General features: G+C 39.3%; 2 protein-coding genes across 3 annotated transcripts; one reads left to right on the top strand and one right to left on the bottom strand.

Annotated features, from left to right (window-relative positions):
* Window positions 1-68,092: 68,092 nt before the first annotated feature.
* Window positions 68,093-241,360, bottom strand: COLEC10 (collectin subfamily member 10). 2 transcript variants are annotated; one of them, XM_082858751.1, is made up of 8 exons: window positions 241,255-241,360; window positions 232,477-232,567; window positions 134,611-134,706; window positions 86,482-86,553; window positions 85,035-85,106; window positions 75,128-75,181; window positions 73,430-73,525; window positions 68,093-71,548 (listed from the first exon to the last, which is right to left on the bottom strand). In XM_082858751.1, exons 4-8 carry the CDS (start codon window positions 86,492-86,494, stop codon window positions 71,157-71,159), a joined length of 627 nt encoding a protein of 208 aa, XP_082714877.1. In that variant the 5' UTR covers window positions 86,495-86,553; window positions 134,611-134,706; window positions 232,477-232,567; window positions 241,255-241,360; the 3' UTR covers window positions 68,093-71,156. The 2 variants fall into 2 exon arrangements, with proteins under 2 accessions (XP_082714877.1, XP_082714876.1); XM_082858750.1 differs by lacking the exons at window positions 134,611-134,706; window positions 232,477-232,567; window positions 241,255-241,360 and adding an exon at window positions 109,392-109,574.
* On the top strand, window positions 215,578-244,250 carry TNFRSF11B (TNF receptor superfamily member 11b; the record flags this gene model as incomplete). The annotated part of the gene is made up of 6 exons (XM_082858458.1): window positions 215,578-215,692; window positions 221,279-221,358; window positions 234,327-234,696; window positions 239,328-239,519; window positions 241,200-241,424; window positions 243,269-244,250. The coding sequence occupies 6 exons, from the start codon at window positions 215,578-215,580 to the stop codon at window positions 243,655-243,657; spliced, it is 1,371 nt and encodes a 456-aa protein (XP_082714584.1). The 3' UTR covers window positions 243,658-244,250.
* Between the last annotated feature and the right edge of the window lie 37,941 nt (window positions 244,251-282,191).

Here is a 282,191-nt window from a genome sequence, read left to right as displayed (position 1 = left end):
CCTCAACTTAACTGCAAGACTGGTCTTGGAGCTGTGACTCAGAAGGTGAAATCAAGGTCATCAGTCACACCTAAAAAGTGGAGTGGATCAGCTTAAAATGGGACTCTTGTGGGATTTTAAAAACACCACTAGAACAGTGTCGCCTACTGAAGTCAGATGGGTCAGCTCCAACATCTATTGGCAGTGTATGCCGGGCAGGTAACCAAACGCTGTGCACGCCAGTGGTGTGCTCATCTGTGAAATGGGGCTGAGGTTATCTACTCCGTATGGATACCCGAATTACATGATATAACATAAAAAGAGGAAACTCATAGTAAGTGCTCCTCAAATGGTAGCTGATATGATGACTACTATTTTCCTGATTTTTACACATGCACACATCACACTGTTGTGTACACATGATGTTGCATAGGTTATATTTTCCACATAAAACTTATTGATTTCACCTGTCTGAAACTTATGAATTGCTGTTGTCTTTAAACGCTTAAAAGGCAGATTTTTTTTTTTTTTTAAGGATTCTGTGTATGGTTTGGATTCCCTGCCCCAGTTCATCCCCATTTTATATTTGGTTTTAACGTCAACATTTAATAAGTGAAATAAAGGAGATGAGATTAATTTTCTCAAAGATCAGCTGAAAATAAGCAAAACTACACACAGCAGCATACACATGTAGAGCAGGTTGGAAAAAAGATTAGGCAACATCACTAGACATTCTCCAAGTTGGATAATAATCTTGTCTGTCAGGTTTAGCCTTTGAGGAACTGTGTTCAGCTGTATGCGTTGGTCATCAGATTTTAGTCATTCTACCTCTTTATTATTTTAATAAGCGAAACTCGTAGGTGTGGTGGTAGCATCAGGGTAGATACCACAAAACAGGGTGTGAGTGAAACGTTTTGTGTAAATCTCTGGTCTTCCCCACCTCTAAAAATCATCACTTCTTGACATTCCATGTGTGGTATTTATTTAATAGGAAATTTCATTTGTTGATCAATGAACCCTCTCTGTGTTTAGATCCAGATTGTCAGGGAATGATCTTTCGTGATTGTTTTATTTTATTTTCTGCCCAACAGCTCTCAATAAACAAAGTACATCCAAAAGGAAGACCTCTTCAAGTTCTTTACTCTGAAAATGTGCAGCTATAGTGATGGACCCCCAGAATTTCAATGAATAAGCCTACAATGACTTTGAAGTTCCCAGAAGTGCTCAGTGACTCAGAAAAGCCTCAGCTGTGCTTGTCTTAAAAATTACCACCAAGGGGAAAACTTCACTGTGTCCCTTCCAGCACCCTCCTTGCTGCACCATGCATCCCCCACCATCCCCGACTCTACCTGCTTTCTACCTGCTTCCACAATGACTGGTGGAATAAAAAAAATATCGTTGAAGCCTCTCCTATTATTGTAACATACTATTTTAAAATGTTACAATAATAAAAATGCATTCCTCTCTAGAATGATTTTCCATTCTCATGACCACTACCAAAACCTGTTTACTCTTCTTTTTTTTTTTTTTTTAATTTATTTTTAGCTGTCTTGGGTCTTCATTTCTGTGCGAGGGCTTTCTCTAGTTGCAGCGAGCAGGGGCCACTGTTCATTGCGGTGCATGGGCCTCTCACTATCACGGCCTCTCTTGTTGTGGAGCACAAGCTCCAGACGCTCAGGCTCAGTAGTTGTGGCTCATGGGCCCAGTGGCTCCGTGGCGTGTGGGATCTTCCCAGACCAGGGCTTGAACCCGTGTCCCCTGCATTGGCAGGCAGATTCTCAACCACTGCGCCACCAGGGAAGCCCCCAAAACCTGTTTACTCTTGATGATGCCAATTTCCTTCTAATGGAGGGCAACAGCTCTGGAATCAAAGAAAGAAAAGCACTCATCCCATATCTCTCTCTTCCTCCACACAGTCGACTGTGAGCTCTTCACAGCTTCACTTTTCTGCTCTTTCCCCATCCTGTTTCCATGCTTTACTGACTTTCAACATGACATTTACCTTGCTCACAGACTTCCTTTGGACCCCATTTTTTGGAATGTCATCATTCCTATTCATGACACTTTCAACAATTTTGCCTTACAACCACTTGCTACCTTCATTGAGCTGAAATCACATCTGGACCCACCTTATTGCCTGGCGCTTCACCAGCACTATTCCCTTGAATGCTGACGTCTTCTGTCCAACTAACTCTTCTTCCTTTCTCAGTCCATTGGCCTCCAGCCTTTCATTCCCTCCTAATTCTCTCATTGGCCCCATTCTGGCTTTTCTGGTTTCTATCCATCCCGTGCTTATGAGAATGCATTTTAGAGATACTTGTAATAGTCCCAGATATTGCCTCCCATTTTATACTTTACTATAAATTTATCCACACTGTCCCATGTTCTGCAGCATGGATTCAATCCATCGTCTGCATCTGCTCTTTGATTCTACTCTCACACTGCCCAGGGGGGCTGAAAATATGTCATAATTAAGACTTTTGTTTCCATTATGAATTCATGTTATCTAATCTTGACTTAGGGATTCTGAGGTATCAATTTCCTCCACCACCCCTCCCCACTATTTTTCTCACTTATTAACCCATACCTTCTTTCACTGTGCCTGTCTTTGTGCTTGGCACAAGTAGACAAGAAGTTCAATGTATGAAAGCAAATCTAAGCCATTCCAACCTTCCCTACTTTCTCTTACTTTACAAGGAGTTTTAGGATATCTAACAGTGATCCTGTTTCATTGAAAACAGGACCATCAATCCAGTTATCTAACACAAACATCTGGGTGTTTCCCTTGATAGTCACATATTTAACCAGTTATAAGGTCTGGCAGTCCTACCATCTTATTCTCCAGGGTATATCCATTGGGATCTCTCCATTCCCATGTTCTCACTCTATCTCAGGATGCTATTCCTTCTCACGATGAATACTTTAGCAGTCTTGTTTCCCTCTCGTGTATTTTCTACACTGCTATCAGAATGATTTCTAAACACAAAGTTGATTGCAGTCACACCTCTACTTAAAACTCCTCTGGGATTCCCTACTGTCTTAGGATCTATTTCAAACACCCTGGAATGCATTCAAGGTATTTCTGGGGTATAGCTTCTGATGCACTCTCTTACCTCCACCAGACCTATTAATCCACCTACAGTTCCAATAACTCTCCTGCCTCCAGACCGTTACACATTGTCTTCCCTCTAATGGAACATGCTTTCTTCTTACCACCCTACCCCATATCTATTTTCTGGATAATTCCTTTGGGTCCTAAAGGCAAACTCATTATGGCAGCATTTCTCTGGCTACTGAAGATTATGTAGGGTTCCCTCCCACCCAACGTGTTTCCCTAACCTGATGTGCTCACTCCATGTAGAACACTTGCTTCACTAAATTGATATTATATTTTCACTTGTCTCATACCCCTTAGCTAGATTCTAGGATAAGAATCAACCATGATGAACAGACCAAGAAATGATACACATGATTATATTAGTAGAAAGAACATTACGACAGTTATTATAAATGTATTCCATATTTAAAAAAATAGAGTGAGATTGAGCATGTCATGTAAAAAGGACCCAAACTGAACTTCTAGATATGGTAACGACAGTGTCTGCGATGAAAAATACTTTGCAGAGGATTAGCAGCAGTTTAGGCACAGAAGGGAATATCAGTTTATATGAAGACATAGAAATAGAACATAAAATGAAACACACTGAGTAAAAAAAAAAAGACTAAAAAATGGACAGTGTAGTGAGCAGTGGGATATTCTCAAATGTTTTAATATATTTGTAATTAGTTTCAGATCTAATAAATTCAATCTAATAAAGTCAGTGAACCCCAGGAATTAGAAACATGAAAAAATCTACCAAAAAAAATCAAATTTCTTAAAAACAATAATAAAGAGAAAATCTTCAGGGCTTCCCTAGTGGCACAGTGGTTAAGAATCCACCTACCAATGCAGGGGACACAGGTTCGAGCCCTGGTCTCGGAAGATCCCACATGCCGCGGAACAACTAGGCCCATGCACCACAACCACTGAGCCTGCGCTCTAGAGCCCGAGAGCCACAGCTACTGAGCACGCGTGCCGCAACTACTGAAGTTTGCGTGCCTACAGCCCATGCTCCGCAACAAGAGAAGCCACCGCAATGAGAAGCCTGCGCACTGCAACGAAGCGTATCCCCGTTCACCGCACCTAGAGAAAGCCCAAGCACAGCAATGAAGACCCAACGCAGCCAAAAATAAATAAAATAAAAATAAATAAGTTTTTTTTAAAAAAGAGAAAATCTTCAAAGTAACCAGCATAAAAGACACATGACATACAGAGAAACAAAGAATGGAAACAGACTTCTCATTGGAAGCAATGCAAGCAAGAAGAGAGTAGAACACCACCCGTAAGCTACTAAAAGAAGAAAAAAGAGGGAAAAAAACCAACACTGTCAACCTAAAATTCTATTTGCAGTAAAAATGCTTTTCAGTAATATTGTGTAATAAGCACACCACAGTAAGAGTAATCAGAAGAAAACCTGAGGGGCTATATTAATATCAGATTAAATAGGTTTCAATGCCAAAAAAGTTATCAGAACTAAAGAGGGTTATTTCACAATGATAAAAGGGTCAATTTATCATGAGGACTTAAAACTCCTAAATATTTGTGCACCATATAACAAAGTTTTAAAAATAAGTGATGCAAATTCTAGGTAAATGGCAAATTGCTTATAACTCTGTATATTCCAACCTCTGTGCCTTTGTTCACACCTCTGATTGTCCAGTCCCTTGAATAATCCCTCCTACAACCTTTGAATCTATGCTTCAAGCTTCTTCCTGAAAGTCAGCTCTTTCACAATGCCTTCAGTTCTCCTTTTGACCTATCTTTCCAACATCTTTCATGTTCTATCTTATGTAATCGCCATTCATTAGTTCATATACATATACATATGCACACACGCACATTCATAGATAGATGTCTGTGTACGCACACACGTTAATTCATTATAAATATATCTTTCCTATTGAGGATCATGTTTGTGATTTTCCTTTGTGTGCCCTACTGTCTCCTACCCTCTATCATTTAGGCACAGTGCTTTGTACATGTTAATTCACTCTTTCATTCAGCAAATTTATTTTCTATTTACTATGGGACCAACCCATGCTAGGCACTAGAGATACAGTGGCACATACAATAGATGGAATACAAGTCTTCTTCAAACTTAGAGTTCAGTGGAGGAGGCAGACATCACTGAAATAAGTATTTATTTTAAATCATAAGGTTATAAAGAACAAGAATGTTTTTTCAGGGTCCTAAGTTGCAAGCAACAGAAAATGGACCTGGCTGACTTACACAGAAATAGAATTTATCGAAAAGATGTGATAGTTTATAGATCTGGCAGGAAGTTTGGGAAACCACTCTCAGAAAGTGGATTGGAATAAAGGTGGGTGCATAGCCAAAGCCATGCCCCGAATTAAGCTGCAGACCTAGTCCAGTGAGGGCACTACTTGCGAATCCATTAATCGCTGGAATCCATGACTTGGCACGCCTTACATTGGCAGAACTGGATCAAGGCTTCTACCATCAGCACCAATGCTCTTGATGCCTCTGTGATCCCTCAAAACTGGATGTCAGCATAGCCACTCTCACCATTTTGGAATAAATCCTCTTTTGTTTATGCTTCTTTGGGTTACTAGCTTCTCATTTGAACCTGGAAGCAGGTGTATATAATTTGCTAAACCTAGTCCATTCATCTGCACTCTAGCTGAAAGGAAATCTAAGGACGTGAGGGTTCCATAGTGGGAGGTGGGCTCTCTCTCTCACTATAACTCATACTTCAGGAAATTGACCAAATAGGGAATTGGTTCATCTACAGCACAGCCCAAAAGACCTTGACAAATGTTTTCTTTATGTATTGAGTGTATGCAAGTAAATTACAGAGTCTTCTAATGTGGGAAGTTGGGGAAATCTTTGATGAGTAAGTGACATAATCATAAACCTGAAAGCTGAATAAAAGCTGGCTTGACCTATGGGTGGAGGAGAAAAATGTTGTTAGAAACAAAGGGAAGAGCATATGTGAAGACCCTCCGTGAAGAAGGGGTTGGGGTTCAGAAACTGAGTGAAATCCACAGACTTTGAGATGAAGCCAGGGAGTTAGGGAAAGGTCTGGTTTCTTTCCAGGCCCTTCTAGGCCGTGCTTAAGTCTATGAACTTTATCCTAATAACTCTATAAGGACAGTGCAAGGTTAGAGCACAAGACTAAACTTATGAAGCACAGCTTTAAAGAGATAACTCAGGGTTCTAAGTGAAGAATAAATTGACACTCAAATGTTGAAACCATCCAACAATAAATGGGCAAGCAGTGGGGTGAGGGAGTAAAATTAGAGAACTTTGGAGTGAAAAGACTTGCTTATCTTGGACAAATCAATTAACTTTCCTGAGGCTCATTCCTCATCCATAAAATGTGGGTGATTTTCCTGTATTTATCTACCTTTGAGGTTATTGTGAGGTAAAATGAAATAGAAGATATGATTTCTAACTGTAGAATGCTTACAAATATGAAGTTCTAATAAATATTTAGTGAGCGCTCAATTATTTTACCAAGCATGGTGGAGGGTATACAAATTTATTAAACTTATGGGAAAATATTCTAATTTTACATTTTACAGAATGTCATTTATTATCATTAGTCCCTGGTCTCTATGTTTTTGACTACACTTCTATAGGGAGGCAGTATTATTCTGCAGATTGACTGATATACGTACAGCATTTATTGTAGTACTGGACATATAGTAAGCCACTATTAAGTACTAAACATTGTTAGTAATAATGTATGCATCATAGAAATTATTCCCGATATATATATATATATATATATATATATATATAATGTTGGTTCTTCATTTTGGTAATTGTTTAAATTTCTCCAATAGAAAATGACTTTGCAGTCCATAAAGTAGAGAAATGGGTTAATGTTTACAAAGACAAGAGAGAGCAGGGTTGCCAATATTTTAGAGGAAAAAAACCCCAATAAAACCATTTTGAACGGCCAGTTTTGCATTGAGCACCTCAGCACACCGGAAGTGGGAAAGAAATCTTTCCCCAGGGAATTTGTACCATCAATGTTCTTCAAATCTTAGACATAATCAGATCTGACCTTACTAAAAAATTATCCAAGGATAGATATAGCCTATTAAGCTAATTTTCCTCTAATTATTGCACATATGAAGGCATAGCCCTTTGAAAGATTATAGTAGAAATCTGTAGCTTGCGGTTTTTAAGGAGACAAACAGATGCCTAAAAAATACATTTTTTTGAAGTGAGGAAAAACAATTGACAGAAAAATTAGGTAACATGACAAATATTTGGCATGTGTTATACTACCTGCTACCTGGTACCCATGACAGACATCAGTGATAAATCAGAAGTTGGCACTTGGGGAAAAAAATCTTTTATTCTTGTTCTAGGTGTTCATAAAAGGGTATTAATTTGCTAATAATCGTTCTGGTAGGAGGATGAGATATTCTAAAATGACTAGGAAATAGGCAGCAGAAGACCTTTCTCCTTTAAAAAAAATCCTTGAATTTCCATATAATAGAGACTAATTAATGTGTTGATGAACTCATCTTTTCCATTCCCAGAATCTCTTACATTCCAGGCTATATGGCAACGAGAAATAAGGATAACTGAGTCTAAGAACAGTACTCTGCAGACTAGCCTCCCAGGAAAGGAGCTGGCCCCTGCAAACTCCATAGTAGCTGGTGACACCTCAGTTCTTAGGGTGAGCAATCCTCATCAAATGCAAGGCTTGGGCTTCAACCTTTGGCTGAAGGACTGACTGATGTTTTCCCAGGCATAAACCTGATGTTGAAACTCCTACTGCTAGTTTGGTGTATCATATACCTGGAACCGTAAGGTCTGGACCCCAGCACCCAGAGCAGAGACTGTTTCCCACCCCCCATAAATACTAAACAGGCAGGATACAGTTGAAGCTAAGTTTCTGCACCACTGCAGCGGGGAAACATACCAGGGAAGAATCAGTGCTTAAAAGTTAAAAATGTATAAAAGCCAGTGCTATTCATGCAGCTTACAAGTTCACGGCTCAAGGTTTAGGGTCGTCTGAGTCATATCTGGGCTTGTTGGAATGAATAAACAACTGGGAACCCACATATGGGCCACTAATTCTATATCCAATAGTTTTTCCCAGTGAATGATTTCTAGCTGACCTTTATGTGGGGTGTGTGTGAGTACAGAGGTGTGTATGCATGAGTGTATGTGTGTAACATCTGCTCTAGTATTAAAGAATGTTAATTGCACCTTCATGTAAATTGTTTTAATCTGGCTTCTTTCTTTTTTAATGTGAGGTCAAACACCAAAGGTTTAAGAGCTTTGAATAGAGAAAGAAGAGAGAATTTCAGAAAAATAGGGTTTTGTTCCAAATGATGTAGGGTAAATGTGGAGATCACTGTTCCCTGCCCTTTAATGCTTCTTCCCTGTCTGTGCCTAGGATCCACCTTATAAAACCTGCTAATCTACTTAGTTCAGTCATTTCTCTGTGGTGTCACCACCCACCCAGTTCTTTAGAGCTTCTTGCTTTTTTTGCTTTTCTAAGTTCTCATCTCAACAGCTCCCAGCCAGGATTCCGATTTCTCTCTGCCTAGCTTCCGCAGAATGACAACCTATTTAGATCGCATCTGGTTTCTTCTGCAGACTCACCTGTTATCACTTTCTTCCTCTCCACACAGCAACCGGAGCGCCACCCTCCAAACGCAGGCTTTTTTCAGCATGACTTAGTTCCCAGAATGGCCTCTAGCCAGTGTGCTGGTAAGTGTTTAACAACCATCCAGGGCAGAGGGGAGCTCTGATTTGTAGCCCATGCTGATTTCCACGGTGCAAATATTTCTGCCGGGGTCAACTTCAAATTACCAATGTGAAATCACTGAAAGTGGAGTTATAAAGAGGTGTGCAGCAGCACATTGTATATTCCCTGTACAGGTATGATAGGTGTAGGTAATCTCAAGAGCATAGATAATAAAAAATAGCAAAATAGTTAGGAATTGTTGAGTATTTGTTACCTGTATTTCTAGCATAATTTATCTACCTGTAAGTTTATATAAGTTAAATTCTAATTATGGCTATATGTAATAAGCAGCCTGCAAGTTTCTTAAAAAATTGGCAGTCAGCTCTGATGAGCAGGTATAGGCTGGCCCCAGCACACCACTGATTCCAGAACAATACTGCTTCTATCCCACCATTCAGGAAGAGGCAAGAGAAGTGGGTGGTTCAATGTTTTCAGTTGCACGCAGGTGGCATTTTGATATCCACCAGTGAAAAGAGTTGAAAAATCAGTTTCTATGAAGTTTTGGAGCTAAATTCTATATATAAGCTGAATATCTGTATCTATATCTAATTAGTTACATAGTTTGTATGCATGTGAAATATAAGATTTGAAATGCATGCTATCTGTCATATAGGCTATATATTCTATATTTTGTATGTATATATTATGTATACTAAATGTACATAATGTATATTGTATCTGTCTATATATATACCTTTAAGGAAATTATATAATACTTCTCTCTATATATAAATTCTGCTATGACAATAAATTATGGTAATGAAGGCAGCTATTCAATCAAAATGCCTGGGTTTAAATCGCAGTTCCACTGCTTAGCAGGTGTGTGACTTTGGGCAAGTACCTTTACCTCTTTGTGTCATGTCACGGTTTCTCTTCCTGTTGAAAAGGAATAATAATAGCACCTTCCTCCTAATGTCAGAACGAGTGTTAGCATTTAATCAGGGAGTAGATACCAGTGAGTGCTATGGAATAAAGACTGCATCGCAGGAACTCTTACACACCGTGGGAAGAATCAGGGGAATAAAGGTCAGAAAAGATCAGAAAAAAATTGTTAACCAGCTTCCCCAGCTTGGGTGAATGAGGAGGAATTTTCCAGAAGCTGGGCACCTCCAGCTGGTCAAAGTCTATGGGAGGTTGTTGGCTCTTTGTGGCTGCTGCCTCTGTGAGTTCTAGGAGTGACCCTTGAGGTAGGCCTATGACAGTTTACCAGATAAACTGCAGAATGCCCAGTTAAATTTGAATTTCAGACAAGCAACAAATAATTTTTCGGTATAAGTATATCCCAAATATTGTATGGGACATATCAATACTTAAACCTTTTTAATAAATGGCTGCTTATATGAAATCCAAATTTAGCTCGACCTCCCTGTATTTTTATTTGCTAAATCTGGCAACCTAGCCTGTGGTCCCTTTTGGTCAGCAGGGCCAGCAGTTGGGATGGAGAGCTGGCATGGAAGAGGAAAAATCAGGAAGAGACTGGAATCCACCAGCACCTCTGCCTCTGCCCCTTATCACCTCTAATCAATGATGACAGAGCACAGTGGCTGCCGCTTCACTTGGACCTCACCAAATCTCACCCAGATCTTTCTTGTGGCCAATCTTGGCCTGGAACTCTATAAGTAAAGGACTCTAGGAAATGAAGTTCCAGCTTAGCTAAAATTGACCAGCACAAAATCCCACATTGTGCGGTAAATGAGATAATACACGTGAAGTCTTAGAGCAGCACCTACACATAATACACACAAGGAATACAAGGAATCATCCTCTAGTCTTAGCAACTCTGCCAAATGGAACCTTGGGTTGAGAGGGTCGTGGGATTTGATGAAGAGCTGTGCGTAAGAGGGAGGAGGTGTAGCATAGGATGAAACCCACAAAAAGTTTCTGTACTGGGACAAAAGTCAACGTTATCTTGTGAGAATAAAAGGGCACTCTCTCGGGGAAGTAAACAGTCTCACCCAGATGGGGGCCTGGGCCTGAGGGACAGGCCAGGAAAGGGTGTGGTACCTCTGATCCTGTCGTAGTGTTTGCGTCGTAATGATTTCTGGACACTTTAACCTTGGTTTGTGCCTTTTAATCCTTTCAATGCAAACAGAAGTGTTTGAAAATAGGCTGTGAAGAGGTTGTGCAGCACTGTTTTACATACATCACCCTAGGTATGGGGATCCCGGACAGCTGTGGCAGAGACAGATTCTACCTGAGCACCTTACTACCTAGGTCTTTGCAGGACCATTCAGCATCCATTGTCCCTCCTCCTGGTACCAGCAGCCTAAGTTTGCTTTTAAGGAGCTGCCTTTCTCTCATTGATACAAAGGTTAATGTTCCTCGGCTGAGGCGTGACCATGTGATCCACAATTGCCCAATCAGATGTGTGCTCCCTGGCCTAGAGACCAAAGCCAGCAACAAAAAGCAGGATTTGATTTCCATTGTCAGTGAAGCTACGACTAGAGCATCATCAGTTTCTGCCACCTAGATCCTTTCTTTAAAAATTTTATTGAAGTATAGTTGATTTACAATGTTGCATTAACTTCTGTACAGCAAAGTGACTCAGTTATACATATATACTCTTTTTCAAATTCTTTTCCATTATTATTTTTCACAGAATATTGAATATAGTTCCCTGTGTTATACAGTAGGACCTTGTTGTTTATCCATCCTATATATAATAGTTTGCATCTGCTAATCCCAAACTCCCAATCCTTCCCTCCCCTCACCTCCCCCTACCCCTTGGCAGCTACAAGTCTGTTCTCTATAACTGTGAGTATGTTTTTGTTTCACAGACATGTTGATTTGTCTTGTATTTCAGATTCCACGTATAAAGGATATCATATGGCATTTGTATTTCTCTTTCTGATTTACCTCGCTTAGTATGATAATCTCTAGGTCCATCCATGTTGCTGCAAATGGCATTATTTCATTCTTTTTTATGGCTGAGTAATATTCCCTTGTATATATATATACCACATCTTCTTTATCCATTCCTCTATCGATGGACATTTGGGTTGTTTCCATATGTTGGCTATTGTAAATAGTGCTGCTTGCCACCTAGATCCCTTTAGCATCCCTTTTCCCCCTCTAGTAATAGGCAGTTATATTTGCTTTAATGAGCTATACTTCCCCAATCTCAGTCCATGTAGCTTGGGCAGGGATAATACCATTCTTGCCTACAAAGGTAAGAACATGGCAGAGGCTTAGCCTATCTTCATATTTCATTCATAATTCAAATCAGTCCTGTGAGGTTCAATCTTGTGGCCCCTATTGGAATGTTTGGGAAAGAGAAATTCTGTTTCCACTGGATTCTTTCCTGTAAAGATTTTGTGAACCTGGATGTTCCTGGGTCCATCTTGTGGCACTAGATAGTGTAAAAGCAATAACAAACAGAGGTAAACAGTCTGAAATGAGGAGAGAGAATGCATCATAATTTAATTTGAACACTTGGATCCAGTTTTCAGTTAAAAGGGTCAATTCATTTCCTCTTCTTTGAGTAGGTTTGGGTTGGGCGCACATATACCACAAGGGAAAGCCAAGGATGGTGACTAACTGATATGACACGTTAAAGATACAATAAACCACTTTTAGATTTAGACAGTTTATTACTTACACAGAACAATCAGAAGAGTAAACCAAAGGTATCAGCTCCCCAGGTCTTTGTCCCACACACCAAAAAGGATGACATCAAAACAAAAGGAGCAGATGAAAGAAACCCACGCTGTGACATACACTGTTGCTGAAGAGCCAGCTCTAGGTGACAGCTAATGAGTTTTCTGTTCTGCATCTCAGTTCTGAGGAGGGTGGAGCAAAAGTCCTACACTTCATTAGAAACCCAGGAGGCAAGGAGGGAGATGGGAAGGCAAATGGTCGATGGCCTAGTAGCTGTTTCTTAGAGACCTTTCATCCCCTCGTGTACCTGGGGAATCACATGTTCTTCTGCCAAGACTCAGATAAGCTGTGGTTCAAGCCTTTGCCTCTATAGATGCATGCTAGGTCTCTAGGGCACCATGATGGAGCTGTTCCCTCATAAGTCCTGAGTGATACATCACTGCTGTGGACACTTGTTCTCATTTTTGCCAACAGTACAGAAATCGCCTTCCTAAGTTTCAGGACTTCATACCTCATTGAGAAAGAGCCCACCTCCCATTGTATAAGCTAAAAATGCTAGATTCTTTCTTTCTTTCTTTTCTTTTGTTTTTAATTGGGGAATAGTTGCTTTACAATGTTGTGTTAGTTTCTGCTACACAACGAAGTGAATCAGCTATATGTATACATATATCCCCTCCCTCTTGGATCTCCCTCCCCCACACCCCCCATGCCACGCATCAAGGTCACCACAGAGCACCGAGCTGAGCTCCCTGTGCCATACAGCCAGTTCCCACTGGCCACTATGGAGAACAGCATGGAGGTTCCTTAAAAAACCAAAAATAGAACTACCATATGACCCAGAAATCCCACTCATATACTTTGAGAAAACCCTAATTCAAAAAGACACATGCACCACAATATTCATTGCAGCACTATTTACAATAGCCAGGACAGGGAAGCAACCTAAATGTCCATTGACAGATGAATGGATAAAGAAGATGTGGTACTTAGACACTTTCTAATCTCCCTTGTAGATGGGATGGAGCAAGTTACATAGGTACCACCTATTGCATGCACTCATTTCCAACTCTGACATAGAACTAGTGTTAAAATGAAGCTGAGACCACACAGACTCTATCCTGATGAGAGTGACTGTCTCTGTAGCATAAATACTGAATTTGCAGTGGCTGCAGTGGTAGCTTTCATTATCTGTGAAGCAAAGGGCAGTGAAGCAGCCCAGAGGAGGCAGCAGAGATGTCTTCATCAGGGGTTTAGAATGATTTTCAGTGTCGTTTTGGGGTGCATCACTTACTACCTTTATTCTTGGGTTCTCCTGGAGATTCAGTGAGCTACTCAGTATCCTTTTAAGAAAACCATTTTATGTTTAAAATAGTCAAAGTATGTTTCTCTCAATTGCACGCAGGATCCTTAATTGATACATCCTCTAACACAAAATTTCTACAACCAACCTATTACCTACCACTTTCCACTTGCCATTGATATTAGTCATGCATCCATCCATCAATCACTAAGCTATCTTTATATAGGAGTTGTTTATCCAACACTTCAAGATCTAAAGAAATGCAATTCTAATGATGGCATCTCAGGTTTCATGATAGAACATGTGTTTCAGTAAAAATGATACACATAAATGGTTCTGAAGAACCTAGGGGCAGGACAGGAATAAAGACGCAGACGTAGAGAATGGACTTGAGGAACGGGAAGGGGGAAGGGTAAGCTGGGGTGAAGAGAGAATGTGGCATGGACATATATACACTACCAAATGTAAAGTAGATAGCTGGTGTGAAGCAGCCACATAGCACAGGGAGATCAGCTCGGTGATTTGTGACCACCTAGAGGGGTGGAATAGGGAGGGTGGGAAGGAGATGCAACAGGGACGAGATATGGGGATGTATGTATACATATAGCTGATTCACTTTGTTATAAGGCAGAAACTGACACACCATTGTAAAGCAATTATACTCAAAGATGTTAAAAAAAAAAAAGAAGGGAATGGGGAGTTAGAGTTTAACGAGCACAGATTTTCAGTATGGGATAATGAAAAAGTTCTGGACATGGATGGTGGTGGTGGTTGTACAACACCGTGAATATACTTAATGATACTTAACTGTACATTTAAAAATTGTTAAAATAGCAAATTTTATGTTGTGTATATTTTGCCAATTAAAGAAACTTATGAAGAGTAAAAAAAAAAAAAGATACACATTCATTTGCAGGCAATATGGAAAACACATTAGAGAGGAAAAAAGAAATCATCCATAATCCTACCAGCCAATGTTTGTATTTTTTCTTCCCAGTCACTTTCCTATGCTTATTTCCACAGTGGTGACAATAGCATCTAAAGAACTTCTTTCTTCTTTTAGACAATATAAGCATTTCTCATAGTATTTAGAAAACTCATGGGAGGTTACTTTGCCTATTGTGGCTTTGTAGGCTGTTTTCAGTATTGCATTCTTGTAAATACTTCATATTTTGAATACCTCTGTTCATTAAATATTTTTATGTGCTTCAGGTGAATTTCTTAGTATATATTCCTAAAAGTGATATTATTAAGTAAAAGGATATGAAAGTGTCTTGATACATAAATCAGATTGCTTCCCAAGGTGTTATGTACTTTCACCAATCCTGGATGAGAATGCCAGTTTCACTGCTTGCTAACTAGTATTACATGATGCCATTTTTAAAAACTGCCTGATAGTCAAAACGGTATTTTAAATAGATGAATGGCAAAGGGTAAGAAGAAATGATTCATAAAATAAGGACGAAAGGTCAATAAACAGATGAAAAATATTCACCCTTATTAGTAACAAAAATTAAAATTATACTGATTTCTAAACTATTTTGAGGTCAAGGTTTTTAGAAACATTTACTTTTCATGGCTGTATCTGCCTAAGAGAAAGTCTGAAACAGTTTTAAGTGATTATTTAAGCTAAAGAAGTGACGTATTTAGGGTTGCACCTATTTGTATCGGGTGCGTCCGGCCCACACATATCTCCTCTTTATTTTTTCTTTTTCCGGTAACCTTGTGAGGTAGTGATGGATTTTCTCCTTGTTAATATCTCACTGAATACAGTATGCCTGATGTAAGTGGGACAGGAGTTTTACAGCAAGAGATTTATTCTTCTAGGTCACATTTTTCTTTGCTGGAGAATGATGTCTCATCCCAAAGTCCTTGTCAATGACAGTAGCCCAAAGTTTTCGTTACTGTTGTTTGTTGTTACAAAATGTCTTCCTCTTCTCTTTGCCTTTTGCCGGGTATTACTTGATTTTCTTCTTGCTGCATATTTGACTGCTTATTTCTTAATGTGTGTACATTTCCCCTTTACACCGTACATTTAAAAATGCCACTTGTAGACATACCGAACTTCTGACCTTATCAAGTTTCGTATTTGGTATGAAGCTAAAGAAGAGATGTCTTGGATACCTTAGAAGTCAATAGGTCTCTTTATTTATTTATTTTTTAATATTTATTTATTTGGCTGTGCTGGGTCTTAGTTGCAACACGCGGGATCTTTGTTGCCGTGTGCAGGATCTTTAGTTGCAGCATGGGGATATTTAGTTGCAGCATGCAAACTCTTAGTTGCAGCATGTGGGATCTAGTTCCCTGGCCAGGAATCAAACCTGGGCCCCCTGCATTGGGAGCGTGGAGTCTTAGCCACTGGACCACCGGGGAAGTCCCTAGAGGTCTCTTTAAAGCGGAGGTCACACACTAGCTTATCATGAGCCATAACTGGCCAACAGACATGTTTGCCAAATATGTAAACTTTTAAAAGGAAATCACCAATGCTTAAAAATTGTGAGATTTTATTTACAAGTTCAGATTTCAGCTTCCCTTTCAAAAAAATGTTTTACGATCTGGGAACACTAAACATACATTTGTAACGTGTTCAGACTGGTGCCTGCACATAATAGGTGCTCAATAAACACTGGGTGTCAGTATTAACTGCCTGGTCGTGCAGACAGTTGAGTTTGCAGCCTCACTTTAGAATCTCTAAATTTGGTTTGAGCATCCTCCATGGACGCTGTGCCTTCAAAACAGATTGAAGATTTCCTTGTGGGAATTGTCACTTTCTTCTCAGTAGAGCCTCATTGAGGAGGGTGGTCTTCCCCCACCACATGCAAACAGACAGACAAACACACACACAGACACACACACACACCCCTCCACCACCACCACCACCACACCAGGTATCACGATGGATAGTACTACAATGCTGGAGAGGTTTAGGGACCTCTGAACAGTGTCTTCTCAGCCAGACAGCCCAACTGCTGCCCCTAGATTGTGAGAAACGCAAGGGCAGAGCATTCGTTTTTTATTTCTTCCTTCCTATATCAGTTGAAGACCGATAATCTCATATGGAAGGATAATCCCTTTTATTTCCCTAGTCTCCTCTCACACCTTGCTCAGCCAATTTTTTCCCACACACGTTCTTTTGTATCTCTCTTTCTTTCACCTCCTATCATCTCATTCCCTTTAGCACAAACACCTCTAAATGATATTGTGCTGTTTTTTTCTCTTTACAGCTGACTTCTTTTAAAAGAGTGATCTATACACATTGTTTACACATCACCACTTTCCTTTTTTTGGCTTTTTCCCAACTCAGATTGAAATTGTTCAAGCCAAGGTCACTAACTACCATCTAGGTATGAAATCGAATGCTAACGTTTTTCTTGTTTTATTTTTTCTGTTTCAATATAACAGCTTTCTTAATATATAAATCATATATCACACATTTTACCTACTTGAAGTATAAGTGCAATGATTCAGTCATCACCACAATCACTTTTAGACCATTTTCATTGCCTCAAAAAGAATACCCATAAGCCATCATCCTCCACATGCCCCAGGCCTCCCTGCCCAGCCCGAGACAACCACTGATCTATTTTCTTGTCTCTATATATTCACCTAGTCTGGATATTGCAGAAAAATGGAGCCATCAATATGGACTTTGCAACTGACATCTTTAATTTAACATAATATCTTCAAGCTTCAGTCATGTGGTAGCATATAGTATTAGTACTTCGTTTGTTTATATCACTGGCTACTATTCCATTGTATGGAAATACACCACCTACTGTGTATTTATTCGTAAGGTGATAAACATTGGAGTTGTTTCCACTCTTTGTCCATCATGAGTAACATTCCTATGAACATTTGTATACAGGGTTTAACGTGGATATCTATTTTTAATTCTCTTGGGTTTCGGTGAATTTTTCATTTGTATCTTTCATCTCTAGAAAGTCCATTTAGTTCTTTAATATATTTTCCACTTTTCTTCTTTGACATTTGATGTTTTTTCCTTTAGTCTTTGAGCATACTGAGCATATCTACGATAGCTATTGTAATACCCTTCTCTGCTAATTTCATCATCTTTTTCATTTCTGTGTTTGTTTCAGTTGAGTGACACCAGCTTATGGGTTACATTTTTCTGCTTCTTGGTATGGCTAGTAATTTTTGCCTGGTTGGTGAACATTGCCAATGTTATATCACCGCCTAGATTTTGTTTTTCTCCTGTGTTTTGCAACAGGTAATTCTGTTAATTGTGGATGGACTTGTTACTTTTCAGGGATATTCATAAGTCTTGCTAGAGTGAGTCTAGAATAGCCTTTACTCTAGTCCTACTTTAATCTTAACTCAAATATGACCCTTCTGGAGTCTCTACTGAATGCCCTAGTCATTATCATAGTGTGTGGTCCCTTGGACTAGCAACATGGGCATCATCTTATTTGTAATGCAAAATCTTAGGCCCATATATATGTCTTAGCATACGGTATTTGTCCTTCTCTTTCTGACTTACTTCACTCTGTATATATGGAATTTAAGAAAAAAAAATGTCATGAAGAACCTAGGGGTAAGACAGGAATAAAGACAAAGATCTACTAGAGAATGGACTTGAGGATATGGGGAGGGGGAAGGGTAAGCTGTGACAAAGCGAGAGAGTGGCATGGACATATATACACTACCAAATGTAAAATAGATAGCTAGTGGGAAGCAGCCATATAGCACAGGGAGATCAGCTCCGTGCTTTGTGACCACCTAGAGGGGTGGGATAGGGAGGGTGGGAGGGAGGGAGACGCAAGAGGGAAGAGATATGGGAACATATGTATAACTGATTCACTTTGTTATAAAGCAGAAACTAACACACCATTGTAAAGCAATTATACTCCAATAAAGATGTAAAAAAAAAAAAATCTTAGGTCCACTCTAGACCTACTGAATCAGAAACTGTGGAACTAAGGCCCAGCGATCTGCGTTTTAACAGGTACTCAGGTACATGCTAATGTCTGAGAACCGTTTTACTACAGCAATCCTGCTCAGTGCATTTTCTGATTCTGTAGTCTGGGTAACGTCTGAGATTCTAAATTTTTGACAAGCTCCTAAGTGCTGGTATTGATGCTGATACTCTGACCTCAGTTTGAATAGCAAGGGCCTAGAAACCTTACTTTCAGTCAAGGAGTCCAGTTTCAATGGCATAAGAATGTTTCCTTTTTAAGTAACTGCATAATGATAAGCAGACCCATTCTGGAATTTCTATATTGAGGCTACAAATAGGAGCCTTACTGGATATACTACCCACAAAAGTATGTATTTTAGGTGGAAATAATGTAGGTTTTTTTAAAATTCCTAAATCCAAGTGCAAGTATGAGAAACACATAGAACTAGTAAATAAGGATAAATTGTCATTTGCTGAAAACAAACTTTATATGCTGGACACTGCCTATTTCTTGACATTAACCCTGGGAAGTCAATAGCTTTATTTTTACTTTTTTATATTTCGTATTTTAATCTCTCCAACAGAAACTCGGATTAAATTACTTGTTTGATGCCATCCAGCTAATAATTGACAAAACCTTTACCTATATCCAGGTTTGTCCAATTCAAATCCTGATACTACAGTGTTTGTGTTTGTTGTTTTGCTTTAGTATTTTAGTTTCAATGCTATATTAAGGAGAAGAAAAACCCAAATGAACTTACTATGTACTGGATTACCATGATCACTATAACAAATCTAAGTTAAACACGAGTTCCAAGTAATGCCACCTGACAAAGTGCTTGCACTGCTGTGAGTTCATCACAAACAATTTTAAACAAGAGCCTCTGTACCAGACTTCCATTACCTAAAAAACTCCTGTACTAACACAGGTATTGTGTTCTTTTCTTTATATTAACTAGCAAAACAATGCTTTTGTTTTAATCAGAGGGAGGAGGTTAACCTTGGCAAAGCAAAGAAAGACATTGAAAGGACTGGCAAAAAAAATCAGAGCTTTGTATACTGTGGCTGAAGCTATATCACCTCTGTTTCAAAGTCAGGGCACCACGGTTGGGAAATTGGAGTGGCTCAGTGAGGGCTCCAGGGAGGGAAGATGGGTTGACACAGTATGCATTGTGGCTCTCTCTCTGTCTTGTTTAAACACAGGCAAAGGAACTCTGTTCTCTGCAGTAATTATTCTGTAGCCTGAAGCATGAGATTTGATCATTAATATCTTACCTTGGATCAGAAAACACATTATTATTCGTTAAAAAGTTATCCATCTTTGAAAAAAATAGTGAACCAGAACTATGCCCTGTAGTTTTGGCCATTACATACCGAATTTTACACATTGGGTAACTGCCACTGGAAAGACTCTCTCCCTTTATAAAAATTATTCAAACCCTGTTTTCTTTGTAGCTAAGACTCTCTTTCTTAAATCTGGTTTCTTAAATCTCGGGTATGAATGGCCTGAGGTGAAGGATGTCCTAAATAGATGATCCCCTGAAGTTTTTTGTAAAACTGTGATTCGTATTCTCTCTCTCCCTCCCTCCCTCCTTCACCCCTCACCCTCCATACACCTTAACCATGTTCCTACCTGAAGATAAAAAGCAGGCTAAAAGGCCATTCAGAAATCTCATAGCCTTGTGATTCTGTATCTATAGTCTTGGACCGAATCTATTCATAAACCAGATTTTACTGTCTGTGTATTCAGTTTGTAAGAAGTAACTGGGTCTAATCGAATCCAAAGTCCTTAAAACAAAGAGCATTAGCATCACATCATGAAACTCCTTATGACTTAATTTGGAAAAATAAGCCAATATCTTTTTACATGCCTGATGGTGGGAGCTGTAGTAAACAGAGCAGTTTCTGAAGATGTCTCTTGTTAAGGGTATGATAAAAAGGACTGGCAGGCCTTGGATTGGAGAGCCCTACAGGTTCTTGGCAACAGGGAGGAAACTGGGCTCTGCAGGTTCTGGGCGGTGCTTGACAGTTTGGGGTTTGGCGGGGACAGAGTGAAGCTGGGACACCGTAGCATGAGGAGCCGAGATGGGCACAGTCTGAAGAAGACATGGAACATACCTGGGCGAGCAGTCAGGAATCAGGAGGCTACAGACACCCAAGGGCAGGACCATTTTGCAGAATCAAACAAGGTCTAGCAAAAATATGACTGGTGGGTTTTGAATAATAACAATGGTACATGTATCATTGTCTTACTTGCAACTTGAATGTGCTAATTGAGAGCTCAGGGCTTTTGTTATAAGGTTATTGATCTAGTCTTATGAGACTAAAAACATGACTGGTACATTTCTCACTGTAAACATTTGAAGGTGTAAATGCCTAAGATGTTTTGTTCTGGTGTATTTAGTTGCATTTCTAAACATCAAGAGACCAAGTTTACAAGGCAAATGAATAATGCCAAAGGTAAGGGAATCTGCTGTGTCTCATCTCATGCAAGGTGCTTTACCACAGAGTAATATCTTTTTTATTATTGAGGGAAGCGCTGATGTTCAGACTCTCATTGCAAAAGGCCCACTTGCAATTTCCTTCTTTATCATTCCAGAAATGAGACAGAGGGTGAGGGGGACTCAGGACCCACGTTTACTGTATGTGTAACACTGTGCAAGTTTAATGGGACTCTCTATTCAGTTTTATCAAACGCAGTATTTGTTGAAAGCCACCTATTTACAAGACACACTGGGAGTCACTGCAAATAACTAGAGCTGTGGATTGCTTGCTATTATTCAACCTCTTCTTCTGGAGCACATCTAAAGTAGAAAGGACTAGCTGTGAACATCTATACCTGGGGTTTGGGATCGTGAATGGAGCTTAGTCAGAGGTGTGCTTCTCTGGACCTGAGTCCATGCTCAGGAATTCACTCAAATGAGTGAGTTAGGTATAAATTTACTGTGTAACTATTCTGTGCCTATCTCAAAACACAAGTGCTAAATAATTAATTCAGTGGGCATGCAAGGTGTATTTATAGAACTCCTGTCATATACCAGGCACTGTTGAGTGTAGGGGATTCAACATATTCAAACAATAGAGTCTGCTTCAAAGAATGCACATGACACCAAGTGCAACAAAGAGGTGACAACAAAATGAAGTCAACAAAGGGGCAGACACCAGACAGCAGAGCCTGGGTCAACTCGGTGTTCAGCACTGGTTATTTTCTCAAGCCCTGTATCTTTGTGCTTTCCCTCACCTTACCGACATCTTAAAAATGGTTCCTTTCTTCATCTGTTCTCAAATGTTTCCCCATATGCCAATGACACCCAGATTGCACAGTCCCTAAATTACCAGGTGAAGGTCACCTTCTGCTGACCTACAATAAACCGTTGCTGGGTTAAGCCTCTGAAGTTTGGAGGTTAATTTGCAGCATCGCTGTGCTTAATACAACCACTGACAGGGCTGTAGCAATGTGTGAAGGTCTAAAACACCACCCAGATCTACAGGATTAGAAAAGGTCATCCCAAACGGTGTGGCTTTCTTTAAAATCAAAGAATACATTTTGGGTGGGAATGAAGTGTGTAAATAGGCTGCGTGCTTGAAGGATAATCAGAATTTGACATACGTGGTGGCTGAAAAAAGAATTTGTAACAAGATGCCCCCTTCAATAGCTCTTTGAAGAGCTGGGCACAGTGAGGCACTAGACATTTAGATATTTCCTCTTCTGACGCCACCTCGGGGGGTTCTGCCAGATATGCTGAGGCGCCATGGCCCTGACAGTCTCCCAAATACGAATACAAAATGGGCGGGAAACATCGCTTATCTTCCTTTTCTGTTGTTTTCCTTCAGTGGAGAGTGGAAGCTCACTAGAATATTAAGCAGTTTAATTCAAACAGGGGAGTTAAACTTTTGCCAGAAATTTGGCTTCAGTCACTTCAATCCACACGGATATTTACACAAATCCGCAAACTATTAAAGCAAGACCGTCAGGCTTTGAATTACCTTAGGCATGAGCTATTATTTCTTTTTTGTTTCGTCTTCAGCACATAGCTCAGACCCTAACATAAAGACTCAGTAAACATTTATTTAATGAATGAGCAAATTCGGGACTAAAAGAATAAGAATACAGGCAAAAGTAAATTAGAATAACTTTCTTTGTATTTCTGCACGTTTTTATTTTTAAGTAGATGTATAAGAATGTATCCAGGTAAAAGAGTGTTTTTCCCTTAAAGTATCCCTTAAAGTAATCGCCTTGGGGTCAGGGTGAGTAGTAGGTAAAGACATTTCAACAATGCTACTGCTGTTTGTATACCCCTTTTAGAGTCAACCACACATTCTCTTAGTGGCAAATCTTAATCCTTTGGGAAAGAATTTAAGTTTTTTGAAACTTGTAAATGTTATACAGAGTCACGTTTTGTATGTAAGGTGATTGATCCAAGTGGGCAGTATAATATATATATTTGTATATATTTTATATGTGTATATATGTATGTACTTATAAATATATACACAATATATATGTATAATATATATATATATAAACAAGGTGTGTTACAAAATAATGAAATAGCTTTTTTTTCCTTTTTCTTAATGACACTCAACTATGCTTAGAAGTCATCACATTTCAAAGTATGGCAATTCCACAAATATTCTGAGCAATGACAGCTTGAAAAAATGAGCACATAGTTTCCCAAGGTGATTACTCTAAAGAATAACAACCTTTTGAATGTTTAGTTTCTACCCTGTTTATTGAATAAGTGGTACTGTACAGGGCCTGATACTTGGTAAGCATTCAATATAAACTAGTTGAAAGAAACGAAAGTATCATTTCTTTATAATTATACCTCAGCTTTCCCTTTCTTCCCCCACCCCTGCTCCCGTCCTTCCATCATTCCTTCCTTCCTTCCATCCTTCCTTCCTTCCTTTCTTCCTTCCTTCCATCCTCCCTCCCTCCCCCCCTTCCTCTCTCCCTTCCTTCCTCCCTTCCTTCCTTCCTCCCTTCTATCCTCCCTCCCTTCCTCCCTTCCTCCCTCCCTCCCTCCCTCCCTCCCTCCCTTCCTTCCTTCCTTCCTTCCTTCCGTCCTTCCTTCCTTCCTTTCTTCCTTCCTTCCATCCTCCCTCCCTCCCTCCCTTCCTCCCTCCCTTCCTTCCTCCCTTCCTTCCTTCCTCCCTTCCATCCTCCCTCCCTTCCTCCCTTCCTCCCTCCCTCCCTCCCTCCCTTCCTTCCTCCCTTCCTTCCTTCCTCCCTTCCATCCTCCCTCCCTTCCTCCCTTCCTCCCTCCCTTCCTCCCTCCCTTCCTCCCTCCCTCCCTTCCTTCCTCCCTCCCTTCCTTCCTCCCTTCCTTCCTTCCTTCCTTCCTTCCTTCTTTCCCTCCCCCTCTGGATCTCTTGCACAATTCATGGCACCCTCTCATTATTGGTCTATGGAAGATCTTACTTTTTAAAACTATGATTTTAATATTTTCCCATTATTTCTGATCTCCACTACTGTTTCCTGCTCTCCCTGTTTGGCACCTTTTCAAATACATTTGCTTATGTTTTCAGATATATTTGTGTCTATAAAAATGCATAATGTTGTTTGGTGAGATACATCTTTTTCCCTAGTTTTCACTCAACATTATGTTTTTAACATATTTTCATGTTGCCAGATATGTCTCTAGGGCATTGCTTTTAACTGTTGCACACCATACCCTTGCATCTGGTGATGGATACCCAGGTTGCCTTCAACTCCCTGCTACAATTAATATCCTTGTCCTGTTCCCTTATGGAACTATGGATGACTTTTGTCTCTGGGGACGGTACCAACAAATGAGACTGCAAATTTAATTCCACTGTGTTGTCAGATTTCTCTTCAAAGAAACTATACTAAAATGTACTCCAACAAATAGTGCCAGGACTCCCTGTTTCTTTTCTCCAGGTCTATAACTTCGTTTGGAATTATCAAATTTTTCATTTTCACCAACCCAGTGGATATAAAGTAGTTCCCATTATTAGTTTAAGCTGTATTATTCATACTACTCGTGGACTGAAGCATCTCTTCATATGTTTATGGTCTATTTGGGGATCCTCTTCTGAATATTGCTTATTCCTATCTTTGCCTTTTTTTCCTCCTGCTTGGTTCCATGCCTATCATCTTGTTGATTTACCAGAGTTCCATATACATTCTAAGGTTTTTTTCTGATAATCTGCATCTACATTTATTCTTTTCTAAGTAATTCATACTCTGTGACCTTCTGTTCTTTTCGAGACTGTTAGATTATTTGAGATAAATGATGCTAATTAACAATATATCAGAAAAGTTTTAATGAATCAAGGCCTCTCATCTTTTAAAATATTTGTTACCGATAAGGCTATTCTGTAGGGAACTTGTGCCATTGACACAGACATTTTTCTGATCTAGCCCTCACTGAATTCTGTTTTTCCATTAAGGATCTCATCAAAGCTACTAACAAACTTAGGACTGGCTAGGACATGAATCCTTCAGTCCAAAAAACTGAAGGTTAAAACACTAAATAAATCACAATATCTAAAGCAAACAGTCACAAAGTTTTTTGAGTTTATTCAGTCTGTTCACATACATTTTTTCCCTTAGTACCATATATTAAAACTTTGCATTTTATTTCAAAATATGATTACATCTGAGGAGACTGGTCATACGAAAAGAAATTTCTTCCAAGAGTACATTGTCCTTATCTCCTGGGTAGACAAAGGATTAAAGATTAACCTGATTGCAACAAAAGACCTAGATCATCTTTAGATAAGTAATTATGAGAATACTTCATAAAAAGTGTCAGTGTCGGGCTTCCCTGGTGGCGCAGCGGTTGAGAGTCCGCCTGCTGATGCAGGGGACACGGGTTCGTGCCCCGGTCCGGGAAGATCCCACATGCCGCAGAGCGGCTGGGCCCGTGAGCCATGGCCGCTGAGCCTGCGCGTCCAGAGCCTGTGCTCCGCAACGGGAGAGGCCGCAACAGTGAGAGGCCCGCGTACTGCAAAAAAAAAAGTGTCAGTGTAGCAGCAGCTGCTTATACTGATCTCCTTTTTATTTATATGTTTTTTAACCAACAGATTGTTCTAAATTCAGTAACCTTGTCTGCACATAACGATGCTCATGAAGAATGAACTTATCGATTTAGTTAACATAGAACATCTATGGACCCAACAATGGGTTTCTTAGAGTTAAATTCCAGCCCTTATTATCTGGCTTCTAATTCAGTCTTTGGATTTTACCTTTCACAACCTTCTTATACATTCGAAATTGAACTGGACACCTCACAACTTCCTGAACTCTCCAGTACGTTCCCACTTTTATGCTCTTCATCCTGTAACATCCTCTTCTGGCATTCCCTCTCCTTCCTGCTGAAATCCCCCCCAACACTTGAGGGCTCAAAAACCTTTCCAGATGCAGTTCTCTGTGATATCACCTCGCTACCCCCTAGACGTGACCTTCCTTTTCTGTTAAATCCATGGCATTTAAAACATGCCTCTCGTGTGGGATTTTAAAAATAATCTATTTCCTGGAATTCTGCATATTGGGATATTTGTATCTGTTCCCAGACTAGAGTTTAAGCTCCACAGGGCAGAGCTTGGGTCTTGTTGATCTCTGGCCCCAACAGTGCCTGGCTTAGTGTCTTTCATAAAATAGGTGTTCAAGTAATAGTTACTGACTATTAAATGAATGTCCAGTGAACTGTTAAAAATATTGCACAGAGGATGAGGAAAAAATTGCTTCGTATCTACAATGGACCAAGGATGAGTGGCAGTAAAATCAATGAAGCCTGGGAAAGCCAAGACATCCCTACTCCACCATTTAGAAGGCTGTCTTCCTCGACCAGATGGTTCAGCCAACTCATTTCCTCATTTGTATAATAGTGATAATAATATCAGCCACCAAAATGGTCTCAGGATTAAATAAGTTAATAATTTAAGCATAAAATCAAAGAGTTTCCTTGAATGTCCATACATTCATGATATGTTAGTTAGGTAAATATTATTTTCATTAGGGTCTTCCTGTGGATTTAGACTATAGCTAAAATGATATTGGTTGTAGATGGCATTTTGCCTGACTAAATGATAGTCAGAGATGGGAAATATGTAATAAAAAACACTGGAAGGTAAAATGAAAACTTAGTCAATGTAATCTGAGAAGTTCTTTGTTAAAATAAAATGTACTCAAGTTCAAGTATAAAATTAGGAAATTGTTCTCAGATCAGAGCCATTTCTTTGCATATTACTGTTTAATTGAGCAATATTTTTCCATCTAAGAGCTCTTTTAATAACCAAATTGACTCTTTAGGTTTGGTTGTAATTCTAAGCTTGGAAATTAGGTAGGGAAAACCTTTCTAATTTCATCTCAATTTTCCAGACCATGACTTTTTACAATTTTATCATAAATTAAATATACACTTAAACAAATATGGAGTGCAGTGTCAAGAGCAAGTTAATTATTTGGTGTCAGTGCTCAGATCAGGGAGCACATCCTAGATTTATTTCCCAGTACTCTGCCAAATGTGTAAAGGTTAGAGAGGGGAAAGAGAAAGACAAGACTTCAACGTACAGTTTCAGCATAGGAGCATGGAGGAATGGGATATGTATTTGAGCTCCAGGGCCAGGCAGATGGACTCACATCCTAACCTTCAGCAGTTATTCACTCTATGTATCTTTCAGGTTTTCAGATACTTCCTTCATCTACAACATGGGAGTGATATTAGCTACTTTATAGATCTGTTGTCTGAGTAGCCTGTGATCTATGTCAAGTACTAACCACACTTGGTACTCACATCACAAAATTACCTTGATAATTCATTTAAAGTTCTGAGCTCAGAAATACATCAAAGTTCATCCACAATACTGTGCATTTGAGGGAAGGGCTCTATCTTTGCATGTCTGGTGCCAAGCAAAATACCTATACGTAGTGAGTGTTAAATGTAATCAGATGAAAAAAGAAGAATTTAAACCATATTCTGTGGATACAGAGTGCATAACCTATCATCTTTCATGTTCTGTATGTATAGACATCTCTTATCAATTCTTATTTGAGATTCAATGGCATTTGACGAGAGCCCAAGATCCAGGAATCCTCCAGGAGCTGGCCTACACCTCCACAGATTCAAGAAAGCCTTATGCCAAAGGGATACTCTCGGGGAAAAAATCATTTTTTAAATTTATTTATTTTTTAAAGACTTTCCGTCAAATCCCAATAGAGTCTTCTTATCATACAATGCTATGAGAAAGCCTTTAGCATGGGCTATAGTCAGCAGTTCAGCTGGTCTCTTTGGCCTCATTTCTGTAGGTCTGCACCCTACTCTCAACTTTCCATCTTAATGCTGTGATGATGACTAAAACAGATCCCAAAGAAAAGAAAGGAGAGCAATTATTTGTTTATACTTCTTATACTAATGATTCAGTAATATGGCCTAGGTTGTTCTCGTACTTGATCCCTGTAAAGCAACAGATCTTTTGTGGGATGATGTGTAAAGATGAGCCTTGAACACCAAATGCTACTTCCTTGCAAATATCATGAATTGAATCTGCACCAGTCCTTCTGCATTTTCCCTTTTCTAACTGAGTATATACAGGTCTTCAATTCCAGCTTAGTCTTTACTAGTTTTGTCAGTTTGAAGCAGTTATATTATCCCTGAGTATTAATTTGTTTATCTGGGAATGGAGATAGCTCACTTTAGGGTTGTTTGGGGGAGGAATAAAAGATTATAGAAGATATTTTTGGAGCTTAGCTGGTACTCAGAAAGTGTTAATTCTCCTACAAAACTTTTTCAGATTAATTTCCTTTTCCTATAGTCACCTCGACCTTAAGAAAATTTTGATATAAACAAAAGGCAAGGGTTAATGGGGAATATAGGAAAACCGAAAGATCTCAAGATAATATGCCAAATGGATATCTACCCCAATGAACAGTCATTGCCTTGTCTGTCCAGTCATCCTTCCTTCCTTCTGGAAATTGTTTCTCCTTCCTTATTCCCTCCTGGGAAATGGCATTTATCTCATTTTAGCCATCTAGTTTGAATGGGAGCTACCACTCCCAGACACACAGAATGATCAAGGTGTATCAGTACATTGTGAGTGACATCACATTCTGCCTGACCTTAGCTGATTGGTCTGGGAAAGAACCTTTCACTCACCCTGGACAAACTAGAGGTCTTTTTCCTGATTTTTTGATTTGGGCAAAGAGACAGCAGGAGTCATTTTCTGGTGATGGTAATAGAAGATTGAAGATGGAGTTGCTGCCAGATTCCATGTTTCCTACTGGTGGGAAAACCTTTCCTAAGAAAATGAAGCCAACATGTGAATAAAGGACATGTAGTATGTTCTGGAGATGTTGCAGTTTCTATTCCCAATCGGTCCCTGGGCCATATTTGCTCTTTTAGTAGTTACAAGTCTTCCAATAAATTTCCATCTTTTGGCTCAACTAGTTTCTTGTTGGCTTGCTGTCACTTTCAACGAGAAATAAACCTCACTTAGGAAATTCTTTTTTAAAAAATCAAGACCACATAAACTTTCACTCCAGGGCCGATAGGAGGTCTGAGAATTTGCCCAGACAGGAGATCCTGAGGTTGGGGCAGATTGAGGAGTAGATGTAGCTCTTGGCTGGCTCTAAGCAGATCTAAATTGCAAGGGATTCAAGATAGGGGCAAAGGAGAAACTGGGAACTAAGAGACCATCCAAATTAATATTCTAACCCTATGAGCCCAACTACAGAGTAAATAAGAAAAATAACAGGGACTTCCCTGGTGGTGCAATGGTTAAGAATCCACCTGCCAATGCAGGGGACATGGGTTTTATTACTAGTCTGGGAAGATCCCACATGCCGTGGAGCAACTAAGCCTGTGTGTCACAACTCCTGAGCCTCCGCTCTAGAGCCCACACACCACAACTACTGAAGCCCAGGAGCTCTAGGGCCCACATGCCCTAACTACTGAAACTGTATGCTGCAACTACTGAAGCCCGTGCACCTAGAGCCCGTGCTTTGCAACAAGGGAAGCCACCACAATGAAAAGCCCGCGCGCACTGCAACGAAGAGTAGCCCCCGCTTGCTGCAACTAGAGAATAGCTCACGCACAGCAAAGAAGACCCAACGCAGCCCCCCAAAATAAATAAATAAATAACAAGCACACACAACAAACAAAGAGAATCAGAGTCTGTGACTGGACATAATTAAATGGATATTTGAGATGGGTAATTGAGAGACAATATCTACTATACAGATGCTGATGTTCAGGTACTGATACAAAGAGGCCAGTACTCCAATCAAAGGGTGACCGTGACTCCAGTTGTGAAGGAAAGAGTGTTTGCTGTTAAGTTGATGACATGAACATGGACAGACTGTTATCCCACCTAAGATAATAATTTCAGTAAGACAATAGTCAAATGACAGAGTGCTAATCCTTCATTTTTATTGTCTCTTGGCTCAGTGTAAGTCCTTCTAGATCACGAGTGAGGCTCTCAGGTCAAGAAAAAAGTCATAATGAAGTTTTATTCCCACTTTGAGAATATTAGGCATGGAAATATCTAAATTTACAAGACCATCATTTTTCTATACTGAAGGGATTCTTTACTCTGCAAAAGATTTATCACAGCATTTCTTTAATCTAAATAAAAATCTCTTTCCAACATAGTTAAATATGAGTCAATTTGTATGTAACATCTCAGGATACATCTCTTACATGAAGAAAGGCAAACTTATAAGCACAATAAATTGTCCAGTGTATTTAATCTTGCAAGGTCTAGCCTGTTGTAGATGAAATATGAGAGTTCAAAGGTTGAACAGAGACCCACCTCACTGCAGATGAGATAAACACACTTTACTATTTTAACAGTTCTCAGATTCACTCATATCTACAATCAAGAGGAAAAGGTTGTAATGTCTTTAGATGGGGCTTTAGAACTCAACATCCAAAGTTGTAGATTCATTAATACTATGGCAAGGACTATTGTATGGAAAATAATAACCACCATTCTTCAATGAGCGTCCTTTATAACAGAAAGCATTTTCCATTTATAATCTTACATGAGCCTTATTGCAATCCTTTGAAGCAGGTATCATAGCCTTTTTAAGCATGATAAAATTGAGACTAGAACATTAAATGACTTGCCCAAGATTATACATGAAAGTAGTACATGGGAGAGCCAGGATCCACATCCATTCGTCTTTTTTTTAAATTAAAGTATAGCTGACATACAATATTATGTTAGTTTCAGGTGTACAACATAGTGACTTGACATTTAAATGCATTATAAAATGATGCCATGATAAGTCTAGTAATCATCTGTCCCCATACAAAGTTATTACAGTTTTATTGACCATATTCTTGATGCTGAATATTACACCCCGTGAGTTATTTTATAACTGGAAGTTAGTTCGTACCTTGTGATCCCCTTTACTTATTTCCCTCAACCCCCCAAGCCCCTCCCCTCTGTCAACCACGAGTTTGTTTTCTGTATCTAAGAGTCTGTTTTCATTTTGTTTCGTTTGTTCGTTTGTTTTGTTTCTTGGGACTATTTTGCTTTCCAGTACAATACAGCTGCTTCCCAGCAAAATACCTTATCTGTCTTTGAATGAGCTGTCTGACATGTCTTACAAATGACACTAACAACTTCCGCTTAAGGTAGTTTCCTGTTTTCCAAGCATGATACTGCATAATTGGCCCAGGACTGAACTTCTTGAAAATTGTTCAGAAATCAAAGGCCAAAATGCATTCAAGCAGTTTCTCTATAACCTGGCACCAAACTTTTCTTGGATCTGATTCTGCTGTCAGATAACTGACAGACATGCCCCAGTTTCTAACTGGTAGATTAACTACTACTATTTGTCTGTGTTAAACAGATGTAGCAAAATATGTTTATTCTACAACAGCTCAAGTGTACTAAAGTAGAGTAGAACTTTTGGTTGTTAATTTTGTATAACTAGGTTGAAGAAGAATGTTTAGCAATTTAATTTGTATTTAAATATTTGGATATTTTCTTACATTTTAAAGAGGTTTCATTACATTTTAGAGGTTTATATATTCATCATGAATATATATTTTTGTGAATCTGAGAGATATATAGTCATTATTTTTATAGCAATGTGTTTGTTTTATTGGTCAAATCCCTGGCTAAAAATTCATTAGGGGGAAGGGATAATCACATAGGATATTGAGATTGTTTTATTTTAATTGATGGATAGATTTGGGAAAGAACAAAATATTACACCCTTGGTAAAACTAAAGTACTTTTCTGGCTTAATCAAAAGTATTAAGGACAGTTAAAATGTACTTATAATTTCAGGCAAGAAAAAAATTGGGAAATAGAAAAATAGTTGGGTTGTTTAATAAACAACTAGAAAAAAATTCTTCTCTAGTCAACCAATTACACCATATCACTTCTTTTCTCCAAATAGGAAGTTTTAATTATGTATTAAAACACTGTCTGTAGCAGGGAATGAATATCATTAGGCTTAACATTTTCTCATTATTGTTTTATATACACATTTACAAGTTGAAAAAAATGAAAGGAAGCAGTTAGTCACTTTACACAAGAGATTTTTGGAAGGAAGCAGAGCATTAAGCAGCCATTATTAATCTTTAAAATTTGTATTAACTCAATATTAATGATGGTGACATTCACAGAATCCCTTAGTGGATATGTTCAATCCTCAGCTAATTTGAATCTGTGACAAGATAAAGGTTTTTCTGAATAATCCTGTTGCAATAGTTGCTTCCATCTTAAAATCATTATCTGGTAAGGTTGTCTGCTGAGGTCTTTTTCTTCAGTCCAAGAATGTATGCACAAGACATTTGATTTATTACTTCATTTAAATTTGTTATTTACAGGACAAATCTTGCAGTAAGGATTTCATGCTTGGAAAAGTCCTCTTGAAAATAACGGTGTATTTTGCTTAATTTACAGTGTTGCAATATGCAGTCAGTTTTTCAATAAATGCCGTATTAACAGGATAATTATTCACATATGCACTTCATCTTATAGTAGGAAAATCCAAGCCTTCCATATATTGGATCAAACGCCCTGTGTCACAAAATTAAGTCGATAAAACATCACACCTGTGTATGCTTGACGTATAGGTATTTATAAAAATTTCTTCTCAGACATTTGGCCCATATTCATGGCCTTAGGAAAAGTATCTCTCAAGGAAAACCAACCAGTGTTGGCACTTTATCCTGTTTTGGAGTGTGATATTTGTGGGTTGGATTCCAAATGTTATTGAAGTTGCCTAGCTACCACATCCCAATAGAAGGAGAAACTGTGAGTTTTGACAGCAATTGGCCATGAAGCAAATTACCAGGGCCTTTTTTGACAGCTGGGTGGTAGGGAGTTTTCCCTTTTCATCTACCATATCTCCTTTTAATAAGACTGACTGTGGGCAAATGTTAAGGTGAAAGGTCCTCCACTGCTCGTGAATCACATCAAGTTTTAGTGGCTTTCAGGTCTTTGTGAACTGGGAGAGAGTTAAAAAGTCAGTGAACAAATATTTCTGAGCCCTGATTATGTACCAGGCTATGATACAGGGGTACATAAGGCCTGATCTGAAGGAGTGGTGATGGTGAAGAAAACTTCCCTGAGGAGGACATCACTAATCTGGGACAGGAAGAGTGTGTTGGCACAGAAAAGAGCAAGAGCCTGATAGGCAGAACTGCCCATGTGATGACTCAACGAAAAGAGCTTTGTATGTTCAAGGGTCTCAAGAAAGCTTAACTGGGCTGAAAAGAAGACAATGTATGAGAGGAGCAAGAAGTAAGTCTAGGCCAATTCTTACAAGGTCTTAAAAGAATATTAAGGGGTTTGCGCTTTATCCTAAAGATAATAGAAAGTTAATAAAGGGCCTTAGCAGAGGAACTTCACGAATCATAATTACAGTTTTCAGGAGATCCTACTGCTATGAAGATAAGAGATCAGTGGTAACATGAGAGAGGCAATATTAGATGCAGGAGACCAATTAGAAGACCATTATGTATTCATTGTATTATTCCAGACAGAGGATGATGGAGACATACACTAGGCTGGTGCCACCAGAGACGGAAGGGAGGCGATGGATTCAGGGGGCTTTAGAGGTAGAATTGGCCGAGCTGGATGAATGGCTGTATGATGTGATAAAGGGAAAGTAGGTGTCAAGGATGAACACATATTCTCATGAATGATCACGAGAAACAAAGGAGGAGCAGGAATTCTTCTCTGGGACAGTAGAGTTTTGGGCGCTGTAAGAAGTCCAAATGGAAAGCCTGCCTGGGAAGTTGGATCTATGAATCATGGACTCAGACATAGATTTGGACTGGAGACACACATAGTAATAGAAGCCTCGAACATGTTAGGGCTTGTCTAGGAGGAGAGTGGACAGAGAGGACTGGACAGAACCACAAGGAACTCCAATACCCTATTGCTGCTTGGAGGCGTGTGACCCAATAATGGAAATAGTGTGGTCAGAGAAATAGAAGAAATGAAAAGCAGAGGTATCAGGGAAGCCAAATGAAATGATTGTTTCAAGAAAATCAGAACCAAAAACGTTTCTGTTGAATGAGGCTAAGAAATAAGATGAAATGAGGACTGAATAGTATACTTTAGTAATGTTTACTTTTAAAAGTATACTTTTAGTAATGTTTAAATTATTAGTGACTTGGCAAGAACAAGATTAGTGAAATGGTAAAAGAAGAATGCTAAATAGGGAATGCAAAGTGAGAAACCACAGGGAATGAATATAGACAACTCTGTGAAATTTTGTTGTGGAAAGGAAAGAAGTTAAGATAGTAACTAGACGTGTAGTTAGTCTTAATGGAGGAATATATACATAATACATGCATATGAACACAAACATACATGTAAAGAACAGGTGAACATATTTGGCTGATGATGGAGAAATAACTAAACTTGCGAGGGTCCTAAGAAGGTCATTAAAAGGATTAAAAGAAAAATTTTGGAGTAGACTTGAGTATTTTTATAGATTTCTAGACTGGAAGTTGAGACAAATTTCATCTGATGGCTTCTATTTTTCTGATAATTTGGAAGATAACTTGAGGTCGTCTGATGAGAGGGAGTGGGGAAGGAGACAAGAAATGCTTGAGAAGAGTAGAAAAAGAATTATTGTAAGGAGGTATGCACAATGACTTTCATAACAGGGTAGTCCTTTCAATCCACACTAAAGGCTCAGTTGGGAATGCTGAGCACATATTGATGGCGATGTCAATTTGCCCAACAATGGGACTTTCCCAGCAGTACTCATCAACCTAGGGGTCGTCACAAAAGAGATGAAGAGCTGGATTCTTGGCTATCGGTTGGCTATTTGCCATGGAGGAGCAATGGAAGAACAAAAGAGCAAGGGAGTTTAGAATCTTAGCATGGTATACTATAAAGTCAAAATGAATAGGAATAAAACTAAAGAAAGAAGATAACACCAGGAAAGGTGGCATACTTGATTTATTTCCCATCAGAAAACACACACACACAGACACACACACTCATCTTTATCTTATTTATTCTCCTTTAATACTTGCCTTCAATATGTACTTCTGTGTGATATGAGACATTGACATAATTTTCAAGTTCCTTTTATTTTTCTTATTCTTCATCCCCCTATTGAAGCATAATATTCTTTATGACAGGGGATTTAAAATGTTTACATACATATGCACTATCATGATCCATTATTTTCCTAGACCATACCAGTCTGTGAGATGCTAATGTGGTCACGTTAACTATAAAAAACAACAGATTTGGGGCTTCCCTGGTGGCTCAGTGGTTGAGAGTCCGCCTGCCGATGCAGGGGACGCGGGTTCGTGCCCCGGTCTGGGAGGATCCCACATGCCGCGGAGCAGCTGGGCCCGTGAGCCATGGCCGCTGGGCCTGCGTCTCCGGAGCTGGTGCTCCGCAACGGGAGAGACCACAACAGTGAGAGGCCCGCGTGCCGCAAAAAAAAAAAAAAACAAAAATCAAACCAAAAAAAAAAAAAACCAAAACATTTTCTGTTGTTGTCCCATTCCCTTTTCAGGACCTTGAACTCTCCCATTATTTCTGGGAGTCCCTGAGGGTATTTTGTATATTCTCTTAGTCACTTTGGCTGCAGGTGCCATCCATTAAGGAAAAGAATACAAATACCAAGTATGCTTTTTCCTGTTTCTTCGAGAGTAATGCCACCTCTTTCCTTTGGTCCTCTCTCCTTCAGATTCTGTAGCCATTCTTTCTGAATACAATAATGGTTCCCCATGGATACTGATGGCAGTAAGGGGATGGAATCCTAAGAGTCCCAAAGCTTCATTAGATTTTCTGTAGTCTACAATGGGAAAATTCACTCTATGTTCCATGCTGAGAAAATTTTCTCTCTAGAGATACACCGAGTAGCACTCTCTGCTTCTCATGTGGGTCAATTCTCCTTTTTTCTTAGCACATTATTTCCTAGCAGATTGTTCCTTATTATACAAAAAAACCTTGTTGGGGATATCAACCATTGTAGACCTATGAATAAACTGGTCCCCATGCTAAAAATTCCATAATCAAAATCTAGGATTTCCCTTCATATCTCTCTTCCAATCTACCCACCAACCAGGAGAATCAGCACTTCCCTTATATGCCCAGTTCTTTCCAGCCAAATCTACTAAAAATCCCCCTATAAGCAGACACCAAACCCAAACAAATGGGATAGAGGGAGCCATTTTTATGTACTTCTTTCTAAACCTTGAGGGTTTTTTTTGCCATCTTTCCTCTTCTCCCTCCTGAGTGATCTCTGGTTTTCACTGGTTCTCCCTGATCCGTGACTTGAAGCCAGTTGACTCATCTGGATCTCCTGTGGAGCTGTGTTTATGTTCATTGCTGTTCCTGTTTCTTTTTATGGTTAATTTATGGATATGATAATAGGATTTAGGTGGGAAAGAAACCTCTCCCTTATTTCTTTCTCAATAATATTGTCCCCAAATTTCTCTTCTGAGACCGTCCAGAAAGGGTATGAAGGAGAGAGTGGAAAGTTGTGTGGGTGGGTGAGTGAATCACTTTTGCTGTTTTGGGAAGTTTTAACTTGTGGAGATTCTACCCATGATTGCTAAAAATCACCTTAAACCCATCACTCTTAAGACTTAAATGTGAAAATGTATGATATTTCAATATAATAGTTCTGTAGGGAATTTTCTAATAACTGACTTTTTCTAGTAGAAAATGCACAATCTCTTGTTACTGAACTTATGATACTGATGATACTGAGCAGGACCCTGTGGGGCTCCAGGGCACAAAAGCCTTTCTCTGTTCCCCAATTCTTGATTACAGGAAATAAGCTTCATTCAGCCTCCATGACCTTCCCTGAGTTCCAACAGGCAGGTTCAAACAAAGGCTAGGTAGGGAACCGGGGGAATGTGGAGACAAGGGAGGAACAGTCAAAAGAGAAAGTAGTGCAGCCTTGGGGCAGGGTCCTTGTTCCCCAGCAAGTAATTATACAGAACAATACCTTTGAGCTGTTTTGCAGATACTGAAACCCCACCAGGTGGGAGAAGTTAAAGGTATGGCGCCCACAAGCATGTAGACCCCAGACCGGTTGGAACCAGAAGGTTGATGCTGCTGACCTCCCACTTACCTCATCACCAACCAGTGAGAAGAATGTCGACAAGCTGATCACACCCTCTTTGAACCATTACTGTAAAACGTCTCGCTACACCCTCCAGGTTGAGACACACAGTTTTCGAGGGCGTTAGCCCGCTGGGGCCCCCTTTGCCTGGCAAAGCAATAAAGCTGTCCTCTTCTACTTCACCCAAAACCCTGTCTCTGAGATTTAACTCAGCGTCAGGGTACAGAGGCTGGATTTGGTTTCACTAATTGCTCTATTGCCTAGACAAGAGTCCAAAAATGGCAGGGAGGGAAACCAGAAGTGCCCGTTTTTTCCCCCTCTGTTACTCTCAGAATAGTTTTTGTTAAGTCTATTCAAAATTCCTATCTGAGTTTTGGAATCCATGTTATTTAGTAATTTCAATAACTCACAATAAACTGCATATGAAACATATGCAGTATTAAGCCCCCTGTGTAATAGAAGAATTCCAGCTAAGAAATGTAGAAAGAATGGTAAAATTAGAGAAATCACAATTTTATAATTCCTAATTAGGTAGAAGAAAGGCCTTTAGGGATTACATTTGATTTTCCCCAGCTCCTTACAGCCTGTATTTCCCCCAGAGTCCCAGGGCCACGAATAACCTGGTTAACTGAGCAGACCGAGGTGGTTCAATTCTAATGTCACCACTTTCTACCTGTGTGATGACACAGAAAAGCAACACAGCTAGAAAGTTTAAGTTTCAGTTTTCTTATCTGTAAAATGTTGCTACGAATAGTAATTATCTCTCACTATGATGTAATTATATAAGATCTAAAATGTTTTATCTTCATTAACAAAAAGTCACTAATTACCTACTCTGCAACAGATGTTCATTTTGTTATAGACCTCGCTCTAGGTGCTAGAAAAAGAAAGTGGACAAGACACCCAACCTCTGGCTTCATGGAGTTTACATTTTTGTGGTGGAAAGACACCAAACACAGTGCAGAGGCAAATAAGCAAATGATTACAAGCCATGATAAGTGCCAGAAGGAAAGTAACTATCCCATTCTGAGTACAGTAGTCAAGAGAAACACCTCTGAGGAGGTGACATTTAAACAATGAAAGAAGAGGGGGAATCTTTGGTGGAAGAGGGAATATTTGTGTGAGGATCCTAAAACCAGGGAGAGTTTTGTCTTCTTTGTGGAACCTGCTATAGATGGACTATGTTCATCCTCAAATTCATATGTTGAAAACTAACCCTCAATGTGATGGTATTTAGAGGGGGGGGCCTTTAGGAAGTGATTAGGCCATGAGGATGGAGGCCTCATGAATGGAATTGGGCCCTTGTAAAGAGACCCCAGAGAGCTTGCTCATCCCTTCTGCCATGTAGGGACATGGTGAAAAGACAGCTGTATTTGAACAAGGAAGTAGGCTCTCACCAGACATGGAATCTGCTGGAGCCTTGATCTTGGACTTCATAGCCTCCAGAACTGTGAGAAATAGATTTCTGTTGTTCACATGCTATCCAATTCATGGTGTTTTTGTTACAGCATCCTGAATAGACTAGGACAGAATCCATGGAGATGAAGCCAACAGTGTGTCAATGAGCCGCAGAGAATAAGTCTGAAATGATAGGCAAAGCCAGATTGTTCAGGGTATTACAGGCCAGGGTTAGAAATTTGGATTTTGTTCCAAGCACAACAGGAAGCTATTGCAGGGTTCTGAAATAGATAGGTTAAGTGACCCCAAGGTATGTTTTAAGTATACTTTCAATGTTGAATGGATTTAGAGTTAATAAGAGTGAGAGTGCCTGGTTAGGGGGCTGCTGAGTGATACAGGCAGGAAGCAATGGTGGTCTGGTCTAAGGTAGCTGGAGTGAAGATGGAGGTAAGGACATGGATTCCACATGTACTTATGACAGAATAAAGAGTACTTGATGACAGTTGGTGTGACAGAATGGAGAGGAGAAAGTGGGACTCATAATTACAACCTAGGATTCTGGCTGGTTCACTGGGTGAGGCGGTCATGCCATTAACACTGCTGAGGAGAGGACAGAAGACAATAGGAGCAGGAAGGGGGGCAGAATTGGGAAATAACCAAATCAAGTCAGCAGTTCTTTTTTTCTTTTTTGTTTTTTTTGGCTGGGCCTGCAGCATGTGAGATACGGGATCTTAATTCCCTGACCAGAGATCAAACGCCTGCCCCCTTCAGTGGAAATGCCACTGGACCACCAGGGAATTCCCTTCAAGACAGCAGTTCTTTTTAAGACCTGTTAAATTTGAGATGTCTATGAGACAATCAAGCAGAGATACTCTATCCCAGCATGGGAACAAACAAGTGTCATTTTTTATTTTTAATAATAAACTTGAGGACTTCAAACTATACTACAAAGCTACAGCAATCAAGACAGTATGGCACTGCCACAAAAACAGAAATATAGATCAATGGAACAGGATAGAAAGCCCAGAGATAAACCAACACACATATGGTCACCTTATCTTTGATAAAGAAGGCAAGAATATACAATGGAGAAAAGACAGCCTCTTCAATAAGTGGTGCTGGGAAAATTGGACAGCTACATGTAAAAGAATGAAATTAGAAGACTCTCTAACACCATACACAAAAATAAACTCAAAATGGATTAAAGACCTAAATGTAAGGCCAGACACTATCAAACTCTTAGAGGAAAACATAGGCAGAACACTCTATGACATAAATAACAGCAAGACCCTTTTTGACCCACTTCCTAGAGAAAAGGAAATAAAAACAAAAATAAACAAATGGGACCTAGTGAAGCTTAAAAGCTTTTGCATAGCAAAGGAAACCATAAACAAGACGAAAAGACAACCCTCAGAATGGGAGAAAATATTTGCAAACGAAGCAACTGACAGAGGATTAATCTCCAGAATATACAAGCAGCTCATGCAGCTCAATATCAGAAAAACAAACAACCCAATCCAAAAATGGGCAGAAGAACTAAATAGACATTTCTCCAAAGAAGATATACAGATGGCCAACAAACACATGAAAGGATGCTCAACATCCCTAATCATTAGAGAAATGCAAATCAAAACTACAATGAGGTATCACCTCACACCAGTCAGAATAGCCATAATCAAAAAATCTACAAACAATAAATGCTGGAGAGGGTGTGGAGAAAAGGGAACCCTCTCGCACTGTTAGGACACTATAAGGACATGTACCTTACTGCTTATGTTGGCATTTGAGATCAAAGATACAAAAACTTCCTCTTTCATCTTACATATTCTGTTATCAGCCATGCTATTGATTCAATGGAGATGCTAACTACACCTATGCACACAGGTAAGGTTTTAGTGTAAATGGGGAAAGGAGTAATGCAGAAATGTTTGTGGGTTATCTTTTCATGGCATTTAAAAGTGGGAATAAATGAAAGCTGTCACAAGAGAGAATTAGGTGTGGATGTCAAGTAACGGGTGTGGTGTTCAGTGTCAGCAGGAGGGGAAGCTTCTGGTACTGCTTAGATTTGTCTGAAGAGCAGTGGAATAAGAAGACAATTTTATCACCATGTTAATTGTGTCCTTTGACAAAATTGAGCACATTGCATAATGATAACTATTCTCAAGTTACTGAAAATAGTTGTGTCAATAACAGATGTTCGTTTTAGGCAAAAATATACTTGCTAGTAGTTTTTCATGGCTGCCTCTCATCATACATGCATATACACATCTTTTTTGCCCTTTTTGTTTAAGAACTCTGCATTTAGAAGAGATGTCGGACTTAAGGTACTCGTATTTGGGAATTTTAGTTAAATTAATATGAGTTTCGGTGGCAATTTGGAATGAGTTTAGAGAGGTTTTGATGTGTTAATGGCCATTAGAATAAGCCAATTCTGAAAATAATAAAAGAAAATGTATTAGTTGCTAATGCCACTGTAACAAATTAAATTCAGTGGCAGGAAGCAACATAAATTTATTATCTTAGAGTTCTGAAAGCCAGAAGTGAAAACATATGTGCATGAAATTTGTAAAAACATGGTCAGAGAAAGCTTTTCATAATAGCCCCAAACTGAAAACACCCCAAATATTTATCAGTAGGTGAATGGATAAGCAAGTTGTGATACTACTCAGTAAAGTAAACTATTGATACATGTAGCTACATCTCCAAAACATTGTGGTATCAAAAGAAATAGGACAAAAAAGAATACATTCTGTGGGCTTCCATTTATAGAAAGTTCTAGAACAGGCAAAACTAATCCATGGCCACAGAAATCAAAAAGGGGATTTCCACGAGTTGGAGGTGTTGATTAGAAAGAAACATAAGAAACATTTCTGGGATGATGGAGCCATCCCATATCTTGTTGGGTACATGGGTATACTCGTGCCCAAACTCATTGAACTGTGTTTTTAAAATGTGTGAATTTTAGTGTATATTAGTTTTACCTTAATAAGGAAATAAAAATAATAACACAAACTAAATATACAGCATTATTTTAATTTTATTTTAAATAATGTGAGCCTGCTTTATGTTTTCCACAGACAAATTACTAGAAGTAAATAAACTGATTTATAAAAAAAGGTTATTGTCAAGTGATAAAATCATTGATATTTTTGTTTCTTTACACTTCCAATATTTTCTACTCTTCATTCATTATAATAAAGTCACTTAATAAATAGTGCAATCACTATTGTAGTCTATGGTATCTGTAATTTTTAATATCCTATTTTATATTTATTTTATTTAGTGTTATTTATTGATAGTACTTATATATTATTATTATTTATATTATATTATATATCTATAATATATTTTTATTTTATTTATTTCATTATATTTATACTTTTATTTTCTATTTATATATATTTATGATATATTACTTTACTTTAACTTTTTTATTGTATTTGGTTACTATTTTATTCAAATGATGTTTATTGTAATCCAAGCATAATTTATTAGTATAAAAACTGTTTAATAACTAAGACCAAATATTAAAGAATCTCTTGAAGAAATCAAGCCTTGATCTTGGAAGCATGGCAGAACTCTTCAAATGCTGGTTATTTCTAGGGTTCCTCTCCTTGATTTCCTATCTTTTTTTCTAATCTATGTATAATTTTGAGGGTTTGATCACATTTAATAACTGCCTCACCCCCAAGCTAACAATTCCCAATATCTTTTTCTCTAGAGTTAATCTCCCTTGAGTTTCACTCCTACGTATTTATCTGCCTTCTGAGTATCTCCAACAGAAGGGCAGTTACCTCAAATACAACACTTTTCTACTGAAAATAATTAACAAACTGCTTTCCTAAATCTTTATGTATTTGGGGGGCACACTTTCTCATCACTTAACCAGGAACCTAAGGATTCTCCTCTTTCCCCCATTACCTTTCCATCTAATGGATGCTAAGTTCTGGCCAAGCAATCTCCTAAGTAGCTCTTGTGTCTGCCTCTTCCTCTTCAACCCAACGGTCACACACAGCCACAGTCGGGACTCTTATTAGCTCAAGTCGGACCAAGGTCAGTAGTAACCTGCAGACTTATTTCTCTGCTTCCACCTCAACATTTACAGTAATTGCACTTGGGCCAGTTGCTGGTGTGCCCTTATCAAATGCAACTTGGCTTCCAAAGAGTCACACAGTGACACAGTGTGAGCAGTAGAGTCAGCCTGCCTATGTTCAGATGAACTCTACCACTTACTCTGTGTAAACTGGGATAGGTTATTGACTTCTCCTTCCTCATCCTCACAGTGAGGAAGTAATAACACCCTCAAAATTAGGAGCCATACATGAGATAATCCAGTGAAAAGTACTCCATGTGATACCTGGCTTATGTAAAGAGATTAATAAATTATATTTTACATGAACATGAATTTATATTATATATAAACACACATTTAAATATGTATGTATAAATTACATTTATTAACTAAACGTCACTCTCTCCTCAAGGTGGCGTACAAAGCTGTGCTGATAGACTTACAACATTGACTAAACTTATTTGGCTTATATGTTAGGAGTCTTCAGGACTCAATTTCCATTTTCCATCAAGAGAAACTGAGTTTTCAACTTCATAAAGGGCAATGGAAATGTCCACCTTGTGTTATCTTTCCCTGTGATACAATCTTTTATTTTCCACCAGTTATTGCTAAATTTATCTTGATTCTGTGGAATTCTTTAGCATATGTGAAATCTTGGAATTACTTAGTGCAATTTGCCATTTTCTGTTTACTCAGTCATTTCTGTCTACTCTGTACAATACAAAAAGCAAGGCTGAAGTGAAAAAGACCTATGGAATATACTGCAGTGTACATACTGCAGAACCACACCCAGTTAAACTGCTTTTTATTCCTGCAACAGGGGACATGACCTAATTTCTAGCTGAGTGGTCTACATTGATGTGTATTTAACAGGTTCTGATCAAGAACTAATTAATTAATTATCCTTCTTTCTTCTCTGTCTCTTTCTTTCTTTTTATCTTTTCCATAGTATATGAGAAGCTGGCCAAACTGTAAGGGTGACATTGCTTTCCATTTACTTTATAGTGCCTATAGAATTAGGCTGTTTCTTTCTCTGTCAAAAGGGATAAAACTGTACTTACCTACTAGAGCAGTTGTGAGAGTTAAATGAATTAATATATGTAAAGCACATAGTTCCTGGCACGTAGTTAAAGACTTGATAAATGTTTACCTATATTTTTTATTATAGCTATTATTATTATTACATTCTAAGCATTCAAACTCTATGACAATCTAGACATGACATCAAAATGGACACATGCACATTCATACTTATATATCAAAATTAGAACCAAACACAACACATACATTAAATATATGAACGATTTTAGTTAATTTCCTTTGACGTAATTTTAATTTCCCTTGCATGTAGAAATGTCTCATTATATTTTCAGTAAATGATTGGAAGAAGTTCTGTATTACTTTACCTGTTCAATTTTGTTCTTTTCAACTGATATGTGTTGGGTTGATCATTATGTGTCATACACTTTTGTGTGGCATTGGACATTAAGTGACAGACAATACTAATGCATCCCTGCTCCTGGGACGTTTAGAGTCTAGCAGAGAATACACTTATTAAATGAGAGATTGCAAGTGTGATTAACGCTATGTTTGGGGAAATATTATGGGAAGGTACAACTGTCATCCACTGATTTATTAGTTTCCAGGTAATGAATAAAGTATGTTACTTAATTCATTTTGATAATAGTTTCTCAGACAATATATCTTAAAGAAGTAAACTTTTGTGCATTTTGCCTAAATTATTTTAAAAACAGACCCTTGTGAGCAGTGGACTTATCCTGGCAATCAGACATTCAATACCCTAGAATAAATGAACAAAGCTTTTGAACCAAGTTATTCACAAAATCAGAGCATACAATGTTAACGAAAGAAATTTAGGTACAAATTTCTCATTAGTAAATGATACTCTGGAATGATCAGTGCACTGAATGAATGAATGTATAAATGAATTTAGCAAACAATAGAAATTTAATTCTGAATGTAAAATTCTGAAATATATTCTTTAATTTCAGATTGACCCCCCCCCAATTGACTTTATAAACTTTGGCAAGTCACATTTTATCTCTTTTACAAAGATTTTATCCTTTTAAAACAGAAAATAATTAACAGAAGTAAAATGTGTTCTTCAGAGTTTACAAACTACATCAACTATTTTGAATGAAAGTAGGTAATAAATATAAAAAAATAATGTTATAAAACCTTATAAATTTCAGCCTTATTTGACATTTAAAAGAGGTGTGTTGACAAATATTACAGTAATAAACAAGCCTTCAATATCATAATGTATATTGTATTCCTCAAAGAAACCACAAACCTCTTCGAGGCAGAGACTGTCTTACTGATCCAATTAACTTAAAGACAATAAATATCTTTGCAAGGAATGAAGGGGTTTTGTTTAGAATTAAATAACCAATGAATGATCGTTTCCCAGTATATTTATCTATATATTCATGCATAGGTATACCTATATAGCCAGGCAGCCAGCCATTTGTTTTAAGTTTTTACAAGGGTAACAGTTATTCTTTTGATAAGCTTTTTTTAAGCATCTGCTATGTGCAATGCTAGGCTAGACATTGAGGAGAGACAAAAATGAACGAGCTTGGTCCCTCGTTTTGAATAGGTCATGATTATTATCTAAAGATTATTCTGTAAATATCATTAATTGTGTTAGTCATTTGTTTGCTCAAAGGCACTAAATTTTCTTGATTGAAACCATTCGGTTCACATAATTGGGAAGTACCATAGAATATAGTGTGAGCTGAATAAATTTCTTGAAATAATTTTCAGTCTTTACACTGAAATTCTTTTATAGTTGAAATGTCTGAATTTGAATTTTAGGACTGCCATCAGCCTAAAATTTCTGTGTCAAAGTCTTGGTCTTGGTTTCTCCCTTACTCTCACTTGGCTACATCTTCAAGTATATTAATATAGTTATAATTTTCTATCATTAAATCATTAACTTACAACCCTTTACTTCTTTATACTAGATACTTTATGCCTTATTCTCTGTGTGTTTGTATGTGTGTGTGTTTGCATACAACACATTCTAGTATACATCAAACATGAGGCTACCTCTGTATGTAGGGCACAGTGAGATACACAAAAATGAATAAGAGTGAATGAGGGAGCGGGGGTGCAGTGGGGAGAAATTCTATTTGCTGAGAATCTAAAAGAGCTGGCAAATAGCACGGCTTAGAAAGCCAATGAAATTTTCTACAGGAGGGTTTTTCATTTGCATTTGTTTTCTCCAGCTTACACACAATTCCTCTTCTCTAGCAAATATGGGCACCAAAATGTAGTGACTAGCCACTGAGATCATAAGCGTGTTCAAGCAATAATAGAAAGAGATAAGTAGTAACTTCCTATTACTTTCAAGAAGAAAGTAATAATAGCAATAATAATAATATTAAAATCTAGACACCAAAGTTCTGAAAGCACAGACATCTGGATTAGTGAAAAGCATCAAACACCTTATAAGTCCTCAAAGCATTCTTATTTTACAATACAATACCATAATTCATATTTATAGTAACCACTTCAATTATCAAAAATGTTTTTACATTTCACATGTTCTTTTGAAGAACAAACGCAATTATAAAAATTCTGTGTATAAAGTTTTCCTTCAAAATCGTTAACATTGTTTATGAGTTTGATCACTGAATAGAGAAAGTTCCATCAAGCTAGACACTCTTCTGTGAATAATTTACTTCCCAATAATTGTGTAAATAAGACAGTCACTCACTTTTCCATGGGTCTCATCCTATGCATTTCTTTCTTTTTGGATCATCTCCATTTAACTGCTTCCCTCTGATAATGAGATTTCCTTCCACAAATGCAATGTTCTAAGTATCAATAAACAGAAAGATTTGCCTCTATTGTGCAATGGGTATTGCTTTAAGTTTGCCATCCTTTGTCATGACAAAGTCTTCAGAAGTTATTACCATAAATATTGTATTTTTAAAGTTGCTCCACAGTCCAGAGTTTAGGTAGATCCTATGATTTTCCATTTGCTGTGTGCAATTCTATTTATTTACTGTGGCTTTTTTGTTAATGCATCCAGTTTCCCTGAATGACTATAACATTTCTTGGCTGTTGATACCATCAGTCTTCCTGGAATCATGAAATGTAAAAGCAGAAGGCAATAAATCTTAAACATATATAAAATCTACTATTTCATCTATTTTATTTCTTTAAGCAACCACCAAGTTTAACCACAATTTGGTTTTCAATCCAGATTTGGGGGCTTATAATTTTCTTTTTTCCCTTCTTTTTTGTTTTCTTCCTGGTCATTCACATTCATTCCTCTTTCTTCTGTTAACCCCAATTTTCCCCCCTTACAGAAAGTAGCCTTTGTGGGATATCCATCAGGATAGGAAGATATCCACCTTCCTAAACCAAGAGGTGTCTAAAGCCTTAAAAACTGAAGTCTAAATTAGCATAAATTAGTCATCTAAGAATGCAGGGAGATTCTAGATTTTATACTTTACATCAGAGAAAGGAGTGGTAATAATGTATTTTTTATGTGCTAAATTAGGTGATTATGAGTTATTCCTACTCTCTCCTAGCATAGGTGGCTTCCTCCATTCACGACAGAAAGATGTCTGTGACAACGCCAGTTCCCATCACCTTTATTACTTGTAATCCTAGAGGAAGAGAGATACATCATATCTCCCATTATCCATATGTTAAACCTTGACAAAAAGTGATTGGCCTTGTGCTTGAGTCACGTTTTTGAACCAATCACAGTGATTAGGAAAAGAAGTTTATTTACTTGGCCAGCCTAGAACATGTTCCCATCATGAGGGAAGAGATAGAGTAACATGTTTAGCAGCTCCATCACAACCACACAGAAGAACAAATATTGAGCAAATAACCAATATCCACTACAGGGAATATTCCAGGGCACTATTTTCGTATAGATCTGGCTTTATTTATAATATTAAACATATAAATTCTACATTAAAGGAGTGTTATCTTGTGTCAGATGTCCATCATTTAGACATGTAACTTTAGAGTAAAAGTCTTTCTTTTCTAAATGATACATGGTAAATTGTTATCCTGAATGTAGATTGACTTTTTTTTAATGAATGTCTGTTAATAGTGCCTAACAATAAATTACAACACACAAACAAGGAACATGAAAATCTAGATCACATAAGAGCAGAATCGTGTTAATAGCAGTGCAATCTATTTTAAATCTATTAGAAAAGCTTCAGTAGGTACCAGTAATGAGTTTTAAAGCACCCAGTTCAGATACACCAAGCAAGCTGCTAGTTCAGCTCATAGGATTCATTAATCATTGATGTTGCCTGCAAAACTGGTCTGTTAAAATGGACCAAGCACGTGGTGCAGGGGAGGCTGATCTATGAAATTTTCAGGCACGAAGACTGCACAGAAATTAACCATCATTGACAGCTTTGATAAGAAACTGAAGATTACTGACACTATAAGATAAGATTAGGAAAAAATGATTTGATATTATCTAGCTAGACAAATATTTCTCCATTTAAGTTATCAAGTAAAATGACCAGATGCTCAGCATAGAACTTCACTAGAAGCTCTTCTCTGCCTTTCTGATCTGATTTGCTGGTTTCACTGATGTACTTCGTCACTTGGTAAATCACAGTGACCCATTCCACTGGTCACTGAATCCTTGCAGAGAGTGGGCATCTGGGTCATGCCTGCCTGCTTCAACTATCAACCGTTGCTACGTGCGCTTACTAAGAGTCAAGTGTGTTTGTTCCCAAACCTGTTTTCCAGTTCACTTATTACTACAATAAAATAATTAAATATTAATGAACAGAGGTAATATTTATAGTAAAAGAGTGTTGTTTCTGTGACTGTTAAGTTAAATCCATTGTAAAATCTTGACTAATATAACGTTCCAGAAAAATGGCTGTATAATTAGGTGAGCTCACCCTTTATGAAAGTGGTTGTGATGACTATCTTGTTTGCCACTTCAGATTCATTCTCCTCCACTTTCCACGTTGTATGTCTTCTGATGCTCCCCTCTAATTCACTCTCTTTCTCCTTTTGCCACCTTCTTTTCTGCTGGAGGCTGAACAGCATCTATCCAGCTTCCACTTGCTTTGGGCCAATGAGAAACACTGGCAGGAGATCCAAGGGAGGGAGGTTTTGAGTGTTTACGGCCCCAGTTCCTTTCCTGTGGGGTCACATTGGATATGTTACATCCTGGACCTAAGTTCTCATTTTCTTTTTTTTTATTATTTAAAATTTTTGCCATATAGTTGATTTACAATGTTGTGTTAGATTCAGGTGTACAGCAAAGTGAATGTGTGTATTTTATAAATACATTCATTCTTTTTTAGATTATTTTCTCTTATAGGTTATAACAGAATATTGAGTAGAGTTCCCTGTGCTATACACCATGTCCTTGTTGGTTATCTATCTTATATATAGTAGTGTGTGTATGTTCATCCCAAGTTCCCATAGGTTTTCTCTTTGTATCATCTTTAATTTCTTTCATCAGTGTCTTATAATTTTCTGCATACATTTCTTTTGTCTCCTTAGGTAGGTTTATTCCTAGGTATATTATTCTTTTTGTTGCAATGGTAAATGGCAGTATTTCCTTAATTTCACTTTCAGATTTTTCATCATTAGTGTATAGGATGCAAGAGATTTCTGTGCATTAATTTTGTATCCTGCTACTTTCCCAAATTCATTGATTAGCTCTAGTAGTTTTCTGGTAGCATCTTTAAGATTCTCTATTTATAGTATCATGTCATCTGCAAACAATGACAGCTTTACTTCTTCTTTTCCAATTTGGATCCTTTTATTTCTTTTTCTTCTCTGATTGCTATGGCTAAAACTTCCAAAACTATGTTGAATAATAATGGTGAGAGTGGGCAACCTTGTCTTTTTCCTGATCTTAGTGGAAATGGTTTCAGTTTTTCACCATTGATGAAGATGTTGGCTGTGGTTTTGTCATATATGGCCTTTATTATGTTGAGGAAAGTTCCCTCTATGCCTACTTTCTGGAGGGTTTTTTTCATAAATAGGTGTTGAATTTTGTCAAAACCTTTTTCTGCATCTATTGAGATGATCATATGGTTTTTCTTCTTCAATTTGTTAATATGGTTTATCACATTCATTGATTTGTGAATATTGAAGAATCCTTGCATTCCTGGCATAAACCCCACTTGATCATGGTGTATGATCCTTTTAATGTGCTGTTGGATTCTGTTTGCTAGTATTTTGTTGAGAATTTTTGCATCTCTGTTCATCAGTGATATTGATTTGTAGTTTTCCTGTTTTGTGAAATCCTTGATTTTGGTATCAGGGTTATGGTGGCCTCATACAATGTGTTTGGGAGTGTTCCTCCCTCTGCTATATTTTGGAAGACTCTGAGAAGGATAGGTGTTAGCTCTTCTCTAAATGTTTGAGAGAATTAGCCTGTGAAGCCATCTGGTCCTGGGCTTTTGTTTGTTGGAAGATTTTTAATCACAGTTTCAAATTCAGTGCTTGTGATTGGTCTGTTTATTTTTGCTATTTCTTCCAGGTTCAGTCTTGGAAGGTTGTGCTTTTCTAAGAACTTGTCCATTTCTTCCAGGTTGTTCATTTTATTGGCATATAGTTGTTTGTAGTAATCTCTCATGATCCTTTGTATTTCTGCAGTGTCAGTTGTTACTTCTCCTTTTTCATTTCTAATTCTATTGATTTGAGTCTTCTCCCTTTTTTTCTTGATAAGTCTGGCTAATGGTTTATCAATTTTGTTTATCTTCTCAAAGAACCAGCTTTTAGTTTTATTGATCTTTCCTATCATTTCCTTCATTTCTTTTTCATTTATTTCTGATCTGATCTTTATGATTTCTTTCGTTCTGCTAACTTTGGCGTTTTTTTGTTCTTCTTTTTCTAATTGCTTTAGGTGTAAGGTTAGGTTGTTTATTTGATATGTTTCTTGTTTCTTCAGGTAGGATTGTATTGCTATAAACTTCCCTCTTAGAACTGCTTTTGCTGCATCCCATAGGTTTTGGGTCGTCATGTTTTCATTGTCATTTGATTCTAGGTATTTTTTGATTTCCTCTTTGATATCATCAGTGATCTCTTGGTTATTAAGTAGTGTATTGTTTAGCCTCCATGTGTTTGTAGTTTTTACAGATTTTTTTCCTGTAATTGGTATCTAGTCTCACAGTATTGTGGTCAGAAAAGATATTTGATATGATTTCTATTTTCTTAAATTTACCAAGTCTTGATTTGTGACCCAAGATATGATCTATCCTGGAAAATGTTCCATGGGCAATTGAGAAGAAATTGTATTCTGTTGTTTTGGGATGGAATGTCCTATAAATATCAATTATGTCCATCTTGTTTAATGTATCATTTAAAATTTTGTGTTTCCTCATTTATTTTCACTTTGGATGATCTGTCCATTGGTGAAAGTGGGGTGTTAAAGTCCCCTACTATGATTGTGTTACTGTTGATTTCCCCTTTTATGGCTGTTAGTATCTGCCTTATGTATTGAGGTGTTCCTCTGTTGGGTGCATAAATATTCACAATTTTTGTATCTTCTTCTTGGATTGATCCCTTGATCATTATGTAGTGTAATAGTCTTTATTTTAAAGTCTATTTTGTCTGATATGAGAATTGCTACTCCAGCTTTCTTTTGATCTCCATTTGCATGGAATATCTTTATCCATCCCCTTACTTTAATTCTGTATGTGTCCCTAGGTCTGAAGTGGGTCTCTTGTAGACAGCATTTATACAGGTCTTGTTTTTGTATCCATTCAGCCAGTCTATGTCTTTTGGTTGGAGTATTTAATCAATTTACATTTAAGGTAATTATCGATATATATGTTTCTGTTACCATTTTCTTAATTGTTTTCGGTTTGTTATTGTATGTCTTTTCCTTCTCTTGTGTTTCCTGCCTAGAGAAGTTCCTTTAGTATTTGTTGTGAAGCTGGTTTGGTGGTGCTGAATTCTCTTAGCTTTTGCTTGTCTGTAAAGGTTTTAATTTCTCCATCAAATGTGAATGAGATCCTTGCTGGGTAGAGTCATCTTGGCTGTAGGTTTTTCCCTTTCATCACTTTAAATATGTCCTGCCACTCCCTTCTGGCTTGCAGAGTTTCTGCTGAAAGATCAGCTGTTAACCTTATGGGGATTCCCTTGTATGTTATTTGTTGTTTTTCCCTTGCTGCTTTTAATATTTTTTCTTCGTATTTAATTTTTGATAGTTTGATTAATATGTGTCTTGGTGTGTTTCTTCTTGGATTTATCCTATATGGGAATCTCTGTGCTTCCTGGACTTGATTAACTACTTCCTTTCCCATTAGGGAAATTTTCAACTATAATCTCTTCCAATATTTTCTCAGTCCCTTTCTTTTTCTCTTCTTCTTCCTGGAACCTATAATTCGAATGTTGGTACATTTAATATTGTCCCACAGGTCTCTGAGACTGTCCTCAATTCTTTTCATTCTTTTTTCTTTATTCTGCTCTGCAGTAGCTATTTCCACTATTTTATCTTCCAGGTCACTTATCCGTTCTTCTGCCTCAGTTATTCTGATGTTGATCCCTTCTAGAGAATTTTTAATTTCCTTTATTGTCTTGTTCATGATTGTTTGTTTGCTCTTTAGTTCTTCTAAGTCCTTGTTAAACGTTTATTTTATTTTCTCCATTCTATTTCCAAGATTTTGGATCATCTTTACTATCATTATTCTGTATTCTTTTTCAGGTAGACTGCCTATCTCCTCTTCATTTGTTAGGTCTGGTGGGTTTTTACCTTGCTCCTTCATCTGCTGTGTGCTTCTCTGTCCTCTCATTTTGCTTAACTTACTGTGTTTAGGGTCTCCTTTTTGCAGGCTGCAGGTTCGTAGTTCCCGTTGTTTTTGGTGTGTGTCCCCAGTGGCTAAGGTTGGTTCAGTGGGTTGTGTAGGCTTCCTGGTGGAGGAGACAAGTACCTGTGTTCTGGTGGATGAGGCTGGATCTTGTCTTTCTGGTGGGCAGGTCCACGTCTTGTGGTGTGTTTTGGGGTGTCTGTGACCTTATTATGATTTTAGGCAGCCTCTCTGCTAATGGGTGGGATTGTGTTCCTGTCTTGCTAGTTGTTTGGCATGGGGTGTCCAGCACTGTAGCTTGCTGGTTGTTGAGTGGAGCTGGGTCTTGGCATTGAGATGGAGATCTCTGGGCGATTTTTGCTGTTTGATATTACCTGGAGCTGGGAGGTCTCTGGTGGAACAATGTCCTGGACTTGGCTCTTCCACCTCAGAGCCACAGCCCTGACACCTGGCTGGAGCACCAAGAGCCTGTCCTCCACACAGCTCAGAATAAAAGGGAGAAAAAAAGGGAGAAAGAAAGAAAAAGATGGGCTTCCCTGGTGGTGCAGTGGTTGAGAGTCCGCCTGCCGATGCAGGGGATGAGGGTTCGTGCCCCAGTCCAGGAAGATTCCACATGCCGCGGAGCGGCTGGGCCTGTGAGCCATGGCCGCTGAGCCTATGCGTCCAGAGCCTGTGCTCCGCAATGGGAAAGGCCACAACAGTGAGAGGCCTGTGTACTGAAAAAAAAAAAAAAAAAGAAAAAAAAAAGATAAAATAATATAAAATTAAAAAGTTATTAAAATAAAAAACAAAAATTTTTAATTAAAAAAAAGAAATAAAGAAAGAACAACCAAACCAAAAAACAAATCTGCCAATGATAACAAGCACTGAAAACGATACTAAAAAAAAAAAAAAGAATGAACAGACAGGACCCTAGGACAAATAGTAAAAGCAAGCAAAGCTATACAGACAAAATCACACACAGACGCATACACATACACACGCACAGAAAGAGAAAAAGGGAAAAAAATATATATCTTTGCTCCCAAAGTCCACCTCCTCAATTTTGGGATGATTCGTTGTCTATTCAGATATTCCACAGATGCAGGGTGCATCAAGTTGATTGTGGAGATTTAATCTGCTGCTTCTGAGGCTGCTGGGAGAGATTTCCCTTTCTCTTCTTTGCTCGCACAGCTCCTGGGGTTCAGCTTTGGATTTGGCCCCGCCTCTGCGTGTAGGTCACCTGAGGGCGTCTGTTCACGATCAGACAGGTCGGGGTTAAAGGAGCAGCTGATTCGGGGTCTCTGGCTCACTCAGGCCGTGGGGAGGGAGGGGTACGGATGCGGGGCGAGCCTGCGGCGTCAGAGGCCCGTGTGACGTTGCACCAGCCTGAAGCGCGCCGTGCGTTCTCCCGGGGAAGTTGTCCCTGGATCACGGGACCCTGGCAGTGGCGGGCTGCACAGGCTCCCCGGAAGGGGGTGTGGATAGTGACCTGTGCTCGCACACAGGTTTCTTGGTGGCGACAGCAGCAGCCTTAGCATCCCAGGCCCGACTCTGGGGTCCGCGCTGATAGCCGCGGCTTGCGCCCGTCTCTGGAGCTCCTTTAAAAGGCGCTGTTAATCCCCTCTCCTCGCACACCAGGAAACAGAGGCAAGAAAAAGTCTCTTGCCTCTTCGGCAGTTCCAGGCCTTTTCCCGGACTCCCTCCTGGCTAGCTGTGGCGCACCAGCCCCCTTCAGGCTGTGTTCACGCTGCCAACCCCAGTCCTCTCCCTCGGATCCGACCAAAGGCGGAGCCTCAGCTTGGGCTGGGGTTTTTAAATATGTCTTTCCAGTCAAATAGACTTATTATAAAATGGCTCATTTGCGGGGACTTCCCTGGTGGCACAGTGGTTAAGAATCCTCCTGCCAATGCAGGAGACACAGGTTCGATCCCTCATCCTGGAAGATCCCACATGCCGTGGAGCAACTAAGCCTGTGCGCCACAACTACTGCGCTTGTGCTCTACAGCCTGTGAGCCACAACTACTGAAGCCCCCGCCTAGAGCCCGTGCTCTGCAACAAAATAAGCCACCGCAATGAAGAGTAGCCCCTGCTCGCCGCAACTAGAGAAAGCCTGCACACAGCAACAAAGACCCAACACAGCCAAAGAAAAATAAATAAATAAATGTATTAAAAATATAAATTAAATAAAATGGCTCATTTGCTAATTATCCTGGTGTGCTCTCTACTGGCATTTCAACAACTTGCTATATAACCTTACATAGCACTTACTGTATGCCAGGCTTTTTTAAATTACTTTATATATATATATAAACCTATGACCGTCTGATGTAGTTACCCTTTCATGAACCCCACTTTACAGGGGAAGAAACTGAAGCACACAGAGGTTAAGTAACTTGCTCAATGTCCCATGGCTATTATATGGTAAGATCAGAATCATTACACTTAACTACAAGTTTGTAGTCGCAGGTAGCAGAGAAAATGTATGTGTTTACTACATTTTCCTCTTCCAGATCACACAGAAAGGCTACATTTCCTCGATTGCCCTGAAACTAGATAAGTCCCAATGACTGAGTTCTGGCCAGAAGAATGTAGGCAATAATGATGTAAACTTCCTTCCAGGCTTGGCCTTTAAGATCATCCTTTGAGGTCCTCCAGATCTCTCTCTTTTGGCAACTAGGAAGCCAGGGGTTCCACATGGGACCACCAAGAGATGGAGACGGACTCCCCAATCTGTTTTCAATGATAATATGAATGAGAAAGGAACATTTATTACATCAAACCACTATGATTTGAGAGTACATTTACTTGCACGTACCTTGATGTATCCTGACTAATAAAGAAATTGGTATTTTGAATCAGATTGCTTTAAAATCAATTTTATTACATTGGCTTCATTGTTAGGCATCAAGAAGGTCCATATCAAAGGCTAGGATATATGAGAAACTAGCTATTCTTTTAATACTGTGGAAGAGCAACTGGAAATAACTGTTGCTTTTAGTAACTCGGGAGACAGAATAGGAACATTTAACTTGTAGTTTTAGAAGAAATGGATGAATGAAAGACCACTAGTGTCTATTGGCTATTATTGGCTGCCTTTGGCAAGGTTATTACCAAAAAAACTTGGAAAAAAAAACTGGTCAGTAATAAATAGAATTGAAAGAGAGTAGAGTGCAGAAATTGGGGTCTTGCTATGTCAGAAGATGCCAAATAATTAAAGAAGATGAGATGTCAGAAGACATTCAAGGAAAAGGTCTAATAAAATTTCTGAGATGAATAAAGTAATCTGAGCAAAGACAGATGAAGACTGTAGACTTCCCCAACACAGTTCCAGAGAGCCTCAGAGAGAGGGGATGGGACAGGCACAGAGCAAGGAAGCAGAGAAATACATCAGGCTTGAAAATTCTTCCTATAAAGAATTTTGTATGTGGTTGCTGATGGAACCTAAAGCAAGATCAGAAGTCTACTAATTTTTTAAGGAATTGCATTGTTAAAGAAAACACAACTCTGGCTTAAAAAAAATCCTTTGACTGGATGAGACCTAAAACAACCCCTAGGTCCCAAAGTTTTGAGGAAAAGAGTCAAGCTTCAAAGGCTATTTAACCCCCAAAGAAGGCGTGGTCTCTAAGACCCACATCAGGTATGGCCAAGGAGAATGATAACCAGGAGGAACTTCCTTGCAGATAGAACCAGGGGTGGTAAGGTACAACGGTCAAATGCATTCCCCCTAGGAGTAGAATGAGAGTGGTAGGTCAGCAGAATAAAAGGGCACACATGCATTTATTCTTGCAGCCTGAACAATTTTAGATTCTTGAATTGGCTGATGGCCCTGTCAAATTGCCAGGTATAATGTGTCAATTTAATAGCCATACGCTGCTTTAAATCATAGAAAGAGCCTTTTTCACCTCAAAAATGTCAACTTGATAAAAAATAAATAGATAACAAAATCACCATGAACATTATAACAACTTGAAATACCTCATGGCCGTTGCAATAATTGCTAGTTCCTCATCTGGGAAGTGTCTAGTAACTGTCAAAACACTCAGAGCAACTAAAATTTCAGTAAATGTGAAAGTGATACTGCACAATCGGATGGATTTCCAGCTGGCAATCATATCCCCGTGGTCTTACCCAACTTTGGTTTCCATGTGAGACAGTAGCACAGTCTTGCTTATTGGACTGATGTATTCCAAGCCGTATGCCACAAAGGTACGGTGGAAAGGAGAAATGCGGTCTGCTTTTCTCTGCCGCCAGTTTTCCTGAAACAGCCGGTAGGCACATTATTTTATATTAAAATAAACACACTATATTGTAGATGAGATTGCGACATTTAGATGAATTTTTGAGATGAGCTATAAAACTGCAAATAAATGTATTTTTGCGGCATTGGCAAACTTCAGCTTCCCTGGGCTGAATCACTTGGCAGCGACAATTCTGCCTGCCTTAGTTAACTGAGAAACTGGGAGGTGAGAGGGAACAGAAGGAGAGAAGGGGTGTAGGAGGCATTTTACAATTTAGCAGGATGGATATTGGTGCCTCCTTTAGATATTTATATCTAAAATCCCACTGGTCTTAAGTCACTGGGTAGAAGAACAAAATTCAGGTCTAGGACTTTTAAGGATGAATGTTCCTTACAAGGAATTGGGGTTTATTGTGATGTATGATGTCTCCCAGGTGAAATGAAGGTGGAGTAATAGCACAGCTATGTCCTTTATCCCTTTTCATTTCTTTTCCTTTCTGTTATTCAGCCCCTCAGTCCAATTCAAATCAACATAATTCAAAATAGTATTACTCCATACAAAGACAGATGTATTTCAAGATAGATAGATAGATAGATAAATCAAAATATAGAAAGAAAAAAAGAGAGACACACAGAAAGAGATTCCATGAGTTAATGGAATTGTTACTTACTCCTGCCCCATCCCACGTATTCTTCTGCCATAGTGGAGGGCATAAGACCAAACTGAGCTACTTGGGGACAACAACAGGACATTGTGTCCCAGTCAGGAGGACACACTGTATTTTCCTTGAGGTCAGTGAAAAGGAAGAATGAGAATCAACATGAGGCTTACAAGTGACCAGCATTGCATCATGGGATGAGAGTCTGTAAGGAGACAAAGACAAGGAGAACCCAGAGAAGGCAGCTGTAGCACAATCCAGCTATAGCCCTATGTTTCCCACTTTCCTTCCCTACTTCAGTTAGTCTGAGTTGAGTTTCTCTTTCTTGCTATTAAAATATTCTGGCCCAAAGAAGTACAAAGGGAGAGCTATAAGCCCAGAAGTGGTGGTGCAGAGGGAATGGGGAAACACATTTCTAGAGTAACCATACTACTTGCACAAATGACTTTTGCTTGATTGAGCTGATTGTGATTGAGTTGACCTGTGTGTTGAGTTTTAATTAGAATTAAAATAGACTCATGATAACGAACTTATTGGTAACTTTTTGAAGAATTTAAACATATAACTGTATATAGACATTTCCATTCTATAAGCACGATGGCCATGACAGCAAAGAGTTTCAGGGTCTTGTGGAATTTTTAAAAAATAGGTCTCAAGGATTGGGGATCATAAGAGTGTCCTCCAAGACCTGAGAAGCCAGGATATGCCAAGGGGTGGACGGCACACTTGAATTCCATCTGACCCTTTTGCGTTGGCAATTTAGAAAGCTCCTAAAGTTAGGACTCATACATTAGTTCCCTTTGCATATGCCAAACTCAGCTCTGTAGACGTAGTAGCTCCTTCTTCTCCTGTGAATAAATCTGTAAACATTTTGTGAAAAGTCCCTACAATGCACTCTTTTATTTTAGAGAGTGTCTCCTGGCCCCGCCTTCTAATTTTCATTGAAAATTTCCTGTTCAATCCTGGGTTCATGTCCCATTGCCTCACAAATTGTATCCACCATTCTGCCTATCTCTTTATTCTGATGCTTTATTAGAACTGTCTGTATTAATCCTGGCTGTCCACTGCTTGCTGCCTTTCTAATTTCAATGATCTTCCAACTTCCTTATCTTATCCTAGTTCCTAAAATCCCTAATAGGCATTGTCAGCCTCTGCTTGCTGAAGAAGCAAGCTTGGACTCCGGTCTCTGTGCTAGACATTTTTGTTCGCCCTTCAACTACATCTTTACCTGGCTCCACCATGTTTAGAGACTGGGGAGGTTGAATCTTTTAGCCTACAACAACTGGATCCTTTACTCTCTGGTTTCTGGTTGGGATTGGCCAATGGGAAGCACTTGTGGGTTAACAGGAAGCAGTAGGAGATGCTAGTCAGCTAATGATCTGTTGGTTTCTCTCCCTACCTGGCAGCAGGTTGCTTTCCTACCTCTAAGGCCACAGATCCTCTTGGGTAGCTCTCCCATGAGCTCTCTCCAGCTCTCTCCAATTCCTCACATTGGTCCTACAGGTCCTGTTGTTACTACCCTACATGTTTCATCACCTCTTGGTGGTTTCCTTTAACTCTGTCTACACCTTTGTAAAATTTCCCTTTTCAAGGCTTCTCAATCACCTCATTTGCATGTGCCATCTCTTTCCCATAAGGACCCTGAATAAAACATCCCTTGGTCCTAAAGTGCTGCTCTGAACATAGTAGGACCAAGGTACACCAAGAGACTTTGAATTCTGTTCCTGGATTCACCCTTTATAAGGTAGTTATTGAGCCAACATATACTGGTTACTCATTATAGCCTAGATATTTTCCTCAGCCATTGTGCTACAAAGATGAATGTGGTATAATCCCTGGCCTCAACAGAAATGTCCTGACAGGAACATATAGAATTGTGTGGAGAGAGAACAGTGGAAGAAACCCCTGAGGGTCTCTTAGAAAGCTGAGATGTATAAGTTGCGTTTCATTGGATGAGTGAAAAGTTGCTAAGCAGGCAATAGGGAAAAATACTCAAAGGCAACATACACAAATCAGAGAGATGAAAATGCCGTGGAAACTTCTAGTACATGTGCAGATTTGGAGGTGTGTACTTAGAAGGGGTGGTGAATGGAGGGGCTGAAAATGTAGGCAGAAGCCATATTACAAAGATTGCATATTCGTTCATCAAGTATCTAAGTTTCATAGCATGTTATATTATGAATTCTTGGCTTTATCCCATAGGACTATAAGAGTACAGGACAGGATTGGAGGCAAGATTTCTGTGATGTAGAACTGCAAAGACTAGAACATTATTGCCATCATGGAACAAGTGATATTTCATTCTTAAAATTAAATAAAAACAGCATATCCCACTATATACATCACAGAAATAAAAGAGGAAGATAGGGAGTAGTTTTTCCAGGCTAGAATAGTGTCTACAGCAGCGGGACCTGAATGCTTTCAGAATCCCAAACAGAGGACCCAATGTCCTCACTAAGGGGGACCCACACGGCCACACTTCCCCCCAGAGGCACTCACAGTGTCCTTTAAGAAGACCCCTGAGCTCTCCATCTTCCTGTCACACTGCATCCCAGGATCACATCACTTCAGCCCAGGGGACCCCAATTATGTCATTTTTCCTCCTCTTGATCAGAGCAGTTGCTTCTCAAGGTTCTTTTCAGGAACTTCCTCATGTCTGACTTTAAGTGCTTTCCGCCAGATCCCCTTGGAACGCTCTGTCTCTATTAGTCACTTCCTTTATGTGAAGCTGTAATTTTCCTTGCCTTCTGAGGGACAGAAAAAAGAGTAGTCTTCAGACTTCTTGAAATATCTATTTGTTCCTTTTGAGGCATGGACAATATGTTCTTAAGTTTCAAACCTATTCAGGACTGATGGAGGTGTTGTAAAACAGGAATGTGTTTGTACAGTTTTTCCTCTTTTCCCTACATCCATCAATAAGTGTGTTGTACATGCTGACAACATGCCCAGAAAAACTGAGTGAGTTGTGAAATTCATCTAGAACCTAGGTAGCAAAGCCATAGCAGAAACTCTGGACTTTCGAAATATGCCCATTATCATATGGTAAGATGGAATAGTGTAGTGATTTAACAATGAAAGCACTGAACTGAACTGCCTGCAATGAAATCCCAGCTCTAAGGCCCAGCAATGGACCTTAGAGATGCTACTTAATCTCTGTGTTTCTATTTATTCATAGGTAAATAGAGGTAGTAATAGTATGTACTACATAGGGTTGATTTGTGGATTAAATTGAAACCACATATAAAATGCTTAACATGGCACTCAAATTATATTAGTTATTACTATTATTTTGATTGACAATGTCCAACTTCCATTCTTGATTGGATTGCTTCAACTCTCCTTTACTGGAAAGCTTCTGGAAAATATTACCTGTATATACTATCTCTACTTCTTTGCAGCCCATTTCCCCATCAACCCAGCTCTACTTTGTTTCTTGCCTCCCCCATACTATTGAGACTTTTGCTAAGTTCCTTTAGGATTTCATGTTGACAAATCCAATAGGTGATTTTTAACTGTTTGTACTTGAACTCTCAGAGACATTCAATAAATTTGATGCTCCTTTCCTGAAATGTTCCTGATTCTACTACTACTCTCTGCCTACCCTTTATCAGTGAACCTTAAGAAACCTACCCTTATCCTTCTTCCTAACCTTTAAATATTAGAATAACTTAGATCTCAGGCCTCGGATATCTGCTCTCCTCAATCAACATTCTTACCCAAAGCAAACTCTCCCATTTCTGTACCTTCAAATCTCAGCTCTACACTCAGGATTTCTGTGGGGGACTCTGGCCAGGACTGCCCATGGCAAGTCTCTAAAATAAAATGAATGGGACATGTCTACGTGTTATGATACAGACTCAAGTAAACTGAAATTTTAAAATTGCTAGCACAGAATTTCAAGGTCTAGAACCTGGTCTTTAGGCATACATGACATGGCTTGCTGATTTGCAGAATTATTGTTATATCATAGCATATGTTGTTTCTGACAAGGTCTTTTTTTTTTTTTTCGGTACACGGGCCTCTCACTGTTGTGGCCTCTCCCGTTGCGGAGCACAGGCTCCGGACGCGCAGGCTCAGCGACCATGGCTCACGGGCCCAGCCGCTCCGCGCCATGTGGGATCCTCCCGGATCAGGGCACGAACCCGCGTTCCCTGCATTGGCAGGCGGACTCTCAACCACTGCGCCACCAGGGAAGCCCTGACAAGGTCTTTTGAAGAAAAAGAAGCTTGATTGCTCAGGACTTCTCGGACATACTGCATTACTCTCCTCATGTGGGGTGCTGAGTATTACCACTGTTTTGAGTGATTCTTAGTGAGAAATAGAAAGGAAACTTGCTCAGATGTGTAATTTGGTGGATATCACTCTTCCTAATTAATAAAGTATCAATGAGTTTTTTTCTTAAGTCTTTGGGTTCATCCTTGATTTCTCTGATCTAGGTTTAAGACGTTTAGCATCACGAGCTAGATGGTAAAAATGATCTAATAACTTATATGGGAGGAAAGGAAACAAGGATAATACAGCACTCTCCTCATGTCAGAGTAGGCTAATGCTAAGCCTGGTACCTGGTGGTGAAAGAATAAAAGTCTTATTGGGCACATTCCTTTGATGAGAAAAAAGAGGAATTTATGCTGATGGATTCAAAAGGAGATAGATTAGAGACTAACTCTTCTTTATTAGAGATTAACCCTTCTTTATTAGAGACTAACTCTAGGATAGCTAGAGAGATCAAGTTCAGCAGAAAGGTAGGACGCTGAGAATAGAACAGGGAAGCAGAGAGCAGAAACCTCCACCTCTCCAGATCACATAGTAATCAAAAAGGCAGTACATGGAGTTGCTGATCACGCAGGTGATGGGGCCATGGCCAGAAACCTCAATGCCCACCAGGAATCTTTAAGTTAGAGGGAATTCATTAAACATGAGATTTCTGAGGAAAGCCCTAGAAGAGCTGGGGTACAGAAAATGATCAAATATGATGAAGTCTCAAAGCTTTAATTCCTTGAGGTTTCTAAAGTCCATTGGGTATCCCAGGTTCTTCTTCTGCTTGCCACTGAATAGAGTATTTTCCACATTATCCTTTACCACAACCAGCAGCTTCAGCTGAGATCATCTAGTAGGAGTATGGTGAGAAGTGTTTGAGACCCAAGCTAGAAGTATAACTGTAAAAATGGCATTCTTCTAGGAAAAATATTTCCTGAAGCTGGGATAACAGTTAGATAATCAATTTGGTTGGTTTTGGTGAGTTAAAGTGGACTTTATTGAACTTGATGGGAAGGAGATTCTCTAGATCAAAGGCTTAACCAAAAGTCCTTTATGGGCATTGAGCACATAAGCCTAAATGAGGGTGGGGTTACTTTCAGTGATCTTTGCACAAAATAAAGTAGAATTGCATTTTACTCTTCATCATTGGCTGTCAGTGGAAGAAGTCATGTTAAGAGTAAAGGAACTAACCAGACAAAGATGTCACAAAAAAGAAAACTACAGGCCAATATCACTGATGAACATAGATGCAGAAATCCTCAACAAAATACTAGCAAACAGAATCCAACAGCACATTAAAAAGTTCATACACCATGATCAAGTGGGATTTATCCCAGGAATGCAAGGATTCTTCAATATATGCAAATCAATCAATGTGATACACCAAATTAACAAAATGAAGGATAAAAACCATACGATATCAATACATGTAGAAAAAGCTTTCGACAATATTCAACACCCATTTATCATAAAAAACCCTCCAGAGAGTAGGCATAGAGGGAACTTACCTCAACATAATAAAGGCCATATATGACAAACCCACAGGCAACATCATTCTCAATGGTGGAAAACCTGAAACCATTTTCCACTAAGATCAGGAACAAGACAACATTGCCCACTCTCACTGCTATTATACAACATAGCTTTGGAAGTTTTAGTCACAGCAATCAGAGAAGAAAAAGAAATAAAAGGAATCCAAATTGGAAAAGAAGAAGTAAAACTCACCGTTTGCAGATGACATGACACTATACACAGAGAATCCTAAATATGCTACCAGAAAACTACTAGAGCTAACCAATGAATTTGGTAAAGTAGCAGGATACAAAATTAATGCACAGAAATCTCTTGCATTCCTATACATTAATGATGAAAAATATGAAAGGGAAATTAAGGAAACACTGCCATTTACCACTGCAACAAAAAGAATAAAATACCTAGGAATAAACCTACCTAAGGAGAGGAAAGACCTGTATGCAGAAAACTATAAGACACTGATGAAAGAAATTAAAGATGATACAAACAGGTGGAGAGATATACCATGTTCTTGGATTGGAAGGATCAACATTGTGAAAATGATGATACTACCCAAAGCAATCTACAGATTCAATGCAATCCCTATCAAACTACCAATGGCATTTTTCACAGAACTAGAACAAAAAATTTCACAATTTGTATGGAAATACAAAAGACCCCAAATAGCCAAAGCGATCTTGAGAAAGAAAAACGGAGCTGGAGGAATCAGGCTCTCTGACTTCAGACTCTACTACAAAGTTACAGTAATCTAAGCAGTATGGTACTGGCACAAAAATAGAAATATAGATCAATGGAACAGGATTGAAAGCCCAGAGATAAACCCACGCACATATGGTCCTTTATTTTTGATGAAGGAGGCAAGAATATACAATGGAGAAAAGACAGCCTCTTCAATAAGTGGTGCTGGGAAAATTGGACAGCTATATGTAAAAGAATGAAATTAGAACACTCCCTAACACCATACACAAAAATAAACTCAAAATAGATTAAAGACCTAAATGTAAGGCCAGACACTATCAAACTCTTAGAGGAAAATACAGGCAGAACACTCTATGACATAAATCACAGCAAGATCCTTTCTGACCCACCTCCTAGAGAAATGGAAATAAAAACAAAAATAAACAAATGGGACCTAATGAAGCTTAAAAGCTTTTGCACAGCAAAGGAAACCAGAAAGAAGATGAAAAGACAACCCTCAGAATGGGAGAAAATATTTGCAAATGAAGCAACTGACAAAGTATTAAATCTCCAAAATTTACAAGCAGCTCATGCAGCTCAATATTAAAAAAAACAAACAACCCAATCCAAAACTGGGCAGAAGACCTGAATAGACATTTCTCCAAAGAAGATATACAGATTGCCAACAAACACATGAAAGGATGCTCAACATCACTAATCATTAGAGAAATGCAAATCAAAACTACAATGAGGTATCACCTCACACCAGTCAGAATGGCCATCATCAAAAAATCTAGAAACAATAAATGGTGGAGAGGGTGTGGAGAAAAGGGAACCCTCTTGCACTGCTGGTGGGAATGTAAATTGATACAGCCACTATGGAGAACAGTATGGAGGTTCCTTAAAACACTAAAAATAGAACTATCATACAACCCAGCAATCCCACTACTGGGCCTATACCCTGAAAAAACCATACTTCAAAAAGAGTCATGTACCACAATATTCATTGCAGCACTATTTACAATAGCCAGGACATGGAAGCAATCTAAGTGTCCATCAACAGATGAATGGATAAAGAAGATGTGGCACATATATGCAATGGATATTACTCAGCCATAAAAAGAAACGAAATTGAGTTATTTGTAGTGAGGGGGATGGACCTAGAGTCTGTCATACAGAGTGAAGTAAGTTAGAAAGAGAAAAACAAATACCGTATGCTAACACATATATATGGAACCTAAAAAACAATTGGTTCTGATGAACTTAGGGGCAGGACAGGAATAAAGACGCAGACATAGAGAATGGACTTGAGGACACAGGGAGGGGAAAGGGTAAGCTGGGACGAAGTGAGAGAGTGGCATGGACAGATATACACTACCAAATGTAAAATAGATAGCTAAGGGGAAGCAGCTGCATAGCACAGGAAGATCAGCTTGGTGCTTTGTGACCACCTAGAGGGTTGGGATAGGGAGGGTGGGAGGGAGATGCAAGAGGGAGGGGATATGGGGATATATGTATACATATAGCTGATTCACTTTGGAGTGATTACAGACAGTCTGACAGTAAAGATTTCCAGTGTAAGGTGTTTACGTACCAGGGCCCAGATATCACGTTATTCCTCTCCATATGGAACTGAGGGATTGTCTGTGGTGATCAAAGGAACACATCCTTTTTTCATGTATAATTTCACCTCCAAATACTATCTTCATAATTCATACAGGCATGAATCAATGAGGCCTGGACATTAGTGCATACTGAGCTACTGAATTTTTGAAAATGTAAGAATGAGGAAAACTTACAACAAAACTTTTTAAAAGGAGCAGTAGTGTAATGCTCATCCGTCCCCAGTAACATAGATTATCTGAAGAAAGAAGAGCTTAGGTATTTTTTCTTTTACACTTTCAAAGATGGAGACACAAACATATATATTTACCCCCTGCCCTGCACTTTTTATAAAATATCTCCATGCAAGCGCGTTTAAGGTTAGAAACCCCAGAAGAAATATTTTCAAGCTTCTTTAAAAACTGTGCTTTTTGATATTTCATTCCAGTGTCTCAAAATGTATTTTTGGATCTCCTTTTTCTCAAATGTAGAGATCAAAATTTTGGACTCTTGGAAATAGCTTCCTATGTTTGTTCACTCTATTCTTTAAGCCCTAAGGTCCTTTAGGGCAAAGATAATATCCCTATTCTGTGGAAGAGAGAATTGTGGTGATTGTAATTTTGTGCCTGTACCTAAATCCTTCATCCTTCCTGGAGACTGAGTCCCTGAAAAGTACCAACGTCAGCAGAATCAAAGGTAAGGTCAGACAAACCAGGGAGTTTGGGGAAACGTATTTTGAAACATTATTATTGTAAACATAAACATTTCCAAAAAGCATCTATTTGTAAAACACGTATGTTTCTCCCGGTAAGCTTTCTCCAGAATCATTTTCTCTGAGTTGATTCAGGAAATATACATATGAAATTGTGATCTCCTAGGAAAGAGTCTTCCGCAGTTGTCTATTATGTGCACTACACTTAGTAAAAATATTCACCTAGACTTTATTGGATGTAAATTGAATGTGTTTTGCAATTATGTCTCCACTTCCCTCATTTTCTCAAGACTTAGGAAATTTCTGTGCCTCCCTTGTTTTTTCACATATCATGGTGGAGCTTCTGAGTATTCTTCCCCACTGACATTCTATCAATATATCAAGGGGTGGGTTGTAGACAGTCCTCATCTCTATCACCTCCCCCAGAAGCCCACTAACCCAGTTTGTCCAAAGGATAACACTTACCTCTTGATAAATTCATCTGTTTAAGGGTTCTAAAGTGAAAAACACATAGGCCAAAGCATTACATACCTTTAAAATTGTGTGGACACACATGAATCTGTGTTATTTCCCAGCTGCAGATGCCAACATGGTGATTAAGTTAAGGTTGCTGTGCTCACATTTTAATAAATTGTAAAATTCTGATTCCCTTCCCCCTTCTCCCTACCTGTCTTTATTTTAGTATGAAAGTGACAGTTTGTGGGAAATCTGGGTTTCACTGAATGTCAGCTGTAGGTCACCAGAAAAAAATAATGTGGAGGAATATTTACCAAGTGTTACCGCTCATCCATGCACAATCACAAGGATATATTCTGTCTTGTGAGGTAGTGGTGTGGGTGAGCATACACAACGACATGAGAACTTCTTGTTCACATCAAAATTAGCCAGCCTACAGGAATTTATAAATGTATTTGAAAAGATGTGTCAATGTTGCTCTTCAAGAAATGGTAACGTTGTACTTTTACGAAAAAAAAATTCTCTTTGTCCAACCTATTTCAGTATAATTTTGAAGAGGCGTTATGTTGAAGAGGAAGTAGGAGTAAAAATAGAATAGGTTTATATATTCCATCCATGACAGTGGATTAACTCTTGGGCTTCAGTGTGGTAACCTCGATGTTCAATGAGCCAAAGGAGAGTTCTGTTCATGAGGCTAGAAGTCTGATCTGTCTTCTTTTCCATTGTGTCTCCAGCCCTCATCACATGGTAATGCTCCATAAGTACATTTGATGAATTAATGAGTTAGTGAGCTCTACTGGGCACCTAAGCCAATTGTTTGCCATGTCAGTTTCATGAACCTGGTCTCTGCCTTGGACTTCATCCCACTGGCACTGGACACCTGCCCTGAACCCTCTCAATCAGGTCTTACCAAACCATCAACCTCTTAACAGCCTCCTCCCTTAGGGTTGAACCCTCTCCACTGAATACCCTCTCCTGATGAATAGATTATTTATAATTGAGATGCCCCACATGACTTTCAGTCCCAGTTCTACTCTGTATCTGTGCCTCTAATGCCTCACCAACAAAATTTGAATTCACTGGGAGTGGGGCACACCATATAGGGTTAGAGAAATGTACAGAACTGGGTATCGGGCTTCCCTTGTGGCGCAGTGGTTGAGAGTCCGCCTGCCGATGCAGGGGACGCGGGTTCGTGCCCCAGTCCGGGAAGATCCCACGTGCCGCGGAGCGGCTGGGCCCGTGAGCCATGGCCGCTGAGCCTGCGTGTCCGGAGCCTGTGCTCCGCAACGGGAGAGGCCACAACGGTGGGAGGCCAGCGAACCCAAAACAAAACAAACAAAAAAAACACTGGGTATCCACCTTAGTAACCAGTGCCGCAGTGAGCACAGTTCTCCCTGCCCTGACTTGTACTTTCATTCAGAGGCTGATCCAGCTGGTCTCAGGGTCAGACCTCTCAGAGTTATGAACAGCAGAAGGGAGAACAAGGACGTAGATGGAAATTAGAGACAGCATGTTTTATTTCACTGTAAGGAAAAACTTTCTAATGGGGTTAGAAAATTAGCCAAAACCTTCAAATATGGACTGTGTGACCACCTGTTAGGAGTGCAGTAAAAGAAAGCCCTATATTGAAAAACAATGTACGTACGTATACCACATCTGTGGCAAACGCAGTGTGTGTTGCTGTTTAGTTAACCTGTCCTATTCCACAGACATCTTATGGTCTCCAGGTATGCAATCCAGAGAGCTGGAAATTAACTGGTTAATAACAATCAAAGGAGCTCATACATCTAAGCAGGAAAAAATACATCTTCTTTAATGTCAGTAGTTTTTATGGGTGAGTTGTCCAAAGTGTAATCAATGTCTGTTATAGTTCTCTCAACACAGGATGTATACCCTTCTACAGTGTTTGGGCAATGACTCTGGACGTAAGATATTTCTTCTTGTCTGGCTACAGAATGTGTTGCTTTGAAAAGGCAGCATTGTGCAATTGTGAATAAATTTTTAATTTTCTTCCCCTGGAACCTTTATGTCATCCTTGGGAAGTGCCCAGATATGTTCCTGAAAAGTTGACTATACATTTAACTTTGGAGAATGAAATTGATTTTAAATGCTAATTATTGAAGGGGATTATCTACTTTATTCTCTTATGGGGCAAATAATTACTTGCTCATTTTTAGTTTTGGCAAATCTTAATTTTAATATATCTGCCTTGCTTTCCCTAAATCTGTAGTTATTTGCAAAACTGTAGTGACACTGAACTAAATCACCTCCTCAACATTAATGACATGTGTAGACATTCCTGAATTTTAAAAGAAACCAGTGAGTATCATATTTGTAAGGCAAGTTTCTGAATCCCCAGCATGTCTATTAATTAACCCTAATCTTTAACTTTGGAAAGTAATCAAGAGAGATTATTTGAGCCCCTGTTATCACAAGAGAATCGTGGATGAAATTCCATTCAATATAAGAGCAAAAAACATAGGCTGGAGAGAACACTGGATTGACAGTTTCAATCAGCAGAGTGAAATCCTGCTTGTCTTTCAAATGAGTTGATTTTGGTAAACTGCTTAGCTTCCTTGGACCTCAGTATTCTCATTGGAAAGATGGCAGTAAAAACGTCTGCCCTTCGTACTTCACAGAGTTTATCAGGATCACATGGAAAATGTTATGTGAAGACATTTATTTTGTAAAGCACAAAGTAAGTTTTATAGCAAATCTAATTAAGTGTGTAGTGCCTTCAAAATTTCTCCCAGGCAAGGTCTCAGGGTGAATCCTATCTCTGAAACTCTGTCATCTTCTCTTGGAAGCACTGGCAGCAACGATGAGTCATTGAGAGAAATGTTGTTGTTATTATAATAATCATAATAGAAATTAGAATAGTATGGACGGTACACACAATTAATATTCATACTTGGGGGGTTTAGAACAAATCAGAATACGGATCCCAGTGTGAGCTGCCCATAGGCAATGTTTACTCTCTGTTCCCTCTCTCCTCTTTTCTAATCCCTTTCTTTTCCTCTAAGTGCTTCTAGATTCTTGTTCCTCAAGCTCTTGGCTGGCATTCTACCCCAGGATACTGGATTTGATATGGTGTCCTGCTTTGTAATTTTTTTTTTTTTTCTTCGGTACGCGGGCCTCTGACTGTTGTGGCCTCTCCCGTTGCGGAGCACAGGCTCCGGACACGCAGGCTCAGCGGCCATGGCTCACGGGCCCAGTCACTCCGCGGCATGTGGGATCTTCCCAGACCAGGGCTCGAACCCGTGTCCCCTGCATTAGCAGGCAGATTCTCAACCACTGCGCCACCAGGGAAGCCCCTCATTAACTGTTTTGCCAGCATTTTAAACGTCTAATTACATGTCACAAACTATAACAGGAGCATCAGTTTATAAGGGGATAATCTAGGGTTTTGTTGAACTTTTATTTTAAAATTTCAACTTACAGCTGCTTTGAGGTTTGATCTGCAGTTCAAAGTAGAATTTTACCAGCTTAGTAAATGTGAGCCTCAGGCACGTTCCAAGCTCCACACTTGACACATTCTTGTGATGTACTTGAAAGTACTTGAAGGCATCACTGATGTGAGATTTTTACAACATACAGTTGCAGAGAATAAAGGGCCTCCCACAAAATGTCACCATGCATGATATATTAGAGGCAGACAAGGGTCTTAGAGACTTGGTGTTGGTAGCGCCCTGAAGCTTCTAGAGTTTTCTGAAGGCTTCACAAACCCTTTCCTTCATTCTCCATGCCCAAAGGGAGAAAAGTTGCTATGGATAAACTTAAGATGAGGAAACATGGAGCCATATTAATAAAGAGGGCAATTTAGCAGGAGGATTATAAATAACATTGTGTGGGAGCTAGCCTTTTCTTTTTTTTCTTTTCAATTTCTAGAGCTCCCTTTTCCTCAGATCACAGGGTTAATATCTGGAGGCCTGGAATTTACCTGTGGGCCTATAGAAAGGGGGCCAAGGCTGGGTATACTTCAGTGAAGGCCGTCAACCAGAAGAACAGAAGTTATCTGTATGATTCCATATGGTCTGGAACAGGGCACTAGGCTAGAGGTTCCTCATATAAAGGCTTAGAGTTGAAGTACTTCTGAGGGTATGCAAAGAAGAGGACCTTGCATGTGTGGCTATGGCCATGGTGGGTGACTGGTCAAAGAATTGGGGATCTTGGTTTCAAAGACAGATAATACCTTGACATTCCTAAGAGAAGAGCCTCTCATATGTCTGGCTTGGAGCCTAATCCTCCCCAACCAACTATCCAATTATCCACTGGGCCAGATAGACAGTGGTTTACGGCTCTAGGGAGAGATGGCAGAGCAAATGCCAAGTGAGAACTTCACTGGAGACATAGACAGCCACCTCCTGCACAACTAGTAATTCAAGCTCTCTCTTGGGACCCATAACCTGGTGAGCTTATGGCTCAGTAACATACCGTGTATGAAAATGTTCAAAATCGTCATGGACGAGCACGGCGATGGAGATTCCAAACCTCAGTCTAGCATTTCTCACTTGCCTTGAGTCAGAATGAATTTAGTGTAATTAGACAGGAAAGATGGATAAAAATAACTGCCATGGTAGTCACAGGGAAATGACAAATGGGCAGCAAGAGGGAAGTTACTTTTTCTTCTTGACAAACTCACAGACAAAGTACATGGTAAGATGGCACTCTGTGTCATTCCACCTGCCTGAACTCAGCATTTCCACACAGTCCTCATGGCCATAGGGGTCGCTGGGCTCACCCTCCTTCCAGTTGCTGTAGTTCTGCAGTGGAGTGTTGTCGGTGAACACATACTGGCCCTCTCTCTCAAGGTCATTCACCCCGATGAACACCCGGAAGAAGCCACTCTTGGAGACGTAGTCTGCCAGAAGCATGTTGGCAGCTTCATCCTTTGGCATGGCTAGCATTCCACCCCGGATCCGGCAGTGGGACAGGGATTCCCTGTAGTTCTTCTCCTCCTGAACGATGTAGTAGAATTTCTCTTCGGTTTCCCTAATCCCTGCTATGACTTTGCAGCAAGGAAAAGAAGAATGTGATTATATATGTCAAAAAGAGAAACGCTAAGTATAAAATATCGCTAACTTAAATTCATTTATTCAACATTTAAAATTCTTTTCCAAGACCCTATCATGAGGTGGGCACTGGTTCAATATTTTCTCCACCTTTCTAGCTGTCAAATGGGGAAAAAACTCCTGTCATTGGTCCTCCCTTGTCTTTTTCTCCTTCACTTCCCTCACAATGTGAAGCAGAGAGCTATTTTGACAAAGATGTGTTATATGAACTGTCACTCAGCTCATCTCAGACAATTTTTCCCCTCCTAGTTTATGCTTTTGCCACACTTACCGTTCCATGAGCATGACCTTCTCTCTTCCACTTCCGTACCTTTCATGCCTGGAAGGTCTTCTTACTGCTTTATCCGGCAAATTCCTACCCATCCTTTAGATCTTAGTGGAAGTGTTCTCTCCTATAAGAGCCTTTTCAATGCTCCTGGACAGACGTGAGCACTCCTGTGCATTCTCCCCTGTGTTTCCATTGTCCCTTTCACTTCACAGCACTTGACACATTCTAGTCTAATTGTTTGTGTGTCTCTTCTACTGAACTGTGAGCATCTTGAGGCCAGTGACCATGTCTTTGCCACTCTGTAGCCTCAGTGCCTGGAACAGCATTAGGGGGCGGTAAAGGCTTATTGGACTGATATGGAAATAATACAGAAGTTTGTCCCTATGGGCCAGATTCCTAGATTGTGAACATATACATCAATTGAGATAGATGGTCTATACTTCACTCCAGGTACATGAAGTAGACTGAGCTTCTGAGTAAGATTCAGGACAGAATTGGGGACTCAGAATCATCCCGAGCTCATAATATGCTATGTACGTTTTGGCCTATGGGGGCATCTACATACATCTTTTTAGGGTCTACAAGTTAAAATTTACAAATAAATCTATGAGCACTCAAACGTTAAGGACTATTGCGCTATGTTGAACCTCTGGGGTCTGGTTTATTCATTAACGTCCAAGTCATGTCAGATGCGGCATCTTCTGTATAGGTTATAACCAGTGTTATAACTGAGGGTTAGTTCATATCAAACATTTCCTATGCCTTTAGTATTACAAGACGAGAATGGACACAAGATGGCAACTGTGCGCCTCCAGTATTGTACAATAAATATGGCTGGATTATAATAACTAAAAGTACAACAAAGTGAAACCAACCGTAACAGTATGAATGAGACAGTATGAATGAGTTCCCTCATTCATACTGTCTCAGGAGAGGGCACATAAGCCCCACTTTAAGGGCTTTATTGAGAACTTTAATAGGGAAATACAAGGGAAAACAAAAATGACTGATACGGAAAATTGCACAATTTAGAGAAATGCATAATGTTCCTATTGATTTGCACTGAGGGTAGAGGAGTCATGAAACCTGTGTTCAGATCCGTGCTCCACTGTTCATTTAGCTTGTATCTATGGGTAAGGTAATCTCTCTAAGCTTCGGTCTAATCATAAAAATTATTATTATTCCAAGTACTCAAGAAAGTAGCTGTTGTTTTTATTATTACTTTTATCTTCTGAGATGCGGGCTGTTTGAAAGCTGGGCCTTTTTTTTCTTAAGGCCCAGCTAGCCAAACTCTGCCTCTTCTTCATTCCCCTCTCTCACTAAAGCACCCGTTTCTACCCATAGGAATGCACATATGTACGTCCACAGGAAGTGGACCTGAAGTGTCCTAGAGTGAGCGGATAATTAGGATTTTGAGAGACCTTTAAACTGTTGACACTATCTCAGTAGGCCTTTGCCCAAAGTTATTTCCTGCTAGGGATGTTGGAATTGCAGTGTTGAAAGAGATAAATCCATGGATAAATAGTACAAAGCAATAGAAGAGACTCACCATTCTTGACAAACTTCATCGATGTCTTGAGGCGAGCCACACTGATATCCAGTTGTCCAACAACTTTTCGGTATCTTCCGCAATCACAGACAGTCCCTTTCAAATGACAAAGCTGTGAATTCATGTTGAAGCACAAGCAGACTGGTTGAAAAGAGCAATTGCTCTCTTCCCAATATTTACTGTCTTCTTCAGGTCTGGCTACGTCTCTCTGTGAACGGCTATGCTTTTCGTCTTTTATTTAATACAGGGTTTCTGATACACCTTGTCTTTAGGAATTCAGAAAATATCTTTTTAAATATTTTAAATTAGTTAAAACACAGTTCTAAACGAGGTTTTTTAAAAGAACTGTCAATATGACTAAGCACTGTACACATATTGTGGACCATTTGGCATTTTGTTGAACACAGAACATACCAGTCTCAGAATAAAATCTTTACAGCTTTTAAAAAACATATTTCTAGCCAGTCTTCTCTTCTGTTAACTGCATTGTTCACTGGCTCACACAACTCTGCCAAGACAGGAGAAAACTTTCACGATGAAATAAATGTTAATTCTGATTATCCATTTGGAGTATAGCTTGATGTTTCAAGGACTAAGTTTAAATCTTGTGAATAGATCTATCTTACAATTTCAAGAGTCAGTCGTTCCATTTGTGGATTAACTATGATTTTAACTTCTGCCATTAATTCCCCTTTGCTCATTTACCTTTTCAATTACCTACTGGTAATGTGGCAGAGAAAGAATTGTAAGGAAAATGATGTAAAATTCAAATGATTCCCAGATAACCAATAAGGGCCTGCTGTATAGCACAGGGAACTCTGCTCAATATTATGTAACAACTAAATGGGAAAAGAATGTGAAAAAGAATAGACACATGTATATGTATAACTGAATCACTTTGCTGCACACCTGAAAGTAACGCATTGTTAATCAACTATATTCCAATATAAAATGAAAAGTTAAAAAAAATTCAAATGATTCCCTTTTCCTATTTAATGGCTGCTTCATGTCAACATTTCCATTTGCTTTGTTTCTTTGGTTGTTGAAAAGCAAAATGAATTCTATTAGCCAAAGGAAAAAAAAAATATCTGTGGCTTTATTTATCCACATTCACAGTTAAATATAAGGAAGTTAAAAGAGCTCTTAGAATTAGTCCGCACTACACCTTTACGGATAGAAATAATTGAAGCTCACCAAGAACAAGCTACTTTTTTCCTTGCATCAAGCGCTGGAAATAGACCTCTCTTTCAGTATCAGGGAGAAACTCCCCGGCCACTGAGGCATGTTCTGTAACCACAGGGCCTCACTGGATCAGGCCAGTTTGCTGCTGGCAAACTGCTTGGCCAGTATTTGGCTGAGATGTTGGTGGAATGTAAGACGTGCTGGTCCTATTGTTGTGGCCCTCGTGGATTTTCCTCCTGGTCTCGGAGAATGAGGGCTGCTTCCTGATGTGCTGGGTTTGCTGCCTCATGGTAAGCATGGGAGGGGTGGAATCACCATCCTCCCCTTCCCCAGAGGCTTGGAAAGTCACCAGCAGATACAGAGGAAATTTTCATTCTTCTCTTTCTTCTGGCCCAAGGAAAATGAGGTTAATCCCACTGAAAAGACTCTTGTTTTTCTATAAACTATATTCATTTTTAAGATGAATAGATTTGGAATGATGCTAAAAATTAAGAAGAAAAACTAAGTATATTATACCTGCTTTGCCTTTTCCTCCAGGTATCCCAGGCAAACCCTTTTCCCCTTTGTCACCTGAAGAAAAACAATAGCCATGAAAAGAACAACTAAATAAAATAGTGTTATTGATGAATAGAATAGAATGCATAAAATCTAATGAAATAGAATTATTTCAGGCAGAAAATATCTTATACACCTAAAATAACAGGAAAGAGGTTTTAAAATTCATTGCAATATCTCCAACAAATATTCCTTGGTTTTATAAAAATAATTTGATTTTGAGTTGGCTGTACAGGTACAACAAATCAAACAAGTCATAATTTAATTAGATGGAATGCAGAATTCCAGTTGGATGTATAAACGTTTAAGTTTGTGTCACTGATCTTACTAACATGTTTTTATAATGTGGCCTTCTGGGCAAAGCTAAGACAATATTCTGCATGTTTTTAATTTAAAAAGTGCCATTGTTTTACACATCTGGATCAACTGATTAGCACTACACAGTGTCTGTGTATTTATTATGCCCCCAAGTTCTTCCATGTGTCTCTGCCCTTGGATTTTCAAAAACATGTATCGTGCTTTTTCAATTTAATTCAACAAATACTTACTATTTACTTACTCTATACAAGACAAAAGACTTGCTTGGTACTTTGAAAGGGTATAAAGAGAGACAAGATTAAACATCTGGCTTGAAAGAGTTTATGCTTTTTGGAAGAGATGTGATGTATGCAAATATCCATAATTTAAAGTTGTGTCAAAAATATTATACTGACATATCAACCTTGATCATTTTCCTCTCTGCTCTTTTTTGTATTTGACCCTTTTCTTATTCAGTCAGAGACATCCACAAAACAGTTTTCAGAGAATCAGAATTATTAAAGCAGAGAGGAAAAAATGGTTGAATTTTTTCAACTTCAGAATAAGCTCTTGAAGCCCACATCAGGCACAATAATTGAAAGCAAAACTTTTGATTTATAAGAGGAAATGTTTGCCTGAAGCTTTGGGCCCTGAAGTACTCTTCTCCAAAGAGAAGACCCTGATAGAAGTAAAACAGAGTTTATGCTTCAACGGTGATCTGGAAAAAGAATAAGAAAGAATTCAGGGGGATGAATACAGGATGAAGGTCATCCAGGCTAGAAAAGAGTATGAGGCTTACTCTTGTAGGATAATGATGTGGCCAGGAATTGGGTATATGACCGAGGGGGCAATGTAAGGGGCAATGGGGTCAGCATTGAGGTTCTGCCTAACCCCTTCCTTTCCCAGCAAAAGGGAAAACCTGGGAGCCACTCTAAAACCCAAAAGGTTCCCCATGTTGCCTGCCAACTAGCCATTCTTTCATCACTGTCTGCTGACTGCTTTTCATTGAGTCCCGTACATATTGGCCACTGATCATGCAGAAAGGCATGCCTTCCAGGGCCCCCAGGATTTGCTGAGCCTTTCCAAATTGACCCATGTGGACACTTTTCTTTACAGTGATGCCACAGCTCCCCAGACAAAAGGAGGGGAGTCCTTGAAACCCCAAATGTAGTTTAAGTATGCTGGGGAATGCCTCAGAACTTGTACTTGGATGAAATGAAACAATGGTGAAACCTATGACAATGGAATGTGATAAATATTATAAGAAAGACCATGAACAGAGATAACATGCTCTGTCCAATGCAGAAGGGAGTTGGAAGAGGTAGTGCCCCAGCTGGAAGAATGAAGGAAGGCTCTCCTGAAGAGATGGCATTGGAGCTTCAGCAGGTGAAGGTAGGAGCAACATAGGAAACAAGGTACAGCAGAGGTACAGGTGGGAAAGAAGCATAAACATATGCCCAGCACCCTGATGAGGAAGACTGATCTGGACACACCTAAGCTGTGTCCTGCAAACTCCTCATTTCCCTTATATGTAAATTGGAAAAGATAAGACTAGATTTTGAGAGTATGTTAATGGAAGAAAAGGAATATATACTTGCTGAGTGCCAATCATTTGTCAAGTTAGACACTTTATAGGTATTATCATATTAAATCCAATGAGCTAGGTACTATCATTATATTTATTCTACAACTGAAGATACTGAAGATCAGAGAGGCAAAATAAATTGCTCAAGGACATCCAGCAATTCAATAGCAGTGCTGGTATTGAAACCCAACCACTTCTGACTCCCCAATTCATGGTGCTTTTCAAATAACTTAACCAATGACTTAATGAAGGGAAGCCAAGTCTTCAAAAAACGTTATAAAAAGTTGAAAGGAATATCAGTCTATCATCACCAAAAGCAATATGGACTTGAAGGTTCATATGAATATGGCTTAATATTTTAATTAAAAATCGTTTATTTTCTTTATATGTGAATCCTTTCAATTCAACATAGGTTGAAAATTGATTCTAGTTCTGCTATGACCCTAGTTCTGGTCTAAGCCCAATAATGAATATTAAAAAAAAAAAAGCATACATAGAGTATTTGCTTTAGAAAATGATAGGTTTTGGGGGACATCCCTGGCCGTCCAGTGGCTGGGACTCTTTCACTGCCGAGGGTACGGGTTCAATTCCTTGTCAGGGAACGAAGATCCTGCAAGCCGTGCAGCACGGCCAAAAAAATAGGTTTTTAAGGAAAACAAAGTGCACATAAGAGACCAAGGAGATGAGACATTAGCACCATTGTCTACAAACAGAATGAAATAAAGGAATTGCCTGGTAGGTTTTCAGAGAAGGTAAAGACGGCTGTGGGTCAGAGTAGGGCAAGATTCATTGAAGCAGTAGCCTTTAACTGGATCTTAATGTGGGAAATAGATACTTGAATTGATGCATGGATTTTTTTTTTTTTTTCTGAGAAGATGTAAGCACTGTGACTACTTTCCAGTATTTTTTTTTTTTTTCGGTACGCGGGCCTCTCACTGTTGTGGCCTCTCCTGTTGCGGAGCACAGGCGCCGGACGCGCAGGCTCAGCGGCCATGGCTCACGGGCCCAGCCGCTCCGCGGCATGTGGGATCTTCCCGGACCGGGGCACGAACCCGTGTCCCCTGCATCGGCAGGCGGACTCTCAACCACTGCGCCACCAGGGAAGCCCTACTTTCCAGTATTTTGACATGAATTCCTTTCCTGTTTTTTAACAGATGGGAAAGTCAATGGAGTGTGGTGGAATGAAAGACCATGAAAGTCTGAAAAACCAGGGCTTGAATCTTGACTATGCCATTTAATAGCTAAACATGGACAGGTTACTTAATTCCTTTAAGCCTCCATTTCTTTCATTTTTAAAGTGGAATAGTGGTACCTTAAGTCATAAGATCATTAAGAAGGATACATTAGATAATGTTATCATGGGATTAGGTCTGTGCTTGACGCCCAGAGGACGTTCAACCGGTGTTAGCTTCTGCCCCCTAAATCAGAGTTATGGTAAAGGAAAGCATGCCAAGTACTTAGCCAATTCATGGTGAATGTGAGCTCATAGTGTCTACTTCCCCAAAACGAAATCTGGTTCAAAGCATACGCAAAAATTTATTTTTGACCCATAAGTGAGAACACCTCTGTATTAACTGTCTTAATGTTGAAGAATTAGAGGTTGCATTTAAACAAACAAGCACCATAATACTTTCACTGTAAAAAAGATTATTAACCTTAAGTAAAAGCATCTATTTTGTCGTGGGATTGAATTTACCTATACTAAATCATCCTTTCTTATTCCTGAAATGAAATATTGACATCCAGAAAGCTACCTTATCCATTCAAGTGACAACATTAAGGTCAGCCCAGAAAGCTGAGGTTAATCTGAGTCAGTGAAAAAGGACCAATGAGTCATTTAGAAGGACCAATGACAAAATGAGAACAATAAATTTCAAAGTTCAGATTAAAAATGAAATTAATCCAGGTGAGCCAGAGCAATGAACCTCCATTTTTTTTTTTTTTTTTTTTTTTGAATTTCCAGGACATGACATAGCTCTGGAGGAGTAAAAAATCTTAACCAATGGTGAAAACTGATGTTAAGGGAAAGTGGTACGTAGAAATAAAGAGTAGAAAAGAAGGTCACATCATAGGAAATAATGTATATCATTTATTTTTTCATCCTTAATGCAACAAACATTTAGAAAGTTTCTACTGTATAGTAGACATTAGAATAAAATGGTTAAAAAGCAGCATCCTCACATACCCTTTAAACAAAGAGACCTGATATAGCTTTTGTTCATTTGTTTCCTCCAGAAATCCACAGTGTATTGGATGAAACAGACAACCTAACAAGCCATGACGATAATAAAGTGATGGAGGTGTGCACTAGATGTATAGGCAACTGAGTTTGAATAAGGAATTGCCTGAAGAGGATAAGGTTAGTTAACACTATCCGTTCCAGACTGTTACTGCTCCAATTTTTGGAAGTTCATGCATTTTAAGGCTCAGAAAATCATATGAAAACTTTTGATCCTACCCCTTGACTCGTCGTCTACCACCCTTCCTTCCAAAGTTACCTAGTCTTATTCTATGACAGGATTAAGACCAGGCTCAAGATCATGAACTTCAACCCTCCTGGTTGGAGCCTCATCTAGATTTGGCACATCTAAATCTAGGAATGTGCAACATCTAGAATAATTAATGAAGGCCTTGAATTCTGGACGTGTTCGTGGCAATGACTTAGCCTCCCACTCTACTTCTGCTCATCTCTAGGGCAATACTTGAGATCTTAACCTTATATAACTTGGTCGCATCTCAGAAATCTTGAAGTCCAACATCCCATACTCTGGCTACACTTTTCCCTCCCTTTAACCATTGGTTAAATGAAGCTGATAGAGCCAGAAGCAGATTCATGATGTATTTTTATCTGAAGCTTACACAATTTGAGGAGACTTCTTTAAAAAAAATACTAAATTACAAATGACAAAGTACTTATAAAAATGAATCCTTGTTATAAGAAAAGAAAACTAAGTCACTAAATTTTAAAAGTAGCCAATTACCACATTACAAAATTCACTAAAAATCATAAAATTTTAATAAAAGAATTTTGTATTTCTATAATTCTTTTTTTCATATATTATGTGCTGCATATGTTTGGCTGCATTCATATACATCCATTGACCTATTGATAGGTGCATCATTTCCCATTTCAAAAAAAATATCGCCTTTGCATAATTCAAGTTTGGGGTCTGTTTCTGCATGCTGTATTCATTTCCATTGGTCTACTTGTCTCTGCACTAAATCAATACTATCTTGTTTAACTTTATAATAAATATTTAAATGCAGTAATTTAAATCTTTCACTTTTGTTTTTATTTTTCAAGATGGTCTTTGGGAATTCATGGTCCTTTTCATTTCCCTATACATTTTGAATTGGCTTATCTTATTCCAAGAGAACTACTTCTGGGATGTTAACTGAAATAGCACTGAATCTATTGATCAATTTGAGGATCATCTTATTAATATTGATCATCTTAACAATACTGAGTCAACCAATCTATGAATGTAGCTTTACCTCCATCTCCTTAGATATTCTTTAATTTCTCTCATTATCAACATGTGGTGTTTGTCGTAGAGAGCTTATGCACCTTTTGTTGGATTTATTCCTAGATATTTGACCATTTTGATGCTATAATAAATGGAATCTTTTTAATTTCAGTTTTTAAAATTGTTTCTAGTATTTAGAAACAAAATTGATTTTTATAAGTTAAGCTGTCTAAAAAACTTAATACAAATAGCTAATCTGTAGATTCTTTTGTATTTTCTGGGTATGTTATCATGCCGTCAGGAAATAATCACCCTCTTCTTCATTTCCAGTTATTATGATTCTTATCTCCTGTTCTTGCATTTTTCCTCTGGCTGGCACCTCTTGTATAATATAATGTTTTTTTCTTTTCTAACATCTTTATTCGAGTATAATTGCTGATTAGACTTGGTGATGAAGGCTATGCTCATCTCATTTCCAATATCAGGAGAGAAGTGTTCAATATTTCGTTACCAACTATGATTTTTAAATAGGTTTCTGTTGTTGTTGACATTCTTTTCATATTGAATGTTTCCCTCTATTTCTAGTTTGCTACATTTTTTTTTAACACGAATGGGCCTATGTTTAATGAAATGTTTTTTCAGAATTCCTGGAATTCTAACTGGAAATTTTTGGTTTTGAAATGAGAAAAAGAGTGGCACTTCCTGGGCTACTCATCTCTGGCAGGCCTTGAATTCTTGACCTTTCTGCTCAAGCCTCTTGGTCTCTTAATGCTGCCTCAAGTATGAATTGGTAAATGTGGAAAATTAGCACAGGATGTAGCGCTTACCTTAGCGTGGCTCCTCTAAAGTCTTTTTCAGTTTGGTTGCCCTCTCATGCCTTCAGATATGGTTTTATTTATTTTTTGACTCAACTAGTCATGCTTAGCAGAAGGATTAATGCAGGTGACTCCCTCATGGCCCATAGCAGAAATCTGAATTTAATTTTTATTATTAATAACGTAAGAAGTTACTTTCACCTTCACAACTTCTTATTGATGGTGTATGTAAATTAAGAACATTGTCAACTTTGAGAATACCTCTGTAAAGTCTTGTTCATATCTGAGCTGTTAGATGTGAAAAATGTTTCCACAGATTAACTCTGGCCTGGTACATTTCAAGCCTTGTTTCTTTTGCACAATCGACACATTTCTTGGGCTGGATGCCCCGGACACATTCTTATGATGATCTGACTTCTACCCCTGCACTTTTTCATTATGACTTCGGATAGATCTGCACAGTCGGTGGTAGGAGTATTCTTGGAAGTTATTCCTACTTTGGAACTGTTAGCAAGAACTTAACTGTACATGGAAATAACTGCAAACTACACAGATATATCTCATTAAGTCCAAACAAAATATTTCCCCCACTCAAGTTCTTCTTAGCTAGCTCCCAAAATACTTGTATCCACTCCAAAAACTTATACAAGGAGAAGTATGTTGGAGGGAAGTTGGCGCAGGAGACAGTGCTCTCTCTTTCTCTCTCTTTTTTTTAAGGCTGTTATTGTCTTTATTTTGTCCATGAGGGAACTGAAGCACAGATAGGTTAAGAAATGTATACAAGGTCACACGGCAAGAAAGACACTGAGTCAGGATTGAAACCTAATCATTCCGATTTCAAACCTCAAGAGTTCAAATATTCTGCTGTATGGCAGCCCAAGTAATCCATGATGGAAGATGTTCACACCTTAATAGATGTTCAAACTCAGGTTGAGAGCACAAAGGAAGGGTTCAGGAAAAGCTTTATAAAGAAGCCTAGTCTTCATGGTCTTGAAGAATAAGTAGTATTTTGACACACAGTGATGGACGAAGAGGTGTGTAGGGGTAGGAAACTGTCTGAGCAAAGGCAGAGGGCAGAAGAAGGCACCTTGGCATGTTTGGGAAACAGCAAAAGGAGACAGTACCCTTAATCCATGCATTCCAGTGGGGACAGTACCACCTCATGGATGCAAAAGTCAGTGCAGTGGGGGGGTGAAAAAAATCTTACTCCTTTGTAATATATAAAGTATAAATACACACAAAGTACATAATATATAGTCCATGGATGGTGTTAAAATTTCACGGAGGGGTGGGCAAGAAGGAAAAATATGTCTAAACATCTCATTAAGGGGGCAATATGTCTCAAAAGGCTTGCTGGCAAGGCACTGGTTTTTTAAAATGTTGAGAGGCACCATTTTGATGAGTTAAGGTTACTTTACAAATTTCACCAAGACTTGTGGCCATGTGAACCCATCGCTGAGGCTCCTCTTGGCGGCTTGGGAAAAACCCAAACAAGTGCAGGGCTCTGCAGCCAAAACTTCATCAGCTTCATGGTAAAACCACCACAGGTACATCCTACAGCAGGACCATGAACTACGAGGGGTCCATGTAGCTCTTCTTCAGCTACGAGGTCTTCAACTTCAAGTGAATGTACACTATACGGTGGATATAAGCCACTGGATCAAAAGGAACCATAATAACTTCTTTTCAGTGGTACTGCCTTCTATTTCTGCCCTCAAATGCAGGTCGAAGGAAGTTTCTCAAAGGAATGAGCTGGAGGGTGTTCCAAGCCACAGAATGAGAGGAGAGGGGCCACAGCCTCAGCTCAGCCTGCCATCCATCAACCTGCCCAGGAGAACACACCGCTGGCCACTGCTGGTTTAATTATGCAGCTGCTAAAGCACATATGGAAGGCTGGAGGGGACATTAAGGCTGCGGAATTCTATTACCCATAGCACTGAGTTTCCCCACTCTGCACCTTTGCACAAGTATCTCTTGCATCTTCCTCAAATGCTTTACCCCCGTTTCCATAAACATGTTACTATTCTTCAAGATCTCGGTCAGTACTTTTTCTCTCTCTCTTTTTTTTTTTTTTTTTTTGCTTTACACGGGCCTCTCACTGTTGTGGCCTCTCCCGTTGCGGAGCACAGGCTCTGGACGCGCAGGCTCAGCGGCCATGGCTCACGGGCCCAGCCGCTCCGCGGCATGTGGGTTCTTCCCGGACCAGGGCGCGAACCCGTGTCCCCTGCATCGGCAGGCGGACTCTCGCGGACTCTCAACCACTGCGCCACCAGGGAAGCCCGGTCAGTTCTTTTTCATACCAATCTGGCTTTACTCTCTGACACGGCTCCTATAGTAGTCCTGTGGTTATTCAGCGTTATACAGTTGGCCCTTGAACAACACGGGTTTGATGTGCACGTTCACTTATGTGCAAAGTTTTAAGATAAATATATTGGGGAAGTTTTGGGAGATTTTCAACAATTTGAAAAAACTCACAGATAAACCACGTAGCCTAGAAGTACTGAAAAAAATTAAGAAAAATTTAGGTATGTCATGAATGTATAAAATATATGTAGATACCAGCCTATTTTATCATTTACACCATAAAATATACACAAACTGATTATAAAACGTTAAAATTCATCAAAACTTACAGACGTGACTACAGACCATGCATGGTGCCATTCCCAGTTGCGAGAAATGTAAGCGAATGTAAAGATGTAGTATTAGATCATAACTGCACAAAATTAACTGGAGTAAATACTGTACTTAGGTCATAATTTCGTAGCCACCTCCCACTACTACTGTGGTGAGCTCCAGCGTAGCAAGTATCTGCTTAAAATGCCCCTGTGATGCAAATCAGCCGCACCTGAGCCCGTTCTCTTATGCTCAAATAAATTGTGTATCCAGGTTAAAGGAGATCGCTTTGTAACTTCAAACCCACAGAACGATGTCTGTATGACTTGCTGACTATCAGAAGCAATAAGGGAGGGTGGGAGGGAGGCTCAAGAGGAAGAGGATATGGGGACATATGTATGCATATGGCTGATTCACTTTGGTGTACAACAGAAACTAACACAGTATTGTGAAGCAATTATACTCCAATAAAGATCTATTAAAAAAAAGAACCTGCTACCGTTGTGGTGCTTTTGGAGAAGACGATGGGATAGGGTGCTTAGGTAATAAAGGGGAGGCTACCTGTGTTTTATACTATGGAAGCAGGAACATGCAGGATCAGGATATGACTGAAAACAAAAGGATGTATATACACGCACCTCAAATTCCTATCCTGTTAGTAGATCTCAGACACAGACTTATTATTATTCCACTCAGATTAAAAAGGAATATTATACTGTCCTCAGCTACACTGAGTTTCATGAATAATTGTTTTCTGCAACTGAGTGTGCTTCATGGTCATGACACCCGTTTTAACTGCATAAAGGATTATAACCAGTAGATCCCAGGAGAGAGTTCTGGGTAGAGACTAACTGAACTTTATGTTTGAATCTGTCCCTGAATTTCAGTTGAAGTTTGCTCAAGGCCTTTTTTCAAAGACACGTTGCTTACGTAGGGAAGAAACTGCCAAGATAGGAGGGAAGAGAAAACTCGTGTTTTAGAAGAAAGGAAAGGGCTCATTTTTCATGGTACAGAACATTTCAACATATATCGAGGGTAGGTTCAATTGGCTTTAAATTGCTACTGGAGAATAGTAAAATATAGCTTACCCTTCTTGCCAATGGGCCCGGTCTTGCCAATATTGCCTTGGTCTCCTACATCACCCAGTTCTCCTTTAATTCCTGAAAAGCAAAGCATGTCATCTTTATATCCTAAGGTTTTATCTTCCCTTTAATGATGTGCCTAGTATATGATATTCACTTGAAGGAAATACTGAAAAGTGCATTCTTCTATCTGTGGTATATAATAAACATCCTGTGCTATATTATATACATCCTGTGCTATATTAACTATTTTAATAGCATTATAATGTATGTATTAAAATTAAAATGTGGGTGAGTGTGACAGTCCTGGGCCTGATGATATTAAAATGCAATATTTCTAAAGAACTACAGCAGAGGATGTTTAATCTAAAGGTCAGGCAAGGAGCTGAGTGAAAAAATTCTTGCAGTTTTTTCTAATTCTGTTCCTCCTGAGATCCATTTTGGCTTCAGTCTGGGATTCTATTTCCTCGCTACTTTAAAACAAATTGGACTAGCTTAGCCATTTTTTCAAAGGGGAGGGAACATACAATCATAAAACCTAGCGATTAAAGAGACATCAGAGATTGTCCCACCAAGTTTTCATCCAAAAAAATATAATCAGGGGTTCCTGAGTGCCTACAAAATTGTTACTAATTTGCATTTTTAATCCATGATTATCTAAAAAATATTTACCAGTTGTAAAGCTATCTAGTTGTGAGAATAATTTTGCAGTTGATTGTACATATTTATACAATAAGAAGAGTTTAAATCAGCATTTCTCAAATTGAAGTCTCAAAATCCTATGAGACTTTTTCTCTCTTTAACTTACTGAAGATTTTAAAATCAGTGGTCTAGGGCCACCACCTTGCAGCAGATGGCAAGGAATAGTTCTAGTGCTTGGAAGACACGCGCTGACACGTCACAATCCAGAAGCTGTATTCTGGTGAGGCTGAGTCTTGGCTTGTGAGTAGAACCATTCCCTAATAGCCTGTGTGTTATATTCTCATTTTCTTTTCTCCTGTTCTTCCCCTATATACCCCACCATTTGCCAAGAGATCTTGGAGAAAAGTGAGTAAATCAATGGATCAGACAGCTGTTTCTGCTCTTGCTTCTCTTCCCCCTCACACACTAAGCCAGCCAGCCAGAGGTGCTTAGCACGGCATCTGAGGGGAGACACAGCGGTGAACATGGCTGTGTTTCTAAAGCTCAGGGTTTCTTAGATATTCCCAGAGACTGCAATTCTCCAGGGCTCCCAGGGTGTTCCTCTCCCACCAGCCCTAAGGATGAAGCTTGAGAAATGTGTTCGAGTCTTGTCGACAGGCAATCTCATAGGAACTCTCTGGTGGCAAGTAAATTCATCTAGGAAACACATCTCATGAATCTCTGGAGCGGAGGGTGTTATGAAAGCTGCTAACTTCCAAGGCAAGTCCAGTAGAGAGAGAGCAAAGTGTCAAAGTCGTATCATGTTACCTACCTTTCGGCCCCATGCGTCCCACTTTGCCATGCTTTCCCTCCTCTCCTGGATCTCCTTTTTCACCCTCATCTCCTTTAGAAATGGAAAATGAATGAGTGGAGCAGCTCAAATAGTAACATAAGCACAGACGCCCCAGGAAAAGCTGAACATGGTTAGAATCCATCCCTCAGCTCAGTGCTGGCCTTACAACTTCGATTTGATTATGTCTACAGGCCCATGTGAACGGGACACTCAGGGAAAGAGAAGAAACTCCCATTAACATTTTTCTTTCACTTCTTCCGTGTTGTTAGAAGAGGTAATCAAGAGGATGTGACCATTGGTTGACCAGCAAGCTAGACCCTGGCAATCAGTGGCTCCTTACCCTCTCCCCTGTCCTTGGAATGTATGTGCCACCCAGTTCCCATAGCCCAAGCCATTTCAAGGATGCAGCCTTGAGACCACCTGGACTGAATACATGCCCAAACCCAGTTAAGGCATCTATATAAACCTTTAAGATTCTGGTGGGTGAGTGCAGAGATCGACTAGTCTTAAGGCCACTCAAGACGAGCCTTGTAACTCCCCTTGCTTATTAAACCTCTTACCTACCAATCTGGAGTGGCCTGCCTCTTTCTTCACCTCCCCTTGCCCTCTGTGTATGGGGCCAGTTTCAGATTTCACCGAGGAAATTCCCAAAATTGCAAACGAACACACATCCAAATCTGTATTTAAAGAATTACACTTATTGGCAAATCCCTGAGAAGTTTGTTTGGCCTGGCAAATCTTTATTCTTGCTGGAGAATCTGGCAAATTCTGGAAGCCTGTGCATGTGTGTGTATATATATATATATATATATATATATATATATATATATATCCATGTACATGAATATCTATGCACAATATGTATAAATATATAATACAAATATATATTTATATATTATGTAAATATATATACATTGTATACATATATAATAGATAGATAGATATGTAACCATATATATAAATTTATAACCCTCTGACTACGTGCTTGAGAACGCCCAAATCATAGGCATGGACCTGGAAGATAAGAGCAGAAGACTAGCTAGGAATGGGGAACAGCTGCAAAGCAGTTCTGTGTGAGCAGTGGCTATTCCAGTCATAGGTGGGTCTAGCTTTAGCAACATACCCAGTCAGGAAGAACTGAATTAGTGGTTTGATGAAAGGTGTCCCAAACTGTGAATCAGGAATCCTGGATTTTAATGCCATTTTAGTCACTGATGGGTTAAGCAAATTTTCAAAAGTCAGTGACTGAGCTTATTGGCTTTGGAGTGAGGTAGATCTGGAGTTTCTCAGCTCTACCGTTCAGTGTCTGGAGAAAGTCGGCTATGTCACCTCCCTTTATGAGCCTCATTTTCCTTTCCTCTAAACTGAGCTAATAACACCTACTAAAGAAGGCTCTTGAGAAGTTTAAATAAGATATTATGTGTGAAAGACCTGGAACGTTGCTGTACACCTGAAACTTACACAACATTGTTAATCAACTATATTCCAATATAAAATAAAAATTAACAAAAAAAGACCTGGAATATAAGTGGTTAGCCATGGTGGCTATCGTTGTTCTTTCCTTTATACTTCAGTTTCCTCATCCTTAATGTAGAGATAACCCCCACCTTCCCTAACTCTCCCAGTTGTATTACGATCAATAAGATAAGCATGTGGGGCTTCCCTGGTGGCGCAGTGGTTGAGAGTCCGCCTGCCGATGCAGGGGACACGGGTTCATGCCCCGGTCCGGGAAGATCCCACATGCCGCGGAGTGGCTGGGCCCGTGAGCCATGGCCGCTGAGCCTGCGCGTCCGGAGCCTGTGCTCCGCAACGGGAGAGGCCACAGCAGTGAGAGGCGCCCCCCCACCCCCCAAAAAAAAGATACTGCCAAAAAAAAAAAAAAAGATAACCATGTGAATGTGCTTTGAAAATAAAGAGCACAACACACAATATTATTAAGACGAGCTACCTGCCTTATCACCACAGCAATCTCAGGACAGGAAGGCATCCTCGTCATCACCAGTGGAAAGTGGTAGATAACAGACTTCGTAAGACAAAAATGAAATTCCTGCGATTAGATTAGATTAGCTTGGGAGAGAGAATGTTGAGATGTTTGTTCATTTATCCAGAAAAAGCATAACAAGTCATTCTCTACTTTTTTTGGAGAATGAATGTTAATTTTTTATTTTTTTTAGAATGTTAATATTTTAAATGAAATAATATTTTAAATGGAGCAGTTAGATTTCCAGGTTGTGAGATTGGTCAGGCATTGGAACCCTTCACACACGAAGCTCTAGTATCTCCTTCTGGGGAAGGATTTCAAAAAAGATGCACAGATGATCTGTGTGATCAAACCAGTGGGGTGAAGTGGATGAACTAGATGGTGTTTCTCTAGCTAAAGTTATTAGTACATGTTTATCAAGCAGTTATCCTGGGTGCCAGCACTGTGCTAATGTGATCATCACAGCAATTCTAGGAGGTAGAAACAATTACTGCTCCATTTTCTGAATGGAAAAACTGAGACCCACCGAGGTTAAGTTGTTACCCTGTTGTCATAGAGCTTGTGAGTGATACAACTAGGATTCAACAATATGTGTGTCTCTGCCTCTCCAGATCCCTACTAGCAGGTAATTGTTCCTTCTAGTCTAGGATTCTGTGACTCTCAGCAGACTGTGGATTTTACAGAACTTGGCACTATGCCACATTTTTCAGGGAGAAAAGTGGAGATACAGAAAGTGAGTCTTGTTCCTTTTTAAGTAAGATGGATAGTGGGGAGGATGAAACCAGCTCAAGGTCTCAGTGACTTAATTCATAGGGAACGTATCCTTGCAGTAATTTAGTATAAGTCAGACCTGGCTTTGCCACTCATGAGCTGAAGGACCTTGGGAGGTCCTTGACCTTGGGCCTTATTTCACCCGTTTGTACAATGGACAAAATAATACTTTTTTCAGAGAGTTTTTTGTTTTTGTTTTTGGTTTTTTTTGCGGTACGCGGGCCTCTCACTGCCGTGGCCTCTCCCGTTGCGGAGCACAGGCTCCGGACGCACAGGCTCAGCAGCCACGGCTCACGGGCCCAGCCGCTCCGCGGCATGTGGGATCTTCCCGGACCGGGGCACGAACCCGTGTCCCCTGCATCGGCAGGCGGACCCTCAACCACTGCGCCACCAGGGAAGCCCCTTAGCTCCATTTTACAGATGAGAAAATGAGGTCAAAGAGAGGTTCAATAGCTTCCCAAGGTCACACAGCTCGTAAGTAATAAAGCCAGAATTCAAACCAGGGAAAATGCCTTCAAAGCTTTTGTTCTGAACAAGGTGTATGATTGGGAACAAATTTCTGTTTTAACATTTCTGGGTTTGGGGATTGCTATTCTGCACAACGGGATCAAAGGTGCGTGCCCTGCTCACCAAAGGGCAAAATCAAATGCAGGCATGTACGTGGTTTGGTGAATCATAAAACCACACTAATGTGAATTATTGGTGCCATTATTACTTCTTCTCTCCCCCTTCTTAGGAGCTTTCCCATTCATTTTCAAGCAAGTATCTAACTGGAGGAGCCAGGTGAGTGACTTAGTCATCTGCTGCTCCCTGGTGGTTCCTGATGGAGACCTGGGAGCGTGAAAGCAGGATTATTCTTCTTCTGACCTGTGTGCCTGAATCCCAGCCTGGTGGTGAGAGGGCTGCTGGCAGCGATGAAGTAAACAACGTGTACCCTTGCCTTCAGCTTGGGTCCCACCTTCAATTGACCTTTGGGACTTGTTTTAATGAGAACAGAAGAGAGGCATAGAAGCAGGCTTTGGAAAGGATCTCCCACATGGAGCTCAGTTGTCTGCTTTTACCCTCTTGGCGATATTTCATTGGATTAGTAGGGCAATTGAGACTTACTTTCCTTCATTTAAAAATAGCCACTTCCATTTTAAAATTAAATGAAAAACTATAAACTGTGATGAACTAATTTCAGTTTTACAAAATTATTTGTTTCAGCCCCTGCCAGGCCACCAGCTTGTTGTGATAATCTCTCCAGCAGAATTCCAGCAGAGCACACAGCTGACCAATTTTTCCTGGGTACAATTTTTTTTCCCCAAAAAGCAAAAACTCTTTTAAAATGAAATTCTAGTTTGAAATGAAATAGCCAAACCTAGGTCATTATCCCTGCTCAAAGGAAGTAATTATTAAAACTTAGTGAATTAGTTTTGGAAATGCTAAAAAAAATTCACTGGAAGCTGGACTTTTCCCACTGCCAGAATAATCTTATGGACGGGGGGCAAGTTGTTAGCAACCCTTCTCCTGGTCAGCCTTGGAACTGAGTGATACAGGTGTTACGGCGTGCTTTATCAATGAGGCCAGATTCCTACCTAAAATATGTCCTCCCCAACCCTACTTACGCCCTTTTCCCACGTATGCTGATTGCATCTTCATTTTTGGAAATTTTCATCGTTGTATCAATTATCGTCTGGACCTCTCATATATATGAGATACACTAGTAAGGTCATAAAGTGGACCACATCCCAGTACTTTTCCTTCCGCAATCACGACCTCATTATTCCCCAGAAGCATAAAAAAGAACAAAATAATGCTATTTGCAGCAAGATGGATGGACCTAGAAATTGTTATACTGAGTGAAGTAAGTCAGACAAAGACAAATATCTTATGATATCGCTTATATGTGAAATCTAAAAGAAAATGGTACAAATGAACTTATTTACAAAACAGCAATAGAGTCACAGACGTAGAAAACAAACTTATGGTTACCGGGGGAGAAGAGGGGGAGGGATAAATTGGGAGATGGGATGGACAGGTACACACTACTGTATATAAAATAGATAACTAATAAGGACCTACTGTAGAGCACAGGGAACCCTACTCAATACTCTGTAATGGCCTATATGGGAAAAGAATCTTAAAAAAGAGAGGATATATATATATAACTGATTCACTTTGCTGTACACCTGAAAGTAACACAACATTGTAAATCAACTCTACTCCAATACAAATTTGTTTTAAAAAAGAAAAAGAAAACTTTTAAGGCCTTACTGGGACCTGCTATTGTTTGCCTTTCCTCTATTCACCCAGCTTACCAGTCCCTCTGTGCCTCTACCTACCTCCCCATAAGTCCTGGATCCCTTCAACTCAGTCACACTCACAAGGCTCACCCTAAGGAGAAAGGAGTGCACTGCACTGGAGAAAAGAGCTCTGGAGAAAGTCATTTCATTTCTCTGAGTCTCAGTTTCATCCGTAAAATGGAGGAAAAATTCCTTACATCAAGGGATTGTCAGGGACTAAAGGAGACAATGCATGAGAGGTGTTCAGCACAGTGTCTGGTAAACTCATCTATTCTTGTTTTAATGAGAACAGAATGGAGGTACAAAAATGATGTTGATGATTACGATGAAAGGTCATCTCTTTTGAACCTATCTCAATCCTTATTTTAAAATCATTACTTACTTTTTTATTTGACTAGGCTTTTTTTTTTACTCATTACTATGAAGATTTTCACGCAAAGAGAGCTAAGTAAATATACACCCATTAAAGATACTGAGGTATCTTTAACAATTAACAAGTTGCCATTGCTTCATCTCTTTATTTTTACTGATTTTTTTAAAGTAAATTATAACCAATATTTCTCAAAGACTTCAGCAAGTGTCTCTAAAAGGTAAGAACATTCTCCTATGTAAACGAAATATCATTATATCAATCTTACTTTTTAGTGGGCTGCGGGGATCTGTGTTTTGTGATTTCATTTATCTGGAGCCCATACTGCTGTGCTGCATATAATCTAATGAAAAACAGGCAAGCACTTAGAAAGAGGAGAAGACATTCAGAGGAGTAAACCGAAGTTCTTTGAAGACAAATCATGACAAATAATTTCATTTTCTCTTCTGAAAGGACTACTAAGAAACTGTCATGACCAGAGTGATTGGAAGAAGACAAATTTCCACTGGTCTTTCACAGAAGACAGCAGTTCCTGGGAAGCTGGGGTGATATATTGATGAAGCCCACAGGTTCCACTCTTACATATCCTGAGTTCAAGTCCTAATTATATCACTTTCCAGCTTTGTGAACTTAGGGGTAATATTTAACCTTCCAAAGTTTCTGTTTTATCTGTAATTGGAAATGACTAGAGTACCTACATGTTTAGTCTCCCATATTGAGGGTTGTTTCCTTCCTCTGAGACACATGGTACTTTGATTCATTTTAATAGCTTTGGGATGGTAATTGCGGGCAGAGGAAAACATCACTAATAAGGTTTCTCACTTCCTTTATTCCCTGTCTAGTCTTACTTGTACAGCTCCTGTTCATTGCCTGAAAGTGGGATTCTTTAACTGTCTAAATAGTCCTATACCCTAGAACTGGCACCCATCACTTGGTTATTGGGAGCCAATAGGAAAATATTATATTTAGATATATATTTTAAATTTTTTTAAGGAGAAGATTATCTTTAATTTAAAACCAGGTATGGCTTACTGATCCCCCAAAGATAGCACTGGGTATACAGTGTCGAGAGACTACAGATCCATAGTGACATTTTATCACAGCATCTTTCTTTCTTTGAGACTCTGAGGGGCAAATTTCTTCATATTTCTTTTAATGAAAACATAAAAATTGAGCAAGCAAGCATGGTTTCTAAGTGAAAAATCGCTTGTAAACATTGTGTTTGGCATCTTCATGGCCGTGAGGTAGCTTATCTGTTGATAGGGGAGACCCTGACCTTGGTCAACCTTGCTTAAGAACAATAAACAACAGTAGGGCTTCCCTGGTGGCGCAGTGGTTGAGAGTCCGCCTGCCGATGCAGGGGACATGGGTTCGTGCCCCGGTCCGGGAAGATCCCACATGCCGCGGAGCGGCTGAGCCCATGAGCCATGGCCGCTGAGCCTGCGCGTCCGGAGCCTGTGCTCCACAATGGGAGAGGCCACAACAGTGAGAGGCCCGCGTACCGCAAAAATAAATAAATAAATAAACAACAGTATGTTTCTCCATGATTAGTAAAAATACGGTGGTAGCACATAGGTCCTCTAAGAGATTTTTCTGAGATTCTTCCCTAACATTACCTCACCTGGTTATGATGAAGGTGCGTGAAATAAGACCATTCTAAACAGTTAACGCTTTTCGTACCTTTTCCACATTTAACGTGTTCTCAAAACACTGTTTATTCCTGTTCACAGTAGGGATATGTTTACCAAAGAACCACGTTCATCTTAGTCCATAGGAAACTTCATGTCTTTAAGGAGGAAAGCTGTCCCAGGGAGAATCTTACATGGAAGGTGACAGCTTTTAACCAAGGTGAAATTTTCAAGGGGCTCAGCCTTCAGAACCATTAAGTCTATTCAAACTGAATGAGTGACAGGACTGTCATTCAAGTTTCCTCCAGAAGCTTGGTGCAATGAACTGGAGTTTTATAGTCTGTTATGGGCTGAATTGTATCTTCTCCCCAAAATCCATATGTTGAAGCCCTACCCCAGCACTTCAGAATGGAACTATAGTTGGAGATAAGGCCTTTAAATAGGTGGTTAAGTTAAATTGTGGCTTTTAGGGCAGTTTTAATCCAATCTGACTGGTGTCCTTACGTGAAGAGGAAGTTTGGACACACAAAGGAACATGAGGGATGCGTGCACACATCCCTGAAAAGGCCATGTAAGGACACAGTGAGAAGACAGCCAACTGCAAGCCAAGGAGAGAGGTCTTGGCTAACAGAGACCAAATCTGCCAACTCTTTGACCTTGGACTTCCAGTCTCCAGAACTGTAAGACAATAAACTTCTGTTGTTTAAGCCCCCCAGTTTGTGATATTTTGTTATGGCAGCCCTAGCAAACGGAATCATAGTCACAGGGATCTAGGTGCAAATCCTAAATCTCCACTTAACAGCTCTTTAATCTTATCCTAAATAATTATCCCCTCTGCTTCAATTTTCTACCCTGGAAAATGAAGATAGTTACAGGTGTTTCATGGAGTTACTGTAATATTAAATAATACTATGGATGGCAAAATTTATAGAAGAGTCCCTTGCACTGAGGGGACTCATTAATCCACAAAATCTGTAACTTTCACCTACCTGGGAGCTTCTACCTGTGCTTCTGGTAACGGCCCCACAACTTGCCATAGGAAACAATACTAACTTATTCTCAATCCACGTAGTTTGAACCTTCTCCACAGTAACTGGTTCAGCAGTGGACATGTGGCCCAATGAGAGCCAACAAATTTCAATTGGTAGATAAGTCTCCTCAATAACTCAGACAGTTATGAATTTCAAGACAGAGACTTGCTCTTTCTGCAGGGGTTGCAGAGAGGATAGACTATTACTGAAGTATCTGAATCTATTTTAGCACCACAAAATAAGACCCTTCTTTAAAATGAAGTCATTATAGGGGAAAAGAGAACCAAGGTGTTTTTGATTCTGAACACATCACCTGAGCCTGGATATAGCTCTGCCTGAGACCCTCCCTGTTACATGAGTCTATAAATTCCTCTTCTCTCTTCTGTTTGTTTGTATGATTAATCAGTTTAAGTTGGATTTGGTTTTGTTTCTTTCACTTGCAAACACAAGTTTCCTTACTATTATAACTACTAGACACTGATCAGGATCTTCTCATGAGGAGATCAAAACTTCAGGAGAGAATGGGCAAGTAAACATAATTACTGTGATAGATGCTGGAAGAGTAGCAGTTATGGGAACATAAAGGAGAAAACATCTAACTCTGCCTGCTCACACCTAAAACTCTCCTCTATTCTTTCTCCAGAAGAAGTAAACGAGATCCCTTTCATTGGGCTCCACCAGAATAAACTATATCTCAAGGTAAGTGCAGAAGAAAATAACCTAAAATACAAATTTGTCAATATATTAGGGCAGGTTGATACTAAAACGTTCTCATCAATAAAATTCATGTGGATTTTTATCTTTTGTCCAATTCCATGCACCCTGTAGGTCCAGCTAATGTGTCACCTCCTCTACCCAAGAGTCTTCTCAGCATCTGCCCCCATCTCCCTCTTTAGCAGTCTGGATTAGTCTCATTCTCTGAAGGTAATTCCCCTCAGACTTCATAGCATCCACCACATTGTGTCATAGATGATGGGATGCGTTGGGGATGATATATTATTTTCTTTGTATCCCTAGTACTTGGCACAGGGTCTCAGATGCAATAGGTGCTTTCTTAATAAAGGTTTCAAAGTAAAAGGAATAACATTCTTAAAAACAAGATGGATGAATGTGAGGTTAATGAAAATACAGGCAAATTAATTACTAATTGATTGAAATGTCATTCTTAATAATGGCTGATTAATGAATTGACTTCAGCTTGCTGGGGGGGGTCTATGGGAAAGGCTTATAATCTAGTAAGGCAGCCCAGGCAAATACAGACAGTCCCTGATTTATGATGGTTTGACGTACCAATTTTTTGACTTTACAGTGATGCAAAAGTGATATGCATTCAGTAGAAACTGTACTTCAAGTTTTGAATTTTGCTCTTTTCCTAGGCTAGCGATCTGCAATATGATACTTTCTCTGGATGCTGGGTGGTGGCAGTGAGCTGCAGTTCCCAGTCAGTCATGCAATCACGAGGGTAAACAATCAATACACTGCCAACCATCTGTACCCAGACAACCGTTCTGTTTTTCACTTTCAGCACAGTAGTTAATAAATTACATGAGATATCCAACACTTTATTTTTAAAAAGATAATTTTGCCCAACTGTAGGCTAATGTAAGTGTTTTGAGCATGTCTAAGGCAGGCTAGGCTAAGCTATGGTGTTCCCTAGGTTAGGTGTATTAAATGTACTTTCAACTATGATATTTTCCACTTAGGAAGCGTTTATCAGGATGCAACTGCATTGTAAGTTGAGTAAGATCTGTACACCAATATCTGTCTCTACTGTTCCCTCCACTTCATATTTTTGTTTCCTCTTCTGATTTACCCATCTTCCAGTATCACTGCCATGCTCCAATGCCCCAGGCTCCAATCCCCCAGGCTCCAATGCCCCAGGCTCCAATCCCCCAGGCTCAACACCCAAACTGGCTTTGACCCTTTCCTCCTTCCTAACTCCCACCTTGATTCTTATTTTTTCTCACATCCATCCTTTCTTTTTCCTTCCATCTCTACTGCCATTGTTTTACCTCTTCCTGTCCTTATACACTAACCCGTGTTCCTTGCAGGTGAGCCCTAAATGGTCTTCATGGTGTTTTTATTCACTGGTGGTTCCAAGGGCCTAGAATCGTGTCTGTTGTATACATAGTTGTTGAAATCCTGGTTTCTTTGGATCTGAACTTCACTTTTTCAAACCACCTTGCAAACTAATCTGTATAAAATCACATTTTCATTATAAAACTGCCCCATTCAAAACATTTCAGCAGTTCCTCTGTGTTTCTAGGCCAAGTCCAAACTAATTAGTCTAGTGTTTGGACTTTCACAGACTGGTATCAATGGAACTTTCTGGCATTATTTTCTGACATTGACCTGCATAACTTTCTATTCCTGCCCGACTTGTCTATTCATTGTTCATTAAAATGTCTTTCAATGTCTGCTCCCATTGAAAGGCACGTGGTTTTCTCTCTGTTTGAAATTCATCTCCTCAGGGGAAAAACTTATAAAATAAAAGACATATATGACCATATGAGAAATTAAAAGTCTTTATATGACAAAAGATGCCACATAAATATATAAAGTTTATCAACAAAAATATGAGAGACAAGGAAAAAGTCAAACACTGACTTAAAAAAAATGATTAATATTTTTAATGTACAAAAAATTTTTGCAAACTGCTTTGCTAAAAAAGACAACAAATGAAATTAAAAGGTAATCTAAAAATATAAACAGTAAATGATGGATAAGATGCCCAGACTCACTATTAGTCACAAAAAGATATATGTATAAATGTCAATGTCATATTTTTCCATCATATTTAGTAATAAAAGATTAATGGCATCTGAAGTTGCCATAGCTACAGAAAGCACTCAGTCATTGCTTTTGGCAACATAAACTGCTACAACATTTCTGCAAAATAATCTGTCAATCATGATTAAAATTAAAAATCCACATACTCTACTTTACCTTAGCGAACCTATTTTATGGGACTTAACTGTAAGAACAAATGTATACATGAGAATGTTTGCTTGTAGTGGCAAAAAAAACCCAAAAACATAAACAATCTGAAAGTTTATCATCCTGAGACTGATGAAAATATGAGGAATATTGTGCAACTACTAAAAATAATGAGAAAGATCTCTGAATAAGGAGTGAGCTCCAGGTTCTATTATGTAAAGAATGCCTCTGAGAGAGTCATATGCATACGATCCCATTTAGAAGAAAGAACAAATGAACAGAACAAATATAGAGAAAAGTGTCAATAACAAGCTATTAATGATGGTTACAGGAGAGATTTGGATCTGTAAAGGGCAGCGTCACAGTGAAAAGAGAGATCATTAGCTTTTTCTTTATATATCCTTATTTTGTACACATTTATGCATGCTATGTGTTACGACAAGCCTGAATTACTTTTATGATTTAAAAAATAAATCATAAATAATATAAAAGAACTGTGGCCCTTTTCTCCTTTTATAAATCGTACCAATGAGTCGTGTCTCAAATTAAATTCTAAATTATCTGAATTTACCGGTAGAATTATTTCCTTGGTAATTCACCATCTGGCTCCTTGTTACTACTTTCTAATTGCTGCCTTGAAGTATTATTTAAAAATGCATTGTTACTTAACTTCAGAATGTAAGTTCCTTGTGATAAGGGCAGACATTCTACACTTTGTTCTCAAGAGCTGTTTAAACTTCACAATGTGCTCACTCATTCATTCCTTGGACAAATATTTACTGAATTTCTACCAGCTACCAAGTTCTGTGCTGGATCCTAGGGATACAACATTAGCTTGGACAAGACATGACCTAAGCCGAAAAGTTTGGTGGGAAGGAGGCACCAAGCAAGGTCTTGTAAATGTCATGAATGTTCTGAAAGGGAAATTACTGCCTGTTTTGTTGGCTTCTAACAAGGTGAGCCTTTGGAAAGATCAATGATGTAGGGGTAAGGAGACTAGGCTTTTACTCATCTCTACTGCTGTCTCCTCAGAGGACAAGACTACATATCAAATAAGAAAATAAAATGGAAGTGCTTTTTCAATATTAATATGCTAAACAAATGCAAGGAAATACAAAATGTAAGGAGATATGTATATTGTGACTAATTTATCACAATAATAATAATATCAACGTCAATAATGATAACATCTAATGTTTATCGGGTGCTTAATATGGCCCTAGCTGGGCTGTTAATATGCATGGCATGTTGTCAGCCAATCCCTTTACTGTGCCCCATCCATTCCAGGGACCCATAAACTTCATTCCCCCTTCACCTCACTCCTGTGTAACCTAGCAAAGAAAAGTGAGAATTTCAAGAATCCTGCAATCCTTCCTACTTGAATTACAAAGCACCCACTCTTTGTTTTCAGGCTTATTTTGTTTAAAAAGACTTCCTACTTGGAACCTGCAAATCTTTTGCAGTCACTGCATGTCCGAGTAACAGGGAGGAAAAAAACAAAAAATAAAACACAACTAACATTATCCTTAATGAAAAATACAACATTAAGTTTTGTGGGGCAGGTTTTCTTCTGCCTGAACATATCATTCATTATTCAAACGCATTCACAGCCAAGTGAGCAGAAACAAATGCAAAGAGGAGGGATCCCATCCATCTAGGACTGAGTGCTGTGTTTCTGCAATGCAGTGCAGTGGTTAAGAACAGGGCATCTGGGATCAGGCACTCACTGGCTGTGAGATTTTGCAACTACTTCAATTCTTTCAGCCTCAGTTTCCTCATTAGTAAATCAGAAGAGTGAAATATCTTCCCCAGGGTGCCGTGGGGAGGAGTAAATGGGATGATACCTGTGACGGGCCGAACGGTGCCTGGAATGCAGTGAGCGCTCAGCAAATATGACATTATGACAGTATCACCCAATCGGCCCCCAGAGTTTCTAGCCACTAGAAATCAGAGGGATACATATTTTGTAATAACCTATAAGGGAAAAGACTATGAAAAAAATATAAATGTATATCTTGGATATATATACACACATATATATGCATATATATGTATACCTGAAACTAACACAACATTGTAAATGAACTATACTTCAATTAAAAAAACAATAAAATAAAGAGAAACCCCCCTAAAAAAAAAAAAAAAGAAAGAAAGAAAGAAAAAGAAATTAGAGGGATAAAAAGAAGAGGCCAAGGGGAAGCGATGCAGCTTTTAGCTCACACCTTGGCTGTGCAGATCTCCCACGCCCTGGCTGATATATATTTTTGCTTCCAGAGATTTGTGCTTCTGGCATTGAAATGTTTACAATACTCTATAGATGTGCCATACAATATTCTGTCTAAATTTTCTTTCAGTACAAAGTGGGGCAGAAACAAATTTAAAGAAAAAGAGTAGTGTTGTTATTAAGTGTAAGTCGTAACTGCTATTATATAAACGAATATCCTGGTCCATGTATATCCCAACTATCTGTGAGAAAGGCAGTCCTCCCTGCTATCGCTAAATAAGACAAAATATAAAAACTAAGAGTCGAGGCTACAGGTCATGTGATTAGCTTTTATTAAGGAAAAATGCCTAAAAAGTATTTATGATGTGTCTATTTTCAACTGCCTATTGGACTTTTCCATCTGGATGTTCATAGGTGGCTCAAACACAGTTTGGAACTCATTATAATCTGCCATTTTGCTTCTGAAATCTCTCTAATACACCCTCTCCTGACAGCCTTAATGCATCCCTTGTTTTTAATTCATGTTCCACCAAGAGCTTCTCGCATCCTTCAGTCTATCATCACCCCTGCCAAGAGATTTATCTGCCTGAAAAACAAATTTAATTACATCATTCTCCTACTCAAAAACTTCCATTGGCTACTCTGGTTTAAACGATCATTTGGCTGCTCAGACCTGATAAATACAACTTCTACAGAAGAGCTATGAAACCTGGAAAAAAAAAAAGAAAGAAAGAAAGACAGAGAAAGAAGAAAAAAGAAAACCCAAGGTACAATGAAGGTTAGGTTAACAAAGCATAAGGAAGCATATGAATATTTACATAGAAGCCACTGGAGCTGGGATAGGGAAAATAATTCTGTCTTCTACCTTATTAAAAGATCCATCCTATTTAGCTAAAAGGAGGTAGAACGAAACTTAGTTCCTCTTCCACTGGACACCCCTGCTCCAAGACGAGGTCTCTACTGACAAGAAAGTTGAGTCAGTAACTTTGTTACATGAGTGATGTTTTTTGACATGGCAGAGTACTGCGCCCTAACCTCATTCCAAAAGGTAAGACAGAGAGGGATACAGGAGGACAGGCAGTGGAATGATGCATTGTGGTAGTTTCAGTTCCCAGTAATAAAACTTTTTAGGAAGGCACAGGAACACCTTGGGAGCTGTGAATGCTGGAGGTTTTAGTTTTGCATACGCTCATTTGTACAGAGTTAAAATGTTAGTCAATCAGAAAGAGGGAGCAGGAAAAAGTTCCATGTTAGTATTGTTGGGCAACATTAAAATAATACCAACGTGGTATTGTTTTCCTTGATCATCAGGAGATGATAGATATAGATATAGATACAGACATTGTTGATTAAAAAATATGTACAACCTAAAAGTTGAGAGTTAGGTTTTATTTGGCAGACAAACTGAGGACTTCAAGCCCTGGAGGCAGCATCTCAGGTAACCCTGAGAAAACTGTTCCCGGGAGTCGAAGGGGGAGCTAGGATATAAAGGAGTTTTGCAACAAAGGGCAGGTAGTTGGAACAAAAGATGATTATTTATTAAAGAAAACTAGATATCTCAAGTTTAGGAATTTAGTGCTTTTCTATGTATGGGAAGATGCAAGAGTCTGGGCTCACAGAAATCATTCCTTTGATATGCACCTCAGCTCTCTGGGGCCAGTATCCTGTGTTTTCACACTTGAGTTTCCTCAGGGCTCACCGATGGGAGTGGCTGCAGTCTGATGGTTGCTGAATGGCAGGTATTCTTTCCTTCCTGTGTTCCCTCAGGGCTCACCAGCTGGCCTTTGGAGGTGGCTGCAATCTGTAATCGCTGATAACTGTGACATCCTTTGTTTACTGATATGACAGGCAATATTTTATTTCTCAATATAGATATAGATACCTATGTATATGTTAATCAAAAATTGCCCATTTTAATAAAAATATAATGTCCCCTTAGGAGTACTCTAATCTAGGAAGGCAGGTCATAGCCCTTGCCTTTGTACACTCTAGGTGAGCCTTATTTCAGTGTATTTGGTCTGTGCCTATGGGCTAGTACTGGCTTTTCCCCAAGATCATTGGTGGCATTGTCCAGCCTTGCTCTGCAAGTGCTAGGGCAACACTGATAAAACAGTTCCAGAGACGCTCCCTTGTGGTATATCGAAGTCTCCCAGTCTCTTTGGGGACTTTCATTTTGGCCTGGAGCACATTGTCACACTTGCTGCCAACTTCCCATTGGACATATGGGCCTCTTCCTTTTTGTTGTCCTGTCATTTGGTCACTCAGCATGTGGTCTGATGAGAGAGAGATGACATTGTCATAGCTACTGGCTCTGAATATCAAAATCTTTTTCTAAATATTTGTTCATCTCAGGCCAGGCAGAACAACACCATGTAAAGTATTTTTGACTGCAACCAGTATTGTAATGTCTTACACATACACCCATCCCTGGGTGATATGTTACATAAATGACCTTCAGAGGGGTCACAAACAAGAGTACTGTGCTTCAGTTTCCTTCTCTTTAAATAGGGATAATGATTCCTATACTACGTCAGTGGAGCTAAAGCGAAATAATGGATAAACCCTTTGTAAATTTTAAAGACTCGTATTTATATGATCGATTTCACAGATACAAGTATTGTCAAGAGACCTGAAAGGATGCTTCCAGAGTTTTCAAAGCAAGAACAGTCACGATAAACAATTTGAAAACAATTAAATTATTCAGATGCTACTTGACTTGAGTCTCTGAGTGTCAGATTGTAACTGCATATATTTATAATTCTTTTATCAAAGAGCAGAGGAAGCTGTAAAATATAACTGAAAGAATTTTGGAAAATTATAGAATATTGCAGATCATATAGCAGATCCTATAGCAGATCCTATAGCAGTGTGAAAACCCGACAGACTGGTTATCAGTTGGAATACCCTGAAAAGATGTGGAGAGGACAAATAAAACCGTTTCTAACAGAATTAGAAAGTTTCCAGAAGTAGTATTTCATAAACACAAATAAAAAGAGACACCTAAGTTGTATATGGCCTACACATATGGCTAATGACCTAAGACCAACAGAACTGCCTACCTAGGGTACAGACAGTGGCTAAAGGAAAATATTCCTTAAAGGAAAAAAAGAAGAAGAAGGAAACATGGAAAAATAATTCTCATTCTCCCCTGGGTTTTGCTAATCTGTGGTTTTCTAATATTTAAAGAGTCCTTAACAGTGTGTCAGAGATGGTGCTAAATGCTTTATGCAGCTTAGCTGAGTTTTCCTCATCACAATCCTATGAAGTAGTCATACCATTACTAACCCATGTTACAGATTAAAGGACTGAGGCTTGGTTTTTTCTGTCTTAATTCATTGAATCCTACTGGGTGTATTTACACTATTATTATTCTATTTAATTGATAAGAAGCCCCAGGCTCAACTGGAGAACTACAGAAAGAAAGCACCATTAGTGAAGAGAAAGGGTGGTCTCAAGTTTGTGAGTGTCTGATGAATAAAAGCTGACCTTGCAGTGACACTAAAATAGGTAGGAAATGGCAGCAAGGAGCAGAAGGTGGTGCATTTCCCTGGTAGATTTCTGTTTGTAGAACCAAGGTTACAACCTATGAGCCTTTGTTTAGGGATGTGGGAGAGAAGACTTATGGTGACTAGTAACAGCAACGGAAGCTAATGAAAAAAAATGATAGCTGAGCTCTACGCTAAACGTGTCTTTATTTTCAAATTAAGCTTTTGAGATTGGCCATAAAATTGTCTCCATTTAAAAAATGAGGACACTGAGACTTAAGATCACATCGGTAGGTAAGTGGCAGAGCTCAAATTTAAAACCATATATTCTGTCTCCAAAGCCCATGATCTTTACCAACATGCAAGCACCTATTACTACAGTCCCTAGTAACGACTGATATATAGCCAAATTATTATGTAAGCGAGTTGGGGGGAGAAATGGTATAGGTAAAGGATACAACTTTCTTAAATGAAACAAGCTAATTTTTTTTTTTTTTTTTTTGGTTATTACATCCTCACTCATCTTTGCCCACACTTGGATTGCCTGGACTTCTATTCCTCCCCTCCTGACCTAACCTTGAAATGTTTTCTTGGCATCTTATTCAAAGGGAAAAAGAGGAGAAAAATTGGTTCAGAACATCCATCCATTGGAATATAAAGTTGAAAAAGCCAAGTCTCTTAAAATTTTGGTCTGACCTTATGCATAACATACATATTAAAACTCTTAATGAAAGAATCCGGTGAATGAATACAAGTTAAAAAAAAGGTTTTGGGAAAATACCTACTTGCTTACCCTCTCTGATAAAGTCACCAGAAAGAAATCAGCAACTTAATTTGTACCAAGGTGACCCAGCTAAAACCGTTCTGTACCATGTTTATACATTGACCTCCTTTTCTAATGTTAATTTATAAAACCTAAGGAAGGATCATTTCATGCCTAATGAGGATGATAAAACCCGAGGACAATGGTAGAACACGGCGGGATGGAACAATGACTGGCTTGGGAATCTGGAAGAGGAGTTTTAGCTCTGCCACCAATGAACAGCTGTGTGAACTAGAACGCGTGATTTTTACCTCTCTGGGCTTCAGTTTTCACAAATGTAAAGATAACTGGTGTTAAACCAAATAAACTCTGAAGTTACTTTATACATAGTGAGACTTCTCATTGGAGTGTGAAAGTGACCCAGATATTGCTGGGCATACTAGCCATCTGTTTGGAGGCTTGAGAACACTTCTGGGAAATAACTCAAGTGTGTCAATTGCTGGGATCCAGAGCCATGTTCAGCAAAAATACTGGCCAGATTGAAGTCCATTTCCTAGAGGTAAGGGGTTTTCTGGGAAAGAAACTGTTCCATAAGACAGAGGTTTATGTCCTGGCAAAGCCACATGTACCTCGTAGTGTCTGGCACTCAGATGTGGGCCATAGGGACCAATAGGAGCTTTAAGCAAAAACTGAAGTAGCTGTTTCATCCTGCCCTGTAAAATCCTGTGATGCAGTCAACACTGCTTAGGGGTCCCTCCAGCTGATTAGACGGTTTAGCATTCTGAATGGAGCATGAAGTCCAACTAGAATTGAATCACGTTCCAACCCGCCACCTTCCAGCTGTGTGGCCTTAGGCTAGTGACTTAATAGTTCTGAACCTCGGTGTCCTCATCTGTCAAATGAGAATTAAAATGTCTTCTTTCTCAAAGTCTATTGAGATAGTTCAACTTAAAAATGGCTGGATAGCACTCACGCAGTACCAGGTCAATGGCATCTATTCAATGTGTGTTAGTATTACTGCTGCCACCACCATGATTGAGGTGGTCATTAGAGTCATGCTGAAGGGGAGAGAGCCTTTCTTGGCCCCATGAGTTCATCACAGGTCAGTTGCGTGGAGTCAAGATGGTTACTTGTAGGAGTTGCAGTGCCCTCAGAAGCAAAGGAAAGCCTTCCTTACTGAGTGAAGTGGCACTGAGTTAGTGGCCAGGCCAGGTTGAGACAGGGGCACCAGGGAAGTGGTGGTACAGCTGTGCTTACAGAAAACCAGTGGCCACTGGTGGGAAAGTTCTTTGACCACTGAAGTGGTACAATGACAGTGTCTCCCAAGACCAGTTGTTTTCTTGGAAGCATTGTAACACATTTTGGGGAACTGCAAGACATCCTTGGAAAGTATTTTCAAGGAAAGGTCAGGGGATCTTGGAAAATTTGGGTTTGTTTACTTCATCAAAAGTATTTATTGAGCAATCTCTATGTGTCAGGAACTCTTCTAGACAGCAGGAAAACACACTCAGCAAGATGAACAGGGTCCCTGCTTTCATGAAGCTTGTATTCTAGGACTGACTGTAGATATATAAAAACGCAAGGGATTTTCATTTAGTAGTAAGTCTGTGAAAATAACAACAAAATGTCTTGGGAACTATGACAGAGAGTGAAGGGGGTCGTCAGGCAGGGCCCCACTGTGCAAATGGCATTTGAGCTAAAACCAGAATGAGAAGAAGGAACTCTCCTTGGGAAGATCTGGGGCAAGTTTGGGTCAGACAGAGGGAACATCAAGTGCAAAAATCCTGGGTCGGGAATGGGAGACAAAGCAAGGATGCCTGAAGCAAACTACAAGTGGACAAGTAGTTTGAGGTGGGAGAAGTTGGGAGAAGCCAGATGGATCGCAAAGGAGCTTTAAGACCACATACATAGACATACACCCAAATTTCATTGAAAGAAAAACCTCCTAAATCAAAACCCAAAATAAGCAATAGGGTGAATTATCATTAATTTCCAAACAAACGAATGAAGTGATGGAGTTCATTATCAAAGAGGAGGCACGTCATCACTTTCAGCATGTTTTAGGGTCCAGTACAATGTTGGGCTGTGAGCTTGCATAAATTCCATGTTCTGAGGCAGAGTCCTACCCAGTTATCAAAAAGGGGTCAGTGGGCTGTATTTTCAAACATGATTCTAATAGACTCTAGTAGATGTCATGGAATGACAGTGGACACAGAGCCAGAAGGCCAGGGGTCAAGTTCAAATTGCATGACTGTGCAACATCTACGTGGAAGACCTTGGGACCTCCACTTGGCCTCATAGAGACTGTTTCCTTATCTTTAAGGTTAAAGTAATTGCTACCACGTTGAAAAATTGTGAAACTTAAACAAGATAATGTATTTGAAAGTTCCTTGGAAATTGTGAAGCATCACCCAAATATTTCTTATTGGTTTTATATTTCTTTTTAACAGTTCTTGTTAAAATTTCTTGTCATTGCAGTTTTCAAGTAAAACCACTAGAGGTCAGAATTTCACACAAATTGTTTAAGGAAACCACCAACGTGGGGGAAAAAAGAAGGGAACATTTTCCTATTAAGCAGCATAAAATAATAAGTTTAAGGCATAGAAAGAAAAATAAAAATGGCTTTCAACGAAGAATTTTTTATAACTAGAGCAATACTCATTCTCAAAATGACTACTCAACAGACTTAGACAAATAGGAAGGAGAGGAAAGATAAATGGAATATGTTAAGTATCTATTCATAATGTCTACACAGCTTAAAGTTCACTTTGATTATCCGATGTTATTCTTAAAAGAGGTCTGTGATGAAGCTCATTTTGCAAATAAAGAAACTGAAGCATAAACAGATGTAATACCATCCTGAAGATCAAGCAGGTTCAATCCAATGTCTTTTTTTCCCACTAAGTCAAGCTTGGGAAGTAGTGCAATAAAAAATGGTGTGTCTGACTTAGACAATATATTATATGACAGAGTAGCATTAATGGTTTTCCGTTTGCAACTCTATATATTTTTATTAAATTCCAAGTCTCCCAAATGAATTTAAGGAAAACTCCTTTTATTGTTTGTTTCTCAGAGTATCTGGAAGTGTCTGCGGACAGTGCTGATGACTATGGTATTGAGATGATTAGCCAGGGAGAAAAATATAGACCAGCTTACTCTTAAAAAAATATATTAAACAAAAGCAATAATCCAGTTCTTTAAAATGTTTGCTTAGCCATCAAGCTTTTTTTTTTTTTTTTTTGTCATTTGTAGAGATAAATATACAAATCTGCCTTATTCACGGGTGGGGAGGACTGTCACCGTGTTCATGACAGGATGAAGTAGAGTAGACGGCAGTTTATATCTTGAGAGAAGACAAAAAAAACATGCCTTGTGTTTTGGTGTATCCACAATGTCTAGCACAGGACATAGAGCAGAGGAAGGGCAGTGATGAATAGGTTTTTGATGTTATGCATGTGGTACACATACAGGCAATTTGCAAATTAAAAATGAGTTAACTGACCCCAAGAGTTTGCACTCTAACACCGGCTTTCAATGTAGGTACAAGTTCTAAGACAAGTTCTTCCTTAGCTTGAAACCTTTAGAATCCCACATGATGCCTGGGACTTAGCTGGTATTCAGTACGTTCCAGAACCTTGGAATCTTTTTAATAAAAAAGCCACTGAGAACCCATTTGATGCCAAGTCCCCAGGTTCTAGGGGAAGAAGAAATCATACCAAGTCCATAACTTAGCTCTGAAACCCGGAGTTCTAGAGGGCTTCTTCCCAAGTCTTTCTTCCCCAGGAGCACTTGCTTCTTCATTCTGTCACATTTCTGCTTGTAATCATCTCATAATTTCTACACAGGCTCAGACAGAGAGTTAAAGAGGTTTCCATTATTTGAAACCTTAGAGTTTCTAATGGGAAGGGAGAAGTTTTGTGTTACGTTAAAAAATGAGGGTTGGAAGACTCATGGTGGACCCCACGCTGGTATCCAGCAAATATTAATTGCCCTCTGCTCTCCCTCCTAAATTATTTACGTCCCCATTGCTCATGACACTAATATATATCATTTAATGCATCGCTTGTGCCTAAAATAGTGCTTAGCACTTAATAGGTATTCAATATATGCTGGCTGAGTTGGAACGAATAGAATTGTTGAATTGGACGATATTTTGGACATTATTTTAACAATTCTTTGTCCATTCTTCTTCCAGTTTGAAAGCTGCAGTTTCTCTGCAAGGAAAACTGCTTAACAGTTCTATTCTAAAATGGGTTCTCCCATTTGAAGGGACAAAGTTTTAATTTTAATTTTTAGCATTTCCCATGAAACCCCAGGAATAATACAAAGTTTCCTCTATTCTATGAAAAGTCCAGTAATGGTTTTAAGTAAGTACTTTATTTCTAATTGAAACTTTGTTTTCTGAACATTTACCCTCGCATTATTCATTTATTTACCCAAGAAATTATTTGGAAGCCCCAAGGCCTCATTGTTCTTCCCTGCATTTATTTTATGGTATCAAAGGTTAAAACTTGGATTGCAATCTTAGGAGGAAATTAATTCACTGATTAAGAAAAATGCACTTTAAGCAATACACATTTAAATAACTGACAAGCACGGGGCAATGTTTTTCTTTTTTTTTCTAAAGACCCTTTTTTTCTACTTAAAATTTTAAGCAGATGCAATTCTTCCACCATCTAGCCTGGAGAAACATAGCATGAATTACTAATGAGGGAGCACCAATTTGTGCTGCAGTGACCACTTTCAGAACAAAAGGGTCAGAGCTGAAACCGGGAAAACAACAGCATTTTTTTACCAACCAGTTGCTGGAAGCGCATTTGGACCTTGGCTCTACTTGAAAAACAACGTTTGCAATATTCTATCATCCTTCAGCTGAAGGCACTTGGCCCTAAAACTCCACTTTCAAATAAAGAAATGTTCATTTCTATGCTACCTCCAATCCTTGATGAATATTTTCCTCTTCAGAAGCCCCTTAATTTATGAAATACATGAAAGAATTCATTTTTACTTTACTGAGCTTTGGTCTAGTAGCTTTACCAAAATCAGTCTGAGGAAGCAGTTGGAGTAAAAACAGCCCATGAACAGAGATGCTCTTAAGGAAAGGATTCCGGAAGGTTGATGTCTTGCTTGTGTATCTCCCGTGGAGCAGCATGGAAGATGGAACTTCCCCCTGCCCTGGGTGAATTCCATCACAGCCCTGCCCCAGCCTTCCAGCGCCTCCCCACGTTCTCTTACCTAACACCAAGGGAGATCTTAAAATAAGTAACAAGACATTGATTTTTCTAAAATAGAAGGAAAGTGAGAGAACTCTAAGGAAGGGAGTAGAGAAAGTCATTGGGGGCTAGAGTGGGGTTGAGAGATGAAGTAAGAGAGCTTACTTACTAGATAAGAGCGTTTCATTTTTCTTTCCTCACCTTTGGGTCCTGGTGAAACTATGTGTGTGGCACAGACTTCAGTCGTAGGACGACTATCAATGTCCAGACCCAGACTCTGAATTTGCAAAAGAAAGAGCAACAGAAGGATGAACTGATTCCTTCGAAGATGGGCTCCGAAGCCACCCATTGCTGTGGCTCTTCAAAAAAGGGCCGCCCAGAAGTGCCAAATAAACAGCTTTATTTTAAATAAAACCTTCTTCTTTGGGGAAGAAGGAGAAATATCTGGAATACACATTCCAAAAAGGGCTGTAAAAACAGGAAGGAAGCATATCCTAGGTTGTTTATTTTCTCAGTGTTCCAAATGAACCATACATTGTCCAGACTGTTTATTTTCAAGTGACAACAGTTTATTGAAAGTTATCTCTGAACTAAACACTCAAGTGTGCGGGTCAGCAGAAACATCTCAGAGAATAGAGGGGACAGAGATACCTTCAACTCAGTGCATGAATGGATAATTTAATACCCAGATTGCACTTAAATGTTGGGGTTCCAGAAAGATGGAGCCAGAGATTTCTTGAATTACCTACATATTATGTAATCGTTATGCATGGCATTCAGCTTTTTCACAAGGAAATATTCATAACTTGCTGCTGGTAGCAGTTGAACACTAATACTCCCAACTGATCTTCATGACCTTATTTCTTTCTTCTCTTGCTACAAAGAATTGTCTTGGGATTGAACCCCAAAGGAAGGAACACCACTTCACTGCAAAGCAATTTCGCAAAAAGTATCAAGAATATTAAAAATGTTTATGGCCTTTGCCCTAGTAATTGGCCTTCTGGTACACTGTCTGAAAAAAATATTCTGAAATGTGGGCAAAGCTTTATTTAAAAGATGTGGCCAAAAGGCGAAAGGACATCAGTTGCTTAATCATATGTTAATGGTTGGCAAGTCATCGTTAAGTACAAATGCATGAGAGTACGGCATGACAATTTTATTAAAATGGTGTTTTCAGCAAGTTTTTGATAAAATGGGGAGAAAAAACCTTGTGGTATCACATTTGTTAAAAAGCAGACCAGATATAGATACAGATGATGTAACTACAAATATAGCCATATATACAGAGATAGAAATAGAGATCTCCTTCTCTCTCTTTCTACATTTATCTGTTATCTGTCTATCTATCTACCTATCTATCTATCTATCTATCTATCTATCCATCTATCTGTCAGCTTACCTATCTGCTCCATCAACCCCATGACCTGTATGAGTAGCCTAGACTTAGTAAGATTCTGAAAAACTAGAACCAGGTCATATAGCAGGGAGATTTCTTACCTTCTCCGTTCTTGGAGAGGCATGTTAACTAAGAGTTGGGCCAGAAGGGGTTTTGGACCTAGTTTCTTTGAAATTGGAAAAGAACCTTACATATTCTGATAAGAACTAATAAGGAATTATCCCTAAGAGATGTCATTTCAAATTATGGTCAATCTAAGAAATACAGGTAGATTTGTTTCTTATGGCTACTGTAACAAAGTATCACAAACTAAGTGGCTTAAACAACAAAAATTTGTTGTCTCACTATTCTGGAGGCTAGAAATCTGAGATCAAGGTATTGGCAAGGCCATGCCTCTTCTGAAGACACCAGGAAAGGATTTGTTCCAGGCCCATCTCATAGCCTCTGAGTGCCTTGGCTTGTGAAAGCATAACTCCAATCTTCAAGTAGAGTTCTCCCTGTGTGTGTGTCTCTGTGTCCAAATGTTTCCCTTTTTATAGACATACCATTTACAATGGATTAGGACTCACCTTAATGATCTCATTTTAACTTGATTACCTGTTTAATAACCCTGTGTCTAAACAGAGTTACATTATGAGGTACTGGGGGTTAGAACTTCAACATGTAATTATTTTTGCCTGGGGAGACTCAATTCAACCCATAACAACAGGCCTGTAGTATAACTAAACTGATCTTTTCATAAGCAATACAGGGAAAGGGAGGGAAAGGAACTGGCATTGACTGAACAGTCATTATGTGCAAGGATAGGTCTCTTAACTTGTTTATCTTATTTAAACCTTAAAATAGCCCTGTGGAATAGATAGTAATTCCCTCATTTTGCAGGCAAAGTACCTGAGGCTCAGAAAAGTTAAGCAGTTTTGCCAAGGTCACTGTGATGGTTGATTTTACTAGTCAACTTGACTGGATCGTGGGTGCCAGATACTTGGCTATACATTATTTCTGGGCACGTCTGTGAGGATGTTTCCAGATGAGATTAGCATTTGGACTGGTAAACTGAGTGAAGCAGGTTGGCCTCCCCAAAGTGAATGGGCCTCATCCAGTCCTCTGAGGGCCTGAGTACGACAAAAAGACAGAGAGAGAAAGAACTTGCTCTCTGCCTGAGCACTTGAACTGGGACTGGCTTTTTCCTGCACTTGGACCGGAACTTACAGCATCATCTATCCTCGTTCTCAGGCCTTTGTACTGGGACTGGGATTTACACCATTGTCTCCCCTGATTCTCAAGGTCTTTGGGATTGGACTGAAGCTATGCCACTAGCTTTCCTGGGCCTTCAGCTTGCAGACTGTGGGACTTCTCATCCTCCATAATTATGTAAGCCAGTTCCTTATAATAAATCTTTCTCTTTCTGAAATAGATATATACAGATAGATAGAGATAGAGATAGTGATAGAGAAAGAGATATATCCTGTTGGTTCTGTTTCTCTGGAGAACCCTGACTAATAGTCCCCCATTGAAAAGGGGACAAAAGAAATTCAAATACAAATTATGTCTAAAAATTCCTGCTTTAAAATGCTCTTTGGATTCCATAAAGCTGAATGTTCTCCAGCTTCGAAGGTGCATTCATTTCCACACATGCTTAAAATGTCAAAAGTGGATGCATTTGTCATGTTAACAGTGATTGGAAAATGGTGGGAATTAATAGGATGGTGTTACAGGCCTCAAATTCCACATCTGTCATAACCAACTGTATGACATAGAGCAAATCACTCAACTTCAATTGCCACAAGGCATAGAAAGTGAGTTTGGACTTGATATTTAATGTACTTTCTGAATTCTATGATTCTTTGAAAATAGGTGTTCTTGAAGCTATTTAGACTATTCTAAATCTATTTTAGTTCTTTCATTTCTTTTTGAAGCATTGCCTGGCACACAATGAACATACATTCTTTACATTTATAAGCAGAAATCCACTGGTAGCAGTTTGAAGCAATAGTCCTTAGTATTTTTCCTTGGATGTCCTATGCCCGTTCTTTCCAACATTTTTTTTAAACTCAATGATGCATATAAGATCTTTCTATATTAATGAATAGACTGTTACAACAAAATTTAAATTAATGCAGATTATGCATCACATGTTTTATATGTAAAACATGATTTAGTCAATCAATGCTCTAGTGTTGGGAATTTAAAATTTCTAATATTATAACTCTGTGATAAACATCTTTAGAGCTCAATCTGTGTTCCCAGTCCTTTTGATCTTGAAGAAGACAAATGTATATGGCTTGGTAAGTCACTGAATGTTGAGAGCAACAGCTAAACAGAAATTAAAAAAAAAAAGCTCATATATTGTAATCATATAGTGCTTTCCTTTCTCATGGAGACTATGATCTCCAGGATTAATTTTTTTCTTATCTGGCTTGGAAATATAGTTCCCTTTTTCCCTCACTGATAAATATGGGAGCTTTTAAATAGGTGGATATTCAAAGTAGAGGACTTTCATAGACTAGAGAGGACTGCTCTACTTTTAGCTAGGATTTACCAAGAAATGTGATCTTAAAAAACACTTTTCAGTTTCAATCTGGGTGACAGGAAAAACACTATTGCCACTAAGAAACCCTGGTTGTGGAAAAAAATAATTTTGAAGGGAAAATAATGAGGCTGGGTGACTTTAAGGGTCAGGGAAATAACAGGATGGAGATTACAGGCAGGCATTTTGGAATGCGGGTCTTGATTCTAGGGGGAAATCTAGAATTTGAGATTTCAATCTGAGAGTCATAAGTATGGAGATTAGAGATAAAAGTGGAATTTTGAGTGAGAAAAGAAGTTCAAGAGTATGAATACCAAGAGAATCTATATTCAGGGGCCAAAAGGCAAAAGAAAGGCTAGCAAACAGATCACAGAGGGAGCAAAATGTCATGGAAGCCAAAGAACAAGAAAGGCTAAATGTATAATTGGTTCCAATTAATGCATGGAAGCATAAGATGAAGGTTGAGAATACGCCATGGGATTTAGCAGTCAATAATTTATAAATACCACCTTATGAATGAAAGAGATCACTCAGTGAAGAGATTTCATCAAGATGAGAGGAAAGGAGTGGCAAGGAGTCTCATAACCACTGGGAAAGTCATTACTGAACAGTCACAATAATATGAAAACTAATAATATCACTTACCTTTATTGACCCCTATCTCTCCTGCTTACTTACTCTCAGCATCTAAGAATATACTGTATTTCTTCTTAAGGGTTCTAAACAGTGTTTAAACCAGAGTGCAGTTAAAATCGAATGGTGTGGTAAATGAGACAGTGGAATCTAGCATAATCTACTATGAAATTTGTCGATGAAGAAAAAAATGTTGTAAAGAAAGTATTAATGGAACCTGGTCTGTGAAATGTTGAAAGTTGTGAGCCTGTTGCTATTGTTTAAAAACTTTGTACAAGTTCCTTGTTAACCCAGTAAATATGGAATAAATGAATGACATAAATTTTAAAAGGGAAGAGAAGATTGAGTAAATGAAAGGAAGTTGTCAAATGATGTTAAATGTATCCTTTTTAGTGTGTGAAAAATATCTAACGCCCACTAGAAAGATTTCTACTGAAACTTTAAAGACTTAACTCTCAGTTATTTAGAAAATTAAGTCAGACGTTGAAATACAAGTCAACTATGCTTTCTCTTTAAAACATAATTCTGACATAAACAATAAGCCAATCAAGTTTTCAGCTGGTATAAAATTAGAAGAAGTTAATGTAAAATAGATAGCTAGTGGGAAGCAGCCGCATAGCACAGGGAGATCAGCTTGGTGCTTTGTGACCACCTAGAGGGGTGGGATAGGGAGGGTGGGAGGGAGACGCAAGAGGGAGGAGATACAGGGACATACGTATATGTATAGCTGATTCACTTTGTTATACAGCAGAAACTAACACAACACTGTAAAGCAATTATGCTCCAATAAAGATGTTTAAAAAAACCTCAAAAAAAGAAGTAAATCTAAAAAGATAAGAATTAGTGGCTCGTTTATGAAATTGTCTCTGTGATTCCACATTTTCCTGAATTTTTCATCTTCCACTTCCCAAGGCATTGAAATCCCAGGTTTGAGATTTGTGCTTGTCCAAAAATGACATGCCACTGAAGTGAATAACAAGTGATATTCTGCCTCCTTCCCCAGTCTTCTACCCATTTTTTCATAGGTTGATGGTGGCCCCATAAAAGATACGTCCATATTCCAATGCCCGGAACCTGTATATGTGATCTTATTCGGCTAGAGGGTCTTTGCAGATGTAATTAAGCTAAGGATCTCAAGATGAATTATCTGGGTTATCTGGGTGGTCCTTAAATCCAATGACAAGTGTCCTTATAAGAGACACCCAAAATGAGAAGGCCATGCGAGTACAGAGGCTGAGGTCGAGGTTATGCAGCCTTTAGCTAAGGCACACCTGGAGCAACCAGAAACTAGAAGAAGCAAGGAATCACCCTCCCCTGCCAACTCCTCGATTTCATACTTCTGGCCTTCAGAACTGTGAGATAATAAGTTTCTGTTATTTTAAGCCACCGAATTTGTGGTATTTTGTTATGGCAGCCCTAGGAAACTAAGATACCATTCTTGTGATATTCATCCACAGTTAATGGGAAGGAATGACACATCAGACATTTATTCAGTGCCTGACAGAGACCGAATAACATCTGTTCTTGTGCATTTTAATTATTATTCATCCAGCTTAGGTGATACCTGGAGGGAAATGACGAACAGAATATGAAACAAGCATATCCCAAGGCTGAAGTGTTCTACTAGTTAAAACAGGATAACAGCAAAATGACAACCTCATCTCCTGAAGGAATTTCCTAGCAAGGTGATATAAGTCAACTCTGGACTTGGTTTTATCTTTGTCCATTCACATGTAAGCATCTTATTCGATTAAAGTTCTCTCTCATAAGTTAATTTAATTGCATGCAGTTTGTAAAAAATGGAAATTAATAGAATGGCTTTTAAAATGACACATATTTAGAAAGCAACATGCTAACCAAACACTCAAAATTATTTTATTTTTACATTTTAAACCTCATATTTATAAAAACACATTTTAAAAAAATCAAATGGAAATAAATCCTCACACTGATTGTTGGCAAAGGTACCAAGGCAATTCAGTGGGGAAAATGATAGTCTTTTTAACAAATGATGCCACATGGAAAATTGAATTGCCACATGAAAAGAAATGAACTTAGAACCACATCTCACACCGTACTCAACAATTAACTCAAAATGGATAAAAAATCTGAAATATAAGAGACAAAACTATAAAACTTACAGAAGAAAACATAGAAGAACTTTGTGACCTTGAGTTAGGCAAAAATTTCTTAGATATTACACCAAAACCACGGTCCATAAAAGAAACTGGTAAATTATACTACTTCCAAATTTAAAACATTTGTGCGTAAGCACACATACACCTCATTAAGAATAAATAGACAAGTCACAGATTGGAAGAAAATATTTGCAAATCATATATTCAATAAAGGACTTGTAAAAAACTGAGTAATAAAATGCAACTGACTAAATAAAAAAACATGAGCTAAATAACTGAACAGACATTTCTACAAAGACAACAAATAGCTAATATATGTATGGAAAGAAGCCCAATGCCATTACTCATTAAATTCCAATGAGATACCATTATACACAGATTAGACTAGCCATAATAATTTTTTTTAAAGTGACAGTACTAAGTGTTGGCTAGGATGTGATACACTGGCTCCCTCATTCTTTATTGGTAAGGATGTAAACAGTCACTTTGGAAAACAGTTTGGCAGCTTCTTTAAAGGTTAAATATAAACTTGAAATATAAGCCATCAATTCAACTCTTTGAGAGCTATCCAAGAGAAATTACAACATATGTCCACACAAATTCTTGTACATGAATTTTCATAACAGTATTATTCATAATAGTCATAACTGGAAACAACACAAATGTCCATCAAGCAGTGGATGGATTTTGTCCATCAAGCAGTGTGTCCATACAATGGATCGATACTATAAGGAACAAACTACTGATACATGGAACAATATAGATGATGGCTTCTCTCCAAATTATTCAAAGTAGAGGAAACCAGACAAAAATGACTAAGTATTATATTATTCCTTTTATATGAAATTTCTAGGATAGGCAAGACTCTCAAGATAGAAAGCAGATGAGTAGTTGCCTGAGGCTGGGGGCGGAAGCAGGAATTGATTTCATATGGGCACAGTGGAACTCCGGGAAGTGATAACTGTGTTATAAATTTGTTTTACAATGATGACTGCACAACTATATAAATACACTAAAAATTCCAACTCTTCACTTACAATTGGTTAATTGTATGGTATATAATTTATACCTTCATAAAACTGTAAAAAAAAATAACATCAACATTACATTCCAAACTCTTGGAATGTTTTAATTCTCAAGAAGTGTTTGTAAGCCTGGAAATCCTCAATTAGAAAAATTTGGTTTTGTCTCCACTTTGGAAATCATTTCTTATAGATTCAGTAAGTCATCAATCTTGATTGTTTCCAGGTCAGTATGTACTGATTCAGTGCACCTAAAGAGTGTCCTTATGTGAGGCTTTTTCAATCAAAGCAATCAATAAAAAAAAAAATAACCAGAGAAAAGAAAAGATATTAATATATATAAATTACTAAATTCTATTATTTAAATACATCTAAGTATAAGCTTAATTACACTAAAGAGCACAGGTATCCCCATTTATGTACTCAGGGATCAATACCTTCTTCTGGTTAAAATGTGGCTCAAGGCAAGCTCCTGACTTTCATTATTTTTGTTCTGTGTTTAATTATACACAGCAATTTCTTGAATAATAGTGGATGAATTAGAATGAATAATTACATGGGCACATAATGAGAGGGGTTTGAGTTTGAATGATAGATATGTGTGATGTAAATGCATTCATTCATCTACTCATTCAACAACTATGAATGGTTTATCAGATACTGCAGTACAATATCTGGAGTTACAATAGTCCTTAAGACAGTCTTTTTCTTAGGGAATTTATTGTCTTTTGGGGAAGAGAGAGAAGTTTAAAAACAGTTGCCATTATTTTTTAAATCTTTTTCCCATTCTGATAGGGATAAATACCGGGCATCCAGTTGTCATGGAGACCTAGATGAGAGGAACCTGATTTAGGCTTGGCGGATTAGGAAAGGTTTCCTTTAGGTGATGTTTCCTAAGCAGGTTTTGGAAAACTATTGGAATTAGCCAAATAAAGTTGAGAAGTTATAAAAGGAAGACATTCTGCATAGAAGGAGTACCATATGCAAAGTCTTGGTTGAGAGATAGAATGATATGTGTGGGGAACTGAAAGTAGTTCATTGAGGCTAGCGTTTGGAACTTGATGGGGCAGATAAGGCTCAGCTGAAGGTAAGGAGTAGATCTGAAGGACATTGTAGGTGCTGCTTAGGAGTTTGAAAAAGATACCAAGGGCAGTGGGAACGCATGAAGGATTTTAAGAAAGGGAATGTTGGGACTTCCCTGACGGTCCAGTGGTTAAGACAGCGCTCCCACTGCAGGGAACATGGGTTCAATCCCTGGTCAGGGAACTAAGATCCCGTAAGCAATGTGGGTGTGGCCAAAAAAAAAAAAAAAAGGGAATGTTGCTGCTGGATCTGAAAATCAGAATATGAGAGGTGTGTCAGAGGTAGGCCTTCTTGGCTTCATGTAATAGAAACGCAGCAAGTAACTTGCTCAGTGAGATAAGAGATGGATTTTGTGGTTTATTGGTTTGTTTTTTCAAATAATAAGAAATCTGAAGGCAGAGAATCCTAACACAGTAGTACTATGTTGTCATCAGGCACCAAGACTTCTATTTTCTGCCTTCACCATATTTTACATGTGGCTTTTCTCCTCATAGCCACAAAAGGGCTGCTATAACTTCAAACATTGTACCTACATTCTACGCAGGATGAAGGGAAAAATTGTAGACCAAGGGCCGAGACAACGGGACAGCTAGTTAGTCATCTTTTCAAAGAACCATCCTGGAAAACTTATGGGGTGAAATCCATTTACATCTCATTGGCTAGAATTATGCTAGCAGCCAGGGAGGCTGAAAGATCAAATAGTTCAATTAGGTAAATCAGGGCTTTGGAAGCAAGGGTGAGTATCAAGTGAAGCAAATAGATTAAAAAAAGAATGTGGAAGTAACAAGACTTACTGATTGCTTGGAAATGGAGGGTCAGGGAGAGGAAGGGGTCAGGGAAATTCCCAGGTTCCTGGCTTGAACAATTGGATGTGATGCCATTTACTGAGAAAAGAAATGCAAATTTCAGAGAAAAGATGGTAAATTAACTTTTGGGTATGTTGAGTTCAACATCCTTCTGGAATATTCAAGGGGAGCTATCTGATGGCCCCAACAAAATCTCAGCCAGAGGTACAGATTGGAGAGTCATCCACATATAGGTTGTAATTAAAGCCATCAGAGTGGATGAGATCTTGAAAGAATAGAAAGTGAGATGAAAAGATAGCCAATGTATTATAAAGGAAGAGTCAATAGAGTTTGGTAACTTGCCGAATCCATATAGAGGAAGAAAGTTCACATTTTATAACTGAGAGATTCTTTAATGCTTTCGGCAGTGTGAAAGGGAAATTAATACTTTATGCACTTTTTCTTCCTTTTTGACAAGGCATCTTTATTCTTTGTAGTCAGCTCAAATACATGATCTCTTTTAAATTGCTTTATGCTCTCTAGGAAAAAAAGATGACTAAACTGAATATTTTTAATAGAAACTATGCTAAACAATAGCGGTGACTCGACATTTAAGAAGCCTGGGCCCAACTTTCAATACCATTACAGATTTTTGCCTTGGGGAAGACTATTTACTTGTGCTACATCTTAGTTCTCTATTTTTGCAAGTGTGGAGACCAGATCCATGCTCTGCTTATGGAATGGGTCAAACAAAGTTTCGTGGTACCTGAGTTCCCTGGAGATAGGCACTAAACAGGTACAGGTTGAATTACTAAAGGGCATCTTTGCCTCTCTCCTCACTGTATACGGAGGTCAGGAATGAACATTCTTCAGCGTAATTGCTGTTGACCACTTCTTTTACCCCTTGCTTCTGAGAATCCTTAGCAACAAGGTCTCCATAAAGATTGAAGAGTGTGTGGTTGACTTTTGACCTGATGTATTTGGTTGACATTCAACACAGAGAAGTTAAAAGAGATCATCAGGCATTTGTTGAGCTGATGAAACACAGAATATAACCCATTTCTGGGAAAATATTTCCTGCATTATAGAGATAAATATTTATTTCAGCTCTGCTGGGAAGCATGTGCCTAATAAATGATATGTTCGTTTTTTAATGGTCTGTTTATATTTCAGAGATTTCATATTATGAAATTTGGCTGCTTACTTTATATATAATTTTCAGCACATCTTTTCATGAAATACTTCTGAGAAGATCTAAACTTAACGTCAAGCAAATATATTTTCTAAGTTCTGATAAACGACTCCAAAACTCCTCCTTCATAACAGGCATAGATACTGAGGTCTTTTACTCCTATTTCTCTTTCTTTCAAAGGATCCAAAAGCGTACAAGGACATGTCACAATGGATACAACACGGGGGAACAATTTTGCTTAAAAATGAGCATTTAGTTGCTAAAAAATATTTTTTAAACACGTTAATTTCAGAGGCAAGAATACATCACGGAAAACGGAAGCCAGAATTTAGGGACTCCTAGAAGTAATGCTGTGTGTGTTCTGGGGCACCATGGGGATACGTACAGCGTCAATGTTTTAGGATATCTTGGCCACACCGTTGAGCTCAACTCAATTTTGGTTTTGTGTTCTATTCTTCAACCCCAGGTCCATGGTGTCTCTGTTAAGTGGCTCCTTGTCTGTCACATGCTTCCTCTATGAATATGTTTCATACATGTATTTTAGAATACAAACATTGGTGACATGACCTGTTGGCAATCCGTTGCTATGGGAGAATTTCCCTGATGAATAATCACATTCACAAGTTGCAGCCTTAAGGTAAATTATTTCAAGTTGATCAACTAAATTAAGACTGAAGGAAAGACTAAATCCCATTTTGTAAGTTCAAGTGTGTGCAATCCATCACACAAGGGAACTTTATTCCCTGACCCTGAAGCATCGCCAGTGCAAGACAGTTATACACGGTACCTTTCTACCGAAGTGCTGAGGACAAACAGAGGATGATTATTTCAAGAGCAGATCAAACAACTTAAAATTGAGTATTCGGCATTCCTCTTCTTCAAAATTCCCTAGCCAATAATATACTAGGAATTTCCCCTTTGCCATCTTTTCTCAGGCCTTTCCTTCTCAACATTTTTCTCTAAGACTTTACCTCCAATCCTCTCTTCCTGGTTTCATGTAACCTCACTCTTCCTCCTTCTTGGGTTGCCAAAATTGCTCCAAAATCTTTTTTTGTGGCGTTTTGCAGATAATTTTGCTTTCTCACTGTGTGCCTTCCACTAAATTTGCCCAATAACCTCTAAGATAAAACACCCTTTTTTCTTTAAGATAACATACCGTCACCGGCAACATTTCTTTCAATTAAATTAAAATGTAAAAATACTTAGTTTTCTCTCCTCTGAAAATGGAATGGGCACGAAAACAACATCATCAACTGACCTTGGGAGACAGCACTGGCTTGGTTTGCTATTTGTAATTTGTTCCACAGATATTATATTAATCTGAGAATCTCATTAACTCCGTGAGGAAACAGAAACTCAGAGACTTTAAGTGACATAATAAATTTGTCTAACTAATAAGTGTCACAACCAGAACTAAAGTTCAGATCTTAGAAATTAAGGTCAGTAGTGATAGCCTTGGAGCTTTAGAAATTAAATGAGACAATGCCTTGGATAATGGAAAGACTTGTTTTTTTAACTTAAAATACTTACCTGGCAGAGAAGACTAGTAAGTAGCTCTCAGAGTTATACCTAAGTGACATTAACATGATCTTTACAAGAGATCAGTATATGCACAGACTTGGTGTTGCTACTATTTCCATAATTTGTCTAGCATCTGACCTCCTATTTAAAAATGCATGTATTTTGCAAGTTCTAGCTGAAACTGTGGAATGTTGCTGGGACCATGTTGGCTAAAACCAAGCCAAATAACTTTGCCTAAGAATGAGAAACTTCGATAATTTTGATAATGTTGTAGGTGGAAATAATTATAGCAATGTTGCCATCTTGGTGTATTTTCTATCAGTTCTCCCTGATGAAGTTACCCCAGAAATGTGTTTATTTTGGGGAGTACCAAGTGCTATACTTCAGCTATCTCTTTTGATGCTTAATACACTGTAATAAAACTGTTATCTTTCCTATTTGACGTGTGACAAAACTGAGGCACAGAGTATTTAAGTGACTTGCTTAATATCACACAGCAGTTGAGGTGCAGAGGTAGGATTCAAGCTCCAAAAGCTATACTTAGGCTGAGCCTGAGCATCTCCACTCTCTGCCCCTGGATTCAGAATCTCTACCTTTGTAGCTTGCCATATATCGAGCAATGTGCATCTTATGCATTAGAGAAACTGACAACTTAAATAGTATAATCACTATCTCAAATGAGGGTGATGTTCCTGCTTCTATTATTATTATTATTATTTTTCTGCTCAGGCTGGGAAATAAATGTCACAGTCTTTTATCTACTATACATTCATCTGTTTATTCATGCACTGATGAACGTTCAAATGAACATATATTTCACTCCATCTCTGTGCCAGGCACTCTTGTTTGTGATCAAGGCCCAGACTTCCTGAGTCAGATACTTTTGTTGCTGTTTTAAAACACTGATAACATTTTCATTAGGTTCATGATCTCTATCTTCCTCATAAAATTCTGATTTTATCGGTATATTAACTAAGGCTCAGGAAGGTCAAGAGACTTGCCTTCTGCCAGATGGATGGGAAATAACAGGGATTTGAATTCAGATCTTCTGATTTGCTATCTTGATGCTTTTCTCACTGCTTTTCTCACTAAAAAGGAAAACGTTTCAGTAATCCAAGAGCCACCTAAAATAGTAATCTGGAAAGAGCAACAAATGGGTACATTACTTATAATTCGTGCTCTTACAGTGTATTTCTATTTGAATTTTTATAATTGATTAATTATGTTTTAGATTTTGTTACAGACTCTTATTATGCATAAGTAAATGAAAGCATTTTTTTGAATTTTGCAGCTCTTATCCCTCCAACTTGGAAACTGGTTTCAGTCCATAGCTCTGAAAGACATGTATGTTTCTCTTAAGCACTTAGCTTTGGGAAAAGGATTGAAGTAAGGATTTATTCATTTTTAAAAAGCAAATAGCTTTCACTTTTCTTTATTTCACCCTTAATCCAAGTATCTATTGATACTTTAACCTTTCTTGTTGGTGGTGAGACTCTTAGAATATTTAGATGCGTGAAAAATTAATTTGCTTTACTGAATAAGGAGCACTGTAAGAGCGACGGAAAGATCATAGCTACCTGACCAACAGAGGCAGCAAGAATATAACTTTGGTCCTGTTGTTCCCTTTCTATAAACAAGTCAGTAATCTCAGGACAGAACTACTCAGACATGCTTCCATAGTGGCAGAGAATTGCTTGGTGTCAGTGACCTAGATGTGAAATGATTTATCGGAAATTTTATCTCCAAAAAAAAAAAAGAATATTTTTCACGTGGGTCTTAGAATCATAGTCATTTTATTGAATTTTTCATTGTCTTAAAAAGTACTGGCTTTATTAAAGTAAAATAAATTACCAAGCCAAAAAATAGAAAAATTTTTTCCTAAGAAAAAATAGCCAACCAGACATTTAATCAGACTCTAAATGCGTATATAATGTTTCTTGCAGCCTCTGGCTAATGATTTATAAGCTTCTCTTGGATAGAAAATCTCTTTACTAACTTCTGAATAAATCGTATCACTTTAAGGCTGCCATAAGATGATTTCAAGAGATAATCATGGGTTTATATTTAAACCAAAACTTTAGAGGCCAAATGAACTTTCTTACTTATTTTTTTTTGACAGCCAGGAATATATTAAAAAGCAAATCAGTTATTCTCTGGTTACTCTAGAAATTCTTAGAAATTATAAGTGATAAGACATTTGAGATACAATGCTTTCCTTTTATGAATCTCATTAAAAATAAAATAGTAAGACTTATGAAGTGCTAGGGAACATTCATTTTACAAGTGGTTTACATATATGAACTAGATTCTCACAAAAAGCCGAGTAGGTAGGCACTATTCTTACTAGAATAGTGCCTTTAGAAGTGAAGCGGCTTGCCTAAGTGCCTTTAGAAGTGAAGCGGCTTGCCCAAGGTTTCACGGCTAGTAATGACCATCTGGACCATGGGTAGAGGCAATCAGCTTCAGGGTCGCAACTTCAGCCCGAAAGCCAGTCTGTCTCTCCTAGCAAAAGCTAATTCAACCATACCGACAATGTATTCCTGAAAAGTGGGGGAAACTGAATTTTTAGATAATTGAATTCTCGGATCATTGATGGAGACACAGTAGTGATAGAAGTTATAGCGTGGTTCTTTTCCAGATGCAATCAATGCTGAGATGACTTTTTGTTTCTTCTTCAGGGCAATTATACAGCTCCTACGATTGGTGTTAAAATTCCTTTGATTCATCAAGAATTTATGAGTACCAACTCTGTGCCATGTACTTGCCTAAGCACTGGAGGCAGTACAATGAAAACAACTTAGTCTTTGAACTTGAGAATTCCTCTTTGTTAAAAAGCCAATTAAAAAAAAAAAGAAACCAAACTTTAAAAATTCTATTATGCTATTCTTGTGGCTTAGTAAATAAGGACGTTAAAAAAATCATCTCTTTCTTTGATGACTGAGCATCAAGGATTTGGAGCTACCATGTGAAAAGATGACTCATTCTATAGTAGATGGGTTTATGTAAGGAGATAGATTTAATTTGTTCAAACTCTAGAATTTACCTTGAAAATCATACTTTCCTAACATCTATGAGATAAGCTTGTTTTTCTGACATTTTTTGTTTTTTACATAAAAGAGGGCAATTCAGACTTTCTACTTATTTGCATTATTGCTGAGAGCTGTGTTTTTATTCATTGAATTTTTACTGTAATTGGCATGACACCTTTGACATTGGACTCTCAAAGTCATTTGTTTTCTCCTATTAGTTTTTTGTTTTTCTTTATACTACGTAATCACATTCCTATAGAAAAAAGTGTAGAAAACAGGAGAGGCTTAGTACAGAAAGAAAACAACACCACTTGGGGGTTTATGTTTAAAAGAGTAAATATATCCTCTATTGCACATTTTTCAGAGAGGAAACTTCTCCATTCCAGCTGATGTGTGGAGTGTTGAAAAACCTGCATCTACATATTATGTATACGTTAGTTCTATAAGGAGACAAAAGTAGATATGCTACTATTAAGAGCTGGCAAGTGAAAGTCCAAATTGTATTTTGAGCCTTAGTCTCTCTACCTTTCTGCTTGCTGATCCCTAGAATTCAACTGAAGCTTTCTTGCAAGTGCACCAAATGCGAGAAAGACTCCCCTATCTTGATCTGGAAGGCTAATGGCTGGATCTGACACAGCATGTGCTGTAACATACTCTTGGTTACTGAGTACACACAGAGGCTTGAGACAGCTGGCCATGGCCACGCTTCTGGCTTGGAGTCACGCCCTGAACTTCCACAGCTGAAATGAGTCCATGCTTTTCTGGCTGCCTGATCCACTACCCATGTGGCAACAGAGCCAAAGTGGTAAACCAGTTTCACCAAGGCTCGGATGTACCCAGAATGTTTACCTTGTACACTAATCCATATACTCTTTTATTTGAAAGTGGCTGCTCCTTTGTGATAATGACGTACTGTCTCTTTTGAGAAAACACCCATTAATACATGTTGATATATATTCCAAAAAAAAAAAAAAAAAACCATTTAGAGTCCAAAGTAGGAGAGCCAGATTACTTAGGAGAGCTAAATCAGCATTTAGGACTTTCCTAAGGGAATGCTCTTCCCAAGACCTCATCATGTTCTTAGCTGAATTGTTGACATGCAAGTTCATGTTGGTTACTTCATACACAAGCTAAAGGTGAGGTAGAAAATTCTATGGTTCAATGTGCGGTGAAGTCATTGACTAACCCATAAGGCCATGGGAAGACAGTCAATGGCTCAGGATCAGGGTTAAATGAAAAGAAATTGATTCCTAAAGAGGCAACAACATGCTGGAACCCATTTTTTATTTGTGTGTTTAGTAAGCAGGTAAACAAAGCAAATACCACATAAAAATCATGAAAGTCTAATTTTAAAATGACAATTGTTTGAAAATCAAGGCATCTTTTTTTCATATTTGGAGAATTCTGACATCTCCAGCTTCAGTTTAGAGATTGGATGTGTTGAGTGAATAGTTTGAACTGTCTATTGTTTCTTTAAGTGACACCATTAAAAGGATGGGTCGGCCACTATAAAATATGGGCAAAGCAACTGTTGAAATAAGATGCAGCCAATATTTACCTGAATGATAAATTCATGTCAAGAATTCCAATTTACTATACATCTATGGACTTACGATACCCATCCTTAATCACACTTTTTCTGAGAGAGCCCATTATAATCTGTACAGGGCCACCAAGGAAGCAAAAGCAAGGATAAAATAAAAAGAGGTTGCTAGGATGAAGGTTGCAGATTCTAAACAAAGATGCGTGACACATGTTGGCTAGGATAAATCTACAAATAGCCTGGGGCCAGACATCAGACATTATTTGAAATGACAAACTTCACGTTAACTAAAAGAAAAAAAAAGATCATAGATGGAGACAGACAGTGGTGCTAAAAGTTATACAACTGCATGATTCATTTCCAGAAGAAATCAATGTTGAGATGACTTTTTTCCTCCTTCAGAACCAATAATGAGCCTCCTATAATTAGGTAAACTTTCTCTGTCCTATCAAAACAAACCGTCAAGCCGCAGAGAGGCCACTGACACATCTACCCTTCAACCAAAGCTATAGTATTTTAATTTAAGTACAATGCAAAGATGCATGAGTCAATCTACCGTAAATTTTCAGCAAATAGTGTGTGTCATTGGAAATAACTTCTGCTTTTCTGAAGACCGTAGATTTATTCTGTAGGAGTTTTAGAAACAAGCAACAATAATTTTAGCAAAAGCAATTCCCTGCGTTCACTAAACCATAACTGTCTGAAACTAGTTATTTCTAGAATTACACAGAACCAAAATAGCAAACATGTAAACAGAGAGCTATGGGTTAGAATTCATCAAATGAGGGGGGAAAAAGTTTTGAATTTTAAGGTATAAAATATCACAGCTGTTAACTATTTATAGTTGCCCAATTTTAATGCACAATTCAAGCACTAATTAAAAACATTCTCCATAAATAGAAAACCAATTTGCTGTGTGTGCAGAGTGAATAATACAATCAACTTTCCCCAGCTATCAATTTTCTCTTCATACAGTCAGTCAAAAAGTAATTGACCTTTTGGACTTCTCATTAAAACTCAGCAATGGAGTCTGGAAAAAATGAGGCTAGGTCTATGCATGCCATCAAATGAGGTTATAGCATATCTAATCTCATCGTTTCAGTTTTGTCTATCGTCATCATGAGTTGCTGGGCTGTGGTCTGAACCAACTGGGGGTAAAAGCAGAGTTGAGCCGATTGGCCATGGCATATTTTATCCATTCCACACGTACAGGCAGAGCCTTAGTTTGCCACTGAGCTAATAAAATAAAAACATGAGACATGCAAGTGACATCTGTCCCAGTCAGGACCCTGGGATGGAGAGATGGGCTCTCACTGTTTCAACCTTATGTTGTTAGGTTGTGTTAAGTTGTATTAAAGTCTAAGGCAAATTCCAGGAGGAGAAGTTCTTTGTGGTTCCCATTTATCCCGCTTTCGGAAATTTCTGAGGACATCTCATTGAGAGCTTGGGACAAATTGGTGATGGTGGAGGTGAGGGTGTGGGTAAGGGTAATACATTTTCCTGGGAAAGGATAAAATCATGGAAGTTAACTAACAAATCCATGGGAGTCTAAAACTGGAGCTGGAAAGAAACAGAGATAGTCTCATTCAATCCTTTTATCTTATAGAACATAAGATCCAGAGATTTAGAGCAACCAGCCTCAAGTCACACTTTGCTGAGACATGAATTTGGGTTTCAACTCCCAGCTGAGTTTTTACAGTCACAGCATAGCCTGACTACTCTTTCATGTACTTTCATGTTGTTTGTTAAAAACAAACAAAAATAAACGAAAATTCTCATTTGAAGACATCTTGCAAAGCCACACATACGTGCTTGGGTCTTTGTGGCAACGGTTAGCTCTACTATGGCCATGGTGTGTGACCTTGCTCATTTTCAAGTACACAGCATCTCCCACCCACACCGCCTTTTTAATCCCAAGCTCTTGTAATAGGTTGTGTGGATTTCCTTATGGGAGGCCAAGTTTTAGAATGGACCTTCAGATTCTTTGCAAGTAAAATGTGGCTCTTTACCTTCAACAAGAAACTTGTGCTTTCATTAAGGTGACCGTATAAATTATCTTCCAAATCACACAATTGTGAGAGCAGATGGGGTAGTACTGATTATTACAACAGGACAACAGGTGCACACTGAACTACTCTTGGCAAACTAGGATATGGGATCTCCCTAGCTTTAGTGTTTCCAGTATCCACAATAGTAAACATTCCCCTGTACAGCTATTTGTTCTACTGTGCATTTTTTAAGGTTTGTTTTTGTTTTCTTACTTTGAAAGGCAGCATTATATAGTGGAAAGGTAGAAAAAAATACAAAGAAGAACATCTGGGGGTCTGAGTCCTACTTCTGTGAGACAAAAAAATCATTGTCCTTTCTTGGATTTAGTATTTGCATCTATTAAAAGATAGAGTTGGGCTAAGTCACTATTAAGTTTTCTTCTAGCCCTAATGGTCTAGGATTTCTTTGCCCCCCAGATTTCCATTTAATGTGTGTGTGTGTGTGTGTGTGTGTGTGTATATACACATATATACATGTCTATATACATATATAAAAATAGAGGTCAGTTATGAAAAGAATATGAAGTTTCAATAAACATTGAATAAGAAAACAACCAGAATTTGAGTCTGGAATACACTGTTGGTAATGTTATCTTTGAAAAAAAAAGCAAAATTGTTTACCTATATTGAAAGTCACACCCAGACACATAATGTCACAGCAACTTGGTAGTTCAGTACAGACAGGAAATGTTTTTTCATGTGTGTTTTTGGCAAAACTCTACAGCTTAGGGTACTGGTGGGTTTTTTTGTTATAACAGAGTCTTTTATGTGGCAAAGTCACATTAGACGCTGTCTGGTTGCTCCTGGTTACGAAGACTTTTCCTATTTGACTCACCTTCAATTTTTAGGCAAATTCTCTGGCTTCCTGCTATTGTTTCTGGTGTCTGCAAGTCCTTGCAATCTTTTATGTGTCTTTTGAGAGGAAAGTCTGGGTGATAAAAGTGTTACATGCCCCGTGTAACTTCAGAGGTGTTAATGATTAAAAGCATAAAAGTGGTTGGATAAGAAGCAGAAACAATTTATCAGAAATTCTAGATACTTATCTAGTTTAATAAATCCCCCATTTAAATTATAAGTGATAAGCCTTATCTACTTTCTGCATATGCTATAGGCACAATTTGGGACAGTGTTTTGTCTTTCCATAATGCTTGTCTGAATTCTAACATTTCAAAACTTCCTTAAGTCATCTTGCTGAGCCAGGGAGACAAATACAAATATGGGTGGTTTCTCTCTTCTGCTATGACTCTTGGTTGTAAATTTTAGGTGCAAGATTGCTTCTTCATTTGATTACTACAATACGTTCCTACCCAAGCTGCAGTATAAGGAATAGTTAAAAAAAAACCAAAAAACCTAAAAAAACAACAGCTTATTGAGCTATGAGCTTAACAATGTGCTAAGCATTTTCTACATACAACCTCAACCAATCCTCAAAATGATCCATTACATAAAATGAGGTTCAAAAAGATCATTTACTCAACCAAGTTTGCACAGCTGATAAGTGGCAAAGCCAGGATTCAAACCCAAGTATATCTGAAATCCAAACCCTGTGTCCTGAACAACTATAGTCTTATCTCAGGGTATATCATGGGGTGACAACTTCCTTCTCTACATTTGCACAAAGTCTTATGTTTTTAACACTCTTACTAGCACATCCATTTAGCTTATTGGTCCTCATAATGTTCTACTAGGGCAGCAGAAAGGGTGGATGTCAGGTTCATTTTATAGATGAGGATGCTCAGAGAGGATGGTCCAGCATCACAAAGCTAGTCATTTGTAGTGCCAGCAAATGAACCTGTGTCTTTGGGCTGCCGCCCTAGTGAAAAGTCCATAAAACCAGAGTTATTTCTTGAAAGACTTTTTAAAAAGTAAGATAAAACCTTAAAGAAACAAAAATTCAAAAGCATAATTAACCAATCATAAATAAGGAACAACTGCCATATTAATCATAAACGCTAGAGGTAACATTTAACAAAATTTGGTTTTTCCTTCTTGCCTATTTCACATCTCAACCAATGTCTGGCCAGTCTGAATTTGTGACAACACCAACAAATGATGGTAGGTAATATAACCCAGACCTCTATGACTCCCTCTGTCTTGTCATGCACCACCTTATATTGACAGTCTGTTTTTCCTACCAAATTCTGATGTTAAGTACAGAAACCATTTCTTATAGGTCTTCCCGTAGAGTGGTTGCTCACTAAAAGTTTCTTGAATAAAAGCAGAAGGTGTTATTGTTAAGACACGTAATAATAACATTTACTGAGTCTTGTTTAATATATACCAGCCACTCTTGTAAGGACTTTAGCTGTATTAAAATATTTAATCCTAAAAGCTATCTTATTTTACCTCAATCTCACAGGTACAGAAAATGAGGTACAATCAATTCAAACAGTTTTCCAGAGTCATAATACAGTAAGAGGCAAGGTAAAACTTTGAACCCACTTAGTACAGTTTAGGAAAATTAAGAGTTCAAACTCATTAGCACTCAGCAATTCTGTTAGGTGGTATTCTTTTAGTCTTGGATCCATTTCATAAAAATATTGAAACTGCATTCCTATAGTGTTTTTCTACTGAATCGATGTATGGAGGAAATGCCATTAAAAAAAAAAAAAAACCTTCAGATTCTCCTGCAAGAATTAAATGGTACTCCATCATTTGGAGATCAGACTGGAAAAAAGAAATGCTGCTCCAGCAGGTTCTCTCCTGAGGATCTGACAACAAGAGCCAGCATTAGGTGGTGGTAGATAATAACATGGGTTTTGGAGGAAGGCAAATAGGTTTGAAACCCAGCTCCATCCACGTTTGGGGCTAAGTTCCCAGAAGTCCACTCTTAGACAAGGATTTGTGTACCTCTTTGTCATGGTGCCAAACTAAAGGTGAAGTTTCACCCGGGTTACGCCCAGGCATAACCCCATATGTTCAGATGTTAGTTCTATTCTATGTGAATTATTCTCCATTTGCTCCTGTTATTTTTTCCTGGGGGACTGTCCTTTATAGACCAGATCACAGTCTCACTTGCCTTATGGCTTCCAGGTTTGAATCTGCCAAATTAGAGAGCGGCACCAGTTGGAGATCAGGAGGTGGGGAGAGAGAAAAGTGGAGGTGTTCCCTCCACACTCCCCCTGCAGGGGCATAGTTTGACAGTGGCTCTTTCTTCTATCAATGGCCACAACTCCCGTTGAATGACCCTCTTGCGTACAGTTAAAACTCTTAGTCTTGTGGATCCCAAAACCCATCTCCCCCTTCTGGTCCTCTGCCTCTGTTGATAGTTCTTGGTGCTTCTCCATCTATTACTGGTTCCTTTAATCCTGCCCACACCTCTCTGTAAGTGGTCCTTTCATCAAATTTTCTTTGCTCAAAGCCTTGAATATACATCTTGCCACTAAGGACTTGACTAGTAAATCTCATATCTGTATGGGTATTCTCGTTATGGATTTAAACAAAGCAGAAAGTCACAGAATACCTGTTTTACTACATGTTTCCCATTGACCTTCCTCTTTCTCCCTACATGCCACTGGACTAGGAGGGATGGGTTTTGCTCTTCTCTTTGTGATAACTACATCCCTTACATCATATCCTGAATTTCATTTCAAATGGTTTAGAATAAAGCACAATTTTCAACCTTCCACCTTGATGTGCCAATGAGATATTAAAGAATTGAGAACAACTTTTTCTCTTTAAAGAATGTCTGCTTTTAGAGAAAGACAAATACCGTATGCTAACACATATATATGGGATGTAAGAAAAAAAAATGTCATGAAGAACCTAGGGGTAAGACAGGAATAAAGACACAGACCTACTAGAGAATGGACTTGAGGATATGGGGAGGGGGAAGGGTAAGCTGTGACAAAGCAAGAGAGAGGCATGGACATATATACGCTACCAAACGTAAGGTAGACAGCTAGTGGGAAGCAGCCGCATAGCACAGGGAGATCAGCTCAGTGCTCTGTGACCACCTAGAGGGGTGGGATAGGGAGGGTGGGAGGGAGACTCAAGAGGGAGGAGATATGGGGATGTAGGTATACGTATAGCTGATTCACTTGTTATAAAGCAGAAACTAACACACCATTGTAGAGCAATTATACTCCAGTAAAGATGTTTAAAAAAAAAAAAAAGTCTGCTTTTAAGACTATAGCCATGCTAGGCGCCCCCAAAAGGAAAACAAAATAATAACTCATTTAAGAGTCAAGCCCAACTAATGATGCCATTGTTGGCTGGTTGGCATCTGCTTTCTTCTTTCTGGTGTTTTATGTCTCATGACTTGGAGTTGTTATAGCCAAACACAATTTACAGGAAGAAAGGAGTAGAATACATCCATTTAATAATTTAATATTATCTCTACTGCTTGGGCCAGAGATACATAATTCCTTTGAGGTCCACTAACCTCACCTCTCATTTTAAAGATACGAAGGTGAATAAAATAGTACCATTCTTACAATAGGCAGAATGTCGGCCCCCAAAGATACCCATGCTCTAATCTTTCAGAATCTATGACTACTTTAGGTTACATGGCAAAGGGGAATGAAGGTGGCAGATGGAATTTAGGTTACTAATCAGCTGAACTTAAAATAAAGGCCTCATCTTGGATTATCTGGATAGTTCAAATGTAATTGCAAGGGTCATTAAAAGTAGAAGAGAGAGGAAGAAGAGAGAGGTGAAGAAATGGCAGCATGAGAGGACTTGGTCCAATGTTGCTGGATTTGAAGATGGAGGAAAGGGCCCCAAACCAAAGCTTCTAGGAGCTGGAAAAGGCAAGAAAACAAAATCTCCCTCAGAGCGTCCAACGTTAAATAACTCCACCAACACCTTGATTTTAGTGCAGTGAGACCCATTTGGGGGCTTCTGACCTCCAGAACTGTGAGATAATAAATGTACATCATCTTAAACTATTAAATTTATGGCAATTTGTTATAGCAGCAGAAGGAAACTATTATCATTCTAAACCAAATACCCTTATGGCTTTAGCTTAGAGTTTTAACTGGTAATTATTTACTTAGCATCTTCTATGGAACACGCACTATGCCAGACACTGGATATATAACAAGAGATAAGACAGCCATAGCTTCTCTCCTCTTAGGTCTTATAGACTGGAGAAAGAGTCAGAAAGTTAAATCACATGTATATGTATAACTGAATCACTTTGCTGTACACCTGAAACCAGCACAACATTGTAAATCAACTGTACTCCAGTATAAAATAAAAATTAAATTAAAAAAAGAAATTTAAATCAGCTTTAACATTGACATAGGGGAAGTGCTATCCAGAGAAGAGCAGTGTGCTATGGATGACCTAGCAGGGGGTGTGACCCTAGGAGGGGTCAGGAAAGCCTTCTGTAGAAGCGACTGTTTCAAGTTGAAAACTGAAGGGTGAGCAGAGGCAACTGACCCTGGGGATGTAAGTGGAATTGGGCGTTGAGGTGGGGCACAATAGATATAAACAGAAGTAAGAGCGTGTTCCAGAATAAAAAAGAAGGCCTTGGTGAAGCCAAGAGAAGGTTCTGCCTGACTGGCATAAAGGCTTAAGAGACAGCATGGTGGGAGAGAGGGCTGCTGACATCAGCAGGGGCAAAGAGACAATGTTATACGTGCCACAGACTGTGAATCCCAAGCCTTCAGAAACAGAATTTGGGTGATATAATTTAATGCTATTAGTAAGACGGCTACTCTTGTGTATATTTAATTTTATGTATATTGTAATTTTCTTTATAAGTTTAATGTATATTATAATTTTATATGTATTGTAATTTTATGTATAATACTTAGACGGTCGTGCAAAATTGCAAAGAACTCAAAGAAAGCTAATGTGGCTGGAGATAAGCAAGAGAGGGAGAGCAGCATTTGAGGGGCAGGGTCTGGTAAGGTTGGGAAACAACTCAGGCGTGTTTATTAAGTCGTGTGGACAGGTTAGCTCAAGAATAAGATATCCATGATTGATCTGAAGATTCACAAAGGTGGATCACAAATTCACGAATGAATGAGAATGAGGGTATAACATTACCATTTCAACACCAACATCCATTCATTGAAATACGCTCTTAAAACGAGTCTAAATACCAGGTTGCAGAGAAAAAGGGGGAGTGAATGTACATAAACCCCTGTGGTATTTTGTTCAGTTGTTCATTTAGTTAAAGTAGTACTAAGATTAAGTCTTCACATCTCCTGGAAAGGGAAGTTTAATGGAAGAATGTTGATTCCCATTATGCCATGCCCTTTTTCTAAAATTACAAGAAGTTTCTTAAATCCCCCATTTAAGTCCACTGCCCCATCCTTTGACTTTAACCAGAGCAAAATTTTTGATATCCTTAAGGGGAAAGAAGGTGATAGAAGAAGGAAAGCTGGTATTTTATCATGTCAGTGAATTTACTGTGTACGTAATCCTATTACATTCTCTCAGCAACTTTAGAGAAGTTGAATAATACTGAAGGTTATCAAGCTAGAAACGGCAAAACTGAGATGTGAGCCCCGCTTGGTCTCATATTAAAACCCAAGTTTATTCTACATTACCGTGTTCGTTTTCAGGCTCTCTATTCAGCAGCAGAAGAGAGTGAGAATCAGCTTTCTTGCTGCATCTCCAAAGTCTAGGGATATGTCCAGAAGAGCCTAGAAAAGGGAAGAAGAATGTTGAACTCCTGAATAAATTCAACTTCTATTTATTGAGCTTCTGTTAAGTGCCAAGATTCACATTGTGGATGAAAAAGACATGATGAAAAAGACAGGGCCCAAACCTTCAGACAGCTAGACAACAAAATTTTGTATTTAGTACAGTTCAATGTGATCATTGCTTTTATGGAATGAGTATCAGTCAGAGAAGGCTTCCAAGAATAATAATCTAGGTGTACACGGGCAAAAGAAGAGAAGTTTCGACCAAGGAAGTTCATACTGTGTATAGACGCTTGAGATGATCAATTTAGGATTCAGAAAACTTTGGGGACTGAGGATCTAATGTAGAGCGTGGTAATTATAGTAACCATGGGAGGTGATGAATTAAGTGTTAATTAATTTGCGGTAATGATGTATCAAATTGTCACATTGTACACTTTAAATACATACAATTTTATTTGTCAGTTTAATCTCAATAAACTTGAAGGGAAAAAAAAAACATTTTGGAGAGAGCAGGAATGGAAACATCCCATCACCTCGAATGCCATTTATATGTCTGTAATTATTCCCATCAACTATGCTTTGTATATGAGTAAAATCCCATACACCTGGGAAGAACCAAGTTAAGTATGATTTCACCTCTAGGGCTGGTGTCTCATGAAAGCACTAGAGCCCAGCCATCCTTCAGAAGATAATTTCCAACAACCAGCAGTGAATAATTCATTAATAATGAAGAACTTGGCTTAAATAACATTATAAAATGTCAAATTCAGAAACAAGAAATTTTTTCTGGCATTTATTTATCCCACAACTAGTTATTAAGTGCTTCATCTGTGTCAGGCACTGTTCTGGGTTCTGCTGAAAGTGTGATGAATAAGTTAGATATGGTCCCTCCCCTTAGACAACTCACAAAATAAAATAATTAGATAATGGAAAAGATACACTTTACCAGAAAAAAATACAGACTTTTCTCCTAGATAGGTATAAAGGTTGTATGGGTCCTTATCTGGTTTGGAATGGGTGATTCTGGAAATCAATGATGATAGAAATCATCTTTGTGTTGGGGTGATATGAATTTTTTTTCCCCTTCAGATCTACTCTTCACCCTTTTCAACTGCCCTATTTGCTGTGTGAAGTTGACCCATATGGACCCCATTGAAGGGGAATATATTTTGGCTTCTGCTTGGCTAAGTCAACGGGAAGCCCCCATGACACTGCAGGGATGGGAACTCTCATGATACCTTGACCTTCAATGTAAGGCTACTGCTCCTCTCAAGGTGAACTTCTCCACGTGACTCCCCTTGAGGTCCAATATCTTCTCTCTCCATTATGGCTCAGAGGTGCTAACAACTCAGCTGCTATTCACCACCTGCAGATTATTGCATGATTCCATGGGTTTCCCCTCTATCCACTTGCATCATTGTAAATAGTCTCTTTGTAAATGACTCATCCTTAAATTATTTCAATTTGAGTGTGTCTTCTGTTCCCCTATGGGACCCTGACTAACACCTTTGCTGTACCCAAGTTTCTATCCTTTATTTACTTATTCTGCTTACATCGATTGACACCACACCTTTAACCTGGTGTAGAGGACAACACTCAGATAGCGACAATAGAATACCTGCCTAAAATAAGCACTCGCACATACTCTTAGTAGGAACTTAATTTATATATATGTCAAAATTTTAAATGCACTTATCCTCTGACCCAGAAATACCATGTAAGGAATTTATCCTGTTCATTACGGTGTTATTTGTAGTAACAAGATACAGAAATCACTGGTTGTATACATTATGGTATATCCAAACAACAGGATGATGTGCAGATGTTAAAAAGAATACAATAGATCTGTATGCAATAATATTGAAAAGTCTCCAAGATATGTTAAGTGAGAAATCAAAGTACTCAATAGTATTTTATATACCTATTTGGGTAAAATATACAATATAGTGGGTCTGCTATATGACTGGGTCTACACATAAAATTTGTTTTTGTTTTCGTATTTTTTGGACATATTAAAAAAAAGAGATTTTGAAAGGGATATGACGAGAGACTAGGGAAGGGAGATTGTTACTTCACATTCTTTTAGCTTTCTGTGTCTGTTTTACTTTTTTTAAAAAAAAATAACATGTGCTTAAATTAATTTTTTTAAATAACATAAAAATAGAAATAGAGATGTAATTTCAACCCCCTGTTTTGCTTAGCTTAATAGAGGAGTTCTGAAATAACAGTCAGAGGAAATAACTCCCTAAAACAAATTTACAAGAAACAATATCAGTACATTAAACAATATCACTTGTGAAACCTGAAAGGGGGGCATTTTACTCCACTTATATCACATGAAAATCTACTGAAACTGACTTCAAAGGCTGAACCACATGTCCTTGACAGCCACCAGGGGCCTGTTAACATAACCTCTGCCTGTTTCCTCTTATTATTTTTGCAGTGCAATTATAACTGAAAGTTCCCAAACCTTGTAATTGTCAACTAACTTTTGGAAAATGCAAATGGTTGACCAAGGATTTAATGGGAAGGCCCCTCCCACCCTCTCTGAACTTCGTGGTGGTCTTTGGGTACAAAATGACCTCGCTGCAGCAATTCTCAAAGATGAGCCAAAGAAGAAAACAGTTGTCTTTTCAGAAAGGGTTTCTCTGTGGACATCAAAGATCGCAGAGAAGAAATCTGTATAATATTATTTCCTTTTCCCGGAATTTACTGGCATCTATCCAAGGTTTTTCACTGAAAATTAACATCCTCCTGTATACAGATAGGTTTGATATCTGAGCTCAACTGGCTTAGCCCATTTTTGTGCAAACGATATTAATATTCTGTCCATGCCTCAGGCACTCTTTTTAAACCAGCACAGTTTCATATCTCTTCTTCCTATTTCTGCTTTTCACAAATAAACACAACCAACCATAGATAGCGGATATTCCCGAAAGTACCAAATAATAGCTAATGCACATACAAAGCATTCTGAGCTTAAATTTCCTTTTAGAAGAATTCAGATCATAAGCATTGTAATTTCTGATAGAAACTTCCATGCACACAAGCGTATTGCATTAAATATTTTCCATTCTTCTTGCTTATTGACACAGCATCTATTGTGATTGTTACTCATATGCTATAAAGAGGCTAAAGAGGCAAAAAGGTGGAAGAAAACATTTTGTAGGTGGTCTTGCTCAATGAACAGGGAATACTATGTTATTTGTATTACTTCTGCTGACTCAAATTATTAGTCTTTGCTATTTTTGAATGATGTGATTAGTTCTCATCTATTGAACTACAGGTAGGCACTGGACTAAGCATATTACATGTATTATTGTATTTCAACTGCATGATAAACTTTGAAATAAAGATTCGATTCCTACTTTACAGATGAGAAATGGAAGTTCAGGAATAGTATCTGGGCTCCACACAGCTAATAAATGGCAGAGCCGGTGTTTGTCTTCAACGTATATGTCTTTTCTTCTAAAGCCCAAGAGTGGGACTAACATCACAGAGCTTTAAATGACCAAAGTGGCCACTATTTTATCTCTAAAGAGAGTGAATTACCCCAAAGCCCCAATAACTTCCCTGCAGCCAAAATGAACCAGCAGGTAATATCCCAATGTAAAAAACCAAAGTTAGACATTTCTGAGATTTTTACCCCCTGATATTTTTCTGTCCCCATCTGCAGCCTGAAAAGACCCTTCTGTGGGTTTTCCTGGAAATATTCAGACTCTCCAAATCTCGACTTAGAAGGGCTTCTAGTCTACCATATTTGGGCAGCAGAACTACAAGGTGAAAGAGAGATGACAAAATTCAAGAGAACACATCACAAAAAGTCCCTTTCTGAATTGTTTTAAAACACAGACAATGGCCAAGAAGACCTTTGTTTATTAAAGAACAAGGTTTTCCTTTTCCAGAGAAACCGCTCTTATTACTTTCTCTATTAAGAAAAGGGCAATACTTAGGCTGAGTACAAAACCATAGCCATGGGCTTCCCTGGTGGCACAGTGGTTGAGAGTCCGCCTGCCGATGCAGGGGACGCGGGTTCGTGCCCCGGTCCAGGAAGATCTCACATGCCGCGGAGCGGCTGGGCCCGTGAGCCATGGCCGCTGAGCCTGCGCGTCTGGAGCCTGTGCTCCGCGACAGGACGGGCCACAACAGTGAGAGGCCCGCGTACTGCAAAAAAAACAAAAACAAACCAACAGAAAAATTCATAGCCATGAGGATCTTGGAGAAGAGCTATAAAAAATGCATGAACTAAACCAAAAGCCACACTGACTGGACAATGGCATGCCTTCCTTTTGGTGATGTGCCTGTCCTCTCAGTAGATTGTGTGGCTCAGTCACCATATCCCTTTGAGCTCAGAGTCACTATCAGAGTGAATACTCCGTTATACAGTCAAAACCACAGAATGGAAAGGTTGAAGGGGCTACAGAGCCTTCAAAAATTTCAACTTTTCCAATTCCTCCCTACCCTAGCAACCCATCCCTCAACGCATATTCTACAGACGAAGGGTGACATGATGCTTGCCTTGCCAATAGATAGCAAAACTAGGACTCTAAACCGAATTTCTGAATTTCCAACCCTCTGCTCATTCCACAACATGGGAGGACTTCACTTTGAACCCTGGTTAACTTCTTAACAGTGGGTGACCAAAGTCTCTAAGTCTCAAATTTCCCCATCTGTAAAATGGGAAGATTAATGGTACTTGCAGGTTAATGCTGTGCTTGATACACAGTAAGTGCCAAGTTAATATGTTATCACCATCATCATCATCGTCATTATTAATACAGTGTTTTCCAAATCAAAGTCTTATTCCCTAAGATGTCATATATATGGGCTTTAAAAATTACATTTAGGGCTTCCTTGGTGGCGCAGTGGTTGAGAATCTGCCTGCCTATGCAGGGGACACAGGTTCGAGCCCTGGTCTGGGAAGATCCCACGTGCCGCAGAGCAACTGGGCCCGTGAGCCACAACTACTGAGCCTGTGCGTCTGGAGCCTGTGCTCCGCAACAAGAGAGGCCGCGATAGTGAGAGGTCCGCGCACCGCGATGAAGAGTGGCCCCCGCTTGCCACAACTAGAGAAAGCCCTTGCACAGAAACGAAGACCCAACACAGCCATAAATAAATAGATAAATAAATTTAAAAATTACATTTACCCTCTATGAATGCTCAATTGTCATTGTAAGTTGAATTAAGGTCAAGTGTAGCATAATACATACATAATACGTAATTCTTCCTCCTATTCACCCTTCTTCTGGATTAACTTCTAACATGATCAAGAGAAAGAACTCTGAATAACCAGGATAAGTGTTTTCAGTAAGACACAGGGGAATGGGGAGGCCCTCTGTATGGTCTGGCCCTTCATGTAATTTACCATCTCCTTCAACTACATGTTCTATGACAGTCATCAGCGTCACTATTCACCAACTGATATGCTTATGTCAGAAATACAGTGATCTTTTTCAACTACTTTTCTACTTTTTCATCCAATGCTTCAAGCTAATCAGTGACTTCAAGCTAATCCTCTAAGTTTTATCACTGTAATCTGTGTGTAATCTACCCCTTCTCTCCATTTTCATCATAATGACATAAATGTTGACTCTCATCATTTATGACTTTAATTATGCAAGAATCTCCGATTACTTCCCCCTCCCCATTTTCCACACTGCCGCCAGAGGTAACATCTAAAGCAAAAATATAAGACTTTTTCTGTTTTGTCAATCAAAATCATTCAGGGGCCCCAACTGTCCACAGAATAAGGCCTAAATTCCTCGACAAGACATACAAGACAAAAAGCCCTCTTCAGCCTCAATTCCCAACAATTTCCACATCAAATTGTATGTCCAGAACATGTTGAAATACTTGTAGTTTCCCAAACACACCAAGATGTCTGGCCTTAATTCTTTCTTCTGATTAAAATGCTCTTCTCATTACACTATCTTGTTTGATGATTAACTTTTATGTATCCTTCAAAACTCAGCTCAGGTTATACCTCCCTGAAAGCAGCCTCCTCTGTATCTAACAGCGCCCTGTTCTCACTTCCCAGGTCTCGTTACTGTGAATTTTATATGCCTCTATTACTGTACTGTTTTGGAATTTTTTACTTGTCTCTTTCCTCCACTAATTGGAACTTTCCTGGCTAGAGGGTAAGTGTTTTCTTCTTATTGGTACCCTCATGTCTATCCTAATACCTGGCAGGGAGTGAGTACTCAAATGATTTGTTTTAATGAATGAGAACCATCTAGACTCGTGATTGATAATCAGTTATTGCCACGTGACATTTCATTTGGTCCACATATTTCAGAGATGGAATGTTGGAGGAAGCACCATGTACCCTTGGTTGTGGAGTGGATTCTCACAACCATGAAACAGGGTGTGCACAACCACAACTCCAGAAACCTTTAATCTGGTCTGGAATATGATGTAACACTGGCACCACCCTACGTCTTTCCTTCCAAAGAATACATTGGACCTTTAAATATGGTTTCCATCTGGGGTGATTAGAACCCAACATGATGTGATGCTCTCTCACAACTTCCATCCCTCCATCCCAGAGTCATCAGTGGAATTTTGAAATCTTCATAGAAAATACAGGATGAATAATTATAAATACTTTTTCACACAATAACTCCAAATTGTAGGTGAGGGGTAGGGTAGTCGTTATCTTTGATATGAAATATGGTTAGTTCCACAGGCATGCATTCACATGTTCAGAGCTTTATGGTAATTTGTTGATGGAAAGCACTACAGTTTCTGAAAAATTTTCAAAACAACAATATGATAAAAGTACTGTTTATGTGCCAAGACTTACTCTAAGCTCATTACACGTATTGACTTATTTGATTCTCCCAACAACCACAATGAGGTAACTACCATTATTCCCTCTCTCTTAGTGATAGAAATTGAGGCTCAGAGATTTGTCTTTGTTCATCTTTTAATTGCTTGTACCTAGTATGGTTAACATTCAGATAATTTTTGAATGAATGAATGAATAAATAAATACCACACTACCATTAGTTAGCCATTGTGATTTTTATTCCTGTCAGCGGAAGGAAAATAATGTTTCTCTACCTCAGATGACACGACCACATATGAATTAACGTTTGAAGTATCTTTCACTTTCTCAAAAAGAAGATTATGAAGCATTCTCATTTTAAAATAGAGATAACAGCTCCTTAAGTTTCTGTGTCATACACTTGGACATTTCACTTTTTCCAAAAGTCTGTCCTTTACACTACTGTGCAATTTCAGTATGATATATGATATGTATCAAACCTTTCCTTAACCATGTATCCAGCAATTAGTCATTTAATGTGCCAGACACTCTCCTAGATGTCAAGGCAACCAAGACGTATACGATAAAGCTCCTCTTAGGAGCTCATAACTAAATGGAGGAGACATGCAGGCAACCACGATAATACTCGTATCTGTTAATACTGAGTACATGCTTAGCGCATTTTGTACACATTTTCTCATTTAATCTTGACAGGGAACTTCCAAGGTAAGCTGAGAAAATCAAGGGTGTAATTGGTCCAAGGTCACTTAACTAATAAAGGCTGAGTTAGGATTTAAACCTAGGACTGTCCAATCTCAGGGCTCACTGTAAGACATTATGAGACAACACGTTAAGGACTTTAATCCAGGCTGAATAGAGAAGGCAGGGTAACATAGAGGAGAAAGAAAGTAATTTTTCCACCGGCAGAGAAAGGAAAGTCTGTGTGTATTTCTACACTCACATATAGGAGTTGGAGAAAGCTTCATAGAAGAGAAGATATTTTAGCTGTGGAGAGAAGTTAAACTCACAAAACAATCGGTTAAGGTCCCAGAGCTATGCAAGAGATTGATGACTTCAAAGTAATTAGCACAATATTGTAAATCAACTATACTTCAATAAAAAAAAGAGTAAATTAGCTGTTGCTGGAAAATTAGCTACATATAAGGGAGTGGCAATAGATGATGTGGTTGTCCATATGCTAAGAAACTTGTACTCTGCCTTACTGGAAATGGGATTTTAAGCAGGAAAATGATGGTTGGGTTTGAATTTGTATAAAAGATTGTTAGCTATCTATAAAGGATTATTTGGGAAGAAGAAAGATGGGAGGCAAACACATTAGTCTCGACAACAGCAACTAAGGATCTGACCCAGAGAAGTAGCAAGGTTGGGGCTGGAGAAGAGGACACGAGTAAGAAAGATATTTAAAACAAAGAATCAATAGAATGCATGGATTGAATGTGGGCATGCTTACGGTTTGGCAATCTATTGAATTTAGCCCTGTAGCACAAGGTTATTTCTGCGGCTGTCTTGAGTGGCTATGGAATTAAGATAATAACTGATTTTACCAGGCACTTACTATGTGTCAGATATCATTTTAAGCCATCACAACAAACCCATGTGGTAGGTACTATCATTATTCCCATTCCATGGCTATAGAAAGTGAGGCACAGAGAATTTAAATAATTTCCCCAAGGACATAGAGCTATGGTAATGCAAACTGTGAAGCTCTGCCCAGACTCCCTTTAGGATCAGGACATATGCCTCTAATGGCTGGCAGTGTTGCTACCTGACTGTCTTCAGCTCCTAGCCCCAGTAAGGGAAGACAGCCACATTGCCCAAAGTCATGATACCCTTCCTAGTGGCAGCCTGCAACCAATGATTGATAGATACAGGGTTACAAAGGCCCTCCCCAGCTTCACTTAACTCTGAAAGCCCATTCCAGCTTCACACAAGTTTGGCTTTGATGAGAATCCGCATAGCTCTACTTCTTTTTTTGCCCAATCCTGCTTCCCTCCTTAATCCCCACAGTGTTGATCTCAAGAGCACTCCTTAATTAACATCCTACACACCTATCTTCATCTTAGAGTCTGCTCTTTGAGGAATCCCTTCTGAACAGCCACCAAATGAAAGGGCTAGCATTTGAACTCAGATAGATTGGTTATAATAGCCATGGTTTTAAACACTTTTCTATATAGCTCTGCAAAGTCAAAGACCCTAGGGCAATGCCCAGGACTGCAAAAATGATTCTCAACTCATCATGACTTCTACTTTTTGTATTAGTTCATAATGCAGAACAGTCATTCAATAAAATTATACTTGAAAAGAAGATAATTGAGAAGATGTTGAACCAGGTACTGTCAAAATCAAGGGAGGAGAAGGTTTCGAGAAACAGGAACTAGTCAACTACGCCAAGTACTGAAGGAAGATTAAATGGGATAAGGACTAATAAACGTCCAACGGCTCTGGCAATGGGATGGTTTGAGCAATCCAAGTGAGTTCTGTTGACGTGACATAACGTAAGCATAAATTATACTGCTGTGTTACAGACAGAATGGGATGATGAGAGAATGAGATGATGAGAGAATGTAAAGATGAGGAGTGATCGTAAACTGTGATGTCAAGGAACTTGGCTTTCAAAGGAGCCAGGATAGAGTCTTGGTGCTTTCTAACATTGCTCATGTGTTAAGGTTGAGTTGGGTCTATGTCTGCTGCATAAGCACAAGAAGCCTGGAGTAATACGGTTTGTCATAAATTTTAAGCAAACATCTGAGCTTCTGTGAACACTCATTTGCACCACATCTTCTCCTTTCTCAAGAACTGGAGGTTCCCAGAAGTGAATCCTCAAACCCCACACTGTGATGTGGTCAAGCCGAGTGCTTAGTCACTTTGTGCTTGGTGTCCGTACTGTCGATTTTTTGGAAGCCCAAGTTTCCCCTAACATCTTGCCCCGCCATTACACTATGAAGTACACCAGGAACTGTTTCAGGTAAGAAGTTCCTGACCCAAGGCCACAGGGGTGGGTGGCCCAGGGGAATTAACCACAGAAAGTATTTCCCACAAACCCACAGAGCACAGAACCCATGTTTGAAATGCTGGTGTTTGTGCTTGTTTATTCTCAGCAGAGTGCAGTACCAAGCATTATGTAAGAGAGGCAAGAGCAGCTAAAACTTTAAAAAATAATCTCTGTGGTAAATTTGAAAACAAATGTTGGACTGGAATATTTCAGATTTTCCACTCAGTGGATTGAATTGCTAGATATCTCAGTATCACTTTCTTTCCATTTAGCTTTGGAAAGCACAGATAAAATGCATGACCTCACAGTCAATTTCCACATTCTGGAAGGAAGAGACACTGTATATTTGAGCTGGAGACCGAGCTATGAAGTATGGTGCTATGCAGATGCAAATACGTGCTACCTCAATTGTATGAATATCTTATAGAAAGTGGGGTCTTTTGTTAGTTATAATAATCCATGTAAACTCCCAGCTCACTGTAACTCACTGTAACTGGGTTGAGAGATGACATGTCAATGGTCTTGCCCAGACCTCTTGTAGCTTAAAAAAGACTAGTGTGAGAACTTGATAAATTATAAAACCTCCCTCAGGTTCCCTTTTGAACCATTTTAACAAGTATAACTTTTATTCTATAAAACTTGGAAGCAAGAAATTTCACATTATTCTCTTTCAGTAAATCAGATGGCCTGTTCTGACCCTCCATGTTTCTGAAAAAAGTAAGAAAATGTAACCAAGCTTCAATATGACACTTCCTCCTCAGTGTAATACAAGAACAGTAGAGGTTTCATGCCATCTAGGATATTCAATGAAGGTCACTCTGCCCACTGCCCTTAAAAGGCACCTCATTATAGATGTGTCTGTGTGCACATTTGTGTATGCGTGTGTGTATGTGTGTTTGTGTGTCCACGTGTGTTTTGTGTGTTGGGGGGAGGAGGCAATTCTACCTGAAGGGCTGAGCCTTAAGAGTCAGTGCCCAGCATCGCAAGACCATCCATGTGGCCATTCCCATTTGAGGTCACACACATAATCGAGGCCCTACAAGGGGTCCTACTATTAAAGACCACGAGTAAAATGTCATCTCCCCCAATCTCTGGGAAAGCTCTAAAAATATTAAAAAAGGTTTTTTTTCCTGGGCTTCCCTGGTGGCACAGTGGTTGAGAGTCCGCCTGCCGATGCAGGGGACGCGGGTTCGTGCCCCTGTCCAGGAACATCCCATGTGCCGCAGAGTGGCTAGGCCCGTGAGCCATGGCCACTAAGCCTGCACGTATGTTTTTTCCTAATTTGTTCCACTTCCACCTTTCCCAATTCTTGAAGCCTTTCTTCATAAAAAGTGAGACCAAAGGTCCCAAAGAATATTCTAGGAATGGGTAAGAAATAAATGCTAGGTAACCATCAACTTTGTCTTTTGTCAAAAGCTACTTGTCCCCTACCCAACCAGAGGCATGGAAACACAAAGTTTAAAACACTTTCTTGAAATGGAAGCCTGAAAAAGTCACAGTTTTTTCTCACAACAAAACAAATTTAAAATCTAAACTGTGCTGTATACTCTTCACCTCCCAGCCCTTATCACATTAGCATGTTTTTGACAAACAAGACCTCCCAGAAGGAATATGTGTCCGTGTGCTCTGGACAAAAGCAGCTGGAGTACAGGACTGTCACAGCCTCTCTTAAAACAAAAACAGCAACAAAAAATCCTGCTTCTGCCTCTTACAAAGCTATTTCTCTGATTTCAAGTGAGGGTTTGTAATTGCAGCTTTCATAGATTGTCTTTACATCCAATAAATTGATTGAAAGATAAATACAGAATGGGGTGCTTCTTTTGCTGAAAGATGTAATGATTGAGATATACATTCTAACAGAAACAACATCATTGTTCTGTTTCACTAAATGTTATCCATTCTTTCAACATCACTAAAATTTAAAACCAGAATATTTTCCAATTTTCATAGAAATCACAAAGGGAGAACTAAGCTGAATACTTAACGTGTTTAGAAACTGGGAATTTTAAACCATTCTCTGGAACATAAGTAATCTCAGTTTTAGTTCTGTTCATTAAATTCTATTGCACCATTTCTCCTTCCACAACTCAGTCACTTTTATCCCACATTTAAAAAGTACTCTCTACCAAGCTCTCTGCTTCTCTCTCAAGTTTCCTTTAAAAATACCAACCTCAAAAATATCTGGTCAGAAATATCATCCAATTATTCATTCTACAAATGGGATACATAAATGAAACAAATAAATATAGATCCTTGCATTCTTGGAATTTATATTGGGGGAAATGGATGGAAGACAGGCAATAAATAATAAACAGAGTAAGTAAGTAAACTACATGGCATACTACATGGTGATTAGTGCTACAGAAAAAACAGCGGAGTCAGCAATATTGGGAAGAGAGAAGTGGCTTGTGGTTTTAAATAGGGTAGTTGGGTGAGCTTTATTCAGACAGCAATATTTAGGGAAAGGTTTGAAGCAGGTGCACGTACAACCAGATGGGTGTCTGAGGGACGAGCACGGATGACGGTAGCTGCCGCTAATGGATCAGGTGTCCAATGCAAAGGTCCTCAAGCAGGAGGTGCCTGTTGAATAGGAGGAAGATCAAGGAATCCAGAGTGAGCAAGGGGAGACTAATAAGGGGCAATGCCAGAAAGACAGAAGGAGGGTCTCCTGGCATTTTCAGGATTTTGGCATTTACTCAGTGAGATGTAAGTCGCTGGAGGATTTTTTAACAGAAGAACGTCACGACCCTTCTTACATTTTAGAAAGATTACTTTGACTGCTGAGTTGAGAACAGTCTGGGGAGGACTGGTTAGAAGGCTACTGCAAAGATCCAGGCAATAGGTGATTGTAGTTCATACAAGGGTGGAAGAAGAGGAGGTGGTAAGAAGTTCTCACTTTGTCACTTTCTAGATCTTTTTTTTTTTAATAAATCTATTTATTTATTTATTTATTTATTTTTGGCTGTGTTGGGTCTTCGCTGCTGCGCGGGTTTTCTCTAGTTGTGGCGAGCAGGGGCTACTCATCGTTGCGGTGCGCGGGCTTCACAGTGCAGTGGCTTCTCTTGTTGAGGAGCACGGGCTCTAGGTGCACAGGCTTCAGTAATTGTGGCTCGAGGGCTCTAGATCGCAGGCTCAGTAGTTGTGGCGCACTGGCTTAGTTGCTCCACAGCATGTGGGATCTTCCCAGACCAGGGCTCAAACCCGTGTCCCTTGCATTGGCAGGCGGACTGTTAACCACTGCGCCACCAGGGAAGTCCCTAGATCTATTTTGAAAGAAGAGCCTAAAGGATTTCCTTAGAGATCGGCTGTGGGAATGTGAAAAAAATGGGCTGCTTTTCCCAATGTCATTACGCTGCATGAATGATGAACTCTTCTTCTACCTCTTCCCCACCTCAAGCAATTTCATCTGCTTAGTGCTGAAATCGTTTTTATATAACGCTAACATTTCACCTAGATTTTTATATCTTTGCTATTTTATCGAGCACAGACTTAGATGGGAAATAAAAGGTTTAAGGGGCACAAATGCTTGACTGTGGGAGGGCCCTGCCTGTCTGAAAGGGGATGCTGATAGTTTCTTTGTTTTCATTTGCTCTCCTTAAAAAAATCTGGCCAGTGCTTAAATTGTCACAGAACAAACAGAACAATTTATGAGGCCGATCTAATTTACTTTTGACAATTCCATCACCGTCTGACAGTTAACAGCTTTTATTTTACTCTGAAACATCAAGATATTCTATTTGGATGTTGCTGGGAGAGAGGCGAGAGGAATCTTGGCATTTGAGCAAGACGATTGCCGGAGGGAGCAATACCATGAGACGGCCTTGCCGATATTTGTCCCAAAGCCAGCTTTATGGGTAATGATGATCAAGAATATAGATCAGTTGACTAAGCTGTTTTACATACGTCAACCTATGTAATCTTTGCAGCAAACCTGTGGATTATGTGCTGTTGGCTGCATGGTACAGAGGAACATATTGTCTCACGGAGGTGTATTGATATCCCCAAGTCATGTCACTGATAAATGACAGAGCCAGGCTCAAAATTGGGGTCAAAATTTAACTCTAGTAATATTTCCACGATGTTGTAGTTGATGGATCTGGAAAGAGAAACTGGACCATAAAATAACTTTATTATTTCACAGTCTTGTTAAGGATGGGTCTTTCCAGGAACATATGGCGATGGTGGCTAATAAGTTTATAGGATTTCTAAGGGCCTTGACCTGAGATGCAGATTCAGCCAGGATGAAACCCTACCTATTCCACTTCCCTCCAGAGGGAAGCCTTCAGCCTCTACTGGCTCCAGGAGGAGTAATTCCTGCCAGCCCCTATGCTTTGACTGCAGAGGACGTTCATTCTCTGCCCCTAAACTCCTTATAGAGTGTCCCTATCTTAGATATAATTGCTGCTGTACTTCATCTGCAGGGACTAAAGTTCTATGACAAATGAGAGGACCTGTTTATGAAGTCTGCAGTGCTGTGAAGCCCTTTAAGAAAGTTTAAGTCCTGTTAGTATAAATCTGGAAATAATGTAATACATGTCCCCTTGACAGAATAGAAGAATAAAATGTCACCATCTGCCTTTCCCCAAAATAATATGAATGGGGCTAACACCATGGATTTAAATTGAGGCAGCTTGTAAAATTAAGGAAATAGAAAGTACAAAATTCATTCCATCAGAAGTTTATTGATTTTCCAATTAACACTGAAGGTTTGCTCCTAAAATCTGTGCTTGCTGGCTCAGAAATGAAGTATGCCAGTGGATAATAATTGACATGAATTGCTATATTCCATATATCATCCACAATGTCAAAAGGACTGGTAATGAGCAAGTTCTAGTTGTTTAAACACTCTACAACTGAAGTAGCATCATTAGAAAAGATAAAGATTGCACAGCATGAAATTTCTGTGCATTTTTAATGATTCTAGTTTAAAACAAACATACAGAAACAATATATTTCTAGGTGAATTTGATTTAAGCATACTAAAGAGAAGCTTAGTTTCTCAAGAAGGACTAGGCACTTTTTAACAAAACAAAATTTAATTAAGTACAATTTTTGGAACTGATTCAAGATTGCTAGTCTTTTAACCTTCAGGCCATTTCAGGATGCTTATAATGAAAAACTGCAAAGAATCTTCACCATTATACTTGTGCCCGTGGTAAACTGGTGGACAGAAATCATTCGCTAACTCAGCTACCTTTTTGTATTGCCTTTATTGAATACACAGCTTCAGGGTACTAGGTTCATCCACAACTGCAGAGACACTATTAAGCTTAACTGTTAATCAGAACCTTGGAATTTAACACCTAGTATTTAGCAACCTGTACTAGGTATCTGTGTGCATCTCTTAGGTAAACACAGTTACAAAACAAACCTGGAAACCATTACTCTAGCTTTTGGAAAAGTTAAAAACTTCTAAAATGTTTATTTGAATAGGGAATTTTTAATTGATGTATTCCAAGCACCAAAAACAGTTCCTGGTAAACAGTTGGGTTCTCAATAAATATTTATTGAATGTTGGTTAAATGAATAGATGTTCTATTTTTTGCACCAACATTTAATCATTTCAGCAAATGTGAGTGCTTACTCTATGCTAAGCAATATGCTAGGTCCTAGGAAAGGTAGAATGAGGCAGAAGAGCCAAAGACCCAGTTCACAACCTTAAGTAGCCAGTGACCTAGTAGGGCAGGATAAAAGGAGGCAAAGAAGCCAGGCTAGGAATGAGCTCTGTGTGATCATGGAAGAGAGGACTACTGCCTGTCTGAGGAGGTCAGACAAGACTTTGAAGAGGACAGGATACTTGATTTCGGTATTGTGAGGGAGACATGCTGAGAAATGAATGAAACCTCACAGCATCAATGATGAATCAGTTTCCTTTCTCTTTCTTTGTTTCTTCCTTCCTTTCTTTTTTTTTTTTTTCAAAAGTCAATTCTTATCACTCTTTAAGAAGCCAGATAACATCAGACTGAAATTTTAACTGGGCTGCAAAGCTTCATTAACTGCTTGTTTCTTGGATTAGGCCTTCGAATGAACACGCTGTATTAAATGTCAAGCACTTAGAGAACGAACTTATGGTTACCCGGGGGGAAGGGTGGGAGGCAGGGATAGTTAGGGAGTTTGGGATCGACGTGTACACCCTGCTACATTTAAAATGGAAAACCAACAAGGATCTACTGTACAGCACAGGGAACTCTGCTCAGTATTATGTAACAACCTAATTGGGAAAAGAATTTGAAAAAGAATAGATACATGTATATGTATAACTGAATCACTTTGTTGTACACCTGAAACTAAACAACATTGTGAATCAACTATACTCCAATACAAAATAAAAAGTTAAAAAAAAATGCCAAGCACTGTCTGTGCCCAGTGTCAGGCACTCATCAATGTAGGAGGCAGCATAATCCCTGCCCTAGAGGATACCCCTCCTGTGTGTCATCTGAGCATGTCCTTGGGTTGGGAAGACCTCCCTTCCCTCAGGAAAAAGCTTTGAAGCTGAGACCTGATGAGTGAGAGTAGAGACAAACAGGGGAGGAAAAACAAAAACAAAAACAAAACAAAAAACAGGAGTGGGTGGAAAGGAGAGAAAGACCTTCCAGGACGAGGGAGGAGCATGTGTGATGCCACCCATTCCCATAGGATCCAAAGACCAATTTCTTGGGAATCCTTAAAATGAATGGCTTCAAGAGCAAATGGAAAACAGGTTTTCCTGTCACTCCTCCCCCACTTGACTATCTCCCCTCACTGCACTGACAGCCTGTACTGACAGGGAACTTGCTTTCCCTTTTCCGGTATTCTCCTCCCACTGACCCGGAAGTTGCAAGCCGCAGGTTTCTTGGAACTGCGAATATTGTTTGAACTCCAGCTAAAACTGGAGATGTGTTTTGAGTCACAATATGCAAGCATATTTATACCATCTGTTTATGACACTTACAGGTGGACACTATGATTCATTACACATGCTGCATACTAAACATAGACTCTTGGAAAATCCTGAGCCCTGGAGATTCGCTGGGTACCAGTCAGTGTGCAGAAGGAGAAGGCAGTGAGAACCTTTTCTTAGAATTTTATAACTTGTCAAATAAAATCCTTATCTTGAAGAAAATGATTTTGAAAGTGTTTCATAAAATGGATTAGGTAGATGAGGATGGAGGATGGAGGAGGTAGAGTGGCAAAATAGATACTATTATGACCAGTTATGGAAGATTCCACTCTTCTGTGGGTGGTACGTATGTATATACAAATGGGCACATGTATTAAAGAATCAGAAAATATTTGGTAACTATGCGGCCAGAAACAAGTCATCTCTGTGTCAGAAGGAAGGATTCGGTTCTGAGACAATTACTTCTTCCTCCTCAGTAATGTTTCTACCTGATTTGGACTTAGCTTGTGCTTCTTATCTTCATATGCAAGTAATTCCTTAGTTGTTTTTTTTTTAAATCATATTAGGACCCTTCTGATCCCAATACACAGAGACCTAAATATCGAGCCACAGGATATATCCATCCTTTTGTTTTTAGAGATGATTCTCCCTTTCTATAAATTAGGAATACTACCACCACAAGCCAAGGCTGGTATCACTCCAGCCGTTCTCTGTTTCAGCCAAATGTGCAAACTTTTAACAGCCTCATAAATAACAACTTTTAAAGTAGTTTCAATAAGCATGTATCTCAAAGTCAAGCTGTCTGGTGGGGACCCGTCCCCTTGGGGAAGTAGAAACATCCAAAAGAGTCAAGGAAGAAAGAACTCACTGCTGTATTCAATTAGTTGAGAAACCATCAAAGTAAATAAGGCAATACCTTCAAGAACACACAAAAAAGGAGGCAGTGAAGTAGAACAGATTAAAAGAAAAAGGAGAAGTCTGTTTTAGCTACCAAGTGACCCCAGGGGTGAAGAATAATTTCTTCTCCAGGACAATTTTAGTAAAGGTCTCCTAGCAAGACGGCTCGGTGGAAACGATTTCTTTTCATGTTTGTGGGGAACTGATGAAGTTTTCAGGAAACACAGGCAGTTTAATTCCAAACAAAGTACAGTAGGTCAGTTAGAGGGAGCAACTTCAGAACTCTTCTGTCCTCTCCTAGAATACTAATGGCTTTAGAAGTCCCAGTGGTCATGATGTAAGTCACTTACATCTTAACAGACAGTCCAGAGGAAAAGTTCCTTAACTCTGTATCAACTCAAGATGGCTTTCACAGAATTCTCAGCCGTCTCAAACAGATAGCTAATAATACTCATCTCACAAAATTATTTTCAGCCGTAAATTTTTCAGTAACTTTATTGAGGCCTACTACCTGCCAGGATTTGTGTCAGGCTGAAGAAATGCCCAGATACACAAGGTCTCTGATTTCAGGAGTGAGAATAAGAAAAGTATCATTAGATATTTACACAGTTATTAATATAAAATCACAGAAGTATGACTATAGTGTTATAGAATCATCAAAGGGATAACTCTATCTGGAAGAAGCAATAAATAAGAGAGCAAATTCCAAAGCATAAATCTCAGTAAGAGGTTCAGTGAATATGCTGTAAGTTTTCCCTCAATCACTGCCTATGTACCTGTGAAAGCCACAACAAATCAATCACTGCACTCATTTTGACAGAGCTGAGTTTCAGCCTCAGAATCCTTCTCAACACAGATGATCACCACCAATAAGTCAAAGCTAGTATGGACCCTACTTGCTAATCTGGCTCTCTACAAATGCAAGGAATTGTTATTAGTATAGTTTTGAGAGCAGTTATCCATCCAAACTGCCCATTGTCAAAGGGTATCAGTTGGATCAATTATTTAAAGGGCACAAGACCAAGTATCAGATGATCCACATTCACGCCTTAGCTTTGTGACTGTGGCTAAACCTTACATCAAAAATTCCTTCATTGGGGCTTCCCTGGTGGTAGAGTGGTTGAGAGTCCGCCTGCCGATGCAGGGCACACGGGTTCGTGCCCCGGTCCGGGAAGATCCCACATGCCGCGGAGCGGCTAGGCCCGCAAGCCATGGCTGCTGAGCCTGCGCGTCCGGAGCCTGTCCTCCGCAACGGGAGAGGCCACAACGGTGAGAGACCCGCGTAACGCAAAAAAAAAAAAAAAAAAAAATTCCTTCATTGTCAGAAATGGGAAATTATTCTGAAAGTGTTAAATGTTAAATATAAAAGTATTATATATGAGTACTTTGAAAACTGAAGTGTTAAACCAACAAAAGATGTGGGTGATCATGATAATGTCCCTCATTATACTCGTGGTATTGGTTTTAACTAATTTTTCCGTAGTATTCTGGGAATTCTCCCATGGCATTACCCCTCCTCCCCACCTTGCAAAATCCAGGATAAGTATATTAAAATGAAACTCAAAGGTATCCTTAAAGGGGAAAAGAAGTTTAAAAATGTGAAAGAGGGAAGAGATGGGAGAGGTCCTGTGTAGTAATGTAGTGGTTTCAGAGCAAGGGTTTGGAAGCCAGATTATGTCGGTGTGAATCTTGCATCTGCCACTAGCTGTGTGACCCTGGGCAAATAACTTACTCTCCCTGGTCTCTGTATTCTCATCTGTAAAGTGAGGTTAATAGAACCTGATTCCTAATGATGCTGTGAGGCTCAAAGGAAATAGTATGTGTAAAGCTTGCAACAGTGCCCGTTACGTACTTAGCACACAATAAATAGGAGACATACTTTTATTCATTAAATAGAGATTTGTTGCATGTCTGCTAAGTGCCATATCTTCAGCAGTGTGCGACTGCTTCCCTCAACTCTCAACAAATCTCAGATTTGTTCTGTTTAAGATGAACATTGCAATAGGATGAACCCAAGATATCATATCTCATTTTTATAAATGTGTTTCTTATCAAGAGAGTTTCCTAGCTGTGGGGGAAAGATCAAGAGTGTTTACAAAATCTGTAATCTTAAAGATAAAATACTGTGTAAAGAAGAAGTCACCTTTCCCTCTCTTCCTCCTTCTTCCCTCCCTTTCTCTTTCCTTCCTTCCTCCTTTTCTCCCTCCCTTCCTCCCTCCTTTCCTTCCTACTATATCCTTTGAGAGTTCATTATGCATTAGATTCTATGGTAGAAATCTCAAAATTTTGTGCTATGGTGAATCCCTCAGGAATATTGGGAGCTTTGTTATTGCCCATAAATCCAGTGATTCTTTGGAAGGCAGCTTAAATTATCCTGTGAAAGTGTAAACTGATTCATTGTAGTAAAGCATTAAAGGTTAGTTTCCTAAATTCTAGGGTCTCCAACTTTGTTGTAATATTCTTCTTTATCAGAAAAGATTATTGAGGATTAATCTCCAATGAGTATAATATGAATTTATACACTGCGTAGTACTATAATAAATAATGTATTGCTTATTAAAAGTCACTAACAGTGGAACAAATGAGATAAAATAAATAAATGCTCTAGTGTTTCTTTTTGTGCCTCAATGGATTGCTCTGTGCACACCCATGGGATTCTCATACCTCATGTAGAAGACCTCTCTTCCATGGAATTTATATAGGTAGAAGAGAAATATATAACTATAAAATGAAGAAAAGTCTTTTCTTTTTATAAGGCCAACACCTTGAGAAATAATTGGCAACTTTTACTCTCTGCCATGCCAGATAAGACTTTACTAGAGGTTCGATATGCGATAAAAATTTCTCAAAAAATGCAACACATTTTGTTGTGATGCGTTGCCTTTTAATTGAGTTGCTAAACCCACTTGCCAAACTCTGTAGTAGAGCACAATGGTTAAGCTCAAAGTCTCTGGAGACCTATTTCCTGGATTCAGATTCCAACTCTACCGCTCCCTAGTAATGCATCCTCGGACATGTTACTTAGATTCTTTATGCCTCAGTTTCTTCATTTGTAAAAGGTAGAATGATAGTATGCCCATATCATACAGTAACTGTGAGGATTAGATAACTTCCTAGCACACACTGTGTGCCCTAGGGTGAGTTTTTTTTTTTATTAACTTTAATAAAGACAGCATTAAAAAGCTAAGCTTTCTTTGCTTCACTTCTGAGTAAGTTGTTAAACTGCTTTACAACCATCAAGAGTCAAATCACAGTCTTCAGTCTTCTTGAAGTAAGTTTAATCCTTAATCCACAGATAAGCAGATCAAAGGTGATTTACCCAGCTTCCCAAAGGAACAGAACGGAAATAAAAGCCACATCCCCACTTGTGCTGTGCCCCCTGAATCTGTCACTTCTATAGGCTTTATTCTAACTTCCCACAAAGTCTGTTCTTAAGGGGAAGGGATTTGCGTAGCAGGTTCTGAGCCAGTGGTCCCTTCCTCCCTCACTCACCTGTCTGTGTCTGTGGGGCTTTATTGAAATGAATCTCAAAGGTGAATTTTATGGGTCAGTGTTGACAGCAGCAGATATCAGGGTATGAAAGGCACTGCCCCAAAGGAGGAAAATGGGACAGTGTGTGTGTTTGTATTCAGGAATTCCAAGTTAGTGCTCAATGAATTTGCTAATTAGATTTACTAATTGAGGCTATGTCTTTTCACTCTTGCTTAATAAGGAAGCAAGGAGGGAAAGGAAGGAAGGAGGGAGGGAGGGAGGGAGGGAGGGAGGGAAGGAATTGTTTTTGAGTACCTATTAGGTGCCGTATATTTAATCATCACAATTTGATGGGGGCAGGTATCATCATCCCTATTTTATACATGAGGAAACTGAGTCTTAGAAGGTTGAATTAACTTTCTCAGGATCACAGAGATATAAAGAGACACAGCCAGGATTTACTATCTAGGTGTGTCAGAGTCTAGATCATCACACACACGTCTTAATGCTTCCCATGAGACACACACCAGCGTCCCAAGCAGCCAGGTTCCTGGAGTGACCATCCCACGGCTACTCTCTAGGAACACCTCCCTGAACAACTGCAAACCTCTGAGCTATCATAGACCCAAAACTTAAGCACAAGCTGAATCCCAATGACACAAAAATTACTCTTTTGATAATGATTCAGTCAATTTAGCCCTTCCCTGACCCTATAATTTTACATTTACTAGATTACTCATTTTCATGGGAATCATGAAGAATACTAATTCAGAGTAAAATGGAAACTAGGAAGCTAAAAAGGGGAATGGCATTCTGGCTCCACAGTGAGTTCCCAGGCTCGCTCTTTCCCATACCTCTTCCACTCACTGCTTGCAATTGACTGGAGTCACATTTATAAAAATATCTTCCCAGAGAGTTCCCAGTTTGAAAAAATTATTGTGCTCCATAATTCTCTTCGAATTCATTGGTTTGGGCCTTGAACTGCATTTTTCCATAGGATTCACATTCTCAATTTAGCTACCAAAAATTCTCTGACATATAATGTAGCTGAAATTTACTTAATACCATAACAGTGAAGTAAATAATAGACTTGAATAATATTTTTGTAATGATTAAAATTATAATAAATATGATAATAATAATTGCAAATTTGTACCAGGCTCAGTATTTAACACAATCTCATGAAAATCTATGAAGATATCATATCTCATTTTTATAAATGAGAAAACTTTCCTGAGACAGATTAAGTAATTAATCTAAAAACACATAATTATTAAATTGTCAGGATTTGAACTCAGATCTATTGCATATTTGATGTTCTGGTTGCTCAGACTCTGAATTTTAATGTAATAGTGTACTGGTATCAGAGATAAGAGATTCAATTTTACTTCCAGTTCTGTTGAGAACATGCTTTGGGAAAGTCCTTTAACTTCCCTGGACTTAATTAATTCACTAGTGAGTTGAACAGTTTGGACAATTGGTCTAAACTCCAGGCCAAGTAAATCTCTCAGTGATAAATTTCTCATCACCTCTAAAAGCAGCCCTTTTAGCCCATTGTTCCAAGGCTAAAATTTTTAGTAACTTTTTTTTCCTAGTCAATCAAAATATATCTCCAAATAATTTCCAAATACTTTTCTCCTAGAACCCTACGAGGTAAATCTATACGCCCTTCTCCATCCATCCAATCAGTAACTATGTAATGTAGTACCAGCATTAGGGAATCCAAAAAAGTTACAGTCAAATGAGTGGAAATGAAATGAGATTATTAGAACTGATATTTACTTATTTAATACAGACACATCAGAGTCCAGTAGGAACACAGAGAAACTCTTTATGTCTGCCTGGAATATACTAGTTATGGCGTAGTAGGCTATACTTAAGTAGAAATAAAGACTGACATCTTAGGGGCTTGACACAAATTTACGTTTCACTCAAGTAAAGTTTAATGTGGTTTGGTGATAGTTCTAGGCAACTCCCTTCCAAGTGATAAACCAGGAGCCAGGTTGCTTCCAACTTATAGTTTTGTCATCTTTGATCCTTCACTTACAACTGCATAGTCAGAAACAGAAAATGGAAAATCGTGCATAAAATTTTATGGCTAGGGTCGTAAATCTCTCTGATCGCCTCTGCTCACATATCCCTAGCGAGAACTCAGCCACATGGTCCTAGCTACATGCGGTGCTGACTGGGAAATGTACGCTTTCAGTATTTCCAGAAATCAAATAGTTTGGTCACCAAATTGCATTATGTTTCCTACAGGGACTCAGAGAGTTTACATTGTAGAGTTGCAAATGAGCTGAGATTTGAAAAATGAGCAGGAGTTTTACAGGTGATAAATCTGATGGAGGTGCTTGGGTTAGAAATCAATTCCTGAGCAAAGATCCAGAAAGAGCACGGCATGTCCAGAGACCAGTATTCATTACATAAATATTTACTGGGTCCATACCATGCATCAGTCCCTTTGCTAAGTACTGTACTTATTTTGAGAAGACTATTTAAAGTAGATGTCTTAGCAAGAGTTCCCCCGAGACAAATTCTTGAGTGAAAATATTGTATTTAGAAAGTGATCCCCCAAAGCAAAAGTGATGGACAAGGGAAAGTGAAACAGAAAAGGAAGATAAGCCAGTTTAAGGTTGCATTGTCTAATTGGCCACTGATACAAGCAACATGTTGCTTGAGCCTGAGGGTTGGAGACTTATGTGTCTCATAACTGCTCTAAGAGGATTTGAAGTTGTGCACAAGAGATATCTAATATCATCCTCTTCCAGCACCATCTACCTCTTATACTACTCAGGTCCACTTTGGCCTTCCATTAGTCCAATCCATCATAAAATCCCATTCAAAATAGTAGTCAGTTATTAGAAGTACACTAGTGGAACTAGCTCCAGTTCCTGCTGCTGTAACTGGTCCTGAGGCACATGATTTTAATTCATTCTCTCACTCCTATACTATCTGTTATGGGCTGAATGTTTATGTCCCTTCATGTACCAAAATGTTCATTGCAGCTCTATTTACAATAGCCCGGAGATGGAAACAACCTAAGTGCCCATCATCGGATGAATGGATAAAGAAGATGTGGCACATATATACAATGGAATATTACTCAGCCATAAAAAGAAACGAAATTGAGTTATTTGTAGTGAGGTGGATGGACCTAGAGTCTGTCATACAGAGTGAAGTAAGTCAGAAAGAGAAAGACAAATACCGTATGCTAACACATATATATGGAATATTTTCTTTGCATGCCAAAGATTATCATCACCCACTTCCTACAAGTATTCAGAGTTTTAGTTCTTTCTTATCTATGAGTAATCCAGCTTTAAATCCCATCACAGGAGTCCGTTTTATACAAACCCTTCTAGTAATTACAGTTTTTCATACTTCTTTGAAAACAGAACCTCAGTCAAAGGCTTACATAAAGGTAATTTATTTGGGAAGTAATCTCTTGGGCCAAAAATTATGGAAAGAGGGAGTAAAAAAGAAGAGAAAATATATAAATATGAATTGTTGAGTTGGCCATTGGTACAGGTGACAGGTGTTCAAACCTGCATAACGCAGTAGAGATTTATAAAATATGTCTCTGAACCATTGGTCCGGGCCTCTATTGCCCACATGTCAAGGTGGCTCCATGTGTGTAAACATCCACTGTTGAGCTACACAAGTGTGATACTAAGAAGCTTCCTCAGATATGCCCTAGGGAAGGAAGAACTATGTGGCTTGAGGACAAAGTGAGGCATTTTGAAATGTACCTTGGTGAAACTAGTCAAGTTCTATACGGAACTGTTCATAATAACATGACCATGACTGATGTAAGAGGTGAAAGTTGAGAAGATTTGACATGGTATAAAAGAAGTATCTGATGCAGTCTAATGCAAAAAGGATTGAGCAAAATTAGGCTTGACACTTAGAGACCTGATCCCAAGGATACTTCTATGGGATGAAAATTATTTTGGATTTCATTCGTTAGCAGATAAAATTGAAGGATTTTGAGCATGGAAAAAATATGCTCACCCCTGCCTGTTAGAATGATGACGTTTGTAAGCAGTATGAAAGACGCTGGTACAAGTGATATATAAAGACCAACAAATAAGACTATTTTCCATAAGGAGATGAGATATGATGATAGTAAAAATCGGGGCAGTAAGAATATACAGGAAATGCTCACTTGAAAGCTGTTTGGAGGAAGAGTCAATGGGCTGGGTTTGTGTTGAGCAAGAAGAGTATAGGAGAGAGCGGAACCTATGATTACTCCCAGATGAGTAATTTGAGACTTAACAGTGCCATACACAAGTTAGAAACATAGACTAGGGAAAAGCGGACTGGTGTCAGTGAAGCATTGGCTGCATAGAGTTCACTTTGGATATGCAGAGTTTGCAGAATGGTTTGGAAATTTGGATGTATACATTCAAAAGATAATTGGGAATATCAGCATGGAGTTCAAGAGTGAGACCGGGGCTGGGTAGGGTGGGAAAGAATAGCGTAAAGGTGGTATACTTAGAAAACAATATCAGTCTCAGAGAGATTGCCACTCATTCACGGGGATCTCTCAAGGATAACTCTTGGCAGCTGTGAGGGGAAAGGGAGAAGATTGAAACTGAAGAACTTCAGTCTGTGATACTAGAAAAGGTGATACAGGATTCCTAGGATCGTTGTTGTTTTCCTTGATTGCATAGTTAGAGGAGCTAGAACAGATGGTGGGCATTATTGCTGGACTAGTGTCTCATTTGGAAGAAATTATTTCCCCAAGGGTCAGAAAAGTTCTTCGCACTTAGTTTCCCTGTAAATAACAGTAACAGCTAACCACTTTTGAGTGCTTCATATATCAGGTATTGTTTGAGGCTAGAACTTCCCTAAAAGTATGCCACTTACTGTGGATGTGGTTATAGTTTGGTTGAACATGTTCTGGTTGGCTCAGTTAAATTTCAGCTTCTGCCTAGTGTACCAACCCAAATGTTATTATTAATGTGTCCAATTTTTCTCTCAGAAGTGTCCATATCTACATGATAAATTATATGGTCGTCCTAGTTATAAGTATGCTAATATATTGATCTCTTCAAGGAGGCTGGACAGCTTACCATAGTTGGGAAACCCCAGGTTAGTATCCTCTGACCTCATCACCATTCATCTTAGTGTGCTAGGCAATATTACAATTATTATGTGTGCCATGATGTGAAAAAGGTAGAGAATCTGGGCAACTTGCTAGGTATTATTATGCCAATTTTATAGACAAGGATATGGGTTAAGTGGCACAACAAAGATCAAACCGGAAGAGAGAAGATAAAAATGCAGATCCCTCTAAGTGATACCACCTTGCTTTCCAAGCATCCTCCTATAAGAAAGGACAACCAGCTAATTCATCCTATACTCAGGGATGCAAACAACAGACTCATTCTGTTTATGCTGAAATCATTTTGTGACAATGATATCAGAAAGTATTCTCCTTTTAAGACTCTATCAAAAAGAGAAATACTTCTTACTTTTTGGAAACAATTTTACCATTTGGGGCCCATCCAAGGATTTCGGAGGAGCCTTAAAACCAATCAACTAGAGCCAGTAAACTAGAGTGTAATTTATTCTGCACACTATTTCCATTTATGTGGTCCCTGACTTTGAACCTTCACATCACACTGAAACACCGCTTTCTGATTAAGTACACTTTCAAAGTCATCTGACTTAGAAGATTTACAAAAAGCATTTGAAAAACACAATCTGGTACTTAGACTTCTTCTTTCCACTGTAACTGGTCACACACAGAGGTTTTTCCTGAATGTTTACCTATACATATGTCACTAAAAGTAGTAATTATATTCAGTGAGAATATTTGTCCTTGCAAAGTGTAAATTCAATTGGAACCAGGTCAATGAAGAGAAAATTACATCAAATATGATTACGTAAAGAACTTTCCTACTCTAACTTATCTGAAGTTACTCAGTTACAAAGTGGAAGAGTAGGGAATTAAAGCCAGGCTTAGAGGATTTCAAAAGGACAGGGCTTTGCCTTCCCTACTGACAATACAGTGTGTACTCAATTTTGGAGCATGGAAAATATATGTACTTGTTTTGTACCTGTATATATAATTGACATCTTTGTGCTTTGGTGTTTCAAAAATTTTAAGGCTGTAATGAGGGGTCACATTTACAATCACCAATATATTCTCTACAATGAATATGCTCCCTTAATTAAATCATGATTCTGGAAAAACACACCAAAAAAAAAACAAAGTCCAGGGTTTTGAATGATGTTTGAAGCTGTCTTCAGTGATTTATGCCACTCGTCTGGATTTTCATCCTCATGAGACAATTACTCAGAGCTGATTCAAATCCCTTTCTTTGAATTGCTTCTCCAACTACAACTTCCTATTGTTCTCTAATTCCAATAAAATATTTTCTTCAACATCATTAAAATTTCCAGTTCCTCAGTTTCCTCTCTCTCTCCAATCTAAAAGCATTTATCTATTTCTGGCTTTACTTTCCTACACTAGCCAGGTAGTAACTTTTGGCCAAATATTTCAACAAAGCTTTCCCCAAATACTATTTGATTCCTTTTCTAGCTAACCTGGATAAACTCCACCCACCTTTTAATGAGATTCCTTTGTGGAGCAATGTAATTAACCAGATAAGAAATTGGAGAGACTTGAAGGCATCTGGTTACTGGAATAGAACATTCAAGCATTGTAAATAAAATGCCATCATCCAGAAAATTTGGTCTACATGATCTTATTTATTCTACTCCATTAAGTGATCAGTTAAATATGTTTAGCAGATGAGTGTCAGCCCCTACCCATGGTTGTTCAATTCCTTTTAAGTACAAACAATATTTAATATCTTAATGGAAAAGTAATTTGTTTACTCAGAGAATTTAAAATTTAAGAAGTTTCTTCTAGTAATATGAAACATATCTTTTAATAACCAAATGCTTTCAGATATTTCATTGGGAAATGTTTACGCTGTATTATTGTGATATGTTTCAAGAAATAGCAGGCTAGTGATGTTTTAATAATTCCCCCCCAAATAACTGCAGCAACATGGATGGACCTAGAGATTGCCATACTGAGTGGAGTAAGTCAGACAGAGAAAGGCAAATATCACATGATATTGCTTATATGTAGAATCTAAAAAATGGTACAGATGAACTTATTTGCAAAGCAGAAATAGAGTCACAGATGTAGAAAACAAACTTTGGTTACCAGGGGGTAAGGGGCGGGGAGGGATAAATTGGGAGATTGGGATTGACATATACACACTACTACGTATCAAATAGATAACCAGTAAGGACCTAGTACAGGGAACTCTACTCAATACTCTGTAATGGCCTATATGGGAAAAGAATCTAAAAACAGAGTGGATATAGGTATATGTATAACTGAATCACTTTGCTGTACACCTGAAACTAACACAACATTGTAAATCAACTATACTCCGATACAAACTTAAAAAAAAAGAAAAACAAATATACCCAATGAAGCAATTCCATAATCTCAACCAGATCTCCATTACTTTCCCCTACTACTTCTTTTAAAAATATCCATCACCCTTTTATTTTGCTCCCTTTCCTGCTTAGATCCCATGTTCAGAAATGCAGTCACTTCCTTGCAAATGCTCTCAATTCTCTTTCCCCTCCCTCTATCTTACCCTGCCATTTTTGCCTGGTGAAACTCAAGGCTGGTTAACTCAGCTATCCACTTGCTCTGCGCTTGCACCTAGGAGGCTATATGATGCTGGAAGAAAGCACAGAAGCAGGTTGATTGGCCTCATTTTAATTTATGCCCTCTGTAATGTCTGATAATCCTACCACACTTCTCCAGGAAAATGAGTTCCCCATTCTCCACTCTACCACCCTTTTCAGATAGCCACCCTTTCCTCTTGTCTCATTCTCAGTTGAAAACACTGAGCAATAATTCCCCCAAAAATAATCAGAAAAGAACAACATCATCTTCTTCTCTCTGATGAGAGGCACTTCCTTCCATGTGCCTCTGTACACTCTTCCCTTCTTCCTGTCTTAATGAACTAGCTATCCTGCTCTCATGTAAGGCCTTCCCCTTCACTGATGCTCTCGAGACCAGGACTATTCTCTTTCTTTACTGCAGCCTCATTTTCCTCCTCACCGCAGGATCATTCCTATTTGCCCACAGATGTGCCTTAGTACCCATCTTTTTTTTTTTTAATTTTATTTATTTTTTTATGCAGCAGGTTCTTATTAATTATCTATTTTATACATATTCGTGTATATATGTCAACCCCAATCTTTTAAAAGACCCCATAATTCTTTCCAGTTATCATTTTGATTTCTGTTCCCTTTCCACTTGAAAGAACTCTCTGTACTCATTGCTTCCACTCCCTCACATTCTATTCTTTGCTAACCTGACTGTAATTGAACAATCATTAACTGAAATTATTTATGCCAGGGTTATCAACATCTTATGTCTTCCCAAAGTCCATGGCAAATTTTCGGTTCTCACTTTTCTCAACATCTCAGAAGGATTCAACAAATCTGACTACTATCTCTTAATTTCACTTTCTAGGCTATGAGACCATATTTATATAGTTTTTTTTTTCTACCTTCTTGAAGGACACTCTTCCTCAATTTCCTTTGCTGGCTCCTTCTCTTTTTCAGACCTATAAGTATAGGAAACTCCTAGGGCTCGGTCCTCTAGGAACACACATCCTGAGGTGATTTTAACCATTCTTACGGCTTTAAATGCCATCTAAACACCAATTTCCCTCATAAAAGGACTTCAATTAATCTTGATAAGTAAATAATGGCAATAGTGCAACTATTCTGATAATCTTGCATGTATCTTGTATATATCTTACTGCGTAACCTTGGGAAAATTACTTAATGAGTTTATGCCTCAATTGGTAACATTACTAAATGTCTGGAGTTCTCATGAAAATTAAATGATAATGTACCGGAAGCACTTAGCATAGTGCCTGGGAAACAGAAAGCACTCAATAAATGTGAACACAAAAATAAATATTAGTTATATGGGGGATGGGCCATTATTTGGAAAAGCACAATTAAGTCAAGCAAATCCAAGTTCTTAAATTTTCATCCCAAGATCAGATGCACAAGGTTATCAAAATGACTTGGCATTTCAAGAACTTCTATTCATGAGCTTTCCCAGCACAGTATTTAAATGATTAATCATTTTATCTGGTCAAGGTGATGGTTTCATCGCTCTACCACACATGTCCAAAGGCAATCCATTCCTTCTATTTTACATAAGAATGGAGTCAACTGAATAGAAGCTTAGGGTAGGTGTTACATGGAGTTTGTCTATCCACACTGGGAATAATAAGAATATTTACTCCCTTTGGGGAATATGCTATAAGTAAAAGGCAAACTTATTCCTTCTAAATTCTTACAGTTTTATAGGGATACAAATACTTTTTACATACAATGTCTCATTTTATCTTTAAATCAACCTTATGAGGTGTCAGGAAGGATATAATTTTTATTTGATAATTGCAAATACTGAGGTTAATGGACTCCCATGGTTTATAATTGGTAAATTCATTCCTGGAATGCAGTTGTTGATTGCTAGTCTACTGAACACTCCAGTATGAGTCCTCAATTACGCTGCCTTGGTAGAGTTTGTGATGAACTGGTTTTATTATATGAAATAGAATGGGTTGTTTTTCACTTGTTAACACCAGCACGTCTATTTTATTGCCATTTAAAAGGTTTTCTTAATACCCCCTGACTGAGCAGCTGCATCTATCTGTGCTTTAGTCTACTGTATATAACTTTACAAACCATGAAACCTGGTACATTAGCACTTGAGAGTTTCCATAAGGCAAGACACACAAACACTCACCAGTTACAAAGCAAAACCAACGAAGGAGAAAGGGCTATGGCAAAAGCAGAGCCTAAAGAAAAGAGATTTCTTTAAGAAGCAGGCTCAGAACCACTCAGAGCTGGGTCATCATCACCTTGTTATGGCATTTGAAGCATAAATACTTTGTTTTCTCACCTGAAAATGAGGATCCTAATAACTAATTCACAGCATCATCATGAGGATTAAAGTGCCTTACACATTATTCGTGCTTAATAAGTATTTGTTCCCACTGCAGTCCCCTCAGTAACTACTGGTTCATTTTGGCTAGAGATGTCACCCTGCAGGAAGAGGGAAGGCCATCTCTAACCGGGCATTTTACTACAAAGTGCAGTAGAGAGTAATTAAAATCAAATGTGCACTCTTGTTTTGTTCTGTAATTGTTTGGAATGCATTCATCTTGTTTTTAAAAATTAATTGTAAATTTCAGTGCAGGAAAAACTGAATGAAAGGTATTAGAATATTGATAATCCTCAGCCCACTGAAATGTCATTTTAAAAGTAAATGCTTAATACAAATTTGATTATGTTTAGTTTGAAGAAGAAATGACCTCTTAGACCGGTATTGCTTTGATTTCCTCAGCAAGATTTTTGCTGATAAATGAACATAATCTCATGTATCAGATGCAGAGATCCTTTAAAAATCTACCTCTTTTATTCTTTCAAAAATGTCATCTTTTACTCATCCACATCATGGTTTTTCTCCTTCAATTAGCCCCTAAATTATTAGAAAGGACAGAAGAAAAAGGACTAGAAGGTGAACTGTATTCATTTTCAGAATCTAGAAATCTGCTTAAGATGTATTTCCATAATTACAGCTTACACAGATATCCTGGAAGTAAAAGAGGCTGAGTGTTTCTACTATAAGTCATCAAGTTAGAAGAGACAATGGCCAAAATACTTAAATGAGTATCTTTTTGTGAGGATCAAATTGATAAAAGAGTAAACAACCTTTATTAGCGAAAGAGAATTTCCACATTCACATCATAAATAGATCAATTAACTTTTTAAATTGTTTTAAAGTTCTAACTCTTAAACTGTAAAAGTTATAACTTTTAAAAATTGTTTTACTCATAGCACTTATAAATTACTTTTTATTCTTAAAAGGCATTTTATATTTATTTCATAACAGTCCAGTCACAGGGTGTTATCTTTAGTCCCGTTTAGTGAATGGCTAGAAACTGATCACAGATTTAAGTAATCTGTCCAGGATACACTTCAAGTAAGTGGAATGAACAGTTAGAACTTGAGCCTGGGTCTCCAAATACTAAATCCTTTTCACTAGTCACTTTACTTTAGACGTACAAGAACTTGATGTGAGTCCCACATTAGCTGCTTCTGGGCAGTCAACTTTGCGTAAGTCAACTAACTTCTCTGAAGCTCAGGTATCTTATTTTATTTTTCAATGTTGTACAGTTTTATTTGTCAATTATACCTCAATATAGGGATGGTGGGAGACCCCATATCATTGTGGTTCTGATCTTTTCTGGTAGCTTCCAGTCTTTTTCATAGATTCTGCAGACAACTGTGATTTGGGTGTGCTCATAAGAGAATGTGAGGTCAGGGTTTTTCTATTCCACCATCTTGCTAATGCAAAAAACAAAAAGGTCAGGTATCTTTTTTTTTTTTTTTGAATGGGGAACGTGACATCTAGTTTCCTTTCAAGGCTTTAGAAAGAACAAAGGACATAATGAATATGAAAACACTTCACACCAGATTTTAATTTTCCTATTCCAGAAGTCAAACGTTTGACAGTAAAGTGATTATAGAGACTGACTGTCCAGCAAGATGGAAAGAGCAAGTCATCCTGTGAGCCTCATATCTAAATCTAGGTCTAAAGCCTTATTTCTTACTTCCCAGCTTTGCACCTTACCCAAGTTCCTTATTTATTTTCTGAGGCTCAGTTTCCTCACCTGCAAAATTGGCACACACAATAAACACTGCTCCGTGATCCATCCCTGATTTACTCCTTTTTAAACTGAAACAGTTATTATCTGGGATTTATTATCTTCTGAATATTTGTTTAAAGAGAAATTTAATAGCTACTCAGCAAAGGCATACTTGCCTTCTTTAGTGTGACCAAATTTCATTTTTTAACTGCAAATTCCATCTTCACATTACAGACAGGTCTATCAAATTGAATTAAAATAGAAATGATTTATATCCTTTTCAGTTAAAAACAAAACACAACAAAAACCTATCCTGAAATCCAAGCAAATGATAGAAAGATCAGAGAGAGAAAAGAAAAGCTCTGTATGAAAATGGCACTTTTGCCCAGCTGTAAAAGCATAAGGAGAAACACAGAGGGGTTTTTTTTGTTTTCTTTTTTAACATCTTTATTGGAGTATAATTGCTTTACAGTGGTGTGTTAGTTTCTGCTTTATAACAAAGTAAATCAGTTATACATATACACGTTCCCATATCTCTTCCCTCCTGCGTCTCCCTCCCTCACACCCTCCCTATCGCACCCCTCTAGGCGGTCACAAAGCACCTAGCTGATCTCCCTGTGCTATGCGGCTGCTTCCCACTAGCTATCCACTTTACGCTTGGTAGTGTATATATGTCCAAGCCACTCTCTCACCTCGTCACAGCCTACCCTTCCCACTCCCCACGTCCTCAAGTCCATTCCCTAGTAGGTCTGTCTCTTTATTCCCATCTTGCCCCTAGGTTCTTCATGACCTTTTTTTTCCTTAGATTCCATATATATGTGTTAGCATACGGTATTTGCTTTTCTCTTTCTGACTTACTTCACTCTGTATGACAGACTCTAGGTCCATCCACCTCACTACAAATAACTCAATTTCGTTTCTTTTTATGGCTGAGTAATATTCCATTGTATGTATGTGCCACATCTTCTTTATCCATTCATCTGTTGATGGACACTTAGGTTGCTTCCATGTCCTGGCTATTGTAAATAGAGCTGCAATGAACATTGTGGTACATGACTCTTTTTGAATTATAGTTTTCTCAGGGTATATGCCCAGTAGTGGGATTGCTGGGTCGTATGGTAGTTCTATTTGTAGTTTTTTAAGGAACCTCCATACTGTTCTCCATAGTGGCTGTAGCAATTTACATTGCCACCAACAGTGCAAGAGGGTTCCCTCTTCTCCACACCCTCTCCAGCATTTATTGTTTCTAGATTTCTTGATGATGGCCATTCTGACTGGTGTGAGTTGATATCTCATTGTAGTTTTGATTTGCATTTCTCTAATGATTAATGACGTTGAGCATTCTTTCATGTGTTTGTTGGCAGTCTGTATATCTTCTTTGGAGAAATGTCAATTTAGGTCTTCTGCCCATTTTTGGATTGGGTTGTTTGTTTTTTTGTTATTGAGCTGCATGAGCTGCTTGTAAATTTTGGAGACGAATCCTTTGTCAGTTGCTTCATTTGCAAATATTTTCTCCCATTCTGAGGGCTGTCTTTTCATCTTCTTTATGGTTTCCTTTGCTGTGTGCAAAAGCTTTTAAGCTCATTAGGCCCCATTTGTTTATTTTTGTTCTTATTTCCATTTCTCTAGGAGGTGGGTCAAAAAGAATCTTGCTGTGATTTATATCATAGAGTGTTCTGCCTATGTTTTCCTCTAAGAGTTTGATAGTGTCTGGCCTTACATTTAGGTCTTTAATCTATTTTGAGTTTATTTTTGTGTATGGTGTTAGGGAGTGTTCTAATTTCATACTTTTACATGTAGCAGTCCAGTTTTCCCAGGTGAAGGGCAGACTGCTGGGATCCTTTTCTCGTGCAAAGCAGTAGACTCGGGCCACCTAGGGAGGTGTGAGGCCTTAGACACCTTAGCGGAAGGAATGACTCAGGTGCAGTGCAAGACTCAGAGAAGCTTGCTAATGCTAATTAACTTCTCCTGAAGGCCCCGTTAAGAAAGCCAACCCTAGCCAAGCTTGAGCATCAAAACATCTACTTGCTTTTCTGGGTTTTGTATTATTTGATTCTCAAATTCCTTCTTGCTAAAGCAACACATGGCAAAATAAAAATTCTGTAGATACAGGGACAGCCAAGACTCATACCTTGCCACCCCTCTACTAAAATGCTTTTGTAAAATGCCAGAGGCACCTGGCATATCCCACCCATGAAATCTCCTGCTGAGACTCTGGCAGAAAACAGGCTGCTTCACGCATCAGCAGCCCGGAGTTATTTTGGGTCTGCCACTTACCAGCAATGTGTGCCTGTGTGGATCACTTAACCTTCTGGGGCTTTTACTTCCTTATCTATAAATCTAAGAGGATGGGTTGAATATTGAGTATATGCCAGACCCTTCCTGTCCCAATGTTCTCTGATTCAACCTATGAACCAATAATAAGGATTCCCAAACTAAAACAAATTCAGCGCTGCCTCCAATTTGGAATGCACTGACTGACGTGATGTTACTAGATTTAGCATATCTGTGGAGAGGGGAAAAAAAAAAAAAACAGTTTACTGGCAGCCTGGGTGAGTCAAAAGGCCAAGCTATTTTTGGGAAAGACCACTAAAGTGGCTCAGGCATTTACATGCATTTTCTCAGCAATAGGACAAAGGCATTCTGCCCAAATTCCAGGGAAAGACCTACCAACACCTTTGCTACTGTCCAGTAGTTAAATAAATGTACTTAGCTGAATAAGGACAACACACTCTGAATGCTGGTTTTGTAACATTGGTCATGCTTTGCAGTCTGCAAGTTGGTAAGGTTGTCAAATGACCTAGTCATCAGGTGAGACTCATAGCTTCAGCAGGGAGTAAAGAAGCATTTTTGGACTCTCTTTTTCCTCTTGCCTATATTGAATTGAATTAAGAAGTTGTCACCTTATGAAGATTCCCATGGCCAGGGCTAAGAGATACAATGACCGTCATATATTGAGTTTGGAAGACAACTTCTCAAGCAAAAGTCAGACAAGTAGCCTTTCTAGTACGTGTAGATAATTATGATAAAGAATATGTTTTCCTTTTATCACCAACATTACTGTCATATCAAAACTTTTAAAATTTTAGGTAGTGCAGCTTTGCTAAAGAGAGCTAACTCTGGGATATAACGTACAATATGCCGACTCAAGCTCACACTGCTGGATGGTATATTTGAAAGCTGCTAAGAGAATCAATTCTAAAAGTTCTCTTCACAAAGAAAAAACTTTTTGTGTGTGTCTATATGAGCTGATGGATGATGAAACTTCTGGTGGTAATCATTTTGCAGTACAAGCAGGTCAAGTCATTATGCTGTATACCTTCAGCTTATACAGTGCTGTCTGTCAGTGACATCTCAGTAAAACGGAAGGGAAAAAAATTTACAAGGAAAACTTTAATTAATTAATTAATTTTAGAAGAAAGAGAGAGTGCTAACTCCCAAAGCTGGCATGTTAATGAGGCAGCAAAATGTGACACTTGGAAGCAAGAACTTGAAAACCAAAGAGCTGAGACGTGAATCCCAGCTCTGCCTCCTTCACCCAGTCTGCCACCTGGGGCAACTGCACCCTCTGAGAGACTCAGTTTCCCTGTCTGTATAATGGCGATAATAACTACACCTGATGTGAATACACATGTCCATGTGATGCATTCAGCAAAGAGGCTGACACATAAAAGCACAAAGTTAACACTACCAGTATTATTAAGCTATTACTAAACTTTGAATTATGTTTTGTATAATTGTATACTTTGTATCTTTTGTATTAGGTCACTTGACAACTTTACCCAAAAGCACAGAAATTCACCCATTTTTATCCTTCCTCTATTTTGCCTCTTAGGATACAGTTTTGTAAACTGACATTCATTTTGCCACTTTATGGGTAAAAAGTTAACCAGATTTCCCCTCAACTCTACCAAATATGAACCTCTGAAGACATAGGGGCTGCGTCAAGCCATCTTCCAACCACAAGGGGACCAAAATATGGAGGTAACATTGAGAAAACAGATGGAAGAGATGTAGAAAGAGGCTGTTATAACATCGTTTATACTGTAGTATCATTTAGATTCTTGATCAAGGTCGCCCTGAAACCTTATTCTTGAAATATTCAGTTGTACAAGCTAAGAAATTCTCTACTTTGGTTGAGCCAGCTTGAGATACATCTTATGCCACTTGTAAAAAAGCAATTCCTAACTATTAGACACTTGTTAAAAATGTAATTCCCTTGACCTGGTGAATGAATCTTCAATAGAAGAGCTGAGATATTCTGAATCTTTAACCAGGGCCCCAAGTGATTCTCCTGCAAAACCAGTGTTAGGGACTGAACTGTGTATCCCCCAAATTCATATGTTAAAATCCTCACTCCCAGTGCCTCAGAATGTGGCTGTATGTGGAGATAGGGTCTTTAAAGAGGTATTTAAGGTTAAATGAAGTCATTAGGGTGGGCCCTAATTCAATAGGACTGGTGTCCTTTTGAAAAGAGGAGATTAGGGCACAGATACACAGCAGGAAGACGGTGTGAAGACACAAGAAAATGATGGCCACCTACTAACCAAAGAGAAAGGCCTCAGAAGAAATCAACTCTGAGACACTTTGATCTGGGACTGGACAAAATCCTCATCCTGTGCTAACATCTGTTTTGTAACCTTCCGGGCAAGCAATCCTGCAGCATTTGTTTGAATCTCCCTGCAAAGGGAATCCAAAAAATTCCAGCATTACCCATCTCATCTTGGAACTGCTCTCTGTGAGAAAATCTTCTTTACTTTATACTGAAATTTATGTTATCAAAACAATTAAGGTTCATAATGATAACACTGGGACACGCTAAGATTCTAAAGCAGTTTCAGAATAACCAAAGGAATCATATTACTCACTGAAAGTTTAATGCTGTTTCCTATTGACAGTATAATGTTTGATATGAATATTCTAGCTTTTAATTTAGGATATATGACAAATATTATTTGATTGTAACTAGCACTCTCAATTTACTGATCATTCTGGATAAAACATAGTTTATCATAGCTTCTAAAATAAAAATATTATGTGTGAAGTTTTCTTCCCCAAGGGATTTTGAACTTCTGAAGTGCAATCAACAAATGATGATAAAATCTCAATAGGTTTGGCTGCATAGTTTCTTTTGAGGTCAGATCCTTTAGCTTCAGAGGAAAAGCTTGTTCTATACAGATTTCTACCGACACATCACAGGCTGCCTATTCCTATAAACCTACAGGCAACACTCCTGTCAGGAAGTAATATTTTCACTGTTTCATTTAAAATAGTCATACCAACTGTTTTACTGAAACAATGATTATTTTGGACAGGTACTGTCCCCCAGAGTCATTTAATCTGATTCAATTACCTGTGTAATTGACCTCCAAAGCTTTCCCATTTTAGAGAGGACATTTCTCATTTTAAAACAGACACTGACAGTCAGGTTAAAGTTTAATAAAGGTCCTTTTACTTGAGCTGACTCTACTAAAACTCATATTAACAGTAATAACAATAGTAATAATAATAACTAACATTTATTAACTGCTTACTGTGATGTTACAGAGGGCTTTAAATGTATTGCCTTATTTAATACAATTATCCAATCATAGAGGTTACATGTAGTCTGCATTTTACAGATGAATCTCAGAGAAGTTTAATAATTCAAAATCACACACTTCAGTAAGTAGCAGAACCAAGCTTCGTACCAAGTTTGATTTGGTTTTAAGGTCCTGCTCTCATTTACTGTGTGCGTTCCACAAAGAGAATACATAGTCTGAGGAAAGAAAAATTTATTCTCTTGGCAACATCTGTAAAACATCTGTAAAACAGGGATATTAACACCTGCCTCGAGACTGTTGTAAAGATTAAATATAAATGTAATTTATCTCAGTATCTGGCCATAGTTCTTCGCAGACATTTCTTAAGTGCTTTATAAATGTCAGTTTCCTCTTTTTCAGCAACTTTTTGCTATATATTTTCAGGACACTGATCTGGGTCACACGGGAAAACCTACAAGTAGAAGGTACAGTTACTCCTGACTTACTACAGTTTATGTCTAAGTATAAAGGCAAAAGACTGTGATATGAAAAAGTTACACAATAATCTACTTTAATGAGTGCTTAGAACAAGGGTTTTGTAGCCAGACTCCACTGGATTTGCATTCTGTCGCCACCATTTCCACCTACCCTTTGTAAAATCTTGGACCAGTTACTTTCCCTCTCAAGGTCTGAGTGTCCTTGTCTGTGGAATGAGGATCTACCTCATGGGGTTGATATGAGGATTTTAAGAGCTATTCTTCGCTGATGTTAATTTGCTTATCGTACCTCACTCAGTCCTTACAATGACGATGAAACGTGTTCTAGTTCACAATTCTCAAGTTCAAGACACAGGGAGGTAAATATTTGATGAATGTCACTTGGACAGTAAGTGTCACAGGTGGGATGCTTTCCCAGGCAGTGTGGCTTTACAGCCCAATTTCCTAACATAGTTTACAACACTGACTTTCAGGTTATAAATGATATATGTGATGTTCCAGAAATATTTTAAATGCTGAAAAATATATAAATGTGTAAATATGTATAAAGATAAAAACAAACTAATTAAACAATTCTTCCTTGGGCTGAAAGGAAAGAATAAAAGGTTGTACAATTCGTGAGTATAATAATGCCTTTAAGCACACTGAATAGCATTATGCTTCTTTTTTATTCCCTAAAAGAAAGAAAGCCTCAAGTCTATGAAATTGATGGCCCTTCCAGACTTTTTCAAAATTCCTGCTTCCTCATGTCATTTCAAAAGATGACTTCTAATTTGATGACTGCTCCCATTAGCTCTGGGCCACTCAGCTTGCTTTTTCTAACAAAGGTCCACAGATTAATCGTGCGTGGCTGATGTGATTTCCTTGAAGTTCTCAGTGGTCTAATCTGCCTTGATGTGGTTCCTTTCATGGTTTTATATGGCACTTGTGGGACATGAGTGGGCATAAGGCCAGCAAGGTTATATCGTGTCTATTTGTTTTCTCTTCAAAATGAAGATTGTGTTTAAATGAAAAATTGTGTTCCAGGAGCAAATTAGTTCCCTTTGAAGCTCTGTCTCCTAACATGACTCTGGAGGTTTTGTGCAGAGAAATAATTTGTGTTTTTACATAGTCCTCCATGTTAATTTTGCCCTTCCATTTACAGTGAAAAATGAGAAATTTAGACCCATCCTCCATTCTTCAATATTGAGACAGGATCTACTCCGAGAGGCTGGTAGTTTTAAAAAATCATTTTCTAAATTACATACACTCTACACAAATATATGTGTGTGTGTGTGTGTATGTATGTGTGTGTGTGTATATATATATATATAAATATATATATAAAAATAAATTTTATATATATATATATATATATATATATATATACACACACACACAAAATGGGAAAGAAAAAATGTTTTTTCTCCTTCCCCCACTTCAGTTCCCTTCCCCTTCCTAGAAGTATATTCTCAGCTTTTTTGTGCATTTACATATATATGTATATATATAAATATATATATGTTTTTTGTTAAACAATATCAGATGAGATTTTGATCTCAGTGGATATAAATCTATCTTGTTCTTTTTAATAATCTCAAATTCTTCAGTATAGATGTAAGTTTGCTGATACGTTTTTCTTTTTTAATCTATCACTTTTCCTCTAGTGTTTTGGAAGTTATATGCCCTCTTTCAAACTCCCAAGTTGCTATCTTTACAGTTTTACAGTATGTACAGGCATATCTCCTTTATTACACTTTGCTTTATTGTGCTTCACAGATATTGCATTTTTTTTATGAATTGAAGGTTTGTGGCAACCTTGCATTGAGCAAGTCTATCAGCAATATTTTTCCAACAGTATTATTTCATTATTGTTAAATTAAGGTATGTACAGTTTTTTTTTTAGACGTAATGCTATTACATACTTAACTACAGTATAGTGTAAACATAAATTTCACATGCACTGGGAAACCAAAAAATTCATGGGACTTATTTTATTGCCATATTCACTTTATTGTGGTCGCCTGAATCCCTAGGCAATATTTCTGAGGTATACCTGTATATACAGAGTATATGAAATTTATTACTACATAGAGCTAATCTATATATATAGCTTACGAATAAAAAAGAAAATTTTTGCTTAACTTTATCCTTTCATCACATGCTACTACCACACTGACACAATCTGAGAATTTTCAAGATTATGATTTTATTCATTCTTCCAAGATTTTCTTTGTCCTTGGTGTTCTGCAGTTTGAATGTATTATGCCCATGAATGAGATTTTTTTGGAGTTTATCCTGTTTGGTATCCTAACCTGTCTGGATCTGTGGTTTGATGTCTGTCACTAATTTTGGAAAGCTCTTGAGCATTATTACTCCAGATATCTCTTTTGCTCTATTCTCTTTTTCTTCTCCTTCTGATATTCCGATTACAGGTATGTTACATCTTTCGATATTGTTCCACAGCTTTACGTATTCTGCTCATTTTGTTCATTATTTTTTCTCTTTGTATTTCAGTTTGGGAAATTTGAATGACTTTCAAGTTCACTGATCCTTTCCTCAGCCATGTCTAGTCTACTAATGAACCCATCAAATACATTCTTCACTTCTGTTACCTTGTTTTTTATTTCTAGCATTTCCATTTGATTCTTTCTTAGAATAGCTCTCTCTGCTTATAGTATCCATCTGTTCCTGCATGCTGTCTACTTTTTCCATTAGAGCCTTTAATATATAATAGTTATTTAAAATTCTCTGATAGTCTGTGTCATATCTGACTCTGCAGTTTGCCATGTGACCCCAGTCCACCGGTGGGTCCAAAAAAATTTGTTGATTTTTAGTTTGTCCAGCTTTTTCTTGTTATAAGGGCAGGAATGCTGACTTCTAAGCTCTACCACTTGGAGCTGAAATCAGAGTGCTATTATTCTTAACAAAAGGTTTTACTGGTTTTGCTGCTTATCAATGTTTCTGATGAAATGTAGCTTCTAAGTTTTTTTTTTAAGTTTGTTGAAATATAACTTTAACAAACATTTCAGATAGAGTTTGTCGTGATAAATACCCTAAGTCCAGGAATGTCTTCATTTGCCTTTATTTTGCCATTTACATGAATGACAATTGGTCTGGGCATAAAATTCAAGGCTGATAATCTTTTTTCTCAGCATTTTGAAAATTTTGCTTAAATGTTTTCTTGAGCCAGTTTTTTAAATGATAAATCTCTTATCCATCTTTCTTGTACCTTTTAAGTTACCTGTTTTTCTCTCTGGAAGCTTTTAGAATTTTCTCTTTGTACATGGAGTTCTAAAGTTCCACTTAGACCATATCTAAGTGTGGGTCTTTTTTTTTCCCACTCTCCAGAAGCAGTTCCACAAGCAGTCCCATTGTTACCGAACATAAGTACATGTGCCCAAAACACAGTGAGGCCAAACAATACCAAAACATTGGAGTTTGGAGCAGAGAAAGGTTAATTGCAGGGCCATGCAAGGAGACTGGTGGCTTATACCTTAAAAACTCCAAACTTCCGGAAAGCTTTCAGCAAAGCCCTCTTATAGGGAAGGTGAGGGAGGGTAGTTGTTCCTTGTTGCAAACTTCTTAGTGTCAGATCCTTTGTTCTCGAGGTCAGGTCACGATGTTCCTGTTAACCTCCACCGAAACAAATGTTATCCTCTGTTCTGGCAAGAGAGGCCAAGGGCCCAAGGCTCAACTTTTGCCCTCCAAGGTCCAGGCCGGGCTAAAGGGAGGGGTTCCTGCATGAGCCGGTTACCCTGCCTGGGAGTGTTTGCACAGCACCCAGTCTGGGTCCTCCCGCCAGTGCCCATGCCTGGCTGAAAAGTCAGATCTCAGCTGGCAGCGCCCTCAGGGCCAGGTCCCCAGACTCTGCCCAGCCATCATCACTGAGGGAGCCAGGCGCCCAGGACCCAGCCAGCCCTCAGGCTTTTCATTTAAACTGGAGAGAATCATTTGTATGGTATCAATAGGAATACGTGTTGTAGCAAATATCAATCAGGTTAATTCCCAGCTCACAACAATTGCCCTTCTTTGAGAATAGCCCAACCACAGAGGTTGTCCTGAAGTAATGCTGTGCAATGTCCTTGCAACTTAACCCTGACCTCTGGCCACCAGACACCATCAGACAACTGATCTAAGCTATACCAATTTTTGAAATTTGAATGGAGAGAGTGAAGCTGGCTGAAGCTGTTACCTTAATGGCAGTGTCCATATACTCCAGTTGCTGAGGCCTTTGTGGACTGTGACCCATGGAGACTGCCACTGCTGTTAGGTCGCCGAGGTGGGGATTGCAGAGAGGTTCGCTGCTGCTTCAAGGCCTGGGCCCCGCCAGTGGGTGGCCATTGCGAGGGCTCTGGAGCTCTGCGAGACACAGCCTTCAGCCTGTCCCCACGTCCCATAACTCACCTGCCGGCCGGAGGGCCTGGAGGGCCCCAGGAGAAGGCCGTGATCTGCCTCTCACTGCACTGTCTGCCGTGAGGACCACTGCGAGCCTGACTGTTGGTGGAGTGGGACCTCTAACTGCTGCGCTCAGTCTCGCCTGCTCCGCCCCTATTGCATCATTCTGTCCTTCAGAGACAGGATGAGGTACACTCCCCTCTTCCTCTTTTTATTTTCTTTATTAAAAATTGAGGTGAAATTCGTACAACATTAACCATTTTAAAGGATATAATTCAATATTATTTAGTAGATTCACCATCTTGTGCATCTATGGCTTCTATCTAGTTCCAAAACATTCTCATAACTTCTAAAGAAAACCCAATACCCATTAAGTAGCCAGTCACTGTTCTTGAGTTTTTTTTTTTAACATCTTTATTGGAGTATAATTGCTTATTCTTGAGTTTTACATAGATATTTCTGTAATTAAGCAATATGCGTATGGCACTATTTTAAAAAAGGAATACTTGTTAGAATTGTGGTCATTTATGAGAGTCATATTTTGAAAGGCTCAATACCAATGATATCTTTAAACAGAATACTGATCAGTGACAGGAGGGTACAGTATTTGATAGCATAGTGTCTTACTTCATTTGGGATGCTGTAGCGAAAATACTATAAACTGGATGGTTTATAAACATCAACAATTTTTTTTCTCACAGTTCTGACTTCTCACAGGCTGAGAAGCCCAAGATTTTGGTGCTGGAAGATTCACTGTCACTTTCTCACAGATGGCATCTTCTCACTGTGTTCTCACATGGTGGAAGAGGCAAGGGAGCTTTCCTGGGCCTTTTTTATAAGGCAATAATCCTTTATGAAAGGCTCTACCCTCATGACCCATTCACTTCCCAAAGGCCTTATATCTTAATACCATCACCTTGGGGATTCCAATTTCAATACATGAATTTGGGGAAGACATAAATATTCAATCTATAGCACATGGGACTGCCTAACCATCATTAAGAAAATGAAAAGGCAAGCCACAGGCTAGAAGAAAATATTAACAATACATGTAGCTGACAAAAGATTGGCATCTAGAATATAAAAAGAACACTTAAAACTCAAATACAGGTTGCAAATCCAATTTTTTTTAAATGGCCAAAAGATTTGGCCAGACACATCATTTAAAAAAAGGTATCTGAGTGGTTAATAGGCACATGAAAAGAGGTTTAAAATCATCAGCCATGAGATAAATGCAAATTAAAACACCTACTGAAATGAGATGTCCTATTAACCACTAGAAGAGCTAAATTTAAAAATGCTGATGCCGACATTGGTTCAAGATGGCGGAGTAGAAGGATGTGCGCTCACTTCCTCTTGTGAGCGCACTGGAATCACAAGTAACTGCTGAACAATCATTGACAGGAAGACACTGGACCTCACCAAAAAAGATACCCCACATCCAAAGACAAAGGAGAAGGCACAATGAGACGGTACGAGGGGCGCAATCACAATAAAATCAAATCCCATAACTGCTGGGTGGGTGACTCACAAACTGGAGAACACTTATACCACAGAAGTCCACCCACTGGAGTGAAGGTAATGAGCCCCATGTCAGGCTTCCCAACCTGGGGGTCTGGCAATGGGAGAAGGAACTCCTAGAGAATTGGACTTTGAAAGCTAGTGGGATTTGACTGCAGGACATTGACAGGACTGGGGGAAACAGAGACTCCACTCTTGGAGGGCACACACAAAGTAGTGTGCGCATCAGGACCCATCAGGACCCAGGAAGGAGCAGTGACCCCATAGGAGACTGAACCAGACCTACCTGATAGTGTTGGAGGGTCTCCTGCAGAGGCAGGGGGTGGCTGTGGCTCACTGTGAGGACAAGGACACTGGCAGCAGAAGTTCTGGGAAGTATTCCTTGGCATGAGCCCTCCCAGAGTCTGACATTAGCCCCACCAAAGAGCTGGGTAGGCTCCAGTGTTGGGTTACCTCAGGCCAAACAACGAACAGGGAGGGAACCCAGCCCCACCCTTCAGCAGACAAGTGAATTAAAGTTTTACTGAACTCTGCCCACCAGCGCAACACCCAGCTATACCCACCACCAGTCCCTCGCATCAGGAAACTTGCACAAGCTTCTTAGATAGCCTCATCCACCAGAGGGCAGAGAACAGAAGCAAGAAGAACTACAATCCCGCAGTCTGTGGAACAAAAACCACATTCACAGAAAGATAGACAAGATGAAAAGGCAGAGGGCTATGTACCAGATGAAGGAGCAAGATAAAACTCCAGGAAAACAACTGTATGAAGTGGAGATAGGCAACCTTCCAGAAAAAGAATTCAGAATAATGATAGTGAAGATGATCCAGGACCTCGGAAAAAGAATGGAGGCAAGGATCAAGAAGATGGAAGAAACGTTTAACAAAGACCTAGAAGAATTAAAGAACAAACACCTAGAAGAATTAAAGAACAAACAAACAGAGATGAACAATACAATAACTGAAATGAAAAATACACTAGAAGGAATCAATAGCAGAATAACTGAGGCAGAAGAATGGATAAGAGACCTGGAAGACAGAATGGTAGAATTCACTGCTGGGGAACAGAATAAAGAAAAAAGAATGAAAAGAAATGAAGGCAGCCTAAGAGATCTCTGGGACAACATTAAACTCAACAACATTCGCATTATAGGGGTCCCAAAGGAGAAGAGAGAGAGAAAGTACCCAAGAAAATATTGGAAGAGATTATAGTCGAAAACTTCCCTAACATGGGACAGGAAGGAGCCACCCAAGTACAGGAAGTGCAGAGAGTCCCAGGCAGGATAAACCCAAGGAGAAACACACCGAGACACACAGTAATCAAATAGACAAAAATTAAAGACAAAGAAAAATTATTGAAAGCAACAAGGGAAAAATGACAATATATAAGGGAACTCACATAAGATTAACAGCTGATTTCTCAGCAGAAACTCTACAAGCCAGAAGGGAGTGGCATGATATATTTAAAGTGATGAAAGGGAAGATCCTACAACCAAGATTACTCTACCTGGCAAGGATCTCATTCAGATTCGACGGAGAAATCAAAAGCTTTACAGACAAGCAAAAGCTAAGAGAATTCAGCACCACCAAAGCAGCTCTACAACAAATGCTAAAGGAACTTCTCTAAATGGGAAACACAAGAGAAGAAAAGGACCTACAAAAACAAACCCAAAACAATTAAGAAAATGGTAATAGGAGCATACATATCGATAATTACCTTAAATGTGAATGGATTAAATGCTCCAAGCAAAAGACACAGGCTCTCTGAATGGATACAAAAACAAGACCCATATATATGCTGTCTATAAGAGACCCATTTCAGACCTAGGGACACATACAGACTGAAAGTGAGGGGATGGAAAAAGATATTCCATGCAAATGGAAATCAAAAGAAAGCTGGAGTAGCAATCCTCCTATCAGACAAAATAGACTTTGAAATAAAGACAATTACAAGAGACAAAGAAGGACACTACATAATGATCAAGGGATCAATCCAAGAAGAAGATATAACAATTATAAATACATATGCAACCAACATAGGAGCACCTCAATACATAAGGCAGCTGCTAACAGCTATAAAACAGGAAATCGACAGTAACACAATAATAGTGGGGGACTTTAACACCTCACTTACACCAATGGACAGATCATCCAGACAGAAAATTAATAAGGAAACAGAAGCTTTAAATGACACAATAGACCAGATAGATTTAATTGATATTTATAGGACATTCCATCCAAAAAACAGCAGATTACACTTTCTTCTCAAGTGCCCACAGAACATTCTCCAGGATAGATCACATCTTGGGTCACAAATCAAGCCTCAGTAAATTTAAGGAAATTGAAATCATATCAAGCATCTTTTCTGACCACAACGCTATGAAATTAGAAATCAATTACAGGGGAAAAAATGTAAAAAACACAAATACATGGAGGCTAAACAGTACATTACTAAATAACCAAGAGATCACTAAAGAAATCAAAGAGGAAATCAAAAAATACCTAGAGACTAATGACAACGAAAACACGATGATCCAAAACCTATGGGATGAAGCAAAAGCAGTTCTAAGAGGGAAGTTTATGGCAATACAAGCCTACCTCAAGAAACAAGAGAAATCTCAAATAAACAATCTAACCTTACCAACAAACAAAATGCAAAGTTAGTAGAAGGAAAGAAATCATAAAGAGCAGAGCAGAAATAAATGAAATAGAAACAAAGAAAACAATAGAAAGATCAATAAAACTTAAAGCTGGTTCTTTGAGAAGATAAACAAAATTGATAAACCATTAGCCAGACTCATCAAGAAAAAAAGGGAGAAGACTCACATCAATAGAATTAGAAATGAAAAAGGAGGTATAACAGCTGATACTGCAGAAATACAAAAGATCTGAGAGATTACTACAAGCAACTATATGCCAATAAAACGGACAACCTGGAAGAAATGGACAAATTCTTAGAAAAGCACAACCCTCTGAGACTGAACCAGGAAGAAATAGAAAATATAAACAGACCAATCACAAGCACTGAAATTGAGACTGTGATTAAAAGTCTTCCAACAAACCAAAGTCCAGGACCAGATGGCTTCACAGCGAATTCTATCAAACATTTAGAGAAGAGATAATACCTATCATTCTCAAACTCTTCCAAAATATAACAGAGGGAGGAACACTCCCAAACTCATTCTACGAGGCCACCATCACCCTGATACCAAAACCAGACAAAGGTGTCACAAAGAAAGAAAACTACAGGCCAATATCACTGAGGAACATAGATGCAAAAATCCTCAACAAAATACTAGCAAACAGAATCCAACAGCACATTAAAAGGATCATACACCATAATCAAGAGGTATTTATCCCAGGGATGCAAGGATTCTTCAATATACACAAACCAATCAATGTGATACACCATATTAACAAATTGAAGAATAAAAACCATATAGTCATCTCAATAGATGCAGAAGAAGCTTTTGACAAAATTCAACACCCATTTATGATAAAAACTCTCCAGAAAGTGGGCATAGAGGGAACCTAACTCAACATAATAAAGGCCATATATGACAAACCCACAGCAAACATCATTGTCAATGGTGAAAAACTGAAACCATTTCGTCTAAGATCAGGAAAAACATAAGGATGTCCACTCTCGCCACTGTTATTCAACATAGTTTGGGAAGTCCTAGCCACGGCAATCAGAGAGGAAAAAGAAAAGGAATACAAATTGGAAAAGAAAATGTAAAACTGTCACTGTTTGCAGATGACATGAAACTATACATAGAGAATCCTAAAGATGCCACCAGAAAACTACTAGAGCTAAGCAATCAATTTGGTAAAGTTGCAGGATACAAAACTAATGCGCAGAAATCTCTTGCATTCCTATACACTAATGATGAAACATCTGAAAGAGAAATTAAGAAAATACTCCCATTTACCATTGCAAGAAAAAGAATAAAATACCTAGGTATAAACCTACCTAGGGAGACAACAGACCTGTATGCAGAAAACTATAAGACACTGATGAAAGAAATTAAACATGATACAAACAGATGGAGAGATATACCATATTGTTGGATTGGAAGAATCAACGGACTGAAAATGACTATACTACCCAAAGCAATCTACAGATTCACTGCAATCCCTATCAAATTATCAATGGCATTTTTTACAGAACTAGAAGAAAAAATCTTAAGATTTGTATGGAAACACAAAAGAGCCCGAATAGCCAAAGCAGTCTTGAGGGGAAAAAACGGAGTTGGAGGAATCAGACTCCCTGACTTCAGACAATTTACAAAGCTACAGTAATGAAGACAATATGGTACTGGCACAAAAACAGAAATATAGATCAATGGCACAGGATAGAAAGCCCATAGATAAACACACACACCTATGGTCAACTAATCTATGACAAAGGAGGCAAGGATATACAATGGAGAAAAGACAGCCTCTTCAATAAGTGGTGCTGGGAAAACTGGACAGCTTCATATGAAAGAATGAAATTAGAACACTCCCTAATACCATACACAAAAATAAACTCAAAATGGATTAGAGACCTAAATGTAAGACTGGACACTCTAAAATTCTTAGAAGAAAACATAGGAAGAACACTCTTTGACATAAATCACAGCAAGATCTTTTTTGATCCACTTCATAGAGTAATGGAAATAAAAACAAAAATAAACACATGGGACGTAATGAAACTTAAAACCTTTTGCAAAGCAAAGGAAATTACAAACAAGATGAAAAGACAACCCTCAGAATGGGAGAAAATATTTGCAAATGAATCAGCAGACAAAGGATTAATCCCCAAAATATATAAACAGCTCATGCAGCTCAATATTAAAAAAACGTACAACCCAATCCAAAAATGGGCAGAAGACCTAAATAGACATTTCTCCAAAGAAGACATACAGGTGGCCAAGAAGCACATGAAAAGCCCCCAACATCACTAATTATTAGAGAAATGCAAATCAAAACTACAATGAGGTATCACCTCACACCAGTCAGAATGGCCATCATCAGAAAATCTACAAGCAACAAATGCTGGAGAGGGTGTGGAGAAAAGGCAACCCTCTTGCACTGTTGGTGGGAATGTAAATTGATAAACCCACTATGCAGAACAGTATGGAGGTTCCTTAAGAAACTAAAAATAGAACTACCATACGACCCAGCAATCCCACTACTGGGCATATACTCAGAGAAAATCATAATTCAAAAAGACACATGCACCCCAATGCTCATTGCAGCACTATTTACAATAGCAAGGTCATGGAAGCAACCTAAATGCCCATCGACAGATGAATGGATAAAGAAGTTGTGGTACATATATACAATGGAATATTACTCAGCCATAAAAAGCAACAAAATTGGATCATTTGTAGAGACGTGGATGGATCTAGCGACTGTCACACCAAGTGAAGTAAGTCAGAAAGAGAAATACAAATATCGTATATTAACGCATATATGTGGAACCTATTAAAATGGTACAGATGAACCAGTTTGCAGGGCAGAAATAGACACAGATGTAGAGAACAAACGTATGGACACCAAGGGGGGAAAGTGGCAGGGGTGGTGGTGGTGGGATGAATTGGGAGATTGGCATTGACATGTATACACTAATATGTATAAAATGGATTACTAATAAGAACCTGCTGTATAAATAAATAAAAAAAATTCTAAAATTCACACACACACACAAAAATACTGATGCCATCAAGCGGTGACAAGAATTTGAAGCAACTGGAACTCTCATACATTTCTGGTGGAAATGTAGAATCATACAGCCACTTTGGATGACAGTTTAGTGGTGTCTTGAAGTTAAAATACACTTATCATATGAGCTAACAACTGCACTTCTAGGTATTTACCTATGAGAACTAAAAACATCTGGCCACACTATGACTCTTACATGAACTTTCACAGCAGTATTTTTTAATAAAAATCCCCAAACTAGAAACAAACCAAATATCCAATAGCTAGTGAGAAGATGAATATTGTGGTATATCCATACTATGGAACACAACTCAGCAATAAACAGGAGCAAACTACTGATGTACAAAACAACAATGATGAATCTCAAACCATTATGCTGAAACAAAGAAACCAAACATGGAAGAGTATCTACTTTATAACTTCTTATATATGAAGGTCTGTATAGATCAAATCTATTCTTTATAGAGTAGACAGAAAAGAGATAAATGTTTGCCTGGGGCCAGAATGGGGAGATCGACTGAGATCAAGCACAATGAAACTTTCTTGGGTGATATATATGTTCTATATATCTATGTATATGTTCTATATCTTGATTCTGATGACAGTTACACAAGCACAGGCATTTATCAAAACTCATTCAACTGTACACTAAAATGTATACATTCTATTGTATGTAAATTATACCTCAATAAAGCTGATTTAAATAAAAACAACAGCCTGGGAACAAATAAAAATGCAAATGGTTATCTTGGAAGAGATGAAAGTTTTTAGGAAAAAAAATGCTTTTATCCAGTGTTTGACAGACTGCCACGTGTTAGATACATGCATTCAACTTGTTCTGTGACTCCTCAGATGATAAATAAGAATAAGAATGATTTTTAGAGAATATAAATAAAATGTCCTGAAAACTGGAAGTTTTTTAGTTTGGTATTTGAAAACTTTCCAAATTTTCTGATTTGATAAGATGCTGAAGTCCTCTAACGTTTGGAAAGTTTTGACATCATATTGATTTAGTACAATGACTCTTATTAACAAAATCCTTTGCTAAAATTGATGTCTTGTAATTTCCCTTGAAATACCTGCATTATGAAACCAGAACTTATAATTCTATTCAAATATGCGTTAGAATGGAAAAAGCAATGAACTGGGCTCTATCCTTGCCTCTGTGAAACCTAGATATATAAACCTAGAATGAGTTGCCTCCATACAACTCCGTTTTGTAGCGTGTAAAGTCAAAGTCTGTGTTACATTTTTTGGATCTCTCCACTAATTAAATCCCTCTATTAACTGCCCTAACTAAGGACTATGATTTTATGTTTGGCTCTAGAAGGATCTGTGTAACCATAAGAGGGCAGTATTCCATTTAAACAATTTCTTACACAATTTCCTGTAAGTGCTCAGTACACTAAAATTACAGGACTTTGAGATTGGCATAATATTTGCTAGTATTAATCCCCTTAGGATTATATTAAAAAAGTAATTTGTCTTTTTTATGTATGAATACATAAATTTATCACAGCTAGAGGCAAAAGGGAGTCATCTTACTCTTTCTCTGGCTATCAGGCTTGCATTTACTTAAGTTGAGGAGATCATGCTTCTATCTCATCAGGACTGTAGTATATTAAAACACACTTGTCAACCCAATTAAAGGGGGACATTTTAGGGCTAGGATGTAGATTTATAGAGATATTTTTCTATGGATTCTGGGTAAACTGCAATGTTCATGGTTGCAACTAATTCAAAATCAGTGCCAATGTCCCACATCAAAATCACATTTCAGTAACAGGAGGTAAAGTGAGAAAATAAAAGGGTAAAAAGTCATTTTTGGATGAGAATTTACTTGGGTCTTACTTGATGCTCAACACATTTTTAAAGGAGTGGAAGGCTTAGAAACTACTGTTAAGGCATTTACACCATTTAAAGAAACTGAATATGTATTCCTTAAACAATGAAAGATAATTTATGAAAAATAGAGTCTATCACCATAAAAGGTATTCTAATTTTCTGTATCAGTGTCCCAATTGTTAGCAATTTTATCTGCTTTATAAGCCCATTATCTTACAAGGACAGAAGGCCATGGAAGCTTGCACAGCTCAAGGTTGCAATAACAAATTCATGGTTTATGGACCTAAATCCCCTCTTCCCTCTCTTCTGTCCTTTACACTGGTTTATTATCTCCTGGTTACTCATCTCAACCTAAGAATGTCCCTTTTCTGTCTCCTTGACATTCAGTTCATCCTTCCTCTACATAATGTTAAAGTATCTTCTCACTGTCTTAGAAAACCACCTCCATCTTCTATAGTTAGAGGAAAAGAATGTTTAATAGTTTAGAAAGGAAAGGTCCAAGCACAGGGAAATCAAGGAACATTTACCAGTTCCAGGTTATGCCCATTCCCAAAGGATAATCTGTCATCCTCTTGGCTTACTAGGGATATTTGAAGAATCCATTTGACTTGCTTAAAATCACTGTTTTCATTACACGCATTATTGTGCATGGCTTCTCACAATAATGGAGTGGATATAAGCAAATGATCAACACAATGAATCATATGAGAATCATCTTTTCTTTGAAAAGAACATTTATATCTGAAATAGAGAGCCTTGCTTGGTCAAAATTATCCATAGGATGACACAGCAGAACTTACAAGTTGAGGGAATTTAGAGATGCTATATAAGTTCGCCCCTTGCTACAAGACCAGACAGAAGCCATGCCTAAAAATGAAAAAAAAGGTCATCTGATCACAAATGTTACTCTAATTTTACTCTGACTCTATTTTGATATTTAAAATTTATTCTGATGTAGTGTTAGGATGTTAAAATGTAAATTGCTTTTATCCTGACCTTCTGTTTTATTGTTTCTCCTCAGCTTTTATTACAGAATTGTTATTGCTATGGAAATGTTAACTTCCTGTTTGTATTTCTGGCACCCTGAAGGGCATGGAAGTTGGCCAGTTTAAGCTTTATTAGGTAGCTACTGAGAGATAAATGTCTGCAGCATTTTTGTTTTGTTTTGCTGCAGTTCACTAAATGAAAATCTGTCCATTAAAAGTAAACTGTGTGGTCAATGCTACAGCAATGCCTCCCTTTTCTACCAGTAACACACTATAAACCTTAAGCTAATTTAGGTTAATTATGAAGATCCACTATTGCTGCATCTAAGCCCATATGAACTTGAAACTAACCAGTCCCAAAATTTGTATGCCAGATGAGAGCCATGGGTAAGGTCGGATAGCAGATGAGAGCCATGGGTAAGGTTGGATAACCTTTCCAGATGTGTTTCATCACGGCTGCTACCCATTGGAGGGAAATCACAGTGGAGAGTTGAGACCTTGGCTTTCCAGGTTCATAAACCTGGTTTTGTGAGTTTACCTAAGTTTTACCTCTGATGCTTCTTATAAACAGGAACATAACTTTACTGATTACTAAGGGAGATACCGAGAACAGTGGGAATGAACAACTCTAGTGATCAGAATGCTTGTGCCCCATAGCCCTTCATTCACAGTCTTTACTAGGAAAAAGGCAATTAGAAAACTGACTTAGTGATAGAAAGTTGCTCGATGAGAGAGCAGTAAAGGGAACTGAACGTCCTTAAAGGAATTATCTTAATTAAAGGAAGATACACCTCTCGGCAGCAGTGATCAGAACATGGTACTTTGGTCTGCTTTTCTCGATGATGACAGAATAGTTACTAGCAGAAATCTGTATTCTCTTTTTTCTTCTTTCTGTAGAGCTTGCACTTGTCCTAACAAACTTCCCCTTTATTTAACCAAATAGGTCATTTTATGTAAATTGCACTAACAAAACAGACAGTCCTTGCTCCATGGAGCTTTAATTTTAGTGGTGAAAAACAGACAATTAAATGTGGTATATAATATTTTATGTGGTTAAAAAACAATATTGAAAATAAAAATAAAGAAGAGTAAGGAGGCAGAGAGCAATGCAGGAATTGCTGTTTTAGATGGCATGATCCAGAAAGACCTCTCTAAAAAAATGACGTTGGAGCAAAATGACATTGAATTAAGTGAAAGGCAGGTCAGAGATGTATCTAGGGAAAGAAGGTTCCAGGTACTGAAACAGGTGTACTTACTACGGTGACATCACCATAGCCCAACACTTTCTATATTGGGAAAACCAAATTAAAGTTACTACCAATGGTATCCTTGAAAGAGGAAAAGAGTCCCAAAAGGACACCGTGTGATTGAGGACTTTGGTTTGGTGATGGATAAGGAAACCGATTATTGACAGCCATCATCTACCTAGGGTACATTTTCCTTGTACCATTTGGAATTACTTATTGTCACTCAGGGTCCCATCAGAATATTAGGCTAAATTTAGGAAGGTTTGATAAGGCATTATTTACACTGCTGTGCAGTACCCTGAGAACTTGACCCTCATAGGCCCTCGAAAATGAGGAGATGGCATGATTAACGAAACTCAGAAGAAGAGAATGATAGCTTGAGACAAGCTATCATCTTTGGTAAAGAAACCCAACCATTCCCAGGTGACCCTGCAAAGAGGGATGTAGTCCATGAAGATCAGCATCCCCAGGATGGGGGTGGGGTTTGGGGGAAGGGATGAAAAGATAGCAGGCACACCTTCTTTCCCTTTTTGATTGCCAGTCTGAGACCCTACAGAGATTAAAATGTGGTGTTCCAGTCCTACACACTCAACCTAACACTTACGCAACTGCCCCTTCCCCGATGAAGGCTCAACATGCCTAAGGTTGACCTTATATCAAGTTGTTTCTGATAACAATGGAAATATAAAGACCAGTAGACAGAGATAGTGCTAAACATGGCTTAATCTTTGGCAACAACAAAGTCAGACTCCATGCAAATCTCAAAGAAAAATCAAGGACTATAAAGAGAAGGGGTTTTGGGTCTAATACTTGAGTGCAAGTCATACCTGTGACAAGTACTATCTTTGTGATCATTGATCAAGTTGCTTAATCTCCTTGCACTCCACTTTCTTTATCTATAAAATGAGCATCATTATAGTTCTTACACATAACATTATTGGGAGGATAAATAAATATATGATGGATGCAATGGAAGGGGCATTGTAGCCCTCAAAGATGCATAATGCTTTCTCCCACAGATAGAAGAGCAAAAAGAAGTACTTATTCATACCTGCTTTAGAAAGAAAAAGGAAAAGGCATGAACACATAATAAGAGTCCACTATGCCCCAGACACTGCTTAACATATATTATTTAATTCTTTGAACACCACCTATAAGATGTTAATATTACCATTTTACAGGTAAGAAAACTGGGGTTCAGAGAGACCAAACAATTCACTCAAGATCACACATCTTGTAAGCGGCAGGGCCAAGATTCCTAATGAAGGAACATGAATCTCAAGACGATGTTTTTATTTCTGACGTCATCAATTCTGATTAAGCTACTTCAAGAACACAGAAAAACTGTATGCTTCATTTCAAACCACTCCTGGGCATAAAGAAGCAGCTCATCAACAACTAACTTAGAGTCCTTCCTCTCCCTCTCTCTGTGAGATGCCCAGAAGAACACTCTGCTAGGTAGTGGCCAGGACTGGGGCATCTCTGCTGAGCCCAAGGTGCTGACTGTTAGATTCAATATGAAAGGGTGTTCTTCCTTGACTTTCAAAGTGCTGAACTGCCAACACTCCTTCTCATGTGGGAGCAGGCAGAACTGCAACAGGGACCTCTGCCTTCCCACCTTGGTGGGACCAGGCGTCCACATCACAGAGCTCAGGTCCGCTGCCAGGAACCCAGTGAGGATCACCACCATGCTTGACCAAATGCCATTTGTTTCCAGAAAGGGAGGAAAGTAAATAGCCTTTTGATTTGTTGCTTCTCAGCTTCTTCTGAAAGCTACCCTAAAGGCTATAGTTCAGGTAGGTCTAATACAGCCAGAGTATATGTATGGTAAATCAGGCTGGGAAACATTCAATTTTATTTTGGTCTAGTGGGATGGTGGACGCTAGGCAGAGTGTGAGTTCATGTGAGTGGAGTGAACAGGGCATGGGTTCCATTAAAGAGGGCCATTTTGTTGGGTGCAGTCATGACATGTTGGGTCAGGGAACTCAGTGCAGAAGCATCGATAATGGTGCCACAGCCAGGCAGGAGTCACACCTTCAGGCATGCCCAGAACCAGTATCAACCAGGTTACATCCACTGTTCCCAACCAATCTTTGGTTCTTGGGTAGGGATAACTATTCTTTGCCCTTCTGTCTTTGTATGAAGAGTTTTGCCCAGCCCAACTTCACGGTTTTTTCTCTCCAGCAGGGCTGTGAAACTTTTCTGATTGTTTTTCTTAGTTTTGGAAGGGTAGCAGCCTCAGCATAATTGTGAACTCCATGAAGGCAAGGACTCTGTCTCCCCCTTCACCATGATATTCACCCTGCATAGCATCTAGATGTGATAGTAAACTTTTGTTAAATGAGTAAATGAATTACCCCCATGACCTCACCTCTCATCCAACCTGACAAGTTACTGTGTGTTAAGTGCTTTACATGGGATTCCTAGCAGTCTAGTTTGTTTGGTAGATACAAACAGCTCCAAAATATATCAGTGGCTTAAAACAACAAAGGTTATTTCAGGTCCGCTGGTGGATGAGCACCATATCTCACCTTCAGGCTAGGACCCCACAGGATGCAGAAGTCACCATGTTGAACCCTGACATTGCTGAAGAAGACAATGAGCCAGTGAATCTAATCCTGGCTCTTAAAGGGCTCCTCCCAGAAATGACATGTGTCAGTTTTGCTCATATGTCATTGGCCAAAGTGAGTCACTTGGTCATCACCCTCACTCCACAAGGGGTGAGAAAGTTCAGTCTTAACCCAGAAGAGAAGAGAACCAGACTATTTGTGAACATCTCTATGACTTTCATCCACATATTATTTCATAGAAACCTTATAATTCATCTAGAACAAAGATGCTATTATTGGTCCTACTATTTTTTATTGAGGTGTAGCTGATTTACTGTGCTGTGCTCATCTCTGCTGCAGAAAGTGACTCAGTTCTACACAAGGATCTTGAGGTTTAACAAGGTTAATGAGTTGATCAAGAAAATCAAATGGTGAAGCCTGGCTTCAAGTGTAATCACTTAACCAATCTGTTGAATCTTGCTATCACTGGAGTCTGGCAAGCTCTGTAAGGGGAGACACAGTGAATTCTCAGGGTGTCTAGGACAAGATTCATCAAGGGTCTGTGCTTGAAATCATTAAGCTTAACCTTATAGTCGGAGTCCCTGTAGGCAGTACCTCTGCTCTCTGACTTATCCTTTCTCTTTATTGGAAGAACTTGCTGTTCCTTGAGGAGGATGATAGCTACTTATTTAAGACATTAAACATCAGCCATCATCCCTTCCATGGCTAGTATTTTAGAAGTTATCCAGCAATGGCAATTTTCTTATTTGCTGGTGGTAGATAATATTCATGGAATTATTATGAAATTCATATTTATTCTTTCCATAACACACTGGAGCAGCTCAGACATCAGAGAACTGCAAATTCAGTCTGTGGTTCACATTTTTCTTTCCACGTAGACAGAGAAAAATGTTTCCCAAATGCTGAGATTAAGATGTGGACTTAGCTTGTTGGGGATGAAACATCAGTGGGCTGATGACCTGAAGACTATTTCTGTGGAATCAAATGAGCTTGTTAAAAATAAATTGTTGGTCTAAAACACCGTCACAAACCTTTGACATGATCAGAGGTCACTATCAGCTGACTATTTATTTAGATAATTTATTAGGGTTGGCGTAACAGCCACAGAAACTCACTCTAGCCAACTTGTGTAAATGAAGGAATTTGTTAAGTCCTGGGCAGTTCAAAAAATCAAAAGAAAAGCAAACTACCAAGGCCCTGGAAGGAATGGAAACAGTGCATCTCTGGGGATCAGGCCTACCACCATCAGTATTCATCAGCTCCAAACATCTTTCCTCTGGGGGGTCTCTCCACTCCAGATTCTGATGCCCAGGGTACTGGGAGAAAGGTTCAGAAAGGCATTGCATGGATCATGTATGTCTATTGCTCACAGTGCCTGGCAGATGTTAGCAGCTCAATAAATTTTTGTTGAATGAATGAATAAATGAATGGCCAAGGTCTCTGAGCCTCATATCACTCAATCAAAAAAATAAAATAAAATTTGATGATTCTATGAAGTCTGTATTAGTTGCCTATCATTGCTGTAACACATTACCACAAATTAGTAGCTTAAGAACCCCACAAATTTATTATCATATGGTTTTGGAGGTCACAAGTTCAAAATGAGTCTTACAGGGCTAAAATCAATGTATCACCAGGTTGTGTCCATGTCTTGGCTATTGTGAACGGTGCTGCAATGAACATTGGGGTGCATGTGTCTTTTTAAATTATGGTTTTCTCTGGATATATGCTTAGGAGTGGGATTGCTGGATCATATGGGAGTTCTATTTTTAGTTTTTTAAGGAACCTCCATACTGTTCTCCATAGTGGCTGTACCAACTTACATTCCCACCAACAGTGTAGGAGGGTTCCCTTTTTTCCACACCCTCTCCAGCATCTATTGTTTGTAGACTTCTGATGGAAGCAAACTAAATGTCCATCGACAGAGGAATGGATAAAGAAGACGTGGTACATGTACACAATGGAATATTACTCAGTCATAAAAAAACTGAAATAATGTCAACATGGATGGACCTAGAGATTATCATACCAAGTGAAGTAAGTCAGAGAAAGACAAATATCATATGATATCACTCATATGTGGAATCTAATTTTTTAAAAATGATACAAATGAACTTATTTACAAAACAGAAACAGATTTTCAGGTATCGAATACAAAATTATGGTTACTCAAGGGGAAACGTGGTTGGGGAGGGATAAATCAGGAGCTTGGGATTAACATACACACACAACTATACATAAGATAGATAACCAACAAGGACCTACTGTATAGCACATGGAACTCTACTCAATAATCTGTGATAAACTATATGAGAAAATAGTCTGAAAAAGAATGAATATAAGTATATGTATAACTGAATCACTTTGCTGTACCCCTGAAACTAACACAACATTGTAAATCAACTATAATCCAATAAAATTTTAAAAAATAAAAAATAAAATCAATGTATCATCAGGGTTGGTTTATTTTGGAGACTGCAGGGAAGAATCAGTTCCTTGCTTCTACCAGACTCTAGATGCTGCTGGCATTACTTGGCTTATAGCTCCATCACTCCAATCTCTGCTTATGTTGTCACAATTCCTTCTACCAACTTTGATCCTTTTGCCTCTCTCATAAGAATCTTTATGATTAGATTGGACCCACCCAACAATCCAGGATAATCTCGTCATCTCAAGATTCTTAATTTAATCAAATTTGCAAAGTCCCTTCTACCTTGTAAAGTTAAGGTATTCACACGTTCCGGGTAATAGGATGTGAACACCGTCGGGGGACTATTATTTGGCCCACCATAAGACCCTTTTCAATTCTGAAATTCTGTAATGTTCTCATTGCTGATATTGATACTAGGAACCATGGGGACCATCTGGCCCTGTTGTATGTGGAGCTTACAGTCTATTACAAACAAAGCTGGCAAAGCTGTCTAATGGTAAATCAGGACTACTGAAAGAGAATTTACATATCAGGTGATTCCTGTCTGTTGGATGAACCAGATGGCTCATTGTCTATGCCAAACATTTGTGGATAAGAGCAAAGATTTTTGTTACAGCATTTCTACTAACTCCACCCCAAAATGGCATCACTATGAGAGGACATGGTCTAAAGAAATCACTCACGTGGAATTCTCACATCCCTAGAAGGGAGTCTGACTCAGGGCCAGACTAAGAACCATAGGAGACTCCCAAGCACTGAAAAGATTATTAAAGATTATTGTGCTCCACTTCCATTTGTAATTAAAAAGAAAAAACCTCTAAAGTACAGAATAAATATAGAGAACTAAGACAAATATCTAACGTTATCTATGATCACTATTGAATGCTTGTTCTGAAATATCTCTATCAAACAATTTTAAGAATTGCCATTTTCTTCTCCTGCCTTCTTGCTGATGCATAAATGCATTCTTAATCCTCTTGTTGGACAGTGCAGCCCATAATATTCATGACCTACCAGAAATAATACCATCCTTAATAAACCAAGCCAGTAATTTCTACATGTCATTTTATGATACCTTAGGCTTTTACTAATACAATTAAGAGGGACTCTGGCTTTCTAAATACTAATATAATTATTTATATTAAATATGGACCCCAAATTTATAATACCTAGGACCTAAAACAAAATCTCACTATGGATCTCAGGCTTTAAAATGTTGTATCTATTAAACACCATGCCTTTATTTACAATCACTCATGTTTTCATTTTTTTATCAAAGATATTATTTGACTTCACATCTGAGCCTCTGAGCAGCCTGAGATACTAACAGTTGACATTGTTTGAACAACAACTTTATGTTGGTGTATCAGCAAATACTTTATACGTTTTTAATCTAATACGTAATACATAATTAAATCCCCAAATTACTACAGGCATTATTATTATACTCATTGTAATATGAGTAAACTGAGGCTCAGAGTGGTTAATTAATTTGATGCAGGTCACACAACAGAGCAGAAATTTGAATCCAAGGAGTTGGTCTCTTAACCATTATACTCTGCTAATTCCCAGTTTTCCCATACAGGTTAGCTGTCACAGTAGTCAGATGCAAGGGCTGTCTATGCAGCCTTTGTTTTCTCTCTGTTTCTTTTCTTTCCATTTCTTTTCTTTTTTCTCTCTTTTTTTGAGAGTAAACTTATTATTTCCAACAGTCTAATGGTTTGAACCATTATTGTACATCACAATAACTCAAAGAAGTGTTTTCAGGTATGTTTTTGCCAGGCCCAACCACAGAGCTTCTGATTTGGCACACTAAGGCAAGTAGATGCCTGTGTGTAGGTAGAAGATCCCTGCATAACTCTAACATGGACTCCTGAGGAAGAACACTGCATCAGGTCTCATTAGATACTGAAAGGAGGGCAGAAATTGCATCGCCCTGGACGCATCTACGAATCAAGGACCTGGATGAATCTACGAACTCCAAGTGGTGTCAGAAAATTGGTCAACAAAAGCATATAACAACTTCAAAAAGCTTGTGAATCTAGTCTAGATGGAAAGAAAACTTAACAGCAGAAATGTGGTACCTGGCTTGACACCTCATAGTAAACACCATGAAACTGGAAACATTTCACCATGAAACTGGAAATAATCAACCACCCATGGTCGTTTGTAGCCCCTTTTCCTGAGTTATTACATGTCTTCACATTCATGAGAAGAAAAGTAGGGTGGAACGGAGCAAAAGAATAAAACTCTAGATAAAAGAAAAAAAAAACCCACTGGAAATACATTATGGTTGGAGCTAAATAGTCCCAGTCATTTAAAAATGGAGCAATCTCTTCAAAGAAAGAGCAATGGGAAATAAACCCATAACTTTTATTCACCTCTAATGCTTTCTGTTCTCCAGACAAGCTCTCACAATTTTGCAAAAGGGTTTAGCAGTCTTAAAAAGACATGGCAAGAAGTTATTTCGAAGGATCGGTGTGTTGTGACATGCTCATACTGATTTTGCAGTCTCTCTGCATTACTTCATATGAATTATTTAAAATAACCCACACCCTACCAACACAATGACTTGTGTCTTCTTTCATTCTCTATTTAATATTCTTGTTGCTGTTGTTATAGTCAGAAGACAACCTTTGGCTTTCTGTTTTGTTTGTACTTGTGAGAAAGGCAAAGGAAGTTTTTTTAAAAAAATGTTAATGTCTGCTTGTATATATAGTTGATTTTTTTTAAATGCACTACTTTGGTGTCCTCTTCTGCTTCTTTTTCTTGTGAGTTTCCATGTGTAATCAACAGACACTAAGTACATCATTAGGACATACTAAATTTTTTCCATAGCCCTGGGGCCATCTTACACTCTGTTTTTTTTCATTAGAGCCCCACACATGGTGTTTTCAGTAAACTTTCATTTCCTAGGATCTGGTCTTTTTCCACTGAACTCATATTTTTCCCTGATTTCCTTTTAGATTATAAAACTGTTGCCAAATTAGACATGGTTTTTAGAAAAACACCACCACTACCTCTCCTGATGTTGAATTAGTATTTAATTCAGCCACCCAGTAGGAATATCAACAGTCACCCATTCAAGTGACAAAATTAAAAATTTTTTCATCCAGTCACGGCCTGGAAAGAATAACTGATTTTACTACTCAGTTACCTGACTTGACACTGATTTTCCATTTCCATGACAATGATCCCACCATCAGCAAATATCAATTGAATGCCTACAATTCAGAAAGCAAAGGGCGGTGCCCAGGTCTGAGTATGAGGTCCATTAATAACTCCCCACTCCTTCCTTTCCTGTTTGGAAGACATAGTTGGAGGCTTACCCAGCAACCACACCATTCCCCGCTTCCCCACTCCCCCTTCACACGCACACTTCCTCCCAGCAGACAGAACCTGCCATGCAACATGGAGACTGAAAATGCCAGGTACATGCTTTCCCAGCCTCCCTTGTGTTTACAGCACCAGCCATGGCCACTGTGACCTGAAGGGAAGTCTGCTGAGACTGGGGTAAGAAACAGGGGAAACAGGGCAAAAGAACATGGTTCTTCTCTTTGATTAAAAGGATTTTGAGAAAAGTTACCCCCTTTCAACTTTTTAAGATACAATTGTTTAAAAAAAGTGCTGAGGGATTAGGCAGCCATCTTGCAATCATGAAGGAAAAAGCTGAAGACCAGAAAGCAATATTCTGAGGAGGACCAAGCCAAGACGCAAGAAAGAGACGGAGTTCTCAATGATGTTTTGAGCCATGGCGCCAAACCTGGAATTTTCTTGCCCCTGCAATTTATATTATGCGGAATAATGATTGCATTTCTTATCAAATCCATCTTCAAATGGCTAGCCTGTATTTTGCAGTTGAAGGTATCCCAACTAATATACCTGCTTAATTCTTCTTCCTTCAAAATTCAACTGAGACATCAATGCCCTATGAAATTTCCCTCAATAACATCTTTGGCCCACCCCATAGCAACCTCACTCCCATCCCCATCCAGGTGGAACAAAATGACCCTTACTTTCAATTCCCATGTTACCCTGGCATACAGATGCTTATTTTCTTACAAAACTTAGATCCTCAAAGCTCCCTCTCATTCACTAGCTCTCAAGTCCAATGCAACAGGGTCTAGTTGATGTGACCACTTGCCCCATCTGTTGGCGGCAGGCAGAGTTAAATGTCTTTACTAAGAGGGAGAATGTCTGCTCACACCTAGGAAGGACAATGACAGTAGTTGAAAGTTCAGAAGCAGAGGAAATTCTTTGTTGCTCTATATTGAAGCCATCAATGTATCCGTCTCCTCTTCAAGATCGTAAGCACTTTGAATGAATGGATTGTGTCTTTCTGCAGAAAGTTTAGCACATAGTAGATCCTCAATAACTGCCTGTTAAAATAAGCTGATAATTATAGAATTTAAATGTTAAAGCTCAATGACACCTTACAGATTATTTAATATAACCTCCTAATTTTATAGGTAAGGATATTGAGGACCGGAAAGTTTAAATAACCTTCCCAATTTGTAAAATAGGGGCAAAGCTAGAACTACTACCAAAATCTCCTAATCCAGTGTTCTTTCTATTCCACCAGAGGTATGAATGCATTTGTAATCTAGGTGGACAGAAAGGATACTTCAAAAACATAACTAAAAACGCATGCAGATACAATAAGCGTCACATGTTGTTGCAAGAGGGGAGACAATGTTTTGGACTCGGATGGATGGTGAACATTAGCTATTACACATGTCAGGTAGCACAGTACTAGGGATTCTTGGACTTGTTGCCTTCACCTTTGGATATCAGCTTGTAGTGGGCATCCCTGACTTTCCAGTCTAAATTTGGAGAACATCCCATTTATTTTCTCCACAGCACCTGCGACACTTTCACTTCTCTCAATTTACCACATAACACTGCACATTTATTTATGTGCTTATGTGTTCACTTGTTTGTTTAATTTGCATCTTCTCCAGAATAGCAAAAGCCATGTCTATTGTGTCCCTGACTCTACATCCAGCACTTCACAGAGCCACTGATAATTAGTAGACACTCAGTATCTAATCAGTCATTAACTTATTCAGCAGCATTCCAGATGATGGGAGTACAAAAATGAAGAAGAAAGGCAAAAGTCCTGCCCTCTTGGAGCTTATAGTCTATTTGGGGAAGACAGAAATTAAGCAATATACCATAAGCACAATACTGCATATTTAAGAATTTCAGATGCCACCAACTTGAAGATGCATTGTTACTTCTATGTGTGAACAAAGAAAAAGACATCACAAACTTTGCCATGCCATTGGTATTTTTCGATGCATCATAACCTCAGAGAGTTCCTTGAATTGATGAATGAATTAGGTTGGAATTAGGTCTGGAGGGATAGTGGAATATCAGAGAAGTGGGTAGTCATAAAGAACTGATATATTAATCAAGAACTAACCTTGGATTTACAAGGTAAGTAGTAACTTTGGTGGCAGATATATCCTGACCCCAGCCCTGGCAATCATTTGTTGTGTGGGCCTGAGCAAGTTCTTGAGTCTCAGTTTCCTAATTTGGAAAATGGGTACTATAAAATGTGACATTTCAGATTATGTATGTAAAAAGACCCTGAACTTAATGGAGACGCAATAAATGATGGTAGTTTTTATTACCTTTATCATTTTACTCAGCAACTCCTCAGGTGACTTCTAGTTGATATCCTGTTTATTTTAACTGTTGGACCCTTGTCTTGATTTGCCAGTTCTGGGCTTCCCCACCTCCCACCCCTCCCGCCCCCATGACCTCCCACAGACTCTGTGCTCATCTCGTGCACCTTCTGTTTCAACTTGTCACTTGTCTGTCTTCCCTACTAAATTATAAATTCCTTGAACATGTGAACCCTGACTTATTTATATCCATCATATCCAGAATACAATGCTTGGAACCTAGAAGGTTCTTATAATATTTGTTGACTGAATGTGAGACCAAATATATTTTTGTTGGGGAAAGGGCCTTCCAGGTAAAGGAAAAGTTTTTATAAAAGCCCTGGTGGTGCTTCCCTGGTGGCGCAGTGGTTGAGAGTCCGCCTGCCGATGCAGGGGACACGGGTTCGTGCCCCAGTCCGGGAAGATCCCACATGCCGCGGAGCGGCTGGGCCCGTGAGCCATGGCCGCTGAGCCTGCGCGTCCGGAGCCTGTGCTCCGCAATGGGAGAGGCCACAACAGTGAGAGGCCCACGTACCACAAAAAAAAAAAAAAAAAAAAAAAAAAAAAAAAAAAAAGCCCTGGTGAAAGATACATTAGGCATCCATCTATTCACTCAACAAAACTTCTTTTGAGTGTTAACTGGCAATAGATTCAGAGACGATTACCGCTCCTTGGAGCACAGGGAACATCCCATGGAATAAGGTTAGTCCTCATCTTGGGCTTTCTCCATCACACTAGTTAATCTCTACCATAGGTGGTTACTCATCCAGTTTGATTTGCATGTGCTGTTCCAGCAGTCCCTCTCCATGGAAAGCTGTTAACTTTATAAGGTTTTAAAGAGACTGCAGATGTTTCTCAACACTTTTTCATGGGTGTCAGAATTTACATCCACTGCTCCGTGGAAGGGCTGCCTTTTAGGTAATGCAAAACAGCAGGGGGGGGATTGATCTGCCTGCTTCCTTCAGACAGGTGTGCCTCGGAGAGCATGAGATCAGCTGTAGGCCCATCAACTGACATGCCAACCTGCAAAGTCACTTCTCTGAAAATGCTTTAGCTTTTTTCATTACTTGAGAACTAAGCAAGGCATTAAAAAATGTCCAAAACCAAACTCCCCATTGAAATTTTGAGGTCTCTCTAAGCAAAAATAATCTTATCCTGGTTTCGCAGGTCAAGAAACCATTAGAAAGGAATCATCCCAGCTGCCCAAAAATGGTCTCGAGTCCAACCGCCGAGGCGCCAAAGCCAACACCACGTTGACGCAGATGGATAGCCAGCCAGAAACGGTAGAGCGCCTGTGTTAGGCTCTCTCTGCTCCTCCAGCCCCGGAGTGAAGGGAGTGGAAGAAGGGAGGAGGGGAAGGCAGACCAAAAAAATCAACATAGTGCAACATGTCTCATAGTCAAGTCAGCCATGGCGGGGTCTTATAATGCTGTTCACCAGTTTTTGCATCGTGCAGACAGAGCCAGCTCCTGTATCAGATGAGCCACTTATAATCTTCCATCTTGGTACCTGCCCACAGGCCTCAAATAATCAGACAAGGAACAGTTCTGATGAGAGTTGAAAATACCCTTTAACCTATAGAAGCTTACTACCAAATGATGGATAATAGCTTGAATTCAGTTAAGCAGAAACAGCTAGCAAAATATAATGGAGCATGGAAGTTGTGAATCTAGAGTTCAAGCTCTTGCTTTAATTTCAAGTCTATTTCTTGCTAACTTTGCCACCTGGGACTGGTCTCTGGTCCTCTCTGAGTGCTACTTTCCTAATTTTTCTGATTTTCTAATAGAAATACTTAACTTATCTACCTGTCAGTTATTGGTCAAAGGTTAAATGATTAAATGATCTCATGATATCCTGTTGATTTAAAAGAACTGTACAGGGACTTCCCTGGTGGTCCAGTGGTTAGGACTCCTTGCTCTCACTGCCGAGGGCTAGGTTCAGTCCCTGGTCGGGGAACGAAGATCCCACAAGTCTCGGGGCCATAAATAAATAAATAAACAAACAAAAATTTTAAAAAGAACCGTACAAATGTTGGATTGTGTCTTATGGCTTAAATGATAAAATAAGAGGGTATATTTAAAGTTAGCATGACAATATAGATATACTTTAGGAGTAAGAATATCATTCTTATTTAAACTTCTGATGCAGTTTGGAATGGAAAGCAGATTTTGTTTCCAGACAAGTAGCTTTGCAGAGTGGTTCACAGGGGGTCCATATTTTCCCATCCCCTTCCTCCTAATCCTTCTCTGGGAGCAAACAGGATAATCTTTTGACCTTTCTGCTTTATTGGCAATGTATATGGTGTGGCTAGAAAAATATGAGGCAAAAATGAGGCAAAGAACGGCTCCTTTACATTTTGCACTGTCTTGCTTTAAGGACTCAGTGACATAAGGTATGGAAAAAGTACTTCAAAAAGAATAAAGTGAAAAAAAAAAGAGGGAAAAAAAAGAATAAAGTGGTTTACAAATGATCTCTTAAGCACAGTTTTGATCATGCTCAAAAACCCTTTGAGCCTCCATTGCCCATAAAACAACAGTAGCACCTGGCATTCAAAGTCATCCACACTTCCTCAGCCTCTTCCTTCTCTGCTGCTTTAGCACAAAGACAAGGTCCTCTCGCACCTGCGCCTCTCACCTTCCCTCTGCTGGGACCATGCACCCTGCACTACCCATTCTTCCATCACCACCACCAACACACCCTACCCCTGCCCATGTCTGGGCCTCCAGGAGCCTAGTTTTTCCTGCCTGGAATCCATTTCCTTCTCATATCTGCCTCTTAAAAGCCTGCTCATTTTTCAGGACCTCCCTGGTGGCCCAGTGGGTGGGACTCCACGCTCCCAATGCAGGGACCCCAGATTCGATCCCTCGTTGGGGAACTAGATCCCGCATGTGTGCCGCAACTAAGCCCACATGCCACAACTAAGACCCAGCACAGCCTAAATAAATAAATCATAATTTTTAAGAAGCCTGCTTATTTTTCAAAGCTCTTCTCTTTCAGGAAGCCTTTTCAGGTAGCCTCCTGCCCCATCCCCACACACACCATCAATCCCATTTCAAATGTATCCTTCCTACCCCCTCAACTCCTAAAGACTTCATACCATATTCGTATCATTATGCCTTCTGACCTCCTGTACCACTTCTTTGCTGCAATTTTTTTAAAGCGTGTGTAATAGTGGAAGCCAAGCTCTGATTAAGAGACCAGGTGATAAACTCCCAGAAGGCAAGGAAGACACCTGGACATCCACTTCCCATAGGTTTCCTCAGGGCTTGCACAGGATTGAACACTTTGCAGGCACTCCTGGATGCGTATGCCTCAGCTGATTTGACTGCCATGGTTGCTGGGGGAGATTTTCTGCTTTAAATATCTAGTTTAGGGCTTCCCTGGTGGCGCAGTGGTTGAGAGTCCGCCTGCCGATGCAGGGGACACGGGTTCGTGCCCCGGTCCGGGAAGATCCCACATGCCGCGGAGCGGCTGGGCCCGTGAGCCATGGCCGCTGAGCCTGCGCGTCCGGAGCCTGTGCTCCGCAACGGGAGAGGCCACAGCAGTGAGAGGCACGCGTACCGCAAAAAAAAAAAAAAAAAAAAAAAAAAAAAAATCTAGTTTATACTTTTAAATAGGTAGTAACTGTAGCATGAACAGTCTTTGAAACTATAAAATCTCTCCTTACGATGGCCTAGACAGCCGTGTCCACGCAGCACAGGTACAATCATTCTAAAGTAATACCTTGGTGAATTTGATTACAGAGAAGTGTTGATGTTTGCAGAGAGCTTACTGCCTGCCAGGCATTGTTCTAGGTGCCTGGTTAAATATATTCCCGTTTAATACTCAGAACAATCTTAAGAAATGAATACTGTTATTAGCTTCTCCACCGTATAGATGGAGAAACTAAGACCCAGAGAAATGTAAGGACACAGAGCAAGGCAGCAAAGATTCAGATGCAGAGAGTCCAGCCTCAGAACTGGAGCGACACTCTGCTCTATTGTGTTTCATGTAAAAGTGTCCCAAATGACTTGACTACTTTTGCTGCTAAACTGATCTTTATTCTAAGCTACCTAAACCTTATCTTACTTGAGTTTGAAAGGAAGGCCACAAAAACCCCCTCTTCCACACTTCCCACTGTGCCTGCCCCTTGGGACTTCTGCTTTTGTGTTCCATTCATCTCCCCAACATCTAACAACCACTAAAGAAGCAGCAGAGCTTCCTTCAAATGTAAACTGTGGTAAGTACCAGGTTGTTTGGAACCCAAGGAGCTACTGAATCAGTCACTGTTTGCTGCTCCCTCTAACAAATATTTCTTTGAGATCCTTGAATGACTCAATCACACATCCCACACCTGCTGCCCTGAGATCTGAGCTGTGCTGGGAGTACACAGTGTCAAAGGGTAAGCCCATTTATAGACTCAGTTAGTACAATGATGCACTAGTGAGGAGAAAACAACCCTCATTTATGTAACATTGAAAATTCAGGATGGGTAACCCAGACGAGAACCCAGGAAATATAAATATTGAAACATGACAAATGATGATACAACAATATTATTACTAACCAAGGTACAAACATCTCTTTAAAACGGTGCTACAAAATGTTTCATCATATTCCAAATCAGTTTCCCTGCTGGAGTCATAGGTCATGAACCTTCTGAAAGTGAATACAAAATTTATGTGAACTTCCATATGTTTTTTTTTTGGCCAGAAGACCCACAGCTCTTACGAACTTGAAAGCCCCAGTCAGCCCCAGTCATGAGGCTTTCTCCTGCCCAAAAGGCTTTCTCCTGCTGCACAGTGACTGGGGTTAGAACCACTAAGTCATGATGTCTAGGACCAGCTTTTGGTCCCACTGTGCAAAATCCTTTCAAATGGTCTGGTTTAGAAGTGTAAGTATATCTGTGCCTCTACTGGAACTCCCCCCAGCAGAAGCGACACATCTTTTAAGAGAAAAAAATCATAACACAGATAATGTCCTTCCTACCAGGACCCAAAAGGTGACCTTGACTGTTCTCAGGTTCTATTGACTACATAATTCTTATTGACTGCCACGTGGTACCTACAGAAATACGAACCTTCAAAGGCCATTTCAAGTACTAGAGGAGGAACTGTAGTGACAGAATTTGTAAATGAAACTGCTTTTCATTTACACATTGTTTACATTCCTCCAGAGCCAGATCCCATCCTTTCTCTTCTATCAGAGTCTAAACTATTCCCTGTACACAACTCTTTTCTCTGCCACTCCCTTGCTCCGAGTGCCTGTTAGTATGTCTGAAATTTATTTTCAAATATTTTGGCACAGTGTGATGTTATATACACAGTAGTCATGTTAATCTATCCTGTACACGTAGACAGTTGATTTAACCAGGATTCCCACTTTCCAGAGGGTGAGTTAGCATTTCAACAGAAGGTCCACATTCCAGGAATTCAGCGCTGTCCATCTTCCAGCAATACCAAAGACTTCCTTCCTTAGCATAATCGTGGTAAAATGGGCTCCCATGGGTGAAATCTTAGGTATTTAAGTCGCGGGATTGGCTAAAGCATGCATTCTCAGTGGGAGACATATATTCCGCAACCGGGCAAAATTTGTTCGTTTGGGGAGGGGTAAAAAAAGCTTGAAATATTGCGAGGGTTTCACGTTCTTCCAAAGCACAACCCTACCTGAAAACATCTTATGCCTTAGTATTTAATTTCTCTCAAGTTAAATTGACTTAAAATTTTCTCCTTTGGGTGTAGTAATGAAAAAATATGTGGAGGAACATCTGGCTAAAATATTTTAACGTCCTCTACACCCTGTAGGAATACAGAATATAGCCAATTCTCTGTCCTTTATTTTTAGGATCAGTGAGTATGTTAGCTCTAGGCCTGTCGTATGTGACGTTTATCATGTTGAGGTACATTCTTTCTATACCTAATATGCTGAGAGCTCTTATTATGAAAGGATGTTGAATATTTGTCAAACATTTTTTCTGCCTCTACTGAAATGATCATATAATTTTTATCTCTCATTCTGCTCATGCCCTGTGTCACATTTATTGATTTGCATGTGTTGAACAATCCTTCCATCCCAGGGATAAATCCCACTTAATCATGTTGAGTCCTTTTAATGTGCCATTGAATTTGGTTTGCTAGCATTTTCTTGAGGATTTTTGCATCCACACGCATCAGGGATATTGACCTGTAATTTTCTTTTCTTGTAATGTTGCCTGGCTTTGATAGCAGGGTAATGCTAGCCTCATAAAATGAGTTTCAAAGTGTTCCTTTCTCTTCAATTTTTTGGAAGCGTTTGAGAAGGACTGGTAAAATTTTTCTTTAAATATTTCGTAGAATTAACCTGTGAAGCCATCTAGTCCTGGGCTTTTACTTGTTGGGAGATTTTTGATTCCTGATTTAATCTCCTTACTGGTAATTGGTATGTTCAGATTTTCTATTTCTTCCTGATTTTAGTCTTGATGGGTTGTATGTTTCTAAGAAGTTTTCCATTTCTTCAAGGTTTTTCAGTGTGTTAGCATACAATTGTTCATAGTAGCCTCTTACGATCATTTGTATTTCTTTGATATCAGTTGTTATGCTTAATAGTGAAAGGTTAAAAGCATTTTCTCTAAGATCAGAAACAGGACAAGGATGTCCACTCTCACCACTTCTATTTAACATAGTACTGGAAGTCCTAGACACAACAGTTAGGCCAAAGTAAATAAATAAATACATAAAAGGCATTCAAATTGGAAAGGAAGAAGTAAAACGATCCGTTTGCAGATGGCATGATCTTATATACAGAAAACCCTAAAGACGCCACCAAATAGCTGTTAGAACTAATAAATTCAGTAAAGTTTCAGGATATAAAATCAGCTCACAAAATCAGTTGCATTTCTATATACTAACAATGAACTATCTGAAAGAGAAACTAAGAAAGAAATCCCCTTTACAATAACATCAAAAACAACAAAATATTTAGAAATAAAATATTTTTAGTATCAATGCCCTAGATTTGATCCCTGAACTGTCCTGTATTCTACCACTGATTCTAGGAATACTTGTTTGCCTGATGGAGGCATTGTTGCTACGCCACCGGACACTGCATGGTCTGGCCCTGCCCACCTCTCTGAGCACATCATATGGTTTAAATCTCCCTCTCATTCCCTTAGCTTTAGCCCACTGACATTTCTCGCCCGCGTTACCACACTTGCTCTTTGCTCTACCTGGAGCGCTTTGGTTCCACCTCCCAGAATATGCAATGCCCTCATCATTCCATTGTGTGATCACAAGTTGCTTCTTTAGAGAGCCTTTCCCTAAGAAACTCAGCTAGGAACTTCCTTGGTGGCGCAGTGGATAAGACTCCGTTCTCCCGACACAGGGGGCCTGGGTTTGATCCCTGGTCAGGGAACTAGATCCCACTTGCATGCCACAACTAAGAGTTTGCATGCCATAACCAAGGGGCCCACATGCCGCAACTGAGGAGCCGGCGAGCCGCAACTAAGACCCGGCACAACCAAATAAATAAATATTTTAAAAAATCTATAAAAAAAGAAACAGCTAAAGTAGCCCCTTTCTAGGCACGCACCATTACACTAACTTGAATTATGGACTTCAACCCTCTTATCACTCTCTGAAACTGGCTTATCACCATCCAAAGCGTTTATTTCCTGATTTATTTCATTACTCTCTCTCCTCAACCTGACTGAAATCTTCTGAAGTGTGGTAACTATTTCTGTCTATATCGGGGGTGCAGTGTCTGGCACCTACTAGGCACTAAGTACTTTATCATTTATTTGTTGAATAAATAAATGATAAAGTACTTTTTGTGTACTAGAACTGGTTGTGTTAATAGTGCCCCTTCAGCTGAATATTAAATAACCTCATCTCCCTCTTAAGCTTAATATTCACCTACAGATGCTCCTTTAGGCTAAGTCTTTTCTAGGCAAACTCTTGTTTCAGGAAGCAATTCTCTCTCGCAGGCTAGTTTTTCTGAAAATTATCACATCAAAACTTTTTTTTCTAAACGTTTGTTTCAGTTAAAGGAGGGGACTTTCCCAGGTAGAAGCATCTAAGTGACTACTAAGAAAATGGTTCTAAGAATTCTTATCTATCATATTTTCATTAGCCAGGTGCAGACAAATTGCACGAGGGTTGTGGGGAGGGGGAGAATCTTTGAATTGACACTAGAGATGACCAAATTTCCCGAAGGACTTTTGAAGAGGAAACTCTGAGTAGGCAGGCAGTATTTTCTAACACTCTTCTGATATGCAGATATCAGATATATTTGTTCAGAAGCCTTCAGGTGAGTGGTTGTTTGGGATACGCATCCCTGTTTAATTAAGGAACCCATTTCCTGGGACTGAGTAGACACTAGATGGGTATCTAAGTTTCAGAAAACCCCGGCTGAAGTGACTGGACCTATTGGCAGACAAGGTCAAAGTGTTTATAAGCAAGGAGTTAAGTTTCTTCTTCTGGCTGCAGAGGAATTACAGACACCATGTTTCGGTCTATTGAGATTTTTTTTTTTCTTTTTCCAAACTTCCCCACCCAGAATTAACATGAATTTGGCACTGTCTTGACAGAAATTTCAAACAGAAAATTGTGATGGGTTTTGCATGCGCGGAAAGGCTTGATATATGTTCTCCTCTGTTCAAGCAGGCAGGGTACATACTATGCTATTTAACGTAATTGAGCTCTACTATTAAGAACCTTTATCAAAGAATGTACAAGATTTTCCCCCTGCTAGTAGCTTGCCAACCTCATGAAACCAGAATCTGAGAAAGGGTGATGCATTTTGGAAGGAAATATAATCATAAAGAGAAACTGCCTGAACTGTGGAGGTTATTTTCTTAGACTGAAGGGGGAAAAGAGAATCCAGAAAAGGAGGAAAAAAGAAATTTGAGGGAGAGAAAAAGTGTGACTTTACAGTTCTGTATTCATAATATTTAGTGTGCACTCTAGCAAGTATTGCGGAAGTCTAAATTCCCTTGAAAATTAATCATGGGACTATAAATCCTAACAGAGGGGAATAGAACTATGCTGCTACGGATTGAATTGTGTTTCCCCAAATTCCTTTGTTGAAGTCCTAACCCCCGATGCAAACTATATTTGGAGATAGGGCACTTAGGAGTTAAATAAGGTTAAATGAGGTCATAAGGGTGGTATTCTATAGAACTGCTAAGAAGAGGAAGAGAGAGATATCTCTCTCTGAACACACACAAAGAAGAGGTCATGCTAGCACACGGCGAGATAGTGGCCACCTACAAGCCAGAAAAAGAGGACTCACCAGAAGCTGATACCCCAATATCAAACTTCTGGCCTCCAAAACTCTGAGAAAATACATGTCTGCTGTTTAAGCCAGGGGTCCCCAACCCCCGGGGCTGCAGGCGGGTACCAGTCTGCGGCCTGTTAGGAACCGGGCCGCGCAGCAGGAGGTGAGTGGCGGGCGAGTGAGCGAAGCTTCATCTGCCACTCCCCATCGCTCCCCATTGCTCCCATCCACTCCCCACCGCTCCCCATTGCTCCCCACCGCTCCCCATTGCTCCCTACCGCTCCCCATTGCTCCCCACCCCTCCCCACTGCTCCCCATCACTCCCCACCGCTCCCCACCACTCCCCATTGCTCCCCACCACTCCCCACCCCTCCCCATCGCTCCCCACCCCTCCCCACCGCTCCCCATCGCTCCCCACCCCTCCCCACCGCTCCCCATCGCTCCCCACCACTCCCCACCCCTCCCCATCGCTCCCCACCCCTCCCCACCGCTCCCCACCTCTCCCCACTGCTCCCCACCCCTCCCCACTGCTCCCCACCCCTCCCCACCGCTCGCGTTCCCGCCTGCACCACCTGCCCCATCCCGTCCATGGAAAAATTGTCTTCCACGAAACTGGTCCCTGTTGCCAAAAAGTTCGGGGACCACTGGACTTTAAGCCACCCAATCTATGGTATTTTGATATACTAAGACAAGCTAAGACAAATCTCCCACACTCCACTTCTCCTGGTGGGCTGACAGAAGTTGCTAAGACCTGAATCATAAATGAGGCAGCTTTCTTTATAGAGCTTGAAAGACCAGCCTTCCCACTTAAAGAACGAAGTGCTCCTTCCAATGCTATGTGACATGGGTTACAGGGAGTAGTATTCACTTATTGTAAGTTATCCCTCCCGCACACACACACAAAGTGGTAAGATTAATACTAAGAATAGTAAGGTATTTGGGAGACAGTCTGCCAATACCTATCAAAATGTAAAATACATACACAAAATGTAACATACATATACCAAAAAATTGGGACAAAGGTCCCGATTACATTTCAAAGAGTTTATCCTTAAAAAGTCCACTCACCTAAATGTGCAAAGATGGACACATAATAATACTCACTGCCACATGGTTTGTAATAGAAAAATACTGGAAGCAGCTGAATTGTCCATCAGTAGAGCACTAGTTAAGTAAATTACGATATAGTCATATGCTAGAGTATTGTACTACAGTGAAAAAGAATGGGACATTTGTATATATGTCTGTGCCCATCCTCGGTCGGTTTACCCTCACAAATCATCCCCCTGTTCTTCTCTGTATCATGGGAGAGCCCACCAGCTCAAGCTGCATCCCATGTCTGCGGGTACCTGCCTGTGCTTGGCCAATGGAAAGCTCTTGAAAGATATTTGAGGGGCAGTATTTCTGACTGCAACTCTGTCTCTATAGAGCTCAGATCCCACTGGACAGAGCCACTGCGGCTCCGGCTTCCTTCTGGTGAGACAGGCCCCCAACTCTTCCCTTTGACCCGCCACAGTAGGGAGGTAATAGCTTTACGCTGTTGCTCACGTCTCGGTTGCCTCATCATCCTCTGTTTGACTTCTCAGCGATTGTATAACCTGTGTAACCAGTTCCATGTATTAAGTTCTCTCTTTTGAAGCCCTCAGACACAGTGCTGGTATGGAACAGAAACAGGGTCAAGGGGAGAAGCAACCTTTGGAACACTGTAGTGGATGCTCCTTTCTGCACGAAACAACAGGATATCTATCCATAAACATGTATTTGTACATGATCTGAACAATCATACAAAAATCATTAATAGTAGAAGCTTCTGTAAATGGGCAGTGGGGGTCTGAAGCGAAATGGAAGTTTACCCTCCACTGTATATGTGTTAATACTATTTGAATTTTTACCATATGCAGGCATTTAAAAAAGCTTAAACTTAGTTAAGCTAATAAAAATACTTTTCAATTTATGCTGTGATTTTTAGTTTAAGAGGGCTTTCTCTTGTATGACTTCGTTTGGACCTATGGCCCTGAGGCTGACAGGATGAAGGTCAGAGAATTTCTATCCCACAGAAGCTATAATGATCATGTCACTCCCGTGCTTGAACCCTCCAGCGCTTGCTATGGTTTTTTGGAGAAAGACTAGAATCAATTACACTTTGCAGCCTCACCACTGTCCACTCGTCTCTGCAGCCTCTTCCAGCCCAGGCAGCACCTTGCTCTCTGTGTACCAGCCTTACTGGGCTTCTCCTAGTTGCTGGAAATTACAACTCTCTTCCTCTCACCTCGAGGTCTGCTGACACCCTGTCCTTCCTGCCCAAGGGCTATCTTCTCACTACTAGTTAATATACATGAGATGTGGCTTAAAATCATACTGGCTCAGTTGCTCCAACTGTAACTTATTTCTTTCCATGTATTTATATTTGTGTGATTGTTCGATTAATACCAGCTTTCAGCGAAAGCGTTATTTTAACGAATGACTGACAATGTTGAAGTCACACTACGCTTGAGTGGGAAACCATAACTAGCCCTTACTGACCCCTGGCAACACTTCCAGATCCTTAAACAATGGGTGACTTACTCAAGCAGAAAGTGCTTGCCTTTCTGCACGTTATTTTTAAAGCAAGTACATGTCCATTTCTGTACAGAGTCTATAACACCTTGAAAGTCAAATAGCTTTGTGTAGAATATTAATAGTTAAAATTGTGTTTGTTAATGAAGAAACGGGCAAACATTAATAAAAGAAAATCAATAGGCTAACTGCATATTTCTACTCTTTTCTTTCTGTTCCTTCTCCTACAAGATCAGAAAAAGATTTACTAACAATGAAATAACAAGGAATATGTTCTTGTTCTTCTAGTTAATAACCTTTCCTCTACGTAACCTCAGAACTTGTATTTCCAGTTTTCAGGTGTGGGAGCTCAGGTGTAATATGTTCTAGACATTCAATCAGTCACTTCAGAGCCCACTGTGTGGCTGGTCTCCCAAAGGACCTAAATCAATCCCTGTCCTGCGTTTCAGGCATTTCTGTTATAATGATGATTACAAATGGCCTCCTGTATCAGGTGCTTTGCTGCTGTGCTAAAGAGTGGAAGTGTTTTCCTCCTGGGCTTCCCAATATTCAGGCACCATTTCTTTAAGCCATACAAATGGCTGAAACCGAAGCAAGGGCCATCAGAAACACGTGCAGTGAAAATGTGTTCAACATGGGGTCAAACTCAAGAGTTCAGGGAAGAGAAGATGAGGGTCATCTGATTAGGTGTCACCTAGAAAGTCAACATCACACGTCTCTGGTGTCCAGAAACAGAAGGTTAAATTTACGGGACACTCTGTTCAATGGCCCCTGCCAGTGAAGGATCTGTCACAGGAAGATGGATGTAGTCTGTCTGCCAAGTGAATGTTCAGACATTTCCACTTGGATTCAGTCCCGAATGCCCGGGTCCCTTCCAATCCAGGCTTAAGGTGAACTCCAGCTTCTGAGTGTTCAGGGCCTGCTACTCACTGTAGTGGGTCACATGGGAAGAGCCAGGGGGACTGGCCAGATTGCTCCAAGAATATAACAAACGACGTGACGGATAACTCAGAGTGTCTGTTTCCTGGCAGCGGGTGATTAATAAACAGCCCACGGTCAGGCCCCGACATGCACAGTCAATACACAGACTATTTTGTGACTCTAGACAAATGGTGCCCCGGCTTTTCTCAAGATGACAGTGAATTACACTCCCTCCCACTCTCTCTCTCTCTCTCTCTCTCACACACACACACACACACACACACACATACACACACCACCACCACCACTATTACTATTATTTATCAAATAGTTACAGGGAGGCCAGACGCTGAGCTCAAAGTTTCAAGGAATATCATAGGAAAATATATGATTCCTGCCCTCAGGAGCTTGTAGTCCCGACTTACCTTGTGCTTCTATAAATGTCTCTATGAGCACCTCGGATAAGAATGATAACAATAGCTAGAGTTAGTGAGCACTTACTACGTGCTAAACACTATGTTGAGTGATTTACATTTTTATCCAATTTAATCCTCATAATAACCCTCATAACCCTCTGAGGGCGGTATATTTTTATCCTCACTATACTGATTAAGACACCAAACAGAAACACAAATAAGTTAGTTAAAACTTGCCCGGGGTCATAGAGGCAGGATGTAGTAGATGTGGGGTTCAAGTATAGGAGTCAGTCTGGCTCTAAAGCCTGGTATCTTACTTACTCCCCGAGAATAATCAGCGCTGTAATTTAGTAAATATTTCCTACGGCCCAGGCACTGTGCTGAGTTATCTTACATGCATTCCTTTATTTAGCGCTCACAATTAGTGATTAATCTCATTTATGGAATACTTTTTAAAATGCTTTCATTTGCTCCTTCCCACATTTCTGTAATAGCAGTACTATTTTTATCTTACAGATGAGCAAACTGAGGCTTAGGCAGTCATAAAACTTTCCCAGGGTTAACACTGCGGGATTCAATCCTTGAGCAGTTTCCTCCAAGGCTTGACTCCTGCACATTAGCGTTATCTGACAGTTCAAGGAAAACGCCTTCAGATAGTATCCCAGACAAACATTATCCTGAGAAAGACAGTAATACTGCCATTTATATAGTGCTTAACTACTAACACTCAAATTTACTTGAGTCCCATGGTCAGTCTAGGTGCTAGTACCTCAGATTGTAGGTGTCAAACTCAAGTTCAAAAGCTGAGGGGCAGGGCTCCCCTGGTGGCACACTGGTTAAGAATCTGCCTGCCAATGCAGGGGACACGGGTTTGAGGCCTGGTCCGGGAAGATCCCACATGCCTCGGAGCAACTAAGCCTGTGCGTCACAACTACTGAGCCTGCGCTCTAGGGTCCGCAAGTCACAACTGCTGAGCCCACAGGCCTAGAGCCCGTGCTCCACAAGAGAAGCCACCGCAATGAGAAGCCCGCGCACCGCAATGAAGAGTAGCCCCCGTTCGCTGCATCTAGAGAAAGTCCCTGTGCAGCAACAAAGACCCAACACAACCAAAAATAAAAATAAATAAAATTTTAAAAAATGAATAAAATCTATCTTTAAAAAAAAAAAAAGCTGAGGGGCAGGTCTAGAGTCACACCACTTTGTATGACTCCCCACTCCCTGACCGTCATTCTTTCACTAGTACACTTAAAAAACCACCATGCTCTGGAGAGAGAAAGCTGAATAAGACCTTCTGTCTTCTGTAAGACAGTCAGAGCAGAAGAGCTGAATTCTTTCCCTCTAAATATTTTCTACTCTTGTGTATGGATCCACTTGGACCTCCTGGTGGAAAGATGTGGGTTTGAAAGGGCAGATACTCTGACCCCTGCTGGTAATACTTGCCCCTGGGGCCACTCTTCTGATTCTCTTCACCTTCCTCTCCTTGAACTCTGGTGAAAAGCAGAAATTGACCTTCTCAGGAGACAGAACTGAACACTTGGCCCTGTTGGGGAGACTGGCTCTGCAGTGTTTTTTCAGCATCCGCAAGCAAAGAGTTCTGGTAGCAACCTGAGAGCAAATCAGTAAACTGCAAGCCCTCAAAATGGGTCTACACTTTAGACGTCATCAGGTCCAACTTTCAGATAAGCAGCTGGTGGGAGTGGATGGGGGAGACAAGAACACTTCAGGAAAAGCACCAGACTTCCGCCAACAGCTTGGGGGCGGTGGAAAGACCTCGAAGAGGCAACTCCAGAAGTTCAGTAGGTAGGACAAGAAGGTACCAATGACCCTTTGATGATGATGGTGTTGATGAAGAAAACAGCTGCAAGTGTATCCCACAGCTTGCAAGGTGTTTCCTGCCCTAGGCAGGAAGTTTTCCTGGGCTGATTATCTCTGGCTCTAACTACTCCAGGCAACAAACGGTGAAGAGGAAAAAGCATGGGCTTTAGGACCAGACAAGTTAGAGGAGTTTCTTCTACATGTCTATGCAACCTTGGGGATTAATGACTGCAAACTCCCAGAGCAGTGCTCTGAGACAGGGCAGTGCGTGAATAAGAAGGCTTGTTATTGGAGGGCTCAGAAACCGCTGAGAAGGGGATCAGACAAGAGTGGAATACGGTGTCTGGGACGCACTGCAGGCTGCGCCCGGATCTTGGCTGAATCTGACTCTCGGGGTGGAGAAGCCCAGCACAGCAGCTACCCAGCGTGCGCCCAGCCCTCCCACCGCCGGCCGCGGCTGCCAGGGGGCCGGCCGCTGGCGGGAAGGGGTCAGGAAACCTCAGAGCCGCGCGTAGACAGCAGCCGCCTTGTTCCGCAGCCCGGTGGCTATTTTTTTTTTTTTTTTTTCCGCCTCCCAGGGGCCAGACATCCCTGTCCCAGCACCGCCCACCGCGCCCCCCCCGCCCCCCACCGCGCCGTTTCTTTCCGCCCTGGCTCTGAAAGCGTTAATCCCGGACCCCAGTCCCACTCCCCCGCTCCCGCCCAAGGTTCCTAAAAAAGAAAGGTGCAAACTTTGGTCCAGATAGGGAACGAATGATCAAAGCAAAGCCGATACTTCCTGTTGCCGGGACACTATATATAACGTGATGAGTGCACGGGCTGCAGAGACGCACCGGAGCGCTCACCCCGCAGCCGCCGCCTCTGAGCGCCTGAGGTTTCCCGGGGACCACAATGAACAAGTTGCTGTGCTGCGCGCTCGTGGTAAGTCCCTGGTCCGGGGACGCGGGCACCGGTGTCCCGGGCGCCTGGGGAGGCCCTCCCGGTCTCTCGACTTCCCCGAGGATTGATGGGGGAAAAGCTCGACTTGCTTCCTCTCCCAGGAGAGATTTGGGGTCAGGTTGGAACAGGAGACCTCTTTCAAGCTGATTGTGCTTCTCCTAGGGTGTCCCTTTACACTGGAAAGTTCCTGCTGGGTTTATGGAGAAGAGACGAGCTCTGGACCGTTTTTATTTGAATGATTTTTTATCCATTCTATTTATTGTCTCTCTTCATCTCAGATGGTTCATACCGTCTTTGCTTAGTTAACCTGAGCATCATCGTCATTATTATTATTATCATTAGCAATAAAGTGGTCTCTTAGAATCAAGATAAGTTGGGAGATGTCAGTTTTCTTAAAACTATTGTAATTAGAATAAAGTTTGGATGCAGTGAATATATGATACATCATTAGGCTCATTCCCCACTTAAGCAAATGCTATAGGAAATTTTGAATAAGTGGCACCAGAGAAAAGATCACACATGCACACACATTCTTTACTGCGCAGTTTAACATTTTACTAACTTTTTATTATCAAAATGGGATATTTCAGTTCTCAATTTCAATGTAATGTGAGATAATGTTAATTAGGTTCTAAAATATATTAAATAATTGAAGTTCAGCACTAAATAGAGCTAAAAGTTATTTTACACATACAATTTGGAAAAGGAATCTCTGTAACTTTTAGCTTCTTTTTTTGTTTTTAATTTGGATGTTGACCAATCAAATTAATAAGATTTGTATGTAGATTATTCTATGACCAATGTCTTATTTCCTTTATGTCACTAGAGTGTGGAATGCATTGAGACATGAATCAGACATTCATGAAAGGATAGGAAAATCCATATTTAAGCCACATATGTGTTTTGGAAGTTGTTGCAGTAACTGCATGAATATCAGTGTCCAACCCACAAAGAGTGAATGGAAGGCTAGGAAGTCTTCCAATGAGTTCCTGGGATACATAAACATAAATAAGTAAATAAATAGCAAAGTCACTAAAGAAAAGGTAGGTTAACAGGAGTCCACACTTACGTATGCTAATCTTATGTACCACAACAGATAATACCTATATGTGTATGTGTGTATGTATATATGTATATTATATAAAATAACTCCACCAATATGGATAGCATGGAGAACTTTTTAAAAAGTGAAGCTTTATTAAAACAGGACACATAGAGAATTGCACAAATCTTAAGTGTCTGAGTTTCTCAAAGTGAACACTTGTGAGCCAGCACCCAGATCAAAGAACACCACATTACCAGCACCCTAGAAGCTTCCTGGGCTTTCTCCCTGTCACCACTATGGCCGTGGCTAGAGGAATCAATATTCTGACTTCTAATGCCAGAGATGAGTTTTGCTTATATTTGAACTTTATGTAAATGAACTTTATGTACTTTTTTGTATCTGTTTGCTTTCACTTAAGGTTCTACTGTGAGATTGTCTCCAGTGTTGGATGTACAAAAGCGCATCCATTTTCACTGCTGTGTAGTATTCCATTGTGTGGCTACACCACAATTGACTTAATCATTCTAGTTTTTGGCTGGTATAAATAATTCTGCTATTAAAATGGGTACCCTTTTATTCTTCCTAGCCTTTTATATGCTCTCAAAGATTTAATTCATATTAAACATATTATCAGTAACTTTAAAATTTTAGAATTTCCATTAAATAATATATATACTTAATAGTAAGTGTTTCAAAATAATAAGTAGACAAATGTTTTGATATCTGGTCTGTATATGGTTGAAGATATATATTTAGATAATACAGCATCTACTAATGGTCGATGATACAGCATTATCAAAAGAGAAACCTTTTATTGTCTTGAACACAGTAAGTACTTTAAATAGGAATGATTTCCCTTTCCCTTTCTGTAGTTTCTGAGATTGACTTTATTTTATAAATAATTGAAAAAAGATACTTTGTACTTACACATGAAGAGTCCAAATGCCCTTTTGTAAACACCAAGATGTAGTTCTAAGAACTGGAAGCATTACAGCTATTTAGTCCTTTGTACCAGGCAGGCCACTAGGCACTAGGGACAGAATGGAAAACACGGACACGATTTCTGTCCCCATGGACCACATAGCCTAATGGGAAAAGCAGATATTGGATGTATAATAAGAATAACAAAAGGAGAAGCACTAGGTGACGTGGGAACATAAAAGATCCTGCCTTCCAGGACCTCATAAAGAAAGTTGCTGTGCAGTGGTTACGAACTTGGTTATTTTGGATCAAAATTCAAATACCAGGACCACTGCTTACTTGATGAAAGATCGTGTGGCAATTTACATGTCTCTTGAGTTTTAGTTTTCTATAAAATAGAGACAATAATATGTACACATGCAAGATAACCCCATAAAGTTCCTGTTCCATATCAACACTAGCTTCTAGCCTTATGCTCGCAGATAACTGTAGGGCGCTCTAGACCCAAGTGAATTACGTACACAAAGTGCTGACGGAGCTCATGGGAGGGAGAGATGGCCACCAACTGTTACCTTGAAGGAGCAATAGAATGTTTCACTGTTGGAGATAAAATCAAGGCATCCTGAATCTAAGAAGTGGAAGAAGGTAAAATTGTGAGGCAAAGTACAATTCTAGATTCTTTTTTTTTTTTTTTCGGTACACGGGCCTCTCACCGTTGTGGCCTCTCCCGTTGCGGAGCACAGGCTCCGGACGCGCAGGCTCAGCGGCCATGGCTCACGGGCCCAGCCGCTCCGCGGCATGTGGGATCTTCCCGGACCGGGGCACGAACCCGTGTCCCCTGCATCGGCAGGCGGACTCTCAACCACTGCGCCACCAGGGAAGCCCCCAATTCTAGATTCTTTTTGTGAGAGCAGAGGATATGCCTGTAAGCAAGCACTGAAGGGGTGTGGTCATTAGGACTCATGCCATAGTCATGGGCTTTCTGGAATGCTCACTGATGTAGCTAATTAGAGACCTACTCTGCGAGATGAGGTGGTCACATCACCAAGTCATTTCTTTCATGGCTGCTCAAGGAACCTCCCTAGACTAGGAACAACCTGGTCTAGGACTAGATTTTAACTGGTGGCTGAAACGTCCCAACATGGAGCTCTAGAACCATCCATTGGCCTTCTCAAAGCTAAGCTCTGAATTAATGTGAGACACTAGGGCTTGGGGTTGGGGGGCGGGGTGAAGCACTGGGGGGTAGTAAATGTTTTTTCTCTGGACAACTGCCTGATGTGTCCGTCCTCCTTTTGTTGTTGTTTGTTTTGGTTTCCTTCCCTTCCCCCAGTGGTTGAGTATATCTGTCTAGCCTTTTTGTTTGTTTGTTTAAGAGAATGATAACTCTGAAGTTTTGGGGAGAATCTAACATATACTCAGTCCACAACAGTTCTGAACCTCTGACCCTAGCAACCTTTCTGGCCTCGATCACCCATGAACCGTCAGCACAATTCCTAATTTCAATCTGGTCTTTAATTTTACTTCTTAGGTTAAAACCACAGTTGTCAAATTCCACTGGTCAGGGAAGAAGGCTTTCTGTGCCAGATGTTTTATCCACTTAGTTCTAGAAGGAGAGCTATGGCAGTGTCTATCAAAGGGGCGCTAAGCACACATCAAATATTCTTGCTCTCCTATCCACTAACTTGCCAGCTGGGTTTTGCTCTAAGCAACTCTCAGCCCCCCTGCCTGCACGTTCCCTTTTTGTGAAAGCTTTCTGTGAAAAGCATTATTTCCTTTTGCATCTCGTTGACCAGCAGTATTTCCTTTAGCCTGAGTTTCTCCTTTGTGGCCCCAAAAAAGAGGACTGGAAAGTATATTTCAGAGAAAGAGTAATTTTGTAAAAAATTATGTTTGCATTATTCAACGCCTTACCTAATGATGCTTGGCTACCCCTGAGGTTGTTACTATGGAGCAGAGATGCCAACATTATCTGTGTATTTGAGTGTCTTACCCTGTAGAGCAGTAGCTCTCCATCAGATCAGACTTCTTCCATGCACTTATTAAAAAAACCCTTTGTGGGCTTCGCTGGTGGCGCAGTGGTTGAGAGTCCGCCTGCTGATGCAGGGGACACAGGTTCATGCCCCGGTCCGTGAAGATCCCACATGCCGTGGAGCGGCTGGGCCCGTGAGCCATGCCGCTGAGCCTGCACGTCCGGAGGCTGTGCTCCACAACGAAAGAGGCCACAACAGTGAGAGGCCCGCGTACCACAAAACAAACAAACAAACAAACAAAAAAACCCTATGTAACAACTCCCTTGCTCTCCTGAAATGAAATTTAGAGCGCCTATATTTTACCTACATACAGAATTTTAAAAAATCAATATACTGGCATAACTATACTATAAAGGAGAAATAAAAAGAAAGTAATTTATAATAAAATAAGCTTCACTAGAAGACTTAGTGAAGTAATGTTATATTAGCATCTTTACATAGAATTGCCATGAACAGACTAGGAGGAACAAAGATGGGAGCACACGTGTCACACTGGGGTTCAAAACCATGATCAGTCCAGGCTTTGGTGCTGTGATTTTTTGAATGGAGAACAAATCTTGCTAAAGTTTGGAACAAAACAAAGTACAACCCTCTATCAAATTTTATGTTGTTAAATTCCTAGAAAATTCAATATGTATAAAAATCATGCGAAAACCACTTTATATGTATATACATATGTATACGTGTTTGTGTATATATATTTATATATATTTACATATGTGTATATATGTGCGTGTATATATATGTGTGTGTGTGTATATAAATATATAAAATGGAGTTCAAATCCAGGCTCATATAATGATATATATATATATTTTTTAACTTAGATCACTTATATCAGTCAATAGGACATTTGAAAGTATGTGGGACATGGGATTATTCTTGATCATTGGGGACATTTAGCAGCACATAGAAACTGTGACAACAGAAATCGCCCACAAATTTCCAGAACTTCTAGGGGATAGTACTACACCTGTGGTAAACAAAATATGAGCTCTTTGCAAACATAAATTTTCATGTGATTCATATTTATAGCCCCCAGGTCTGCACAGTGCCTGACGCTAAATGTGTGTTTGCTGAGTCAAAGGAGCTATGGTGAGATTTGCTGGGGTGTGTGTATAACCTACCAGCAATTTCCATGGAGATCCCAACAGAATGTAGCTTACTGCCGGAGATCTAACATTTTAATGTTAGCTTTGATCTCTTTCAAAATATAAATATAACACCCTACCCACCTGACCAGTATTTTAAATATTTTTTTGTCCATTTCTACTATGAAGATACATACCAATACCGTCGTGGAGGTCCATTCTTAAGAGAGCAACAAAAATGAACCAGATTTATATGTATACCCTTGCAGGTGCTACCTAACCTCAGCTGAATCCCCTTTTTGACCTTCCCATCAAGTGTTCATTCTTGGTTTGATAAATTTGATACATTCGTAAAACATCCCAATGGAGATGTCAAATAGGCATTTGGATTCAAAAAAGTTCAGAGCACAGGGGAAGCCTGGACTTGAGATAAGAAAATCTGGGTCATGAGCACAGAATGGGTTTTTTGTTTGTTTTTAAGCCATAGGGAAGGATATTTCACAGGGCAAGAGAGGAAAGGAGGGAGCAGCTCCAGAGTACATTTCTGATATTGACAGTCAGGTAAACAAAATGCAAATATGAACAGTAATAGCAGCCATGTTTAGAAAAGAAAACAAAAATCAAAATAAAACTTAGCAACCCACAAGAGCAGGAACTAGTCAATCAGAAATCCTAGCAACATCTGTAAACTATCTATGCAAGAAGAAAGAGTGAGGTATAGCCAACTTGAAATACACACGGTATTTTTGTGTGACATGTAATTAGTTTTTGGAACTCACTACCACAGAATATTTATTTTGGGGTAACTAGCATAGAAAGTCTAAAAAAAGAATTCTTTTAGACAGTTGTAGGGATAAGAATAGTGTTACAACACATTAGGTAAGAAGCTGTGTGGTACCCACTCCCTCTCACATTTACCTGGTCTTGCTAAATGAATGTTCCAAAGGCCAGAACAGTCTACAGACACACTAAAATGGTTTCTCTCAACTACAAGGTGACATAACTTTCCAGGTGCTTGGGTAGGTTTTATTTTTCACCCTAATTTCTCAGAAGCACCTGAATCAGACAGACCATAAATGGATAGAGGATGCAGGAGGAAATGAAAGGTCATTTCTGAAGGTCATACTTCTAAAAAAGTAGTGTGCTCCAAAAAGCCCTGATTTATTACTTTCTTATTGGGATTTTTAAAAAATCAATCTCTTTAGTATTATAGTTTTAATACTGTGAAAACATTGTTTAATTTCCTTGAAGCATCTTCTTTAAAACTAAAAAGAGCAGCCTTAGGATTTTCACTACAATTCAGTCTGCACCTTGGAAGCATTTTCTATAAGAGCCTCTTAAATAATCAACTTTAAAGTAGGAAAATCTGTGTCAAGATGAATTTAGATTTAAAACAAGATAGTAATTCATCTAAGCTTTGTGACCACCTTTAGTAAATTCAGTTTTCTTCTCTGGTCTTTGATCCCCAAACCTCCCTTGCCATGTAATGGTACTTTCTTGTTCAAAAAAACTATTTTTTAGTCTTAGAAAATATGGATATCAAGACCTTATTCTTTAGAAAGCCCCCCTCCACCATCAGTTGGCATCACCACCAACACCAACACCAACACCAACAAAAGTAATTTAGGAATTCATTTGTGGGGTGTAATGACAGTAAGAGCTCTACAACAGCAGACAAGAAGCAAGGGATCTTATTTCGCAGTTTTGCCTTAGATTCTGAGGTCCAGCCAGTGACTTCACTTCTCTGAGTCTTACTTTGTTCATCTCTAAAACAGGGGTGTTGGACCGGGTGATGTGTGGAAGGTCTGCTTTGGTTTTAAGTCTTTGTCATTAAAAAATGAATCAAAATTTTTTACTATATACCTGCTAATATTCCAGACATACAAAGATCAAATGGACTTAGTTATCTATGCAAAAAGTATACCAAAGAAATTAAAAAAAAAATCTATTTTGTTGCGATTGTCAAAGTTTCTTCTGCCCAATTGGTTTCATTTATAAGAAATTTTGTTTAAATCAATGAGATCACAAGAGGAAGCAGCTTTTGAAATGTCGCCTGCTTTTAAGTAGCAAGACTAGATCTGGGCTTTAGGATCACAGATTATTCTTTTAAACTAAAAACTATTTTTTCATTCTGCAACAAGTCCTTTTTGTCTTCAGCTAGCATAGAAGCCATTAATGTGTGTATTTTCATATCCCATATAGGTAGAAGCCAGGTCCAAGACATTCCCTCAGGACTTACTAAAGCGGTATAATTATGGTCACCATCAATCTCCTTAGGCTCCTTTTGAGCAGAGTTTTCAATCTGTATTCACAAGGAAGTACTCGACAACTGCATACTGCTCTTTGGAATAAGTGTCAAACGTTCAGGTGAAATAAGCATGATAATGGGTGGGTTGGCATGACCATTAAATACTGCACTGGAACTCTACATGGGCTGTTAGACACATCCCTCTGCTCCCACACTGTTTCCTGTCTCTTCTAACATCCAGTAAAAGGAAAAAAATCAACTAGATTGTGCTAAAACAAAGGTCAACTAGAAAGTGTGAGTGATGGTTACTGCACAATGATGTAGTCGTTAGTGCCGTTTGTAAACATTTTCCATTCTCCTCCCTTTCAGAAACATGGTAAGATTGTAGTTCTTAGTTTTCTCTGGGGAGCAAGGGGGTAGGGGTGTGAATAGTTCTGGCAATGACTTGTGAGTGTAAATGACAGAAGTCACTTCCACATTAGAGCACTTAATTGTCCATATATGACCTCCAACATTTTTTTCTCTTTCCCTCTTTCACTGCAAATAAACCATGTTCCAGGTATTAATTTCTATATCATCCTAGGTCCTGGACAGACGGCAATGCTAAGAACCTTCATTTTCACAAAAATCCTCGATATGTGGAGATTGGTATCTATTTTACAGGCAAGGAGACTGAGATTCAGAGAAGTTAAGTAATTTTCCCTAAGGTGACCTGGTTGAGAAGTATTTTCTGTCCTGTAGGAGCTTACATCTAGCAGCTGAGTCCCGTGAAAAATACCCATAAGGCAGAGCAAAGCTTCTGGGTTCCTTCAACCAGAGTTCTCTTGTCTGCCGGGGTTAAGAATGTCCTGGGATGCGGTTCAGAGTCATATCCTTGGTCAAAGTGATTGCAATGTATTTTTTCATCCTTTTTTCAGCTCCTCCTTCAGCTGGAGGGGGTCACCATGTTTTTGTCTTTGTTTTTTCTGTTGAAATTAAATGTCCTGGGCTCCTTACTGGACTTGAATTCTAAGTCCAGACCCATTAGGGTATAGAGCATGAGGCAAACGCTTTATATTTTAGCTCCTCATTAGAAAAGTGCAATCCTAGGGAAGCAAGAGCGGGTGAAAGAAGAGTAAGCAAAAAAGGAAGGCAACTTCAAGGGGGTGCATCACTGAGAAGCTGCTACTTAGTATAAAGTGCAACTGATTGCTCAGTCTCACAAGACCATCTTCCAGAGAGCCCGTGTGAACTACTGCATTCCAGGACAGAAGACAGAGAAGAATTGATTCACAGGGATAAATGATAGATAGATAGATAGACAGATAGATGACAGATAGGTAGATAGACAGATAGATGACAGATAGATAGGGGATGGGATGGCATGGATGGATGTATGGACGGATAGACAAAATATAGATCTTACTGAATTTCACATTGTGTCATAGGTGATCATTTATGTGCCTATCTCGTTAGTAATACTGCAGGTTCCCAGGGGGAATAGTCAATTGTTAAAGGCTTAGGTTCAGACAAGATTGGATTTGAATCCCAGCTCAGATGGGTACTAGCTCTGTGACTTTTGACAAGTTATTCAACTTCTCTGAGACTGTTTCTTCATCTATAAAATGGGGTTAATACTATCACCTCAGAGGTTGGAGGGGATGGATGACAATAGCATGTGAAGAAAGGGCTCAGTATAGAGCCTATTATGTAATGATGTTATAATATACTGTGTTATTATTATTCAGCATATCACCCAGGGCTTCCAGTATGATGTTTTGCATGTTGTAGGCACAAGATAAATGTCTACATGTTTAAATCACATCCTGTTTTATTCCATTTCCATTTCTAGTTTCTATTCCATTTCATAACCACCATGGCTGTTTTTTTCTAACTTTCTCTCACGAGCTGCCCTTGACCATATATTGATTGGGCTTCAATCTAGATCATTAGCAACCAGATTGACTCATAGGATGATGTGAGCAATGTATTATCTTTGAGGAAAGGTAGATATAAAATGGAATTTAAAAATTGATGTTCAAAAATATCAACATACTAGGGCTTCCCTGGTGGCACAGTGGTTGAGAATCCGTCTGCCAATGCAGGGGACACGGGTTCGTGCCCCAGTCCAGGAAGATCCCACATGCCGTGGAGCGGCTGGGCCCGTGAGCCATGGCCGCTGAGCCTGCGCTCCGCAACGGGAGAGGCCACAGCAGTGAGAGGGCCGCGTACCGCAAAAAAAAAAAAAAAAAAAATCAACATACTAAAATGTATTGCCCATTCTGAGCTCAAAATGCCAGGGACTGTAGCTGGAAAACTGAACTAGTGATATCACCCTTGTGCTTGTCAAGTGGGCCTGAATGGACATAATTATAAGGAAAATTGCAACCAGCCCTGTTGTTGAGTTGAAATTTTCAGAATTGATGCTATATCTCAAATCTGGTGATTAATAGAAGTCCAAGAGAAGAAATATTAAGATCTGAGATCCAAAATGTGGGAGATTTCTACACATCTCCCTCGGGAAGTCTTAAGTGTATACCTGCATTACAAGTTCTTTTGTCTTAGAGATTCTCTCATTTATTTGTTAATCTATCAAATGTTAATTACCTATAAACTCCTCTGAAGCAGCACAAGCCTCATAAGCAACTCTGTTCTGACAATTCTGGTTGATTCCAAACATAAACAAGGTACTGCTAATTAATTGAAAAAGCCTCCAAACAACTAGAGGAAACTTCTTGAAGGGAACCGAAAAAAACTCATTTAAAGTTAAGTTTTACCTGGAGACAGTTCTTCAGCCCCAAGGGAAGCAAAAGAGTGTAAAATTTGGCCCAGTGATTCATCTAATAAATCATAATTGCTTGTGTTTCCTTTCTCCTGTTTACCTAGCAAAAGCTGTTGGCAGCAAATCAGTTCCTAGTAGATGAACAGATTTTAATGCATTTGCTCTACATCCTGACCTAGAGACCTAATCCTGGCTATTGTGGAAATTATTAAGCAGTGGTAGACCCTCAGGTGGGGAACTGGCAGCAGGAGATAAACCTCTCAAATGAGCTACCTGCTTTTTTACACACTTACCTTTCAAATAGAAGCTAAATACAAATGGAATAGTACATGCAAAATGCCAAGCAAAATGAAGGATGCTTAAAAAAAAATCTTCCTTTAAGCAAATTCTGTCATCACTATCATTTTACAGATGAGAAAGCTGCAGATTTTGTCCTTGTCCTTGAAAATTTATCCGTTACATGGAGGCTATTTATCTGTGTCTGTAGAATCACCAGTAATCCTAATTACACATAGTAGGTACTCAATATCTATTGAATTGAATAAAATTAAAATAGATATATTGAATACGTGCTATGTATAAGACACCATGCTAAGCATTTAAGGTGTATGGAAACAAATCCTTTTCTATCTGAGCCCTCTAAGCAAATCTGTGGAACTGCCTTGAAATATTTTACTTAGACCAAGCAAGTGATACAAGTTGGGAAGATACTGAAACTGATTTTAAAAACAAGTCAGAGATGCTTTTTCTGGAAATGATTAAGAATAGGATCGATAATCGACTTACGGCATATTTTAGGTGTGTTACTCCCTACTGACCAAGAAACTTCAAAATGTCTCCTAAAATGAGACTGATTCAAAATGTCCCCCATTTCCCACCTCCTATGTAATTAGCATATGTAATAATGACTCATTCTTGTATGGAATCTTATTCTTTACCAAGTTTATTTGTGTCCCTTTACTAATTTTAAAACAATTGTATAGGGATAGATAAAATAAGGATTATTCTCATTGTAGAGGTAAGATAATGGCCAAGGGTTATTAAGCTGGTGGTCGAACTGAGCTTGGAACCCTGGCATGCAGGTTTCCAGCTAAAAGTGCTCCTGTAAATGCACATCAATCTAATGGATCTAAAAGCTGTACGCTTTTTAGATATTCTTATACATTATCCATTTAGCATTCTTCTTGAAACTTTCTGTGATATCCCTACTTTTTTTTCTCTCTTTTTCATCCCATCTTGCAAATGTCTGTAGGTTCCAAAGGTAAACATTTTAATCTTTTTTTTGCTTCTGTACAATATCCTTGGGTAATGCCATCCTATTCTCTGTTTCTAGAGCCATTTACGTGTTCATAACCCTGAAATCTGTGTCTTTAGCTGCGTTTCTATCCTGAATACCCGATACACGTAGTTAAGTGTCTACTCGACATCATCACTTGAGTCTCATAGTTGGAAGATCCAAAACTAAATTCACTGTCTTCCTCCATAACTGTTTCCTCCTCCTGCTGTTGGTAATTAATGGCAACACCACATATCTAGTAGTCAGAATTCATGGGCATGTTCTCTATTTGCTATTTCTAGTACCTCCCTCGCCATGCAATCAGCTAATATATCATACCTATCCCTTCCTCTCCTCCTTACCACTGTCTAATTTCAGCTTCTCCTCATTTCTGACCTGTTTCTCTATTGAGCCTTTTCTTGATCCTCTTTTTCTCTGTTTTACCTCCAATTGTTTTGCAGTGATTTATGAGTATTTTACATCAGCCTAGGCTTTGGGATGAATGTTCTAGCAAACAGGAACATTAACTTATTCAACCCCATTGTTTAGCAATATTTCCAGAGCATAGTAATTGTTTTAATAAGTGTTCACTGAATGAATGAATAAATAATTTAAGGAATGGAGGAAATAGGAGAGAAGTTACTACACTATAAGACTATAGAAAGTCAAGTAAACTAACCTTCATAGGAAAAGAGGTTTTTTTTTTAAAAAAAAAAAAAAGCTTTATAGTTTATACTACAAGAGATCTTTAGGAAACTCACCATGATATATATCCTGAATGTTTCCTTTCTTGGCTAAGATGAACTGTAAAATACTATGGTTTCCAAACTGACCAGAAGTTTAGCTAACTCTGGAGAGTCCTCAAATAGTTTTCTGTGGCAAAGATCATGACGAGGGATCACAAAAGGAACTCCCAAACCAAGTAGTTATTTCAAGCTTTGTGTGGGCTCCTTTTAATGAATTTTCCATAAACGGAAACCCACCGGGTCACTCATGGTTCTGTATACCAGAGAGAGCAAGCCCAGTGGTATGCGACTGGCTGCATTGCATCATGCAAAAATAAATTTGCTGGAGGAAGTGTATTCTTGTATCCTTTAAGGAGAAGCATATACTGGTAGCCTGCTGTAGTGAAATCACTTGTCATCTAAGAAATTTCCATCTCAGTAACTTTGGACAAGAGCTAGTCTTAGCACAAAGAAAGAAAAATCATCAGTTCATCTAGACTTTGGAAAGGCTTTGGTTGATCTCCTCACTTTCGTGATCTCCTAACACTATGCTCTCGAATCTGAATGAAAAGTTAGCATTTTAGGGCTTACTTTTGGACTACGCGTGAAGGCTATAGCGTAAGTTAGAGCATTTAGTAAATGTTAAAGGATATGGCCAAACAATAGTATTCTATGACACATGCTCTGGGTTTTAATTCTGCCTCTACTAATCACTGTGACCTGGGATGGTTGGTCATTCTAAGACTCATTTTGTAGCTTGTGGAGACTTAATGATGATAATGGTAAAACATCATAAAGTAGGTACCAACCAATGTGTTATAAAGATTATTTTTTAGTTCACCGCCTGGCACAGAGATTTAATGTGTGTTTGTTAGAATGGAATAGACAAAACAGAATTCTACCTTCATATTGCCCATTTTTCTTTCCACTACCATATAACTCCTAAATATGGCGAATTTTGTTAGAAATTTTATGTTTGGGACTAAGAGTTATGTGATTAATTGAAAGATCAGTTAAAGCATTTAATAATAAAAATTATATACCTATATCTTAAATATTTTATTTTGACTTAAAACATTTAAATAAACATTCATTCACCTGTATTTTGAGATATAGTCAAGGCCTTTCTTAGAATCTGTGTTGGCTACCTGGAGTCCCCTGCTGTCTTTCTTACAAAACCCTTATCTAAAATGTATTGCCCATCCATTTCAGTTTTGGAACTTAAAGACATTTTTGAAATAAATTGATAATATAGTCCTTCTGGATGTTTTCCCCATTTTGTTTTTGCAGTTGTCTCAGCTACCTCAGATGCTATGGTAGGGTTCTGTTGTTGTTGTTTTGTTTTTCCATGCCTCAACTTTATCAAGTCATCCCCCAAGCATTCAATTTACTTTTCATAGAAAAATAATTTTTTCACACCCATGTTTACTGGTTTACATAATATTTGAGTCTCCCAACTATAGTTACAACTACAGCATATATAGACACATACATACAATAAGCATCAACAGAGTCAGCAGCAAACATACCACTGACTTTTTTAAGAGAGCAAATGGGAGTTGGAATGCTCAAGGAGAAGGCATGGCTAAGAATCCGGAGAGCTGGGGCAGCCCTTGGTTTTACAGAGGGAATGGAAGGCATGGGTGAATCTGAAAACTGGAGGTTGATAAGAGAGTTCTGCAGTATAGGCATAGCTTGGAGATACCGTGGATTCGATTCCAGACCACCACAATCAAAGGAATATCACAATAAAGCACATCACATGAATCTTTTGGTTTCCCAGTGCATATAAAAGTTATGTTTACACTATACTGTAGCCTATTAAGTGTGCAATGGCATTATGTCTACAGAACAATGTATATACCCTAATTAAAAAGTACTTTATCGTCAAAAAATGCTGTCATCTGAGCCTTCAGTAGGTCATAATCTTTTTGCAATAATAACATTAAAGATCACTGATCACAGGGAAGTCCCTGGCGGTCCAGTGGTTAAGACTCTGTGCTTGCACTGCAGGGGCACGAGTTCCATCCCTGGTTGGGGAACTACAATCTCACATGCCACGTGGCATGGCCAGGGGAAAAAGAAAAAGATCACCGATCACACATTACCACAGCAAATAGAATGATAATGGAAAAGTTTGAAACATTGCAAAAGCATTACCAAAATGTGACACAGAGACACGAAGTGAGCAAGTGCTGCTGGAAAAATGGCGCCAATGGACGCTCAACACGGGGTTGCCACAAACGTTCAGTTGTAAAAAACACATATATTGTGCTGTGAAGCACAATAAATCAAAGCACAGTAGAGCAAAGTATTGTAAAAAGGGGTTTTACAAATAAAAGAGTGGAACAAGAAGTAGGAGGGGGGTTAGAGCAAAACATTTGTTTCCAAGTTCATTGGCTACTTAAACTCTGTCAATATTACAGTGATAGAAAGAAAAATGGTAGAGCCAGAAAATGCTTCAGAGAACAACTAATTCAGCCCACCCATCACCTTCACCCACTACCATCACCTGCTAATATTTGACAGATGAGGAAAGATGGTTGGGTTTGAAAGAGAACATTCTTTAACACAGTCCAACATGAAAGAAAAATGGAAGGTGAGGAGAGGGACAAAGCTACTATAGATGGAGCCTGAACTGTCCTTTCAAGAAAAGAGACATGGGGGGCTTCAGGAAGGATTCCTGGACTTGTGGGAGGCACTAGATTAGAGGACTTCTGGATTCCCTTCAAGGATTAGGGGTCTACACCTAATCCACCTAGAGGATGGATGGGTAGGGAATGGGGAGAGGAAGAAAGAAAAAATGGAGAGAAAATTCCATTTAATTTTTCTTTAAAAATCAAGCATAACCCAAAGCAGACTGGCCTCTTTTACAGACAGCACTTTATGCTTCTGCATAGACACCTATGTACGTGTCCCAGCCTTTGCAGATATTCATCAGTGGTTATGTTATGCACTGCACAGAAACATTTATTTTTGAACTCTTCTTAGACTTTAAATATTATCAGCTGGCAAAGGAGATAGAGCCAGTGTTAAGATGGTCTGTCCTCCTTTGGCTTCTTCCTCATTGCTTTTCTAGGAAAGGCAGAAGAAAGTGAGAGAGAGGACTGAGATGAAGAGCTTTATTAACTTTGCCCATCCTCTGTCCAGTAACTGGTTCCAGAAATTCGGTGCAGGAATTGGGGCTAACCAGATAGGGAGACTCCGTATCCAATAAGGGCCACACAGAGTTCTGTCATTTTACCAAAGTGGAAAATTTTCAAATACAACACAGAGGCCCAATGCAACTTGCTGAAAACAAGTCTGCAGTTCCTAACGGCTTTCCAATTTTTTCAAAAATATATACAATCATTCCATGCGGTAGTCGAGGAGAAATGACCTTCACCATTATAACTGCTCTCTAATCCTTATGTCAACCTGATTTATTTATTTTTTCTCTGTGGATTCGTTTCACCTAAGCTTCCCTGTATTTTGAAGAGATGGCAACTCATTTCCTAAGCATGGTTTCAGGAAATCAACAATGTCATGTCCAATTGCCTAGAAAAATACAAATTGCATCAGTATTCTTGGTCAGGTCTTGTATTTGTGGGGCTGCTTGTAGTGAGCACCATCTGTGGGGTTTTCCCATCTCATCCTCGTCACTTCTTGGTAAGAGAGAAAAGGGTCCGCTGATGAGTAAATGAGCCATGTGGGTGTGAGGAAGGGGGCGTGATGGGAAGTCAGGCGGGGGGAAGTCTCAGGACTGCTAGCCCTACCAGGATGGGGCTCACTCAGCAGCAGCAAGCAAGACAAAGGCATATCCCTATGGACCTCTGAGCTGAGCTTCTTGAAAGAAGAGAACCCTCAAAAGTGGCTTTTCAGGAAATTGAAAGTGAACATCAAGAGAAAAAAAGCATTTTTCATTGCTTTCCTGTGGCTTTGCGAGTTGCATCAGGAAAACTTCATTCCCTAGCGTTGAATATTTTAGAAATATTTGAGCCAAGCCCACACAGGGGCCTTGAAAAATATAGCATAATATGATTCGAATGACCAAGAAGCAACAAAGTCAGTTCATCTTGCTTCATTTCCTTCCAAACATTGATCGTTATTTGTAGTTATTTATTCTTTCCTTCTATGTTCTCTGCCTCCTCACTAGACTGTGGGCAGGTTGAAGAGCATCTTTGTTTCGTGTGCCACCATATGCTAAGATCTTCTACAATGCCTGGTACACGGTAGATGCTCAATAGATATGTGTTGAATGAACAGATTCCATCTATTTCTGACAAATCCAGACCAAACCACAGAGCTTTCACTCGTTACTGGTCCACTTCTTTCTCCTAATGTTGACCCAGTTTATCTGAGCCAATAGAAAACCCCAGGGAAATTCAAGAACATACTTTTCCCCAAAACCCTCGGGTCATGAGAGCGTCCTGAAAATACCACCGAAGCAGCCCTGGTTTTGCACTGTATTCTACTTATTGTTGGTTAGGAGTCCCTTACATCACAGCACTCTGAAAATTGCTCTCAGTTAAAAAGTCCATGGCCCTAGGTGAGATCTTTAATTCTTTCAATCTGGTTTATCAGCTCATATTAGGTCCAGACATCCCTGACCCTTGTCATGTCCCAATAAGAAGTGAATAGAATTACTTATTAAAATGCCCAAATGCGTATGAAAAAGGCCTTTCTTTACCTTTGTTATTCCTCTTTCAAAAGGGAGTGCTGTTTTCCTAGCTTGGCACACTTTTTCCAGGTCAATGGGTTTCTGTGAGATTTCCTGAGTTCTGCAAAGAAGAAAGTTTGGAAAAAATTATTGTTTGGCCTGCCACCTTCCCAAAGCCTGAGAACAGTCAGTGTTGATCCCTGTATCAGAAACAAACAATAAAACCCAAACAAACCACCCCTACGCACAAACAACACCTTTTCTTCTAATTAGTGTGAAGAACTACTTCAGTGTTCCCTTGAAGACCTTCTGAGATCTAGACTACAAGACAGAATGCCCATGTGGCGCTGCCTTCCCAAGCAGTACTCTTGCCTGCAAAATCTTTCTCCTACACACACAGCTCTTCGGCCATTATGGACGGAAACTTCTGAAACCCTGCCTGCTCCCTGAAGTTTTTCCCAATTAACCTTAAGAGAGGTGGTCATTTAATTTTCTAGACATCATTCACCTATGAGATTCAAGACTGCACCATATGATGTTATGGAGGAAATATGTCTTAAAATTCTAGGAATCTTCCAGTAGATTACCAGCTGCACAAAGACAAAGATCATATCTTTTATCATTTTTTTTTCTTTTTGGCTGCATTGGATCTTCGTTGCGGTGTGCGGGCTTCTCATCGCAGTGGCTTCTCTCGTTGTGGAGCACAGGCTCTAGGCCCGCGGGCTTCAGTAGTTGCGGTGCGTGGGCTCAGTAGTTGTGGCTCATGGGCTCTAGAGCGCAGGCTCAGTAGTTGTGACGCACGGGTTTAATTTCTCTGTGGCACGTGGGATCTTCCCGGACCAGGGATCGAACCCATGTCCCCTGCTTTGGCAGGTGGATCCTTAACCACTGCACCTCCAGGGAAGTCCCAAGATCACATCTTACTCACCAGCATATTTCTGGTATATTTCTGGTAGGCATGCAGTACATATCTGTTGCATGAGTGAATGAATGATCAGAATGACTGTAATCACCAACTGTTTACTTTACCATATGTTTGGAATCATTACATCTTAGAACGGGAAAACTAAAAGAAAAATATCATCTCGTCCTAAATATGCCACTGTGACCACCCCATTTAAAGTTTGTTATCTCTCTACCTTCCCCTCCATATTTCCAATTTTTTTACAACACTTATTTTCTATTGTATAATTTATGTGTAATTTGTTATTTATTTTCTTACTCCCCCAGTTGGATGGTAAACTCCATAGACAGAGTTTATTGACTATTTTATTCACTACTGTATCCCAATTGCCCAGAACAGAGCCTGGGACACAACTATCGTCAAGTGAATAAATTATATTTATTGAGTATGGGCTCCACACATGGGAATCACAGCAGTAGATTTTTCAATCCCCAGCCCCAACTTCACATCTGTGGAATCAGAATGTTTAGGGATATAAATCTCAGGAATCTACACGTTATCAAGGTGTCTAGGTGATTCTGGTAGAGCTATTCTGAGAACCACTAGTTCCCCCAACTCACTAATCTAGATAATCCTGAAGCCCAGGGAGGTAAAGTGTCACTCAGGGCACATGGGTTGTTTAGCGGTGCATCCAAGTGTAATCATTTCTATTCTGATGAGCTTTCCACTCCAGCCATCTACGAGCTAGATTTACTGAATATGTTTTGCTGCTATTGCCATCTTGGTCTTTGAGATTAAGCTACTTAGAGGCAAGAATTATGGCTTCTGAACTCACTTTCTGGGGTCGTAGCTCAGTAGGCAGGAAGGGCATGAGGCTTCAGGTATTAAAGGACTCTTTGAGGTTAATGATGCTTTTGCACAGAAGAACCACCCCATTTCCATGCTAACATGCCACGATTTCCCTTTCTTCTTCTAGTTCCTGGACATCTCCATTAAATGGACCACCCAGGAAACCTTTCCTCCAAAGTACCTTCATTATGACCCTGACACCTCTCGTCAGCTGCTGTGTGATAAATGTCCTCCGGGCACCTCCCTAAAGCAGCACTGCACGGCGAGGCGGAAGACCCTGTGCGCCCCTTGTCCTGACCACTACTACACAGACAGCTGGCACACCAGCGACGAGTGTCTGTACTGCAGCCCAGTGTGCAAGGAACTGCAGTACGTCAAGCAGGAGTGCAATCGCACCCACAACCGCGTGTGCGAATGCGAGGAGGGGCGCTACCTGGAGCTGGAGTTCTGCTTGAAACATAAGAGCTGTCCCTCTGGATTCGGAGTGCTACACGCCGGTATGCATTCGCTTCCAACATGCGGCCGAATTCATTAGCATCACACAAAGTCAGGCAGTAGGGAAAGGTTAAGGGAACACGTTTGTCCTGGTGACATTACAGGACAGCAAATTGCAAAGGTAATGGAACCTGCTAGGTATGTACTATGTGTCTGGATGGCTGCCAAAGAACCATTCCTCAGAGGAACACTTTGCCACTAAGGGGCAATTTAGTCACAAATCTCAAATGCAGCAAATCACTCCCTAATGAGATGCATGATTGACTGCTCTTCCTTAAAGGGACACACTCCGAGTTGCACTGTTTATAGCTGAGCTATGCCTCTGTGTTTCACTTCAGCATGGAGAGCTTCAAACTGCAGTGCTTCCTGACAAACATTAAAAATGTTAACTGATACCAAGAGAGTAATTATGCTGATATTAATGAGGCTCTGGCGTGCTAACAATGAGTAGTTATAATTAATTATGTAAGAAATGAGAATGGCTAGGGGAAATGCAGTTCATTATTAAAAATGAAGCTAGTTCTTCCTTTGGCCTGGCAGTTGAGTGTCTGGGAGGATAAAGATGGTAGCAGCATCTCTTCAATGAGCTTATCCTTTATCTTAGACAAAGCAGACTGCCAAGCCAAGAGTAAGGACTTGTCTACAAACAAAGTACTTTCTCTTTTTGCATTTTGAATAGCATAGGTTAAGGCCAGTGTGCACTGAACTTTCTAAGGTTGTAACCCACTTTTTTTTTGTTTTTTTGCTACATTCACGAAGCTTCGGTATAGTCTGCCTGCTCTCCTGGCCTGGGAAAACTAAGAGTATTCACCTACTTTTCTGGAGGAAGCAGTAATCGGTATAGATTCCAGTGACACAGTCTGAAGCAGTGTTTCTCAACCTCAGCTCTACTAACGTTTGGGGGCTGGATAATTCTTTTTGTGGGCAGCTGTCTGGTACACTGTAGAGTGTTTAGCAGTATCCCTGGTCTTTAGCCACTAGATGCTAATAGCACTCTTCCCCCAGTTGTGACAACCAAAAATGTCCCAGACATTGCCAAATGTGCCCTGGATGGCAAAATCACCCCTGGTTGACAGTCATTGCTTTTGAGGATGCTAATTATTTGTAACTATTTTGACTTTAAGAAGTTGTAATATAGATTCTAAATGATTATAAACATTTTAGGTTTAAAGGCCTACAAAGGAAACATATTCAAAAATTTTACTACTGGGCTTCCCTGGTGGCGCAGTGGTTGAGGGCCCGCCTGCCGATGCAGGGGACACGGGTTCCTGCCCCGGTCTGGGAGGATCCCACATGCCGCGGAGCGGCTGGGCCCGTGAGCCATGGCCGCTGAGCCTGCGCATCCGGAGCCTGTGCTCCGCAATGGGAGAGGCCACAACAGCGAGAGCCCCGCGTACCACAAAAAAAAAAAAAAAAAAAAAAAAAGAACTACTAAGTTGCCTAACTTGTGAATTTTATAAAATTAATCACAGAAGGTGCAAACTGCATGACAGTTCCTTAAAATGCCTCTAGTATGAGCATCTGGGGAAGAAATTGGTGACACTTCTTAGCTTTTATTGGATGAATCTTTGGGACTCAAAAGCTAAGCCAAGGTGTAGAGGGGGAAGCCCACCCAACAGAAACAGATCCACTGAATTCAATTCAGTAATTTATATATGTGGGGAAATTAATTAAGCAGGGGCTATGCAGCTTGGAAACTAGAAAGTTTTGAAAAATAATGGAAGTAGTAAGGATTTTTCTCACACAAGCATGAAAATTTGTTTGTAGAACGAAGTAAGCAGGCAGCCAGAAGACTTAGTACAAAGGTACACGTTTATTCATTTACTTACTGCTCCCTCCCTAGAAACCTACAAAGGAGTTCCTCATGGAAAATACGAGGTTTCCAGTCCAAAGACATGATTCTGTAGTATTATTCTAAAAAGTATTTAATAATCATTCTTGTTTTTTTTTTTTTTTGCGGTGCACGGGCCTCTCACTGTTGTGGGCTCTCCCGTTGCGGAGCACAGGCTCCGGACGCGCAGGCTCAGCGGCCATGGCTCACGGGCCCAGCCGCTCCGCGGTATGTGGGATCTTCCCGGACCGGGGCACGAACCCGTGTCCCCTGCATCGGCAGGCGGACTCCCAACCACTGCGCCACCAGGGAAGCCCGTGGTTGTTGTTTTGAAGCCAGATTGTCTTCTCCTCTCCATATTTTACACTGACCCTTGAAAACATGGGTTTGAACTACGCAGGTCCACTTGTATGCACATTTTTTTTCAATAGTAAATACTACAGTACGACATGATCACAGTTGCTTGAATCTGTGAATGCAGAACCCCGCTACAGAGGGCTGACTATAAAGTTATAATGGGATTTTCGACTGTGCAGCCTGTTGGTGCCCCCAACCCACCACTGTTCAAGGATCAACTGTACTTCATCCTGTTAGTCCCGTAATTCTTATGTAATTGCTTATGGCTAGCATGGTGAATTCTCCACTGAAAAGCACAACTCCTCTTGCCATTCTATTTCACATTTTGCCTGCCAGATTGTACTTTGTATGTTTCTGTTGATATTAATAAGGCAAAATCATTTACTTAGATGGATACATCTTTTTATAAGAAGTTCTATCAGTCATAAAAGAGGGGAGTCGTTTTCAGAAAGGTCATTACATAAAGCCTCCAAATACATTAAAAAAACTTTCCTTCTATAATTCTTGGATTCCTCTTGGTAGAGAACTTTAAAGGCTAAATTGCCTGAAAGAATGTCTTGTACCTATGATTTTCTCATTGGGACACATGAGAACACCCAAGCCATCAACATGTATGTGAAGAATGACAAGATTCTTCTTTGTGCAGTTGGCAAAGGGAGACTTGGATCCAGATGTCCAAGACCATTTATCCCCAGAATAGTAGCAATGAAATAATACCATGGAATCTCTGTCCAAATACCTCTGCTTACGATATTGGATAATTTGGTATCAAGTTGGATCCCATTTAAGGAGAGGAGTGTAGCAAGAAAGTACTTAAAAAAATAGACCTCTTTGTAAAGTGGTTCCTAAGATGATGTCACTGCAACCCTGCAAATGGCATTTAACATGTGAAGGTTTCATGCACGGGTCCCCCTTCTCTTTTTTTTCTGCCAACCGTCTGTCATTTTTATTGGCCAATGCCTCATCAATCCCTTTTGAAAAGAAAGAAGCCAGAGTTGAAACTAAAACCGATCCATTGTACTCTTTTTTTCTGGTTTTGGAAAAGGATACAATGAGATGGGAGGTTGAAAATTTTAATAAATGAAATTTATTAACTTTCTGTAGCTTTCCTTTGTCCCTTTAGTATTTGGTATCTTGCGTCAGCCAGAACTGGCCTGTAAAAGCTACATTTGAATATTAAAGTCTAAATCTGTTCAACTAGCTTACACTAGATGGAGGTATTTTCATATGCAAGTACACTGTAATGTATGATCTACCCAGGCATAGAGTCGAGGGTTTGAAGATATTTATTTTTAATAGCATCTTTAGTTGTTGACTGGTTCAAGTTTTCCTGCCAATGATTTACCCAAATTTATCAAGTATCTCTCCACCATGAAATAAAATGCCCTTACAGTCACCCTTCCCTGAATTTTAACGACTGTGCTCTTTTCAGACTCGACAGTTTAAGTAAATGGTATATCATCTTCCATTTACTATGTAATTGTAGGCTTACGCTTTTGAGTCTATGGTCAACTTTATTGCCACCTTCAAAAGTTTATTATAATGTTGTAAATTTTTACTTCTCAAGGTTAGCATACTTATGAGTTGCTTCACGATTAGGATTCAGGAAAGAAGGAACTTCAGTAGGAACTGATTGGAATTTAACGATGCAGCATTCCATGGGTACTGATTTCAAAGAATGATATTACAGCAGTTACACAGCAGTTACCTTCATGATTTCCCAGGAATAATTGTGTGGAGATTATGGTTGACAAAAAGATCTTACTGACAGTTTAGCACAGGCAGGACTAATTGAACATCATACGCTTCTTTTCTTTCCTCCCCAATTTTGTGCTTGTAGGTAACAACAAAACACGTTTGTGTTTGTATTACAAGTAGGGGAGACTGCCTAAGGGGCTAACTCTAGAAGTTTTGTTCTGTCTAATGAAGTGAAAAATGAAAATGCCTCAAGTTTTGTGCAATATAATAGTCGCAGTAAAAACCAAGTGAAAAGTCTTATCCAAACATATGGAATTTAAGAAAAAAAAATGTCATGAAGAACCTAGGGGTAAGACACAGACCTACTACAGAATGGACTTGAGGATATGGGGAGGGGGAAGGGTGAGCTGTGACAAAGTGAGAGAGAGGCATGGACATATAGACACTACCAAACGTAAACTAGACAGCTAGTGGGAAGCAGCCGCATAGCACAGGGAGATCAGCTCGGTGCTTCGTGACCACCTAGAGGGGTGGGATGGGGAGGGTGGGAGGGAGGGAGACGCAAGAGGGAAGAGATATGGGAACATATGCATATGTATAACTGATTCACTTTGTTATAAAGCAGAAACTAACACACCACTGGAAAGCAATTATACTCCAATAAAGATGTAAAAAAAAAAGAAAAGATGGTATCTGCGGCGAAAGTACTTGAGAAGAATGTGCTAAATGGCTTGGTATTTGCTGTAGGGACCCCGGAGCGAAACACAGTTTGCGGAAGTTGCCCAGATGGGTTCTTCTCCAGTGAGACGTCATCCAAAGCACCCTGTAGAAAGCACACAAACTGCAGTGCACTTGGGCTCCTGCTAGCTCAGAAAGGAAACGCAACGCATGACAATGTATGTTCTGGAAACGGTGAAGCGACTCACAAGTGTGGAATAGGTAATTATGTTTCAAAATAGCAGTCTTTGTACCACCTCTGAGTTGAATACAAGACCCTCCAGCCCTTCTTAGTCAAACTTGTATTTTCCCTTTCTTGAATTTTAACCAACTAAGACTATTCCCTGTGCATCATCGCTAAAGCCACAACTCAAAATCTTTCAAAAAGTCCCCATCTTCTCACAATCATGCTCCAAACCCTTTCACACTTGAATCAAATGTTACCCACGGAGAACGGGGTGGTGTAAAGATTTTGTTTAAGGTTCGATGATCAGAGTCCAAACTGCAGAATTTTTTAAGCTATGCATTTTTATCACTTTTAAGAATATCTGTATTATTAGCCAAAGTATAAATTGGCAACAAAGAAGCATAGTGACATACATAGATGACAAATTAGAAATGCAATACTGGCTTTGTTACCTATGGTATTACTGCAACTGTTGCATGGAAGTTCTAAGTTCCTGTACTTGTCTTAAACTCTTTATTCAGGAAAGGTCAGTAGCTCCAAGCTCAAGTTTCCTGAATGTACCTCATGTTGGTGACGGTACTAATCAGGTTGCTGTCCTCACCTTGTCACTCCTACCACCACACTAACCTCAGACCTTCTACCAAGGACTCATCACACCAAGGAGGGTCGACCTTTTAGCATTTAATCAGCTTGACTCTCCCCAAACATCTTTTTGTGCGACATAGAAGTATATAAAACATAGGAATGTGGGTTGGGAGATTGAAGATTCAAACCCAGTTCCAACATTCTTTCACTGTGCTGTAAAAATCTTAGATAAGTCATTCAGCTTTTCTGCTTTCTTATTAAATAATGGAACGAGGGAAGGGATAGAAGAAGAGTGACCTCTAACATTCTCTTTAATTCATTTATACTTTTATTTCTATCATTCTTTGAGCACTTACTATATGCCAGACACTTTTGCTATATGGGCTTTAATCTTTATAAAAATACTGTAAAGTTTGTTCAAGTTAATGTATGAACTTGAATGGCAGAGTCAGGATTCAAACCCAGACCTAACGAATCCAAAAACAAACTATTAATCCCTGGGATATACCAACCCTACCCAGACACTCAGGCCATTGCATTTCTTTTCTAAATGACATGTTTTTGTGTTTGATTATTTTCCCACTTAATGTACGCTTATACATCTGTATCCATCCTTGTTCCCAAAGGTAAACTATGTGTCTGTGTGTGCGCAGAAAATAATACACTATTTCAGATTACTTTTCAAGCTCCCTTAAAGACAGTGATTTGACATTGATCTTGAAGTAACCTGTAGACACCAGCTAAACCTTTAACAAAATATTTCACAGTTACATTAAAATATGTTCATGTATATATTAACATATATATACACATTATGCTATATATATAGAATATTTGCTGTAAGTTATTTATAGCAGTAATACATTCTTATTAGACGTTTGTTAAACTCTCCCCCCACAAAATGCTCTAAAAGAACATTAGAAAGGACATAAACCCAGTTGGACTGGTGATCTGCCACTAAGACCAGGCAACAGAAGATTGACTTTATTCAAACTTCTCATTTTAGCATGCAATATCCTGGAAAACTCAACTGTGTTGGTTTTTATTATTACTATTATTATTTTTGTCCCTTAGACGTCCAAGAATCCAATTATTGAGTAAATCTTCTTGGTTTTCCCACCTTCCTTTAGACATGACCCTGTGTGAGGAGGCATTCTTTAGGTTTGCTGTTCCTACAAAGCTTACCCCGAACTGGCTCAGTGTCCTGGTAGACAATTTGCCTGGCACCAAAGTGAACGCAGAGAGCATAGATCGGATAAAACGACGACACAGCTCACGAGAACAGACTTTCCAGCTGCTGAAGTTATGGAAGCATCAAAACAAAGACCAAGATATGGTCAAGAAGATCATCCAAGGTATGGGAACCTGAAATAAACAACTCGATCAGAAATCACCTGTCGGCCCTACAACAGAAACAGGACTATGTACCTGTTTAGTTGTGTGGATGATGTTTCCCTTTGGGAATTACTTTTGGACTGAAAACGTATTCATCAAGTGATAGTGGATATGCTATTCCTAGAGCAGTCATGTGAGGTTTTGTTCTCACCTCCTCTACTCCCCAATTTCTTTTTCAAGTGTCTCTCTAAAGGGAGAGATAATACATTTCAAATGAGGGACTAGACCTCAGGAAATCTGACTCTGGATCCCCTTAGCAGTTTTAGGAGCATCCCTTCTGGCCTATCTAGAAGTTCTTTAACCACTTTAGATCTTACTTTGCATTCCTACCAGGAAACTATGTTGGATTTATGTGGTAATTCTCTCCAGAGAGCCTCTAAGTGTCTTACAGGTATCCTCTCATTAATCCTCACAACACAGCCTATTTTATTTTACTTTTAAAAATTTATTTACTTATTGATCTATTTTATACATATTAGTGTATACATGTCAATCCCAATCTCCCAATTCATCCCACCACCACCACCTGCCACTTTCCCCCCTTGGTGTCCATACGTTTGTTCTCTGCATCTGAACACAGCCTATTTTAAGATTACCATTTTAATAGCATGTGTTGTGAGGATTAATGAGATAAGGTCTGTAAAGTGTTTGAGTTTCCTGGAGAATCTCCTTTAGAAACTCTGTGTGTGTGTGTGTGTGTGTGTGTGTGTGTGTGTGTGTTATGATGGGAGAGAATCGGAGAGGAAAAGGAAGTAAGTTCCCTCCAGTGTGGACTATAAGCTTTAGGATACACAGTAGAAAAAGTTCTGACTTTAATTAGCATTGGGAGGACATGGCAGAAAAAATAAGGGAGCGTTTTCATAATGCAGACAGTGTCAAGGAGAAATCCATTCTGCTCTTCACATGTAGTTAAATGACTGAGGAGTCCTACACAACCTTAAAGCCTCAAACATCTGAAACTGAGGCAACAGATTTTAGGCGACTAACAGCTTTAATAGTTGAATGGTTTCACTTGCGCAAAGAGTAAACTTGTCTTCTGTTTTTGGCAAACAAAATGTATTCTTTGAAAGTATAATTAGCCCTGAAGCAAAAAGAGAGGGAAGGAGAGAATCAGAGACTGTTAGAATTGGAAGGGACCCAATTTCCTATTTTATAAATGAGGACATTTCAGCCCAGAAAGATGAACAGACTTGCCTTCGGGCCCACAGATAATAAATGACTCATGTCATCAATAGAAACGTTATTTATTGCCTCTTATGTTTATGTCCTAGCTCATTACTGAAATGTTCTCCAGGCCATGTGTATCCTGCTGTTCTTTGGCCTCATATTATTGGGTTTTCACGGCTCCTCCTTTGCGCTGACGATCTCCTGGTGCTATTTATTAAAGACCGTTTGAAGGACCTAATTCTTCAAATAGCACATATATTGGGTATCAGTTAATGAAAGTTTGTATTATAAAATAGCTAACTTTGTGATTTTCCTAAAAGGTTACACTTTTAATTTCTCCAAATTTTCTTAGAAAACGGTGTGTCTGTAGTTTCCCACTGTTATTTTCCAAATTTGGGCTTTTCACAAAGCTGTGTTGGATGCCTAGAATATAGGAAGCATATTATCCTAGTGTAACACAAAATAATATTTAACTCAATTCTCAGGAATAACTAGCATTACTTAAGCCCTCCCAAAAGGAAAGGAGGAGGTTCTCCTTAAAGTTACGAAATTCTGGGGAACCTCCTTTTGCCTCAGGGAAGCTTTACGGCGGCTTTGGGTGGATGACGTGAATGTCTCTGGGTTTTGCTTTATGCAGATATCGAACTCTGTGAAAAGAGCGTGCAGAGGCACATTGGGCACATGAACCTCACCTTCGAGCAGCTTCTAAGGCTGATGGAAAGCTTGCCGGGGAAGAAAGTGACGACAGAAGACATTGAGAAAACAATGAAGACGTGCAAATCAAGTGATCAAATCCTGAAGCTTCTCAGCCTCTGGCGAATAAAAAATGATGACCAAGACACCCGCAAGGGCCTGATGCATGCCCTAAAGCACTTGAAGACATACCACTTCCCCAAAACTGTCACTCAGAGTCTGAAGAAGACCATCAGGTTCCTTCACAGCTTCACCATGTACAGATTATATCAGAAGCTATTTTTAGAAATGATAGGGAACCAGGTCCAATCATTAAAGATAAGCTGCTTATAACCGGAAATGGTCATTGAGCTGTTTCCTCACCATGGACCAGATCCAATAAATGAGTAAACTGTTTCTCAGGCGCTTGAGGAGGGTACAATGATTTCTTTCTCATCACCAAGGACTAGATTTGGCCACAGGGCCTGAAAAGAAACTATGGTGTGGAGAAAGAACTCACATCTCCCACCAAAGTTTAATAAATCCCAAATAATTTATCCAACTAACAGATTTGGTCCAATATCTACTGACTATATTTTTCCTTGTTACTGCTTGCAGTAATTCAACTGGAAATAAGAAACTAGACTCCATTGTGCCTTACTAAACATGGGAATGTCTAACTTAAATAGCTTTGAGAATTCAGCTGTACTAGAGGCTTTTATTAGAAAGCCATTTTTTTCTGTAAAAGTTACTAATATATCTGTAACACTATTATAGTATTTGCTATTTATATCCATTCAGATATAAGGTTTGTACATATTACCATCCTGAAGGGAAACTGTGTAAGACTTAATTTTAGAAAGAAAAAAATATATATTCTGTTTATTATTATGACAAATGAAAGAGATAAAATATATTTTTTAACAGAATATTTGTAACATTTCCTGATAGGTACTGCCATTCTTCCTGTGTAGAGTATTTTTGTAATATACTTTTACCTGTGTAAACTGAATTATCATTTTATAGAAAATGCATTATTTAGTCAATTGTTTAATGTTGGAAAGTGTATGAAATATAAATTATCTGAATATTAGATGCTCTGAGAAACTGAATGTACCTTATTTAAAAGATTTTATGTTTTTACTATATAAACAACATCATTAAAGTTTTCAAATTATTTTTCATCGCTTTTCCTCTTGCTTTTATGTGAATGGGACATGAATGGGTCTGAGCTTTCACAATTTTCCCTTTCTTTTATCACCAGGACCATCTGGGAATTGTTAAAAATGAAGATTCCTGGACCAATTTATTGAGAAACTCTGGAAAGGAGGGCAGAAACCTGCATTTTTAACAAGTTCCAAAGTAATTTTTACTACACTAAAGTTGGAGAACTTCTGAAGTCAAGCTTAGTATAGAGATGGCACAAACAACTTATAATTACTGCCACTAGCATCAAGAGACCAAACTACCTAAGTTCTTTGGGTTTCAAGTAATAGAAACTTGCACTACTTAAGAAAAAGTTAATTGGAAGCATGGTGTATTTGGTTGAGTGGTGCCCCTGCCCAAAATATGTTTATGTCATAATCTCCAGAACCTGTGAACGTTACTTAATTTAGAAACAGGATCTTTCTTCGTATGTGTAATTAAGAATCTTGAGACGATAAAATCATCCTGGATTATCCAGGTGGGCCCTAAATCCAGTGGCAAGTGTGTTTATAAGAGACACATAGAGGGGAAAGACAGAAGAGAAGATGGTGTGCAGACAGAGGCACAGATGGGAGTGATGTGGTTACAAGCCAATAAGCCATAAGCTAGGGAAGAAAGGAACAGATAGATTCTCCCCTAGAGCCTCTGTAGGGAGTACAGTCCTACTGATATCTTGATTTTGGACCTGCCCTCCAGGACTATGAGAGAATTAATATCTGTTCTTTTAAACCATCCAGTTTGTGGTAATTTGCCAGAACAGCTACAGGTAATAATACAGGTTGTATCCAAGCCTCAGAAACAGTAGAATTAAGATAACGCTGGGCTCCTTGATGGCAGAAGTTCCTACACTTTCTCCTAGTCTTATATTTCTGTAACTTTTAGTTCAAAATGTCAAATTCCTAGCAGAGAGACTCTGGTTGTCCTAGGTGAGGACTGGTGTAAATATTCAGTACATGGCTAGTGAGGGTCTCTCTTCATCAGCTGCAGTTCCCAAGAAGGGGATATGACTGGGAACAGGGTCCATTACACCCCATCCTTTCACAGTCTGTGTTTCTCTTTTCTCTCACTTTTCTATGGTTTAGAATGTAACACAGATCAACCTTACCTTTGTGAAATCAGATCATTATGGTCGCTTTGACAGAAGGGTAGATCCAGGTAAATGTCACACAAACTCATAAATCTGGGGAAATAAAAGGCAGAGGTAAAGTCAAGAGGCGCAAACCTGGAGAATCAGTCCCAAGGCTGCAATACGGGGAGTGGAAAATACTGTGGAAATTAAGTGCTGAAGTCGTTAAGTCGGAGGACAGGGGTTAACTAACAGTCATCATGTTCCCTTCAGAAGTTCCAGTTCTTCCACCAAAGTTCTTGTGCACAGAAAATGAAATGGCCTCATATACATCAGCTAAGTTTAAGAAAAGTTTGGTAGTTAATGGTGTCAGATATAAATCCTTCAAATGTTAGTTTGATTGGCTTACCTGCTGCTCCTTTGGGTTCAGTCTGCCTCAAGCTTCCCCTCCAAGGGAAACAGAATATGTAAATTCATGTCAGTTTCTCTTTTTTCAAAACTTTTAATTTTGAAATAGTTTTAGACTTACCAGAATCATTGAAAAGCCAATATAAAATATCCCTAGTGAGCTATTTTGTAAAATATGCCCCAATTTCAGTCTGTCTGTTTTCTCGTGAATAGATGATGCTATGGATTTGGGGAGAGAGTATCACATAGGTAATGGCCCTTCTCACATCATACCAGGTGCAAATGATATCAGCATGACTAAGTACTGTTGATATTAACCTTGATAACTGAGTGAATTTTTACATAAGATGTGAAATATGTATTGAAGTCCTTTTTTTGTTTTTTATTTATTTTTTACATATGGTCATCCACTTGTTCCCATAGGATTGGTTGAAAAGACGAGCATTGCTTCTTTAATTGCCTTTGTGTCTTTGTCAAAAATCAGTTGATTATATTTCTGTGGGTATATTTCTGGACTCTCTATTCTGTTCCATTTATCTGTAAGCCTATCTTTTCACCAGTACCACACAGTCTTTTTTTTCTTCTAGTTTTCTTGAGATACAATCAACATACAGCACTGTATAAGTTTAGGGTGCAAAGCATAATGATTTGACTTATACATCATGAAATGATTATCACAATACATTTAGTGAACATGCATCATCTCATATAGATACAAAATAAAGGAAAAAAAAATTTCTTCTTGTGATGAGAACTCTTAGGAGTCACTCTTAACAACTTTCATGTGTAATACATGGCAGTGTTAATTATGTTAATCATGTTGTACATGACATCCCTAGTACTTATTTATTTTATAACTGCAAGTTTGCACCTTTTGACCACATTCGTCCAATTCCCCCTCCCTCTACCCACCCCCACCCTGGTGTCTGGTAGCCACAAATCATTTCCTATGAATTTCTGAGTTTGTTTTGAAGTATAGTTGACCTACAACATGATATTAGCTCCAGGTGTACAACATAGTGATTTGATATTTCTATACATTACAAAATGACCACCATGATAAGTCTAGTTACCACCTATCACCATACAAAGATATTACATTATTAATGACTATATTCCCCATGCTGTACATCTCATCCCTGTGACTCATTCATTCTGTAACTGGAAATCTGTACCTCTTAATCCCCCTCACCTATTTCATTCATCCCCATACTTCCCCAAATCCTCCTCCCTCTGGCAACCACCTGTTTGTTCTCTGTATCTGACGCTGCTTTTGTTTTGTTATGTTTGCTCGTTTTGTTTTTTAGATAACATATATAAGTGAAATCATATGGCATTTGTCTTTCTCTGTCTTATTTCACTTAGAATATTATCCTCTAGGTCCATCCGTGTTGTCACAAATGGTATGATTTCATTCTTCTTTACAGCTGAATAATATTCAACTGTATATATACCGCACCCCCTTGATCCATTCATCTACTGATAGCAGTTAGGTTGCTTCCATATCTCGGCTATTGTAAACACTGCTGCAGTGAACATATGGGTACATGTATCTTTTCAACTTAGTGTTTTTGTTTTCTGCAGAAAAATAGCCAGAAGTGGGATTGCTGAATTGTACGGTAGTTCTATTTTTAATTTTTTGAGGCACCAGCATACTTCTTTGCATAATGGCTGCACCAACTTGCATTCCCACCAGCAGTGCACAAGGATTCCCTTTTCTCCACATCCTCAACACTTGTTGTTTTTTGTTCTTTTTTCCTTAGATCAACTATTTTTTTTATTTTAATAGATCTTTATTGGAGTATAATTGCTTCACAATACTGTGTTAGTTTCTGTTGTACAACAAAGTGAATCAGCCATATGCATACATATATTCCCATATCCCCTCCCTCTTGAGCCTCCCTCCCACCTTCCCTATCCCACCCCACTAGGTCATTGCAAAGCACGGAGCTGATCTCCCCATGCTATGTTGCTGCTTCCCACCAGCCAACTATTTTACATTCAGTAGTGTATATATGTTGATGCTAAACTGGTGTGAAGTGATACCTCATTGAGGTTTTGATTTGCATTTCCCTGATGATTATTTTTTATTTTTATTTTTTGTGGTACACGGGCCTCTCACTGTTGTGGCCTCTCCCGTTGCGGAGCACAGGCTCCGGACGCGCAGGCTCAGCGGCGGCCATGGCTCACAGGCCCAGCCGCTCCGCGGCATGTGGGATCTTCCCGGACCGGGGCACGAACCCGTGTCCCCTGCATCGGCAGGCGGACTCCCAACCACTGCGCCACCAGGGAAGCCCTCCCTGATGATTACTGATGTTGAGCATCTTTACATGTGTCTGTTGGGCATCTGTATGTCTTATTTGGGAAAATGTCTATTCAGGTCCTCTGTCCATTTTTTAATTGGATTTTTTTTTTTAAATTTTGAGTTGTGTGAGTTCTTTGCATATTTGGGATATTTACCCCCTAACGGATACATCATTTGCAAACATCTTCTCCCATTCAGTAGGTGACCTTTTCCTTTGTTGACAGTTTCTTTTGCTGTGCAAAAAAGCTTTTTAGTTTGACATAGTCCCATTTGTTTATTCTTGCTTTTGTTTCCCTTGCCTGAGGAGACATATCCCCAAAAATATTGCTAAGACTGATGTCAAAGGTCATACTGCCTATGTTTTCTTCTAGGCGTGTTATGGTTTCAGGTCTCACATTTAAGTCTTTAACCCATTTTGAGTTTATTTTTGTCTATGGTGTGAGAAAATAGTCCAGTTTCATCCTTTTGCATGTAGCTGTCAAGTTTTCCCAACACCATGTACTGAAGTGGCTGTCTTTTCCCCAGCGTATATTCTTGCCTCTGAATTTACTGACCACGTAAGCGTTAATTCATTTCTGGGCTCTCTGCCTTGTTCCTTTGGTTTACGTGTCTGTTTCTGTGCCAGTGCTATACTGTTCCATACTGTCTTAACCACTGACTTTGTCTTTTCTGATGATTACTCTGTCACTTGAGAATGCGCCGATATTTTTCTTGCCTTTTTGTCTGTCTCATGATTTTTTGTTACAGCCAAATATATTGGGTAGGTCACTGGAACTGAGGTAAATAGTTTTTATACCTGGATATGGGCATGCCTTTCCTTCTGCTAGAATCGTAAAGGAAGCCTTTCCAGTAATCCAGTTAGCAACTGGACTAGTTTTGTGACTTGTTGCTGCCGTTGCTGCTACGGTTATACGCAGTGCATCACAGGTTTCCAATCCCTACAGATACTTGTTTCTAAGGTGGCTGATGTACCTCAGAGCAATGGCTGTTGGAGCCTGAGCTTCAGGTGTTCCCTTTGAATTGTGCCTCAAACTGGTTCTCTTTGCACATTCTCATTCCTCTCCCAACCCTCGCCCAGCGGTATTTTGCTGTTGTCATTTGGAGTTTCTTAGCTTCATGGTCGGGGGGTGGGAAGTGCAGTCACCACTGTTCTGATTAATGCCCTTAAGCACGCCTGTGTCCCTGGGGTGTGTGGCATTCTCAGTTTTCCTGCCCCTCCCCTGGCTGCAGTTCTGGGTTCAGCACTTAATTCTGAGCTTTCTCCCCAGAATAGATATTTTCCCCCTCTTGTTCCCTTTCCTCAGCTGCAAGGAGTGCTTCCTGATATCCTAAAGCCAGCAGTTTTACCCTTTCCCCAGATTAATGCTTTTGTTCTTTGGGTGAGGTGTCTTGTTCTCCCTATAGGGCTACTGCCCCTCCCTCCAAGATCTTACAGTTCTTTCTGATCTATTCTGAGAACGCTCAGTGGGGTTCATGGAGAAGGAGACTGCAAAAGTGTTAGAGGACGTGGCCCAGAGGATGTGACCCCCAGTTGACCTAAGAGCTGGACCTGGGCAATCAGAGGCTCCTCACTCCGCCTGTCCTTGGAACATACGCTCTGCCCACCATCCTCAGAGTGGGACTGTTTTCAAGGACTCAGGCTTGAAAGAGCAACGTGTCATTGAGACCATCTGGACTGAATATGTGACTAAATCCTGTTAAGGCCTCTGCATAAGCTTTTAAGATTCTTGTGGGTGGGATCAGAGATCTACTCATCTTGCAGTTACCCAAGACAAGACTTGTATATGAGTTCCCTTGCTTCTTAAACCTGCCACCTACCAATTTGGAGTGATCTTTCTTCCTCTTTCTTTGGTCTCTCCTTGCCCTCCATGTATGGGGGCCAATTTCAGATTTCACCCAGGAAGCTCCTGAGGTTGCAAACCAACAAAAGGGTGCAGACTCCCCCAGTTTCTGCAGCACCCAGGAGTCTCACACTGTTCCACCAGCCCACACACAGCCTTCATCAATTTTCCAACTACTAAGAGCTCTTCTTACTAGTGTCCAGTTACATCTACTCCAGGTAAACACATATTTGTATGTCCTCTCTCCCTGGAATCACTAGCTCTTCTTAGATTTCGGGTCTGTTATTTGTTGTGTGACCTCAGGTCTCCAATGAGTGTTTGCCTGTTTTAAATTAAGATTATTGTATAAGAACAGTTTTAGGTTCACAGAAAATTAAGGAAGGTGCAGAGATTTCCCATTTATTCCCTGCCCGCACACATGCATGGCCTCCCTCATTATCAACGTCCCCCCCACCAGAGTAGAACAGAGTAGTAGGTTTGTTACAACTGAACCTACACTGAACATCAGTATCACCTAAAGTCCATCGTTTACCTTAGAGTTCACTATTGGTGGTATACATCTAATGGGTTTTTTAAAAGTCATGGATTTGAATTTAGTTCTGTTCTTTTTTGTCAGAAGGTTGAGAACATCACTCATTCCAGCTCTCTACATCCTCCAGCTCTGCACGTTCTTCCCAGGAGGAAGCCAAAACTTAGTCAATTTTGTTGTTTAAAGACTTGATGTGAAAGATCAGATGGGAGTTAAAACTATCCACATGAGTTCAGACCCACTACCTCTTCTGGTCCGTCCAGAGACCTACACAAGTTGTTAAGTATTTTTAATGAATTAGTATTATGGAAAAAAAGGATTCAGACCAAGAAACAATTTTGAAATCCTTATTCTAGACCTATCATGAAAAATATTCTATGAAGTTTTAATTTATATACCCATGCTTTCCTATTCTACCTATTTTACTAAGCATCTTATTCAATAGACTATCTTCAGTATTTTATTCATATGATGAAAATCTAATTTGTTAATTTATTGAAAAAATATTTGAGCGCCAAATTAGAGTATTCAATACAATGTACTTTATACCCAGTTTTAAACAAGAGACACAGTGGCAAACCATCATTGCTCTCAAGAGTGTAGTCTTAGGTTATTTTAATTTGCTAATTGTGAACCCATCCCTGTCAAACACAAAGGTATTTATGCTCAGGTGTAGAGATGAGTGTGAAAGAAAGGACTTGGAAAACAGAGAACTCTATACTCCTTTACCAATGCAGAGATAGCTCTGGAAGTAGCTCTTTTCAAAATACTTAGCACCTCTGAAGATTTTCCTAAACTGATAGCCAAACTCTCTGATAAACTTTTACTATTCTTTTTCCCTTGATCAAAGTTCATAACAGTGGCTGTTATCACTTCAATTATTATAATTATGACTGTTGATATTGAATACAACTATATTCTAATTCTTTGACTTTCTTGCTGTTGTTTGCCAAATTTCTCTCTCTCTTCAAATCTAGTAAACCATAAAATAGGGATTTAACAATAATAATAGCCAGCAGCAATCATCTCTGTAACGGAGTTTAAATACGTCTGTTCTGAGGATGGTTATACTCCATTCGGGAAGACAGGATATACAAGTGAAAGAGCAATTGCTAACATCAAACAGGATATACTTAGTGCCAATTGATTTGTATAAACATGGCACAGTCATCAAATGTCATCTTTTAAGCTCAGGAAAGGCCAAGAAGCAGTAAGTTCAATTAGGTCTTGTAGACACACCTAGGCAGAGAGAACATGTAGGATATTTTAGACATAAGAAATTGTATTGGAGCCCGGAGGTGGAAACAACCTAAGTGCCCATCATCGGATGAATGGATAAAGAAGATGTGGCACATATATACAATGGAATATTACTCAGCCATAAAAAGAAACGAAATTGAGCTATTTGTAATGAGGTGGATAGACCTAGAGTCTGTCATACAGAGTGAAGTAAGTCAGAAAGAGAAAGACAAATACCATATGCTAACACATATATATGGAATTTAAGAAAAAAAAATGTCATGAAGAACCTAGGGGTAAGACAGGAATAAAGACACAGACCTACTAGAGAACGGACTTGAGGATATGGGGAGGGGGAAGGGTGAGCTGTGACAAAGCGAGAGAGAGGCATGGACATATATACACTACCAAACGTAAGGTAGATAGCTAGTGGGAAGCAGCCGCATAGCACAGGGAGATCAGGTCGGTGCTTTGTGACCGCCTGGAGGGGTGGGGTAGAGAGTGTGGGAGGGAGGGAGACGCAAGAGGGAAGAGATATGGGAACATATGTATATGTATAACTGATTCACTTTGTTATAAAGCAGAAACTAACACACCATTGTAAAGCAATTATACCCCAATAAAGATGTTAAAAAAAAAAAAGAAATTGTATTGGAAGAGTCACAGAGGCTAAAAATGTACGTAACATGTTGAAAAAACATTGTCTAGACTCATGTAGTTTATATAAAAATTCAAAGAGTACTATTAACTAAGCTTGTAGAAGTTTATTTCAACCCACATAGTTATAGATAAAATTGCTTGATTTACCCAAAACTCTTCCTTTTAGCCTGGTAAGCACCTCCTTCTTTTAAGGAACTACTCTCTCCCATTCCACCCCAAACTCAACACGTAGTTCCAACGGGAGCTGATACTAATAGCCTCTCTTTCTGCCAGCCTCAACCCTTCCCCATTGCTATTCCAAGGTATTCAATGAGATACCTTCTTTAGGATTTGTGCATTTGGAATTACTTGAATTTTCTTTTTTTGTTCAATGAAAAACTATAAAAATGTGAACCTAAAGCCATTAGAGCCCACAGAGAAAGGGAGCTAACAGAGAGAACTAAGAAGAAGAGCTAGGCAAAGGATCCTAATGATGTTCAAGCCTCTGGTTCTAGCCATACTTTTTCTTCCTGTTATTTCTTTTTGTGAACCACTGACTTTTCCTTCTCACTCAAGCCAGTTTCTGTCATTCATAAACAAGAGTCCTGCCTAACATGTGGAGTAAATAAGAGGTCCCTAAATGCCAGACAAAGATGTTTGGATTTGAGGAGCCAACTGTGATGACTGTGAGGTCCTATCCACCTGAGAATCTTTAGTTTTATAACATTTACAGCTAAACACAATAGGAGCCATGGAGGTCTTAAGAAAGGTATTGAAGTTTACAAGGCAGCACTTCAAGAAGATTATCCTGGCAGAAGAGTATAGAATGGACTGGAGCAGAAATAGGCTAGAGACAGTTAAAGCAGAAGAGTTGACTATGAGAACAGTTCAGCCATGAAGTAAATAGACAACTCAGACTGGGGGTGAGCCCAGAGCGGAAGAGAAAGATCATTTTAAAGAATCGTTAATCTTTCCGAAAGAGTCATCAGAGGAGGAGCACCGTCACTGGACATTTGGTTATGACTAATGGATTGGGATTCCATCTTTTTCCAAGTATTTAATACAAATAAATCTCCCATTTCCTTGGGTTTCTTGAGTCTTTTCCCAGGGAAATCCACCTCATCTTTTGAGACACAAAAGCTTAAGTCATCTTTCCACAAAAATCCTTCTCACTAAAACAAAGACGTTTTCCAAATTGACATTTCTATAGCAATTTTGGTTTTTTATGACTCACTGATTTCAGAAAAGAGGAGGTAAACAGGGCAGATCATGCATAAAACCCGTGTCATCCTGATGGAATCATAGGTTACTAAGAGACCACGTGAGGTCATCTGTTCATCTCTCATGCCCTGGTCCAACCATTCCTAAACCATCCTGGAGAGTGATGACCTCAGATTTCATAATTTTAAAAGTATCTTATTGCTTAGTGATTCCCCCACAACATATACCCATGGACACACACAGCCAATGGAACCCAATTCCAGGACTTAATTGCTCTCACTCTGAAATTGAAACTGGGAAAAATGGTTTCTTTAATAGAAATTCTTACTTGGAATTTTAGAGCAGGTGGGCCTTTCTAGATTGTTCTAACCCAGTGTTTATCAGACATAACCTAATCATAAGCATATTTATCAAAATGCACATTCCCAGTACCCTTCCAGAATGACTTTGATTCCATGGGTTAGGAGTAGGATGCTAGAATTCTTACTGGGCAATTTTGGAAATAATTGTATCTAATCCTTAAGGATCCAAATGAGGCTGTGAGACATTAAATTGCAGAGCTGGAAGAACTCAGAGCTCCTAAGACTCAGAACTCTACTAAGACTCTTGTTTAACTTTGTGCTTCTCTTAATGAAGATGGGAAACAACTAGCTTTCCCTCCTTGGGTGCACTTAATCACACTGTGCATGTATCTGTTCAATACCATTGCACTTATCAACTGACAGTTTAACTGTCTCTTGATACTGATGTTAATGGTAATAATAACAACAGCAATAATAATACTCGCTATCATTTATTACATGCTTTCCTGTTATCCCCAGATTTGGGTCCATTTAGGTTCTTAGAAAACAATGTTTTGTAACTGAAGTAAGTCAGAAAGAGAAAAACAAATATCGTATAATGTTGCCATATGTGGAATCTCTTAGACAAACGGTACAGATGAACTTATTTGCAAAGCAGAAATAGAGTCACAGATGTAGAGAACAACCTTATGGTTAACAAGAGGGGAAGGAGGCATGGCATGAACTGGGAGATTGGGATTGACATATATACACTACATATATATACATATATGTATATATATATGACATATATACACCGTGTATAAAATAGATAACTATTGCGAACCTACTGTGTAGCACAAGGAACTCTACTCAGTGCTCTGCGGTGACCTAAATGGGAAGGAAATTTTAAAAAGAGTGGATATATGTATACATATAACTGATTCACTTGCTGTACAGCAGGAACTATCGCAACACTGTAAAGCAACCATACTCCAATAAAAATTAATTAAAAATAAAAATAAAATAAGAACACAGTGTTCTATAAAGACAAAAGCCAGGAAGTCCCTGATCCATCTTCCAACTCGCCATTGCTTCTACACTGACCTCGGAACTCACAGTAAATGCCCTTTAGAAACATGCTAAGAACATAACCCTGCACTTCAGCCCATCAATAGACATCATCTCATTAAATCTCAACAACCCAATTCGTTAACTCTCCCTAACCCAGTTGTTATGTCATTATTTCACTAAATCCTTACAGCCCTACCAGCTGATTTCCCCTGACATCCACTATTTTTTTTTTTTTAAATTAGACCTCTATTATTATCTGCTGCATGGACTGGGTACAATATTTGCCCGATCTAGTCACAGCTATCCCAAGTCTTATACTTCCTACCAATGATCTATCCTTTGGATTTTAGCTCAAGATGACAAACATCACTCCTGAAATAGGATGACAGTAAGAGGCAAGAGAGGAAAAAGTCACATTTTTGAAAAACAAAATCTACTAGCCAGGAACCCAAGAGTCATGGCTTTGTATGGAAAGTTCCATCTGCTTTTTGTGGCACCTGGATCAGATTTTCCCCTCCAGCCAGGAGAATATGCCACTCAAAACATCTGCCTTGGATGGTGGTGTGATGTATTCTGCCATTAAGCACTCGTGGCAAGGAACACATCCAGGATTTGCTTACTAAGAGGAGGTGGCAAAGAAGCGGCTTTGCTAAAGTCTCCAGAATAAATTTCTGTTTAAACCCAAACCGTGAAGTTGAAACTGGGTATTAAAGAAACGTAAAGCCTGCAGACTCACACTTGGGTATAACTGGCACTATACCTTTTCCCGATTATTTGAAAATAGCCTCTGTTGATTAAGCCACATTTAAAGAATAGGGAATTGCACAGTAAAGTTTCTAGAAAAAATAAAATGAGATGGGGTGTGGGAATTAAAAAATAAGGGCAGATTCCACTTAGAAATAAGTAGCTATCTGTCTCAGGAGCAGGTCCTCGCGAGTTAATAAACCTTTAGTAAAGGAAAGGGCTTTAAAGTGAGACACACCTGATTTTAAAATCCTGTCTCTTCTCCTAAACAACATGATTGCTTTGGGGCTCAGCCTCTCTGTCTGCATAGTCCATAGACTAAAATCTCAGAAGCTTATCTGGACATCCCATGTAAGCTTCTAACACATTACATGGCATATAAACAAGTGCTTTTTAAAACTTCATAAAAAGGATGGTTCCCAGCTATTCTGTGTGGTCATCTTGAGGGAAAAAAGAAAGGGGCATTCCTCCAGAAAACTATGCTGGTTATTTGGTTCAGAGCTGGAACCACTTCACCCCAAAATGGGAAGAGAGGCAAGTCAAGAGAAGGCACTTAAGGAGACAAAGAGGTTTCCACAGGCCTGGCTTTCATTCTGGGCCCCACTGAAGCTTTGGAGTGCCTATGACAGTGGTGCTATGCAGAGTATGGACACAGTGCACCTGCAGCTCAGATGGTTTGTGACAAATGCAGCACCAAGCAATCGCAGGCACCACGAAGGCGGCAGATGCAGACCTTGCAGAGATGTTCTCTGTTCGCGTTCTTAGCAGAGATGGTGAAGTTTTCAATTATGGGAAGACCCTCTTTAAGACAAAAGTCTAACAGTCACTGACATTTGAGAGGCTGAGTTAATCTATCCCCCCAAAGTTGGACAGTTCTTTGAGTGTTCAGTGAAGCCACATCAATCACTTTGACTTCCTTTTGATGAATCTGGATAAAACAAAATCTCTCTCAAAGAACCATTCCAATTGGAAATCACCTTAAAGGACAGGAGAAAATAGCAATCAGTGAGTATCTGTCATGTGCCAAGATCTTCTTATGTTCGTTCTCTTAACAGCTTTACACATTAGGCCTTAATATTACCATTTTAAAGATAAAGGGCTATGGCCCAAAGAGAATAAATTACGTGCCCACTATTTCATAGCAAGGAAGTAACAGAGATAGATTTTGAACTCCATTTTATCTTTAAAACTCTTGATATTTCATTGTATCACACTGGTCCAAAGGCAGTGGGGAAGTCAGACAGCAGTAAATTAAGAATCAAGAAGTGGGCATTTAAAAGTGGTATTCAACGTTCTCTGCATTTTCTTTCTGTGCATTTGCCCTAGTGTGGAGGGGTAACTGATTTCACGCAACTCTGATTTTTGCCCACAGATAGTTACGTCGCGTTAGTGTCCACCTATTCTGCTTTCACCCCGAGTGGGTGAGCAGAAATTCTATTCTGATACTAACCAGCCAGAGTTAGCACAGACCTCATAGATGAAGGGGAAAAGTCCTCCACAAGCCTGCCCAGCCACCAGCCACAAGTTTCAGGGGGTCCCCAGGCCACCCATACTTCTGACTGGCTACAAAGAAGGGGTTCCTACAACCCCCTCAGGTTTGATCATTTGCCAGAATAACTCACAGAACTCAGGGGAGCGCTGTACTTACGACTGTAGTTTACTATAAAGGATACTCCTGGTGACAAGATCTGGGAGGGTCCTGGGAGGATCCATGGCTTTCCCCTTTGGAATCCGATGCATCACCCTCCCGGCACATGAATAATGTGTTTACCAACAAGGCAGGTCCACTGTCCAGAGTTTTTATTGGGGTGTTATTACATGAGCATGATTGATTGAACTCAATTTCTAGCCCTCTTCCACACCCACACCCCAGAAGTCAAAATAACTCAGAGTTGCAACACGAGTCAACATGGTTGGTTTATCTTATGACCACACCCTACACTAAAACTATCTAGGAGCCTACCATTTGTAATTATATAAGCATAAAAAAGACACTCTTCATCATTTGGGATAGTTTAAGGATTTAGAGTCTTCCAGGAACAAAGGCCAGTAAAATTCTTTATTATATATCACCACCCTACCCCATCCCACTCTCCAAACTTGTTCTCTTTCCTAGCGTCTCAGTTCTGTCATGGGCACCATCAACTACCCTTTAAGCCTGCCACACTAAAAACCTGAAGTTGTCTTCACCTTTTCTCTGCTCTTCTTAGGTAGGTTAATTTCCCTTGGGTTGATTTTCTTCTCCAGGTTTCCTGGGTTCATCCTCTCCTCTCCACTTCTACTACCACCATTACCACTGCCATTCAGAATTCAAACCCACAGGAGCCTAAGTTGTCGTCCAATTTCCCGACTGATCTGCCTGGCCCCAGCTTCATCTACTTCAATCCTTCTTGCACAAAACTATCAGATCAATCTTCATTAAACATCCCAGTAATTAGCAGTAATTTGTTCCTCTGAGCAACCTGTATGAGAATCCTTTTCTCTGTACCATAAGGTCCCCTGTGATGTCACCCTTCCTTGCTTTCTGCTCAAGAAAGATCAGAAAAGCAACCAGAGTTCTAAATGGTCTTAAGGAAAAGCACACAGGATGGTAACTGGAATGAGCACTGATCCAGAGTCCAGAAGGATTAGGTTTGAATCCTGACTCAACTGCAAGCTACAGATGCCTACATTGTAGAGGCACTGTATAGGGCAGAGATGTAAGGTGCTCAGTACCTAGGTTATTTAACACAGAAAATCTAATCTGCAGTTAAGTGGGTGTTTTTCACTCTCATATCTCTAAACCCTTCCTTTTTAAGGTACTATATTAACTTTGTATCGCTGCTGAAACAAATTACATGGACAGTGGTACCAATTAACTTTCTTTCAGTTCTGGAGGTCAGAATTCCACTGGGCTAAAATGAAGGTGTTGGCAAGGCTGTGTTCATTCCGGATGCCCTGGAGCCGAAGCTGTCTCCTTGTCTTTCCCAGCTTCTGAAGGCCATCTGCCTTCCTGGAGTCCTTCCTCCACCTCCAAAGCTAGCAACTGGAGGCTGAGTCCTTACGGCGTCATCTCTCTGGTTCTCCTTCTTTCGCCTCCTTCTTCCACAGTTAAGGGCCCATGCGACTACACTGGGTCCAACTGGATAATCCAAGCTAATTCTCCAGTTTAAAGTCATCTGATTAACAATCTTAATTCCACCTGCATCCTTACTTCCGCTTTGTCATATAAAGTAACATATTCGGATGTCCCAGAGATTAGGGCATAGGCATCTTTGGCCAGGGGAGGGCATTATTCTGTCTCATGCTGAGTTCAGGTCACCCATTACCTACGAAGCTTTCCCTGAGGGCTCTCGCCTGCATTGGTCTCTTTCCTCTAACCCAGCAGTGTTCAATCTTGTCTGCACACGGGCATCACCTGTGGCACTTCAGAAACGATTGGGTCCCATTCTTGAGAATGTGGATTAAATTGGTCCAAGGTGTTACCTGAGCAAAGGATTTTTTTTTTTTTTTTTTTTTACAAAACTCCCCCAATGATTCTAATATGCAGCCAAAATTGGGAGACACCGAATTTTGGGGAATTTTTGTATTTTCATCTTATCTGTCACTGTACAGAGGAGGTATTACAGGCTGATTAAAAACAAGACTGCAGTCAAATTACCTGTAGTCACATTTTTTGGCTCCACTATTAACTAGTGGTCAGATCTTGAGCTAGTTAAGCAATCACTTGGTGTCCATGTTTCTTTATTTGTAAACTGGGAAGAAGAATAATGCCCCACAGAGTTGCTAAGAACACTGAATGATATAATGCATGAAAAGTGTCCAGTGTAGCGCACAGCTCAGAATGTGCTCCCAACCAATACTAGCTCTAAGAATGTTTCATGGCCATTCACTTTATCTTTGAAACTCACCTACAAGCTTTGCCTGGGCATAATCAGCCCCTCTTTCTGTGGTTCTCAAAAAACACTTGTTATTTGATGGATAGGAAACAAGCAAGTGTAGCCAAACCACATGATTGCAGCTCTTTGAGCCATAAATCTTATTTTAGTTTTAGTATAGCTTTGTCGTATCTTTGCTTTCCAAGTATGTTTAACCCGTGTAATCTGGATGCACGTTAGAATCATTTTGGAAGCTTTTTAAAAATATTAGGCCCAGGGCCCACCTCCTCGCAGAGATATTAATTCAGGTGGGCCCCAGGTATCAGTGTTTTTTAGGTCTCCAGGTAACTGCAATACACAGCAAGGTATAAGACTCTCTGACCTGGACTAAATTTGTACAGCTGCTGTGCTCTGGGTACAGTCGTCCCTCAGTATCCACGGGGGATGGATTCCAGGACCCCCACAGATATCAAAGTCCGAGGATGCTCGAGTCCCTTATATAATATGGCACAGTTCATTCTGCCCTCCGTATCTGCAGGTTCTGCATCCACGGATTCAACCAACAGTGGATTCAGCCAACCACGGACTGAAATCGCAGCTGGTTGAAGCAGTGGATGTAGAACCTCTCTACCGAGGCTGACTGTACTTCTAATGAAGCTAGCAACGTATGCCTGAGAATGCCATGGTGAGTCTATTGACTGGGAGAGAGTTTAGTAAAGGGAAAATAAGAAAAGAGAAGGAATTTAAAAACAGGAAAAACCAGAAAGAGAGAAAGTAAGGAAAAGGAGACGGTGAAGTACACCTAGAAGGTATCTCCTGATCATTTATTGGCACTTACGCCAGTTATGAACTGTGCTCTTCCATCCCAGTTAGGTCCTTAAGGCGATATGAGGATCTCTCTTTAAGGAGGATCTCATTAGACGATTGGAGTTTCTGTGTCCTTCCCAGAGCATGTACTCATATCAGCAAGCCTGAATCCAGCCACTGCACAGATTTCTTCTGTGGCAACTCAGGTAGGTAGTATTGGAAGAGGTGTAAAAAAAGACTAAGTTGAAAGTTTGGGGCTAGTCCTTAAACAACTCTAGAGAGGAAATTCCTTGCTCACCCTGGGTGGCCCACAGGTCACTAAGGGGCCTGCAAGGAATGTGAGTCAGAGGAGACAATTACTCAAAAAAGTTGCTCAATCTCCTAACATCTGGTGGCAGAGAGAGGCTCCAAGTAACCTCAAGGTGACTTCCAGGCATGGAACATCAACCGCATCAGGCAGGTGGCCCCAGCACAAAGAAGTTTCCTATCTGCTACAAAGGGGTCTGTAGCAAAAATCACATCGTAAATTAAATTTTCATATCTTTTATAATTTATAAAATTCTTTCCTGTTTATGAGTTCACTTGTTATTTTTTTTCAGGAAGAAAAAGAAAACCTTTGTAAGATACCTAGGTCAAATATTATCCCCATACTTGAGATAAAGAGCCCAGTCTGAGGCAGTTAAGTGATTGCGTGATAGAGGTAAAGGCTTCTGATCTTATCTGCTTTCTGGATGCACCCTGCTTTTTTAATTTTTTTTTTTTGCGGTACACGGGCCTCTCACTGCTGTGGCCTCTCCCATTGTGGAGCACAGGCTCCGGACGCGCAGGCTCAGCGGCCATGGCTCACGGGCCCAGCCGCTCCACGGCATGTGGGATCTTCCCGGACCGGGGCACGAACCCGTGTCCCCTGCGTCAGCAGGCGGACTCTCAACCACTGCGCCACCAGGGAAGCCCTGGATGCACCCTTTTTTAAAGAAAAGGATAATTAGTCATGGCATAGATGATTACAAAATAAACTATAAGTATTTAAAAATGAATTATCAAGGTGCTAAAAAATAAGTATTAGGAGGGCACCAGTAAGACTCCATTTAAGAAAACTTCCTAGGAAATGTGAGTTTGGAGAGGTATTTTGACACCGAATAACAGCAATTTCCACTGGGAAATGGAATTTCAATAAACAGAAGAATGCCAATAAACAGAAGAAAGTAAGCAGAAGAAAGTAAGCAGAAGAAAGTCATATATATATATATATATATATATATGGAAAACCTACCACCATACACATACTTTGGAGTGAAAATGAAATCTCATTTGCCAAAGGTCATTGTGTTAGAAGTCAGACACTTGCTTCATCATAGCTACTGATCATTAAATATCTGAATAGCAGCACAATACAAGATTCTTGACACACATTAACCACCTAATCCTAATGACTGCCCTACAAGATGGGTAATTATTCCAAGACTGTTCTCAGTTCACATGTGAGGAGACTGAGGGGCCCCCAGGCAGTGCCCCGCAGCTGGTGGATGGCAGAGCCATGATTCAGACCCAGGTCTCTGACTCCGAGCTCATGCTTTTTCCACTGCTCTATGCCATCTCCTCAAAGCCCATAATTAAGCAAAATAATATGCTCTTCACAAATGAAAAGATCTCATGCACGAAAGTGATGAGACAACATTTGGTTGATGGGCTTCCAAATGTGCGGCGGATCCTTTTTCTGGAAACCGCATTTGGCTTAAGGGGCCTAAAGTCCAGACAGTAGTGGTGATGTAACTCGAAGTCTCCGTGGCTGTTGGCCTTGAGTCTGAAATAGCTCTGAGCCCTCCTGTCCTGGCATCTCTCCTGCACCTGCTCCCCCACCCCGACTGCCACCGAGCTCAGACTGCCCGCAGGACTTGCAAGTGGCTGAGGAGACAAGCTCATGGGGTTTGAGACAAGGTACACTGCGATCTCCTTCCTCATCCCAGTAACTATTTCCACTGCCCTCACTCTCTCCGGAGCTTATTCTCAGCTCTGTAGGACTTCACGTTTGTTTGTTTTGCTTTCAGCTCTAAAAAGGACTCTCAGCAGCAGTTCAAGGCTCTTATAAAATTACTTCTCACTTAGAGCAGTCCTGAGGGTGGCTGAAGAGGAATGATGGACACTCTGCAAGGTGGTGCTTGAGACCAGATTTTAAGCGTCATCGGCTGTGATGTCTCCCCACTCCCACTCCTGTCCACCTTGTTTTAGTCAAAGAGCATCTTCCCTCAAGTCCGAGAGTCAGTCAACAAACAGTCCACCCCAGGGTTCTCATCACACTCAACAACTTTACCTTCGAGTCCTCGTAATTCTGCAGCTGTGGTTTCTCTGTGTGTTGCCATCTCCCCTCAGTCTTCCTGGGCCCAGGTCTTGTCTTCCTTGAGAGCTTATCCTTTTCCTACCAGGGTTAGTTTCTGTTAAAAGGAAGCAATAAAGAGTAGTGAAAAGGGGCCATGGAATTAAAGTCCAAAGAACTCAGGCTATGTTTACTTCCCTTTTCCATCACATGGATGGGATGACTGTGGACTAGCCACCTAGTTGTGGGAAACTCCTTTTCTCATATATAAAGTAGAGATCATGTAATACTTGCCCTACTTATCTCACAGACTTCTAGTAAGGATCAGAGAAAAGAGTAGATGGAAAATAACTCAATAAAGTAAGGATAAATTCACTGGCCACTCATATGACTAGAGACTGTGCTGTCACAGAGCTCCCTTTACAAAGGGGGAGGCAGAACTGGAAGTGAAGTATTATATGGTGTAACGTGGTGAAGGAATGTACAGACTGTCATGGGGGCCTGGAGGAGGGAGACTGGCTGATGTCTGGGGACATGGGGTGCCAGAGGTTCTAGAAAGAATCCAGAGAGGAAGTCAGATTTAAGCTGGGCCACGAAGGCTGAATGGACATTTTCTGAGAAAACAAAGGAGCAGAGGGCATTTCAGAAGAGGACCCGTGCATATAAAGAGCCTTATATGCTCATATGAATTTGGCTTCCTGAGCGCCAGGAGTGGGGTCAACAGCTACTGTGAAGCAGAGAGTGAAATAAGAAACATCTTTTAAAAACAGCATTTTAGAGGCAGAAGGGCAAGGAAAACATGAGAAAAATTAATTGTTGTTGTTGTTATTATTATAAGAGGTTATCTCCACATGAACCTGAAAGAGAGACTGAGTAATGATTGGGTCCAGAGTTCAGTTATCCTCTGCAAAAAGGAAAGGGAGTGAATCCTGGAGCAAGGCTGGGAAGGGAAAGAGACACTGGTCTTCATCCACAGGTAAGGTGACACACTGAGTAGGATAAAGGCTCCCTTTCAAGGGAGTGGAAAAGAAAATGAACCGCAGAATGGCAAAATTTATCTCTGAGTCTGGACTCAAAGGAGTCTAGATAAGATCAATGACACTCTTTTGATGTGCAGGGAGGATGTCTTCTGTCACCAGTAGGGATGCAAGGAAGCCCTGGAAGGGACCCCAGAAGAAGTATGCATAATACGCCCAGAAGAAGATGTATTATGTCTGAGTCTTTGTATTAAATAGCAGTTGTACTTCCCCTAATCTTAATTCCCTTCTGTTATCCCTGAGACATCAGCCATGTCACAGAAACCTTATCAACTCAACTGTGCTGTGGTGAAATAAAAATGAAGCTTGTCCAGGCAGGGATTATAATGATAAAGAGAGAAGCAGCGAGAAGAATGGTTAACATGTATTGAGAATTTTCTATGTGCCAAGAATGAAGTGTTAGGAGCTTAAGTGGATTACCTTATTTTCTCAACAATCTTGAGATTACAGAACTCTAGTTATTCTCATTTTACAGGTAAGAAATCTGAGGTTTAGTGTGGTCAAATAACTTGCCCAAATTACACATCTGAGATGTGGGGTTCTGTCTCCAGAGACACTGTCTTCGCTGCTACCCTGGATACCTCCCAGCTGAGGCTCACAAGGGGAGTGGAGGCTTCAGTCCAAGGGCGCAATGGCCACATCCAGCATGAAGTGGACCTGAAGGAGACTGGCAGCAGCCTGGGGAGCTCTCTGAGATGGAGCAGCCATTGGGGTCCATTGCAGAGTGATGGAAGTGCAGGCAACGACCCACATAAACACTGGGGATGAGTGGGGAGGAGGCCTGGGCCTTCTCTGAGAGCCAGTAGAAAGGTCAGGGGGCCTTAAAATGAAGGCCAAGCACCTGTTCATAGTAATGAGCGACATACAGGCAGCAAACTTCAGCCTGACCTATGTGGCTGTCTTTTATGCCTACGAGATGGTGAGGCCCGAGGGACATCCAGATTGTCATAATATGACAATGAGTATGTGAAAGTGAACAGAAAAAAAGAGGAAAACATCAAGAAATTATGAACTGGCCCATAATCAAATTTCAAACTTGAAAATTCCCAAGAAAAAGGCTCACTTCTACATAGATCTAAACGAATTACACGCCGACAGCATGCTGTTTTTAGAGCCCTCTGACTTTCTCTGGTGTTCTATTATCAACTCCACTGTTACTAACGGATATTCTCATGGAACTCAACACTTGGAGGTGCGAGGAAGAAACTGGCAACAGCATCAGAAATTCCCTTAAAGGCAAGTAACATCAATGTCTACCCAAGGGGCCTTATAGACATGCCACTGCTTTCCAAACCAGTCCCAAAGGAGACGTGTGGGGTCTTAGCCAAGGAGTCTTACTCTCTTAGGGTGAAGCCTCTCTATTTCCACAGTCCCTGTAGAAACTTCTACTGTTCATAGACGGTTCCACCATTAGACTGTCTACACATAAGGCAACTGAATATTAAGATCCCAGCCACTCAAAATGTGGAGATCCAAACCATCAACAACAGCAGCATATGGAAGCGTATTAGAAATTCAGAGTCTTAGACCCCACCCAAGACATGATGAATCAGAATCTCTATTTTAACAAGATCCCCAGGTGATTTGTGTGCATGTTAAAATTAGGAAGCACGGCTTAAAATTGCCGAGACCTTTAAATATCAGACACCACATAGGATATAGCGTCCATGTTACAATATTAACTCAAGTATGAGTTTGTGCCTCTCAACCAATTAATGAATCCATTAACTCTTGACCTCTTTATGTGTCCCTGACTCTGCTAAGCACTGTTGGTGAAACAAACAAACAAAAATCCCCAAAAGCAAAAACAAAGAAAAGTCAAGATACACCTGTTAGGCATCCTTACTGTTCTGTTGGAGAAAGAAAACATGCATATGCTTAGGATGACCTTTCAGAAAAGTAAATCAGACCCTGTCACAGCCCTACATACAATAACCAGGGTTCCCCATTGCCAACTAGAGGAAGTCTAAACTCCAGTAGATCATAAGAATTCTGTTAACAGCTTGGCACACACCTTCCTCCCCAGCCTTTTCCACGGCCATCATCTCTCCCCGAGTGCTTTGCTACCATCACACTGAACTTGACGGTCCTTGAATGTGCAGAGCTGGTGCTCATCTCCTCATCCTACACTTGCAGAATGTCTGCCTCTCTCTGCCCTTCTCTCTCTTTTTTTTTTTAAAATTTATTTGTTTATTTTTTGCTGCGTTGGGTCTTCATTGCTGCACGCGGGATTTCTCTAGTTGCAGTGAGTCCTTGAATGTGCAGAGCTGGTGCTCATCTCCTCATCCTACACTTGCAGAATGTCTCTGCCTCTCTCTGCCCTTCTCTCTCTTTTTTTTTAAATTAATTAATTAATTAATTTTTTGCTGCGTTGGGTCTTCATTGCTGCACGCGGGATTTCTATAGTTGCAGTGAGCGGGGGCTGCTCTTCGTTGCGGTGCGCGGGCTTCCCATTGCAGTGGCCTCTCTTGTTGTGGCTCACGGGCTCTAGGCACGCGGGTTCAGTTGTTGTGGCTCGCTAGCTTAGCTGCTCCGCGGCATGTGGGATCTTCGCGGACCAGGGCTCGAACCCGTGTCCCCTGCATCGGCAGGCAGATTCTTAACCACTGTGCCACCAGGGAAGCCCCCTTCTCTCTTTTTATAACAACTGCATTTAATTCTTGAGACTTTCTCATCTTCTTTCTCAGGAAGCTTTTCTTTGGCTTCAAGTTTGAGGGAATATGCTGCCTCTCTAGTATATTTCCATTACAAATCCTGTTTATGACTGTCTCGTACGTACAAAGACACCCAGTAAACGTCTGGTTGGAAGAAATTAAAATGGCATAGGAAACAGCTATAAATCAATGATGCAATCGATCAGCATCACAGCCTCCACCTCAGACACACCCTGTTCCACGTTTAAGTGCCCTAATCCTTTGCACTCAGGATTCTCCCAGGAATCATCTGACCTGCCTGCTAAGCCCTGTGGGTGCTGGAGGCCTATTTCTCTGCTTGGGAAGTCCTTCCAAACCTCCCTCACTTGGGAGACCCTACACATCCTTTATATTGGGTTGGCCAAAGAAATTCGTTCCAGTTTTTCCATCAAATCTTACAGATGTTCCACTTCAAATTGTTTCACTTCAATATTTCACTTCAAATGTGACATCCATTTTCTTTTTTTTTAACATCTTTATTGGAGTATAATTGCTTTACAGTGGTGTGTTAGTTTCTGCTTTATAACAAAGTGAATCAGCTATACATATATCCCCATATCTCCTCCCTCTTGTGTCTCCCTCCCACCCTCCCTATTCCACCCCTCTAGGTGGTCAAAAAGCACTAAGCTGATCTCCCTGTGCTATGTGGCTGCTTCCCACTAGCTATCTATTTTACATTTGGTAGTGTATATATGTCCATGCCACTCTCTCACTTCATCTTACCCTTCCCTCTCCCCATGTCCTCAAGTCCATTCTCTGCTTCTGCGCCTTTATTCCTGTCCTACCCTAGGTTCTTTGGAAACTTTTTTTTCTTTTTTAGATTCCACATATATGTGTTAGCATACGGTATTTGTTTTTCTCTTTCTGACTTACTTCACTCTGTATGACAGACTCTAGGTCCATCCACTTCACTACAAATAACTCAGTTTTGTTTCTTTTTATGGCTGAGTAATATTCCATTGTATATATGTGCCACATCTTCTTTATCCATCTGTTGATGGACACTTAGGTTGCTTCCATGTCCTGGCTATTGTAAATAGTGCTGCAATGAATATTGTGGTACATGACTCTTTTTGAATTATGGTTTTCTCAGGGTATATGCCCAGTAGTGGGATTGCTGGGTCATATGGTAGTTCTATTTGTAGTTTTTTAAGGAACCTCCATACTGTTCTCCATAGTGGCTGTATCAATTTACATTCCCACCAACAGTGCAAGAGGGTTCCCTTTTCTCCACACCCTCTCCAGCATTTATTGTTTGTAGATTTTTTGATGATGGCCATTCTGACTGGCGTGAGGTGATACCTCATTGTAGTTTTGAGTTGCATTTCTCTAATGATTAGTGATGTTGAGCATCCTTTCATGTGTTTGTTGGCAGTCTGTATATCTTCTTTGGAGAAATGTCTACTCAAGTCTTCTACCCAATTTTGGACTGGGTTGTTTGTTGTTTTGATATTGAGCTGCATGAGCAGCTTGTATATTTTGGAGATTAATCCTTTGTCAGTTGCTTCGTTTGCAAATATTTTCTCCCATTCTGAGAGTTGTCTTTTCGTCTTGTTTATGGTTTCCTTTTGCTGTACAAAAGCTTTTAAGGTCCCATTTGCTTATGTTTGTTTTTATTTCCATTTCTCTAGGAGGTGGGTCAAAAAGGATCTTGCTGTGATTTATGTCATAGAGTGTTCTGCCATCCTTTTTCAAATTCTTTTCCCAACTAGGTTATTACAGAATACTGAGCAGAGTTCCCTGTGCTATACAGCAGGTCCTTGCTGGTTATCCATTTTAAATATAGCAGTGTGTACATGTCAGTCCCAAGCTCCCTAACTATCCCTCCCCCCCACCCCAAACCTTCCCCCCTGGTAACCATAACTAAGTCTGTGTGTCTGTTTCTGTTCTATAATTTGAAAAAGAATAGATAAATGTATACCTATAACTGAATCACTTTGTTGTACACCTGAAACTAACAGAACATTGTTAATCAACTATGCTCCAATATAAAATAAAAAGTAAAAAAACACAAAAAAACAAATGTGACATCCTCTAGGAAGCCTCCCCCACTTCCCAAGACTGAGTTGGACTCTCCCATCTCTGTGTTCTTATGTCACTTTGTGCCTATTTCTATCTAAGATCTTATCTGGTTGATTGTGTATCTTTGCCTGCCGCTCCCACCTTACAATCAGCTTTTCTAGGACTGACACTTGTCTTCTAAGGCAGGAATAGAACTGGTTGTGTTTTATTCATGTCTGTATTCTCAGTGTTCTCCAAATATCTGGCACAAAATAGACCAGTGCTGGGCTTCCCTGGTGGCGCAGTGGTTGAGAGTCCACCTGCCGATGCAGGGGACATGGGTTCGTGCCCCGGTCCGGGAAAATACCACATGCCGTGGAGCGGCTGGGCCCGTGAGCCATGGCCGCTGAGCCTGCGTGTCCAGAGCCTGTGCTCCGCAACGGGAGAGGCCACAACAGTGAGAGGCCCGCGTACTGCAAAAAAAAAAAAAAAAAAAAAGAAAAAAAGACCAGTGCTTCCCAACCCCCTGCTAACTAATCATCAGAACCAACCATATGTCACTCAGAAATCCATATGCCTATGTTTCATCCCCCAATTCCTTCTTCCATAAGTCTAGGATAGGGTCCAAGCATCTATATTTTTCAAATGCTCCCCAGATAATTCTGACGTGCAACCAAGACTTAGAAACACTGCAGGAAGCCCTTTGTAAAGTTTGTTAGTGAAGGAAGTTTTCATCCTCTGCCCCTGGGAATGACTCATTGCTTTTCTAGATAACCCTGAGGTATCTCCTTGACATATTCTGCTTGGTTGGATTGCCTTGGTCCTCTCTGGCTAAATATATCTTACACCTACCCCACATCCTGGCATCACTACAATGATAGGAAGCACAGTATATACAATATAGGGCTCAATTGTGTGTGGCCACCTCTATAAATAATAGGAGGCAGAGAAGAATGCTCCCAAGACATCATGCCCATATCTCTGCAACATTATCCCTTAACTTTCCTGGAGTGAGCTTATCTGTGCTCCAACTAGACTGTGCCCCAGCTAGACTCCTGGAAGGCAGGGCTATTCTCTTTGGTGCTGTGATCTCAAATCTCCCAGTGGCTGCCACATAATAAGTGCTCAATAAATGTTTGATGACTCACTGACTCCATTCAGACTAATTGTCTAAATGAACAAATGAGTGAAAGAGAGGATCTGGGTAGATGGAAAGGAGGAGGAACATTCTTGCAGGGGTGGGAATTAGGAATCAATTTGTTCACAGGTTTAGAAAAGAGAATGAGCTTGATGCATGCACAAGATAACAGTTTGTGAAGATAGCTGCACCTTTTTGGTGAAAGGTAGAGCCCTCTGTGGTTCCTTGCCATGGGATTTCTAACAATGGACTGCTGTACAGTGCAGGAGGAAGCTCTCTTGGGAGTCCAGGTAGAGTTATTCCTAATTCTGCCTTAGAATTACTCTACTCCTATCAACAAAGGGAATAAAGAAAATGAAAGAGAACGTTTATTTAGTATTTATTTTGTGTCTGGTGCTTTGCATATGCTCTCTCCCTGAATCAGCTTCTTGAGCCATTCCTGCAGCTTTTCCAGTGCTGGAAATTAAAGTAAGAGAATTTAAATGACTTTTTCAATTTGTACTTTTCCCTGCATGTTTTGCTGCTTCCATTCACTTAAGCTATCTGCGCCTTAGTTTCTACACTTGAAAATGAATGGACTGTGCTAGCTTATGTCCTAGGCCTTTTTAGTTCTAAAATCAATGTGTTTAACTTGACAGTGGAGATTCTCAATCTTAAGGCAATTTCCTTTGAAGCCTGTCTGATACAGTACTATGTACCATTCAGTAATAGCTCACTGAATGAAAGAACAGAGTTCAATCACCTAGAACAGAGTTTAATCACCTCGGTGTACCTGGGAGATAAAGACAGTATAACATGTTGTTCTAGTTAAAAAGGTTTGCTCTCAGTTCCTGAACAAACCTTGCATATTCCTGTTTCTTCACTATTGCCTGTGCTTTGCTCTCCACTTATCAAAATTCTACTCTGTCTTCAAAGTTCAGCTCATCCATGCAGGCCTCTCTGGCTGCCAATGAACCAATCAATATGGTAAAGAGGATGGGATTATTCCAGTTGATTTAGGGATGGAGTCAGTCCCACCTAAACCTTGGGCTGCTGCATAATGAAGGAAGAATAGAATGGAGGACAGGAGCCAACCTCAGTGTCCGATATATTTCTTCACGGGGATTTAAAGTAAAAATGCTCCCAAATTGCTCTTCCCTAGAAACTCTGGGCTTCAAAGACCATATTATTGCCTCAGAAATAAAATGACTGTATCTAATTTAAAAATTGACATCACCTTTAGTTTTTACAATTCTTCATAGGCTTTTCATAACCAACCTCTGCTCTGCTGTCACATACCATTAAATCTGCATGCACCCAGCTCCCTCACGTGGAAGAAGTCCCTCAGCCTTTTTTTTTTTTTTTGGTACGCGGGCCTCTCCCTCCTGCGGCCTCTCCCGTTGCGGAGCACAGGCTCTGGACGCGCAGGCTCAGCGGCTATGGCTCACGGGCACAGCCGCTCCGTGGCCTGTGGGATCTTCCCGTACTGGGGCACGAACCCGTGTCCCTGCATCGGCAGGTGGACTCTCAACCACTGCGCCACCAGGGAAGCCCCCTCCGCCTTTTATAGTGGTAGAATATTACTGAAGACGAGTGACCTTATTCATTACATCTCTGCCTAAGGACATCCTGAAGAGGTCCAGGTCACTATGCATGCAAGCAGAACCACCTACCTATGGAAACATTTATTCTTCTTAGTGCATCTTTGTTCAGTCTTAATAAAACAAGATGGAATTACCATTAGATAGACACAACTACAAAAGTAAAGTGCTTACTCCATACATACACACATATGATCTCTGATATTCAACATAGATGATTAAGGAATGTGTTAAACATTCTGGACCACTGTGATATAAGAATCATAGTGAAATTCTGCTCCTGGGAATTTTAAAATCAGACAATAATATTTTGTCCTGTGAAGGTTATCATTTAACATTTGCTCACTTTTGTATCCCTGACACCTGGCACAACGACAAAAAGAGTCATTCAGTAAATATTGTTGACTGAATCCAACAATCAATGGATTCATCTCTTTTTTTCTCTCTTTCTCCGCTAATATGACTCTGAAAATGTGTCATCATTATAATAAACACATTAATTTAATGCCGGAAAATGAGTCATAAAATGGAAGAAACTTCTGTCCTCTGTGCTTTGCTAATGTTTCTGTAGTTATATTTGCAATTCATTTGTTTTTACATGCCTCTCTCCTCCACTGGACCTGTGTTTTTAAGGGAGGTGACTGTCTTACTCATCTCTGTATCAACATTCATTATCGTGTCCAGCACATAATACGTTTAGTAGATGTTTATTAAACGAATGCGTAAATATATTTCTGAAATGATAGCTGTGCCTACCTTGACTTCCCGCTCATCCCTGTCCTAGTTATTTTTTTAGAATTTTTAGATCTTTCTCTGTTGTATTTAGACAGGCAGCATGTGGGAAATTTAAAAGTAAATCCCTCTCTACAAAAAGTAAAGACTCCTGATATAATCTTTTTAAAATCGTTATTTTAAATCACAAAATTGTAATGCTTGAAAGAATCTCATCGATCTCTCAAATGCAAATAATATATTAAGAATCCTACTTAGCAATAATATGAGATTGGTATGATATTTTTTAAAAGGAATATGTATAATATACTAAAGAATGAAGACTTTGAAAAAATATGTGACCAATCATTATGCAGGAGAAATTAAAGAGCAAACAATCAGCATATAGAAAATCTTTCACAGAAACAGTGGTAGGGATTGTGGGGGAATATGAGCTCTCATGCTCTGTTGATAGGAGTGTAGACTGGTGATGCCATTCTGAGGAGCCATCTGGCATTACTGGCTGCATATGAATATATCATATAACCCAAGATCCTGAGTGAATAATCGAAAGAAATTCTCACACAATCTCCATAGGAGTAAGTAAGAGAGTTTGCAGGTAATCAGAGGCAACCTGAATGCCCATCAACTAGAGCATGAATAGGCAAACTATGATTCATAAACCCCAGGAAATTTAGTATGGCAATATAAGTGACAGATCAGATTTTCATACAGCAATACGATGAGCCTTGGAAAAATAGAACTCGATGAGATACATGATACAAAACCATTTATGTTTTCTTCATTTCTTTTTCATTTATTTCTGATCTGATGTTTATGATTTCTTTCCTTCTGCTAACTTTGGGGTTTTCTGTTCTTCCTCCAATTGCTTTAGGTGTAAGGTTAGGTTGTTTATTTGAGATGTTTTATGTTTCTTGAGGTAGGATTGTATTGGTATAAACTTCCCTCTTAGAACCGCTTTTGCTGCATCCCACAGGTATTGGGTCATCGTGTTTTCATTGTCATTTGTTTCTAGGTATTTTTTTCATTTCTTCAGTGATCTCTTGGTTTGTTTCTCGGTATTTTTTTGATTTCTTCAGTGATCTCTTGGTTATTTAGCAGTGTTTTATTTAGCCTCCATGTGTTTGTATTTTTTACAGTTTTTTTTCCTGTAATTGATATCTAGTCTCATAGCGTTGTGGTCAGAAAAGATACTTGATATGATTTCAATTTTCTTAAAATTACCAAGGCTTGATTTGTGACCCAAGTTATGATCTATCCTGGAGAATGTTCCATGAGCACTTGAGAAGAAAGTGTATTCTGTTGCTTTTGGATGGAATGTCCTGTAAATATCAATTAAGTCTACCTGGTCTAATATGACTTTTAAAGCTTGTGTTTCCTTACTTGTTTTCATTTTGGATGATTGGTGAAAGTGGGGTGTTGAAGCAAACAACAGCAAAGATCAATAAAACTAAAAGCTGGTTCTTTGAGAAGATAAACAAAATTGGTAAACCATTAGCCAGACTCATCAAGAAAAAAAGGGAGAAGACTCAAATCAATAGAATTAGAAATGAAAAAGTAGTAACAACTAACACTGCAGAAATACAAAGGATCGTGAGAGATTTCTACAAGCAACTATATGCCAAAAAAATGGAAAACCTGGAAGAAATGGACAAATTATCAGAAAAGTACAACCTTCCAAGACTGAACCAGGAAGAAATAGAAAATATAAACAGACCAATCACAAGTACTGAAATTGAGACTGTGATTAAAAATCTTCCAACAAACAAAAGTCCAGGACCAGATGGCTTTACAGGTGAATTCTACCAAACATTTAGAGAAGAGCTAACACCTTTCCTTCTCAAACTCTTCCAATATATAGCAGAGGGTGGAACACTCCCAAACTCATTCTACGAGGCCACCATCACCCTGATACCAAAACCAGACAAAGGTGTCACAAAGAAAGAAAACTACAGGCCAATATCACTGAGGAACATAGATGCAAAAATCCTCAACAAAATACTAGCAAACAGAATCCAACAGCACATTAAAAGGATCATACACCATGATCAAGTGGGGTTTCTTGCAGGAATGCAAGGATTCCTCAATATATGCAAATCAAACAATGTTATACACCATATTAACAAATTGAATGAGAAAAACTATATGATCATCTCAATAGATACAGAGAAAGCTTCTGACAAACTTCAACACCCATTTATGATAAAAACCCTCCAGAATGTGGGCATAGAGGGAACTTACCTCAACATAATAAAGGCCATATATGACAAACCCACAGACAACATTGTTCTCAATGGTGAAGAACTGAAACCATTTCCATTAAGTTCAGGAACAAGACAAGGTTGCCCACACTCACCACTATCATTCAACATAGTTTTGGAAGTTTTAGCCACAGCAATCAGAGAAGAAAAAGAAATAACAGGAATCCAAATTGGAAAAGAAGTAAAACTGTCACTGTTTGCAGATGACGTGATACTATACATAGACAATCCTGAAGATGCTAATAGAAAAATACTAAAGCTAATCAATGAATTTGGCAAAGTAGCAGGATACAAAATTAATGAACAGAAATCTCTTGCATTCCTATATACTAATGATGAAAAATCTGAAAGAGAAATTAAGGAAACACTCCCATTTACCACTGCAACAAAAAGAATAAAATACCTAGGAATAAACCTACCTAAGGAGATAAAAGACCTGTATGCAGAAAACTATAAGACACTGATGAAATAAATTAAAGATGATACAAACAGATGGAGAGATATACCATGTTCTTGGACTGGAAGAATCAACATTGTAAAAATAACTATACTATCCAAAACAATCTACAAATTCAATGCAATCGCTATCAAACTACCAATGGCATTTTTCACAGAATCAGAAGAAAAAATTTCACAATTTGTATGGAAACACAAAAGACCCTGAATAGCAAAACCAATCCTGAGAAAGAAAAACAGAGCTGCAGGAATCAGGAGCCCTGACTTCAGACTCTACTACAAAGCTACAGTAATCAAGACAGTATGGTACTGGCACAAAAACAGAAATATAGATCAGTGGAACAGGATAGAAAGCCCAGAGGTAGAGAATGGACTTAAGGACATGGGGAGGGAGAAGGGTAAGCTGGGACAAAGTGAGAGAGTGGCATGGACATATATACACTACCAAATGTAAAATAGATAGCTAGTGGGAAACAGCCACATAGCACAGGGAGATCAGCTTGGTGCTTTGTGTTCACTTAGAGGGGTGGGATATGAAGGGAGGGAGGGAGACACAAGAGGGAGGTGATATGGGGATATATGTATACGTATAGCTGATTCACTTTGTTATACAGCAGAAACTAACACACCGTTGTAAAGCAATTGTACTCCAACAAACATGTTAAAAAAATACCTACTAATTTAATTATGCTACACACAATTTATCTAAAGAACCACATATTGTTAAATTTACAAAGTATTTTTTTCACAGCTGAACTAAAAGATCAGTTCTATATTTTAAAATAAATAAACAAATGAAGTATTGTCTGTGGGTTATCATACACAACGCAAGAATACTAATCAGACTTTCCTATCCTGGAAGAGTTAATATAAGTGAAAGATCATGGTAATCTTTAAAGTAATATATAAATATAAAGAGTTGTTTTTTTTTAATAACTCTGAGACACCTGCAAGAAATTTACTCAGGGCTTTAAATTTATATATTGATCAATTTGTTTTTCTAAATTGGATTGTCCTTTTGAAAAACTTTCAATTGATTTTTTTTCTTCCCTTTCTAGGGATTACAGTTATGATATATACAGTCAGCACTCTGTATCTGTGGGTTCTGCAACCACAGATTCAATGGACAGCAGAGCAAAAAATATATATATGTATATAAATTCCAGAAAGTTCCAAAAACCAAAACTTGTATTTGTCGCACGCTGGCAACTATTTACATAACATTTACATTGTATTAGGTATTATAAGTAATCTAGAGATGATTTAAAGTATATGGGAGGATGTGTGTAGGTTATATACAAATACTACACCATTTTATATAAGGGACTTGACTATCCGTGAATTTTGGTATCTGTCAGGGTACTGAAGCCAATCCCCCATGCATACTGAGATCTGGATCTATCTGGAGAAGCACAATGATCTGTTCATTGCTTCTGTTTTCCAGTTTCATTAGTCCTCAGAACTCAAATTCATGACTCTAGCTGTCTTTGAGAACAAGGGAATTTTTCCACTTTAACACAGTCAGTAAATCAGGAGGAAGAACTCTTTTTAGGTGGAAGATGATAAGCTTCACTTTAGATACAGTAGCTATGATGTGCTGGTGTAACTTCCACACGAAAATCCCTAATGGATTGTTAGATATTAGCAACTAGTGGAGTAGGAAGAAGTTAGCCAGAGTTATTTATTGGGTGTCATCTGAATGGAGAAACTAGGGTTAAATGTGAAAACTGGCCATTCCCCAGTGCAAGTTCAATATTAAAACAGCAACTTGAATGACGAAGAAGTGCCAAGTGCTTACTGGATCTGGTATCGTGCTTTGTGGTTTTAATGCACTGTTTCATTTAATTTTTATAATAACTGTATGAATAGGTGCTGACTTTATCCCTTTTTTTTTTTTTTTTTTTTGCGGTACGTGGGCCTCTCATTGTTGTGACCTCTCCTGTTGCGGAGCACAGGCTCCGGATGCGCAGGCTCAGCGGCCATGGCTCACGGGCCCAGCTGCTCCACGGCATGTGGGATCTTCCCGGACCGGGGCACGAACCCGTGTCCCCTGCATCGGCAGGCGGACTCTCAACCACTGCGCCACCAGGGAAGCCCCCTTTATCCCCATGTTCAACTGAGGTAACCAAGGCTTAATGAAATTAATTTGCAGAAGGCCCCAGAGCTAGTGAGAATAGGAGCTGGAATTCAAATCTAGGTTTTCTAACTTGAAAGCCAAAGATTTTATTCACTGTATTAGACTGTATAGTGTGTAATTTATTCAGTAAGAATTAAAAACATATTCTCAGCAGGAAGGCTTTCCCCCAGCAATACATGAGGAGCCCGTGACTCCTTGAAATGACTCCAGTTTTCCAGTTACAGGCAGACCTCGTTTTACTGCGCTTCCCTTTACTGAGCTTCACAGATATTGCATTTTTTTACAAATTGAGGGTTTGTGGAAACCCTGCATTGAGCAAGTCTCTAGGTGTCATTTTTTTCCAACAGTATTTGCTCACTTTGTGTCTCTGTGTCACATTTCAGTAATTCTCGAAATATTTCAAACGTTATTATTATTGTTGTATTTGTTATAATGATCTGTGATCAGTGATCTTTGACTTTACTACTACAACTCTCCAAAGGCACAGATGATGGGGAGCATATTTTAGCAATAAAGTGTTCTTTAATTAAGGTATATACATTGTTCTCTTAGACATAATGCAATTGCACACTTAATAAACTACAGTTAAACATAACTTTTATATGTACTGGGAAACCAAAAAATTTGTGTGACTTGCTTTTATTGCGATATTCGCTTTATTGTGGTGGTCTGGAATGGACCCCACAGTATCTCCAAGGTATGCCTGTACTTGGTTCTCTCAGAGCAGAGTCCAATATGACATCCAAAGTAAGATTTCATATTTCCTACTTATACACTCCTTTAGGAAAAGATTATCACTCTTTCTTTAAAGTGCCAGGGCAACTGCATGTGACACAGGCTTTTGTGTCGAGTCACTTTTATCTCTGTACGTCCTGGAATATGTATTATATGAGTTTTGTACCTCTCTGAAAAAAATATAATATGCATATTTTAACTAAACTGAAATAGTTCCTCACATGAAAGCAAAGAATGATGAATGACACCTAGTGTGATTTGCCTCTAATTGTGCTCCTCTGTGTCTGTCTTATGTCCTTTTCTCCATTTCATTGCAAACAGGTCTAGCACAGAACAAATAGCATGCTAAATCATACTAAATAATTCAATACAGCACTTGTGGGTGTTTGGGAGGGATGTATATTAAAGATGACAGTAATCTTTGTAGAGGGGAGAAAGATCAGAGAGAGCTTGTACATATTCAGGAAATGTGTTTAGACATCCATTTATATTCTTTGCTTTGTTTCTTTTAAAGATTTAGTTTCTTTTAAGCTTTTGTGAGTGTAATACAGGAGGAGTCAACATACGACCTTTCTTTTAGTTTCTGTTAGATATTCAGGGGACAGATACCATACCAAAGAGTTTAGCAGCAGGGGAGGTAGTGCGGTTAGACAGTGTCCCTGGGTTCAAAACATACACATCAGGAGGTGGCTAGAGGAGAGAGAGACTTGAGGAGGTGGGGCTGGAAATCCTCAAAGGCCAGCAGCAATAGGCAAGACAGTCATCTGGTAGCCACCTTTGTACTTGGCTAGGATTTATGGTTAAGTCTCCAATTCTTGACAGGTAGGACTGCCAAGAATAAAGGAAGTTTGAATCGCTAGGTAGATTATCATGATGGAGATGAGACCCACACAGAAGCAGAAAGGACAGTTTTCAAAACCAGGGCAGGAGAGCAGGCTAAATTCTCAGTATTTAGCTGGAGTGGTTTAAGGGCCTCCTGTCTTCTATCAGCATTGGTGCAAAAGATCAGTGAGACCACTTCTGTAGGTGCCGTTAGAGATTCAGTCACTATCATTCAAGGCACCATCTCTTCCTCTGGTCTGCATTTCATTGCCTCTTCAGTGAACAAACCATGATCATACTGACTTGGACTAGCAAGGTGATTGGTTAATAATGGGCAGCAGAGCAAATCTGTGAGGGCTGCTGAGTTAATAAATATATACAAATGAGCAAATGGTTTATCCAAGTCATAACTGGTCTTTATCAGTTAGGGTCCCAATAAGAAAGAGATGGCACAGTCAAATGGGGTAATTGAAAAAAGTCGGATAGATTATCGACAAGGGTGGAGTCAGGGAAGGAAACCCAACCACAGGATGACGGAGCACTTGGATGTGGCTGGGACCAGTGGGGAGCTGTTACCATCCTTGAACGGCTTGAAAGGATGGGAGCTGAAAACAGAACCCAGCTACACCCATCCAGCTTACAGTCTACATTAACATGACTTGGCTATTTCAGGCAACTCATGCCCAGGAAGATGAAGTTTCAAATAACTTTATTGTTTGTTTTAGGAACTTCCTGAAAGTCCATTCATCTTACTACCATACTAATTAGCTTATCCCAACTTGAGTAAATATCCCCTTCTCAGGATAACAGTTCAACTAAGCTTATCAAGCAGTTGTTTATTATTTAACTCACCTGGAAAACCTTGTCTTACTATATATCCACCAACCCCAAACTATCATATCATGAGTTTTGCCCCATGCTAACCAAGTCCTCACGTTGAAAATTCCACCTTAAACCAGACCTTTGAAACCTCATATATATCTGACTTTGTTCTCTCTCTCTTGCAAGTTGCTGCTAGGACTCTATCAGAGTGATATGTCTTCCTACGATAAGCAAAACACTCAGCTTTGCTTTATCGACAGATTATTTTGGTAGCATTTGGGGCAGCCAGCATTTGACAGGGCCATTACTAGAAACTAGGACAAATGCGTCACTGTAAAAGATTAGCCACCCAACAGGAGCTGTGACCCCTACAGTGGAGAGATGTAGGTTTCATTGGCCAGGTTGGGGTAAACCCGGGAATAAATACCCAGTGTCACTGGGCTCTCACCTTCCAGTCTCCTGCTAGTGTCTACCCCTTTTTCACATCCAGCTGGGAACCAGAGGGCACAGCAGCTCTGGACACAGCTCCTAGATTCAGAGGAGGGTAGCAAAGGGCAAAACACAGATCTGAAGAGAAAAAGGAGACTATCCATCACACTGTGACCAGAAATAAAAATCAACACAAATCCCAACATGGTGTAAACTGCATCCTTAAATAATCAGATCTGCAAAAATTGACCGAGAAAAACTGGACTTTTTAGAAATACACTGAAGTAATGTTTTAAAAACTGGTTTTAAGTTCTAAAATAAGTTGAAAATCACATATAGTGAAAGCTACCCTGGAAAATCCCTAAATTGCCCATCAATACAGAGTACAAAGAATCTTGGTACAGTGCAGCTAATATGTATGTATAACTGGATACTATATGCAACGTGCAACTCCAAAGAAGGACCATAATCAGCAAGTAAATAATTCAAATGTTTTGCAACACTTCCACAATTTTGTGAAAATTTCAAATTGCTCGCGCTAGCATTATCATTATTTTCTACATTAGATTTTAACAATTTTCCAAATTTGGTCAGTGTTCCTCTAAAGCCTTCAAATAGTTCTTTAAAAAAAAAAAGAAACACTTTACTTTGAAATAATTTCCAATTTAAGGAAAAATTTTATGAAATTACAAAGTACAACTATATAGCCTTACACAGATTTACTAATTTTGAATATTTTGCCTCATTGGCTTTTTTATTCTCTGTGCTACACACACACACACACACACACACACACACACACACACACACACACACACACACACACAAGCTTTTTGCTGAACCATCTGAGAGAAGATTGCATCCATCAGGATTTTTTATCACTCAGTACTTCAGTGTGTACTTCCCAAGAACAAGGGTGTTTTTGTTTTTTTTTTAAAACATCTTTATTGGAGTTTAATTGCTTTACAATGGTGCAAGGGTGTTTTTTTACATAACCACAGTCTAGTTATCAAATTCAGGAAATTTCTTATTGCTACACTGATTTTGTAAAATGTACAGTGTGTTTACAGTTTCATCAGTTATCTCAATATCAGTCAAAGCAATATTTTTTTCCAGTACAGAATCTAGCCCAGGATTGTGTACTGAACTTAGTTGTCGCATTTTTTTGGTCTTATTTAATTTGGGGTGGTTCCTTAGCCTTTCTTTTAGCCATTCCTGACCTTGATAGTTTTGAAGATTACAGGCCAGTTATTTTGCTGACTGTCCTTCAATTTGGTTTGCCTAGTATTTCCTCATAATATGATTCTGGGCATGTACTCTTGTGGCGTGATTGCTAAATAAGTGATGTCATGTGCTTCTTAGGCTATCATATGTGTAGGCACATCATGTCTGGTTGCCCTTTATTCCTAATGTTAATTTCCATCACTTGGTTAAGACATTGTTTTGTTTGTCCACTGCACAGTAAATTGTACATTTTGTAAATTATAATCAGTAGGGAGATATTCTGAGATCATGTTGATAACCTGTTTCTCATCAGCATTTGCCTTGCCCACACCCCACGTTAAAATTCCTTAATTTCTTCTTGGAGGAATCACTTCTCAATTCTATCCTCATCATGTATAAAAACTTTTAATGTTTGGAAATCCCTTGCGGGTGGATTTGAGAAATCACTGAAACTCTTAGATATATTTTAACTTTTGGCCAAGCTGACTGAATTCATGTAAATTAAATGCAGGTCTGTTGAAGCCCCATTATAATAACCGTAAAAGAAAAGTCCTACGGGTAGAAGCTATAATCAGTCACATTTGATATGGACAAAATGACTGACCAATAAATCAGATGTTCAGTGTACGGTTTACAGAAACATGATCTTGATGAATATAATTTCAATAAAGTAAACATTACAATGTTTTAACTGTGTTGAATAGAAAATTCAATAATAAATTAAACTGCAAGAGTAAATTAAACTGGCCTAATGATATTTACTCTGTAGAGTGCTTGCTTGACAAAAATTTTTCAGTGGTGTTATAATTCTGAATAAAATGTCTGCATTCATAAAAATGGAACCCAGAGGCCCATGGCATCAAAAAACTGGGGTTAAAATGGCAGTGAGACAGTAGAGCTGGGTGTTTTAGCACATGGATATTAGAGCCTGGAATCCAGGGTTTAAATTTCCCTCCTGCCCGTTGCTAGATATGACCCTAGGCAAGTATAATCTTGGTCTTGACTGCTCTTTCTGTAAAATGAGAAAATAATCATATACAACTTTATATAGTTGCGATGGATTGAAAGATTTAATATGTGTACACTGTCCTCCATTCTCCTCCTGTATCCTGTCTTGTGTGCTTCCATGTAGGGAACCCCTGCCATGAGCCTGCCTGGCAGGATTTTATTCATGTGAAGGAAATCAAATATGAGTACTAACAGATTTTCTTCTCTTACTCGTTTAGAAGATGGTTCATATGCCGTCATTTTAGTGTGGTGTCAGCAACCCTTCATTTTAGTTTTCTACCT

Source organism: Leucopleurus acutus (assembly GCF_964270905.1).
Source record: "Leucopleurus acutus genome assembly, chromosome: 17".
NCBI classification, from domain to species: domain Eukaryota; kingdom Metazoa; phylum Chordata; class Mammalia; order Artiodactyla; family Delphinidae; genus Leucopleurus; species Leucopleurus acutus.
This window is presented reverse-complemented; position numbering and strand designations above follow the sequence as displayed.

Bases quoted from the DNA above. Each gene is read 5' to 3' on its own strand.
- COLEC10 (XM_082858750.1), bottom strand. From the start codon at position 109,539: ATGGGTGGCTTCGGAGCCCATCTTCGAAGGAATCAGTTCATCCTTCTG. The intron at 85,107-86,481 runs GTAGGTAACATG...TTTGCTTTTCAG, and splicing joins GGGACGCATGGGGCCGAAAG to GAATTAAAGGAGAACTGGGT. The intron at 73,526-75,127 runs GTATAATATACT...GTCATTTGAAAG, and splicing joins TGGAGGAAAAGGCAAAGCAG to GGACTGTCTGTGATTGCGGA.